Raw genomic sequence first — 288,358 nt, forward strand, 5'->3', positions numbered from 1 at the left:
AGGCCATAGACTTGATGCCTCAAATAAGCTTCTTAGAAAAAACAAAGGATTCAAAGTTTATGATTGGAGGTAACTTCTTTCTTTTTTGAAAAACTGATCAATCCCCACCTATTTACCAAGGCCGGCTCCAACTTTTTTGCCGCCCTAAGCAGCGAAGAAAAAAAAAAAAAAAAACTGGGCTGCCGCCGAAGCGGTAGAGACGGAGTGAAGGACCTGCTGCCGAAATGCCACCAAAGACGGAGCGCTTGAGCTTCTGCCAAACTGCCGCCGAAAACACAGACATGCCCCCCCTTTCTATTGGCCGCCCCAGGCACCTGCTTCCTTCGCTGGTGCCTGGAGCCGGCCCTGCCATTTACCATGATTGGTTAAATGTGGAACTAAAGGGGAAAAATGAAAATAGGAGAAATAATTGGATTGGATATAATTCTCTTTTGTCACAGCTGGCATTTCTCTGGGTCTTTGAGCTACCAAAATTTCAATGACCGTGGATCATAATTAGCACAATTCTGATTTATTAATTCCATTATAAGTCAGTTGCCATTGTCTTACAGTTAATCAGTGTCATGTTATACTGTTCATTGTGAGGGCCTGGTCTTCAGATGGCAAAAATTGATACAGCTCTACTAGCTTAATGAAACTGTTCCCTTTTACACCAGGGGAGGATATATCCCTGTCACAGGGTACTCTCTCACCACAGGTAGTGCTGCCTCCTGGCTGTTCGGAGAATTAGCTCTCTTTCAGGTCCAACACCTCCACCTCTCAGACCTTTGTTCTCTTTCTCACTCTGCAGCCCCTCTCTCGCTCCAGGAGCTACAGCTTCCACTGTGTAACCTAGCCCCCTGGTCAGGTCATGGTGTGGTTTCTCTTTCTGCGGTAGAGAGTCTCACTGGACCCTCTGTCCAGGCAATACAACTCCATCACTGTCTAGTAGGAAGGAACCCAGGCCCACCCACTGCTCCAGGTTCCTGCCTAGAGATCCTATAACACAAGGGCTGCTTAGTCCCCATCCTTGCTGCTGTCTCCTGGGCTGCTTCCTACTCCACATCCCACAGGTTCTCTTCTCCACCCTGCTCTCTTCAGGGTATATATACCCTGCCCTCAGGGGCAGGCTCCTAGGGGTTCCACTCTTTCCAGAGGTTCCCTCCAGTGCTTAATTTGGGCTTGGCAGTGCATAGCCACAGCACCTCTAGGCTTGCCACATCAGTTATGAAAGTAAAAAAAATTGCTTGCGCTCTGCACCACTTTCATAACAAATTAAGCACTGCCTCCATCCCTTTATAATACACAGAGGGTAGGTGCAAACTTTCTCACTGTCCTCGTTTCTGTTGCCGGCTTCCTGGCTTTATATTAGCCCAGCCCACACCTGCTTAGCTGAGCTTCATCCTCCAGTCGGGTTGCTTCTTTAACCTAAACCTTCATGTGTGGCCTATCACACTGATTGGCTCTTACTCGCTTTCCGTAATCCTTTCCAGGCTGGTGTGGGGTGAATACCCCATCACCCATGATGTCCTTTTTGTTTTTTTCAAAAAGTCAAATAGTTACATGTAATAAAAAAATGATCCAAAGCCAATCACAGTCAGGAATTAGCATCCTAAATAAAATAATGTGCTTTTACACATTTGCATTTATTTGATACCTTGTTCACTCTATGTCCTTTTCCTTTTGTGATTCCCTTTTCTTTATAGTGTGTTTTCAGTGTCTCCTGCCTTTATTTCGTTTCTTCATTATTTTTTCTTTTCACTTTTCACTTTGATATTTCTTTCTTCATGTTACTTCCCATGTCTCTTCAAATACCAGTTCCGCCTTCTATTGTACATGTTTCACATATATTTTTCTTCATTTATTTTTCTTTAAATTTTCTATAATTTTTGTGTTTTATTTCCTTCTGTTGTAATTATATGACTCAGTTGACTTGAATTCTGTCAAACTGTGAGATGATGTGAATTAATAGGTCATTTTTGCAAAATTTCTAACTCATGATAAAAAAAGTGTTTTTTTTAATTAAATCATGTACAGTGATGTATTCAGCACATCTTCATGAGTGTGCATAACATACATGTAAATGTTTCAGAGCCATTGTTAACCTAGAAAAACGCAAAAGATGTCTCCTAGCAAAATATGGCATTTCTCTACAAGTAAAAATTCGAGTAACATTTTAGCCTTTATCTTCAAAAGGGTACAGCGGATTGCGTGTTTGGGAAACCTCCTTGATAACTTCCAGACATTGCACAGTCTTATTCTATTTTTACTCAATCTATTTCATGTTTGATGGATTCTCTAATTTTTTTCAGACTTTATTAGGAGACTCCCTTCTAGTAAGTACATCCAAAAATGCTTAATAAAAAGACTTTAGAATTCATTTGGAAATGCAAGAGTTATAATGTCAGAATTTAAAGGGAACCTTTTGTGAGTGGAAGCTGAGATTCTTGTACAGTATTTCTTTTGTACACAGAAAGCTTTGAAAGAATCACCAGACTTGGTTCTTAAATACTTGTGACACCAGCAAACAGTGAGGTTTCCCATTTCAAAGTGGTTAAAAACTGCTGCATAGCTGTTTTTATTTAAAATGAAAAAATTCTATTATTGAGAAATTATTCTCAAGTGCTATCTTTACTGATACTGCTCAGAAATGACTCTTCTGATGAGATTTTACTGAGAACAAGATGGCAGTACTTTTTAACTACATAATCCTCACAAGGGAATAATGAGGCCTATCTTTCTGCTCATGGCATACACACACCGGGGGTGGGGGGAAGGGGGGGGTTGCATAGGGCACCAACATGGCTAGGGACAGCCCTGATTGCAATATAGATTTTTGGGCTTGGGCTGGAGCCTGAGCTCAGGAACCCTCCCCTCCCAGAGTACATTCCCTAGACCTGAAGAAGAGCTCTCTGTCACCTCAAAAGCTTGTTTCTCACCACTAAATGTTGGTCCACTATAAGATATTACCTCACCCACCTTGTCTCTCCCACCTTACCTCACCCACTCAAAAAGACATTTTTCTGAAGGCCTTGCTCATGGAGGTAGCCCTCTGACTGGCCTCAGAGCTGAGTTGCTCCGAATCACCGCTGAGCACTTTCGCTTACATGCAAAGCGCTCCACTGGCACCATGCTCTTCCCAGCACTGTTCTACCTCCTTGGTGCCAAGGAAGAAGCATAAGAAACAACGAGCCAAGAGAGAGCACTCTCCGGTGCTGAAGAGGGACAAGTGGGGAATGACTAGTGCAGTGAAATCCATGCTGAGCCACTCATCCTCCCCAGAGCCACTGTTGGCTCCGGTGACTCTGCTAAGAGCACCGAGAAGAGTCCGGGACTTACCTCCGACTCCCAGGAGTGGTCATGGGACCTCATGCCTGCAGCCCCCTTCAACTCCAGAGGCTTTCCTGATGACAAAGGATCTGATGTCCCTCCCAATCCCACCAGTCCCCAAGGCTCCCTTCCTGCTAGGGTACCAGGGATAGAAGGGATCAAGGGGCGGTGAGCTCCATCACAGCACTGATCATCATGACACTGTCCAGAGGAAAACCCTCCTTGGTCCCATTGTAACGGTCTCTGACCTGTCATAGGTCACCAGTTTCCTGGCACCACCTGGAGGTGAAAGCAGGTACTACACCACCTGGTCTCTGCAGGAAGAATCCTCTTCGAAGTCCAAAGGGGAATCCTTCACCCTGCTGAAGAAGTACTGCTACACGACCTATGCACTGGACTTTGATACCGGCCCTGCAGCCGGCGCTTGGCTGCCGGGCCACTGGCAAATGCAGTGGCGGTATTGGAACCTCCGGGGGCTTCCCCGGTACTGGGGGGCCCTTCCCACCATTCATACTTGGTGCTGTCCGAGAGGTTGTTGTTCTTCAACAAACATGTGGACAAGGGGGATCTAGTGGACATAGTGTACTTATATTTCCAGTAAGCCTTTGACAAGGTCCCTTACCAAAGGCTCTTATGTAAATTAAGTTGTCATGGGATAAAAGGGAAGGTCCTTTCATGGATTGAGAACTGGTTAAAAGACAGGGAACAAAGGGTAGGAATTAATGGTAAATTCTCAGAATGGAGAGGGGTAGATAGTGGTGTTACCTAAGGGTCAGTCCTAGGACCAATCCTTTACAACTTATTCATAAATGATCAGGAGAAATGGGTAAAAAGTGAGGTGGCAAAGTTTGCAGATGATACTAAACTGCTCAAGATAGTTAAGACCAAAGCAGACTGTGAAGAACTTCAAAAAGATCTCACAAAACTAAGTGATTGGGCAACAAAATGGCAAATGAAATTTAATGTGGATAAATGTAAAATAATGCACATTGGAAAAAATAACCCCAACTATACATACAATATGATGGGGGCTAATTTAGCTACAACGAGTCAGGAAAAAGATCTTGGAGTCATCGTGGATAGTTCTCTGAAGATGTCCACGCAGTGTGCAGATGTGGTCAAGAAAGCAAACAGGATGTCAGGAATCATTAAAAAGGGGATAGAGAATAAGATGGAGAATATATTATTGCCCTTATATAAATCGATGGTACACCCACATCTTGAATACTGCGTACAGATGTGGTCTCCTCTCTCAAAAATGATATATGGGCACTAGAAAAGGTTCAGAGAGGGCAACTAAAATGATTGGGGTTTGGAACGGGTCCCATGTGAGGAGAGATTAAAGAAGCTAGGACTTTTCAGCTTAGAAAAGAGGAGACTAAGGGGGGATATGATCGAGGTATATAAAATCATGAGTGATGTGGAGAAAGTAGATAAGGAAGAGTTATTTACTTATTCCCATAATACAAGAACTAGGGGTCACCAAATGAAATTAATAGGCAGCAAGTTTAAAACAAACAAAAGGAAGTTCTTCAAACAGCACACAGTCAACTTGTGGAACTCCTTACCTGAGGAGGTTGTGAGGGCTAGGAGTATAACAGAGTTTAAAAGAGAACTGGATAAATTCATGGAGGTTAAGTCCATTAATGACTGTTAGCCAGGATGGGTAAAGAATGGTGTCCCTAGCCTCTGTTTGTCAGAGGATGGAGATGAATGGCACTTGATCATTACCTGTTAGGTTCACTCCCTCTGGGGCACCTGGCATTGGCCACTGTCAGTAGACAACTGGGCTAGATGGACCTTTGGTCTGACCCAGTATGGCTGTTCTTATAAGAAGCACACTGGATCTTTTTCAGGGGAAAAGGCAATATGCCGCGTTTATTGAAAATACAACAAATAGCATATGAACTCAATCTCACACACACGAGTCGATGTTATAGTTACCAGTCCAGAGTCCGGATCAATCTAGTGGCCAGCTAGGTTGATCATGGGTAGGGAGTAGCTGGAGTCTGTCGGTCGTGACATGATGCTTCAGGGAAGTATTAGCAGGACAAACCCAAAGATTCATGGCAAGGCACCCTGTTTATATAGTGATTTTCCTTCATTGATACCAATGAGTTTTGCATTGTTATGCTGTAATTTGTTTGAGTGCTTGTTTTCTTAATTTTTTATTTATTTAATTTTTTTTTATTATATTTTTTAGGGAGTTATCCCATGCTGGTATTGATCACAGCTATTTTGTCCCCATTGGTAGGTGCCTGTCTTATTTTTAGAGTCGTTAATCTGCCCTCCTTTGACATTTCAATAGGGGTGTGTTGCAGCCTTCTGGTGCTCTTGCATTTGTTTTTGATTCCTCCCTAGAATATCTGGTTCCGTGATGGCCTTCACACTTATCTCTTAACACACACATTCCTCATTCACACACAAAACAGAACTGATTTACGTAGAACATTTTGAACAGGAACATCAAGTTGCAATGCAAAAGAAAAACAATCATTGCATTCTTTTACTTATTTTAAAATGCTAAACCTACAACAAAGTGGTGACTCTGAAAGGTCTGTTACTGCCTTGAAATCAGCCCAGATACAGATTTTGGCTGACGCATCTCTACCAATGGCACATTAGGCCATTTCTTTCTGTTATTTAAAATGGGTGACTGGCAGGATATGATCAAAACACACATTAATACATTTAATACATGCTACATTATTATTTCATTATTTTTTATTCTTAATTCTAAATTATACAAAATATAAACATAAAATCCTACTACTACACGTCCCCCCTTTGACCCCTCAAGAACAATTCTTGAGTGGGTCATATTTTATACAACTTTTTATAGCAATATACTGACAGGCAATTTGAGCTTGTGATTGTAATTTAACAAACTTTTTTTTGTTTGTTTGTTTAATAGCTCATACAACCAGTATTTATAATTTTTACTTTAAAACCAATTTTTTATATGGTGTTTATTATATTTTATTTTGTTTGGCTATTGGAGTGTTGATGTGTTTTTATTTAGGCCGTTATAATAGGAGGGGAGTAGGGTGAACATTTGGGTTTTAATTTGGACATGCTTAATTGAGTTTAATTTATACTAATTTTTATTTTTATTAATAGTGGATTTAATAAAAATTGTATTGGATTATTTTGAGTTATAAACAATTTTTTTAATTGGTTTTTTTTTGGTATGCATAGTTTTTGGTTTAGGTTTTGGTGCATGTGTTTGGGAACCATAGGTTTAATTTATTACGGGGTATTGGATAGTACCCTACAATAATTGTTAGTATTGTTTTTGTTTTTATAGGTTTATTTTATTGATATGGTAATTGTGGGTAACTGGAACTTTAGGTGCTATTTTTATAGGGACTTTTTATTTTTATTTTTATTTTTTAGTAGTTTGGTATTTTTGTGTTTATAAGGTGAATTTTAAGGTTGGTATTTTTGTTTCTGTTTTTGTTTGTTTGTTTTTAGGCATATACATTGGTATTTTTTAAGCGTTTTAAGATTTGGCTAGTATTTTTATTATACTGTTTTATGAGGATTACCGGATTATGGGTCGGAATTTATGATTGGTTGGTGGGGAGTGAATTATTTTTTAAATATTGGCTTATAAGGAGGGCTGCATTTCTTTTATGATTGCTTTAATTATTTGGCACTAAAAGTTTTTAGAAGCAGGTAAAGCTAGATTTTACACCAAAGTTTTATTTTTTGTACATTAAAAGTGTGGTGGTTAAGCAGCGCTTTGTGCATAGGTTTGGGGAGTTTTTTAACATTATTATTTATGTAAACAATTTAATTTGTGAAATATGTACTTATTTTTTTTTAATATGGTATATTAATGGGCAAAGTTGGTTTATTATGGAGTAAGGGTCTATTTATTTTGCTTTTAGTGAGTGATTTTTATTTTTTTATTTTACGGTATATGATTTTTTTTTTTTTTTAATTTTTTATAGGGCTGCCCTTGTGGGCCTTTGTTTTTGAATTTTGTTGTTAATGTGTTTGATGCCCTGATTAACCCTATACTGGAGGGTGGTTTTATTTTTTTTGTAATTGTTTGAGCCATTGAAAAGAATTATGCTGGGTTATATTAGAGCCTTTTAAAAAAAATTTGTATTAGTGTAATTAATCTTAATTACCTGGTCTACAATTTTTGAGAAGTCGTCTGCTTCAGAGATAAAATGTGCTATTTATTATGTATTTTGATGTGCTGAATTCAAATATTACAGTTAAAACAACTGATTGGCTACTGTTTCTAAGATATTTAAGTTTTTACATTTTATGTCTATGTATATTGTGTAGATAGAGTTTTAATCCTATGTGTGGGGCCCACCTCTTGTCCTGATCTCCACTTTTGCAGCCAAAATAAAGATGATAGGCTTTCTTAACCATAGTGGTTATACTGCGCTTTTGTGATGCAAAAGTCACTTCACCACAAACATAGCAGAAGTTATCTGCACTGTTCACACAAGCACGAGGCATCTCTGCTCACTTGGGCTAAACAGAAATGTGTCCCTTTGCAAAATCAAACACTGACAAATAAGAGAGCACGACACTGTATGATTTCTAGAGCTGATATAGGGCAATTTGTTCAGCAGAGTGATGTAAGCTTCGTTATGATTGCATCATCCATGACTTCTAGGAATAACATGATGCAATTCATATCATGTATGATGCAATATCAGCTTCAGATTGCATCATTCCTGTTTTGCCTAAAAAGCAAGTACTGTCCAAACCCAGTCATAGATTTATTCATAGATCCAGTCAAAGATGTATTTTCGTCATTTCTGGTTTAAATTGAGATCCTGTCCCTTTATAACTCACTTATCCTCCGCCATTCCCAAGTCAAGGGTCGTATATACTAACCCAATAGCATATCTTGAAAACTAGAGCCAATCAACAATTTTAAGCATCATTTTCGTTCTCAGTGACCCAGAATTAGTAAAGTTTGACTACATTTATTTCAGAAGTATTTTGGCTGTAGAGCAGTGTTATTAGGTGCATTGGATGTTCAAATGGAATTTGAAAGGGTTGAATTTTTGTTTTTAGTTTAGCATTGCTGCGGATGGCAGCCAAAATTAGAGGCAGTTTATTTGGCCAGGTTTTTTATGTGATTTACTATTTTTGGAGCGCTTTTTTATTAGTGCGGTTTATGCGCTCTACTTAGCCTGAGGACTGAGGCCGGTATGGTATATGGAGCTTTTGTTTAATTTAAAGGCTTGTATTGTTGTGGTAAAGATTTTTCATAAAGGCTTTTTTATTGTTAGAATTTATTATTTTGGCAGTGCCATATTTACATACTACCTTATTAAAGAACTTTTTGGTTACTACCCCGGTGCTATTATATTTAGTAGGAAATGCTTCCACCCATTTTGAAAAAGGATTAATTATTACCAATACATATTGGATTTTTTTTATTGTTTGGCAATTTATTAATAACATTAATTTGAACCTTGTGCTATGTCCCAAGCCTTTGTTGGTGCATTACGGGTCACCAGTGTGGAAGACGAGCCTTTCGCACCCATGTTTTAACATTATTTTTTTATATGCTTTTATTTTGCTACTTGCTTTAGCTTTTGTAAAGTTATTTTATTTTTTTATGCATAAATTGATGGGCTACATTAAGTAACTTCTGTTTTTTTATTTTTTTGGAATTTGGTTTCTTGTATATATAGTTGTTTGTAGGGTTCCATTGCTGAAGCTGATCATCATGTTCAGGAAATTCATGCTAATGTGGGAGTGTTCCAGAGAGAGTTTAATGGATGAATGGTAGTTGTTGAAGTTGTGGTGGAAATCTGAGGCAGTTTAAGTCGTCTGTCCAGAGGATGAAAATATCATCAATGGATCTCAGGTATATCATTTAATTACTACTTATGCTAAATGATCTTGTGTTTAGCTATTCCTTTCTTCTGTTTTTTTGTTCAATAATCCTGCATCAGAACTGGTGCAAATTTTGGAACCGTGGTTGTTCATAGATAGGAAGTAGTAGGATGGGCTAGATTAGTATATTCATCAAGATTCATCTCCACAAGCAGCATCGAGTATTTGCATTGGGTTTGTTATTGGTATATCACCCAGCAGAGAAGCTGCAGTTTAAACACAGCTGCAGCACTCTCATTTTAGTAGAGAGCTGTGATAAAAGGTTTTCAGGATCAGGAAGTTTTTTTTTTTTTATATATTGTTAGGGTAGTTTATATGTTGGGACTGCAAACCTTGTTATCATTAATAATGTCTTTTATATTATAGTATACATCTTATTTCATGTTCAAAATTAAATTAGCAGCCATCAGCACATCATAACTCCACAAGCATAAAGGATGGGTAAAAAAAAAATAGAAAACTATTTGTGTGGGAAATGGTAGTTTTCAAATAAAAACATGTGCTTAACTATCAGTTTCTATCACACCAGTTGGTCTTTACTTTGAAAGATCTATTTAATTATCTTCTTTGTTTAAACCCTGCAGGGTGTAAATTCAAGCATATTTTAGGGAAGAATGCTCACAGAAAATCAAAACCTTTCTGGCAAGAACCCCGTTTTGCTTTTATTTTTAATATACAGTGGTACTGTTTTCAGCACTATAGCTAAGGATCTGTGTCATTGTTCCTACTAAAACATCCATCTTCAGGGTTTATAGAGTGACTGTGAAAAATTTGCCCTACAGCAATGTCATGCAAGTGTTGTTTGGACTGAAAACTCCTTGGTGCATGTTCTATATGGTGCACAGCACACTGTTGGCAGTCCACTAATAATAAAACTAACAGAATACAACATTTTAATGAGTTAATATTAATTTTTCAGTACATTGAAAACACTCAAAGATAAAGAGACGTTAAAGGTAATTACAGCATAAGAAATTGAGACACAGTACAATCACACTAATTGTACTGAATATATATTGTACAAAAGGGATATTAATACAATGCATCCACGAACACACATAAAGGATCCAATCAGGCAAAGACTCTAGTTGACTTCAGTTTGACTCTTGTGCCTGAGTAAGGCAAGATCAGGCTCAAAAGTACATTCAAATACTGCACTTCTTGTCTGTCATCATACGTCCCACTAATCGTTACAAATACAGGCAAACAAAGTACTTTGTCTTTGAGTAGGGATTTTTTAATGTCTTTGGATTCAGTCTGCAAAACAATTATAGAACTGTTCTGAGGACAGTTGGTGGTGATCCTGGTTTTAATCTAAGGGGAAGAGTGCAAGTGCACTGACCTGACTGTTTGCAACCTGCACACAAGGAACAAAGTAAAACCCAGCAAAGGGCAGAACTTTGTGGCTTGTGTATTCTGTGAGCCACTAGGAAGCCCACCCAGGGTCATATTGTATTAATTTATCATTCTCTCAACTTGGTCATAAATCCCTGTATTTCCTAAATCAGTGGTCCTTGCCTGCTGAAAAATCATTTACTACTTAAGTACTAACTGTGTCCATATTTTTTTTCTTGTTAATAGGGAAGTTTTTCTCCTGTAATATTTGAAATGATTTTGAACAGGTATAAATTCCACTACTACTCTTATATGAGATAAATATCAGAGGGGTAGCCGTGTTAGTCTGTATCCACAAAAACAATGAGGAGTCCAGTGGCACCTTAAAGACTAACAGATTTATTTGGGCATAAGCTTTCGTGGGTAAAAAACCCCACTTCTTTATGACCAAATAAATCTGTTAGTCTTTAACGTGCCACCGGACTCCTCATTATTTTTATATGGGATACAGTTAAATATATTTTTTACCAGAACTAAAACTGATTGGATATGTGTTTTGATGTTCTTTGCCATAACTTATTCCATTAGTTCCCCCTCCCTCCATATTCACCCAGCTCATGTAACTAGGGCAAGAGGTATGTAGTTGGGAGTGGAAGTGAATAATTCATCAATATAGTCGTAATATAACTTCTCTGGTGAATTTCATGAATACTTTCAAATTAAATATTCAGTTTTTTGGGTCAATATTCAGTTCTAGATAGACTTTTCAAATGTATAAACACAATTATATTTTCAGCCACTGGCAGGCATCAGGAAAGGATTATTTTTTCCTCAATGTATTATGGGGTTATTTTTAATCTCCTTCCTCTGAAGAATCAGGATGGCCAGGACTGGAGATGGGACACTAGGCAAGTTGGGCTAGGGCTCTGAGGTGGCACTGAGCATATTATCTCTCTCTCAGGTGTTTGACTGGCTGGGTCTTGCTCACATGCTCAGGGTTTAACTGATTTGCCATATGTGGGGTAAGAAAGGAATTTTCCTCTAGGTCAGATTAGCAGTGGCTGTTGGGATTTTCGCCTTTGTCTTCAGCGTGAGTGTGCAGGTCATGTGCCAGGATTATCTGATTATATCTCACTTAATCATTTCCTTGCCATTGCAGGGGCTTCAAACATTAGTTAACCTCGGAACTCCCTATTCTCTCCCTTGGCATGTAATAGTCTAGTCTCCTGTGGGTGTCATTTACTTTTGTCTCATTTCCATTGCTGCATTTAGTGTGCAAGTGCTTGGGGGTGTTGGTGGTCTGTGATATACAGGATATGATCTAATGGTCCTTTCTGGCCTTAAACTCCTGACTCTAACTAGGACTGCGCATGTACTCACAATTACTTGATGTGAATGTGACAAAAGGAAATGGAATGTATAGTCTGCTGGACAGTCAATAAATCAGGCTAATACATTTCTTTCTCCCTTAATCAGACAAATCTGGAGTCTACTTACATAGACAAGTTTAATATGAAAGGACAGGAAAAGACTTAAATCCCCCAATATTTTTTAGGCCTGATTGTCTCCTATTAGGCTCCTCCATAAAACTCCCCTTTCTGGAGGGAAGTCGCATGTTCAGCATAGTAGGAGAGAATTTCTTTGAAGCACAGAGGGTTGTCCTGATCCATTGAGGGAAGAAGACTCTCGGAGAAGTGGCCATACTCTAGCAGAAATGGAATTACAATGATTCTATATGAGAAAGTTGACCCAAAAGGAGAAAAGATAGGAAGAAAACCATATTCTGGGCATTTTCTTTCTTAAATGTCTTGGAATAAGAGACAAGACAAAAAAGTAGAATAGTGCTGGGAGAGGGAATTGTTCAAATATGAGCTAGTTCTAAGATTAAGTTCTGATGAAATGTGAATGATTTTCCCACTAAATTCAAGTCCTCTAAAGGAACAGAACTGCTGGCTACTGCTAAAGGTACTGAATGCAACAGACCCCTAGAAAGGGCCACCAGATTGGAACAGACTGTTGGGGCATTGAGGGTTAGTGACCAGCTACTAGTCAAAGGATCTATAGAACTTTAATCTTTCTTTTTTTCCTCTGTGAACTTATTCTAGTATTTGGTTTGTTTTTTTGTTTTGTTTTTTTTTTACTTGTAAGAAAGCAAAATCTTAACCTAGGCAAATATCACATATGCTAATCTCAGTGGAAAGGAATGAGTAATTGGCACATTAATGTAAATTCTTTGGAAGAGGGGAAAAACACTTCTTTGAGTTTTAACATTTCAAAAGTCATCCTTGTTGTTTCTCAATCTGATACTCAGTTGTTTTTTCCTAATTCTATATTTGCTGTTCTTTCTGGAGATCAAGTTAAAAAGGGAAGAGGTTATCATATAATTTTAGAAATGCAGAGATGGAAGGGACCTCAAGAGGTCATCTAGTCCAGCCCCCTACACCTGAGGCAGAACCAATTATTATTATTTTTTATAAGGGAGATATCCTATTTCCTAGAACTGGAAGGGCCCTTGAAAGGTCATTGAGTCCAGCCCCCTGCCTTCACTAACAGGACCAAGGATTGATTTGAGTGGCCCCCTCAAGGATTGAGCTCACAACCCTGAGTTTAGCAGGCCAATGCTCAAACCACTGAGCTATCCCTCCCTCCTTATAGCTAGACCATCCCAGAGCAATGTACAAAACATTCAATTTGCGAACACCTGAAGGATGAAGGGATAATCATTAGCAGCCCGCATGGATTTACTAAGAACAAATCATGCTAATCCATCTTGATTTCCTTCTTTGACTGGGTAACTGGTTTGGTGGATAGGGGGAATGCAGTTGACATAATATATCTGAACTTCAGCAAGGCTTTTTACACAGTCCCCATGACATTCTCCCTTAATACAGACCAGAATACAAGCCATGTTTTGCAACTGCATCACATTGTTGACTTATATTCATGGGGTGATCCACTGTTTTTCCCAGATCCTTTTCAGCAGTATTACTGCCTAACCAGTTATTCCCCATTTTGTATTTGTGCATTTGACTTTTCCATAAGAGTGGTTCTTTGCACTTGTCTTTGTTCAATTTTACCTGTTGATTACAATTTCTCCAATCTATCAAGGTAATTTTGAACTCTAATCCTGTCCTCCAAAGCAATTGTAATCCCTCCCATCTTGGTGTCATCTGCAAATTTTATAATTGTACACCCTCCTCTATTATCCAACTCATTCATGAAAATATTGCGGAGTACTGGATGCAGGACAGGGTCCCTGTGGGACCCCACTTGATACGCTCCTTCCCCCTCCCCCCCGTTAGACAGTGAACCATTGATAACTGCTCTTTGAATCAGTCTTTCAACCAGATATGCAACCACTTTATAATAATTTCATTCAGATCACATTCTCTAGTTTGCTGATTAGAATACCATTGTGGGATGTTATCAGAAGCCTTACCAAAATCAAGATAAATCAGGTCTATAGCTACCCCATATCCACTAGGCCAGTAACCCTGAGAAAGAAGGAAATGAGGCTGGTTTGGTATAAATTGTTATTGATAAATCCATGTTGGCTATTACTTATCATCTTATTATTCTCTAGGTGTTTATAAATTGTTTAATAATTTGTCCCAGTATCTTTCCAGCTATCTAAATTAAGCTGACTGTCTATAACTTCCTGAATCCTTTTTGTTCCTCTTTTTAAAGATAGGAATTGTTTGCCATTCTCCAGTCTTCTGGGGTCTCATCCAGCCACCGGGAGTTCTTGAAGATAATCACTAACAGTTCTGAGATATCCTCTAGTGAATTTCATCAGGCCCTGCTGACTTGAATACATTTAACTAAATAGTTTTTAACCTGTTATTTCCCTATTTTGGCTTGTTACTTTCCCTTTGTTGTTAGTATTGATTGTATTAAGCATCCAGTCACAACTGACTATTTTAGAGAAGACTGAACCAAATTAATCATTAAAAAACTCAGCCTTTTTGGTGTCATCTGTTCTCTCTTCTTCCCTGCTAAGTAGTGGACCTACACTTTCCTTTGACTTTTTCCTAATGTATTTATAGAGTTATAAATTGCCTTTTATATCCTTTGCTAGCTATAACTGATTTTGTGCCTTAGGCTGGTCCACACTAACCCCCCACTTCGAACTAAGATACGCAACTTCAGCTACGTGAATAACGTAGCTGAAGTCGAAGTACCTTAGTTCGAACTTACCGCGAGTCCAGATGCGGCAGGCAGGCTCCCCCGTCAACTCCGTGTACTCCTCTCACAGAGCAGGAGTACCGGCATCGACGGCAAGCACTTCCGGGATCGATCCAGGATCGATTTACCACGTTTAGACAAGACGCAATAAATCGAACCCAGAAGATCAATTGCTTACCGCCAGACCCGGAGGTAAGTATAGATGTACCCTTTGTCTTCCTGATCCTTTTGTTTCCACATGCTTGTGCTGTTCTCTTGTACACATCCTTAACATTTGTCCATGTTTCCACTTTTTATAGGATTCCTTTTTGATTTTCAGGTCATTATAGAGTTCCTGATGCATCCATATTGGCCTCTTATTATTATTCTAATTCCTTCTTATTGGGATAGTTTGCAGTTTTGCCTTTAATATTATTTCTTTGAGAAATTGCCCGCTCTCCTGAACTCCTTTTTCCCTTAGATATTTCTTCCCAGGGGATCTTACCTGCCAGTTCTCTAAGTTTGTTGAAGTCTGCTTCTTGTGAAATCCATCATCCTTATTCTGCTGCTCTCAATCCTAGCTTTCCTTGGAATCATGAAGTCATCATTTCATGATCACTTGACCCAAGTTGCCTTGGGTTCACAACTAATTCATCCCCAATTGTCAGAATCAGGTCTAAAATATCTGCCACTCTGGTTACTTCCTTCACCATCTGAAACAAGAACTTGTTCCCAGCACATTCCAAGAACTTATTGGACATCTTGTGTGTTTGCCATATTTTTCTCAACAGATGTCTGGGTAGTTAAATTCTGCCATCACTACCAAGTCTTATGTTTTGGATATGTATTTGTTCTAGCTTGTGAACTAGAATCCAAATTTACAGCTCTGGAGATTTAATTTTAACTAATCTTTAAGTATCTGGAATTATATCTAGCTAGCTATCTAGGTCTGGTATTCCTTCCTCTCATGGGGTCCAATACAATGCCCATCGAAGTCAGATGCCTCAATTAATGAAAGCATCTGTATTCAGGACAGCAGAAAATAATTATGCCCCCCAATTTGGGAAAACAATTAAGCACTTGCTTGTTTAGAAAGCACTTCAGCGCATGTTTAACTATATATGCATAAGTCCTGTTGAATTTAAAGCAAAGTTTAAGTAAGGGATATGGTTATTCATGTATCTAAGTGCTTTTCAGAATCAGGCCCATAATTAGTTTCTAGATAATTAGTATTAAGATTTGTTTGGTGTCTGAACTGACCTGTTACTGTTGCTTCAGATTTATAGAATTTAGAAATGGAAAATCTCTACTAGATTATCCATTCAATTTCCTTAAATACACGTTTAACTTAACTGTCTATGTCCATACAACACAGCACCCAGCATTTCCCTGTGAGACATCCTAATGAATCCCATTGTCAGGAAGTTTTGTCCTGATATGCAGCCAAAATGTTCCTTTTCTTCATTAAATCCAGTTATTCCACTGGGGGGGAGGGGGGTAGAGAGGAAGAGCTCAGTGGTTTGAGCATTGGCCTGCTAAACCCAGTGTTGTGAGTTCAATCCTTGAGGGGGCCACTTAGGGGTCTGGATCAAAAATCAGTACTTAGTCCTGCCAGTGAAGGCAGGGGGCTGGACTCGATGACTTTTCAAGGTCCCTTCCAGTTCTAGGAGATAGGATATCTCCATTAATTTATTTATTTTATTTTATTTACTCCTCATCACATCCCTTGCTATCCTAAATAACTCAGCTTCTATAACTGAACCTAATTACTGATGAATAAATTAGCTTTCAACGATGGTATGTGAAGATTCATAAATATGTACCAAAGTTCTGAGGAATACAAATGAGGACACTTGTGCAGTTAGTTGGGGTTTTTCAAGGCGTATATGGTGCCAGTAGGTAGGTTTGCAAAGAGTCACAGGTTCTGGTCTTTTCAGTATGCTGGTGAGTTCCATCTCTAGTGCATTCTCATCCAACTCACTAAACACTGTCAAACCCAATAACCACCCACACACCTAACTGAGAAATATAATTTGAACACTGGATGTAGGAAGTACCTTGACTGCTGGAATAGACTGTGCTGTGGGGGAGGAACATAAGCAAAAAAGCTGTGAGGTGAAGCTAAGCCACACAGAGCTACCGCTCAAAAGGCAGAGATTCCTTGATGAGAACAACATTGGAAGTTGTTCAAACTGCTCCTAGCAAAGGCTTAATACCATAATTGATGAGCATTCTCAGCAGAGAAAAATAATCCTCAGAAATGTGAAAAATAAAGCTCCCAGTCAGAAAGCAGGGACACTTCACTGGCACTGGCACAAAGCAGCTGAGCTGGTGCTCACTTCCAGTCTCCAATACTGATGCCAACATTCTTCAACCCTGCTGTCTTTAATGGCCTGGATAGGGCAGGCTCAGCAGTACCTTGGGAGCTGTAGGTATATGGCATATACATTTGCACTGCCTAGAAATGTTTTACATTGACAACTTGAAACTTCCGTGGCCATCTTTTAATTAGAGCCCATTATTAGTTATGGATTATAAGGCTAGACAGTACCACTGTGATCTACCCTGGCCTCATGCATAACACAGACCATAGTACTTAATTCCTTTTTGAACTGGAGTATCCAATCTTGATTTAAAAATCTCAGTCATGGAGAATATACCACAACCATTGGTAAATTGTTCCAATGGTTAACTACTTCTTTGTTAAAAAATGTGCACCTCATTTCTAGTCTGAATCTATCTAGCTTCTGCTTCCAGCCATTGGATCTTGTTATATGTTATTCTGAAGATCTATTATCAAACTTTTGTTCCCTTTGTAGGTGCTTATCAAGCTGTCATCAAATAATCCCATAAACCTCTTTGTAAAAATAAACAGATTGATCTCCTGCCGTGTCTTACTATAAGGCAGTGGTTTTCAACCTGTGGTCCGCAAACTGTCTAAGATTTCCAACAGGCTTTGCACCTCCAACTGAAACTTTTTAGGGGTCCACAAATGCAAAAAGATTGAGTACCACTGCTATAAAGCCTGTCTTGCAATCCTTAGTCATTCGTCTCTTCTCTGAACACTCTCACTTGTAAATCAATCCTTAGATACACTCACATATAAAATTGGAACTACCTAAGGGCCCAATCCTGAAAATATGAGTAACATTAGTCACACAAGTAATTCCATTGAAATAATTGGGACTATTTACATTTGTAAAGTTACTCCTGTGTGTAAGTGTGCTACATTAGGAACTAAAACAGCATCTTAGACTTTTTTTTTAAATGCATCCATTAGCTGAAATATTGTTCACAAAATTTTGTCTAGTCCCTTGATTTTCTACCACCATACATTGCATTACTGAAATTTTATGTTATTTGAGATAAAACATCCTATAAATTTAAGGCATGACATTTTCTTCATAAACAGTTTTTGAAATGACTGACAACAGACCATCTCATTTACTTTAATACCACAAGGATTTTAATAGTTGTATACGACACGGAAAACATACACTATACTATTTCTATCAGGAATGGACTTGATGCAGAGATGTACTAAGAATCTGTGCTGAACACTTGCCTGATTTTTTTTTTTTTTTTTTGAGAGAGAAATTCCACCTATTCTGTTTACTTGCAACTTTTCTACTGTCCTGTTCTAAACGAGAATAATGGAAAGGGCCCAATTGGTAATTACTTAATTAGTATTCCTTTATAGGGAGCCCTGGGTGTGCTCAGCTGGCCACCAGTGTGCGGCTGGTGGAACTAAGGAGAATTCAGCTATGCCTCTCCAACCATCCCTGTTCCCTATAAAAAGTGTGGTGGTTTGACCACTCCACAGGCAGAGTATCTCTGATTACTGCTGCTTGGACCCAACAGCCCTCAGAGCATGGCTCTGGCTTTAAGTCACAATAAAGACCCTGACATCCAGGCACTTTTTAAAGGCATGAAAATGTTTGCTAAATCTATTTGCAAAGCTCTTATAACTTCAATAGGAATTTTGCATGAGAAATAATAGCAAATTATGGCCCACAAATGGAGGCACCCAAAATTACAATTTACATTTGAAAATCTTGAGTGTGATGTGTGGTTTGTAAGGAACCATCAGCAGATATTCAAGGCCTGGCCTTGCTCCATAGGTATTTCCAAAATACTACATCTGTTCCCTCTGGTAGTCCGTGTTAAGTTTCAAGTTCAGCAATAGAATAAATTCTCTAATACTATTATTCCGTATAAATTGGTTGCTTATCTTTTCAAGAAGTTTAAAGATTTGTGTTTGCTGAAATTTAAACAAAAACCAAAGTGATCCATATGACTTTTTTGCTTGGATTTTAAGTCTAATCAAAAGAGGATTTCCCAAAACAGAGTGAATGGATGTGAGAACTGACAAGTCTTATTTTAGAAAAAGAAAGCTACTTCAACTAGAAAGGAAGCAACCTCAGGGCAATCTCAACAGAGAAATTTCAATGTATCTTGTTCTGTGTACTCTCTCTCTAGCATGACAGAAATGACCTAAGAAGGGGCATGGAGAGGTGCTTCAACTTAATGTATTTTTAAATAATTAATAATGCCTTTATATAGGGCTGTGTTCAAGAAACAGCAAACTGCCTTTTATCTTTTATCAGTGAAAGGGTAACTTAAGTTTTGAGATCAGATAAATCTGGGTCAATGGTTGGATTTTCCTGTTTTTTCTGACACTTGTATAAATCAGAAATATGTTTGGAACGATGTACAGAACAATCACAAATTATCCAAAAATGAAGATGCTTTTGAGAATAAAGTTTGGGTTTTTTTGATTGGTGAAACCAAAAGACCTACCAGTCCATTCCGTTGCTCTCCAACATTTGCAGTCTGCTTCTCTGGATGTGATTCGAGTTATGATATCTTCCTAAAATGTCTTTAAATCCCTCCATGCTACTTGCCGTGGTCATTTGACTCCATCAAGCTGCACTGAAGCTTTATGCCACATATCGATAACCTTGGTGAAAGATTTCTCAGGGATGTCCTAGCTATTTATTACTTTCTTCTTGTATTCAAACTATGACAACATATTGTTCTTCTTCCTTGCAGTGGGATTAAGTCTTGCTTTGATATTTGTATGAGCTCCTTAGATACTTGTGACCTAATTGTAGTCTACTTGTCAATCAGATTTCAGTAATAATGAACATGTTTTAGCTCCTGAAGTTTATCCTCATAAGTGTTAACCTTGTTAACCCTCTTCCCTCATCATCTGAAGGTCTCTTTATAAACAAGGCTACTAATAGTTATGAACAGCTTAACTACTTTTCAGTCTTCCTCGTGTTCAGCAATCTTATCTTAAAAAGATGTTTCCCAGGGAAAAGGATGATAAAGATTTTTAATATTTACACAGTGAATTGTTAAGATCCATCTGGCCCCATCAATTCACAAAGTCTAATAGAAGGGCCTTCAGGCATAGAGATGGGGAGGGCAATGAAGAAGAAATAATTTCCCTAAGGAATGAGGGAGAGTTGAAAAAGTCTGAGTGTGAGGTGGGGGAGGCAGTAGAATTATTTTAATGATCTTTTAGCCATCCTTCTTTGTGATTGCATTGTGATGCTCTTCTCCTGCTGAGCACTAAAACTAAATTCCATCCTGCATCACCGTTGCAAAAAAATATATATATTTTTTCCTCTTTTTAAAGTTGTGTAAAAATGATGTGCAATGGCTTTAGTGCTAGCACCTCTTTTGTAAGAGTATGATGTTAACAGTAATGTCAAAACTGGAGTTGGTTAGAAAACAAAACTGCAAAAATGTTTCTCCCTGCTTTTTAAAAATGTACAACTTCTTAAGTTGTAGTCTTCTACTTTCAGACCACAGACTCTTTTACCTACCGTAACTCTTAATATGAGCACCTGAGACTCCCTGCAGAAGTGTGGGTTTCAACAGTCAAATATATCTGGATGTTTTTCAAAGTTTAAAGAATGGCAAGTTAATTAGCAAATAGCTATGCAGTTTCATTTTGAGCTCGGGTTCCTTACAATCTGCCACACCAGTCCATCACACAAAGACGTATCATGCAGACATTGAAGATAGAGGCAGAACATGAGTTAGCCTAAAACAGCACGCTCTGTGCCACACTTTGCCCTCTGTAATACTCATGGAACCCCATTGAAATTGCAGATGGTTGAATTAGGCCCCGTAAGATTTTCAGTGGGATGTGGTAACTAATGGCTTCCGACATCAAAAGAGAGCAGAAAGCCACTGACTTGGCCATTCAGAAAGGTTGCTCAACTTAAGATTCTTTAAAAACAAAAACCAACCCACAACCAGTGACCACTTTCCTTTAACTCGTGGCTTCCAGATATTTCAGTGATTTCATGGGTGATATTGCAGCTACAAAATACAGAAAGAAGGAACTAATATCACTTACCACTGTGTATATGTCTACATTGCATGCTTCTTTTGGTGGCGTGGAGTCCTCCATAGCATAGGTATAAATAGAGACTAGTGCGAAGACACATCTGGAGAGTGTGGATTTATATGCTAATACATACCCTACATGGCTTTCTACTCGCCCAAGCTGTGCCTCCCCATTTACACTGCAGGCTGCTGGATCCCCTCCCCCGCAACTCTCTGTAGGAAAGACTCTGGCAGAGGGGAAAATCTCTGCCAGCTCCCCACTGCTGGAGCCCTTCCCCCCCCCTGGCCCCCCCAGGGAAAGACTTGGGTAGAAGGCAGCTGCCGAAGCCTTTTCTTGCTGCCTCCCCCACTGCCAGAAACTGTCACTGACATGCGTAGCTACACACCGCAATGTGGACGCAGCCTGGGTTTCACTGCTTGTGTAGCTACATGTACCCTACCCACCACTAGCAGTCGCATGTAGTGTAGATATAGCCTGTGATTAGCTTTAGAGTTTTACTCATTATGTGCACTTTTATGCTAATGTACAAGTTATTGACACTTTCTTCCCAATCACCTACTATGAGATATTCAGGCAGAAATAGGATTTAAGTAAAGGATTTATTCACTGACCATTGAAAAAAATACAGTAGAAGAATTTGAAAGCGACTCTGTCACAGATTTAACTTTGGTATAACAACATCCAAAGGTTTGCATGCTGGTCCCATGTTTGTGTGAAATATGTTGTGAGAATTGGTTTGTCTGAAAATATAAAATAATTTTGTTTTAAACTGCAGTGTCCCAGGACACTTTTTCTAAGGAATCATTTCTTAGTCTTCACTGAAGTATAAGAGAGTTTACATCCAGAATCAGGATTTGCATGAGTCACTTGCCCTTTTGCTTCAGGGCAGGAGGTGCCAATTTATTGAAAGGATCCTGTTGATTAGTCTGGATCCAGGAAACCAAAGAAAAGATAGCTAAAAACTGATGGTGGTTGGGAGGGAATACTACATAATTAGTACAGCAATGAGTAAATTATATTTATTTGTCTGTTAATTTATGGTTATTACATGATAGTTTCTCTTCTTGCAGCCATTGCTTTTGGAAAGAATCTATTAGTTTAACATGCTGTTTCAATTATTCTATAACTGAGTCTGCAGAAATAGCAGACATTTTAAAACATGAAAATCACATCTCCCATCAGTCAACTAGGTACTTAAGCCAAACGAAAGGACCTAGAAGAGTGTTTTTTTAATTTTACTGCAGAGTTTTCACGCTAAATCACAGAAAAAATAATTTGGACTCTCCTCATGGGATTTTTTTTTTTTAAAGAAGCTGGTGGATTTCATGCTTCCCCAGTCTTTCCCAGGGAAATAGAACACTTGTCAATTATTGATGAGATGTGGAATAAGGGAATTTGTATTCTCCAAGTAAACCAATAGTGCATTGGCATATGGGGATAATTTTCCAAAATGAATTTTTGCTAATTTTGATGTGAGTAAGCTCTTTATTGCTGTTCATTCTAAAAGAAACAGTTAATAGTTTATAGAGGGAAAAAATGATAGAGGGAAACTTTGATGTTAGATTCAGGAGCCAAAACTCCTTTAGGAGGGGATTCTCTCATGGGTCCCAGGCCAGTGCGAGGGTCTCCTCATCACTTAAGTTTTACAGTGGTGATGCACAGGAGAGCCACCGGCAAAAGTGCCTCTGCACTAGCCCTCTCTACACTATACAACAGTGTAGAGAGCAGTGATTAAGTGTGCCAGGGCATGACATTCAAATGAATACACCTCACAGAGAGGGAAACTGGTTTTACTACTTGGGGCATTCCATGATTGGGAAGTAGTGGTAGGATTTGCCCCTAATTGAATGAAACTAAGTGTGTTCTGCAGTTTATTTGAATGACACATGTTTAAGTCATAAATTATAAAGGCAGAAGGGACCATTGTGATCATTTAGTCTGCCTTCCTATATAACACAGGACATAAGGCTTCCCGGAATTAATTCCTGTTTGAACTTGCAGGGCCAAACACATATAGCAGGGTCTCAGCTGGAGTACAGATGCCAAGCACTGTCTGACAGCCAAGTGCTTCTTGAGTCTGGCCCTGGAGAATGGGAAGCAGGAGGGGTTTTCCTATGCCAACTTCTCTCTCTTGCCCCAGTCATTCCATCATTGCGGTGCTGATGAAGTTTTGATTTGGGATTCGGTTCATCTAGTTTAGGAAGCTGAGGCTCTTCTGGATCACAAGGAGTGTGAGAAGAATACTCCCATCCCCATTTTGCAGATGAGGAACTGAGCCAGAAAGAGGAAAAGACTTGCAAAAATGCCCAATCATTTCTGGATGCTTTGTATTTTTTTGAGGGGGGGGTTGTTTGAGTGCCCACCTTTCAACACCTTTAAGGGTCCTGATTGTCATAGGGCAGATGGTAAGCACCCTCTGCAAATCAAGTTATTTTATGGTATTTCAATTTGAACACCCACATATCTTTAGCTATTTCTGAAAATCTTGGTCTAAAATGACTTGCACAAAGTCACACAGGAAGTTCGAGTGCTAAGAATTTAACATTGATCGCCTGTGCCCCACTCTAGTGCCTCAATCACAAAAACTTAATCTCTGATCTGAAAACTGGTTGATGGGAATATCTCCGTCCCAGAATGCTTTTTCCTTTTGGAGAAGAGGGGCTAGCATAGAAGGAAATATTGGGCCGCATCCTAAGGTGCCATGCAACCACTCTGCACCACCCACTGATGAAAACTGGCTGTGGAGCTGGCATAACAGCGGCAGGAGTGTTACCCCAGTACAGGGGAAGCTACTGATGCCATTCAGCCAGCATAGCAGCACCTACACCACCACCTTCCTTGCTACCAGCATAGGTGGCTCGACCAGAGCAAAGGGGGTATGGGTGGATTCCTAATCCACTGATCAGCCATTAGAGTATGTAGCAGGCTGTCATCTATGAACACATCCCCGCATGGTATGGCGTGTTACCAGAGCCACCCTACCTCAATTTCTTTCCCGAGTCTTCACTACCAACTCTCACAGCTTTCAACACATTCAATTACCAGCTTTCAGTTGCTGAAGTGACTTAGTCCTCCAGTAGAGTTATGTACAAGTCCTAACCTTCCAGGGCATTAGAGTGTGAAAAACACACACATTTCAAGGGCTCTACTCAGTTTCTCCCACTCTTTAATAAAGCACTGACTCTTACAGCTGTTCTTGAGCCCACCCCTAATCTTCTCCCCTAACCCAGGGGTTTCTGTGAAAAGCTGGCTGAGTTCTTCCACTCATTTAAACTCTTCATGACTTTTTATGAGCACAGGTGTCCTCAGCCTATTATCTGATTTAGTCACCAGACCATTCAGCATCTCCTCCACCTGGGGGAAGCCTTGCTAGGTCTGTCACAGATACAGCTGGGTCCAGGGCCCTCTTAAAGTGGCCAGCTCACCCTGTGACAGAGATTTTGACAGCCACCATAAGGCTGTTCTGATTTCTGTCTGGGATCTAGACCAGCAGCAACACAGGCTCAGGTTTGGGAGAGTGTAAAAGTGAGCGGTATTCCACCTTTTGCATCTTCTTTATCCTGAGTTTCACCAAGTACAGATGAACCTAAAATCTGTTCCTAAATTTAGTCATCATTTGAACAAATAAATAGGGACAGCCTGTTAATTTTTATCACTCATTTTCACTTATGGCTCAAAGGCCAAATTCTACCTCCTTTCCATTTATACAACTTTAACTTGGGTTGCACAGGGATCTCCTGGGGCAGAATTTGGCCTAGGAAAAGCAGAATCCTGAATGTTCTGTCTAGGACAGACCGCTCCATTTATGTGGATTCTTTTGAGAAAAAAGATCAAACAAGAAGAAAATATATTAGCTTTTTCATTTCTCCTGAGCTTCCTTGAATCTCCTTTGAGAGAGATAGGAGCTCTCCCAAAGATGCCACACACTATGAGAAAATAAGCCTCCAGCTTGAGAAACAATGACAGTGCACTCCCACTGGAAAGCTTCAGATGTGAAAGTTGCTAGGGGACACATATAGTCTAGGCATTTGAAAACAACAAAGGTCTTCCTCTCTTTGCTCTCTTTAGTATTTTGCATTGTGATATTTACATAGTGATGTTTATATAGCTGTCACAGGCTGTCACGTGCTATACAAACTCCATGCAATAAACTCAATATTTTTTCAGAGGTTCCCAGGCTACTGACTTACTCTTGTAAAAGACAAGTAATTGTGCTACTCCATGTTTTCTTGGCTTCTCTTCGCTTTCTGAATACAAAGTAGAGGAGCAAGCAGCAGTGTATCTGTGAAGCAACACAGTGGACTCTACTGCAAAATAAGCTGTATTCATTAATATGTATTCCATGGTGATTTTGTATTTCATAAGCTTCTTTTTTATTTCTTCTCAAGCCCTCAGGAGATGGCAGATATTTTCAGGTATCACATCGTGAGCAATGTCTCCCTTTACTGGGAAGATTTCTTCTCACTTCAAAGGATTAGGAGAGGAAGACCTTAGTTGTTTGTCAGATGCTTAGGTCAGATCTGTCCACTAGCCAAATGCAGCCAACACACCTGAAATTTCTGCAGTGGCAGAACAATCTAGAGCTTTTGCCCTTTCAAAAGTCTAAACTACTCATTAAAGCAGGCTACATATAAGTTTAGACCCCTTACATTTTAGAGGACACAGCTGATATACAGTAAAGAATTAGAAGCAGGACAGTTGCAGAACATCTCTGGTTATACATTATATAAATTTATATATTTATTTTTAAAACAAATGGTACAAAATATTTTGGTAAATCAGATCCACACATTTGTTTTCTAAAAAAATAATTTCTATCATGTAATGTCTCTAACTAGAGAAACATAACATATCAATACAATTTTTTTCCTGGCTGAATCTCACCTACATTTGCAGTAAAACACCATAATATTTTCCCATATCAGAGAGAAAGAAAAGGAAATAGGGACACTAAAAACCTGTTGTTTTTTTCCTACTATTAAGTTGTTATATGTTGGTATTCAGACTCTCAGATCTGATCTGTGACTTTTTTCCCCCTGCTGGTTGCATTATTTTCATTTGTAATAGAAATTGCTCTCTTCTATATACTGCATAAGTGCATGGCAAAAACTTTATGCAGACAGCTTTTTTGATAAATTACAAGAATTAGTAGCAATAAACCCTACTTGGGGTAAAACAGCTGATCTTAAAATTATCTAAATGCAGAAAAATATCTACCACCAGAGGGCACTGACATCTTAATGAACAAAAGCTGATGGGCAATTGGCACCATATACTGTAATACATTTTTAATACTCTTCCTGGGCAGTGACCTGTGTCAAGACACTTACATTCTCTGTCATGAAGGCAAAAGCCTGCTGAGTAAAATTCAGAACCGTTAGTCACTTAATTTTACAGGATTCTTACATGCTTTGCTGGAGTATTGTACCTCAAAGGAAAAAGAGGTAGGCCTAAGGCTTATTCATTCATCCATGATGGATGAGCATACAGAAGAGTGCATATTTTTCCATGGTATACTCAATTGCTGTCTTAAGAATGCCTTGTGAAATGGGGATAAATACTAGAATAACGTAGGCAATGCTTTACCTATTGGGTATTATTAGCGCTAAGTTACTGACTACCTAATAATAATCAAGACTGGAGGCTAGTTAACTTATAGAGATGCTTTGTTTACCTGCACTAGCAATCAGTGAAGGTAAAGCAGTGGTATAAGTAGTTCAGGAGATTTAAATAATATAGAAGAAGACCAGTGAACAAGTGTTAATTGTATAGTTCAGGTAAAAACCAGATCTTGTTCACCTGGGCTTAAAATGCAACAAATGATTTATTTTTTTAAAGGACAGCAAACATGAGCAGTTTCATAAAGTGCCATTTGTTGTATTCTATTATGGAGTTTAAGAATAGCCTCTGATTAGGGGTCTCTTGTACATGGAACGTCAAGTCTCTGCCAAACATTCTACCCTTTTGACATTTAAAATACTTCACTGCAAGACTATCAGAGGTTTAAAAGGACATGGTCAAGTTGTAGGGCCCTAGTATTCATTTACTTTACTTTAAAAATTATTATTCTTTTCAAGTATGAAGAGGGGGATTCTGTCTTTTTAACTGAGCTTTCTTTCTTTGAAAAGAAAAGAGTCAGAATATAATATAACAGTACAATTTATTTTTATATAATGTCCTTCACATAAAGTATTTAGAAATGTTTTACAGAATCAGGCTGCTTATCTTTCAGACCTGGATAAAGTAACTTGTACAAGCAGAAAGAGATGGGAAACAGTTGTATAAAGAAGGAAGAGAGAGAGAGATTACTTTTAAGAGATGGATTGTGCCTCATAGGCACTTCTGCATGTTGGCTGTGGTGCAGAAAAGGATTCCCCAGCAGGTGCTCCAGGGGGCATGTATCTGGCATGCAGGTGGAGGAACATAGCAGCTGTGCCAACCATAAGAAAGTGCAATATGTGCTCCTGACCAAGGTGTGTCATAGCTCTACTTCCTTCTTTGCCCTGCTGTATCCCATGAGGTGAATAGTGGCACTAGCTTCATGCAGTTCTTGCATGCAGGGGAGCCCAATGATTGTAATTTGGTCTTGCTCACAGTCAAAAATGGGGTAAACTCCTTCTTTACAGCTACATTAGATTAAGATGCAACCTAGCCTTAACACTATAGAGATGCAATAATTTCTGGAGGAAAGCTACAGAGACAGGAGAATAGAAGTAGGTATAGTTGGAGGAAGGGAAATATGAGGGAAATTTAATATTGGACGTAGGCTAAACTGAACAGGGTAGTTTTAAGGTGAGGCATAGAATCATAGAAGATTAGGGCTGGAAGAGACCTCAGGAGGTCATCTAGTCCAACTTCCTGCTCAAAGCAGAACCAGTCCCAGCTAAATCATCCCAGCCAGGGTTTGTCAAGCCAGGTCTTAAAAATCTCTAAGGATGGACATTCCACCACCTCCCTAGGTACCCATTCCAGTGCTTCGCCACCCTCCTAGTGAAATAGTTTTTCCTAATATCCAACCTAGACCTTCCCCACTGCAACTTGAAACCATTACTCCTTGTTCTGTCATTTGCCACCACTGAGAACAGCCAAGCTCCATCCTCTTTGGAACCCTCCTTCAGTTAGTTGAAGGCTGCTATCAAATCCCTCCTCACTCTTCTCTTCTGCAGACTAAATAAGCCCAGTTCCCTCAGCTGCTTCTCATAAGTCATATGCCCCAGCCCCCTAATCATTTTTGTTGCCCTCCGCTGGACTCTCTCCAATTTGTCCACATCTTTTCTGTAGTAGGGAGCCCAAAACTGAACGCAATACTCCAGATATGGCCTTAGCAGTGCCGAGTAGAGAAGAATAATCACTTCCCACAATCTGCTGGCAATGCTCCTACTAATACAGCCCAATATGCCATTAGCCTTCTTGTCAACAAGGGCACATGAAGAGAGGAAGTGGCTGACTCAGTGGATCGGAATATATGCCTGTATGATCCAACTGAATTATTGAACACCACTAGCCCCAAATCTATTTCTAGGTCTAGTTTATTTAGCTAAAGGCTTTTTTTTTTCCTGAGATGAATATTCCAATGTTTCCAAAACTCACATTATAGTACTTTAAAAATCACAGTTCAAATAGCTGCCATTCCCATCATTTATTGTATAGTCCATAGCTTTTCACACATTGTGCATATGAGGAATAGTTGAAAATATAAACTATGTTCTGTAAATGAAATTAAAACAGGACAGCTGCAATGGATTTCGCAGCTGGCATGAGAAGCTGCCATGGCACCCTTGAGAGAAGGTGAGGCACCTGAGTAATGCTATAGATCATTTGGCACTGGTTTTGTTTGCAGTTTCACAGAGGTTTTTACATTTGTATGTATGTAAGTTGGGTACATTGTTGCTGTGGATCTCCCACATGTGAGTAAGAAATTTAATTCTTACGCAGATGTGTGCCAACAGTACATAAGTATGAGGTTCAGTGAGCATGCAATTATGTGTGAGATTCAATTATGAGCTTTTGAAGGCATCTTTTTCATTATGAAAAATACTTATATAATTTCTGCAGGATACACATTGCACCTTTCTCTCCTTGTTTAAACAAAAAGAAAAAGTACCGCCAGGACAAAAATTCCACTTGCCTTTGCCTCCCTCCACATGGATTCTTTTGTAAATGCAGAGTGGTATGCAAGAAAATTCCTGAAGCAGCAGGTTCATCATTTTCCTCTCTGTCCCCATGGCATACTCTCTTGAAAGAACACACACTCTATCATTTCAAATCATCCCTGACGCTTTCAAATCACACTTCACTCTGTGCATTTCAGAAAAACACATTCCACACTTGTTTTGACAGCAATTTATTTCCTTTCCTCTTTCAACAAATAGTCAGTATCAAACATTTCAGCCCACAACAGATGCAAAAGTCACAGTCACACGGAGATCACACATTGTCATGGATTGGCAGACTTTGTCCTATCACCCCAGAAGTCCTGGAATGACTTAATAGCACAGTGTTTCAGCCTGGTTTTCAGCCTCCATCCAAGTTTTGGGAAGACTTTCAGAAGGTAGCTTTATGAGGTGATAGTTTAACTTTGCCAGCTCCAGTGAGGCTAAGATTGAGTCAAATGGTCTCCAACGCTAGAGACTAGTTAATCAATTGATGGAGTCCCCCATTAGCTGACTGGAGCCAAGATTCAAACTGGGATACTTGTCATTGACTGAAAACAGCATTATCAGGTGAGCTGAAAATCCTGAACTTTGAAGTGATCAAAATCCAGATTCAGTTCATAATTTTGCAAATGGTCATTGTTTCTACAAGTATTGACATTCTTCTGCCTCCTCTTATTGATCTGCAAGAAAATGTTTCCTCAAATAGATATGTAGGTGAGCTGCAAAAGTCTGACCAGATTTAGATTCAAATTCCTCCAAAGTATGATCGAGTTGGGGCCTGGTTTCAGTTTGGGCCATCTCTATCAAATCCTACAAATCACTTCCTCTTTAGAGTAATAAAATAATCTTTCTTCTCCCAAGCTTTATTTCTTTTCCCTTTGTAAAGTATTGGTCATTTTTCCTATATAGAAATATAATGTTACTTTGTTAAATCAAGTCTACTATCTTGATTAAACACAGTTGTTGAGATTCATAAAAATTTTAGATGGTTCCATAATGGAAAAATGACAAAAGTTTTAAAAAGAGGCTTGGAAGGATTAAATTTTTATTGTTGGTAAACATCGATTTCACCATACCCACACACAAACCAATGAAAAAATATTTCCACTGATGATAATAGAAATGTACAGATAGCTAAAATACAAAAAATGCTGCTTGAGAACTTTAAGGTTTGATTTAAGGATATTTTGTATATTTGGACATGGGATGTTGAGTATTCGTGTTTTAATGGTTAAGGTTTTAACTTCCTGAATCTCAGTATCCGCTATCATTAAATAATTGTCTCAAAGACCCCCCTTCTTTCCCAGGACTGTGAAAACTGAAATCAATATTGATGTTTATTTTTAGGAAATTTTTTCATTTGTCAAAACTATAAAAAAAAAAAAATTGAATTCTGCCAAGCCTGTTTAAAAAGGACCTGACATAAGCTAGGCTGCTATGACTGGAATAATGCAACTCCTTATTCTGTATGACAGTGTTGAAATTTGGAGGTATTTCCTTTTAGAAATTAGAACTCCCATAAGGACCTCTATTAGCTATGATACCCTTCTATAATAACTTTCATCCATACATTTCAGAGCACTTTATAAAGTATCATTAGACTCATTTTACAGATGGAAATCTAAGACATGGAGAAGTGAAGTGATTACTCCAAGATCAAGGGCAGCAGATGAAGCGATGGCAGGTCAGTTGGAAAGCCAGGAATAGAAACTAGGGGTGAAATCCTGGCTCCACTGAAGTCAGTGGAAGCGTTGCCATTGACTTGAATGGGGCCAGTATTTCACTGCAGGTCTCCTGACTCTGTTCAGTGCCCTATCCACAAGACCATGCGGCTTTCCTTACATACAGCTGCCATCCTAAATATATCAGAGTGGCTGTGAATCCATTCATTTTTTGCAGATGTCAGCATTCTGATGTCCCACATCAATTGCACTTCTAAGGATAAGACTCAGCGCTCAGATACTTTTTGAATAGTTTCTTCATATATGACCATTTGACAATCTCTTTTTTCATCTCTAACAATATTTTTTACAGTAGATGGAAACCTCTGTCAAAGGTTTAATGAGTCACACTGATCATAAGTACAATTCACTCTGAATTAAGGTTTTGAAATCTCATTCAACTGTTAGCAAAACCTTTTTTTTAATTTCTTTGCTTCCTTTAAGGTGTTTTATGAATGAATTATTCCATCAAGACCATTCTTAATTTAAAAAAATAAGACCTTCTTCTAGCTGTTCAGTTTTTAAAATGTTCATAGTCACCCCCAACATGGTTCTTATTTTCATTTGTGTGGTTCTTAATTCAAAGTGTATTTTTGTTTTCATATATTAAAAATATAATTGGGAAGATGGATAAAGCTCTGGGTAAAGATTTGGGCCAACTTTGCTACTGGCATGAGTGGGTGAAACTCGATTATAATGAATCTGCCTACTGTTAGCATGAGGCCAATGCCATCAGAGCATGGAATGTTATTTTTCTCATCATTTATTTTTAATATTTTAAATAGCACCACAGGTGTGCATGCTGCTAACCTGGCAAATGCTTGTTCATTTGTCTCAGCTTCTGAAAATGTCCTTATCCAATGCTCAGAAAACATGTAAAATCTTTATAAAAATGCAGATAACAAAAAGGATCTAGTTTCCCAGAAACCAACACCCTGTTTGGTCTCCATAATTTAAAACGTAAGGATGGATTTTCAGAAACACCCAGTCTTGGCTTGAACTCTTCTCCTACTGAAAACCTCACTCTCTTTCTCCTGGTTATCTACTTGTTGCTCAGCCTGCAAAAGCCTGGGACAATATACGGGTCTTGGAGTATGACCTAAAAGTGAGTTAGTTCAGGGTCTGGTAGCTAATGAGAGAAATTAATTCTACATTCCAAGACTTTTCACTGAAAACCACCTGCCTCCAGTCCCTCATAATTAAATCAAGGGACTATTAATTCAGGTCCTCAGCTGTTCTCAGTTACTGAAGTATCCCACAGGGAGAGATACAGGCTATGGAATAATCAAGACCCACATCCCTGACCCAACAGCTAAAGTTAAACTGAAAACACAACAAAAGGCAAACAGACACAGAAAGGTGAGAGAAAAAAAATATGTGTTTAAGAGGCACATTTTCCCATGGACAAATAAAGTTGCATTACAGATTTTTTCCTCTAGTTACTCTATTAATTTTTATACATATTTGCATAAATATATAAATGAGTGAATCATCTTGAAGTGAAGGATTAGCATTGGTAGTCTTTGTGGAAGAATAAAATTTTAAGAAGAGATTTGAAGGAGAGGGTGATCTAGCCAGGGACTTCAGCTCATAGAGGACATGAGGCAACTAAACCACAACTCCCATGAGGCACCATGGAAGCATTTCCAAATCAAAATATTTAGTTTTTCAGCCAAAATATTTTGGTTGAAGGCATCAGAGTGTTTGTTTGTTTTTTTGACAAAAAAGCAGATACTTCTTCATGAAAAATTCATTTAGTTGGAAACTCAATTTTCCACGCAAAAATAGTTTAGAAAGATTTTTTTTTTTGACCAGTTTTAGTTGCAAGTCTTCATAAATCCTACTTAAACTCTTACATCCCACTTAAGCCTTACTTTAAATGGTACACAGTCCTCTTGCTGGCCTTCTGCATAGGGGTGAATTTCACTCTCAGAACACTGGAATCAAGTCAGGAGGTTGGGTTGAGTACTGCACTTCTCTTGAAGCACTTGACGTTCACAGAAGTTTAAAAAGATTTCAAGGAAATAAATCCTAGTTAAAATGGGGAATTGAAAGGAAATTAGATATTCTATAATCAGAATTTCAGATTAACCAGTAACACTGAAACTTTTAAACAGGTACATAGTCCAAATGCTACTTGCCTTAATGTCAATGGTAATCTCAGTAGAGAACATGTGGGAGTTGACCCTTGAGCTAAAGAAGCTCATTTCAGTTATAGTAAACTACCACATTGTCCGTGTGTGTGTGTGAGAGAGAGAGAGAGAGTAATATTTGAGGCTTCTTTGTTTTTTTGTGGGGGGAGGAGGCTTGTGGTGATGGAGTAAGGAGGTAGGTGGGGTGAAGTATTAGTATTGTTCTGATAATCAGTAAGATGTCCATATGGTTTGAAAACTTAACCTATTGATCCTGCTGCTTCTCTTGTGCCATCATTGTTTACACCAGTGCAATGTGAGTACAACATAAGACGTCACCGAACCAGAATGATTTTACAGCCATTTTACCCTCCCTTTGTCCCGGTGGAAATGACTACACAAAGTACCAGGCAATGGAGAATCAGGCACAGAGTCTTTATTTCTGTATTTAATTGTGAAGGATTATAGACCATGAAGTATTTGAATACTTAGTTTTGAGAGAAGAATAAAAAGATGAAATAGTGCAAGATTGTATCCTAGTTTGCTTTCCATCTGGTAAAACACTTCTAAATAAACTAACTGACTAAACTGTACTCCTCATAATAAGCACAAGCTCTTGATCTAAAAACATCAGCCAGCTTTTAAAAATCCAGTTAATTATTAAACAACTCATGAACATTTTGGCTGCATGACTGGCTTTTGTGCATTAATCTGATTAACCGTATTTCCTTTTTGAGTTTATTTAGATAACCTGAGCTTCTCTTCTTCTGAAGGAAAATAAATTACTTTCATTTTTTTTCCAGGACAAGGGAGACAGTAGGTCCATTTTCTGTAAGATATACTTTTAAGAGACACTATGCAGAAATGAGACTGCTCTAAAAATCTTAAGAAAAGTGGAATAAGTGGATTGTGGCTAAAGGCCATTTTTGGCATTTGAAGGTCGCATGCAGAGATCGTTCTCAGAGGGTATGACGGAAGTGATGTAGGCAGAGGTAATTACTTTGCTCATTCTATAGAAGAAAATTAGATGTATAATCATAGTCTTTCCAATTAAAACATAAGCATGTTATAGTTAAGTAGAAATACTGATTGCAGTTATATGTACATCCCACCTTTCTAATGCAGCTTCAAGTAAATGGGACAAAACTGTCAATACTAAACACATACGTATTTAAGGGCTTCTGTTTTATAAGTCAGATCACTTCTTGATTTTGTTTTTTGTTTTTAGTTTGTTGCATTTCACTTCTTAAAAAGAGATAGCAAGTAGTTATCCCATTGCTGCTTGATCATTTTGATTGTGGATTCTTTACAACAATACTGAAAAGCTGTAATATTAGTATGTGTGGTGTTGTATATTTTCCCTGACAGTGTGTAGCTTAATTTGGAAATGCATGTAATTAAGTGTGTGAATTTTTCATAATGAGCTTTTATGATTCCTTCCAGAGCATGGAAAATACATTTCGAAAGTGAAAATGATTTATATCACAGATCTTCTTGTGAACATTATTCTCCCAGGGCTGTTTACACATGTGCAGCGTTTCTCTGGGAGTGAAGTGCTCACTGCTGCTATCATAGGCCTCTCTTCTGCCCCGTATATATATGAGCTCTGCTAGATGGTTCCCATTAGCTAGCACTATTTTGGTGGTGGGGTCATATAGCTGTGCTGTAGATAAAGAATGAATTTTGTATCAAAATGAAATCTGTGCACAATAATATCTATAATAACAAGCCACTTGGGATCCAGGACAGTAGAAAACAGTTAGGCATTTGAAACATACCAATGATAATGACCAGCACATGCTTACCCTTCCCTTTTATTTTTCCTAGTACAAATATAAGCTCCAATTCTGCCTGCATTGAAGTCAATAGGGCTCCCTGCACGTGCACCGATCTGTCTGTGTGGATCCAGTTGCAGGACTGGAGCCGTACTACTGTACAGTATTTCAAATATTTGATTTTTGAAATGGGGGAGATTTTCAAAGGCTCTAAGGAGAGTGATGACAATGGAAGTTAGGTGCCTAATTGTATGCCAGTGGGAGTCAGGTGCTGTTGTGTAGCGTATAGGGTAGTAAAGCACTTCTCAGGTTTAATTTGTAGCATGTTGTATGGTTAGCGATAGTAATTTTGAGAGTAATGCATTGGTAACTTTTTTGTCCTTTACATTAATTCAGGGTATGTTGACACTGCAGCTGTGATGATGATGATTCCTAGAATGGGTAGACAGACAGTGCTAACTAAGTTTGAGCACTAAAAATAGCAAAATAGCAGTGTGGCCACTGCAGCGCAGGCTAGCCACCTAAGTATGTACCTAGTCAGGCAAGGTTGTACTCCATCATCTAGCACAAACCGCTATCCATACCACCACAGCAGCACTCCTGTTTTTAGCACACTAACTCAGGCAGCTGTAGTGTAGACATACCCTAAAGGGAGAGTTGAATATACTGTATAGGAACAGGGTAGTATCCCTTTAAATAGTTGAGTCTGCTATCTGTGCTCACTGTGTTCTGTGTTTAGCTCACTGCTAGAATCCAACCAGAGCAGCAGTGTTGTTTATATTCAATCAACGTAGTTATTTGAACCCCAGCATGCCAATGTGGTTCCTTAATATTACGTTTGTGTAAAGAATAAAAGGCATAATAGGCAATTAACTCCCCCTTGTGCCTTTTAAAATATCCCCCTATATTCTTAATAATTTGATATAGAGCTAATCAAGGTATCAGCTATAATCTAGATTTTAGAAAACAATGTACAATTTTTCACAAATTGCCAATATTCCTCTACAAACTCTTGTTCTGTATGTTGCTCTGCTGTGTTCTTATTGTTTTGTTTGTTTGACCACTCAATCCAGCACTTAATATTTAACAACTCTAATTATCTTCAAGATGCACCTTTTTCTTTTAGCATGATAAAAGGGATCTGTAGTGAAGGATTTTAAGTTGATAGGTGTGCACTAGTTGTAAGTTTTGTGTGCTATATCGAGTAGTAGTTGTTTGTAGTACAACAGCATCATTCAGAAATAAGAATCTGATAGATCATTAAAAATGCAAAGCCATTAGACAGCATCTATGCCTGGCTTACAATACTGAGCATTTCAAGCCACATAATGAACTCCAGGTGATATTATTTAGGGTGTGGAGATACAAATGTCTAAGGGACTGAAATGAAATTCAATGGGACTTCGGCGCCTAATTCACTTTAGTGGTTTTGACAGTTTTAATTTGAGTCTATAGAAAATGGGAGTCTTACCTCTGTCAGGAATGCAGAATTGTGCCTATTGTAGCATCACAACTTGCTTAATCATTTTCTTATATATCAGATGATTATCAGTACATACTGAATGCTATTGAAAAACTGTCATTCTTGGGCCCGATGCTGACCAATAGCAGGATTTGGTCCTATGTGTAGCATCTGTTCATTTTGGAACTCAGTACATTAGGCATACAGGGCCAGTACATTGTAATTTAAAAATAACACTTGCTATTACGCTTGCTTATATTGAGAAAAAAGACCTATTTTCTGAGCCTTTAGTTTAATGGTCCAAACTAATGGCTTAATATCCAGGCTTCCCGGCATCCTCATTGTCCTTAAGCAGGATGTTAAACCTGAATATCTAATGGGAACATATGCAGTGGTGTTGTAGCTATGGACATTAGAGACAAGAGAGAGACAAGCTTTCTCTCTCACCAACAGAAGTTGGTCCAGTAAGAGATATTACCTCATCCACCTTGTCTCTCTAATGAGAACATAGTCCCACAGTTTCCCGTGGTTCCATTTATCAAAATTTATGTCTTGTTAGTGATAATATGATATGGTCATTTTAAATGCTTCTAAACACTGCTCTTCCTTTTAATTGCTCATTGATCCTAATACCTAACTCTCTACCTGCTTCAGTGAAGTATATGTTCCTGTGAATCTATATTACATATTTTTGACTTTTATCCCAAAGGAATTTTATAGCCCTTATGCTGTTTAATCGATTAATAGTTTTATTCTATCTCTTTATTCCTTTACAGCTAAAAATGGTTACCCAACATATTTTACCTAATCTGTCTCTGCTATTATAAAGTACTTAATGATGTTCAGACAGTATCCCTAGTCTTATAATTTTGCATGTAGGGGCCTAGTGCATGAATGAGAATGAAGACAGTGAGTATGACATTATGATTCCTAAGTAGATGCTGAAATGCTGTATTCTGCTGCTTTAGTTCTTTCTTGATCCCTGCGTGGATTCAAAATTTTTATCTGCATCTGATTCATGATCCGCAAACACGATCTGCAGATATCTGCTTCCATATTTGCCGATATCCGCAGATTTGCAGAGCTCTACCTGTTTCTGCATGTGCTAAACTTTAAGCATGCAAGCAGGGCCGGCTCTAGGCACCAGCATTCCAAGCATGTGCTTGGGGCAGCACTTCTCAAGGGGCGGCATTCTGGCCTTTTGGGGGTGGCTCTTTTCAGGGGACTGCAAAAAACCCAGAGCTGGCCCTGCATGCAAGTAATACCAACTGATTTCAATGGGACTTCTCTCATGCTTAAAGTTAAGCATGTGCTTAAATATCTTGCTGAACTGAGGACTAAGTAAGTAGGGAGGGAATTATATTAATTTGAATATCCTTTAATTTATTCCTTCCATTATTTTATTTCTCATTCAAGTGAGATTTACTTTAAATGATACAGTGATCCAAGGGAATACATTTCCACAGTTAGTATAGATACATATGAATTGTCATTCCATACCAGTGGAGCACCTAGGCCAGCACCCTTTCTGATAGTGTGTGTACCAGATGCTTCTAGAATCCCTGGAGTACACAACTATGGAGTATCTTGCCCACAAGGAAAGTTTTTCCTGATTTCCTCCCTCAATTAGTGCTTAGTGGCCTGAGGATTTATATCTTTTCTAAAATCTTTTTTCCTATCTAATGCTCTTGTTATCCTTATAAACATCTAATCATTTAAAAAAAAAACACCACAAAGCTCTTAGCTCCAAGATGATATCCTGTGGCAATGAGTGTCACTGTTTTTAAAAATGTGTTTATAATTCGATCTTAATCATCATTTCAACCCATTCCCAACACTTTAGAGTTTTGGCTAACTCAGAGGTAGGAGAAGAAAAAAAAGCAGAAACAGGTGCAAGAGCTGAACATTAAAACCAAAAATATTAACTTAATAAAACATATGAATTGGTTTCTGTCTTAGAGAAGAGTTGGGTGAAGTCTAATCTGTTCTTATTTCCTCAACCAGTTACCCATCTACCCACAAAATCCAACTTCAAATGTTTTTAGAGGTTTAAAAAAACCTACGTGCAGTATATGAATTACATTGTAAAATATATTATGACATAAGCACATCTTTGGCTGTGAGCTAATAATAGTATAATGCAACCCAGCAGTGAATGAAATTAAATTTTTAAAAAGAGGTTGTTTGCAAGACTGCGACTCCACAGACAATTGGAGATGGGCCTGAACTACAATAATGGTTCCAAATGCCCCCCAAATTTTGGGCATTTGGGATCTAGAAGCCAAATGTGTGACTTGGATCCATCTCTACAGAGGCTACTTTTATTACTGTGTTCAAATAGAAAAATCCTTTTCTGATCCTTGTTTAAGTTAGTTATGGTGCAGGACTTAGCTCAGCTGCTAAATGTGTTTCCTAGAGTATGGCATACTAACGTCCCAACCCTGTAACTGATAGTGTGTTGAGCAGACTGCAGGTCCTGCGGGGAGCCGCCCTGAACTCAGTGGGCTCCTGTGCACGCTCAGCAGTAATCTCATCATCAATCAACTAAAGGGTTGAGATCTAACCTGTTACATCATACAAAATAGTAATGTAAGCATGGATAGCACACTTTGAATCTGCGTGTCTCCAAAGTGGGGTGTGATGCTCATGGCATCACAAACCTGAACAGAAAGTGGGATTATTCTCTGCCTATCAATTGGGAAATGTGGCTTGAATTTTTAACAAGTACCATATGTCCTGAAAGGGTGATGCATGTTTACCCCTAGGGTCATTGCTCTCTTGTATCTCTAAAGCTACCACTGCCAGTGCCTTACGTAATCAGCATTGATTTCTACAGTATGTTCTTTAATCATTGATTTCCCCCCCCCCATAACTACCCACTGTTGTAGTCCAATTTCCCGCTACATTTGTGATGTTTTATTCTTTCAGCCTACAGGGTCTTTGGTGCTCCTCATGTTATTTAATCTGATTAATGGGTTCAAGCATCACATTTATATTATCTTGTCTAACTCCTGCTTTTCTTCTATCAATTGAGTAACTTAAAGTAAGGTAGCCTAAAATACAATAACTTATCCCTCTCCACATTATTTCCTTCTGTCATTTGTTATTCTTGCTCCTCTTTGCATCTTATTTTCTTTTAAGGATTAAGTGGATATCCAAATGTTTTAAAAACTATTTAAACAAGATGTCAGCAGCATATTTCATATATACATTCCTAATAGCAGTGAACCAATTCTCCCTTTATTTGTGTCTGAGTAATCCCATGTGTACAAATGCAGTTGCTCCATAATGCACACTTAGGCCAACTATGTGTCTTATAGTAAACATGACAGAGAATTTGAGTCTTGTCAATGAAGAGTATAAAAGCTTTTTGTAGAAGCATTTGTATCAAACCTTCTTAGTGTAAACTGGACACAAAAAAAGCATAAACTGGGTCTTGGATGACAATGGTTAAATCATAACTTTAAATGGTGTCTTATGATGGTAAAATATATATTGGAGATGTCAAATCAGGGTGCATGCTGTAATGGCTGTATGTTTCATTTTCTCTTTATTTAAATATGCCATGTATAATTTTATATTAATGCACAATCATAAACACAAAAAAGTTTTAAATGTTGGTGCTTTATTTCATCGTTAAATTACAATGAAACTAAAATGGATTTAATATTCACGTCCAGCTTTATACTAAATAAAGTTGTCATGATTAATGTTACTACAAGAAATACAAAATTAATTTTTAATAAAATTGCTCTTGCAAGATCTAGTAAGCTAAATGTGTCTAACCAGACCTGGCAGCCCTTTCTAGTTCAATACGCCAACTAAAAGTTCACCTGATTTATAGTCAAACGGCTCCTTTATATTTAATATAGATTACACCAGCCATTCATTTTTCAGTAATACAGAACAGAGCATTCTCCCTGTTCAGATGCAGGGGTAGATTTTTTTTTTTTTAAGCCCTTCTTGGTATCGCATCCCCTTTTCTTCATCACCACTTACAACACTCTGGGACCAATTCTTAGATTCCATCCATCTGTGCTTGGTGCAGGACCCGAGGAAGAGGAGGAGTAAAGGTAGTTTTATGTCCTCTTACCTTTCCATTCACTCAATTCTGGGATTGGCTGGGGACCAGCTGGGCTCCCTCCACATTTTAAAGCAGTTTACAGTGGTTCTAAATTGCATCTGCCTGGCAACAACCCTAACAGGTCATTCTGGCAGCTGGGGGATAGTTGGACTGTAGCTGCATTCCAGCCATAGACTGTAACTTCTTTGAGGCAGGGACCATCTTTTCATTATGTGTGTACAGCACCTAGCACAATGATGTCCTGCCTTCTAGGGGCAAACACAATATAAATAATAATTAAGGCAATAATATGCTGGAGATTAGGAGGTAGAGTTGGTACAGAGCCAGTACACCCGGCTCAATGGACACCTGTGGTTCCCCCACATCAGGACAATCCTCATTTGGCTATTAAAACCAGCTTTACAGTCCCTGGAACATACAGAATGGCACAAGGGGGTCATTGCAGACTTGAGACTAAGGTAATCTCTTTTTTATTTAATCTCTTTTGTTTTTACTACATTGTGTTTGTAATTTACATAAGATATAATGTATTATCCACCTTTTATGTTTGTGTAGCCTGTGCTTAGTGAATTTGTTTTCTGTTTTTTTTTTTAACTGTTGTAACTTTTCCTTTGGATCCTAAAAAAATGAACACTTTTTTTCCTGGCCACTTTTGCCTTTTAATGTTTAGTGAATGTCATTGGATCAATAGAGTGTTTTACTTAAAAAGTGACACCCATTGACTTTTCTGGGCCTGTTCTGAATGGAGCTGAACATGATAGGGCTTACTTTGTTCAGTGATAACTTCATCTTATAAAGATTATTTCTGAGCCAAAACATCTTTGTGTTGCAATGTTAGAGACACATGAGACTACAAATCACATAGGGTACAAGCTAAATGCAGATCTATACTATAGCTGTGCATAGCATTTGTAACAGAACTTGAAATCAGACAAAACTGTCATGAGCTGTTTTTTTTTTGTTTATGAACCTGAAACTCAGCTCAGTTTGCAATGTCCTATTTTATTACCACAGAATATTCTGAGGCATTTGTTTATCATTTAAGGAATCTTTTTTCACCACCAAAAGTCAAGTGATCCCACACATGAACCTACTAAAAATATTTCTAAAAGGAGAAAAGTGCAGTCTTTAGGCAGGTCCTGATTTACACCAAATATAGATTAGGATTAATGTACAGTCCCTCATCCTCCTCCACAATATTGCTGATTACTTCCTATCCTGTTTTATCATGCATTTGTTCACTGGCCCGCAGATTAACATGCTCAAACCATTCTGAAAGTGGCAGCTAAGTATGCAGACGTATGCCCTATGCACCTGCCCCACAATGGCAACTCTTTCTTTACATCTCTGATTTTGTTCTGCGTTCCTCTTCTGTCGTGAGAGCTATTAATTTTCTAAGTTTTAATTATAGAACTATCACCAGTTGTTAACTTTAATAACTATTCCTTGCTCTTTTGAGGTAGGCAAAATACATGACCCTCTTCCCCCACTCAGACTGACTGGAGAAGGCAGTGCACATTTATTGCAAAGACTGAACAACATATATAAAGTGGAGGGGAAGGGGAATCCAGCTTTTTTGACCCTTGCTTGCTGGAATTTCTTAGTGCTGAGGAGTGTTGTTAAGGCTGCTAGAGCTGCTTTTCTTGGATCTCTGGTGTTAGCTGCATGAGCAGAGAGCTCCGCATGCTGATTCAACAGACCTCAATATTATTTATAAAGACAGACCACAGGCTTGGTTTGGCGGTAAAGGTGTTTGTCCAGGTTTATTGTTGACAAAGCATGGTACTTGTGCCTTATAGCAGGGGTTCTCAACCTTTCTCTTTCTGAGGCCCCCACCAACATACTATAAAAATTCCACAGCCCACCTGTGCCACAATAACTGGTTTTCTGCTTATAAAAGCCAGGGTCAGTGTTAGGGGGTAGGAAGCAGGGCAATTGCCTGGGGCCCACACCATCGGGGTCCCAGGGAAGCTACAATGCTCAGGCTTCGGCTTCAGCCCCGGGTGGTGGGACTCAGAGCCCCAGGCTTCAGTCCCATGTGATGGGCCTTTGGCCCTGGGCCACAGCAAGTCCAACACTGGCCCAGCTTCATGGTCCCCTTGAAATCTGCTCGTGGCCTGCCATGGGGCCCTGGACTCCTGGTTGAGAACCACTGCCCTAGACCAGGACAAAGATGCCCCTCCTATAACTTCTCCTTTATATTTTAGGACATTGATACCAACAAGTTAGGTATTTTGCTCCAGATGTTGTTAGTTACCACCCTAATCCTCATACCTGCTAGTTTAAACAAAACATCCTTATCCATTATCCTGTCATGCCCCCTTATCTTTGTGAGGGGTTGGTGTGTTCTTGTACCATCTCTTAGGAATGCATTTATGTAGTTACTTGAGAGAGCTGTGTGTTTTTGCACCATCCTCTCTGGTCAGGAATGTGCTTACCTGGTTAGCTGACACCCAGTGTGTTACTGTTCTGCCAAGGCCAGGCCTACTCTGGTTCACAGCCGTTGGTTCACACTGCTAGTTAAGCCTAGGCCTCCAGCAAGGCCTATATTACTTACTTTTCATCTACAATAATATACGTTGCAGTTCACTGCAGCAAGTCTTTGACTCAGTGACTGTTTCTATTTCATAATAAAGTCAGAAATCCAGCAACATTTAAAGCAATTTACAAAATAAAATTCATGAGTAATGAAAAACTTGGGATCTGGTTTGCTGCTGATAGAATCACCGTTACTTTCAACATGCTAAGGGCTAATTTATACCATTATGCACAGTCCATACATAGAGATGAAGTGGAAACTGGGCCATCCCTAGAGTAGCCCCAGAAGGGGCTGAGGCATCATTCCCACCCTTCTTCCTCTTTGCTTTGGGGATGGCTAGCCCACACAAGCAGCAAATTACAACCCACCCCGTGATGGTGGGTATGTATGGTCTGGTGCACTGATACCTGGAGCCAAGACTCCTCCCAATCCAAACCCTCCGCATCCAGTCCTAAAATACATATGACCAGTGCACCTGATCTAAGATGCTTACTCCTCCTTATTCCTCTACACAGACATGTCGTCTAAGTTAATGACCTGCAGCAGGACTGGGATCCCACAGGTCCTGCAGGACCTGCTGCTATAAGAGCGGGAGTGGATAAAATATACTTTGTTGCAGGTGGGATTGGATGGGCAAAAAAAAACCCCTAACAGATTGTGGTAATTTGCAGGAAAACACTAATTTTTGTTTAAAATAAAGGTTTTAATATTTAAAGTTAAGCGAGGACAGAAAAAGATCTGGTGTCTATTATAACAGGAGTTAAAGTATTTTTTACATGATTTAAGCAAGATTTGTTTTATTCTTTTAGTAGTAAAAATTGTGTCTGAATTCCAGTTTTTATGTGTGTATATACAGTAACTCCTCACTTAACGTAGTTATGTTCCAGAAAAATGTGACTTTAAGTGAAATGATGTTAAACGAATCCAATTTCCCCATAAGAATGAATGTAAATGGGGGGTTAGGTTCCAGGGAAATTTTTTTTTACCATGCAGTACAGTACAGTACTATAGTTGGGAGGTGCCCCTGCCTTACCCCACACAGGCACAGCCCACTGGCACTGGAGACAATGAGGCAGGCAAGGAGGCTGAAGGTGCTGTAGGCTTGGAGAAGCACGTTGCGCAGCGGCAGCTTCCCCTACTCTGCAATCACCAGGGGTGGGGGGCTCGACTCTCGGCCAGCCCACGCCACCCCTTCACCCAAGCCTCCACCCTTAACCCACCTTTTCCCCCCCCCCTCCCCCTTTACTCCACATGCTGCATCCTCGCTCCCTCCCTCCTGCCCGAGGCAATCAGCTGGCTTGTGGCGTTCAGGAGGGAGGGGGGAGGAGTGAGGACTCGACGCACAGGCTCCCCCTCCCTCCCCTGCTTCCTGCCCGCGGTAGTCAGCTCGTTTGCAGCGTTCAGGAGGCAGGGGAGAGAGGGGGAGCCTGCGCACCGAGACCTCGCTCCTCCCCCCTCCCTCCTGAATGCCACAAGCCAGCTGATTGTCGCGGCAGGAGGCAGGGGGAGGAGGGGGAAGGCGCTGATCCGTGGGGTCTGCCGGTGGGTGGGACGTGCTGTGGGGGGGGGTGAGGGGGGGCGTGCAGGGGAGATGATACGGGGGCTGCCAGTTGTGGACAAAGCAGGCAGCCAAACGACATTATAGTGAAGCATTGCACAGCTTTAAATGGAGCATGTTCTGTAATTGAGCTGGGACGTAAGATCGAAACAATGTTAAGCGAGAGGACGTTAAGTGGGGAGTTACTGTATATAAATATTTATTATATTTTGTGTATATAACATTTTATCTATAACAGCCTTTTTTTTTTTTTTTAGTAATCAGGGGGAATCTGTTTCTCTTGCAGGATTTGTGGGATCTAAGGTTTTTGCAGGTGGGTGTGGGATAACAATGAGGGAGTGGGTATTGGGGGACAGGATGGGAGCAGGATTAAAAAGATGGTGTCATGCCGGGCTCTAGTTTAAGTCAAAATATGGTGTCATGAGTGTATATTTACAACAGAATAAACCACTTTTCCCACATTTAAAATTATTAGTTTAGTATAAAAATGTGGTATTTATTCTATACTAGTGTTTTATTAAACAAATTGTTGCAGGTTTGACTTATTTAAACATGGAATTTTAAATAAATCCTCTTACACGTAAGAAATTTGCGTAGGTGCAGTCTGTCATATACAGGGGCTAGCAGAAGTCATAGGCACCACTTAAGTGCCATTTTGAGGGTTTATGTAAGACTAAAATCGAGTTTAGGACATGTACTGGCCTACTGCATAGGGGTGAATTTCATTCCATCTGTTGAAAACATGCATATTCTTATGTTATAATTTCTTGGTTTAGATGTTGGATTTTTTAATTGAGATGCACACTTTCAGTTACTGTACAATACGCTACATAACTTTAATGATTAAATTTGGGGGTGTAATTATTTGAACAGTGCTCTTTTCATGATCTGTATTTAACGTGATGTGACTCAGTGAGCTGGTATCACAAGTTATGGGATTTGGAGACTTTCACCTCTACAGGTCAGAGGTTTATCTGTTTCTATACACCACCACTTATTATCCTTTGATAATTACTTGGTTTATGCACAAGCAATACAGTTTCTACTGGGTAGGTGTCCACACCACTAAAATTATCAGAGTAATTTGCACCCTTATTAGCAAAAAGGCTAAAGACTGAATGGGGTGATGACATCCCGAACTCTGACATCCTTCATAAAGTTAAGTGAATTAGGTTAAAACATTTTGGCAGGGCAATTTGCATCATTAAATCCAATTGTTACTTGTTCTGTGAATTGACTTGACTTTAATCTCTAAGGCTGCGCAATTTGGTACATTTCACGAGCACTAAATTCAATTTTAAAATCAAGAAGAAATCACATTAATTCAGAGCAAGCTAATGTAAGTGGGAGAAGTTGTATTTGAATGTCTGTATCCAGTGTTTTCCCCAAGGATCAAAAATAGAACAAGATACTAATGATATCGGCGCTTTTTGGGGGGCGGGCGGGGGGCAAAGAAACAATAGTCCTCTGCTAATTCCATCTGTGCAGCTCTCTCTCACACTGCAACAGAGCTGTCCTTTGTTCACTGACGGCAGAACACAGTCACTGTTCATATTAGGCTTAATAATCTACTGTAAAATTCTTTTAGAAAAGGGTAAACCTTGTGATGGGATCTAAATCAGGCAAATAGTTTTACAAAGCTTTTCAGGCAAAACACCTATCAGGATTACAAAAAAAGTTTTCAATTACAAGAAGACAAAAAAGCTGTTAATATAATAATTATTTTCACTGAATTCACTTAAGAGTTAGTGATAGATAAGCAAGAGTGATGTTCCTTTTATATAAAAAAAATTGATAAGTAGCTTGAATGTTTACAACTGATCTTCTCTGGAGAATAAAATCCCCACATGTTTTATTCAAAATGCCAAGGGCATCAAAGGTATAGAAAGATTTGTTTCCTTAAGAGGAAAGTGCACACTAGTAAACATGGAACTGGTTCTCATTTTACAGTCATCATACACTATGATGTTCATACTTCTGCTATCTGACAAGGACCCATTATTTACATGCTGCATGGGGATTTCATTCATGCATAAGTCTCATCAAGTAAGGAAGAATTTTGTCATGTCCTCTGCCTGGATATATTTTATCTCTCTGTCTATATAATCTAGGGATGTGGCATGTTGTCCCAAGGCATTTGTATTGTGACTGTTTTAAATAAACTGAATAATTGTTCTCAACCTGATTTATTTTTACCCGATACAACACCAAACTAACTAAGATGGATGGAGACCATGGAATATTGGCTCAATGTAAAGAGGGCATTTGTTTGAATTATTTTAATAAGGGCTCTTGTTTCATGAAGAAGGCAGGAACATGAATTCACTCAGCTGAGTGGTCAATGAAATGCTCAGAAGTAAAAAATAACATATCATCCCCTCAAAAGAAACTAAATTACCCAGTCATGAATTCATGGTAATCTGTTTTTATTGCTACTTAATGGCTTGTTGGATCTGTGCAGCCCTCTGCAGATAAGCTCAGAAATGCCACCTATGTTGGAACATCTTTCATAGCTGTAAATGGTGATCTTATTGTAAAACATATTAAGAATTCACAGACATGAATTTCTGACATTCTATACCTGTGGTTCCTTGTCTTTTTGAAGAATTCATTTTTAAAATATTTAAATTCGTATCAGATACTGCATATCCCATTTCATTACAAGCAAGGAAGAACGGATTAATTCCATATGTGTTAAAACTGTCAGTGGAGCTCATTTATCATAGAATCATAGGACTGGAAGGGACCTCGAGAGGTCATCTAGTCCAGTCCCCTGCACTCATGGCAGGACTAAGTATTATCTAGACCATCCCTGATAGGTATTTGTCTCAGCTGCTCTTAAAAAGTTCTAATGATGGAGATTCCACAACCTACTTAGGCAATTTATTCCAGTGCTTAACCACCCTGACAATTAGGAAGTTTTTCCTAATGTCCAACTTAAACCTCCCTTGCTGCAATTTAAGCCCATTGCTTCTAATCCTGTCTTCAGTGGTTAAGAACAATTTTTCTCTCTCCTCCTTGTAACAACCTTTTATGTACTTGAAAACTGTTATTATGTCCCCTCTCAGTCTTCTCTTTTCCAGACTAAACAAACCCCATTTTTTTCAATCTTCCTTCATAGGTCATGTTTTCTAGACCTTTAATCATTTTTGTTGCTTTTCTCTGGACTTTCTCCAATTTGTCCCGATCTTTCCTGAAACGTGTCGCCCAGAACTGGACACAATACTCCAGTATCGGAGGGGTAGCCATGTTAGTTTGTGTCCACAAAATCAACGAGGAGTCCGGTGGACCTTAAAGACTAACAGGTTTATTTGGGCATAAGCTTTCATGGGTAAAAAGCCCACTTCTTCAGATGCATGGAGTGAAAATTACAGATACAGGCATAAATATATATTGGCACATGAAGAGAAGGGAGTTACCTTACAAGTGGAGAACCAATGTTGAAGGCCACTTTAGGATGGGTGTAGTCCACTCCCAATAATTGATGAGGAGGTGTCAATACCAAGAAAGGGAAAATTGCTTTTGTAGTGAGCCAGCCACTACAAAGCCACTACAAAAGCAATTTTCCCTTTCTTGGTATTGGCACCTCCTCATCAATTATTGGGAGTGGATTACATCCACCATGACTAAATTGCCCTTCAAAATGTGCCAATATATATTTATGCCTGTATCTGTAATTTTTACTTCACACATCTGAAAAAGTGAGTTTTTTACCTACGAAAGCTTATGCCAAATAAATCTGTTAGTCTTTAAGGTGCCACTGGACTCCTCACAATACTCCAGCTGAGGATAATCAGTGCGGACTAGAGTGGAAGAATTAATTCTCACGTCTTGCTTACCACACTCCCACTAATACATCCCAGAATGATGTTCGCTTTTTTTGCACCAGTGTTACACTCTTGACTCCTATTTAGCTTGTTGTCCACTATGACCCCCGTATCACTTTCCGCAGTACTCCTTCCTAGGCAGTCATTTCTCATTTTGTATGAGTACAACTGATTGTTCCTTCCTAAGTGGAGTACTTTTCATTTGTCCTACCAATGAAATACAACTGGTAACCCTGCTGTTCTTTTACAGTTAGCACTAAGGATTCAGTTTAGAAGAAATTTAGGAGTAGAGTGACTTTGGTCTTCTGCAGATGCAGGAGTAGGAGTTAGTACAATGAGTCTACCCTATCACCTATATCTCTGTACACTGTGCAGCCACTAGGTAGCTAAGGAGCGTAGTCATTGCACTAGCATCATTGGTAACAGCAGCCTCCCACAGAGAAAAGGTCAGAGGAAAGGCTGATCCATGTTCCTATCCCCTTCTATACCTTACTTGGAGCTTGGTGAGCACAGAGATGAATGCATGCTATACCCAGCACAAGACAGCTATCTCCTGCTGACAGCACGGGCCCGCTGGGCTCCAAGAGGAATGCTGGTGGAGTCCTCCTCCTGGGGCTGCCACTACAGTGTCACCTCCTTGATAGCCTTCTGGCACAGAGCTGTGTCTTAAAGGCACAATCTGTCCCCTAGTATAGGAAGTTGAAGAAATTCATAGATTGATTTATATACCTGGCTTTTATTTGGTATTAAGACTTGGCTGGTTTCTTCAGAGAATAGAGAGAAAAGGACTCGCCCTGGAAACCCCAGCCATGACCTGCTACCTAATTAGAGATGGATAAAATATTGTATTTTTACTTGTTGCAATGTTGTGAAATATTTTGTGGGTTTTTTCCCCCTCGGAAATCCTAAACAAACCAAATGTAGAGGTCAGAGGCTGCCTAGCTGTGCACAAAACAGCTGGGGAAGGAGGATCTCCCTTATAAGCTTTAGTCCAATGGTTAGAGCACTAACCAGGATGTGGGAGACCACTGGTTCAAGTCCCCGCTCTGCCGGAGGAGAAGGAATCTGAACAGGGATCTGCCATTTCTCAGGTGAGTGCTCTACACATTAGGCTACAGAGTCAGAGGGGTGGAAGTTCCCTGCAAACGGGAGGACAGAGGGGGAGTGAGGGGAGGCTCAGTGGAAGGGGGAGTAGAGCTGGCTGCAAAAGAGAGTCTGGGGGATTTCTATCTGCTCCTGGGCCCATGCCAGCCCCTCTGGTTCCCACACCCTGCTCCTCTGTCATATCCTGGTTGCTGCTGTGGCTGCTTCAGACCCTCTGGGTCCTGTTCTCACCTCTGCTTCCTCTAGGGGTATATGAGTTTTCATATTTCCATTGTGGTTCTGCTAATCTCTCCCCCACCAATTTGGCTGCTGCTGGAGTCATTCTCACTTTTTCTCTGGCCCAATTAATATTTAATCTGTCAACTATTTAATTAAAGTGGAACAATTTCAATAGGAGAGATGGAGGGAGACCCACATCGGGCTATTCAAGAGCCCAATGGTTAGGGCACTCACCTGAGAGGTGACAGATACCTATTCAGATCCCTTCTGCTCCTCAGGCAGAGGGGGACTTGAATGAGTGGACTCCCACATTTCACATGAGGAGTGACTAACCACTGGGCTAAAGATTATAAAGAAGCTTCTCCTTCTCCTCTCCCCCTACACCCCCAGCTGTTTTGTGTGGAGTTAGTTAGCCTCTGAGCATGCTTACCAGATTGGGCCCCACAGGTGACTTATGTGGAAGAGACCTATCTTCCCCTGGTTCTTGGTTCATTAGCAGAGATAGGCACCTCCCTGCAGCCAGGACTGAGGGCATGTCAATACTACAAGTGCTACAGTGGCACAACTGCAGTGCTGCAGCTATGTCACTGTGGTGTAGACACTCATACAGCAACAGTTTTTCTTTTGCTCTAGTAAATCCATCACCTTGAGAGGTGGTATCTATGTCAACCGAAGAATTCTTCTGTCTATCTAGTTGTGTCTACAATGGAGGTTAGTTTGACCTAACTACGTTGCACAGGGCATGAAATTTCAGTTCCGAGCAACGTAGCTAGGTCAACCTAAGTTTTAGCTGTTGCCCTGGCTTTAGGTGTATATTTCTCAGAGACAGGCAGGGCTTAGTACAAACCATTCTCATCCAGGTCTCCCATTGGCTAGTTTAGGTAGCTCACCATCTAGTGTGCTTACTTGTGGATCGCATTCTAAGGCACCTTCTTTCCTCATTCATTGTATAGGGAGCCTAGGTGCCTATCTCAGGCTTTGTGGATTGCAGAGTTTTTCCTATGATTTTCTTAGTGCCTAAAAGTTAGGCAGTGTGATGCTGAGCATCCTAATACCTAAATCACTTTGTGGATCTGAGCCTTAGGCCCCAGACCTGCAATCAGATATACTTGTGTGGATCTCCTTCCAAATTAATTATGCCACTGCTGTCACCAATATGAGACCCAGTCTACACTACAAAGTTTTGCTGGCTTAGCTATGTAGGTTAGAGATGTGAAAAGGTATGATTCCTTCACAAATGCAGTATGCCCCCAAAAGCCACTCCATGAAGAGATCAATTTATTATGCCAGTAAAGCTGCACTTTTGCTGGTATAGCTTATTTTGCTCAGCAGGAGTGGGAAATAAACTGTGCTGCCAAAAGCACAATTTGGCTGGTATAAGCAGAGTCCACACTAGAAGCGCTTTGCTGTATATATACTGGTCTAGCTACACTGGAAAAGTGGTCCTAATAGATTTGGCCTGAGGGTGTTAGCCAGAACTGAGACTATGTAACTTACAGCAGATGCAAGTAAAATTCTAATAGTTAAAAAATATTTATAGAGGATGTCCATCTGTTTGACATTCTTGATCTGCTGATTATATAGAATAGCATTGGTTTAGTCATCTATTACTGCTGACTGTTATTGCAGTTGAGTACTCTCTATCACCCTGTCAAGGAACATGTTTTGGCCTGGTCCCCCTTTAAGGCAGCAGAGAATAGCCGGATGGGATCAAAATCATCTATCCTTGGGCAACTCATCTCAGCATAAAGGCCTGGAGTTGGCTTTTCTACATATATGGGTTTGGGCTTGTTTTGAGTAAGTTCATTGTGGAAAAACCATATTGTGCTACTTCACTGTCTTACCTCAGCTGTCTTAGCTGACCTCAGCTGCTATAAAGGCTCACAGGGAGAAGGTTGGTCTTCTAGATAGTGAAGATCCATCTTCAAAATACTTTGTTAAAAAAAGTGAATAAAGCATGATTTTAAAAGCTCCCCCATTTAAAAATTGAGTAATTTAGATATTCTGTGTGTACATTGCTGTTTTTGTAACATGTGTTCAGTGTAGTCCTTCATGTGTCCTCCAGAAGATCTAGATTCCATAATGGCCATCAAGGACTAGTCTGTCCTCCTGAAGCCGTCAGGTATAGTCACAGCCAGGAATAAATTATCTGCAGTTGAGTTAGAGAGTATTTTGTCTCCAGAATCAGGATTACGTTTATACAGTATCCAAAATTGTCATCTAAGTGCTTTGCATTATTCCCCATAAGTTCTACAATTGCTAAAAAGTTAAATATAAACAAGTGAAATATTAACTTATGATTTTTTTCTGAGATGAAATGTTTAATCAAGAAATCACTTTCATGTATTTACCTAGTGAAGTAAAATATGACCCAGTCAGTTACAAGTATAAGTATTTTCATATTTATTATTAATTATTTTCTGTCATAACTGTAACTGAGTATTATCTTACCAGTGAAAAATGTCATTATTTGGCAATATGTGAGTAAGCTGAGGAGAACAGAAACCCATAAAGTGAAAGGTTAACTGTCTTCAGAGGGAACCAGCCAGAAAACTCTGTGGTGCTGGGCATCTATACACAAATCTGGATGGATGGATGAATGAATAGTGCCTGCCCTTCCCCAGAGAAGCTCTAATGGGAGGATCCTTTCCTCCAAGGTTCATTATGTCAAATATATAAACAGGAAGAGGAAATGCCTTGGGGCTTGCCAAGGAAGGTGGACATGCTTTGTCTCTTTACTCCTAGTTCGGGGAGATCCCAGACCAAGCCCTAACCACAAAGCAAAGATAACCTGAGAAACTGACCAACTTATTCATAATAGGGGGACTGCATTTTTTTGCCAGACAATTTAAGTTACGGATGTTTATTTCATCTTTATTTTGGTTTCTCCTGGCTGAAGCAAGGCTGCCTACATTACACACTGGACTCTCCCCTTTGGGCCAAGCTGAGGAATGCCTTGGCCTGACTGTGGAAGTTGTCCAGGGCAAAGGGGCTCCGGGCTTAAATCCAGCTAGTATGCTAGAAATAGAATGTCGCTGCAGCTAGCTGCCCCATGCCCGCAGGCATTATCTGAGATCCTAGGCACGTATATGCTATTTTTATCACACTAGCTCAATGAGAGTTAGTGCAGGTATGTCTCCTTGAGCTGGGAATAACTTGAAGTGTAGACTCACCCAAAGAGACAATGGGTGAAATTCTGGCCCCACTGCAGTTAGAGAGTTTTGCCATTGACATCAATAGGGCCAGGATTTCACCCAATGTTTTGTTTTTCCTTTTTGTTGTGTCCCTCCCTTTTGTTGGCACATAACACTGTAGCTTTAGGCTGCCCTTGTAGAGGGAGCTTTAGAACCTCAGTTCCCTGATGAGCTAGTGCAATGTCCCATGATATCCTTCCAATCAATAGTTTCTTTATGATGGAATTATGGCTCAGGTCAATGGGTGTCTATATGTGGAAGAATCTGATGAAGTGCATGGCATTTTTAATTTCATCCGAGACAAAATGTTGCTGGAAAACCATTGTAAAAAGCTCCACCAACTTACTTACAGCTTTCCATTTTGTACTGGGCCCCAGAGACTTTGGTAATGGGTTCATTTTTAAGTAAACTCTTCCAGGCTGGGACCATCCCTTTGTTATGTGTTTATACAGTGCTTTGCACAATGAGAGGGGGGATGCTAGGAAATACCATAATAAAATAATATAAGAGATTTTTTTAAAGTAAGGAGTTTGCAGAATATATCTAATAATCTAGAGTTGTAGATTTGTAAAGACATAATTGGCCTAATTTTGTGCAAATCAGTGTAGAATTTGTCACTGCAGCTTCATTATAAATGAAGTTCTTTCATTACAGAAAGATTTCTGTAAATGTTTTCTCTATGTAGGAAGTTTTGTTTCCTACTCAAATGTGTATCTTATCCGTTTCATTACCGAGGACATTCATTATATCTATTATATAGTATATGCTCAATTATAAGTCGCATTTAAAAAAATATTTTGCAGAGTTCATATAATTGCTAGAGACTCTCTTACAAAGGCCTTTTAAAATTATTTGGATTCAGGGGTTTTGGTCTGAAAAATACAGCATCTTGCTTTGCAAGTGGATAAAATCTTAGTTCAGAAAACTTTACTGTAATGTGAAATAAAACTGCTCCTTTGAAATCAGACAAGAACTTGAAGTTAAGTGATATTCATGGAGCAGAGGAGCTACCCTGCAAGCAAGCAGATGAAATATAAAATATCAAATGGTGTGAAGGGGCTTACTAGGACAGTGTAAGGCCACAGATGAGACTTCTGCATTCCAAATTCTCTTTCTTGATCTTTGGAAATAACAAGCTTGAAAATTTAACTACTCAGTTTGAAAATTTTTTGGAAGTGTAACAAGTTAGCTTAATAGCAGTGCCTTTTCAAGAGATGATCAGTACCTGAACTCTAAACAAAAAGTCCTGTTCATCTACCGGACTTCTTAACAACATCAACAAGGTTGTCAATAACATGCTGTATTCTGGATTCACAACTGTTGCAAGAAATATTCTTCAAGGGACATAGAAAGTGTGGCCAGGAAACTTCAGATAAAAACCTAATGTACAAAACTAAAAAAAAAATGCAATAACAATGGATTTGGGGGAAAGTAACTGGTTTTCCAGACAAAGCATCTACACTTTCCGACAAGATAGAGAGCACAAGGTTTGTACAAGACTACTTAACTGTAGGAAAATGTCCATCTGTTTATTTAGGGGAAATTATTACATAGTAATAAAATCTTTTAAGATAATATGGTGATGGATGTCATGGAAATGCCAAAAATAGATTTATACATTAAACTACATGTTTTATTTATTTATCTGATTTTTCAATTTAGAAAAGAAGCCATACATATGCCCTTACAATGTGCGTTACTGGCTATTATAATGTTCTTAATACAGAAAAGGCTGATGAATAAGGGTCTGATCTTGCAATGGACTACTTGTTCAAGTAAGAATTACTTACTAGAGTAAGTGATACTACCATCAGGACTTTTACATTATACATTTATTTATCAGACGACCAACTCTAAATTACACAAACTTGTAATAGTATCAATTTAAGAGTCTGTTGAAAATAATTTATTTTTTTAGCCTTTAAAATGTTAGGGGGGGAAATCTGAAGTTAGTTTTTTTATATGTTTCTATTTAATTTATGCATATGTAATACATCTGAATAGTCTTTATATACACTGAATGTTTCAAACAATATAACTCATCTCATGTTCGGGAGAGATTAGTCTCTTTTATAAAAGAGAACTGCTATGTGAAAATAACAAGGATAAGAAAGTTTTAAAGATTAAAATGTCAGAGAGATAAACACATTACTTTGAAACATATTTGTATTCTCCAGCTAGTTCAAACAGGCCGGCAATTTATCTTTCAAAAAGTAAACATGCATGAAATCTGATCAGCTTTTTATTGTACATGGAATAAATTATGCAAGACATTGTAATAGACTCCCATATAGCTCATTTACACATCTTTTGATAAATGTAATATGCAGCTTCCCAGTACTTTGTGAGACATTAACCTTCTTGCATATTGATGCTGCTGTTCTGAAATCTGACGGGCAGTCAAAGACCTTTCTTTCACCCTTTGGAAGAAAGCAAGTCTCCTACCCAGGAAGCACTTGCTCAGCATTCTACAAATGTAGCTTCTTCAGAGTCTAGTGTCTTATATGAATTCTCATCTAAATATTAAGATTTAAGGAGATCAAATAATTGCAATTATAGTAACACAGCGAAGTGTTATTTACAATATGGCAATTATCCAATGTGGAAGATGGGCAATTAGAATACAGCCAATTGGTGATGGATGGGAAGATACTGATTATTCACCAGTAATTAACAGGAACCATTTAATAGTTCTTTTGGTGTTGCAAGATAATACAGTTCATTCAGATCTGATCAAGAGAATGGTCAAGAGCTTCAACAGTGACTAGTGATTTCAGATGCTTCAGTTTTTGGATGCCCATTTGAGACACCTTAAATAAGCCTGACATTTGAGAAAGTGATGAGCCCAATCTCAGAAAATCAGTTCCCTTCAAGTGTCTCAAGTTAGGCACTCAAAAACTGAAACAGCCAAAATCAGTAGTCACTCTTGAAGACCTTGGCAAAAGTGATTGTTACATATGTGTCCTGCAAGAGTGCATGTAACCATAGGTTGTTTCTTTTAAAACCCTTGGTTTGATATATTAGAGGAACTATGAAGCTGTGCAGCTGTGTCTAGAGAACTTTGAGAAATGGTTATAGAAAGATTGCTGATAAATGACAATGAGTTTCTACCTTGTGTGTGATGGTCTGATTGTGGAAATAAGTTTGCAAAAGTTCTTTTTTCCTGCAAAGAAAAAAGACAGCATAGAGAACTGCATCAGAGAGAAGTTATAGTTTTTTTTATTTTGGTAAGTTCAAAATCCTTACTAGAGAAATACTAAGGAAAAAGGGCAAGAAATCATATTTTAAGGCCAAGAGGCAGCTTGGCTGGCTTCTCAGCCAGGGAGGGACTAAACTTGTTACTATAGTAGCAAAAAGATGCAGTAGTAAACATAGCAGTATTTGTCCTTCCTTATTTCTGTACTGAATAGGAGGGTTGATGCAGCAAAGCTAGACCTCTCTGCAAAGCAACTTGACTAGGCATTCCAGCAGGAATGTCCAGTGTTTGGTGTGCAGCCTTCTTTGCTGATTCATGTGCTAGCTTTGACTGAGTGGTAAGAAGATGCTATAAAATGTGTCCAGAACTAGTGTAGGCTAGCCAAAGGCGGCTTCTTTTTGGGGGAAGAGTGGGAGCTTCCATTGTGCCCTGTCCGCATTGCAATAAAGGCAAAACATATTAATTTCTTGTGGAGTTTAAATGTTCACCCCAGAGCTCACACAGTATCCCACAGGCCATTAAAGCACATAAACTGAATGTCACACTAGAGATGGTATGGCCGTATTAGCTGCAGACTTCTGTGACTGCAGGTTGAACCAGCCCTGCTGAGGTGTACTGTACAAAGGAACAAGAACAGCCACACAACCGGTTAGTGCTCAGTCTGACCCTAGGGATAAGACTGGAGATAGAATCACTTCTATGGTTGATTCTACAATCCAGTTTATATATTCTAATTTGCCAGCAGTGAATGATGAGTAACAGATCAAGGACAGATGTTGTAAAATTAGAAATGAAAATGGATGGCATAGATGATGAGACTCCTAGTCACTTCAACCCTTAACATGTTTTGAACAGAGTTTAAAACTGCAGGTTTATGGATACAATGGCAGTGGGAATTCATTGAACTACATAATTCTTCTGGTAATAAGACAACCAGAGTGAGGACTGACAGTCAAGCAAGAGAAGAAAGGACTCTTTTATGGTGATGGAAGAGGAGGCGGTTCAATCACAATATTTTACATTATTGAAAAACTTGGAAATATTGATGAGATACCAGAAACCTTTGCCCACAGTAGAAATTATTTAAAATGACCAAAAATTCATCTGCTCTTACTCTGTATTATGGTAGCTTCTGGAGGCGCAAATTGAAATTAGTGTCTCATTATGTAATCATGCTGAGCCACATATCTGTTGTGACTGTCCAGAGCTAAGTGACCTGGCAAACATATGGCTTCAGACCCAGGGACAAACATTGATTCCCCCCCCCCCCCCATCACTTGAGGAAGTATAAAAGGCCATCCAAAAGTTATGGAATGGATGTGCTGCAGGACCTGATGGTTTTCCGCCAGAGTTGCTCAAAGGTGCCTTCAACTAATGAGCATCGGCCTGCATCAACTGTTCTTAAATGTGTGAGCATGAGGCAAAATACCAGCAGAATGGTAAGATAGCATCATAGTGTCCTTGTGTTACATGCCAATCTCATAGGTACTGGTCCTTGGAAAGGTCTTTGCTCACATTCTGCTTGGTAGTATTCAGCTGCTCCTTAACAGACCTTGAGTTCCCCAGGAATCAGGTTTCATTTTTCGGTGGTACATAATGGATGTTATCCTTACCCTTCAGTTTCTGGCTGAGCTGCACCAAGAATTTAACTGCCCGCTTCATGTGGTGTATATCAATTTTGATTTGTTTGACAGATCTTCACTTTGGCTCACACTGAAAGGAGTTGGTATCCCAGATCTTCTGCTAAATCTGGTAGGTGATCTTTACACTGGTACTGGTGCAAGTGTGTGTGTTGATTCCTGGTATATCATTTTGTCGTGTTTCTATGCAACCGCAGGTGGGCAGCAGGGATGTATTCTAGCCTTGGCTCTATTCAGTGAAGCTATTGCTTGGCTGTCCACTTGCCACTACGCATGTCGGAATCAAGGTTGGTCAAGAAGTGTTTGCTGACCAAGACTACGCTGATGACAATGCCTTGCTTGTGGAGAAGTCAGAGAATTGCTGCCATGCCCTTCGAGGTCCCCAAGACTCCACCCACACTGTGGGATTGAATGTCTTGTGACAGAAGACCAAGAAGAAGACCAGAACCTCAGAGCTGGGCCACGAAAACTACCAATGCAGGTGGGGTCAAGTACAATGCAGAGTGTTGACAGGCTGTCAACCTAGGCTGCAAGCAGAGTTCAAATGGTTGTGGCAAGCCAGACATTCTTTGATAAATAGGTCTCACCACTTCCTGCATAAAGTTCATGTCTTGTTTATGGACACAAAAACATTTTCACTCAAAGCTCAGGATCTGCCAAACCTGTGTATTACCTGTATTGCTATACGGTTCAGAACCTGGATTCTCTTTCAAGCAGACTTGGAGTGGCTAGATGCATTCTATATGAACAGTTAGTGCTAAATCTTGAGCCAAAAATGATTTTACATTATAATCTTGAAGATACTGGCCTTCCTTCAGTTTCTCATTATATTCAAAAGCAGCACTGCACGCTCTTCAGTCAGATCACCAGGATGAATAAAACACCCCAGCACACCATGCACTCAGATGGTTCACTGATGCCCAAAGGGTACCTGACCTGACCCTTCCTGGCCTGTGGGGCTGCCCAAGAGATTCATAGATTTGCAGGATTGAGCCAGATCTGGGAACTTCACTACACGATGCCTGGTGTAACACCATCAACCGTAGTCATTCTGGCTGGTGCAATGGTCCTCAGTAAACTATCCATATTTGATGATGATGACTGGGCTAGGCAATGTATACACATAGTAAGAGAGAATCCCTGCCCCCAGAGAGCTTACAGTCTAAATAACGAATACTTTAGATTTGAAGGTCTGCGCATTTCTCTATAATTTGTGAAAGAGAGAGCACCATCTTACCTGCCACCACTCTGGTATACTTTCCACCTGGCTACCTTCTGCAAGGTGGATGGCCTCTTCAAGGGGAGATGGGTCCCAGACCAACCTGTGAGACACCTAGCTCCCTTGCCCAGGTGGAGAGAATGAGTAATGTCATGTGACATATGAGTCATGTAGATAAATCAGGCCTCTGGGGATAGATAAGAGAGGCCTGTGGAGACTCTAAGACAGAGAATGCCTTGTGTCCTTTTGAAAAGGAGACTCCAGATAAGAAGTTTTGGGAGTTGCTCCTAGATAGGGAGAAGGTTGGCGTGATCAGTCCCACACACAGACTATTCTTAGCTCCTAAGGACCTGGATAGGAGAGTGCAGAGAGGTAGTACCAGCAGCGGGGCTGGAGAGTAGGAACATGGGAGCTGAATGAAAAGCCTCAGCCAGGGAGTTGGTTTTTTAAAGTTAAAAAACAGCCCCCAAGAAGAGGTGTTCTAAAAGGCCACATGAAAGCTTTTATGAGTTACTGAGAAGCCCAAGAAGGGAAACTGGGGCAGCAGCAAACTGGAATAGAAAGAATTCAGCACATATGCTCGCTGAAACGTCTTGGAAGCTACTGCCCACATAAAATTCTTGTTCTCACTTCTCAGGCATACCTGATGGTCAGTGATTGTGTGACAGGCATCATCTGCTCCAGAGCATTGGATTAATGATGAAAGGTTGTTCTCTCACTCCCCTCACATTGCAGTACAATTGTAGTTAGTGGACTGTATGCCCAGTGTGCAGGCTAATGCAGTATTGTCAAACTAAACATTCAAAACATGAGACTTTTTAAAAAATGGAATTTTATTTGCCTTCTGATTTTTGAACATGTAGGGTAGATTTAGTTGACATTTTTGGGCTTTTCTCCAAACTAGGAGGCTGAGGAACATACTTTCACTTTTAAAAAATGATCCATAATCCTTTACCTCTAGGAGCTAGGGTTTTAAGAAAAACATATAAACTGGTGAGTTGCGGCAACACTGTTTAGTAGCGCTGAAAGATTGCAGCCAGTGGGATTAATTTCTGGTGTCTGTCAATCTCTGTCTGAGAAATTTTTAAAGAATTTTATTGTCCATGGGAGAAGTTGGGCCAAGAAGGGATCTGAGAGTAAAGAACAATTAAACAGACTTGCTATTTTTCTGGAATCTTTGTGCCAAATTTTAGACTAATTAGCAAAATCATCCTACTAAACCCTTGACTTGCTAAGATATTTGAAAACTAAATATTTTCACTTAAATTTACAGTTTATTTCATAGGTTTAGAATTTGTGTGACAGGGAAAAATTGCTCATTAGTGAAATTATTTGCTGGCTGCTGGGATGGAAAAGTGTCTCTGTTTCCCTACCTTGGGCATGAAGTGTCAGCTGCTGAACCCACTGTCTATCTTAGGTACTTATACGGTCCTGAGACCTTCATAATCTGTCTAGTGTGTTTATCCTTGCAACACTCCTGTGAGTTAGGGAAGTGCTATTAGTCCATTTTACAGATGGGGAACTGAGGCACAGAAAGACTCAGGCTCAGAGTTTTAAATGTATTTCAGTGGGAGTTAGGTGCTTTTTAACATCCCACTAACCACCTGTCTGCATCTTTAGGCACCAAGTGACTTGTCCAGGGAAACTGGCAGAACATGGAGCAGAATCCAGATCTTTTAGAGTCCCATGGTAGTGCCCTAAGCACTGGACCATCCTTATTCTCCAGAGCGCACTACTCTGAAATCTCCCACTAGCCAAAGGCTACTAGTTTTAACTAAATCAAGTTTCAAATAATCTCAAACAAAATCGACATAGTGAAATCAAAAAGAAAGATTGTAATTGGTAGAGCTCTCATAGGTTCTGCAGGTTCTTCTGGGTCATCAATTCAATCTGAATTACAGGAATTTATTGCCTCCTCCACTGCAGCTATCACTGTAACACTGATCATCAAAATGTCTTGAAGAACACAAATGTCAGCAATGGCTGTCAGGATGTGAAAATCAGCCATGCAGATAGAGAAACCATGTCGGTTGGCTTCACCCACAACATTAACATTGTAAATGTGGTATCATAGCAAATGTATTCCTTAAGCTATTTTAGTGGGTTTTTTTGTTTTGTTTTTTGTTTGTTTTTCAAAAAGCCCATCAAATCAGTATGAACAACTTCATATTTAAGAAAAAAGGAAGTCTGATCATGTACTTGCATAGCTCTGCAAATCTGTGGCCTACTTAATTAGGAATTATTTAGTACTACAGAAACTGAGTAAACTAAACTAAAGCAGAATGGGCTGTCAGTTTTCCACAACTTTTAAAGGTGTCTCTAAATTTAGCCCTTGCCTCCAGCAGACTAAAATTGTCAGCATGTATTGATTTATTAAAAGAATAGAATAGAATAAAATTTTATAGTTTCTTCCACGAAAAATGTAAGTCAGTACACTTTGTAGAGTTAACCAGTAGCACTCTAGTATCAGAGGGGTAGCTGTGTTAGTCTGAATCTGTAAAAAGTCACAGAGGGTCCTGTGGCACCTTTGAGACTAACAGAAGTATTGGGAGCATAAGCTTTCGTGGGTAAGAACCTCACTTCTTCAGATGCAAGACTTGCATCTGAAGAAGTGAGGTTCTTACCCACGAAAGCTTATGCTCCCAATACTTCTGTTAGTCTCAAAGGTGCCACAGGACCCTCTGTGACTTTTTACAGATTCAGACTAACACAGCTACCCCTCTGATACTANCATGCACAATGTACCATCCTTTCAGTCCTGCTGCATATCCAGCCAATCCCAACATACTGTGCAGAGGAAATAAGGGCCTGTGTTCCTGTCTCTTCTTCACATCTTGGGGATGATCTGCTCCTCCCCAGAACCTGCTGTTGTAAATGCCTTTCTTCCTTGCCTATATCTTCTAACTCCTCTTGATTTGTTAAACTCTAGAGTGCTACTAGCAACAGAGGGTCCTGTGGCACCTTTGAGACTAACAGAAGTATTGGGAGCATAAGCTTTCGTGGGTAAGAACCTCACTTCTTCAGATGCAAGTCTTGCATCTGAAGAAGTGAGGTTCTTACCCACGAAAGCTTATGCTCCCAATACTTCTGTTAGTCTCAAAGGTGCCACAGGACCCTCTGTTGCTAGTAGCACTCTAGAGTTTAACAAATCAAGAGGAGTTAGAAGATATAGGCAAGGAAGAAAGGCATTTACAACAGCAGGTTCTGGGGAGGAGCAGATCATCCCCAAGATGTGAAGAAGAGACAGGAACACAGGCCCTTATTTCCTCTGCACAGTATGTTGGGATTGGCTGGATATGCAGCAGGACTGAAAGGATGGTACATTGTGCATGTTCCCGCCACACAATAGGGAGCAACTGAGCACCAGTGGATAGTGCTTAAGTGGCACAGTTTGGTTCTCAGAACCGTATTGAGAAAGCTCTCCTTCCCCCAAAGAGGCTCTTGTCTTAGATTTTTAGCTGGAGGAAGCTGAGTTGAAGTTTCTGTTTTCAGTTCTCTTGTGATTTTAATAGTCCATTTTTGAGACTGGTAAGTGTACTGAAATAAATCAAATAAATAAGAAATTGTCATTACTGTGCCTTGGTCTAGGATAACTCTCAGAATATAACTGTGACCAAATGCTTCCCTATATTCACAGCCTACACACCATTGTAATAATCTTTATACAAAATATGCCTTGTGATGTATCATTTGAAAAAGAATAAGCTGCTGATCAATATCTTGGTTAAAGGTGTGTAGCAACATTATATGTAAAGTTATGAACATAAGCTGAAATTGACTGAAATGTGTTGCCCAGATAAGTCTGCGGAGGGGGTAAACATGTTTCTCAAAGACAAAGGACAAGCTGATGCTTCTAGCTGTGTGTCATCAAAGTTGATTGGCAATTACCAGTCAGGTGGCCATTCTTTGGCATCTGGGGGGGGGGCAGGAACAGGCCAATCTGCATTTTAACAAACAAAAATATAGAACCTCTTTCACCATGAGACTTTGTCTCCATCCTCACAGCAGGAAGGAACTTTATCTAGGGGTAGCCCTCAAGAAAATGCATTTCACAGGGTGACTGGACTCTAAAAGTGAGGGGCAAAATACCGCAGGTTCTCTTTCTTTCTCTCCCTCTTCTTTCTTTCTCTTTCACCTAAGATGAGGGATTCTGACCTGAGAATTTGGTCAGTCCTATTTCTAGGAATGGATGGTAAGGATTTTACCTTGAACCAAGTCTGTCTTTTTAAGTTTTAGTTACTAGAATGCATTTCATATTTATTTCTTTTGTAACCATTTCTGACTTTAATACCTTAGATTTTACGTGAGTGCAAGTATATCCCTTTGTAGTTATACATTTATCTTATTTTTTAATCAAAACTAATCCACTGTTGTGTTTAAACTGAACTGTTTGGTATCAGAGGGGTAGCCGTGTTAGTCTGGATCTGTAAAAAGCAACAGAGAGTCCTGTGGCACCTTTAAGACTAACAGATGTATTGGAGCATAAGCTTTCATGGGTGAATACCCACTTCGCCAGACACATGTGAACTGTTTGGGTAACTCCAGTTGAAGTGGCAAACTGTTGGATACTGACCCCTTACAGGGGCAACCGGCCTATAATATCTCAGCTGTCCAGGAGAGGGCTGGACAGTGCAGAACACAAGCTTTTGGGGGGAAATTTGAGACTTGGGAGTGTGTTGGGGTCACCCTGCGAGTGGCATCCAAGGCTGGTGGAAGCTGGAGTGTGACTGGAGTGTTGCTGGCAGGCTGCAGCTATACACAGACAATCCAGGTGGGACCTGCATGCTTTTTGGTTGTTTATGAGGTGCCCAAGTTGGGAGCTACAGCAGCAAAGTACTGTGAGGCACCCAAGATTGCAGGGTAGGTGGGGATGCAAGTCCTCATTAGTCTGGATTGCATCCCAGAATGTGCTAACCTGCAGCCCAAACTTTGATTATGATAATGTCATCATATTAGTTACATGGTGATTTATGTACACAAAAATTAGTACTTGATAGTATACCCTACTGTCTCACACATTCCTACAGTTCTTCCACTTACAAAACTCACATTGATTTCATTTTGGTTATGCACACTGCATATGCTATCAAGTAGATGGTCTCAAGTTAAAATTTCCTCTTGGAAATTGACCTGCATAGATCAGGAGGTAGTAGTAGTAAAGACTTATGCAGAGGATGTGCTGTTGAATGGGACAAAAAGATTTCATGGGGAAAGAGTAAAATCAAAGACCAAGACCTGCATTCACTAGTCCTGCCATTCTCTCTCCTTTAAAAATCTTAAAACTACTTAAACTGTAGTTTTTGATGTACCAAACAATCTGAAAATCATTCACATAGCTCCCAAGCAATCATGCACTTGAAGAATGTGGACCAGCATTTTAATCTGACCTTTATGAACCTTCAGAAACCAAAAAAATCACACAGAAGAGTTTTAGTCTGTCTCTTCAGTCAGCACTTTCTGAAAAGAACAAAATCAATACAATGTAGAATCTACATGGGGTTTTGGATGAATAGGTTATAAAAAACCCTACAAACTGTTCAGATATGGTCAAAGGAAAAAAAGGGCTCAAATAGCAAATTCACCAGTTTCCATAGGAGAATGCTCTTCATGTCCTTATATTTACTTGATGACTGCAGTATTGACTAGGAATGCAGAAATTTCAGGTTGAGATCTGTGTATTCAGTATGCAAAGGTGCAGGATATTCTAGATAATAATATTTACCACTTATGTAGAACTTCATTTTTCCAAAGTTCTATACAAAACAAATTTCATAGCAGTCACCAGGAGAAGAGGGAACTGAGTATTATTGTCACTTTATGGGTGGAAAGGCTGAGACCCTCAGAAGTGAAGTGGTTTACCTAGTCCCACACAGTGAGTCAGGGGCAGCTCTCAGGTTATACTTGGGTTTTCTTGGCACCTGGTGCCATTGTGCAATCTGCTAGACTGCACTGCCTCTTAAGAGATGTTCCATGATCCTTGCTGAGCACTGGAAATTAGAATCCAGCCCTTAGAGTTGTGCCAAAAATGACATATTTGTAGAAAATTCTGATTTCATATAATTTAGAACTGGAAGGGACCTCAAGATGTCATCTAGTCTATCCCTCACCTCCCTGTACAGAGGGAGAATTAAGTATATCTAGATGAGCTTATTTTTCACGTGTATGTGAAATATTGTATAAAAACACCCTATATGCTAGTATACAGCCTCTCACATTGAAAACTCAGTACTGCAAAATAATGCTTATAAAGTAATCTGTGCCACAAATAATCTCAAAGCACTTTACAGACTTTTTGTCAACATCATACTGGCCCAGTACCAAAAAGTAGTCCTCTCCAAAATCAAATAGAGTAGTCCTTCACCAGCAAACAGCAACTTTTAGGGGGGAGTTTTAATGTAGCTAAACATCTCCATTAATGATGGGATGGATTGCACCCTCAGCAAGTTCGTGGATGATACTAAGATGTGGGGAGAGGTAGATATGCTGGAGGGTAGGGATAGGGTCCAGAGGGACCTAGACAAATTGGAGGATTGGGCCAAAAGAAATCTGATGAGGTTCAACAAGGACAAGTGCAGAGTCCTGCACTTAGGACAGAAGACGCCCATGCACTGCTACAGGCTGGGGACTGACTGGCTAAGTGGCAGTTCTGCAGAAAAGGACCTGGGGATTACAGTGGACAAGAACTGGATAGGAGTCAACAGTGTGCCCTTGTTGCCAAGAAGGCTAACGGCATATTGGGCTGCATTAGTAGGAGCATTGCCAGTAGATCGAGGGAAGTGATTATTCCCCTCTATTTGGCACTGGTGAGGCCACATCTGGAGTACTGCATCCAGTTTTGGGCCCCACGCTACAGAAAGGATGTGAACAAATTGGAGACAGTCCAGCGGAGGGCAACAAAACTGATTAGGGAGTTGAGACACATGACTTATGAGGAGAGGCTGAGGGAACTTGGCTTATTTAGTCTGCAAAAGAGAAGAGTGAGGGGGGATTTGATAGCAGCCTTCAACTACCTGAAGGAGGGTTCCAAAGAGAATGGCGCTCGGCTGTTCTAAGTGGTGGCAGATGACAGAACAAGGAGCAATGGTTTCAAGTTGCAGTGGGGGAGGTCTAGGTTGGATATTAGGAAAAACTGTTTCATTAGGAGGGTGGCGAAGCACTGGAATAGGTTACCTAGGGAAGTGGTGGAATCTCCATCCTTAGAGGTTTTTAAGGCCCGGTTTGAAAAGCCCTGGCTGGGATGATTTAGTTGGGGTTGGTTCTGCTTTGAGCAGGAGGTTGGACCAGATGACCTCCTGAGGTTTCTTCCATCCCTAATCTTCTATGATTCTAATCGTATACATCTGGGACCAAAGAATGTAGGCCATACTTATATGATGGGAACGTCATCTTGGGAAGCAGTGACTCTGAAAAAAATGTGGTTGTGGCGGATAATCAGTTGAACATGAGCTCCCAATTCAATGTTGTGGCCAAAAGGGCTAATGCAATCCTGGGATGCATAAACTGGGGAATCTTGAGTGGGAATAGAGAGGTTGTTTTACTTCTAGATTTGGCACTGGTGTGACCAATACTCTGTCTATTTGTGCTGTTCACAATTTAAGAAGGATGTTGAGAAATTGAAGTGGGTTCATAGAGGAACCACAAGAAGATTAAAGGTTTAGAAAATATGCCATATGATCACAGATTCAAGGAGCTGTTTAGGTAACAAAGAGAAGGTTAATGGGTGACTTGATTACAGTCTATAAGTACTTATGGGGGAACTATTTAATAATGGACTCTTCAATCTAGCAGAGAAAGGTATAACATGATCCAGTGGCTGGCAGTTGAAACTAGACAAATTAAGAATGGAAATAAGGCCTATCTTTTAACAGTGAGAGCAATTAACCATTGGAACGATTTACCAAGAATCATGATGGTTTCTCAATCACTGGCCATTTTTAAAATTAACATTCAATGTTTTTCTAAAAGATATGTTCTAGGAATTCTTTGGGGGAAATTCTAAGATTCACCTTTTTCATTAGCTGACGTTTATTTTCCCCGCTCCAGTATTTGACTAGGGACAGTCTGAATTATGTTGATATAACAGTTGAGATCTGCAGATGATAATTATATGCACAATCTAGATGCATCAGTATAGTAATTGTGAAGTATTTAAAGGGGGGCTTAGGAAATACACAACATTAGATAAAAGTCATAGCTAGGGTTAAGATTCTGACCCTGGTATTTTTAGTAAAAGTCAGGAACAGGTCACGGCAATAAACAAAAATGCATGGAAGCCTGTGACCTGTCCCTGACTTTTACTAAAAATATCCTTGGGGTGGAGAGGACTTACAGTCAGAGTGCTGCCAGGGGCTGAACTTCAGCAGCTGCTCCAGCCCCACGGTTGCTGCACCTGCTGTGGGGCTGACCCAACCCCAGATGCTGCTCCAGGAGCCCAGGGACTGTGGCTCCAGCAGTCAGCCCTCTGGCCAGCTGCTCCGGTGGCCCCGGGCTGAACTCCAGGGACAACAGCTGCTCCGGTGGCCCCCGAAGAAATCCCAGAGGTCCCAGAAAGTCCTGGAGTCTGTGACATCCATGACAGAATCTTATCCTTAGTCATAGTGGTCTAGTGAATGAATGCATTCTGCATACTTCCACGCTGTGCTCAAAGTCATGGCAACCATATTAGATCTGGATATATTTCAGACTGCTCAGAAACACAACTGAGGAAAAGAAGGCAGTGGCAGGAAACAGTTCCTCTGTAAAGAGGGTGTTGCATCATACAAAGAGCATTTTGGAGTGCCTACCAATCAGCTGAACATTATGAATTAGTTTCTGTGGAAAAGAGTGCAATTGCAATGAGACACCCACTAACACAACAGAATAATTGTGAGTAGCCACAGATCCTACCTGCAAAACACGACCACATTGATTTCTAATTTTTTAAAACAAAATAGTTGAAAATTGGTACCATATTTATTAAATTGGTTAGACCCAGCCCAGGGTTTCTCCATCTACTGTTGAAGATGTTGCAAAGTCCTGAAGTAGTATACACAATGCAGCTCCCTGCTCTGCTGAAGGTGTTGGTGACGTTATCACATTTGTAGGGGAAATATAGACCTCTAAAGTTATATCAAAAGTTTTTTACTACCCTTTTAAATTCCTAGGTCCAGATTCTCTGCTAGCCTAACTCTACAGAAGTCAGTGGTGTTAGGCCAACAGGGAAGTTAAGCATGAGTACAGCCATGCTGGGTGAAATTCAGCCCACTGTATAGGTCTCATACAAGAGCCTATGCAGTAAAATCCTATTTAAATGGCTTACATGATCCATAGGGTGTCTACATCAAGGTGAAGTTTGTTCATAAGAGATGTCAAACAGTTGTTAGTTTATTGTTATAAAAGCACTCATCTATAACAAATGAGTATTCTGTGTCAATTTGGGGTAGGTTCAGAGATGTCCGTGCACAACTAAGCCAATTCATCTCAGTCTAGTGCAACATTTTTTAAGGCAAAATAAAAATGAGGCTCATTTGGATTATGGAACCAGAGCATTTTTATTCATATCCAAACAAGGGAATAATCTACCATTTAAAATCAGACAAGGGATGTTATCTCTGTAATAAAAGGCAATTGAGAATCTAAATGAAAAATCTAATGCTTTTTCATGCTGATTTATTTTTGATTAGAAAAAGTTAAACCAGCTGTAAACATGAATTGATGAAGCATGAAAAGAAAATCACTGTAGAGTGATAAATTTCTGTTTCATGGTATAGGTTCAGACTTGCATTAACTAAAATAAGTTGCTCCATAAGCTTATCCAATACTTAATTACTGCTGCAGAAGAAAATGTAAGAGATCAATTGTCAACATGATATGTTGGCATAGATCAGTTTGGTCTAGGTTAACCGTCAAAGATTTATGCTGTCAACATAAGGGTGAAATTGACTACTGTGATGGAACAAAAATTTCAGTTCTATGCAGACAGTGCGCAAGGAGCCATCAGAACCACTTACACCCATATATGGGTGTATGACAAATGGGTAAACTTCATCCACAGAGCTTGGTAATGCAGGCAGTATGTGCTTAAGAAGGCCCAATTCTGTCTTCATCTGTGCATGTTTGCATATCATGTTGAAATGAATAAGAGGCACACAAAAAAGTAACTAGATAAGTAGTATATTTTTAGCTGCAATTCGGCAGCTAAGGGAAGGAAGAACCAACAGCCTATAACCAGCCATTTCTCTCTGGACAGCTGTGTTAAAGAGCATCCATACACCGTATGGGAGAACAGGGGGTCTGAACCCCAAAGAATAAGTAATTAAATCAACTGATTCTATACAACATTATTGTACTATAAAAGTGCATTAGTAAAGTTTTTTATGAAAGATGGTGACCCTCTCGTCATTAATATTATTGTGTGATGTATGTACAGTTAGTGTGTAAAGAGCTGTGTGTGTGCTGGAAATATGTTCCTAAAATATGTTTTTGGGGCCATTCCTGATAAACGTGTTTGTCCTAGACAAAGGTATGTGGTTTTTCCTGGTTACCTGTGTCTCCAGTGTAAATTGAGCAAGTTGATGCCAGGCATACAAGTCAGCAGGGAGATGGGAAGTCAGTGGAAAAAGACAAACAACAGGGGAGGAAAAACTTTATCTGGGGCATACACTTCAAAAGAATACATTTCTAAGGTTTACTGGACTTTAAAAATAAGAGAAGAGAACCCCTTAATTATTCATCTCTTAAGGGCTAAAAAGGAGAGCACCCTCCGATGCTGTGAATGTTAAATCCTCCTGCCAGAAAGGCTGGAGATGCTTGTAGCTTGATGTAAATGAGAAAGCTGTTTAGGCTAAGATTGTAGCTCACTAAAGTTAACTTTTGGCACTAGAAAGTGTGTTTTGTTTATAACCATACCTGTTTCTGTTACCTCCGTTTAGAATCACTTGTCTGTGGTCTTGTAGTGAGGCAGAGTGGCCTCCCTCCAGACCTGAAGCAGAGGGACCACTATGCTCTCCCTGCTGGGCGGCGCCAAGCCAACCCTGCCCCCTGTGCCGGAAGCAGAGGGGTGGGACAAGAAGTATAAGAGGTAGGCCCTTCAGCTCCGTTGGAAGCTGGAGCCAGTGAAGGAGGCAGATGTTTCTAGCCAGCTGCAGGATTCTGGACCAGACCCTGAGCCATGAGACACTCTGCTCCCTGAGGAGACTGAGAGTAGGGAAAAGTTGCTAGGACTGCTGTCTGCCACTTACCTCAAGGAGACCGAGGACCTGCAGACTATGGAGTCACACCAGTGGACTGGGGTAGGAAGTAGCCCAGAGGAACCACACATTAGTCATGTTGTGCAGTTGCAATATGAGCCAGTATGTTTCGGCAGGACGCCTGCCACTGTTAAGGCCCTGGGTTGGGACCCAGTAGTGTAGGGTGGGCCCGGGTCTCCCTACCCCCTGCCACCAACCCCAACCCTGGGGTGGCGGCCTACTCACTCTAGGCCAGAAGGCCTGTGCCTCGTTTGTGGCTCGCCCCAACCAGAACGTTGTAAGCCCCTAGACCAGGGATTGGCAACCTTTGGCACACGGCCCATCGGGGAAATCTGCTGGCGGGCCAGGACAGTTTGTTTACCTGCAGCATCCACAGATTCAGCCAATAGCAGCTCCCACTGGCTGCCGTTCACCATTCCAGGCCAATGGGGGCTGTAGGAAGTGGGGCGAACTGAGGGATGTACTGGCCGTCGCTTCCCACAGCCCCCATTGGCCTGGAACAGTGAACTGCGGCCAGTGGGAGGTGCGATCAGCTGAATCTGTGGACGCTGCAGATAAACAAACCGTCCCAGCCTGCCAGTGGATTTCCCTGACGGGCCGCATGCCAAAGGTTGCCTGTCCCTGCCCTAGACTGTGTTTGCTGTCTGCCTTAGCCAAGAGGCTAGGCTAAAGACTGCTTAAATGTTTACTGCTCTACGTCATCCAGAGGGTTAGAGCCCAGACTGTAGTTACTGCCTGCCTTAGCCTGAAGGCTCAGGCTAAAGATTGCCTGTTGCTCTGCCCCGCCCAAGGAGCCAGAGCCTGGTGTGGTAGGCAGTTGAGACACAATTTAAGCTCCCGCAAAGCTCTGTCTTGCTGAGGGAGAGGGGTAACACAGTGGTTCCCGGTTCTGGGCACCTTGAGGAGAGCCTCACAACAACCAACAGTCCACTGGTCACAGTGGTCATAGCTAGGAGCAGACAATGTTGATAGAAATTGACTTCTTTTCCAGGATAAGAGAATGTATTGTTTATAGGGTGGGGCTTACCATGTTGCAGTTTACCTGTAGGAAATTTACTTGGGAATATAGTTGGTGGGGCAAGAAAAGTCACTTCCTCTCATCTGGTAGTGTCCTGGGGCACTTTCTCAATATATTTAATGTACTTACATTTTTAGTGTTAATATTTTTTTAAAAATCAGATGAAGTGGCTAGAATATTTTGTATTTCATGTTTGTGCAACACAACTCACTCTGATTTCACAGTGGGAGGAAAACAGGCAATTTATATTTGGTGCATGTCTCTAGATGTACATCAAGTGCTAATCTCAAATGTGAGTTACTTCTATAGTTGATATTAACTTACTTACATATATCACACACCATATACAACAGGAAAAGGGTGAAACAGTTGCCCTGTAATGACCTATTTAAGATTACCCTTGGTTCATTAACTTACTGTATATATTGATGGTGACAATGGGCCTGAGGATCAAAACTGTGTGTGTGTGTGTGTGTGTGTGTGTGTGTGTGTGTGTGTGTGTGTGTGTGTGTGTGTGTGTGTGAGAATTCCAAATGTTGATCCAGAATTTAAATCTGCAAGTTGACAATAACTTTAAGTAGATAAAATGCAAAGCCTCAGTCTGAACCCATGCATCCTCGTATGCTATAATTCTGGATCTGAATTTCATTTCATCTGAACAAAATATATAGATTTGAATGTCTTGCATGCAAGAGGTTCTCACGTTAGATCAGAGGATTGTTGGTTGTCCAAAAGGAGATGGCTGGTAACACAGTGTTGGTTTTTCTTTCTTGCAGCTTCCAAATTACAGCTAAAAGTATGCTACATTCCTAATTACTTTTTCAGGTGAGCAATTGCTACAGTTACCACAGATAGTCAATGGGCAGAATACGAGGGTATGTTGTTTTATGCGACAATTTCTCAAGTAAGATGTGGTCCTGTTTGTTTTTTTCAAATCCAATAAAAAAAAAGTTTGAGAAACCCAATCCCAGAACATCTGTCAGGCATATTATACACTAATACAATTGTCTGATGCCACAAGAGATGATACATTGTCATCTACATGACCTTTCTTCTAGATGAGCTGCCAGCCCTTCCATGACTTCCCCAAAGCAGTTTGGTTTCACTTACAATGACAGTGAGAGAGTCTGAAGATTGCTTTAGGAGTTTTGGCCCCATTCTAGCACCGACTGGCCGAATGGCGATGGAGTGCTGTGTGGCTGTAGCAGGGCTCAATCTCTCCTCATGCATGGTTTGTAAATGTCTGGGGGAAAGAACACAGCCTGGAGTGGGCTTCAGATCTCTCCAGTTCAATTGTATTGCTCAAAACACTGTTCCATTTTATATTCCCAACCAGCTAACCCTAGCATTTTTTTAAAGGAATTATTTGAAGATGTTCTTAATTAAGTAGAAAACAAAATTTCATACAATTTATATAGACACACAGCTAAGCAAATGTCCTGTGGTTTCAGACACCTGCTGGTGTTAAACTTCTTGAAAGGAATGGTTACAGAATCACTAAATAGAATTTGTCCTTAGAAATTAAATGGAAAGAGCTGATCAAACTAGATAATATACAGATCCTCATAAAATGTATTAATTAAATATTACTGAATTGATGCAAATGGCATAAGGGAATTCAGTCTGATAAAGGGTATCTTACTACGTGTTTGTACAACCGTAGCACAAGAGAACAATTCATGGTTGAGGCCCTCTAGGTGCTATTGTAATACAAATATGGTAATAAACAGAAGTCCAGTAACCACTGGGGGATGTCTAAGTCAATAGTTCACTCTGACAATTTGCCTGCAGCCACCACCCACAGTGAACCAGATTCTAAATTAAACAGAACATCTTCTAAACAGCTGATAATTACATCAAGAAAAATGGGACTAACATGGCCGCACCTCTCCAACGCTGTTGTTTCAGTATTATATATGTACACACCATTACCAACTTCATTATACACTGTAGAAAAATACCAGAGACTTAAAATACGTTTTTCTGTCCTCTATAACATATCATAATCATCATCAGAGGGTATTTAAGTGTGTAGGTTGATCATGGCTTGTTATGTAGTCTTTGCTGTTCCTTTGAACATCCATATCCCAGCTTTGTTTTCTGTTAGAATTAGCTCAGGGGGAAAAGAAGAAATATTATGAGTATGATTCCACAGCTAACTGCCTCTTTGGAGTCCTTAATCAAGCAAAATTCCTTTCCTTAGTCCGAAAATGCTAAAATGCTCTAGGATACTGTTTTTGCTTGTTTTTATACTGGTATTAATGATCTTAAGATTTTATAGATCAGTGCAGATTGTTCTCATCTCAGAAAGATCATTGTCTATGGAGAAGAAATGAAAGTCTTTCTTATATAGGTAAAGAAAACTGTTTTCAGGCTATAGGAATATTCGGTGGAGCATTTATTTACCACTTCTCTTACTAACTAGTAATAAATAACGATACATTATCTTTGAAGTACAATCTAGCCACAAATATAAAAATACAGTGCAATGTTAAGGACAAGATGTGGGGCAGATTTGAATTTCTAAATAAGAACAAAAGCTTTCAGAATAAAAACCACTGAAAGGAAAAGAAATGCAAAAGAAAGCTTGTTGATCGCCCAGTACTGTATTTGACTTTTGGGATTATAAGAAGATTGCTAATTAGGCCAGGTTTATACCAGCCATATTGCAGTGTGCCATATAGAATGATTAATGGAATACACAGCACATTTTTTCATGCATTATGCATTTTAAATATAGATAAACCCCCTTTTTTATAAATCATGTTTAAAATAATAATGGTACCACTAATGTGGTGTCATTAAATTGCAACCACACAAGTGAGTGTCAATGTAAATTGTTTGCAAATCAAGTTTTATTTCTTTGATGAGATCAGTTGTGTGTGTGTGGGCCAAACTGTCTAATGTGTATTCACATATTGCTATTAGGTTAATGGAATGTTTCAGTTCAGAGACTGCAGCAATAATAAATACAGAAAGAATACTGTAGAGCAGGAAAGTAGGATTTATTAAAAAAGCAGTCCCAGTTTCATTTCCAATTCTCCTAAGTAACAGATTGGTGGCCTAGCTCAGAAAAGGAATTTCTCTTTCATGCATAAAAATGATACCTATGATCAATCGGGGCGTAGGATCAAAGTTGGTATTTAAGATGAGACTCTTGTACCCCACTCTCAGCTGAGAAAGTTTCTTCTTCTTCGAGTGCTTGCTCATGTTGATTCCAAGTAGGTGTGTGTACTCTGTGTGCATAGTCATCGGAAGGTTTTCCCCTAGCAGTACCTGTTGGGTCGACTGTGGAGCTCCCTGGAGTCATGCCTTCATGGCGGTGTATATAGGTCCCTGCCAACCTGCCGCCTCTTCAGTTCCTTCTTACACCAGTGACAATCGTTGGAGCTGCTCTCTTTTCTTGCTACTGCAAGTGATTTCCTAGTGGACTTTCCCTTGTTGCATCTGTAAATAGTTAATTTAGGATTAGTTAGTTTTAATTGGCTTATAGTTAGTTAAGATAAGTTTCAGTTGGGGGTTCCCCCCACCACCACGTTCTTCCATTCCCGTGGTCCGGGGTATGCCTTGGTCTCAGCGGTTCAAACCGTGCGGGTCCTGTCTGAAGCCTATGCCAAAGAGACAGCCACACGACTCCTGTTTGAAGTGTTTGGGGGAAACCCATCAGACTGATAAGTATAAAATCTGCAGAGGCTTCCGTCCAAGAACTAAGAAGGAGAGGGACTTTAGGCTAAAATTGTTCCTCATGGAGTCACCCCTTGGTCTCCAGCCGGTACAGGTGGGATCCAACCCCAAGCCCAGCACTTCAGTGCAGAGCATGCCGGCTTCAGTAAGAGGCTGAAAAAGGACTTAGGCTCCAGAGACCCTTGGCACCACCTCTCCCCAGCACAGAAGGCCTCCTCCAATGTGAGTGCCCAGTACTGCACCCATTCGCTGGTGCTGCACAAGAAGAAGACCAACAGAGGTCACTCTCTCACTAGAGCAGTGGAGCAAGGAGGCACTAGCGGGGTGTGTCCCATGCCAGGATACCCTGCTCCAGCTCCGACTCAGCCAGCACCGTCGACTCCGGCCTCACAGGGGCGTCCGTCGAGACCAGTTCTTGTGGAATTCCCAGTGCAGGAGAGTCAGGTGGAGGAGTTGGACCTTCCCTCCACTACAGACTCCTTTGACGTGGCCAGGGACCTTATAGCTATGTCAGCGCACTCCCCTGCACCAGCTCCGGCACTGCAAAGAAGCACCATGCCTTCCAAGGGCAAGCCTACTATGATGAGGCACTGTTTGCCCTTGCCTAGGCACTGCCCTCCAGCACCGTTTTGCTCTCCACCACCTTGGTCACCGAGGTTGGAATCTTAGTTGGACTAGGAAGTGGAGTCCTATGTGCCTAGGCAGAGCCGGCACCACTCTTGACATTACTCTTGGCACTGCTCGAGAAAGGAGGAAGGACAGCCATTGCCTATGATGCTGGGGCCACCGCAGTGCAGGTGCCAGCTCAGTGGCCTACCACCAAGCCCAGGGGCCGGGGTCCAGATCATTATCAGGTGTATTGGAAGGACAGGATCCTCCATCATCATCTGTAGCTTGGGAACCTCCACAAGGCCACGAGATGGGCACCCAGGCCAGCACAGAGGCCGCAGCAGGAACTGGCACTGAGGCTGGCATGGATCTATCCCACTTCTACCATGCCTGGTCACAAATCACCTCAGACCAATGGGTCTTGAACACGGTAGAATTGGGATATTCTCTCCAATTCTGTTCTCTCCTGCCTTCCCACCCCCCTTCCCTGTCTCTCTTCAGGGACCTTTCTCATGAGCAACTCCTCGTGCAGTAGGTGCAAACGCTCCTTGAACTCGGAGCAGTGGAGGAGGTCCCTCCGGAAATCAGAGGCAGAGGGTTCTATTCCCAGAATTTTCTCAGACTGAGGCCAAGGATGGGCTCAGGCCTGTTTTAGACCTGCGAAACCTCAACAGATTTTTAAAGAAGATGATGTTCTGCATGGTCTCCCTGGCTTCCATTATTCCCTCCCTTGATCTGGGGGGCTAGTACTCCACCCTCGCCTTGAATGATGTGTACTTTCATCTGTCTATAGTCCTGCCCCACAGGTGGTTTCTCTGCTTTGTGGTCAATAACACCCACTATCAGTTTATGGTTCTTCCCTTCAGCCTCATGGAAGCCCTTCGGGTGTTCACCATGTGCATGTCGGTCGTAGCCACCTTCCTGAGGAGGCAGCAGGTGCAGGTATTACCGTACCTAGATGACTGGTTAATCAAGGGCCACTCCAGGGCGCAAGTGGAGGACCACAAGAGCCTAGTTCAATTGACAGTCGACAGTCTCAGCTTGATACTGAATGTGACAATGTCGACTCTAGCCCCCACTCAGAGGATAGAATTCATCGGAGCTCTCCTAGACTCCAGTCAAGCCAGAGCATTCCTTCTGGAATGCATTTTCTGGCCATGGGTGCCATCATAGAGGACTTAAGACAATACTCCACTACTACAGTGCGAAATTGCCTGAAGTTTCTTGGCCATATGGCCACTTGTCCATATGTAGTACAGCATGCCAGGCTGTGGCTCTGTCCCCTTCAAGATTGGTTGGCCTCGGTATACAGGCCAAACCGAGACCAACTAGACAAGATAGTCACACTTATTCCTCCAGTTATAGAGTCCTTTCTGTGGTGGCTCGACCCATAAGCAGTCTGCATGGGAGTCCCCTTCTCCAGGCCCCAACCCTCGCTGTCTCTAATCACTGACGTGTCAGTGATGGGATGGTGGGGTGCACCTAAGCAGACTCAAGACTCAAGGTCTTTGGTCCCAGGCAGAACTTTCGCTGCACATCAACGTCAGGGAGCTGAGAGCGATTCGCCTTGCTTGCCTGATGTTTCAAGCCCATCTGGAGGGCAGATGTTTATTGGTATTGACCGACAACACAACAGCGATGTTCTATATAAACAAACAGGGTGGTGCTCACTCCTCTCCCCTGGTCTGGGAAGCCCTCAACTGTGGGACTTCTGCATTGCCCCCTCGCTACATCTAGAGGCATCATACCTTCCAGGATCTCAGAACGAGCTGGCTGATCATCTCAGCTGGTCCTTTCACAACCGGTTCTTTCCGCCCGGATGTTGTGATCAACCTCTTCCAAAGGGGGGGATTTCCCAGATAGACTTGTTCGCAACATGGAACAACAGGAAGTGTCACCAGTTCTGTTCCTTCCTGAATCACCACCAGGGTTCACTCGCAGATGCCTTTCTCCTCCCTTGGAAGGGTCACATGGTGTATGCATTGCCGCCCTTCCTGCTCGTACACAAGGTCCTGCTGAAGGTCAGAAGAGAGGGAGCATCAATAATCTTAATAGCACCAGAGTGGCCATGTCAACACCATGCTTTTTGACCTTTCGGTGGACATGCCTATAACCCTGCCCCTGGTCCCGGACTTGATCACTGAAGACCACGGCTGCCTCCAGCACCCCAATCTGGAGTCTCACCACCTCACAGCATGGAAGCTCCATGGGTAAGCCCTTCAGAGCTCTCATGCTCAAACTCCGATAGGGAGGTTCTCCTTGGCAGCAGGAAACCATCCACCAGGGCCACTTTTTTGGCTAAGTGGAAGAGATTCTCGATTTGATCATTACAAAAGGTCACTCAGCCTTTACAGACATCGATTCCCCTTATCCTGGACTATCTATTACACCTGAAACAGCAAGGCTTGTTGGTGTCATCAGTAAAGCTGGCCACCATCTCAGCTTTCCATCCCGGGTCAGCCAGCCAGTCAGTTTTCGCTATCCCAATGGTTGGCCGATTCCTCAAAGGACTAGATAGACTGTACCCTCAAGTAAGACAGCCAATGAGATCTCAACCTGGTGCTCTCAAGACTGATGGGCCCTCTCTTTGAGCCCCTAGCAACATGCTCTCTCCTCTACTCTCCTGGAAAGTAACATTTTTGGTGGCTATAATTTCAGCCAGGAGGGTGTCTGAGCTTGAGGCCTTGACTTCTGAGCCCCCCCCCCCCCATACCGTTTTTTATGAGGAGAAGATACATTTGCAGCCACACCTGGCTTTTCTCCCAAAGGTAGTTTCATAATTCCATGCGAACCAGGACATATTACTTTCAGTGTTCTGGCCTAAGCTGCGCACCAGCAACTGGGAATGAATGCTCCACTCCCTGGATGTCAGACGAGCATTGGCTTTTTATATTGAATGAACAAAGCCATTTTGGAAATTGACTCAACTCTTCATTTCAATTGCGGAATGAATGAAGGGACTCCCCATGTCGTCCCAAAGAATCTCCTCCTGGATCATGGCCTGTATTAGGACATGCTACAACCTGGCAAATTTACCTGTCTCCGTGCTGACAGCACTCTCCACAAGGGCGCAGGCATCCTTGGCAGCATTTCTAGCACAAGTCCCCATCCAAGACATCTACAGGGCAGCAACATGGGTATCAATTCATACGTTTACATCACGCTACACCATTACACAGCAGGCCAGGGATGATGCAGCATTTGGCAGAGCGGTGCTGCAGTCGGCGACCCACTGTACTCCTCCTTTTCCTAGGAGATGCTTGGAAATCACCTACTTGGAATCAACATGAGCAAACACTCAAAGAAGAAAAAAACGGTTATCTACCTTTTTGTAACTTTTGTTCCTTGAGATGTGTTGCTCATGTCCATTCCAAGACCTGCCCTTTTGTCAGAGTACCTTGACAAGAAGGAATTGAAGAGGCGGTGGTTGGCAGGGACCTATATATGCCGCAATGAAGGTGTGACTCCAGGGGGCTCCACAGCCAACTTGACGGGTGCCGCTAGGGGAAAAAACTTCCTACGACTGTGTACACGATGCGCACACACCTACTTGGAATGGACATGAGCAACACATCTCAAAGAACAACAGTTATGAGAAGCTAGATAACCATTTTTTGTACAACCTTTCCTTTACTGAAAATGAGTGTTCATTTCTAGGTACCAGTGGATACTTTGATATCTGATTTACACAATAGACTGTGGTGCAGATATAAACTTGTTGTTAACATGATGAGTCTAGCAATATAAATTACAAAGTTACATTTCAGGAAATTGTGTCCTTTTTATAGGATTAGCTATATAAAATTGACAATGTTGTTGGTTTAAACATTTACAATAGGCCTGGATTAGACTTCACTGATGTTAAGAAAGGCATCTTATTATGTAAGCATCACCGTTACCAGCTGGAAGTGATCTGTCTTCCTAACTTCTCTCCTATTACCCCATCATTTTTTGGGATATATGCCTCTAATAAATGTGAAAAAAGATACATCAAATAAAAATGACAAAATCACTCTATCCCCTGCCCAAACACCATTGAACTAGAATTTTGGTAGGGTAAGAGTTCCGTCAGTTACATTTGGTCTTGTTTTGATAGATTTAGTTCAGCATGTTGGGAATGAGAAGACTGGGGCAGGAGTAGGGGCATGGTGGTAGCAAATTTAGAAGGCTTTTTAAAATAATATACAGAGATTGTTACAAGTTCTGAAGAGTCATGTGTGCTGAAAACAACATGTTTCTATAGTGCCCACAATAGTAGTGGGCACTATATTGCTATGGCAATACAGACTATAATTAAAATGGATACAAAAATATAGTTCTATACTGTGTACATATAAAAGTATCTAAAGGATAGTTTGGGGAGGAGAATTGGAAATAGAAGAAGTGAATGGAGAGATGAAAGAGAAAGAGAAGGTAAAATGGGAAAGGAATTAATTATAATGTGATGGTACCAGACACTGCGCAAGAGTATGGTGCTGTCAAAGGTGAGCTACTGCACACTACTAGTCAAAGGTGATGGTAAATAGCATGTGCAAATCTGAGAAGTGGATCTTTTGGACAGTGGAGCTGCTGGAATGTCCCTAACTTAGCATTTTTGATTATTTTTTTCACAAATTCAATTCTCAAAAACAAAAATACCTGGACAAAATTCTGAGATTTTTTGACTGGTTATAGAGCTGGTTGAAATTTTTTTGAAAATTGGATTTTTTTGACAAAATTTTAAAAAATGTGGAAATATTTAAAAAAATGCAAAATGTTTTTTTCGTTTGTTTTTGTTTCTTATTGACCAGCTCCAATACTGGTTTTCTTGCTTTCTGGGATATGATCAGTGATGGACTCTGATATCTGGAGTTCATAATATCCCTGAAGAGGAAGGACCCGCAAAATAGTTATAGAAAGCTGCACATAGCAGCTTTGTTTTCTGTCATCATCATGCTCCTTGGAAGTGCCTGTGATACAATTCCACTGAGGTCAACACCATCTGAAGCCATTCCACTATCTTCAGGGAGTTACTTGGGATTTATCCACATATGTCCCATTGGCTTTGATTGGCTAAATTGATGGCACTCTTGAAAGTCCTGTGTCTCTTTCTCTCTCTTTTTCACAAAGAGCACTGGCAGTGACATTTTGGAAACCATTTGAGTGAAATTTCTAATAATAAAGGACTCCAGGCACTTTGAAGGACAGAATTAAAACTCAAAATGACCTTGACAAATTGGAGAATTGGTCTGAAATCAGCCAGATGAAATTCAATAAATACAAGTTCAAAGTACTACACTTAGGAAGGAAAAATCAACTGCAGAAATACAAAATGAGGAATAACTGTGTAGGCAGTAGTACCACTGTAAAAGAATCTGGGGGTTATAGTGTGTGGGTTATAGTTCACATATTGAATGAGAGACAACAGTGTGATGCTGTTGCAAAAAAGGCTAATATCGTTCTGGGCTGTTTTAACTGAAGTGTCATATATAAGACATGGAAGGTTGTTGTCTTGTTCTATTCAGCCCTGTTGAGGCCTCATCTGGAGTACTGTGTCCAGTTCTGGGTGCCACACTTTAGGAAAGATGTGGACAAACTGGAGAGAGTCCAGAGGAGAGCAACAAAATTACAAAAGGTTTAGAAAATCTGACCTATGAGAAAAGGTTAAAAAAAACCTGAGCCTGTTTAGTCTTGAGAAAAGAAGACCGAGGGGAAAACCTCGTGAAAACCTCGTGTCTTCAGATATGGTAAGTGCTGTTAGAAGTGGACAGCGACCAACTCCATGTGCACCATGTCCAGTTTTCACAGAACCTAGCAAAGGCTCTCTGCTGCTATCAGGTAGGGCTGCTGTGAGGGAGATCCAAGCTCAGAATTCCAAAAGTCTGATGCAAAATATCTGAGGCTGAGGGCAGGAATGAACAATACCCAAATAATAATCTTGAAGGATGTCAGAAATTCTCTTAGTCACTGAATTCCAACTGCCATCTGAAGGGAAAGCTAAACCAAAGCCTAATGAATTCCCAAGAGTTCTTAGCAAACCAGGGTGAAGAGGGCATTCCATGCACAGAGCTGGGGTGAAAAAAAACACACTATGGACCAATTTCAGGTTTCCTCTTTTGTATATGTAAGAAATGAGTTGAATGGAAGGAGAACTGTGGGACACAGCTATCAACCAGCAGAGTTCTCATTGCACGTGCCTCCTGATGCCAGAGAGTAGGATCTGGGGTGTGGTGCTTTTTAATACATATGCTGCCTGACTCAGCTGTGCAGATTGCTCATATAGATTGGCTGCCTGTCTCCTTCACTTATATAGTTTAATGGTAATATCAATAAACGTATTCTAAAACCATTTTTTTCATGCTAGAATGGCCTTTGAAGATATCTAAATGATAGCTTATTAGTTGGTGCTGTTCACGGAACTTCCAGTTTCTCTTGTCTGTCTGGACATATATACCTGGCACCTTGTTTTTGTAGAATCTCCAATATAAACAACTTTGTGGCATCATCTTGGGTTGGGGTCTCATTAACAAAGGGGCTGGCTAGTAGCTGGAAATAGGACCGTCAAGGAAAACCCAGAGTTCTGTTCACTTGGAAGCAAATCCTGTCCTCTTCTTTGGTGCCTCAGAAGATCCCTTGTCAGCAGAACTGGTGCAGTTCTGCCCCCGAAACTAGAGCCAGAGATGTGTTACTGAGTGGATGATATGGCCATGTCTCCCACTGGAGGGAAGGAAAGAAGGGTCCAACAAGTGCTGCTTCAGCCTTTGAGCTGAAATACCCTCTGCAGCTGCTCTGTTGCTGCTTTGTAGCCTGCTGGGAAGATTAGTTTTCCTCCCATTGCATCTGCCCAGATACATGAGTTGTGTGTGGAGGATTTGGGAGAGGTTTATGCCATTAGTTTCCCGTAGCAATTATAGGAGGTACATGTACAATTCCCTGTGTGTCATACTCTCAGCTCAGGTGAAAAAGAATTTTTCTTGCCGTCTTCTTGGTTTGTCTCAAACTAATCATGCAAGTACATTAAAATACCAAGAGAGGTGCTGCCGAGTGTAAACAGTGTATCATGCAATAACATACTGCATAAACATCATGTTTTCCTCAATAATTCATGCATCTATTTTAGCTTCTTGTTTCTTCTACTTTTGTTCCAAAGCCAGAGGTTAAGATTTTGGATGGTTGTGTTTCTCCCCTTGACTGTGCTTTTAGGAGGACGTTGTGTCTGTGGGGATGAGCTAAGAAATGGTACTCCATTTTATCAGGTACTTGTGTCTAGTTATTTGCTAATGGACATCTACATGGCCCAAAATATAGTCTAATACTAGTACTGGCTGATGCTAATGCTGATCAGTTTCAGCTTTTTATTTCACAGCTAGAAAAGCAATTTTTCAGCTATCAAAGAATATTCAAGGGCTGTTATTGTATTGCCTGATTACTTCAAAACTGATGTAAATTTACTTCAAAATTAATGTTAGATGCAGCCTTCAAACTCTTGACAAGTTGCCCTTGCAGCCCCAAGTAGACAACTCTTTATGGGAAGAGTGAGGGACCATAGTGAGCATGTAGGCTGACCTCCTGTATAGCAGAGGCCATAGAACTTGCATGAAAAAATTCCTAAAGCGTATCTTCTAGAAAAACATCCAATCTTGATTGAAAAATTGCCATTGATGGAGAATGCATTGAAGCCCTTGGTTAATTACCGTCAGTGTTAAGGTTTATTTTTTGTATTATTTTGTATTCCTTATTCCCAGTTTCAATGTGTCTAGTTTCAACTTCCAGCCATTGGATCATGTTATACCTTTCTCTGTTAGCCTGAGGAGCCCACCATTAAATATTTATTGCCATGTAGGTACTTAAAGGATGTAATCAAATCACCCCTTAACTTTCTTTTTGATAATTTAAATAGATTTTGCTCCTTGAGTCTACCATTGTGCGGCAAGTTTTCAAATCCTTTAATCGTTCCCGTGGCTCTGAACCCTCTCCTATTTCTCAACAGCCTTCTTCAATTGTGGACATCAGAACTGGACAGCAGCAGTGGCACCAGTGCCAAATACAGAGGTAAAATAATCTCTCTATTCCTACTCAAGAGTCTCCTTTTTATGCATCCAAGTATTACCTTAGCCTTTTTAGTCACTGCATCACACTGGGAGCTCATGCTGGGCTGATTTATCCACCCTGACCCCCAAATCTCTTTTGGAGTCACTGCTTCCCAAGATAATTCCCCCTCAACCTGTAAGTATGGCCTGCATTTTGTTCCTAGATGTATATATTCACCTTTAGCCATATAAAAACACATGGTTTGCTTGCATCCAGCTTACCAAGCGATCCAGATCATTCTGTGTCAGTGACCTCTTCTCTTCATTATTTATCACTCCCCCAATCTTTCTGTGATCTGCAAACTTATTGCGTTATGTTATTCAGAAATGACACTATATTTTCCATAGACTACAGTCCATAGTGGTGCACCAAAGAGAATAAGTATAAGGAAGAATTCTGATCATTTGGGGGCCTTTTTCTCATTTTTGTGAGCCAAAGCAGCACTGTAGGCATTGGATTTGCAGGATTGAGGGCAGTAGTTTTGAAGTTGAAATACATCTTCCTCTTCTAGACTATTCCCATGCACTGCATCATCAGTTACTCTTCCAAAGCAGTAAGTCATCCTTAGAGTATTTTTTTCAGAGTAGTGTTGTTTGGTTAGAATAGAGGTCTGGGAATTTGAACTCTTGGGATCTGTTCCCAGCTCTGCCATTAGCCAAGTATCCCAATTACTATGTGGCTCAGTTTACCCTTCTGTAGAATTTCCAGACTCTGCCATGGCTTACCAAGGGCTATTGCAAGCATTAGTGTTCGTAAAGTGACTTGAAATCCTTGGATGAAAGGTGCCATTTAATTTTAAACATAATTCTGATATCTGTGAGTGAAAAATACAATTCCCCTGGGCTCCCCTATCTGGTTTAATACTGCATATATGTGAAGAATGCTCTGGAAAAAATATTTCTGGTGACTAAGCTTCAAAAGTAACTGATTCATTCATACAAAAAAAATTTCAGGCAATTACTGTACATGAGTCATTACCAAATCCTGCTGTTTGCCGCTTGATTGCTTGTCTTAGTGAAATGTTGTTAATACAGCAGTGGATGGAAAGAGTTGATAATGAGGTAATGTTTGTGTATTTTTGTGACACTTATGCCAAAATGATCATTTAGCATATTATTATTTTAAAATAAATAGTGTGTGGATTGAAACAACCATGGAACAAAATGATATGTTAACATGTGCTGATAGCTGATAATTATTCATCATCTATTTGTATTTAATGCAGCAACAATTCTCCTCCTGGTACAAATAGTAAAGCCCGCCAAGGGTAATATGATAGAAGCCACTGAACTGAATGGGCTCTTGGGTCAGCTGGAAAATGTTTTCCTCAGATGAAACCACAATATTAAAATATCCTTTCTATTACAAGGACTTGTATATGTTCCCATTTCAGGATGGTTAATGCCTAGTAGCAACAGGTTCTGCTTAGCAATTCATATATCTATAATAGTAATGAACAACTGTATAAAACCTTTGGTAATATGGAGGATCTATAGAATCATTTTTGTTATATTATTTAAAGTCTCTATGAAGGCTATAATGGGAGAAAAGTTCAAAAGCAGCAAGTAATGTTTAGCACACAATCTCTCACACCTACATTTTTGACAGGCTTGAATCTTGGGTGTGCAAAAGTGATTTGCACATGCAAACTAGGGAAATACCTGACAAATCAAATTACTTGTGCAAACCCCAGCCGTGAATTTGCAGAAACATGCAATAAAGCACAAGTATGTAGAATTTTATGTGTCACTTGGAGCTCATCTTGAAAATGTGTCTCAGTGACGATGAATAGCTTTTTCAAATAAACAACTGTAAAGGATTGCATCTATTATGTAGATTGTGGCAGTGTTCAAATTCATAGGTGCTTTGCAAAAACTGAGGAAGACAGTCCCTGTCTCTTTTTAGATCATCTGAAAAAGACAGATGGGAAACAGTAGTTCACTGCTCATGTCAGAGGTGTTTAGGGCATAGTGGAAGCCTTTCCTACTTCTCAACTCATGCTGCCCACTCAGTCTCTGGGCTCCCAAGACTGGTTTCACCTCTGGTAGAGGGGAGGGGAATCGAGTCCTGGTATCCCCTTGTACCCTTGCTGCTACTGCTACCTGGGAATCCACACCCCTCATCATAACGGCTGCTTTGACAGTTGCAAACTCATCTGCTAGTTTCCCCCGGGCAGCTCCACGCCCCCCAGCCTCAGATTAAATAAAGTCTAAAATCAGGACTGAAAACCATGTGAGCCCAGATTAAGTGAAGTGGTTTTAATATTCCTCTAAAAGATTTCTCTCATTGGCAGTGAACTGTGGAATCTATCTTCCAAGCCTGGAAATCTCAAAATTCTTAAGGACCAGCCTTTCAAATGCAATGAGTTAGAACTGGCTCCATTTCTTTCTTCTGATGTCCCAGGTTCAGTTTTCCCTATGCCTGACAAAGTCCAGCTGCACATGGCTATATTTCCTACTCCTAGCTGAGGCAATAAATAGGCTCAGATTGGGGGAGTCACTGGGTTCTCACCAAACTCCAGGTAGAGGAATTCTGTTTTCTTTCTTACACCCATTAATGGATCACATTATTTCAGGGCCACCCAGAGCGGGGGGCAATTTGCCCCAGGCCCCCACGAGAGTTTTTCAGAGGCCCTGAAGCGGGGTCCTTCACTCGCTCTGCGGGCCCCGGAAAACTCTCGTGGGGCCCAGGTCCCCGGAGTTTCTTCCGCTCCGGGTCCTGCCGCTGAAGTGCCCCGAAGACTCCTTCCACCCCGGACCTGCCGCTGAAGTGCTGGGTCTTCGGCGGCAGGGGCCCCCCACCGCCGAAGACCCCAGGCCCCCTGAATCCTCTGGGAGGCCCTGCATTATTTGCCCCAAGACATTCTCATCTTTCCCAGTCTCTTCCAGATACAGGATCCAACATAGACCCAGGGTCTGAACCACGTGCCCCAAAGCTGCAGACTTAACCTGAAAGCAACTTACAGAAGTGTTCCTGTCTTTAACGCCCAACTCCCAATGGGGTCAAAACCCCAAATAAATCAGTTTTATTTAAAGCTTATGCAGGGTAAACTCATAAATTGTTCGCTCTCTATAGAGAGATATGCACAGCTGTTTGCCCCCCCCCCCAGGTATTAATACATACTCTGGGTTAATGAATAAGTAAAAAGTGATTTTATTAAACACAGAAAGTAGGATTTAAGTGGTTCCAAGTAGTAACAGACAGAACAATGTGAATTACCAAGTAAACTAAAATAAAACATGCAAATTTAAGTCTAATATAGTAATACCACTGAATACAGATAAAATCTCACCCTCAGAGATGTTTCAATAAGTTTCTTTCACAGACTGGACGCCTTCCTAGTCTGGGCACAATCCTTTCCCCGGTACAGCCCTTGTTTCAGCTCAGGTGGTAGCTAGGGGATTTCTTATGATGGCTCCACTCTTTGTTCAGTTCCACCCACTTATATATCTTTTGCATAAGGCGGAAATCCTTTGTCCCTCTGGGTTCCCACCCCTCCTTCTCAATGGAAAAACACCAGGTTAAAGATGGATTCCAGTTCAGGTGACATGATTACATGTCACTGTAAGACCCCAAGCCATTCCTCCCAGCCTGACTCACAGGAAGGCCTGCCTGCAAACAGAGCTATCCAAAGTCAATTGTCCTGGTTAATGGGAGCCATCAAGATTCCAAGCCACCATTAATGGCCCCCACTTTTCATAATTACAATAGGCCTTCAGAGTTATATTTTATATTTCTAGTTTCAGATACAAGAGTGATACATTAATACAAATAGGATGACCACACTCAGTAGATTATAAGCTTTGTAATGATACCTTACAAGAGATCTTTTGCATGAAGCATATTCCAGTTACATTATATTCATACTCATTAGCATATTTTCATAAACTCATATAGAGTGCAACATCACACATAGCCTTACAGATGTACATTTATATACAGCATCTTCAACTACCATGATAAATAGTTCACTATATTAGCAGAAAATTCGAAGACTTCATTTTTTAAATGATGGATTGTTTGGGGGAAATCTTCATTTCAGACACAAAACAGATTTAAAACCAATTATTATTATAATCACCAGTAAGATGATAAATAAGCAGACAGATAGAAACTCCATCCAATAGAAATTTTGAGAGGAAGGTAGCAACTCAACCCACAACCAGCAGGTGCCAAAACCCACTGGCTTTTACTAAGCCTCTACTAAGTACATTTTGAAAAGGGATAAAATACTGTATTATCCTGAATGGCCATTTTCATTATAATAAAAATACTGTGCGTTTTCATATTGCTATGCAAGGGTCTCAAAGAGCCGTACATATATTAAGGTCCATGTCTAGCAGGGAAGTGATGTTCTCATGCTACATAGGGGAGAAATGAATCAAAGAGAAGTTAGGCAGTTTGCTCTGCATCACAGAGTATATATCCATGGCATATCCAACCACCGAATCCACGTCTCCTGACTCCTAGCTCTGTGCTTTAGCCCTAAGTGCCTCCTTCACCTCAGTAACGGTTGAAAAGTCCAGCCAGAGCTATTTGAGTTTCAGATGCTTTGCCTTTATCTTCATTTGTAAAGTAAGTCTTATTAAAGGTCTTCCAAGAGGATTCTGGTTATTGCCCTATCTACAGAAAGGAATAACTAGTTCTGAGATGTTAAGTCTTATAGGAAAGCTAGGTTAGCAGAACTGTCAAGTCAATTAAATAGAGCTGCAATTAAATATAGAACTGTATCAGAAGTGACTGAAAAACACTTGGTCTGACTCCTGGGAACTCTGACCTTCTTCTCTGGAAGGCTAGTCATGCGAGATAATCTGGTTGGGGTCAACACACCAGACTTTTCTGACTAGTTTTGCATGTGTAACTCCCTCCTTTGAAATGCATTTGCCCCCTCTCTTCTCCTCAGTTGCTTCCTTTGGGACATGACTACTCTCTTTAGTCTCTTTGGTAGTAGGTCTCTTTAGGTCATGACTAGTCTTTTTAGTAATAGGTCAGCCAAGCATTTAATTGTACTTCAAGAACTCCAAGTGGGTGAGCACTGCACTAAAAAAAACAAAATAAACAAAAAACTAAGCATTTACCATATATGTTAACCAAAAATCAGCATTACTTAGGGCACAGGCTAGTGTAGAAGAGGAGACTTAGGAAGTTCTCACAAAATCTGTTGTGATTGCTAATGGGCATACTCACAACTTTTGAACTACCAGAACTATTAGATTCATATATATTTTAAATTGTTTACATGCTACATCAAAAATGCAGAGTAATTTCTCAGTGGTAGTAAAACCACCTCTAAACAATAGATATAAGCTGTTAAAGTCAGAGAGAAGCTACTTTACATACATTAATTTAAAGTGAAGGTGCATATGGCACAGATCTAAGCAGTTACTAAACACAAAAGGTATTTTTGCCCTATCCTGGCAGACGGCAACAAACTAGTTCAGCCTTCTTTGCAATTCCAAGGACAGTTATGCTTTCACATAAGAAGAATCAAGGTTACAGGTCTTCTGTTGAAGTGGTTGTCAACTCAACCCAGTTTCTTTAATTGCCAGTGCAGTCTAACAGTGCAGCCTGCAGCAGTTGCACCACTACAGCTCTGTTTATTGATCCTTGTGATTCAGTGTTTTTGCTCACAGGCATAAGTCAGCACGTTTCACAGATCAGCACCGTGGTTCATGATCAATCATTATTTCTCCCTCCTGATCCATTTTAATTGTGATATCAAAGACGAAGTAATCCTTACTTAGGTTAGAAGATATATTTAAAGCCAGGGCAAAATTATATTAAAAAAAGCAGCAAGACTCTAATATGCAGATCTAAAGGAAAATCTAAACCTAAGATCTGACCTGAAATTAAGCAGCCAGAGATGCTGAGCTTAGTTTAAGTTTTTACAGCAAGCAATTCAGTAAATACTTCACCTTTCACTTAGAAGCATTTGAAATCTGGAAGGCAACTGTCTTTCCAGGACAATGGAACTCTAGGAAAATTATTAAGCGTAGACTCAGACTCTTTGTTTTGACATTCAGGAGTGACCCAGTGTGCTGATGGATTCTGGAATATGTAAGTGTAGATCTGATTTGAACTTTAGCTTTTTTATTTTTATAGCCCTTCTAGTATTCAACGGAATTGAAGATTAAAGACAAAACTGTGATACATTTTTTGAGAGACATAACAGAAACTGGATATGATAAAGACCAGTATAGCTGTCTTGTCAAAATGCCTGCTACTATAAAGGCATTGTCCTACAGCAGTGTTTCCCAAACTTGGGACGCCGCTTGTGTAGGGAAAGCCCCTGGCAGGCCGGGCCAGTCTGTTTACCTGCCGTGTCCACAGGTCTGGCCGATCGCGGCTCCCACTGGTCGCGGTTCACCGCTCCAGGCCAATGGGGGCTGCAGGAAGCGGCGGCCAGTACGTCCCCCAGCCCGCGCCACTTCCAGCAGCTCCCATTGGCCTGGAGCGGTGAACCGCGGCCAGTGGGAGCCGCGATCAGCCGGACCTGCGGACGCGGCAGGTAAATAAACCAGCCCGTCCCACCTGGGTCTTTCCCTACACAAGTGGCGTCCCAAGTTTGGGAAACACTGCCCTACAGTATGTTTTCTAGAGCTTTGTCCAGTCTAGCTTTAAATATTCAAGGCCATGGAGCTTCCATGGCTTGCCATGGGAGACTACTCCACAGACCACGAGGTCTTGCTCTCAAATATTCCCTAGAAGAGGCTTGGAAATCTCTGAGTATCCTTTCATGAAGATGGACAGAAACACACACAATCGTGTCAGATAAGTGAGATTTGTGCCCCCTAAAGAAAAGAATCTAACCCCAAATTTGACAAATATCCTGGGAAACTCATGGATGCCCTATGCCTCAACACCAGCCCTAGCTCCCTGGCAGCAAATTTCCTAGTGCCTCTCCTCCCCCCCTTAAAGGGAGGCCCACAGAAAATATAATACAGTCCTAGGCAAGACTGTCTTTCCTGACTAATTTCCATGTGTCTGGAAGTAATTTCCTTGTGGCTAGAAATGGGGCAATGTGTGACTCTCCCTCTCTCACACCTCACTGCCCAGTCTTCAACCTCATCCACAGAACTGATCCCAGACCTCACAAGGAGGCCTTCGCAGCGGTTGTGTATAGTACTGCTGAGCCCCCTTTCCGTGCAGAGGGAGGGGGAAGAGATTCATAGGTGGGGAGGGTCTGCTTCATGCCTGGATCTAAGGACAACAATCTGATCCTTGATTAGGCTATTAAAGACATCCCATCTCAATCCTCTCACTTCTACTACATCTAATACCTAAGCAAGTCAAAACACCCAAATAGCCTTTTGGTTTGGCAGACATTGATTTTTTTCCATATGTTTCTGTGAAGCAGAGACTCACATGACTCAATTTCATTAACTTCTTTGTTTTCTCAAGAGCTGTTTCCTTCTCAACTGCCAATTTTTCAGGAATGGATAATTCTGCATTTAACTGAAATTGCAACACCCACCTCTGGCTATACAAAGAAGCATTACCATACACAAATCAGGTAATATATCTAACTACCCAACTGGCATGCACAAATGGGCACTAATGCAAAATCCAGACACACAAATTTAATGAGTTTGAGCCTGGGAATCAGTGGCAGAGTGTCTTCATTAAGATGGGGACGAGGGAGAGTGGAAATGGAGCAGAGGGATTTAAAAAAAAATTAGGAAGAAAGTGTTAGCACATGAAGCTGGAGAGGCAGAGAATAACAGAAGGGAAGCAAAATGCAGATTAAGTGGAATGGGAACACACATCAGGTGTTTGGACAGCATACAGGCACTATTAGATGATCTTGTGGCAGGCCAACAGGAAAATGAGGTCATGCTGCAGACAGCTGGAACCTAATGGGCAAGGTTAGAGGCCTTGAAAAATTAAGATGTACAAAAAAGATAGGAGATTAGAGGTGGGGTTGACATTGAACTGCAGAGACAATGAAGATGAGTGAATAGAAAAGGAGGATGAGGAAGAGGAGATGGATGTTTACTCTCTAAAGAAAATTATTCTGATTTGATAGATAACTTTTTAATAGCCAAAATCCTTTGAAAAAAGAACAGGAGTATGTATGGCACCTTAGAGACTAACAAATTTATTAGAGCATAAGCTTTCGTGGACTACAGCCCACTTCTTCGGATGCATATCTCTAAGGTGCCACAAGTACTCCTGTTCTTTTTGCGGATACAGACTAACACGGCTGCTACTCTAAAATCCTTTGAGACTTTCCTACCCTAACACTGGATGAATGTGGGGAAATTTTGGGACTGACATAACCTGCATTGTCCAATCCCAACTCTATAAGATGGAGCCAGGCCAGGACCAGACACCTTTCACTTTGAGAAAGTTCAGATTCTGCTTTACTAATAACTCGTTTAGGTCTGCTCCAAGCCCCCAGAAATAAACAGATTTGGTATCCAGGATCCATATTCTGATCCCTGTCTTGTACTTCAGGACTGTCTCTGCTCCTCACCTTAAAAGAGAGGGGATAGCCACATCTTATATATTTTAGAAATCATTGGGTTTGACAACTTCTGGATGACTGAGCTGTTCTGTTCCCCCCACTCTCTCTTTCTGTGTGGAATGAGCTACAAGGCTAAATTCACTCTCTATCTCCTGAAGTTTTCTGTTCTCTTTCTCCCATGTTGGAGGGGACAATTTATATGCCTTTCTTCCTCATTTTCCCCCACCATACAATCCTATTCACCCCCCCCAATCTGTGCCTATTGTTATATCTGTCTGTCTCCTGCATGTTATTTGTCCGTCCTTCCTCCCATTTGTGCCCCCTGTCTTCCTTTACTTTGCCTATCTCATATTTGTCCCCCGTTTCCTTTTCTAAGTCTCCCTTTCTTTGTGTTCTCTGTGTTTTGGCCCCCCTGGTGTGTGCCTTTGCCCTTTCTGTGTCTCCTTCCTTCCTTCCCTTCACTACAGCATACGGAAAAGGGAGATGATGCTTTCATGGTCCTGAGCAGCAGTGCGGTTAAGGCTGAGAGCTGAATGCTCCTCTGGTACCTGCTTGAGCCTTTGCTAGTCTAAGTGCCCAGAGCAGCTTAGGTGGCAGGAACACTGATGCAGGATGCTTTGCTTCAATCTGCACAGCACCCTCTAGTGGCAGGGAAATATACTTACTTGCTGTGACAGCTGCCTGGAATTGGCTTGGGACTGAAGAGATTCAGGAGTGTATTTGAAAACTCTGGGCAGTCCAGGCCAAAATGAAACAGCTGGCAAGAATGTTCTATAATTGCATGGACGCAGGTGTGTTTTGTTTTAATGAAGGCTAGCCTCTCAGCACTTGCCTGTGGAGAGGCAAGTTTGTAAAAACACAAACAAGCACAACCCCTACCTCCACATAAACAAATATCCATGAATCAATCTATCAAAAGCATTTGAATAATAAATAACTAGGAGTAAATAGCGATCTACTTAGAGAATGTCTGGAAGCAGAAAGAGGTTGAATTAATTAAGAACATTATTTGCTGTGACTTATTCATGCAGCAATACATGCTCTATGGGAATTCCTATGCAGTAATACTGGAAAAGGAGGTCTGGAGAACATAATGCGATGCATCATGAAGGAGGACTATTCCTGTGTGATGGTGGGAAGATTATCTGAGCATAGCTGAAAAAATTTGGAGTAACAGCTATTAAAGAAGCAAAAATTTCTAATGGCTATTTAGGAACATAACTGATTTTATTAAGAGGAAGAGATTAATTTAATGAAACTGCACAAGAAGGCTATAGAGGGAAATTTCTAGTTTCTTCTGGTTCCATAAAAACTCCATCTACTAAAACTACTGTATCTGTCTGTTAACGCAATATATCATCAGAAGAAACTCATCATGGATCATCAAACCCTGTAGACTTGATACTATTGCCTAGCTGCTGGTGGAAGCTGTGGTTCTAGCTTTATGCAAATTACAGTTTTTATGGGTGTTACATAGATGATATCTCCTGGGGCATATATAAATGATTAAACATAAGAGTGATCCTGAGTCCATGTTTGGAGGGACACGATTCTTCCACAGTTAATTTGGGACAACATGAATCAAAAATGTTACTGTCTGAAAGGCATCCATTGCAAATACACTTCAACTTCTCAGGGTAAGTTTCCTGTTATAATAATAATCTCTGTGACCTAACTACAGTACTTTAATTGTCAACAAATCCTGTTATAATTAAGCTCCTTATAACAATAGTCAGTACTCAGAATGTTGGGCCCCGGAGAATACTGGTGTAACAGAGTGCAACATATCTTCTTCGAGTGATTGCTCCTGTGTATTCCACAGTAGGTGTGCGTGCTCGCCACGTGCACTGGTGCCGGAAGTTTTTCCCTTAGCAGTACCCGTACTGGGGGAGCACCGCTGGGACCCCTGGAGCGGCGCCTGTATATAGCACTATAAGGGGAGCTACGGGCTCCCCCACCCTCAGTTCCTTCTTGCCACCAGTGAAGGTAGTCAGAACTTTTGTGCTCCAGCTCTGCTGCAGCCCTTCTTCTCGACCTTAGTGGTACCATTGCAGATTGTTCTTCAGTGGACAGAGCGGGCTCGGGGCATGCCCCGTGCCTCAGGTTTCAAGTCGCGCGACTCCTGTCGCCATTCTATGCCCAGGAGCAACCCTCACGCTGAGTGCCTTCGCTGCCTGGCTGAGACTCACATCAGCGACCGTTGCAAGATCAGCAGGTCATTCAAGCCAGGAATCAAGATGGAGAGAGACTTCAGACTTCGAGCTCTCCTGATGGAGTCGGCACTGACTCCGACGCCGATGCGCAGATCGGACTCAGCACCAGCCGCCATGTTGTCAGTACATAGCGAGGCCCCTTCAACCAGTTGGGCTCTCCCGACAAAAAGCAAGGGAAGAGCTCGGCCTTGCAACGTCGCCGCAATAAGGACAAGGGGGAGGCTGGTCCCGTGCTGGGCAGTTCTCTCGATCCCCCCAAGGCTCTGACTTGTGTGGAGCGGAGCAGCCCGGTACCGTCAACCCAGGCATCCCCACAGGTACAGATGCCGTCGACGCCGGAGGCGGTGCAGGCTGCGAAGGACATTATGTCCCTGCCTGTTCCGAGCTCACAACCAGGTATGGGCCCTATGTCTCGGGGCAAGCCCCCTTTGGGTGCCCACCAGACCTCTCCGAGCAGCCGCAGTTCCTGCTCCGAAGATCGCTCCCCGCACCGCTCTTCGGACAGCTCCCGGCCACCCTCGATGCCGTCCAGACTGTCCGGGCCGCCGTGGGGACGGGAGTCATGGGGACCCTTCACGCCACCTGTCAGTGAGTGAAGGCACCGAGAGAGGCACCAGGAACGCTCACCAGCTAGACATGGGTACCGGAGCCGCTCTCGACGGGACAGACGTCGCCGCTCCCATTCCAGCTCCCACTTGTCTCGGCGACACGCCAGAGGCTCCCCTCGGGGTACCTCGGCATCAGGGCACTGAGCCTTGCGTCGCCATCACACGTACCGAAGCAGTTCGTTGCGTGGATACCATTCATCGTCGTCGAGATACCGGTCCCGAGGGAGATGACGCCACAGACGCCACTCCTGCTGCTCCCGCGGCACCGAGCGTTCTTTGGCAACCTCGGCCTTGGCACACGTCCACCCACCCTCGGCAAGCGCAGCTCCGCCGGGGCACATATTGCCATCCTGTGCTCAGCCGAACCAATGGCAAGGGACTCCGTGGCAAGGACAGTGGTGCCAGTGGGCACCTTGGCCATCGGTGCCAGCCCAAGCGGAGGCCCGTTTGGTCGCCGGAGTGTCCCGGGCTCCATTGGTCTCCTCTGGTCGCCCACAGGACAAGTCAGCAGGTCACGAGTCGGCGGACCCACATCAGGACTCTGACCTCGGTCTCGACGCCCTGGCACCGACCTAGGCACCCGGCTCCGTACGGGCCCTCTCTCTGGTACCGGACGACACCACAGCGGTGCCTCCACCATCGGTCCCACAGGAGGACTTCAGGGTGCACTAGGATCTGCTAAAGCGGGTGGCTTCCAACCTCCAGCTGCAGGCCGAGGAGATGGAGGGTCCGTCTGATTCCCTCTTTAACGTCCTGTCTCCCTCGGCACCGGGACGCATGTCCCTGCCTCTGCACCAGGGTATTGCCAACATTTCAAACTCCTTGTGGCAAACTCCTGCCTCCTTGGCCCCTATCTCGAAAAAGGCAGAGAGGAAATACTTTGTGTCAGCAAAGGACCATGAATAACTGTATTCACACCCAGCACCCAACTCGCCTGTTGTGGAATCGGTAAACACAGAGAGCGTCAGGGCCAGCCCATGCCCACCCCGAAAAACAAAGACGCCAGGAGACTGTACTCCTTTGGCCGAAAATTTTATTCGTCGGCTAGCTTCCAGCTTCGTGTAGCCAACCACCAGGCCCTACTGAGCAGGTACGACTTCAACCTGTGGGAGTCCCTGCCTAAGTTTGAGCCCCTTCTCCCGGATCGGGACAGGAAGGACTTCAAGGCACTGGTGGAAGAGGGGTTGGTGGCGGCAAAAGCGGCTCTGCAAGCGGTGTCCGATGCGGCGGACACGGTGGCCCGCTCGATGGCTTCCGCAATCACCATGCGCAGGGTGTAGTGGCTCTTGTTGTCTGGTCTGTCGACGGAAGCGCAATCACTGATGCAGGACCTCCCGTTCGATGGCAAGGTGCTCTTTGCGGACCAGACGGACATCAGGCTGCATGGGATGAAAGATTCCCGCACCACCTTGCAGACCTTGGGCCTCTATGTCCCTTCAGCTAAGGATAAGGCCAAATCGCTTCCGACGGCTCAGCCTGCGAGGAGCAGATATGAGCCCCCTTACAAAAGGCCCAGAGACCAGAAGCGTCGGTCTCAGAGGCAATCCCACTCTGCCCCGCAGCCTGGTCCCTCTAAGGGCAAGAGGCAGGGGAAGAGGCGGTTTTGACTATCTGCAGGGGGGCACCGGGCCTGTTGCCAGGGAGACCCCCCGATTAATAAAGTTTGTGTTCTGCAACCGATTGTTTGCCTTCCTCAGGGCGTGGTCCCGCATAACTTCGGACCAATGGGTCCTCAGTACCATCTCCAAGGGTTATATGTTGCAGTTCACCTCTCCCCCGCCAAATCACCCACCATCCACGATGGCCCCGGGAGACCCGGAACATGTCCGCCTCCTGCACCAGGAAGTGGACCGGTTGCTCCACCTAGGGGTGGTGGAAAGAGTACTGGCTCAGTTCCAGGGCAAAGGGTTCTACTCCCGATACTTCCTGATCCCAAAGACGAAAGGGGGTCTCAGGCCTATTCTGGTCTTGCGCAACCTGAACAGGTTCCTAACCTGTTCCAAGTTCCGTATGGTGTCCCTGGCCTCTATTACCCCCTCCCTGCACCTGGGGGACTGGTTCACGGCCCTGGATCTCCAAGACGCGTACTTTCATGTCCATATTTTCGAGGGGCACAGACGCTTCCTCCATCTGTGGATGGACCACTACCAATTCACGGTCCTCCCTTTTGGCCTATCCATGGCTCCCAGGGTTTTCACGAAATGTATGTCTGTGGTAGCGGCCTACCTCAGGCGGGAGGGCGTACAAATCTTTCCTTACCTGGATGACTGGCTCCTCAAGGGGGAGTCCTGTTTCAAGGTGGAGTCCCATGTAGGGCTGCTCCTCTCGACATGTGCGGATCTAGGCCTGGTCGTGAACGAGACCAAATCGACATTAGTGCTCGTTCAGTGCATAGAGTTCATTGGGGCCCTGCTGGACTCCAAGGCCACAGCCTCTCCCTCTGGACAGGTTCAAGACCCCAAGCGATCTCATCACCTCGGTCACGACCTTCCCGGTGACCATGGCAAGGGTGTGTCTTCGGATTCTGGGACACATGGAGGATTGTACTTACATGGTCCGTCATGCCAGGCTCCGTATGAGGCCCCTCCAGATATGGCTGGCCTCCCAGTTCTCCCAAGCTCAGGATGGTCTGGACAAGGTTCTCATGGTCCCGTCCCCGATACTGGCATCCCTCCTATGGTGGTCCTGCCCAAGCAATATATTGCAAGAGGTTCCCTTCAGGGAGACCAACCCGTCCATAGACCTGATGTCCGATGCTTCGGACCTCAGCTGGGGAGCCCACACGGGGGACGTGCAAACCCAGGGAACTTGGTTGGCCCTGGACTTGCCCCTTCACATAAATGTCAAGGAGATCAGGGCAGTTCGGTTGGCGTGCGTGGCTTTCCTCATGCACCTCTGTGGCAAGGTGGTCAGAGTCCTCACGGACAACACCGCCGCCATGTATTATATCAACAGGCAAGGCGGGACTCGCTCCCTAGTCCTCTGCTGGGAAGTCCTGAACCTATGGGAGTTCTGTATAGCCCACAATATTTCCCTGCCGGCGGCTCACCTCCCAGGCATGCGCAATACGCAAGCGGACCGCCTCAGCAGGGTCTTCTCCCCCCAGTACGAGTGGTCACTCCACTCAGAGGTCACGCATCGGCTCTTCTGAGAGTGCGGAGCTCCCCAGATCGACCAGTTTGCAACCCGTCAGAACTGGCGTTGCCCCCGGTTCTGCTCCAGGGGAGGGGTGGGGGAAGGCATGATCTCCGACGCGTTCTTCCTGAGCTTGTCAGACCAGCTCCTCTATACCTTTCCCCCATTCCCCATCATCACCAAGGTCCTTCAGAAGGTGAAAGCGGACGAGGCGAGAATCATTCTCATAGCCCCGGCGTGGACCTGCCAGCACTGGTATGGGCCCCTTCACTCTGCCCGGACCTCCTCTCCCAGGACGGGCGCCTCCTCCACCCCAATCTGGCAGCGCTTCACCTGACAGTGTGGCTGCTCTGTGGCTGAATGAGGAGGAGAATCAGTGTTCAGAGCAGGTAAGGTGAGTCCTCCTGGAAAGCAGGAAACTGTCCATGCGTTGGACATACGTGGCAAAATGGTCCAGGTTCACCAGGTGGGCGAGTGAGTGGGGAGTGTCCCCCTCCGTCGCACCTCTCCAGTTTATCCTGGACTACCTCTTATCCCTCAGGGCCCAGGGACTGGCACCTGCCTTAGTCAGGGTGCACCTGGCAGCGATATCGGCCTTTCACCCGCCAGTGCAAGGCCACTCAGTCTTCTTCCACTCGATGACCTCCCATTTCCTGAAGGGCCTTGACCGTTCGTTTCCGTATGCTAGGCCCTCCGTGCCGCAATGGGACCTCAACCTGGTCTTGTCCCATCTCACGGGACCCCCCTTTGAACCACTGGCCACATGTTCCTGGTCGCACCTGTCGTGGAAGGTGGCCTTCCTAGTGGCGATCATGTCGGCCCAACGTGTTTCGGAGCTCAGGGCCTTAACCTCAGAACCTCCCTATATCGTTTTCCATAAGGATAAAGTCCAGCTCTGCCCACACCTGATGTTCCTCCCAAAGGTGGTCTCCCACTTCCTTATGGAGCAGAGCATCTTCCTCCCAGTGCTCTGTCCTAAGCCCCACTCCTCTAATGAGGAACGCCACCGCCACACACTCGATGTGCGTAGGGAGTTGGCTTTTTATCTGGATCAGACTAAGCTGTTCCGGAAATCCTCCCAACTCTTTATTGCCTTGGCCAAATGGGCTAAGGGGCAACCCATCTCCACCCAGCGGCTTTCCCGCTGGTTCACCTCGTGCATACACACATGTTATGATTTGGCGGGGATTCCCCCGCCACCGATTGTCAAAGCACACTCTACGAGGGCTCAGGCCTCATCAGCTGCCTACATCGCCCATGTCCCCTTCCAGGACATTTGTAGGGCGGCCACGTGGGCCTCAGTTCACACTTTTACTTCGCATTACACAATCATCTCCCAGTCTAGGGATGACGCCAGGTTCGGCAGGGCGGTACTTCGTCCCGAACCATCAGGAACTCCTACCCACCTCCAACATATATTGCTTGGAGTCACCTACTGTGGAATACACAGGAGCAATCACTCGAAGAAGAAAGGACAGTTACCTGTTCTGTAACTGGCGTTCTTTGAGATGTGTTGCTCCTGTCTATTCCACACCCCGCCCTCCTTCCCCTCTGTCGGAGTTGTCTGGCAAGAAGGAACCGAGGGTGGGGGGAGCCCGTAGCTCCCCTTATAGCGCGATATACAGGCGCCACTCCAAGGGTCGCAGCGGTGGTCCCCCAGTTCGGGTACTGCTAAGGGAAAAACTTTCGGCACCAGTGCACGTGGTGAACACGCACACCTACTGTGGAATACACATGAGCAACTTCGATACACATCTCGAAGAACACCAGTTACGGAACAGGTAACTGTCCTTTCCTGTTAAAAGTCAACAGCAATTTATGATCAGGTCAGAAGGAATTCACGATTTAAAAATCTCTGGTGGTACTTGAATAGCAGAAAAAGAAACAAATATGGAAGACTGATGCTTCAAATGGAATGTTAGCAGTTGTATTGGTTGCGTAGTTTTGTATCCCCAACCACACACTATAGTTGACCTTTACACATTTCCTGGCACATAGACAGTGATGTATTAAAGACTTTGTTGGAATTGCAAGCTGTCACTTCAACAGTGTGTGTTTGCGGGATGAGAGAAGGGAAGGTCCTGGTCCTGCTTGCAGGCTAGGAGACTCTGTAATGAATTGTGTGATCAGCAGTTAGTCTGGACTCTGGAAAGAATCAGCCTAAAGATGCCTTAGGGGAGCAGCCTGCTTTGTCTCTTTCTGTTTTTGATTACTGTGTATTATTGTTTTGGAATCTAAGAATAAAGTAGAGTTTCTCTGTAACCTTCCAGCACGATTTTTATTTAACTTTTCTCTATATACGCTGTGGACATAACATAGACCCCCACATAAGAATCTACAAATACAATTATTTGATTAAAAATTAACTCCTGAAGGGCCTTGTCGTACAAATTCTCACATCAGAGTTCAATGCTTCCAATGGAATTACTTCTGGTAGAAAGCTCATGCTCACTAGTAAGTGTTTTTAGGATCAGGCATAAAGATAAGTGCCTTCTTTATAAATGCAATAAGATGTTTTATTTTACTAATATGATCTAAAAAGATTCTCGTTTGCTTGTTGCTGGAGTTACTTTGTGTTTTTCTCAGCCAGTCTGAGTAGATAGGTGACTTCTGGATATTACCTCTTTGTACTCCCCCCCACCCCCCATCACAGGCATATCCTTGAAATAATTTAGTGAAGTTACCTACCCTGTGCCAAGAACGTAGAAAGCATAGTCAAAATTTTGTTTCACATAATAAATAATCAGATCTGTTGTTGTGCAGAGTTGTTGGAAAATTTTGGTGGTGAGAACTAATTGGTTTTATCAATACACGCTGCATCCACAATAATACTTAACTTTCTGTGTCTCCTCTAGGTACTTCTGGCCTCCATCAGAGAGTATTTGAGCACTTCCCAAAGTTGTTAAAAATAGAAGGACAAATAGCCATCTCTCCCATCTTTCCAGTCTGTGGGCGAAGCAGCCTGATTAGTTTGCAGTTTTTGTGTGTGGGTGTGTTGTCGGTCTGTCATGTGTGAGATTGACAAATTTATTGGGGGAAAGCTAAGTCAAAGAGATGGGGTTTGCATTAAATTATTAATGTGATGAGGTCATTGGTTATTCTTATCTGTTCTGGTACTGAGTTCCATTGTTATAGTGCGGTTCCTGTCAGCGTTCTGTCTCCTGTGCTCATAAGCCTCTCTGTATTCTGTATAACTCTTATAAAGAAAAAGGCAGCACAAGTTAGCTGGTAAGATAAAACGCTCCTTTAAAGATGTGGTTCATGTTTATTGCATAATGATGAGAAAAAAGTACAGTAATTAATATTAACAATTGAAAGAAGATTATAGCAAAAATCCCCTATTACCAGTTTCTCTAATCCACCTATAATAGTACCAAGCTATCACTGAAGCACTTAAACCTTAAAAAGCTTTAGTAAGAACCAGAAGGCAATTGTCTGCTCCAGTATCTCAGAGGAGTGAATGTGGACATAATCCAACTACTGTCTCTTACTCTTTCCTTCTAATATTTCTTCCGTCCCTTGGACAGCTTGACAATCTGATAATTTTGGCTTCCAAAACATGATAGTTTGGCTATCTACTAAGGCTCATGAAATCCACTGTATAGTTTTTGTGGGAGCTCTTATAAGGAGACAGCTGAGTGTAAGAGCCTTCTCTTGTACCATTGAGCCCAATGGGAGTTTTGCTCCAATGGGAACAGAATCAGGCACAAATTAAGCAGCTGTGTATTTTTTTGGGGCAAAAAGCATATTCTCTTTTTTGTTTTTAGTTATAGATGTGTATTAGATATACATGTATATCTATCAATATACAAATGCATGCATGAATATAATATACTGGGGGTAGATCATCAATGAGTCTATGCCAATTTACATCAGCAGATGATTTGCACCATCTATATTAGAGCATATTTTCAATATTCTAAAATGGTGATAAGTAACAATAGTTTGGTTGTATTTTTATGTAATTCCTCTGCAGTTTGTCTTCAAAAAAAATTGAATGATGTAGATCTGATTCCCACTAGTTTGCATTACTTTTTCTGAATATCGGAGATGGTGAAGCTCTAGTAAACTAATTAATTTTATTCAGTTTTGACATACTGCTTAAATCAGCTTAGAAATGCCACAGCTGAATAAACCCATCTAAAAGTTTATGATTGCTTCCTTTTGAAGGACCTGGTCACATGCCAACAGCAACTGAAACAGCACACTGAAAAGAACCACTTAATTAAATAACTGTTATAAAAGCAGGCAACGGTAAAATGTGTAACATTCCCGATGATATTTTTAAAAATGATAAAATGAAGGGGTTTTTCACTTATATATTTTAAGGAGCATGGTTGTGATTAAATAGTTAAGGTTGTAAAACAGATTCTATTCTAGCCCAGACTTGAGCACACCTTTAACTTTTGCAAAAATATCTGTTCATCCTTAATATTTACATACTCTAGGTCCTAATTTTGCAAACAGTTAGGCATTGCACATATGTGTAAACTTAATCGTGTTTATCTGTTTGCAAGATTAGGGCCTTAGTCATGTTCCAATAGAAATTTGTTGAGAGTGGGAAATTTCAGGTTAGTTAAGAAGGATGTTTTCAGATTGCTTGTGTTTAGAAAAACTGAAGGGGCTCAATTCTCCTCTCGCTTTCTTTGGTGTAAATCAAGAGTAACACCATTGAACAGTGGGACAAAAGTAATGTAAGAGGGGAATCAGGCCTGAAGTTTTTAACTTTTTGATGACTGGTCTAGGGTGTGTGTGTGTGTGTGTGTCAGCACAACTCATGAAGAGATTGGTCAAAAGACTTCAAACATATTTTACACTTTTATTCTCAAAGTAAACCAGTGCCTATGTCTAATTTTACTTTTTTTTGGAGTTCCTTTTTCATTTATTGCTTTCTTAATTTTCCACCAATATTTTAAATTCTAGTCAGTGTTTGTGTAGAGCATTAATTCTGTGTTTATTCCTGCTGAATTTGCAAGACCCACAAGTGCAATCTGTGGGCTTTATGATCTCTGTGCTGACTACTGTAGAGTTTAATAACTGTGGACAAAAATGCAGCCATTAGAAGGTACAGAACTCCTAAATTCTGTATTCAGCACTATGATGTTATTAATCTCCAGTGCAGTGCAACAAAGCTTATAAAGTATCAGAGGGGTACCTGTGTTAGTCTGAATCTGTAAAAAGCAACAGAGGGTCCTGTGGCACCTTTAAGACTAACAGAAGTATTGGGAGCATAAGCTTTCGTGGGTAAGAACCTCACTTCTTCAGATGCAAGTAATGGAAATTTCCAGAGGCAGGTATAAATCAGTAATATAACCACAAGTCTTCTAAGCTTAAGTATGACCACTCCTGAGCCGTGTGTTAATAGTTCATAGTATAAACATATACATCCACCTTTGTACACAATTTTCTGACCTGTGCTCTGTATAGTTCAGCCACACCCAAGGAACTTCTTCTAACTTTCCTACATCCTCCTTAAGTCTGCCTCGCTACGCTTAACCACATATCCCCATCTACCATAAACCACCTCTATCCTACAGAAAAAAATGTGCTTGTTACTGCGCCTACTACTTAGTGACTAGAGACCCTTCCACTCCTTATTCTCCTATTATGGGCAGCAGCTCACATCTTACACATGCACACTGTCACTGCTACCACTTATCATCCCACTTTGAGATGAGTGCCTAGTGTACCCCATTCACACTCCTCATTATTGTTCAGGCAAGAAATTCACTTCTATCACATCTAATTTTCTTACATGGGACAAAATTTTGCTCTTGATTACACCTACTCAGGGCCGGCACCAGGCACCCAAGCACATGCTTGGGGCAGCACCTGGTAAGGGGCGGCGGGGGGAGCGCGGTGCGGCATTCCGCGGGGGGGTTGCTGGGGGGGCGGGCTCCGGCTGCACGGGGCTTGGCGAGGGGGCGGCGCAGGGGCGGCACTGGGGGGGGGGGGGTCCGGCGGCGGGGGGGGGGGGGGGGGGGGGGGCGGGGGGGGGTTTGGGGACGGCGCTTTTTTTTGCAGCTTGGGACAGCAAAAAAGCTAGAGCCGGCCCTGCACCTACTGAAATTATAATATGTATTGGGTGATTGGGTTGCTTGATCTAACCTCTAATTTCTTTGACTTTGAAAAATATATAGAGACATTCTCCACCCACGCCCTATGCAGACATCTAAATTAGCCATATAGGAGTGGGAATAGCATTTGCATTATCATCTAAATCACGGTTTTGTTTTCCTAAATCTTAGCACATAATCTTGTCAGCCAACCTAATTGACCTGTTTTAGGTTTTAATTTACCTCAGACCTCTCATTCATTTGAACTCCCTGGGAAGCTACATCCTGCCTAGCATCATTTGCAATATCAGACAAATCTTTATCTCCTAGTTGCATTCCCCCCTTTGAATTATTTGAAGAGATCAGTGATTTCTCAGCTGACCAGGCAAAAGGGATATACATTTTTAGTGAAGGTTAGTTTTCATTGTATCAGGGTAATAATGTAATTAGTAGAGTTGGGAAATAGGATCATGGCCAAAGGGAACTATGAAACTTCGTACAGTGAATGATGGAGTTACTCCTTGTAGACAATTGTTCTTGGTCATATAGGTTGTCATGCCTGTACATTTCACTTTAACATAAAGTACAGTATCAGCAGGGGTGAAAGTAACTTAAAGGACTTACCAATATGCCGGAGTCCTGAGCAGGGGTCGTGGCCTCAACTGGAAGAGGCGTGGCCTCAACCAGAAGAGGCGGGGCCTCTTAAATACCCAGGCCTTTTAAATCGCTGATGGAGCCCTGCTGCTGCTACCCCGCGGCTCTGACAGCGGAGCCCTTCTGGCACTATACCCAGGGCTCTGGCAGCCGGGCTCAGGCAGCGATTTAAAGGACCGGGGCTCTGGCCACTGCAGGGGGCCCTGGGCCCTTTAAATTGCCAGCCTGGGGAAGCTGATCTGATCCAGCATGGCATACTGACTCTTGCCGGTACGCCATACCAGACTGGACTGGCTTACTTTCACCTCTGAGGTCAGCAAATGACAAAGCAATCTAAGTATTCACCAAAGAGATGCATAGTATTTTACAAGGCAAGCAAAGACAGGATGAAATACTGGTCCCATTAAAGTCTGTGGGAATTTTGCCATCGGCATCAATGTGGCCAAGATTTCTTCCAGAGCCTTGAAGAGTTTACAATCCAAACAGACTGGGGGAAATGCAACAGAGAAAGATAAATGGAACAGTGGTTCTCAACCTGCGGCCCGTTGGCCGCTTGCAGCCCATCAGCATAGAGCTGCAGCCCATGTGACATCCTCCTGGCCATACAGGTAGTATTGGATGCAGCCCACAACGGTACACCAGTTGAGAAACACAAAGTAATGTTATGGGGTTGCTCAGGCACATCACATTAGCTTACTGGGTTTTTTTTTTTTTCAGTTTTAAATTTATTAGAAGCTCTAACGATTAACTAAGAACAGGAAGAACTGAAAATACTGAGGTAATGTTATTTAGTTATCAAAGACAATTGAAAATTTTAAAAGGCAACTATGGTACTTTCCTCTTGCTCTGTCTTGCTTGCTGTCATATAGTTATTTTTTCAGAAGTAATGGCAGACTTTCACAGGCTGAGGAGTTGTGTGTTAGTATGTATATATATCTGTTTCTGAATGAATGAACTAGATTTATTGATCAGTGCTGTGGAGAGGCCAGTTTCCTTAGAATCAACTGGGACATTTTACAAACATTTTAAGACCTGATCTCAAATTCACCAGTTTAATTCCATTGATGTCAGTTACTCTTGACTTATATTGATATGTGAGAACTGAATCTAGCCCTAAAAACGTGGCATCACATTTCAGGGATCTACTCTATTAGCACACATTCATTTTCTGAGTTCCAATTTCTAAAATGTAACTAGAGATGACTACCTTGTGATCTGGGTGCTTAGTCTATAAACTAAATCACATAAATTCAAAAAGATGGTCCATAAACAGTAGCCTTATAAAAAAGATAGGGATGGTCGGGTAGGGGAAGATGGGCTTTTCACCATTCCTAGAAGGCATGCTTTGAAGACCAGGGGCCTAGCAGTGAGTTCCAAACCTGAGGGTCTCTCACAGAGGATGTCCTGTTGTCTCATTCTTGACTGTGGCGCTACGTCATGGGGAATGTCTTTCTCTCTCTCTCTCTCTCTCACTCATTGTTTACCCTGCAATATACAGTAGATGTATTGGTTACACAGCATTTCAGCAGGGACATCCAAAATAGCCAACTCTGCTTTAAAGTGGAATTACACCAAAGGTGTATTTGAGTATGGATTTTAAATGGAAAAACTGCATGTTTCAGCATCAAATTATACACTATCCTTGTTACGCAGTGACAAGGAGATGACCTAGTACTCCGGAGCTAATTGGTTTTATTGAACAGTGTAAGAACATTACCAAAAGACAGCTTGCTAATGCTGCTACTTGTGGTTCTCTGAAGTTCCTGGGACAGATTATTATTATTCTTTGTATTGCAGAAGCTTTGTTGTGCTAGGTACTGTACAAACACATAATAAGATGGTGCCTGCCCCAAAGCATTTACAATCTAAGTAAATGCCGAGACAACAGGTGACTACAACCATATGACAAGGAGAGAACAAGGTAGCAATTAGACTATGATGATTAGTGTTTAACACTGTGCAGGAGTTCAGACTAGATAATCACGATTGTCCCTTTTGAGCTTAAAGTCTATGAGTGGGATAAGCAACAGTCACAGGATACTAGTTGCCTAACCATTGTCAAATGTTTTTTAGGAGTCATGGCAGAGGTGAGTTTTAAGGAAGGATTTGAAAGAAGAAAATTAGGTGGCTTTGCCTAATACTCCATGCAGCCATAATGGCTGGCCTGAGAAGGTCAACAAGGCCAATAACAAAGATGCTTGTTGGAAAATATGGCAGTGAAGGCTGGCACTGTTGGCAGACTGGATGGAGGAATAAACACTTCAGTAGCATATGAGAGATGATAGAAAAGGTGGAAATAGGCCATGAAGGGCCTTTAAATGAAGACCAGTAGTTTGTTTGATGCTGCAGAAAAGGGGGAGCCAATGGAGAAGTGATGTGGATGAAGTGAGGAGCTAGAAAAACAATCATTGTAGCAGCAAGGATATAAATGGGGCAGGAAGAGATTTCTCAAGGTCAGAGAGGAGGAGGTTGCGGTAGCCAAGACACAAGATGATGAGGGCCTGGCGAGCAATTTAGCTGTGTAGATGTAGAGGAAAGATCAGATCTATCTTAGAGGAGATGTGCAGGGAGAAGTAGCAAGATAAAGACATGGACTAAATTCTATGGAGCTACACCAAATTATGCCAATTTGATTATATGGCCCCTCTCTACACAAACTCTGCTCTTGGTGCTACTGTGAAGCAGGGGTCTTTGGCAAGCAATATATTAGACAGGCTCATTTATTGAAGAGATTGTATATTTATATCCATTCCCATAATTTTCATTTGCATGTTTAAAATTTTTTTATGGTAACGTTCCTTGGTTGACATGTTTCCACTGTAATGCAAACTAGAAAATTTAAGTTGAGGGTAAACAAATATTGTTTGTTAATAAACACAGGGATGCTGCAAAGATCAACCTGTGTCCCATGTCCAGAGGTTGTGGTATTTATGCGAGGTGTACAGTGCTGTCAGCTAACGTATATATATTTTATTTAAGTGCTATGAGCACAATTAAAAACAAATATTTACTAGGCAATGAAATAGCTCACGTTAAATTGTAAGGGCTTCAGGAGAGAACTAATTTAATAAATACAGGCCATTTCAAGTGCATTGTCAGTTTAGACAATGAATATTGACTCCATGTATTTTTCTGTTTATTATGGGAACTAAAATGAGGCAAAAAGCAAATGCTTCTCCTTTGTACAAATTGCTCTTGAACACAATCATTAAGCAATAGGCGTGTCTGTTTATACAAAATAGTTATTCTTTTTAGCTTGATCTCTATGTCACAGATTCCTGGTAATATAGAAAACGATTCATAAATACCCTTTTCTGCTAAATTAAGGTGAAGAATTTACAGAGTGCATCTATTTTTAATTCCTCAAAATTAGGAAGGATACAATTCTTTGTAAGTTTTAAATACCCTTTGCACCAGGGCCCTGCCTGAATAAAGAGATTCCCTATTAACATAATTTATTGTAACTTTGATATGAACCTTCCAGGGTGATTTTGTGTCTTTTTAGGTCCCAGTCCTGCAATTGAAACAATGAGACTTTCCATGACCGTAGGGATCTGTATTAGTGAATCTGGTTGCAAACCTTTAATATCAAATGCTGTGTTATAACAATGACATTCATGCTGCAATATACTTAAGGTTATATCATTTTTTCCAGTGAAACCTTTCTGTCAGCCAAGATGATTAGTAATTGTATTAAGATAGCATCTAGGAACCTCAAACAAGGATCAGCGCCCCATAGTACCACCTAGGTGCTGTAGATACGTGTAGCAGAGAGACAGTCCCTGTCCCAGAGCCCTCAAAATCTAAATGACAGACCAGATGCAATAAGTGGGTGAAACAAACAAAGAAGATTTAGAGTGAAATTCTGTCGTCAATTAAGTCAACGGCAAAATGCCGATTGATTTCATTGGGGCCAGGATTTCACTGATATTATACAAGATCTAGGGGAACCTCATTGGTAGTCAAAACCGAAATAAACTAATCTGCCAATTTTAAAATTACAAGAGTATGAAAGAAAGATATTTTGTAATTTCAGATTTTTTTGCATTCCTTTAAAAACGGGGAAAAAAGCCAAGAAATTTGGGAGAAAACATCTAAATGAAGTTTAGAAAAGTAGTTTTCATGGAGAATCAGAGAGAACATTGTGGGACAATAGCTGTTAAATTGTTGAGGGCAAATAGCATTTGGTTCAACTCCCTTTCCCTGTGTGCAAGCTTTCCACTGAAGTTTTACTGTAACATTGTTGCTGGTGACTTTTCAGCAATAGAAATGCCAAATTGTAAAGCCAGAACAATTACTAAAATTTTGGCTCAATGGTTGACAACTTGAGAAACTGCACCATCTTTTAGATACTTATAAGAAGTGGAAATTTGAGCCCCACTCCTACAAACAGCAAGTCAGGATCCATGCAGAGACCATCTGAAATCAAAGAGGTTTGATATGGATACAGGGGTCTGTGCTAGTAAAGTCAGTTATCAGACTGTGGCCTAAATGAGTGTGGCTTAGAAAGTGCTGGGTCCTCTCATCTCCCATTGACTTCCATTGTAACTGAAAATGCTCAGCACCTTGTAAAATCTTCTCCTAATAAGGAAAGATAGAAGGTTAATTATACTGTAAGTGAATATTTAGTTGCTTTATTTAATGCATAGAAAAAATAAGCCAGCGTACTATACCCTTAGCCCATTTATCTGTATTGCTGCAACTGTCTGTGTCTGTCTTTGCAACCTACCTTAAGGTTTTTTTTTTTTCATTGTACTGATTTATACAATGCATGAATTATATGTATCAAACAATGGAGCAGAAATAAGACAAATGCACAAAAAACTAAACAAAGGGTTTTATTGTATTAATGTGTAGGCAAAGCTACTTGCTTAATGGATCTTTTGAAAGTGCCTATAAACATATTACACAGAAAAACACGTGTTAAAAGAACATTATTAAGTCTGTAAAATCAAGCACTCAAAAGTTAAGAAATGCCAGAATTAAGGTTGCTTCTGTAGATGGAATCTTCAGGGACTTTAGCGCTAATCTGCAGCAAGTTTCTACTGGCCACATGTGAACTGACTTTTTCAAAGGCTTATGACTTGGCTAAAGTTTGGCTGACTTTTACCATGGAGAGCAAAAGGCACATACCTGGCACAACAGTGACCCCATGCCAAATTTCAAGTACTTGCTCCATAGCATGGGGGCACTAGAGCTTCTGAAGGAAATAGTTTCCAGAATTTTTAAACTTGGGCAAAATGATGGTTCTTTTGCTAAACTCATTCTTAGAAACAGCTGAGCCAGTTTGGCTGAAATTCCCCCCCCCCCCCCCAAATTCAACCTAAGGCAGCCACGTGACATGGAAAACTTCAGCTCAAAGGCTTAAAGTTTGGCAAAGTTATAAGCAATTGAAAACAGAGTCTTATAATAGGAATTATCATACCAGTCCCCAAGGTGATGCTACTAAACCCATCTATCATCTATCCAAAGGAGGCTTTGCACTCTAGGGGGTAAATAACTTGTTGCTGCAAAAATTATGTATCGATATATGTAAGTGTAGGCACAGCCAGTGAGCTTGTTGCGGGAATACAGCCCCTGTAAGCATGGGGGTTAATGGGAACTGTAGTCTCCAGAATAGGCACAGGATGATAGCAATGAGCTGGCAGAGTCATGTGTCTGCCTGTTGGAAACTCTATAAAGGAATGCTGTTGACTCGGTCTTGTGAAGTTGAGTGTTCAGGTAAGACCCTGAAGGAAGCCCCTCAATGGGGACCAGGTAGGACACCCTGGAAGGGTGTGTCCTCTCCTTTTCTAGCTTGGAAAAAGATGGAAATACCTCTGCTGGCTAGAATCAAGTATTTTGAGTTTCTTTGCACTTGCTTTGAATCCTTTTGTAGTAAACCAGATCTGAGCAAAGAACCTTGGACTGAACTATAGTTTGGGCTTTATTTTATCTTCCTTGGGTGGTGTATCTGCCCACCAGCTTACAAAATAATGTATCAATATGTGCCCCCTAAATGTGCAAAATGTTTAGGCAAGACACAAACCAACAAAAGCTTGGAAGTTCAATTAAATGCTGCCGTTCTAGGCTTAAGACGTGCTCCTGAGTTAATGGCTCGAGTTAAGGAATCAGCATTATCTTTGAATTTTCTAGCTTTTGTCATTTGTTTCACAGCTTGACATTTTAAAAATACTTTGTTTTTTCTGGTATTTTAAAAATACAAATGGGAAACAATGTCGCAGTAGAATGCATAACCCCATTGTAAATCAAGGCTTTGCACTGCTATTGATCTACAAAGCCTTAAAGGGATACGCCTATACTATCTCACTATCACAACTCATCACAGTATCTATAAACAGCTAGTTTGTTATACTGAAGCTCCCTTAGTCAAGGATCTGAGGGAACTGTTGCTAGGTCCTTCTCAGCAATGAGTCCATGGCTTTGTCAAAGAACCAGAGAAGTAAAGGGGAAAAAACAGGCCACACACTGAAAGGCAGCTAGCAATGATGGGTAAACCAGAGGGTAGGATGGAGAATTGATTGATTGACTGACTTGCTGTCTACATCTCACTGATTTTCTGCAATTGAACTACAGCAACTAGATACTATAGTGATAGCTACTTTGAAGATGCCAGTAGACATTCGGTCCCGGATCTCCTTACTCCCAAACCTGTTCTGTAGTCAAATTATCACCCTTTCTCTCCATAAACACAAAATATATTTTCTCTAGGTACTATTATATAAAATATATATTTAACTATGAAAAATCTGAAACACGTACAAACCATTTCAAAATTTATGCTATAATTTAATATGTTCTAGATATACTGTATGTACTCATTCATAAGCCAAATTTTTTTAGTAAAAAAGAGAAGCACCAGAGAAGGGGAGCGGCTTATGAAAGGGTATAGAGAGGGAGAGGTGGGACACAGCCCCTCCCCACAACAGAGGGAGCAAAGAGAGGCAGCACAGCCAGAAGGGAAGAGGCGGGGCCAGAGTCTCTCTGCTTCTGGCCACGCTGCTCTCCCCCAAGCCTCCGAAGCAGCTGCAGCTCCGGGGCTGGCAGGCTGCAGCTGTTCCATTCGGCCCTGCCCCCCAGAGCAGGCTGTGGCCATGCCGCCAGAGCACGCTGTGGCCATGCCGCCCGCCCCAGCCCGCTGGAACATGCTGCGGCCGCGCTGCCCGGTTTGGCCCGCCAGAGCAGGTTGCGGTGGCGCTGCCCAGCCTGCTGGAGCAGCTCCAGCCAGGTCAGAGACATCCTCCCCTGGTCTTCTCAGATAAGGTGGGAAGGGATGGGATGGGGAGAGTGTGGGGATCCCGGGCTAGGGGTGGGGTATGTGGGTGGTGGTCACAGGGGTTACTCCCTGACTCCCAGCTTTTCCTCCCCCCAAAATTTCCCCACCAGTTGGTGTCCTGACCCGTCAGGGCAAGCAGCTGGCGCGTCGGGACACTTTGTTTACTTAGGTTTACCTCCGTGCCTGCGGACGCTCAAGGTAAACAAACCATCTCGGCCTGCCAGCGGCTTATTCTGATGGCCCGGGAGCCAAAGTTTGCTGATCCCTGAATTATAGGGTCGGCTTATGAACGGGTTATACATTTTTTTCCATTTTTACTTATCCATCTTGGGGGAGTCAGCTTATAAATCGGCTTATGTTCGAGTATATACGGTACTCTAGAAGTAAATATATATATATATAGGTTACAATTTTAATATGGTAAAACTGAAGTATGTGGATTTTGGTGATTGATACATTTGTACAAATATAATTTATGAACTATACAGTATAAAACTACATATCTTTGTTTTGCACTGAATACTGTCTCTTTGATCTTAGCGAAATCCTTGGTGGGGGTAGCATTTTTGTGACCCTTTCAGTATAGAATCATAGAATTGCAGGACTGGAAGGGACCCCGAGAGGTCATCCAGTCCAGTCCCCTGCTCTCATGGTAGGGGATCTAGATCATGCCTGATAGATGTTTCTCTAACCTGCTTTTAAAAATCTCCAATCATGGAGATTCCACAACTTCCTAGGCAACTTATTCCAGTGCTTAACCACCCTGACAGGAAGTTTTTCCTAACGTCCAACCTAAACCTCCCTTGCTGCAATTTAAGCCCATTGCTTCTTGTCCTATCCTCAGAGATTAAGAAGAACAATTTTTCTCCCTCCTCCTTGTAACAACCTTTTATGTACTTGAAAACTGTTAGCATGTCACCCCTCAGTCTTCTCTTCTCCAGACTAAACAAATGCATTTTTTTTTTCAATCTTTCTTCATAGGTCATGTTTTCTAGACCTTTAATCATTTTTGTTCCTCTTCTCTGGACTTTCTACAGTTTGTCCACATCTTTCCTGAAATGTGGCACCCAGAACTGGAAACAACGCTCCAGTTGAGGCCTAATCAACATGCAGTAGAGCAGAAGAATTACTTCTCGTGTCTTGCTTACAACACTCCTGCTGATGTATCCCAGAATGATGTTTGCTTTTTTTGCAACAGTGTTACACTGTTCACTCATATTTAGCTTGTGATCCACTATGACCCCCAGACACCTTTCTGCAGTACTTCTTCCTAGGCAGTCATTTCCCATTTTGCATGTGTGCAACTGATTGTTCCTTCCTAAATGGAGTACTTTGCATTTGTCCTTATTGAATTTCATCCTATTTACTTCAGACCATTTTTCCAGTTTGTCCAGATCATTTTGAATTTTAATCCTATCCTCCAAAGCACTTCCAACCCCTCCCAGCTTGATATTGTCCACAAACTTTATAAATGTACTCTGTCTGCCATTTTCTAAATCACTGATGAAGATATTGAACAGAACCGGACACATAACTGATCACTCTGCAGGGCCGGCTCCAGGCACCAGCTTGCCAAGCAGGTGCTTGGGGCGGCCACTCCGGAGAGGGGCGGCAGGTCCAGCTGTTCGGCGGCAATTCGGTGGATGGTCCCTCACTCTCGCTGGGAGCGAAGGACCTCCCGCCGAATTGCCGCCGCAGATCACGATCGCGGCTTTTTTTTTTTTTTTTTTTTTTTTTGCGCCGCTTGGGGCGGCAAAAACCCTGGAGCCGGCCCTGTCACTGTGAGACCCCATGCCCTTCCAGCATGACTGTGAACTACTGATAACTACTCTCTGGGTATGGTTTTCCAACCATTTATGCACCCATCTTACAGTAGCTCCATGTAGGTCATATTTCTCTTGTTTATTACAAGGTCATCTGAGATAGTATCAAAAGCCTCACTAAAGTCAAGATATACCAAATCTACTCCTTCCTACCTATCCAGAAGGCTTGTTACCCTGTTGAAGAAAGCTATTAGGTTGGTTTGATGTGATTTGTTCTTGACAAATTAATGCTGACTGTTACTTATCACCTTATTGTCTTCTAGGTGTTTACAAATTGATTGCTTAATTATTTACTCCATTATCTTTCCGGGTTCTGAAGTTAAGCTGACTGGTCTGTAATTCCTCGGATTGTCCTTATTTCCCTTTTTATAGACAGGCACTATATTTGCCCATTTCCAGTCCTCTGAATCTCTCCCATCTTCCATGACTTTTTGAAGATAATTGCTAATGGCTCAGATAACTCCTCAGTCAGCTCCTTGAGTATTCTAGGATGTATTCCATCAGGCCCTGGTGACTTGAAGACATCTAATTTGTCTAAGTAATTTTTAATTTTTTCTTTTCCTATTTTAGCCGCTGATCCAACCTCATTTTCACTAGCATTCACTATGTTAGATGCCCAATTGCTGCTAACTTTTTTGGGGGAAACTAGAACAAAAAAGTCATTTAGCACTTCTGCCATTTACACATTTTATGTTATTGTTCTCCCTGCTCCCTTGAATAATGGGCCTACTCTGTCCTTGGTCTTCCTCTTGCTTCCAGTGTAATTATAGAATATTTTCTTGCAGGGCCACCCAGAGGATTCAGGGGGCCTGGGGCAAAGCAATTTTGGGGGCCCCTTCCATAAAAAAAAGTTGCAATACTATAGAATACTATATTCTCAGGGGGGCCCTGCGGGGCCCTCTGGGCGGCCGTGTTTTCTTGTTACCCTTTAGGTCTCTAGCTAGTTGAATCTCATTTTGTGCCTTGGCCTTTTGAATTTTGTCCCTACATACTTGTGTTATTTGTGTATATTCATCCTTTGAAATTTGACCTAGTTTCCACTTTTTGTAGGATTCCTTTTTGAGTTTCAGACCATTGAAGATCTCCTGGCTAAGCCAGGGTGGTCTCTTGCCATACTGCCTATCTTTCCTACACAGTGGGATAGTTTGCTCTTGTGCCCTTAATAATGTCTCTTTGAGAAACTGCCAACTCTCTTGAAATGTTTTCCCCCCTAGACTTGCTTTCCATGAGATCTTACCTACAAACTCCTTTAGTTTGCTAACATGAGTTCTGATAGGAAGGAAAACCTTTGTGAGTATACCATAGGTTAATCCTGTGTCATCCTGTTTGTTTAAAATCTTGTAGAGAAGGTACCAGTCCGAATAAATAATGTAGTGACAATAATACAATAGTTGCAATGTAAAGAATTAGCTATTGAACTGTCAACAGCACTAGTGGCAGTAAAAGATGACGTCCTCAGAGCAATGGGTATAGGGGCCATATTGTAATGCGAATGCTACTCAACATCTCTGCAGCTTTCAAACACAATAAAGCAGAAGCTGCTGCTGACCCACATATAATATAGGTGAAGTAGACGGATTACATTGTAATTTCCCTAATCAGTCTCTTGAACAGGACCCAGAGAGCAGTGATAGGAACTTCTCTTGTTTATTGGAATGATTGACAAACATCAATGTTAGTATTATTTTATCACTGACATTTTAGATGAAAATGAAATTGTCAAAATGGAATAAATGACCTCCAAAATATCACTTTTTGAAAGCTGATATTTTTCTTTGCAGTTTTTTTTCCCCACTCATTTACATTAAGATTGGAAGATTTTGAAAACAAGTGTTATCTAACAGACCAAGAGATCATTAGAGAAACATGTGCAAGCATTATGCCTCTAGATCTGTTCTTAACTTTGCTCAAGAAGGCACTCAGAAACAAAGAACACCAGCTTAAATATTAAAGTCAAGAAAATGAAACATTCATGTGCTGCAGCCAGATATTGTTGCTGTAGCTGAATGTACCAGCGCCTGCCTGAATAAGGTTGGAAATTCACTGACAATGTATATGTTGTCTATAAAGCCTGCATTTAGAGACACAAATACTAACTAATCAGACTAAATAAATCAGCAGACCCAGGTTTTATCTTCACAGATAACCCTCATTAATCCAGTGAGCTTTTTTTTGAAGACAAAAGAAGAAATGAATCGCTTCATTTGTGTTGCTTGAATGGAATGCTAATGATGGGAGGTGAAAATCCATTAATTATTCATGCCTGTCGACTGAGAAGGCAGATCCTGGCTTTTCCTGTTACCATTGCAACAAGTGGCCGCTGGCCTAGTCAGAACAAGGCCATAAAACATTTCAACAGAAACAGACTAGAGATCACAAGTATGCCTTCTGGAGAAAGGAAATCCATGTTTCTGAACTGTACAGATCACATTCAGATGGATTTAAAAGCTAAACCTTATACAAAATGGACCCAGGAACCCAAGCCTTTTGTGTCTCAAATTTACTTTACCATAAACAACTCCTCTTTGGAGAAAGAATGTTGCTTTGGTAAGTTTGTACAAGTTGAGCTTTTCCAAATTAGTTGGAAACTGTTGTATATTTCATGGCAAATGTAATGTGCAATGTTTTTCTGTGTCTTGCGAAGGAATGTTGAATAGCTTGCCTTCTTTTTATTTTAAAATAGATTTAAAAAAGCATAAAAATGATAATACTGATGACTCACAATTCTGCACATTGTTTTAACCCTAGAAAAGATGTAACAGTAATTGTCTTTAAAAGTTAAAATCAAAACTTCTAAAAATTGGTCTGCATTATTAAAATAAATTTCTCCTGACAGTCAAATCCTAATAAGATTTAAACAAAAAAATAAATCTTTGATCCAATATCTGGTTTCTTGCAAGCAAAAGAAAGACTCATGTAACACAGTATCAAACTGGAGAGGCCAAAAGAAATCAGAATAGTACTCCGCAGAAGGTATTTTGGTTCTCTGCTTTAAGTTGCATATTTATGTACACCTTGTATTGTTGCTGCTTTGTGCAGTAAAACACATTTTTGTGTTATCTGGGAATAGAAATAGTGAACAGTGTAACATTCTTATAGATTACATAAACTATACTGATGTAGCATAAATTAGTTGAAAGCAAAGTTAGTAATGAATTTTATTTTTCTAAGTAAAGAAATGACAGATGCTGTGCATGTAAAACACGTAACAGTGAGGAAGCAGTGTTTGGCATCTGTTTCCATTAGCGTAAGGAAGAAAGTTTTTATTTGTTACTCAACACCACTGCAACTGCAACATTTTCCATAGTCTTGATTGAGCAATGAAAAAAATCTCAGTATTTAAAATAGTATTTACATTATTCCAATAGAACTCACAAGTCAACTCACTAAGTAGAATTTTTCATAATAAAAAGAATTGGAAATAATCAGTGTCTAAGATGAGAGGCCAAAATGTTATTAACTTTGTCTTGTGAAAATATTGATTGTTTTGGTGCATATTCTGCTTTTGATGTACTTTGCCATACCTGTCAAAATGAAGAAAACAATCTTTTTATTTCATGTCCAGAAGAATCATATTTATAAGAGTTGAAAAGAGCAGATATCTGCATGTATTAAGGCAATGTACTAAGGCAATTTGCTAGGTAAATTGTATGCAAAAAGTGATGAAAATAAGGATATGTAGACAGACAGAGCTACACAAATATGGGGTGTGATCTTGCAACTCTTACTCATAGGAGTGTTCACATAAGTTGACTTATTGTCTTCAACAGAGTTACTCACATCAGTAAGAATTGTAGCAGAGGGCCCATGTTTTACCAGAAAATAACTGACTGTCTTATGTGGCTGTTGTGCAAGGTAATTTGAGCAGCAGGGTTTTTTAATTATGAGTTTAAATGCCTTAAAGTGTTTATGATTAAATTAGAGTTTACAGAATGTCTTTTTTTTTAAAGTACAAAAAAGAAAAATGGAACAATATATTAGATGTGTCAGTAACAAGGTACAAGAAGCACATGATTTATTGTAGAGATGTGCTACCAGTGGAACAGCACTACTCACCTTAATTTATTTTATTTGTAAAAGAGATTAATTTTCAGTACATGAAGCATGCAAACTTTGCCTTGCTTTACACTGGTGTGGGTGCATCATTTAGCATAGAGAACACCATGACACCATCTCAAGCTACTTTAAGCACTGGACTATAACACAGGTAGAATTGGTGTCTCTCCCCAATGAAATGTAATGACTCCATGCCTGCAAAAGACTTCATAGTTATCAGTGGAAATGGAACTCAGGAACTTCTGTGCCAGAAACACAGGTTCCAATCACTTGGGCTAAACAAAAGAGTCTATTAGCTGTAGTAGTACTAGGGCTTATATCAAATTGTGGACTGCAGCTGTTGGCCTGCATTAGTGATGATATGGAGCCACATTGACCCATGGAAAGCTCAGGGAAAAGTGGTGCTTTTGGGGGTGCAGCCACTCACTGATCTCTCCAGAGTCCCAGAGGTGTGGTAACACTGCACCATCCCTCTGAAACAAACTTGCTTCTTTGTCCATGAAAGGATACAGAGAGGAGGCCTACAGCCTTCCCTTTGGGGTTGAATAAACCCCCCAGGGGTGCATGGTGACTAAGGGTATAGTTGCACTACAGCAGCACAACTGCAGCTTTGCTGCTGTAGTGTAAACACCTGCTATAGCAATGGAAGATGTTTTTCTCACTGTAGTAAATCTACTCACTCCAGAAGTGGTAGCTAGGTCAATGGAAGAATTCTTCTGTCAACCTAGCAGTGTCTACACAAGAGTTGAGGCTGGCTTAGCTATGTCTCATGGGGTGTGACTTTTTCATACCCCTGAGCAATATAGCTAAGTCAACCTAAGTTTTAAGTGTAGACTGGTGCTAAGATTGATCTGTCTCAGACCTGGATGCGCAAAGAGACGCAAGTTTCCATATGCACTTGTAACCTATCCCTTTGCATACTGGTGCTTATATACACTGCAGGTAGGTAACTAGAGCAGATTTGATCACATACACTTGAGGAGGTGTGCCATTCCATCCAGCAGAAGGCCGGGGAACACATACACTCTCTGTGCACTAACCAGTAAACATTACAATGGGAGATTGTGAAAATTCATCATTGAGAAACTCTGTATCATGATAACAATAACAAACAGTCCTAGACACTCTTGGTACCCTCGATCTGTATGGTAGCAGTGATAATAGAGCTGTTGCTGTTGAAATGTAAACATGCCAATAGTTGCAGTGATAAAACATTAACATTGTGGAAACATTCTCCCGTGTCCTTTGAAAGGACAAGAACAAAATGGAAGAGCAATACTATGAATATCATAAAACCATAGTGCTGGATGATAATGTATCATTTGCAGATGGTATGAAACACCGGTTGGCTTTTGTAATGGTGTTTGCATTAGATAGCAAACAACAGCTTGACTAATTCTCTAATTTTTGATCTGTTACATGAAAATAATTCTCTTGTTTGCTAAGTGCTGAGTTTTATTATATTATTTTTATCCATTCATGCTGATTTGTTGCATCCTTGTCTTCTAGTGTTCCTTATTTCTCTTTGCTTCAATTTGTTTAAAAATTTTAAAATAAAACAAAGGAATAGTTTAAATTTTTTTTGCAATAAATCAATAAGGATAATGATGTGAGTAAAGAAGTTTACAAGGGGAATTTGATATCAAGTATTTCCTGAATTGCTATAGGGTTCAATCCTGCAGCTCTCCCACTGGAGGTCACCAGAATTATGTGTAGAACCCACAGCTCTGAGCCTGTAGGTTCATCCTATTTTTAGTTGAAATATAGAGATTTAATTCAGATCTTTGTTTAATGGTCTACTTCTGGTGATAGACAGGGTCAAGTATCCATGCTGATTTTATTAGCCATTTCAGTAGTCTTTGATATGACTGAAATGCCTATGGGACCAGGCAAAAGAGAATGAGGCTGCTCTAGAAAGTCTCTGCTCATTCAGAGACGTCCAGTGTCAGTTGCTCATCTTGCATCAAGAACTATGCTTGTGGAGATTTAATTGTGTATGATAGCCCAAAATACTCATAGTATACCTATAATTAGTATGCTGATGATGATTCTCACTGCAGCATATCCATTTTATGAAGGATTCTTTAGTCTCCTTTCACTCCCTGGCCAAGATAGGTACTTGAATGGGAGCTAGATGCTTAGACTTTATTATAGGGCCATCGATTAACCACAGTTAACTCACAAGATTGACTCAAAAAATTAATCGCGATTAAACAAATTAATCACGATTAATTGCAGTTTTAATCGAACTGTTAAACAATAGAATACCAATTGAAATTTATTCAATATTTTTGATGGTTTTCTATATTTTCAAGTATATTGATTTCAATTATAACACAGAATACAAAGTATACAGTGCTCACTTTATATTATTTTTATTACAATTATTTGCACTGTAAAAATGATAAAAGAAATAGTATTTTTCAGTTCACCTGATACAAGTACTATAGTGCAATCTCTTTATCGTGAAAATGCAACTTACAAATGTAGATTTTTTTTTGTTACATAACTGCACTCAAAAACAAAACAACATAAAACTTTAGTGCCTACAAGTCCACTTAGTCCTACTTCTTATTCAGCCAATCGCTAAGACAAACAAGTTTGCTTATATTTATGGGAGATAATGCTGCCGGTTTCTTATTTACAATGTCACCTGAAAGTGAGAACAGGTGTTTGCATGGCACTTTTGTAGCTGGCATTGCAAGGTATTTATGTGCTAGATATGCTAATCATTTGTATGCTCCTTCATGCTTTGGCCACCATTCCAGAGGACATGTTTCCATGTTGATGATGCTACTTAAAAAAATAATGCGTTAATTAAATTTTGACTGAACTCCTTGGGGGGAGAATAGTATGTCTCCTGCTCTGTTTCACTTGAATTCAGCCATGTATTTCATATTATAGCGGTCTCGGATAGTGACCCAGCACATGTTGTTGACTTTAAGAACATTTTCGTTGCAGATTTGACAAAACACAAAGCAGGTACCAATGTGAGATTTCTAAAGATAGCTACAGCACTTGACCCAAGGTTTTAGAATCTGAAATGCCTTCCAAATTCTGAGAGGGACGAGGTGTGGAGCGTCCTTTCAGAAGTCTTAAAAGAGCAACACTTTGATGCAGAAACTGCAGAACCCAAGCCACAAAAAAAGAAAATCAACCTTTTGCTTGGCATCTGACTTTTTTGCTTGGCATCTGACTTAGATGATGAAAATGAATATGTGTTGGTCTGCACTGCTTTGGATCATTATTGAGCGGAACCAGTCATCAGCATGGATGCATGTTCTCTGGAATGATGGTTGAAGATGAAGGGACATATGAATCTTTAGCACATCTGGCACGTAATTATCTTGTGACGCTGGCTACAACAGCGCCATGTGAACGCCTGTGCTCACTTTCAGGTGACATTGTAAATAAGAAGTGGGCAGCATTATCTCCTGCACATGTAGACAAACTTTTTTGTCTGAGTGACTGGCTGAACAAGAAGTAGGACTGAGTGGACATGTAGGCTCTAAAGTTTTACATTGTTTTATTTTTGAATACAGTTATTTTTTGTACATAATTCTACATTTGTAAGTTCAATTTTCATAATAAAGAGATTGTATTACAGTACTTGTATGAGGTGAATTGAAAAATACTATTTCTTTTGTTTTTTACAGCACAAATATTTGTAATAAAAATAAACATAATATGAGCACTGTGCACTTTGTATTCTGTGTTGTAATTGAAATCAATATATTTGAAAATGTAGAAAGCATCCAAAATATTTAAATAAATGGTATTCTATTATTGTTTAATAGTGTGATTAATCGTGATTATTTTTTTAATCATGCGATTAATCACGATTAATTTTTTAAATCGCTTGACAGCTCTACTTTATTATAATATTATATAATAGTTATGTATCATGCCATAGGTGAGTCTGATGGATTTCCTTGTTTTGGGCATGTAGCTGGGGCTATTAGTTCTGTTGTCAGGTAAAGGTAGGCAAGATTAGACTGACTTGCTGTTCAGGATTGCCAACATTTATTGATTTGTTTTTATTCTTATGATGCACCCAGGAAATTGAGCACCTATAAGCACTATACACCTTTAAGCAAACAATTGACATATGGTTTCTGACCTACTATATTGTTACTTATTAACCGAATGTAATATTTAAAATGTGCCCCAGAAAGCAGTCTGCACTGAAAATACATAGTAATAACTTACCGAAAACAGGACAAAAAGTACATGTTTTCTGAGTGCAAAAGAAATAAAAAATTAGGGAAACCACTGGCAAGGCAGTTCGCTTTCGCTTCCTACAGTCAGAACTGAATCAGCACAATGCAACATGCACTATAGTTTTAATTTGGTATTTTGTGGACAGTATGCGGATGTCTTTTTCATATACCAATTTCCATATGAAATCAAATGGTTAGCGTGAGGCAGAAGAAAGCAAGGAAAAACTGCCAGAGTGGATATATCAGACTGCTGATTGCTTCTCCAGTAGACTTAGGAGGGTTGCTGTAGTTTCTTTTATGAAACTCCTCCAGCCATAGAAATGCCTCCAGTTTCTGGCTCTTGCAAACAATTTACATATGTAGATGTATGGAAATATTTAACATGTACAGCATAAGTTGGTGTGTGTGTGTGTGAGACTTTTATGTTGAGGCTGATCCTATGAGGTGCTGAGCACCCCTGCTAGGTGCTGCATGTCCTAAGTTTGAGGCAGCCATCATCTTATTCTCCTTCAAAGCCTGCCTTAAAACTCAACTCTGCCATTAGCACATACAGAAAACTGCCGTCTGATTATAACTAGGCAGGTGGTGAGCTGAGATTACTGCTACTGACTGGTTAAGAGTTGAGCACACAACTCTGTGCTAAACCCCTGTTGTTTTGGTACTCTGTCCTCTTCTGCTTGTTTGTCTCATCCATCTGTTATTTGTTTGTCCTCTCAGCGGTGAGTTCTTTGGGGCAGGAACTGCAATGTACCGTAAATCTGTACAGGACTTAGAACAATGAGCCCTGACCTGGCTTTGTCCTCTGACTACTACCACAGAAAGAATATTAAATAATGCATGTAATTCCCATTGGAGTCAACAGGAGTTGAAGATACTCAACACCTATAGGCATGTGTGCACTAGGTGGTGATTGTAGCTCAGTGATCAAGGCATCAGGTTTGGATTATGTGAGATACTTCTTGGAGTCACAAGTTCAGACTCTGGCAGTATAAACAGCACTTCATCTTCCTCAAATAGATACGGTAAGTACTGTATTGTGCTGTTTGACAAGCTGGCCTATCAGATGAGACCATAAATACAGAGATGGGCTCCAAACAGAAAATGTAATCCGAACCAAAACATTCTCTTCAGCAACTTTCTGCTTACAAACCAGTCTGCCTGCAAGCAATGTTTTCTAACTATCCCACAGGACTTCTCCTATGAACAGAGGTTTGTCTTGTTCTCCTAAACTAATATTTCCCCCCCACACACTCCCCATGCTGAAATGGGCTGGTTACCTGTGTGGCTGCCTCCAGCCACCCGAAAGGGGGGTGCACTTCAGAGGAGCTGTGTGTACACAGTTTGTAAAGCACTTTTAAGCCTTTGGGAGAAAAGGCAAGAGATATCTACATACTTAAAAATGTTATTTATTATCCTTCATTAAATTTACTGTAGATAGTGCCACATGTTATTCGCAGAGTAGTCATATTATCAGTGTCTTATTTTCTCAGACTCAGATTTGGTGTACATACAGTTGTATTTTGTTAGCTAAATAAAATGCCATTTTGTGCCAGGATGGGTAAAAACTGAAATAATATACCTAGAGAAATGATCTCATAGCATGGTGGGCTAAAGGTGCTCTAGTAATATAGGGAAGGGGCCATATAAACTTAATAGAGTTACTCTCATACTAATATGCTAGAACAAAAAACAAAACAAAACCCTACAGTAAAGTGGAGTTAAAGTTGAGAGTACATATAAGCAATTTAAGGATTAAAAAAACCCCAAGAATGTTTTAATTATTCCAGCTACAAGCATTTCTACAACAGATAATTCAAAGTTAAGGTTAAATTTTTTTAAACATATGGAAATGTACAGCTAGGGCACCCAAACTCTACCCTGTAGAGACACTATGTAATAACTATATAAGTACAATAGTTCAGTGTTTGTTGATCCAGATTAGGTTAAACTGATGAGATTAGTTTATTATTTACTTATGGTACCATTACAGAAGAGAGGTAAGATCATCTGGATGTCATAACTTCAATTACTGAGATTATTAGGGACATAAAAAGCCTGGCAAGGTGCTAAATTTCTTACAGGATCCATTTAAAAATTCATTTAAACTCAGAAACAGATTTACCTGTAAAATCTCAGAAAATTAATTCTCTACTCAAAGAGTAAGTCGTGTAAATTTGGGGAGAAGACACTATATTCTTCATCCATAACAGAGAAGTTGAATCCTTGCTTCAAGGGCAAAACTCAACCTTAATATGGATTTATGACTGGTGCCTCTATAATTACATCATCTTAGCAATGCCATATTCACACCTATACTAGCAACATGATACTACAAAGGAAGATTTCATCATCATCATCACTCTTTCCTTCCCATATATCTTTCATAGACTCTAAGTTGTTGGGAGAGTCTATGTTGCGCTCCTTTTCATCTTCATGTGAAGGAGGACCCAGAAGCTCCCATACCCCCCTTTCTTTTGCTACACTCCATCCACTCTGCTTGGAATGATCCTGTGAGAGGTACTCTGTTCTCTGTGACTGAGATTCCAGAATTTGGCTGATTCTGGGTTTATTGGCAAGGCTACAACATAGAAATTACTCAGTGCCACAAGAAACTCCTCATTAATAAATGTGTGTGCAGAGAGTATACAGGCAGATACGGTCTATGGAAAGAGTACTGTGGATGTCAAGCTTTTGGCGCCTTTGTGGAAGTGAAGAACTATTTTGCTGACTTATCCTGGCAGTTAGACCAGAGTAGGTCTCATTATCTCCAGCTCAGAGAGATTAAAAAGGTAAGGAAGAGACCTCCAACTCACAGAGAGAAGTAGTTAAGAAAGAGCCAGAGTGATTAACAGGAATTCCTGCAGGGATAAACCCAGGGAATAACTAACCTGGGACAAAGTTCATGCTACAGTCTAGGTTGAGCTGTCTGTAAATACACTTCTGCCCCAGGGCTTTACTACTCAAGATTTGTCTCTAAGGAAAAGGAGTGAGTTTGGACAAAAGCTTATCATGTCTGTGCTGTGCTAGGAAAGGGTGGGAACCCTGTTGCAGGCAGATTGCAGTTTTGCTTGGCAGGTTATCAACCATTGCAAAATCATTAAGGTTTGATCCTGGATGTTTTCTACCTGTCTGGATTTTGAATGTGCTAGTTTGCCTGCTAGTCACATTGGGTTCTGCTTTATTATTTTTAATGCTTTTCTTTTCCTTTCTGCCCTCCTGTTAGCTACTCCCTTTTGGATTGCTTTGGAATTCAAAAGTAATATTTTCTGAGACATTTTATTTCTTTAATTTGTTGTTGTTGCTTGTTGTTCTGATGCTTGACATTTCCTAATCATGCACAACTCTCACTGGACTCAAGACTCTTTCTGCAGCGCTACAGATTGTAGACACAATTTGCTTTAATCAGGGCCCCTGGAATTTTGTAATACTTCAGGCCAATTTCTATAGCAAATTTGAATATGTTCAGCAAAAACTTCTGCAGCAGTGATCAAATATAATTGCCTACAATTTCACACACACGCAGGACACTTGGTTGACTACAAAATTCCCGGAACCTCAGCTTTTCACAATTTCATCACCATGGAATCACTCACTTGCTAAGGAATTCAAGGCTTTTTAATACCTTGAATGTAAATTGTGGGATGAATTTTCAGCATGACATGGGCAATTAGCTATGCAGCACTCCTATTACTGTTTATTAGAGTAACAGAGATAGAAGGATCAAAAGTAGTGATTTGCAAATCTCAAGAGGCTCAGAGGCCAAGTATGATATAGACAATCAGCCAAATATTCTGAATCTTACCTCCACCTATGGATCATCAGCTGGAGTTGGAACAATGACAGAGTTTCACATGAAACCTCTGCCACCTACACTTCTATTTGTGATTAGAATCCTGAATTCAAGTGCTTCTTCCAAACCTACCATTGTTGTTAATAGCACTTGGAACCTATAGCAGGGAAAAGATCTGGGGAAATCCAAACTGCTAACACTTATAATGATTAATAACAGTAGAAATGGACAGAATCCAAAGCTCAGATGTGTAGTTGGTTGAGTTTTCATCAAATACGTTATTCAACAAATTTCACGCCTTTATTCATAGGAATAGAGGAATTTGCATACTGGGTCAGAACGGTGATCCACCTAATCCAATGTTTTTGCTCAGGCAGTGACTAGGGCCAAAAGCTCAAGAGGAAAGTGCAAGAAACCTCTTAGTAGACAATGAAGGGGGAGTTTCTTCCTATTTCTTCTAAGTTAGAGGCAGGCTTATGCCCTAAAGCATGAGGATTTATTTGTGTTCCTTTTCCTTATGTAACTGGATTTTCCCATTATCCATAGAAATGTCTAATCCATTTGTGAATCCTACTGTGCTCTTGGCCTCAATGATATCTTGTGGGAATGAGTTTGATAGGATAATGCTGCATTATGTAAAAAAATAGCATCTCCTTTCGTCAGTTTTAAATTTACTACCTTTCAGTTTCAGTGATTATCCTATTGTTATTGGATTATTAGAAGGGGTGAATAGGTGCACATGATTGTCCTTCTCTCCTCAATTCATTGTTCTGTATAACCCTATCATGCCCCTTATTGATCCTCACCTCTCTAAAGTAAACAGGCCTACTCTTTTTATTCTCTCTCCATATGGAAGTCTTTCCATGCTCCTAATAATTGTCCATCTCTGAACCATCTCTATTGAACTCCTTTTAGAGATTGAGTGTAAACATTTCAAAAGCACCTAGATGTTTTAGGCACTTGTGAAAATTTTACCCAGAGGACCAGGACTGGACACAGTATTTTTTGGCATTTCATCAGTTTATATATTGACGATTACATTTTTAGCATTTTCCATCCCATTGTTTACGCACTCTAATATGTGGTTTGCTTTTTTTACTGTTGTTGCATACTGAGCAAAGCCTTCCCCTGAGCTGTTCACATTGACACCTGATTATTTTTCATCATTCATTATCTGATTTTCTTTCTCCCCACATCTGATCAGCTCTACTCCAATGCCATCTCCAAATTATGGAGCAGTTTGATTATGCAACCAGAGCCAAAATCAAAGATGGCTCATGTCTCTGTACTTGCTGAACCAAAAACCCTCGCTCTGAACACCTATAAACTTTGAGGAAGTTTCAGATCCAAATGTTGAGGCTTGGATCCATCTGTAATATTCAGGTTCCAATAATTGTTGGAAGTGTAACATTCATGAACAGTGTAAAAAAGTTTCTTTAAATAGAATGCATTTTGTAAGCAGTGCTTGTATATAGGAGAAAGTGGCGCAGGGAAATCATAGAATATTAGGGTTGGAAGAGACCTTAGGAGGTCATTTAGTCCAATCTCCTGTTCAAAGCAGGACCAACACCAACTAAATCATCCCAGCCAAGGCTTTGTCAAGCCGGGCCTTAAACACCTTTAAGGATGGAGATTCCACCACCTCCCTAGGTAACCATTCCAGTGCTTCACCACCGTCCTAGTGAAATAGTGTTTACTAATATCCAACATAGATCTTCCCCACTGCAACTTGAGACCATTGCTCCTTGTTCTGTCATCTACCACCACTGAGAACAGCCAAGCTCCATCCTCTTTGGAACCCCCCTTCAGGTAGTTGAAGGCTGCTATCAAATTCCCCCTCACTCTTCTCTTCTGCAGACTAAATAACCCCAGTTCCCTCAGTACAGGAAGTTAAGAGAAGAGAAAAAAAACTATATGTCTGTAAGAAACATCCTGGGTTCTCTCTTATGCTCAGTTAAAATAGAACAAAATGTAACTGTGGGCTGTTATAACTGAAGTCTCCTTTAGCAAGCTCAAACAGAGTGAAACTGCAAGGAAACAAATCCCAAAGCAACATGGATGCTTGAGATCAGAGTTGGGGAATGGGATAGTTCTTCTATTTCAAAGTACAGAACAAATTTTGGATGAAGAAGAAAATAATAAAACTGTGGCTTGGTAGATAGGTGTTGTCAAGACTTTGGGTGAAATACTGTCATCTTTGAAATCAGTGGCAAAATTTCCAGAATCTTCACTGGGGCCAGGATTTCACCTTTGGTTGTCAAAGATACAAAAAACAAAACAAAAGCCTGAAAATATCTGTGTGTCCAGTAGGATAGACTTAAACTGTGCATCATGGAAAGATCACTGCTAATAGCACCAAATTCATAACCAGGTCAGTTCTGCATGAGGCATCCAACTTTTCATTTGTTATATTTTTATTGATTATGCAGAAGTATTGAAGGGTTTATAAATTAACAACAAACAGCACAGGAAACAGCTGGCATCCAATTTAAATTGTCAGCTGAAGTTTTTAGGCCCAGCTCTAAGCAGCATGTCACCACGTCTCTGTACGTATTTGGCCAGGAGAGACCAAAAGGAAATGTTAGAGAAGTCGTGAGTATAACTATAATGAATGGGGAACTACTTCTGTCAAAAGGCAGCATACTTGAAGTCAACAAAAAAACTTGCACCATAATTTTGAGGCTTTTAAAAGACTATTCTTCTTTAGTTTCCTAATCCTTGTTTGTTTTGTTTGTTGTTTTATGCTCCAGCATGAATCATAATGAATCATCATACTTCTGTTGGGGGCATGGTAGCTTTGGTTCATTTTTACTAAGCTATTCAGAATCTTGGAGTTAAAAACTTGGCTCTAGTTTGTGTGGATTGCTCATGTCATTATTTTCCCTTTGTTCACAGTCAATGAAGAACTTGAATTCCAGAGAGGTGAAAGATTCATGGCCACCCTGCTTGTTTATTTATCAGGGTTTCAATTGATTGTTGGGGGGGGGGGGGTGTCCCCTACTTCCTCCTCTCCATATTTTTCTCCTTTCCTCTTTTTCATAATTTTTTAGAGTCCAGAATTTGGGAATGAATAGAAAATGTTTAAGTTCTGGTTGCCTTTCATCCTTCCAAATTTCCCTTCCCCTGATTTTTATTTTATTTTATCTTTTCACCAGCCTATTCTCCTTCCTCCATTCTTGTTTTTCTTCCCTCCCTTACACAGAAAAATTTCCTGTGTAATGTTACCAGCACTTGAGAGCCTAATGGCTGCCAAAAGTGAAAATTTAGTTGCTCTCCAATATCTCTTTGGTAACCGATATAATTTTCAGAATAAATATTTTGTTGGGTACTAAAATAAGTAAAGAAAAAAAAAGTTCTTGTCCAAGTACCATTCTCTCCTCCTGCATCCTTCTTCTGTATACCTCTCACCTGACCATTTATAGTTTTTCTCCTTATTTGTATCTACTTACTGTTCTTCAAGTTTGGTCTTTTTCCTCATCTCTATTTGTTTTTCATCTGTGTCAGTCTGTCTTTCATTTCTACATCTACCCTCTGCTTTGTTTCCCCCTCACTCACTTTCTGATGACTGTCCTCTGTTTATTTCTCTTTTTTAGCTCTCTTTTTTGCTTCTTTTAAATTTGTCTTTGAACCAGCTGGCAGCTGCAACAGAATTCTATTAGTGCTGGGCTTCTAAGAACAAGTGCTTTCCCATCAGTGCCACCTGCAGAGTGAAACTGACTAGGAATCTACTAGTGCCAGGAGTACAGTGCTAATAGAGTTCTTCTAGTCTAGCTGCAGGAGTTGGAGGTCCCGTGGACTTAAAAAGGTAGCCCACTGACAGTCAAGGTCTGTACTGATCTGGCAGACAGTGGCTTTGTTCACCCTGCAAGCTTGTGATTTTGTCATTAGAAAAGAGTTGGGTAATATGATCAGAGTATTATTTGTCACATGTAAATGTTTGGGGAAATTTGATTTTATACTGTAGTTGGTGGGGTACAGGGATGGTATTCTTGGAAGGATATACAGCATTCAGCTGTAGCAGGTTACTTTTACAAAGTAATTTGAAATATTTGACCTTACAGAGGGAGTCTCCTGATTAGCACATACCACAAATACTTTCCCTATGTATGATTTACCAGAAAGGATGATAGTACAGTATTTGGAGATAAACACCTGTTATGAGATTGAATCCATTCCCCTGTAAGTACAAGAAAAGGTCCACCAAACAATGACCTATTGTATATTAAATAGATTGTCACCTGTTTTTGGTATTATTTTTTCGTAGACAAGGCAAGGAGCGGAAGGATGATCAATAGTTAGGGTGCTAGCTGGAGCATAAAAAAACCTGGATTCGGTTCCTTCCTCTATCATAGACTTCCTCTGTGACCTTTGGCAATTTACTTATGTTCTCTCTGCCTCTCTTCAACATCTGGAGAAAACAGAACTTCCCTACTTCACTGGGGTGTTGTGAGAATAGCTCAGATACTATGGTGATCAGGGGTATATTAAATATTTTCAAGAGTAGGTACTTCAAGTTGGGCTCCTAAATCCATATTTACACATCTAAATATTTGGCCTGATTTTTAAAAGTGTTAAGCACCTAAGCAGCTGAACTGAAGTCAATGGGAGCATCTGGTATGTATGCCTTTCTAGAGCACCCATTACTGTAGCATGTGGGTTCCCTACAAAATTGAAATATATTTGTTACTCTATAAAAGGCAGAAATTTCCTGTACTTCCCCAGTTATATCTGGTTTCTTATACCAATCAGATGACATCCCCAAGAGTAGCAGTTACTTAGAAGAATTTTTTAAAAAAAGTCTAGAACCAAATCTGTGGAGAACTTGTAACCTAACATGCATTATACAGTAACTCCTCACTTAACTTTGTAGTTATGTTCCTGAAAAATGAAACAATGTTAAACGAATCCAATTGTCCCATAAGATTTAATGTAAATGCTGGGGGTTAGGTTCCAAGGAAATTTTTTTTGGGGCAGACAAAAGGCATTATACTGTATAATGTACAGTACAGTACTATACTGTGGTTGGGAAGTGCCCCTGGCTTACCTCACACAGGCACAGCCCACTGCAGGCAAGGACGCTAGGAAGCACCTTTGTAGCAGCAGCGGCAGCTTCCCCAGAGAACAGGTTCAGATTTTGCCGGGAATGCTCCAGGCCCGCCTCTCCCTGTCCCCGCTCCACTCCAGGCCCACCTCTTCCCACCCCCACTCCACCTCCTCTCCAGAGCATGCCACATCCCTCCCCCCCCAAAGTCCTAAGCACCGCCAAACAGCTGTTTGGAGGCACTTAGGACTTTTTGGGAGGGAGGCGGAGGAGTGGAGATGCAGCGCTTCCCTGCTCCTGCCCCTCCCTCCCAGAAAGTCCTAAGTGCGAGGTGCTGGGAGGGAGGGAGAGGAGCAGGGAAGCCCGACGTCTCCACTCTTCCCCCTCCCTCACAGAAAATCCTAAGCGCCGCTAAACAGCTGTTTGGCAGTGCTTAGGACTTTCTGTGAGGGAGGGAGAGGAGTAGAGACATGGCACTTCCCCGCTCCTGCCCCTCCCTCCCAGAAAGTCCTAAGTGCCGCCAAACAGCTGTTTGGTGGTGGGGGAAGCACTTGGAGGGTGGGGGAGGAGGCGGAGAAGCGGAACTTGTGCAATGCTCCCTTGTAAAGTCGCTGCTCTTCCACAGAATCTTAGAAGCAGGCAGCCAAACGACGTTATAAGGGAGCATTGCACAACTTTAAACGAGCATGTTCCCTAATTGAGCAGGGACGTAAGATTGAAACAATGTTAAGTGGGACAACGTTAAATGAGGAGTTACTGTACATTTTCAAAATGACTCACATACCCTAAATGACTTATCCTGCAGGGCCTACCTAAGTCAAAAATTCCTGCTTGGCCTACAGCCACAATACCTTGTGATATGATTCCTTCAGCTCTGGTAAGCTAAACACAGTCAAGCTGGATCATATATAGATGGGGAGACCATCAAAATGCACTTGTTGGTGAGTGCTTCAGGACATGTTGCTGGTGTTTATTCCACATAGTCATAACTAATCCATTGCTCCAGCATTGTATTCAGGGTTCTTATTAATGCTATAGGTGCTGTTTCTGGAGGACATAAAATACTAAGGTCATATAAAACTAATGTGCACATTTAAAGAATCTATGATCTTTTTATTCCCCCCCCCAGTAAATAAGAGTGCTAATGCTGCTGTCCTTGCCAAAGATCTCCTCAAGCCAGTACAATCTGTTTTCTTGAATTCCCCCAGTGTTTTCAGTTTGGTGTAGTATTTGGCCACAAATTGTTGTGTAGGGTAGATTTGCAGCTGCCATGTTTGAGGCATTTGGTGGTGGATAATGTGATCCTTCTGTATAGTTTATATATCTGTTTGTTTCTAAAACACAGTGGAGATCTTTAGGATGAGAAATCAGATATAAATGAAAGATGACACCAATCCATGCACACATGATTTACATAGTGTAAGTTTAGCAAAGTATCATATAACATACACACTGTCAGAGTTTCCAAATATTCTCGCTGAACTATATATAAAAAATTCTTAGATTGTAGTTTCAGTTTGATAAATTAGTTTTCACTTCTCTTCCTAAAAACACAGTTAAACAGTATGTCTTAGTGTTTTTTCTACAATGTTATTTTCCCCAGGAGAGGTTCAGTCTTCATGCAGCCTATTTTTCTGCACTTTGTCTCTGGGCAGACTGTTGTCAGGATATCTGCCATCCTGCAAACTCTATTTTAAAACAGACCCCAAATCTCTTTGGGTTTGGCAAAGCACAATAGTATGCTAGCACAAAGTCAATGAAGCACAACATGATGTTGTGATGGATGGTGTTTGCTGGTGGCATTGCCTACTGGTTAAGAGGTTAGGCCTCTGTTTGCCATGACTCTAATCTTTCCCCTAGGCTGCTATCATGTCCTGTAGTGTCTGTCTTTTGATGGAAGATGACCATACCCTCCAGTGAGGTCACCACTCAGTCTTATCTCTCCCCACTATGATTGGGTTCCAAGGAAGATATGGGGTCCATCTACTGACCCATGTGGGTGTCCAGTCCAACCTAGGGGTTTCCAAGGGTCTTTACCTTTTTCCTTCCTTCCTGAAGGGAGGAAGAGTTTAGAATCAAGAGTTTTCATGTCCCTCTTAGTGAGAGGGGTTGGTAGGGAAGCCAGAGTCCTCCCACTCCACCAGGCTCTAGCCCAGAGCCCTCTAAGAGGTACCAATGTCTTGCACCAGTCTTGTAGCTTCCTCCCTGGGCCACTTCATACCACACACTGTCTTTCCAAAGTCTTATAGTTTGCCTCACAGTAGTAAAGGAAAAGATAATAGTTCAGCCAACAACAGGCTCAGCAAGCAAGTTCTTGCTCTCTGGAAGGTTTCTGCAGCACCCTTCCCCAGGAGTTCTTAGAGAAGGTCTCTCTCCCTGCCCTGTCAGCCCCTTCTGCACTGCCTACCTCCCTTTTAAGCATCACATCAAGGTGCAGCTTGCTCTGCAGGTGTGGCTAGGCAAAGTCTCCTGTGGCCAGGCTTGCTCCTTAACCCCTTCAGTTCCAGTGTGGGGTTTATATACTCTGTCACACGTATGATCATTTTGTCATAAAGGCAACGACCCTAAACTTTACTTGCAGATTTCTTGCTCTGGGCTGGATTATTACTTTAAGCCACAACCTGAATTGGAGGAGAAGGAGCCACAGTGTAACCAAAATCTGAGGAGGAATTCCAGCTGACTCCTCCAGAATTCTTCTTGGGGCTCAGAAGAAAGCATGATACCGTAGAGAGTTCACCACCTTCTGCTGGCCCATCTGAGCTTGTTGGTGCAAAGGAGAGCAGGGTCAGAGGCCACAACCTTGCCCCTTTGCAATGATAGTAATGGCTGTCCCGAGAACTGTGATTCTAAGCGTGCCCTGCTCTTTGGAAGGTGTGGGAGAGAGGTGGAGGGTCCGCTTGATCTCTGACCAGACAGGAGAAAGGGGAGCCTACTTTGCTCTTAGCAGATAAGTCTCAATCCCAAATAACAGTGTTAGTGGTTTGATTTTTCCCAACATCTGAACTGTTGCCCCAAAACCACTTCCTTTATCTCAGTCCTCTCACCCCCACTCCATATTGACAATTAGTGGGTGTATCATGATAATGTAGTAGCGTATGCTTATAACATTTGTGGATGATAGCACACTGGGAAGGGTTGCAGGCAACTTGGAGGACAGGATTAGAATTCAAAATGACCATGATAAATTGGAAAATTGGTCTGAAATCAACAAGATGAAATTCAATAAAGACAAGTATGAAGTACTTCACTTAGGAAGGAAAAGTCGAATGCACAGCTCAAACTGGGGAATAACTGGCTAGGTCATAGTGCTGCTGAAAAGGATCTGGGGATTATAGTGGATCACAAATGGAATATGAGTCAACAATGTGATGAGGTTGCAAAAAATGCTAATATTCTGGGGTGTATTAACAAAAATATTGTATGTAAGACACAGGAGGTAATTGTTCTACTGTATTCATCACTGATGAGGCTTCCGCTGGAGTACTGTGTCCAATGCTGGTCGCCACATGTTAGGAAAGATGTAGACAAATTGGAGAGAGTCCAGAGGAAGGCAACAAAAATGATAAAAGGTTTAGAAAACCTGACCTATGAGGAAAGGTTAAAAAAACTGAGCAAGTTTAGTCTTGAGAGAAGACCGCTGAAGGGGGGGAACCTATTAACCGTCTTCAACTATGTTAAGGGCTGTTATAAAGCGGACAGTGATCAGTTATTTTCCATGTCCACTGAAGATAGAATAAGAAGTAATGGTCTTAATCTGCAGCAAAGGAGGTTTAGGTTAGAAACCTTCAAACTATAAAGGTATTTAAGCTCTGGAACAGGCTTCCCAGGGAGGCTGTGGAATCTCCATAATTGGAGATTGTCCAGCTCTTTTTTAAAAAACAGGAATGGCTTAGGTTTACTTGGTCCTGCCCGGGTGCAGGGGACTGGATGTGATGGCTTCTCAAGGTTCCTTCCAGACCTACAATTTCGATGATTCGGTGAGCAGTGGAACTGGAGTCAAAGGGCCCATGCTCTCTGAAGGGACTGTTATGGACGACACACCAAGGGAACTGGTGGAGTTAGGCTGGAAGCAACTCTGCCACATGGACAGAGCAGTCCACAGGGTTTAATAAAATTCCACTTGTTCAACTTAACCTGCATTCAGCTTCACTCTTCACTAATGAAACAATGGGTAGCACTGGCACAGGACAGTTCCTCTCCTGAATCTTAAAAAGCCACTATGCTCTACTACATTTGTCAGTGTAGCTCTTTCTACTGTATGTCTGTGAATGCAGAAATCTACTAATCTTCATGTGTGTTGCTTATTCTTTCTGTAACATAAAGTCACATAAAGTGCATAAAGCTAAAAATCAATGCCTAAACTTGTCAGTAACTAAAGGCAGAGAATCCTGCAAACTCAAAGAGAACACTGCAGTATTTAATCTAGTCTATGAAGTTTCTACCACAGATGCCTCTGCCATGATTGGAGCACTGAAGGTCATTTGTGAGCTCTGAATTGCTGGTTGTGTGACAGCAAAAAAAAAAAAGAGGGCTGAAAGAAAGGTTAAATTAGAGAGCAAACTGGAAGTTATTCTCGTATGTAGAAGTACATTAGCTAAATTAATGACAGTAAACCTCCAATTAGCTGAATGTTGATGCTGATTTACAAATTTACAAGGTAAATACGTGCTTTTTCCAGCTAAAGAATTGAATAGGGAACTGTCTAGCCTTCACATTGTAATAAATGGATTTAAGTAATCACTTGCTATGTATCAGTGCATACTAATTTCATTGATATTATTCACGCATTTTATATTTACAATAAATCTCTCCGGATTTCTGACCGCAGTACAGAAAACATAATTTATGACCACATTTTCTAAAATGTCATCCCATAAATATGAGGGCGGACAAAGGCATGGGAATAGATTCAGTATCCCTTCACTTTACAGTAAGCAGTTTACCATCTTATTTATAAAACAGGCAACTCCTAGTAGGCTCAATGTACCTGCATTTAGCTGATACTGGCTTGGAAATTCCACTTTCTTTTAGTATCTGTTTCATAATTAATATGAATTTATTGAATGCTCACATTATAGTAAGGAGAGACAAAAGAGGATAGCTATTATAAATTACATCAATTGTATCTTTTACAGTGTGTTGGGGAGTAAAATAACTAAAATATGAAGCTCTTAATTGGGCAGTGTAATTGGTATATAGCTATATTGAGACTGGATAGGATTTTCCTACAAGGTGTCTTTCAGGGGATAATGGGTGTAAACTGCTTGGCACTGTAGAGATTTCTAATAGGAACAAAGCTTTGTGGTTCCCTATACAGTAAATATTTGCATTGTAGTGCTTGCCTCTGAAGAGGAATTTATTAGTGGATACAGATTTTACATAGTATCATTGACAGCTGCTACACAGTCAGTTAATTTATAAATCCTTAGTGGCATACTTCGTTATGTTCTCATGCTTTCTCATTTTAGAACCCATAGCTCAAAGAAGATTTATACAATGGCCACAGTGTATATTACAGCGAGAATGTGGTATTTTCTTAGCACCCACATATCTTCAGGCCACTGTCCTAGTAATAACAATGAGGAGTCCGGTGGCACCTTAAAGACTAACAGATTTATTTGGGCATAAGCTTTCGTGAGTAAAAAAACCACTTCTTCAGATGCATGGAGTGAAAATTACAGATGCAGGCATTATGTAAGGTAACTCCCTTCTCTTCATGTGTCAGTATAATAATGTCTGCATCTGTAATTTTCACTCCATGCATCTGAAGAAGTGGGTTTTTTACCCAAAAAAACTTATGCCCAAATAAATCTGTTAGTCTTTAAGGTGCCACCCGACTCCTTGTTGTTTTTGTGGATACAGAGTCACACAGCTACCCCCTGATACTTGTCCTAGTAATGCTCTTTCATATCAATTCATTTAGCAAGGTATTGAGATATAAGGTGTATTACCAAAATCCATAGTTTTTCCTCCTAATAGGTTTCCCAACTAGGGTCTTTTTGAATCTTCTTTGAAAGGTCACCTGCAGGCTTGAAATACTTGGGCATCTAGATGCCCGCTAATATTGACTGTATATCTGAAATCAATGAACCAGCTCATTAGAAGAGAGTGTAATCTAAACAAAATAAGATTATATTTACCTTTCTCCGTAAAGAGAGAATCATGGCTATATGTTGTTGCAGCTATCAATGCATTTTGTACAGATAGATGTCCACAAAAATGGCTCATGGGTTGGACTAGACAGTGTAGGGAACTAATGTGCATAAAAATTTAGTTCATGTAATGTATTAAAAGTATATACAATAAATAGTTTAGTGAAAGTTTCTAGTAGAATTTATGCTGAATACTTTGCAGTTATCTATATAAGTAATATGGTGTGTGACAAAGTTCCTCCTCTGTGTTGGTGGGTCCTGCGCTTATTGGCAGATTTTCTTGCCTCAGAGATTCACCATGTGGGTTGGGGACCAGCCCAGAGACCTTCCCCTCTGGAAGAACCCACAGTCCAGGTCAATTGGGAGGTTTGGGGGAACCCGGGCCCGCCCTCTACTCCAGGTTCCAGCCCAGGGCCCTGTGGACTGCAGCTGTCAATAGTGCCTCCTGTAATAGCTGCATGACAGCTACAACTCCCTGGGCTACTTCCCCATGGCCTCCTCCAAACACCTTCCTTATTCTCACCACAGGGCCTTCCTCCTGATGTCTAATAACACTTGTGCTCCTCAGTCCTCCAGGAGCGCACTCTCTCACTCTCAGCTCCTTGTGCCTCTTGCTCCCAGCTCCTCATACTCGCACCACAAACTGAAGTGAGCTCCTTTTAAAACCCAGGTGCCCTGATTAGCCTGCCTTAATTGATTCTAGCTTCTTCTTCTTAATTGGCTCTAGGTGTCCTAATTAGCCTGCCTGCCTTAACTGGTTCTAGCAGGTTCCTGATTACTCTAGTGCAGCCCCTGCTCTGGTCACTCAGGGAACAGAAAACTACTCATCCAGTGACCAGTATATTTGCCCTCTACCAGACTCCTGTACCCCACTGGTCTGAGTCTGTCACAGGTGTCACTTTAACCGTGGTTGATCTGTACATTGCAATTAATACAATGTGATGCTATATTGGTTGGTTTGAGCACTTGAGCAAGCAAGAAGTCTGGGTCACTTTGGTCACCATGCTGGCAACGTGTCGTTAGCTGCTGCACAATTGGTTGTGGGTATATTGCAATGGATGTAATATTAGTGAGGATTTATTTATGGCTAGAGGGTGAGCTTGACATCCTTTCACCAGTTCTGGCTAAAATATGGGTTACTCAGTTCACAATTTTACAGGTATTCAGAAATATTTCACAAGTTTTTATGATAGATTAATACATTAAATTGACTCAGGTGGAGATTAACTTTATTGCAAAATATTAGTTGTTTCTCATATTTATGAGGATTCTTAAACCTTATTAACTACCTAAGTAGAGAGAGAGAGAGAAATATCTGCATTTCTGGTTAATGCTAATTTCATTTCACATTGACCTAAATATGAGTCTGATGCAATTTAATTAGTTTCTTTTAAACTTTGTGATGAAAATGTGTAAATTTAAACATGTTACATTGGTACTGTTTTTCTCTGAGCTTGTGTTGCTATCAATGAAAATTGCTTTGTTTTAGCTTTTGTCTTCAAAATCTGCTCCATTTCGCCTGCAAATTTTCGTCAACCTCAGGTCGAGCTATCTGTTAAGAAATGAAGTGCAGATTAGAGAGACTGGACCATATGGTACTGTTTCCCTCTTAAGACGTTTAGTGGGAAGGTGCAATAATGTAAACAAGACAAATCACTGCTGAGAAGATAATTTATATAGATTTTGTTGTCTCTAATACAGAAATGTATGATGAAGGGAAATGCCCCTAACACTTTTAAAGATGCTGAAATATGGGAAGTACTTTTTGGAATTCAATGGCAAAATGTAATGGTTCTGTAAGTTCCACTTTCAAAGAGCTGTCAGACTGCTTTTTGTATTGAATAATATTTAAAGAGAAAGGAGCTAAATTTTACATTACCTTTTTGGTAAGAAAATTAGCATTTGTTTTCTGTAACATAATTAGTGTCTGCTATAATATATACTCAGACAGCAGTATGTCAGCTCTTTTGTAAGAGTTAAAGATGAAAAATTATGGCATCTTTTGCATATTTGATTCATGAAAAATAATTTGTCCCAGAGAAACTTCTTAATGTTCTTGGATAATTTTATCATCTGGTATTTGGCAACCATACATTTTAGAGCAGCCATTTCCTTACTGTATTTTGATTCATTATTTTACTATTCCAGAAGTGTAATGGACCTTGTTTAGAAAAAAGAAATGTGTCTTTTATTTAAGATTTCTTTTACAATAGTTATTGCATCTTTTCAAATTTAATTATGTCTCAGTCCTTTCCAAATCACGTAAGTTAAAGGTCCCATCCTACCTCTCCCTGAGGCATCATTACAAAATGTTCCCAGATGGAGTCTACGGCTTAACTGATGATTTTAGAAGAGATTAGCCCCTATGTGATAGTCTTACTCATTGATGAGCTTGTATTTTATGTGTTTCAGTGCTGAATTTGTAGCTTCCAAATTATCCTCTACTGTAATATACAGGACACTTCATCATAAAATTGACTGAATTTTACAAACGACATGCCCTTTCTGCCAATCATTTGCATTTTAAACCATAATTATTTCTGGCTCACATTTCCATCAGATGAGTCTTTATTAATCTGCATTATTATATCAAATGAGCAGGTATTGTATGGCTGTTAAAAAGGATGTAAGAAAAGAATGGAGTGAGTGCAAGTTGACATAGTAGAAGTGTAAATATTTCTTAGAGACTCACGCCTTTACTCAGGGAGTTAGGTGGCAACAGTAGGTTGGCTCCATTATATTTAGCATATATGGTTTGAACCATTATTCTGCTTTTCATGTGCAATGACCTTCATCATGTCTTTAAAATAAATGACTCAGCATTTTCCCCTCCCAAAAGGAAAAGTGTATTTTGAAGTCTTTAACTCATGAAGGTGTCGGAAGTCTAATCTTATCCCCCCATTAAGTCAGCTCTTTCAAGCACTGAAAAGGAGTGAATATCTGAAAAGGACCAAGTGACTACATTTGTGACTTCAGTGCCATACATGGTGGAATTCAGGCTCAATGGGTAGTGATCAATGGCTTCGTGTTTAGTTGGCAGCCGGTATCAAGCGGAGTGCCCCAAGGGTCAGTCCTGGGGCCAGTTTTATTCAATATCTTTATTAATGATCTGAGGACAGTGTGGATTACACCCTCAGCAAGTTTGCAGATGACACTAAACTAGGAGGAGTGGTAGATACGCTGGAGGGTAGGGATAGAATACAGAGGGACCTAGACAAATTAGAGGATTGGGTCAGAAGATATCTGATGAGGTTCAACAAGGACAAGTGCAGAGTCCTGCATTTAGGAAGGAAGAATCCCATGCATTGCTACATACTAGGGACCAAGTGGCTAGGTAGCAGTTCTGCAGAAAAGGACCTAGGGTTTACAGTGGATGAGAAGCTGGATATGAGTCAAGAGTGTGCCCTTGTTGCCAAGAAGGCTAACAGCATTTTGGGCTGTGTAAGTGGGAACATTGCCAGCAGATCGACGAACCTGATCATTCCCCTCTATTTGGCATTGGTGAGGCCTCATCTGGAGTACTGCGTCCAGTTTTGTGCCTCAAACTACAAGAAGGATGTGGAAAAATTGGAAAGAGTCCAGTGGAGGGCAACAAAAATGATTAGGGGGCTGGAGCACATGACTTATGAGGAGAGGCTGAGGGAACTGGGCTTATTTAGTCTGCAGACGAGAAGAATGAGGGGGGATTTGATAGCTGCTTTTAACTACCTGAAAGGGGGTTCCAAAGAGGATGGATCTAGACTGTTCTCAGTGGTAGCAGATGACAGAACAAGGAGTAATGGTCTCAAGTTGCAGTGGGGGAGGTTTAGGTTGGATATTGGAAAAACATTTTCACCAGAAGGGTGGTGAAGCACTGGAATGGATTACCTAGGGAGGTGGTGGAATCCCTTCCTTAGAGGTTTTTAAGGTCAGGTTTGACGAAGCCCTGGCTGGAATGATTTAGTTGGGGATTAGGTCCTGCTTTGAGCTGGGGGTTGGACTAGATGACCTCCTGAGGTCCCTTCCAATCCTATAATCTATGAAGTCAGTAGTACACCTCTACCCCGATATAACGCGGTCCTCGGGAGCCAAAAAATCTTACCGCGTTATAGGTGAAACTGCGTTATAGCAGGTAGGGAAGGATCCTTGTCCCCTGACTGCCCTCCGAGCCCCTCTGCCCCTTATCCACTCCCTCGGCCCCCGCCTGGCACCCTTAACACGCCGCTCAGAGCAGCGTGTCGGAGCCGTCCCTAGAGGGGTGCGGGGCCCGGGACAAATCAGCCTCCTGCTAGTCTCCTCACTGTCCACCCAGCGTTCCCACCCGCCCAGTCGCTACTCGCCTCCTCACTCCACCTACCTACCCGCCGCTCGCCTCCCCACTAGTCTCCTCACCGTCTGTCTGGTGCGCCTCCCCGCGTCCGCCTGACTGCCGCTCTTCTGCTCGCCGTCTTCCTGCCTGCCTGCCTCCTCACCCCCTTCCTGCCTGCCGCTCACCTTCCCATTCGCTTCCTCACCCCACTTGCCCACCCGCCTCCCACCCTTAACACACTGCTCAGAGCAGCGTGTCGGAGCCAGACACGCTGACACACTGATTTGCCGGAGCACACAGCCCTGTCCCCCCAGAGCGCTGCTTTACCGCGTTATATCCGAATTTGTGTTATATCAGGTCACATTATATTGGGATAGAGGTCTATAAGGCCATTTATTTCCTCACACAAAGAAATGGCCTTAACCATAAAACACTCTAGACTGGGTTATTGGAAGGTTGTTCATTGAGGGAAATTAATTTTATTATAACACTGCTTGATATTATGTAGATTTCTTTCCCTTCCACCCATCTTCTTTCTCTAACTCATCAGTACTTAGCCACACTGAGGCTACCATAGAGGCTTATGGTAGAGCGGCCAACACTCAAGCACCCCCTGTGGGCAGGGGTGGCTCTGCAGCACCCTGCCTCTTATATCCTAATTGAGTGATTGGTATATTATTGATTAACCTTTTAGAGCCCAGTGGTGTCAGGGAGTTCAGCCATTAAGTCAGCTACAGTATTCTGATTATCATCAAAGTGAGAGACTCGATGAGCACACGAGAAACAACGTGAAGTAATTATATTTGTGCTTATTAATATGTTTATTTTCCAAAGAGGTACTGCCAAGAATACTTATGGGTATGTCTTCACTGCTATGAACCACCCACCACATGCCTGCAGCTAGCCTGGGTCAGCTGACTCGTGGGGCTCGGGCTGTGGGGTTCTGAATGTAGATACTCAGGGTTGGGCTGGAGTCTGGGCTCTGAGACTGCATGACAGAGGAGGGTCTCAGAGCCTGGGCTATAGCCCGAACGTCTACACTGCAGTTTCTAGCCCCAAAGCCTGAGCCTAGTGAGCTCTGAGGCTATGTCTACACTATTTCTCCCACTGACACAGCTACTGCCTATCATGGAAGCAGGAGTATTAAGCCAATGAGAGAGCTCTTTCCTGTCGGCTTAGAGTGGCTTCACCAGAAGCGCTACAGTGGCATAGCTGCATCAGTTCAGCTGTGCCACTGAAAATAATGTAGCGTAGACATAGCCTGAGACTCGGTGCCCACCGTTTTTTTTTTTATCTCAGTGTAGACGTACCCTATAACATAAGAGATGAGAGATAGTAAAACATGTCCAGCACTTGTATATTCATCACTTATGTCTTCTGGTGGTAGAAATCCAGAATAGGTGGGGTGATAATCAGGTGTACATCAGTCTGGAATGTTCCAATGTATCTCACATGGCACGCAGGCCAGGGGACAACTTTTATAATAAGTTATGCTGATTCCAACCTTTGATACATGCTCATTCATCCCCTTTTCTTTATCTGAGTTTCTGTACCCTACTAATATTGGCGTTCCCATCTCCTGTAAGCTACTTAATCATTTATGTTTTACTTATCAGCATATATGTCAATTACTTGCAATGGCATTTCTGAGATTAAATATCTAAATATTTGGCTTACACCCATTTCTTAGAATTGCCCAAATATCGAAAACCTGTACTTTGTGGTTGCTGACAGAACATGCATCAGCACTCTAGCCTACTTGTTCACTGCACTCATTTTATCTTGAGACACGGGGTCACTATAGATTAGCCCCTTATGTCAAACTAAATCCAGGCCTTTGTCTTGATCAGTTTGGCTAAGCTAAATATCTTTCAGGCCTGAAGTCCTGTATTCCTCTACCTCCTACTCATACAAAATGATAACATGATATAGTTAGCTACACTCTGTGTCCCCTCTTCAGAGCCCCTTAGAACTTCACACAGTTTTTCCAAATATAAAGCCCTTTGCTGGGTTAATTTATTACAAGAGTGCCATGCATGAAAATCATAACAAAAGTCCAAAAACCATAATCCAGAGTTCCCCAGCACAGTTCAAATATTATACTAGTCATCACACCAAGTACAGTTCTGGGATCTCTCACAAGGCCTTGGCACTCCAGCATGGCTCTGGGGTATCTCACCCCACCCCATCCCATCCCCAGCCCTTGTAGCTGGGGTGCTTCTCTGTCCTGTTTTTCTTAACATGCATGGTTCTAGCTCTTGCTTGGAGACATAAGCAGGCTCACCGTTCCATCATTGCTGAGACTTCAGTCCTCTCTGGACCTCTGGTTTCAGCTCTCCATCTCAGAGAGCCAGCAGGAATCTCCCTCTGCTGCTCTCAGCCTTCAGCTCTCTCCAGCCTTTTCTAGCCATGGTTGTCTGGCTTGGGGAAGTTTGTAGGTGACCACCCCCCCCCCCCAAATGTCTCCCTGCCTTCAGCTTTCAGCAGTCTGATCTGGCTCCACAGCTCACTAGGGAATTCTCACCATTCTCTGAGGAGTGTCCCCTCTATGAAGATCTGACCTCAGCCTCTGCTCTTCTTCTGAAGTCTCTCTACTTCTCTTGGGGCTTTGGGTGCTGAACTCTCTGATCCCTCTGGTGTTTTTTGTTCTGGGTTTTGAACTCTCTTGCTTTTGGGCTGTCTCTCATTTACAACTCCCAGGGGCAGCTCCGACCTTCTTATTACACCAGCCTTGGGTGCACCTGGACTGGAACAGGAGAGCTGGGCCCAATTTCATTTAAGGGAACAGTTACTTCACCCTCTTCCCCTCAGCATTCAGAGCTGGACTGAAAGCAATCCATGGCCCAAGGCCAGTGGTCCCCAAACTGTGGGACATGACCTCCTAGGGAGGCATGGAAGAACTTTAGGGGGGTGCAGCAAGGCCTAGGCCAGCCCCCACAGTGGATAGGCAGATAGCGCCACCAAGCCCTACTCTATCCCTGGCTCCAGCCCCAAGCCGCAGCTGCACCCCAGCTCCTCTCCTGGCCCCCGCTCCTGGCTTTGGCTCAGCCGCCGGCCCCTGCTCCTGGGCCTGCTCCCGGCCCATGGCCCCCAGCTTTCTCGGCCCCTGACCCCCTCTCCCAGACCTGACTCCTGGCCATGGTTTGGCCCCCACTCCTGGCCTCCAGCCACAGTTCTGCTTCCAGCCCCCCACCCTGTCCACAGCTCCCTGGCCTCAGCTCCGGCCCCAGCCGCGACTCCACTCCCAGTCCAGGGGGTGCGGACACGTTCCATTGCTTGTAACGGGGGGGCGGGGGTGTGAGAGAAAACAAGTTTGGGCACAACTGCCCTAGTCACACGGTGACATGCTTAGCTCACAATTGCTGTGCCTCCAGAGTCCCACCCCTGCACTGCGGCCCTGCCTCTGTGCCATTTTCCAGATGGTCCCATCCTCCAGATAGGGTATGTGTACATTGCACATTCCTTACAGCAGTGTAGAGTACATACACTGCATGCCCGTCCCAGCATGGGTACAAACAGCAGTGTAGATAGTGAGGCACTGCTTAGGTGAGTGAAGACGTGCCAGAGCTATTGGGTATGTGCCCTACAAAGCTCTCTATATGCTCAGGCATGATCTACACTGCTATTTTTTATCAGCGCAGTGTCCTGCTGCTTGAATCTTTCCCAGCTGCAGGGAAAGGCTCTGCTGGGGGGAGGCACCAGGGAAAGGCTCCGAACCTTTCCCTACCACATGTAGTAACACCATAGTGTGGCTGCAGCCTGCTTTTCACTGCAGTGTGTAGCTACGTGTAGCCTACTCACAGCTGCCAGTGGTGTGCAGTGGAGACATACCCACAGAGTGGTAATGTTATGGCAAGGGGAGCCTTCTCCCTTCCAAGAGAGATGGGAGCAGAAGCATGGGATCCCTTTCTTTCTCCAAGAGTGGCAGCAGGGGTCCCTTCTCCTCTCCAACCCCCAACAGATGAAGAAAGGTGGGCTCTCAGTATTTATTCCAGTAGCCAAGGTGAAGCTGGGTGGGTGGGCTGGATCCATTGCACTTGTCTTTTCTTGTCACACAAACAGTCCTCAGCTTGGGATGGTATTGGTAAGATCCTCCAGAGAAGTGGGTCTTGGAGTTACCACTCCACTGAGATACCTGGGGCAGTGCAGACATCTAAGGGCTGTTTTTTTTCCAGCTGTCTGTAGGCTCAGGCAGATGATACTGTATCGGTTACACTCAGGTCACATTTTCAAGATCTTCTCCCTAGCCAGAGGGCAGGAACTTACTTTTTCTTTTAAATGAAAGCTTAAATTCTGAAGTAATCATCTGGCTCTAGGAACTTGGGCTGTAAGCATTAGCCTCTAGTGTTTCTACTGAGGCTGTTGATTAATCGCAGTAAACTCATACAATTAATTCAAAAAAATTAATCATGATTAATTGCACTGTTAAATAATAGAATACCAATTGAAATATATTAAATATTTTTGGATGCTTTTCTACATTTTCAAATATATTGATTTCTATTGCAACATAGAATACAAAGTGTACAGTGCTCACTTTATATTATTATTTTTTATTACAAATATTTGCATTGTAAAAATGATAAAAGAAATAATATTTTTCAATTAATCTCATACAAGTACCGTAGTGCAATCTCTTTATCGTGAAAGTGCAATTTACAAATGTAGATTTTTTTTTGTTATATAACTGCACTCAAAAACAAAACAATGTAAAACTTTAGAGCCTACAAGTCCACTCAGTCCTACTTCTTGTTCAGCCAATCACTAAGACAAACAAGTTTGTTTACATCTATGGGAGATAATGCAGCCTGCTTCTTATTTACAGTGTCACCTGAAAGTGAGAACAGGCTTTCGCATGGCACTTTTGTAGCCAGCGCTGCAAGGTATCTACCTGCCAGTTATGCTAAACATGTGTGTGCCCCTTCATGCTTTGGCCACCATTCCAGAGGACATGCTTCCATACTGATGATCTTGTTTAAAAAAATGTGTTAATTAAATTTGTGACTGAACTCCTTGGGGGAGAATTGTATGTCTCCTGTTCTGTTTTACCCAGATTCTGCCATCTATTTCATGTTATAGCAATCTCAGATGATGACCCAGCACATGTTCATATTTTCACAGCAGATTTGAAAAATGCAAAGAAGGTACCAATATGAGATTTATAAAGATTGCTACAGCACTCGACCCAAGGTTTAAGAATCTGAAGTGCCTTCCAAAATCTGAGCAGGATGGGGTTTGGAGCATGCTTTCAAAAGTCTTAAAAGATCAACACTCCAATGCAGAAACTACAGAACCCGAACCACCAAAAAAGAAAATCAACCTTCTGCTGGTGGCATCTGACTCAGATGATGAAAATGAACATGCGTCGGTCTGCTGTACTTTGAATCATTATCAAGCAGAACCCGTCATCAGCATGGATGCATGTCCTCTGGAATGGTGGTGGAAACATGAAGGGGCATACGCATATTTAGCATATCTCTTTAGCATATCTGGCATGTAAATATCTTGCTACGCCGGCTACAACAGTTCCATGCGAACGCCTGTTCTCACTTTCAGGTGACATTGTAAACAAGAAGTGAGCAGCATTATCTCCTGCAAATTGTAACCGAACTAGTTTGTCTGAGCGATTTGCTGAACAAGAAGTAGGACTGAGTGGACTGGTAGGCTCTAAAGTTTTACATTGTTTTATTTTTGAATGCAGGGGGTTTTTTTGTACATAATTCTACATTTGTAAGTTCAACTTTCATGATAAAGAGATTGCACTACAGCACCTGTATTAGGTGAATTGAAAAATACTATTTCTTTTGTTTTTTACAGTGCAAATATTTGCAATAGAAATAAATATAAAGTGAAGACTGTACACTTTGTATTCTGTGTTGTAATTGAAATCAATATATTTGAAAATGTAGAAAATATCCAAAAATATTTAAATAAATGGTATTCTATTATTGTTTAACAGCGCGATTAATCACGATTAATTTTTTTAATCACTTGACAGCCCTAGTTTCTACTTTAATCCAGCCCTGTCAGTATGATACAAGTAATATCCATTAATTTCAAAAGGGCCCCAGAAATATGGTAGAACAATTCAGGAGGAAGAATGGCCTAGTAGGTAGAGCACTGGACTGGCACTCAGGAGACCTGGACTGTATTCCCCACTCTGCCACTGGCCTATTGGGTAACCTCAGATAAGTCACTTCTTCTTTCTGTGTCTCAGTCTCCACATCTGTAAAATAGGGATAATGATGCTGACCTCATTTGTAAAGTACATTCTGCTTTACATCTGAGAAGCGCTCTACGAGAGCTAGTTATTATTTTATGATATTGGGTCTTATCCTCAGCTGCTGAAATCAATGTAGCTCCACTGAAGTTAATACAGCTATACTGATTTACCCTAGCTGAGGATCAGGGCCATTACCTTTAAAAGAAATGGCATAACTAAAGAAGGCAATTCTCTTTGAAATAAACTGAAAATCTCTGTAAAGCTCCTAAACCCACACCCATGTCCACCATGTCTAAAAAGCTTACACGTATTCCCAAGGCACAGACACACCTGGTCCTCAGTCACCTATTTAAAAATTCCATAGGTGCATAGATTGTCCATATACACCAAATGAGGTGGATTAGACTGTATTTAAGTGCTTATTCAGCTTTAAAAATATCTGTCAAGTGTCAGTATCAAACTTACTATGGCAAATGCAGTAATGTGATACTGAATAAATGTGGTAACAAGTTACAGATCTATATTGTTCCTCCAAAGACGCATGTATGCGCTTGGGTATCAAAAAAATTAACCCTTTAAAATCAAAGTGCTTAAGAATGGTTTGACCTTATACGACAGACGTATAATACCCAATTTTAAAATTGTCCAAATACTTATTTACATTAATTTACATTTTTACTTATTTCACAGGTGTTTTAAAAGACTTTTTAAAAAAAATCTGATCCATAAAAACCCTATATTTTTGATCTGTTAAAAGAGGTGGTGACCTCCAGAAACCAAGCAATTCCATTATGGGTAAGATACAGCACTTAATTCACTCAGTTATGTCTACTATTATATTTGGCTTTGAACAGTGTGTGACCTTACATAACATCAGTACGTGTTGTAAAGACTGGGAACAACAGAACGTATAAAGAATTGTGCAAGAGAGTAAGCTCTGAATTTTCTTGCACTTGTGGGTTTCTCAGACCCTTGACATTATTTGAACTTAGTCTTTGTGATTAATTGAAGTTAAAGTAATGGCTGAACCTCAGGTTAATCCATTAAAGATTATTCTAATTAGTAAAATTCTAATTTACAATAAATTCTACCATGGTAAAAATCAGCACTATCTCCTCAGCTCTTCTAGGTTGTGCAACAATTTGTAATGAATCAGTGTCTACATATGTCCTGACACCATCCTCGCCCGCCAAACTGCAGACTTGTGGCATGGAGAAAAGAAAACAAGAAGTTTGAGCTGTAAAAGAAAAAAAACAGGCCTCTACATGTCACTTTGACCATGGTTGGTTGTCACTTGATATATTTTATCTTCTTTATGGGCTGGCCATCAAAGAGTGCTCTGATCCCATCCTTAGAACTGATCGTGTTGTTCTCCATTTTTTTCTGCTGTGTGGAAGGTCTGCCAGATTATCCACAGATAAGCTTTTTGACTGTGTGGAAAACATGTCAGCTATGCAAACTAATGGAAGGAACAACAGATCTTTCCAGGTTTTTGAAATTATGAAAAATAATTGTATTATTGTGCAGCAGCATAGGTTGATACATACATGACACACACAAAATGTAATGAATACATTCTACATGTGTTCTGTTTGTTACAGATTTTCAGTGTTGTGCTCAATGAATACTGTCATTGCAAAATTATTGATGTAGATTTCTTTCAAATATACTTCATTCTCATTAGAAGACTCTCCATTTTAGAACTTTCTCTTCCTCTGATATAATGTTACTGAACTGCAGCAAAGCCCATCAATTATTCAGGCTTTTATAATATCTCAAACAAAATGCTGTTAGCCCAAGGATGGGGTTTAGTTTTCTAAATAACCTGACATGCTGTGTAAAAGCACTTGCAGTTAGTCCCAATTGATCTGAAGCTCTGTGCACCGCCTGAAGGTCTGTGGGGACAAATCCAAGATGTAGTCACTAGAGCTGATCAAAAGACAGAATACTATCCTGTGCGAAATTCTGATATTTTGACATTTATTTTCTTCCTAAATTGGGACAAGAAGTCAAAATATTGAAATTTTTCACAAAACAAAAAGTTCAGAAGAATTTTTATTTGGAAATATTGCAATGCTTTGTATTGACATTTTGGATCAAAACAAAATGTTTCCGCCTTCCCCATTTGAAATGGTTCATTTCAAGTTGACATTCATTTCTGCATCTGCTTGATCTCCCATGGTGTATGTCTCCCATGAGGCAACCTGCAGCTCAGCCACAAGGAGAGAAGGTGATACATCATGGGCGCAGAACGCAGAATGGGGACATCAGGGACCCGGAACTACAGCTCTCATGAGAAGCACAACAGCTCAAGTAGAGGTAGAGATTAATGCCAAGACAAACCAAAGTGTTTCAGTCAGATTTTCCTCACAGAAAATCACACCATAATCAAAATTTAGGTGTTGAAAAGGGACTTAAGTAGGATTCAGTAGTGCATAAACCTTGTTCAGGCTTTCGGAACTTAGGTGAGTTTTTCCCACAGTGCAAAATTCATAGGTCTTGACTTCACACACTTTAATAATTTTTTTGAAAAATGGTAGGCAGAAAGAACCCCTTTTCTCTTTTTTATCTTTAAATACTTCAGAGAGGTTTCATATAAGGGAGCATATCAATCGGCTATCCCTTTGGCTCATATGGGCCTGAAAATCTTCACCTTGTGATGATAGAAACTATTCATGTTCTAAAATTATTCCAGCCTACGGCTCAGCTTAACTGCTGCAGAAGTCACTCCCTCACCAATACCTGAGAGCCTGATTCTCCAGCATCTCTGCTAATGATTACAATCCCATGTAAGCATTATACTCAGCAGTAAGTATTTCCAAGACTGGGTCATCAGCCTACAATACTTGTACTCCAGGTCAATCCTTTAAATAGTGTATATTGGCCTATAAGACTTTCCATGGTTCTTAATCAGTGAGTTTGCCACTAGTTATCATTTCAGAAAACCCCTATAATGACTTAAGAAGTTTCCTAAGCAGAATCAGCAGAGTATACTTGCTTTAACTAGTTGTCATAAAGTTATGTTATGACTTGAGACTCTCAGCTAAATTCTGGTCCCATTGAAGCTAGTGGCAAACTGTCATTGAATTGAATGGAATTTGTGTGGAAGTTGGGATTGACAAAATACAAATTGCTTTTCAATTTGTGATACACTTGGGCTCTGTGAGTGGTTAGTCCTTGATTCTTCATAGAGAGAACAAGTGAAACTTCCAAGCTTTGATTAATACATGTACTTAAAATAGGAGCCAGTGGGCTATCTGTACAATGGCCACCCTTAAAAACTTTCTGGTTTTGCTTTCTTAGACAAATAGATCTGGTTACCTTAGCACTTACAGGCTTAACATTATCTAAACTGTGCATTAGTTACTATAGGAAATACTTAAAATAATGCAACCTGAGGTAAAAAAATTTCGTTCTCCAATGCATTGTAAAGAATAGCTGGCAAGATTTAAGGGTGACCACTATAGTAATCACTTAATAAGCGATTGTACACATGACATGTGTTCAGCATAATTAATCAAAACAAAGGTAAAACAATACTGAGGGCAAACTACTAGAGAGACACTGTTGAGTCAAACTTAAGCACCTAACTCACCTTTGTGCTTTGAAAATCCTCCCTTAAAATTTTACAAGACAAAATTTTACATTTGTAACATCAATACAAATATTTCCATGATTTTTAAAGTCCTAATGGACACAGATATTTAAAAAAGTATGCATTGCAGTGTTTTCAGCCTATGCATTATAATATTATTACATGAGAACATAAAGGGCAAAGAATAAGCTGACAAGAAAAAATGTGCCCAAGCAGAAAGAAATGCAAAAAGCCAACAGAGAAAGCATAGTGTAAATGGTAAATTAGATTTGTAAAATTCTTTGTTTGAATAGTGCATCAGTAATAAGGGAAAAAATCATCTTTTTTTAAATACACAGTGACAAATTCTCTGCTAGCATAACTCTACTGGTTTCAGTGCACTTATGCCAGCAGAGAATGTGGCCTGTGATGTTTAACCCAACAGTCACTCTTTAAAAGTCCAGTCATGAAAATACTTATGCATGGCAATAACTTTGGGCCTACTGTTGTGAGTAAAGTTACTTGCATATGTAAATGTTTGCAGTATTGGCCTTAAATCCATTTAATGCTCGTGCGTAGTTGTCACATTGCAGAATAGGGAAAGTCGTTTAGGAGATAAAAAATATAATCTCTTTTTTTTTTGCTGCTTTTTTTTGCTGTTGAATGTGGCAATTTGGGGTCTGAGGTTTTAGGTTTGAATGAAATTTTGGTTTGTTGCTAAGCAACTAGCTTCTTGAAAATGCTAGAGTCATTGCCTAGTATGAACTATCCTGCTTAGATGGAGGTAACAGATAGAACGGCTAACAATTGAGAACTTTTAATTCTGGTAACAGCTCCAAAATCAAATATAATTCGGTGGCAACTCAATGTCATTCTTTGTGATTTTCTCTGCTACTTGTGATTTTTTTTAAATTAAATTCTACAGGGGTTATTTAACTACTAGTATTTTCTAAAAGAATAGAAAGTTAAAGAATTGGGGCCTTAACATTTAAGCCATAATATCCAGCTTTTCTACACTCTCTACCACTTTTAAATTTAAAGCTTCAGTGATTAAAAAAAAACACAATTACGAGCTATCTCTTGTTGAAACTAGAGATAAGCACAAAATCCGCTTACATTCTGTTTTATTTTTATATGATTACATTTTGTTTTAATCTTGGAAATCATCTGTGTTTCCTAACCTGGTTGCAGTGGGGTTGGAAAAATAGATTCCCAAGACCAGACGCATCAGTTGCATGTTACATAGGTCTGTGAGTTACTGAGTGGGAGAAGCATAGTGGCTTTAAGCCCCTTGGCTCAGAAGAGAGTGTGGTGGGTAGGATGTTTCATTCAGAAGGGTGGAGGTTAGCATGCGCCATTCTTCTAGTTCCCCACACTGTTGCTGTAGGCTGGGTACAGCTCAACGATGGAAGGAAGAGGGTATATGGATGATAATGGGGGAACTGGAACTGAAGAAAAAAGTAAGAGTGTAGTTTTCGAGCGCTCCCACTTTATCTCAGCTCTCTGACAGCCACAGTCAGAAATGGATGTGTGTGACATAATCACCTTTTATCCCAACCCTACAATTCAAGCACTGAGGAAAAATAACAATGCCGACTGAACTGACTATATAACACCATCCAGACTGAACCTCCCACCTCTGCACATCTCTCAGGTATTTTACCTTTTTGACCTAAGCAAGCCTCTGCCGCATGCCTATCTAGCTTTCATGATTGTAAATGAAGCATGTCAGAAAAGCTGCCTGAGGAAGCTGTGATGGACAATGTTATTTGAGCTAAAGACATCTTTTCCATACCATTGAAAACCTTGCCGTAATATCTTCTTTTCATCCCTCCATTGGAATCATTGTCCTGCATTATACTCAGAGAGTAGATGGGCCTCAGCAGATGAGGAGAGTTCGTCACTACAGGGAGCTGAGAAGGTCTGTTAGCATAACCCAGTACTGCAAAGGGTACCACATGCTTGGGTTCCTCCCTACACAAATAGAAATTTTTAAAAAAGGGACTACCTTGTTAAAATAATTCTGGATGGCTGATAAGCTGCGGGTAATTCCATAAAGAAGGCACTTTATTTTGTTAAGTAGGGATACAAAATAATAGCAATGTAGAATGAAAGCAGACTTCAAGATATAGGTCCTATGCCAATGGCATCTTGCTAGCCCCCTGATGAGAGCCTTGCTTCTAATGGCACATATAATGAGAGATTTACGACTTTTGGCTTTCTGATAGCAGACCAGAACTCATTCGTCCGTTTCATGGCAGATCCTGTAATCATCTCTGCAGGCAGTCAGCTACTGCTTCAAGATGTGCAAGCAGTGAAAGATAATTCAGTTAACAAATCTCACGATGCTCCTTGTAATAAAAGTAAATTTATCCTGACATCTTAAGAAAATAATTTTCTACTTTGCTTACACAATGAATCCTCTTGCAGAGAGGACTGACTTCAAGTTGTTTTGTTTACTCTGTTTTGAAAAACTTCCCCAATGAAGCTGCATTAAAATATTGATATACCTCTACCCCGATATAATGCGACCCGATATAACATGAATTTGAATATAACGCAGTAAAGCAGTGCTCTGGGGGAGGAGGGAAGGGGAGGCAGGGCTGCGCACTCCGGCAGATTAAAGCAAGTTCGATATAACGCGGTTTCCCCTATAACGCGGTAAGATTTTTGGGCTCCCGAGGACAGTGTTATATCAGGGTAGAGGTGTACTTCTTTAGCACAGACTTGAAGCACTTCATTTTGGGGTGGTTGGGTTTTGGTTTTAATTTTTAATTTCTTTTCTCTGCACAGAGTGAATCAGTTTGCAAAAAGGAATCAAAAGAAGGAGACGGCTGCAATTATATTCCTCAATTAAACCACATACTTCACTCTGATTCACATTATAAACTTCTGTCTGTTGCTCTGTGTAGAGATGCTGAAAGAGATACAATAGCGGTGCTGATGCCTTCTCTCTCTCTGGGCCTATTAACTCAATTGAAAAACCCTCTTAATGCTCATTAAGGCTATGACTGCAAAAAATAGGTGTGTTTTTTTTGTCTTGTGGACATACAGCACAGGTAGTTTTCACCTCAGTGTAGCTGCTTGGGGCAAACCCCAGATGGGGAATATAGGGTTTATATATGCAGGATTGCATTTTCAAAAATATTCAGCATTTGCCTACCTCTATTCCCATTTTAAATGTTGACCTCAGTTTGGTTGTACGTTTTTGTTTTAATAAAGATGGCCTGCAATTAAAGAAAAATGCAATTTTATTTGCTTCTTGATGAAATATAAGGAAACCTGAAAAGTGTTAAGTAAATTTGTCTTTGTCATTTATTCTCGTTTGGCTTTTACCTTAGGCCTTTTTCTACATTAGAAAGGATTTCCTGAGCTAGCTATACCAGCAAACTCCCACTAGTGGAGAGATATAGCTTATATTGTTTATGAGTCTACACCAGCAAAAGAACTTTGAGTCACAGAGTTTAAGGCCACAAAGGACCACCAAAATATCTAGTTTGCCCTCCTATATATCTACCAACACCACCCAGCAACTGCACATTAACCCAACAGCTGAAATTAGACCAAAGTATTACAGCCCACAGGAGACTAGACTACTGTGTGCCACAGGAAAAGAATAGGAGGGATTGAGATGCACCAATGTCCAAGTCAACCATACCCACATGCTGCAAAAGAAGTCGAAACCCCCCAAGGTCACTGCCAATCTGACCTGAGGGAAAATTTCTTCCTGACCTCACATAAGGTGATTAGTTAGACTGTGAGCGTGTGAACAAGAACCAGTCAGCCAAACATCTGAGGGAGAAAGAATGCTCAGTGCCACCTCAGAGCCTTGGGCCACCCCATCCAATGTCCCTCCTCCAGCTCTGGCCATCCTTGAAGCTTCAGAGGAAGGAGGTTAAAAAACAAAAACAAACAAAAACTGAATACATTGGCGGGGGGGAAGGAGGAGGAAGGGAATCCCTTCTTGACCCCTGCAGGTGGTGGCTGGTATAGCTTATACCAGTTCAACAAATAAAATAAGCTGTACTCGCTAAAGAACTTTTTGCGAGTATAGCAGCCTTTACGCTAAGGCTTTTGCTGGCACAGCAATGTTGGTTAGTTGCTGACTTGTTTCACACTCCTAACTGACATAGCTATGCTGGCAGAACTTTTAAGCGTAGATCAGGGCTTAGAAATATCAGGAATGTCAAATCGGGTGTTCACTGGTCTTCCCTGGTTTTGCTGGATGACTCACTGCAGATCTGAGATGTGCACTGGGAGCTTTCTTAGCCTTAGCCATTGTGGAGGCTGGGGTACTGGACCTGTGATGATTACATCTTTTCCCCAAGTGTTTTTCAGGTTTTTGAGTTAAATAAGTATTAAGAAAAAAAAAAACCCAAACTGTTTTAAACAGTTTAAATAAAACTCCTTACATGTCTTTGAATGATCCTATATATAAATATATGCATATAGCTTGGGGCGGGAGAGTTGTATGGCTGTCTTATCTATAGATAAAATGCTTTAAACAAAAGTTTTAAATTATACCTGAGATAATTTTGGTTTTTAATGTATAAGTTACAAGCATCTTCAAACATCAATGTCAAACCAAAACAACTGCTGTTAATTACCATGAAAGTTTTGAAGATGGAATCCTAATATAACTGTCCTAGTAACAAACAGTGTAAACATTCCAGTGAGTTAGGTGCAATTTAGAACTTTGTGACACTCTTTAGCCACAGAAGTGGAAGGCTAGGAGGCTGACTTCCCTCTGAGATATTTTTGGATCTTAAACTGTCGGTTTTGTGCCACTTGTACATAACATTTATCAGCTGATAAAAGACCTTGTATGGTTTCTAAATCTTTAGTTAAATATGATCAGTGAAATCAATGAAGGTGAATTTTCTCTTTCTAATGTTATTTATAAGTGCTAGAAATTATTTATATAGTGCTAAGTGTTTTACAGACAGCCAAAAAAAGTCCATGTCCTTGAATACTTACTATTTAAACAGACAATTTGGAGATATAGGATAAGGATTGAGGATCAACAAAAAGCAGATGATTGAGTGGAGATGTTTAACAGCTTTCTTGTTAGTTTCAATGTGTGTGCGTTCCCACATTTCTCTACTAAACCCTTATTTAAGAGAGAACTACAGTTGAAGGATTCTGAGAAGTTTATTCTGAGGAGAGACTTAAAGAAAGGTAAGATGAGGGCAACACAGGCCAAGTCAAGGCATAAAGTATATGAGATGGGCTGAACGCACAAGAAAGGGCTAAAGGTCCAGTTAGTCAAATTCACTTCACCATGGTGGTAATTAGGTAGTTACTTGTCAGCCAGACAGGGTGGGACGAAAAGCATCAGGTGAAAACTCAGCAGACTCCTGGGACGTATAAATAGGCTGAGAACTCAGTAAAGAGGGAAGGAGCCACAGGGAGCAAGCAGGGTTGCTTGCTTGCTCACGCATTGGTTCACTTGCTCACTCTATGAAGAGCTGAAATGCCAAAGACTGTGGGAGGCTAGAGGCCTCAGGAATACTTTGACTGGACAGGACAGTGCTCAGTAACAGAGGCAGGGAAATACAGTGGATTAATTCCAGGAGGCGATTAAGCTCAGAAGATAGGTTGATTCTCTGGGACTTCGGACTACATTGAACATTTTGTTAACGAACCGCTTCTCAGCTGGAGGGCTGAATGGCACATAAAGGCAAACTACCTACAGTGGGGAGCTAGAAGGAAGAACCCACGCTTCACGGCCTCGTGACACAAAGAGGTGCCGATAGCATGGATAGGAGTTTACATAGAGAAGAAGAGATCAGAGGGTAGTGGGGAAGTATATTTGAAAGTTGTCAGCAGAGATGGCAACTGAATGAAAATGTGCAACTTGCACTACTAAAAATTGGGGTGCTAACTGCCTTTTGGTGCCCCCCCACACAGTTTCTTCCAGTGACAGGCATTCGCCCCATTGTTTTGACCGCACTTGCTCTGAGCAAGGTATACCATGTCATTCTGCAGCATGCCCATTTACACAAGTGTAGTGCCAGTCAAGAACAGAAGTTCTGGTGTAATAGTCCCAAAGGTGGCCTGTCTGGTTGAGTTTCTATCAAGCTTTCTACAGAGTCCTGGTGTGTAAAAATTGTGCTGTGTACTCCTTAGGTTCATAACATAACTGTTTCTCACCAGCATACCTATCTTTGCAATCACTGTGTTTTAACAGGCCGATTTCAGACATCACCTGAGTGTGCTACCAGTTGGTCCAAGGTAGACATCCAGGCATTTGTGAGTTAGAGATTCAGTTCCAGCTCCACTCTGTAATTACGAACACCACAGGCTGTGCCCTAGTGTCCAGATGCCAGGGAGTGTATCATTTCGTCCAGCAAACAGTGCTGTGAGAAAATAAAAGGGTTAAAGGTGCAATATAGATCGCAAGGGTCAGGATGCCAACAGCTGCCTCCCCCTTTTTCACGAACTGGACTGTACATTCAGCATGCATCCATCTATGAGCCTGAGGATACTGTTGGACAGTACTGAGGGACTAGGAAAGTCTTTCTCAGCCTTAAAGACGGGGTTTGTGAAAATAGGTTACAGTGGAACGGGATAAAACAGAAATCCTCAGGACTTCATATCAGGCAGGAACAAGCTTTCTTTTCTCCCCACACTGATAGGAAATACTTGAAATGCCATGACTTCCATAGCTGTGTGTCAGGGAAATATTGAACTTTATATTTTGTTGAATGATAATTGTTATAGTACAAAGCACTTTGTCAGCAACAAGAACCTGTATGGGGGCTCTGTGCCTGACATTTACTTCTAATCTAAGCTGCTGTTATTTCATGCAGTGTCCTCATTTTAAATGAGGAGCTTCAAGCTCTTTTCATAAGGTCAGTATTGGTGTTTTTACTGTTCACATGAATTAACAAATGTGAGGCTTCCAAGAATATATATTTGAATAATAGCAGGGAAGTTGGTGGAGGTTTATTCACTACTTTTATTAATCCATTACAGCAATTGTTAAATTGTTTGCCAAAAGTCTGAGTATCTGCCATCACTGGGATTCCCATGGTAGCATACGGGTGTCATTACCCAGGACACGATGCAAAAAAAACCCAAACTGAATGATTTAGCAGACAGGAGAAACATTCACTTCCCCCTTCTCTTCTAACTTTCTCCGACCACAAAATGGCTGAACAAACCTACACCAAGAAGATCTGTGGGGAGGTTGCATCTGTGGACAGTAGCCATAACTGTCTATGGATATGTTTTCACTGTGGGGAAAAAAAAGATGTATTTAATTCGGGTTAGCTGATTCAAGTTAAAATATCAGCGAAGACATGGCAACTTGGGTTAGCAGCTCAAGTTAAAGCCTGCAGGTGAGCCTAGGGTTGAACTTGAGTTTGCTAAGTTAAGTTGAGTACACATGATTTTTTGCAGTGAAAACATATGCTAGAAGAGGTTACCTTGAAAGCCATAATTTACATCTTATATATTTCTCTGTGGACGTTGACATCTTATCCTTGTTTGACCTTGTAGTGTTTCTTCTTTCTCTTGGACTTTGAATACAAGTCATCTGAGAGAAATACAGGGGAAAAAACCATCTGGTACAGCATGCCTGCTCAGTTTTGGTTTATCTTTATCCAGCCTTCCAGCTTTCCTTATACACTGTGATTAGCATTAAAAAGTCAGTATTTACCCACAGTTGCCTCACAGAGATATCTGAGAGAACTGCAGTTTTCCCACTTTACTTACAATAGGAAACAATTGAAAACTGTAGGTTAATGATGACTTTTCAATTACTACCATTGCATTTGGCAAACCTCTGATTTTTCTCCTGAACTAATTCTTACATTTTGCTTTCATGACCTACCTTGGCCATTTATCCCACATTTATTTATTAAAATTCATATTTTTAAAAAGCACAGAGGAGAGGCACCTTTGACAAATATTAAATGACATGCAACACTCTCTCTTCATCCAAATATCCACATTTAATGTATCACTGCAAGTACCCCATTCTCCCTACAAACACCAACCCACATTGTACTCCCCTTCCCATACAATTGTGGACATCTGTAGGTTTTGCAGCTTCCTCTACTGGTCAGCAGATTTGTTCGGCCTCTTTCAGACAAAGGGGAGGAGTGAGTTTCAAAGCTGAGAACCCCTTGTAGTCACTTCTGTGCCAGCAGCTCCAGGTGTTTTAAACCAAGGAAGCGGCAGCTCCAGAGAATTCATTAGTGGTGGAATGAAGCAGTTATTACTATTTATGTGGCACCTGAGAAGGGTTAATTTGTCACCAAGAGTTCTGTGTTGCTAAGTAATTCTGAAAGAATCTTATTCCAAACATCATAACCATTCCTGATTTCTCTACCTATTTATACCCTATTTCTTGGAGCTTTTATTGGTGTAAAACATGACACCGTGAGCTTTGTCTTTCATCTTTGCAAGAACTTCTGTTGGCTCCCCTCAAATCCACTCCTTCCTGACTCCTTTCACCCTCCTCCTCATTGCTGGATTCTTCAGCCTTGGTATCTTTGTTGCTCCATGTCTGTGCACTTTCTATGGCAACAACAGCCTTCTTTTGATATGGTGACTAGTACTGTACACAGCAGATCCACCACAGAGTGATGTCAGCAGAGCCCCAGTGGTGGAAACTGTGCCCATAAGAAGCAGTGTGAAGAAATCTGCAGCCAGTCAGCACTGCCTTCAAAGTGGACTATGAGCACTCCAAGAGATAGTCTGTATCATTGAATCCTTCTGGGCAGCCTCTGCTAGCAGGCCTCCTAGGGAGCCCCAGCTGCAACTTGCAGCTGCCTTCCCACAATGGAACTCTCAGAAGAGCAGTTCTCACTGAAGCAGATGGAGTCACACAGTACACCCCCTTCTCCCTCCCCTGATCCCTGCACCAGTGGGAAGGACTCAGACCTGCTATTGCAGATGAGGTTTAATAAGCAGTTTCTACAGTAAGAGGATCTGACTTCTATTCCTCTGCTAATAGAACAATGTATGTAAAATGAAATTAAATTTAGTAAAAACTGCAGCCTTGTGCAGTGTGTTGGGAAAACTAAAGCCTATGTTCCCATGAATTTTTACTGCAGAGTTGGTTGGGCAGAAGAGTGAGGGAATTTTATGCCATTTAAATACTTATTTTATTACTTTGCATTTTCAAATAAGCACCGAGAAGCAAAGAAACGTTGTTTATGTAAAATGACTCACAATGTGTGGTGTTAAAGAATGCCCAGTTACAGCAATCCCAGGCACCATGCGGCCCAGAAAACTAAAAAAACCCCTCAAACCAACAGCCAAACAAAAGTTAGACCAGATAAATATACTGACATTTACTAATGCGATTTATGACGACTTTTAAGGCTCCTTTGCACTGCCAGGGTAGTGTATAATGTCCTTAGTTCAAATAAAAACAAGGTCCATAATGTCTTGTATCAGACACTAGTCTCAGACTCTGCAAAAGACAGCCAATTTGTGAAGGCCCATACTCCAAAACCCACTGGGCGACAATGGGAGACCTTCCATTGACTTCAAGGGGCTTTTGATCAGGCCTCAGTACAGCGTGAGACTGTCCTGGAACCTATCCTGGGAGCAGCCTCACAGTGTGGTTTAAAGTGCAACCACTGGAAACAAGGAGATGCGGTCTCTCAGATAAGTGGATCCTAGACCATTCAGAATCAGTTAGTAATACCCTTTTGCCTTCTGTTTCTACTCGGTTTTATATCTCATTTTAGCTACACCATCATGTAGTTGACAGTAACATGTCTTCCTTTTTACCCCCCTCCTAGGAATCAGAGAAAAACAGTGTGGTGCTAACGATCCAAAAGAACTCAAAAGCCATCAGCACGATAATGCTGCAGAGAGAGCATCAGACTCCACTAAGGTAAAAACAAAAAACCCCACAGTTGAGCTTTCATAGTAGTCAGCAGAATTCATTCAGGTTTAAAAAATGATCACCCTGTCTCCATATAGTGTGTTTACAGTTGTTTTTGGTTAGTCACACTCAACTTAGGCAGCAGAAAAGCCAAATAAAACGATGGCTAAGTGGTCATGATTCTGTTTGCAGTAGATTTAATTCATCTTATTATCTATATTCTTGTTGAAGAAAAATAAAATGCATATTTTGGAGAAAAGTAAGTTTTTGAGAAATATACCAGGCAGACTCAACCAATGATACCAGTGATCTAAGCAATGTGTGGGATACTCCCATCCTCTGATCCCCTGAAAATAAAGTCATGGATTTGCAGTTCGCCAGAATACTCTTTCTTTTTGCACTAAGACTATGAAGCTTGCAAACTCCCAAAAGAATGTAGGGCCAGCTCAGAGAGACTCATTACCTTCTCAAAACATTGGGAGGAGACATTATTTGCTATTTATTTTTATAATTTACTCATTCAAAATACTGCTACATGAGCTGAAACTAATCAGAAGCGTTTCTGACTTGCATTTGGACCATTACATGGGATTTCCATCTGTTTTGTACTTAACAAAAGAAATTAAGTAATTTTCATGTTAATTGCTGGAGCACATGAGAGACATACAAAATAATGCATTTCAACGACCATTTATATTCATAGATCTGTAAAAATCGAAGGGAGATTGAGAAGATTGAAAGCCATGCAAAGGTCTTAAAAATGCAGGTTGAGGTAAATATAGTACAATACAATAGGAAGAAAATATTATTCAAGCCATGGAAAAAAAATTAGGGAAGGGAAAAAATACATTTCCTGGGGCTGGGAGGATATTGGATTGTCAGAGCCACAAACAGTTAGTTTAGAAGATAGGAAACATTTCCCTGGATTTGGTCTGCTGTTTAGGTCCCAAAAATTTACCTTCCTCAAACCTTAATCTGAGGATTATTTAAAAGACAGTATTCTGTGCTATTTTCCTGTTATGGCAATACCACAGCAAACAGGGTAATAGTTTGCACAGAGTGTGATGGTCTTCAGCATGGATTCCTCCACAGGAGAGACACTATGGACCTCAGACTTATCACTCTGAGCCTCCCATCTCAGCACACTAACAGCAGGAGGTCCTGTGATCACCTGAGATTTCAATGGTCTGGTTTGAGGCTCTGGAGCTGGTGCTACTGCAGAAGAAATAAATAATAATGTCAAGAGAAGGGGTTGAAAAGGGTCTGAGAAGGCACAGGAAAAATTTCAACAGAGATAGTAAAGCAAATACAACATGGCTCCAGGGCCAGAAACAATAGAAATAAACACATTTCTGAAGTGAACATAGTTCCTTGGATGGAATAGATTGCTGTCAGCCTTCAGGCAAAATATTAAACCTCAGGAGAATATTTTCTCCCTCTCAGGCTATATTTTACAGCTGTTGCTGTCCAAATTAGTCAATATATGTATAATATGATTGTTTTATTATTGAAGTCTTGGGTGCTCAAATACCATTGTGACAGGTGTGGTATAAGAATAGAGTACTGAATACCACCTAAACTCTTGCAAAGCACACAGCCCTTCTAAAAAAATAAAACATTCTTCCATCTTTCAGCATCCCCTTTATATTCATATTCTCCTCATCTACCTAACAAATTCCAAAGCTTTGCATAATTAACTGGATACCAAAGCTTACTACGCTTGTTGTTACTTGCAGCTTGGCAATGGTGGGGGGATGGGGGCAGATTATCTTTATAAGCAGGTGAGTAAGCCACCCTTCCCCTTTCTTGTTATGACCAATCTGATGAGGGCAAGTAGCCTCAGCAAAGACTTTAAGAAGGCCATAAAATTCTGCCATAGCCCTGTCCTTACTTACGATTTACCAGAACCTTGTGACCTTGTGTGTATAATGTGTCATCTAATGCCTGGGACAATTACAGATACACAGGGATGGTTCTCGTAAGTTGAGGGACATTAGAGTAGCATTTTGTGGCTATGAAGTCAAACAATATGTGTGTTTTATTTTTGTAATATAAACAAAATGCGTATTAAATGACTGTACATTCTAATATATGAAGATGTCCTGTACTTTACTCCAGATATTCATAACTGTGGTTATCTAAATTGAACATTTTGGCATGTATATCTGAATATATATTTATGTAACTATGTGAACATGTACATCCTGAATACTCTCATGTTCAATTCAAATAATAGCAGTGTATCTCTGAATATACAACTACAGTAGAGCTTCAGAGTTATGAACACCTCAGGAATGGAGGTTGTTCATAACTCTGAAATGTTCATAACTCTGAACAAAACGTTATGGTTGTTCTTTCAAAAGTTTACAACCGAACATTGGCATAATAAAGCTTTGAAACTTTACTATGCAGAAGAAAAATGCTGCTTTTAACCCTCTTAATTTAAATGAAACAAGCACAGAAATAGTTTTCTGTCAAAACTTGTCAAATATTTTTTTCTTAAAATTGCCCTTCATTTTTTTTTAGTAGGTTAACTTTAACACAGTACTGTACTGTATTTGCCTTTTTTTTTTTTTTTTTTTGGTCTCTGCTGTTGCCTGATTGGATACTTCTGGTTCCAAATGAGGTGTGTGGTTGACCGGTCAGTTCGTAAAACTCTGGTGTTTGTAACTCTGAGGTGATGGCTGGCTGAGGGAATTGGGTAATGGGCATTGGAGCCTTTGACTTAATGATCACAGGATTGCCTTTAGCCATACTGGTAAGGATCAATGTTTTTGACCAGTTTTTTGGTGCCATAGATGACATGAATTTATTTCTCAGTGTAGTTCCTGGTAGACATGTGTTTACATCACACAGCCCATCACCTCATTGGCTGCCTGGATGGCACATACTGCAGAAAAATTAAGGACAGAAGGGATATAAAGAAATCCTACTTGCCCCAAAAGATTGTCCCTCAAGAACAAGGTTGAGGTATACTGGTGAAACTGTTGTAGAGAAGTTTGGATGCTGGCTGACTGCAGTATCACCTTCAGTTGAGTTTCCAGGGCTATCAATCTGGCTAACTTCATGAGCAATAAAATAGGTCCCATAAACCACTTAAATAAAAAAAAAAAGAGTCATTCAGATGACAATTCACCATGGTTCCAATCGTGTAGAATTTACTTTGTGACTCAGTGCGAACTTTGACTAAGTGAGGACTGAGGATGCTCCGATCATAGGGCCAAATTCCCTGCTGGTGTAAATTGATGCAGCTAACATTGACCTCAGTGGAGATGTAACAATTTACAGCAGCAGAGAATTTGAGCCATATACTCTGCATGAAATAAACATTATGTAACCAGTCATCTAGATAATAATTGTAGGTAGAGTTAAACTTCATGCTTACACTTCTCTAAGGACATCAGGTACATTATGTTAAGATAGATGGCGGTTGTTGTGGTTAGAAAAATGAGTCTGGACTGCTGTCAATCAATCTTGGGCATATGCCTCCTTATACTGTTATTTTGTGCACCCAGCAAATATTAAGCTAGTGAATTAAATGGTATCCAAAGCACTTACAGGAATTTGTGCATATCTTTTATTGGAGAGAACATGGAGGAGTTTTCCCCACGGTGATGCTTTTGTGTAGCAGCACTGACCCAACTCCCACATAAACACTCCACAGAAAATCACAGTACACCTACGTTGTTCATTTTGTACAGGCAGTAAGTGCTTAAAGCACTTTTAATATTTCAGTAGATCAGCATGAAAGAGCAGGTTATAATTTGAAATTGACAATCACCATTGACACATATATTGTTAGACAAACATAGGACCAGATACGCCAACTGAGAGAATCAGTTAATCATTCAAACTAATGGTTTTAGAATGTTTAATTTTTGCATAAAATTGATCCGATTTTTGCTGAACTCTTCTAGACAATTCTGAATTGATTTTAGGAACATGTCTTCAAAATGACAGAAAGCAAACTGGTACAAAAAGAAATTTAACAAGAAACCTTGAACAAACCCTATTATAGACTCTGAAGGAGAAATAGTTATATGTTTGACAATAGAATATTTTAATAATTTGGATCTTTTTCATTTGCAGGAGTCTCTGGCATCACAAAACACAAAAATGATTTCATCCATAGTCATTTCACAGTTGATTGATGAGACTAAATCAAAAGAAAATGGGTCTGCTTTGCCGATGCAGTCTGTGATCACTCAGCCTAATGCTTATCATACGAAGCAATCTCTGGCTAATGATAGTTCAGTCAACATTAATAGAGCATTCTTGTTACTTCCCAGCAGATTAGGAATTCAGGCATCTTTCGATGACAACATATCTAGAACAGACTCTCATAAAAAAGGATTTGCATCCATAACAGTTACTGCTAGACGGGTTGTTCCACCTTTTAACAACCCAGTGCAGGTAGCTGTTACTGATTCTCTGTGTTTGAAATGCTGGGGAGGTGATGTTCTAATGAACACTACTGCTACTTCAAACAATGCAGGACGAGCTCAGCACTGCAAACCTTTGCATAATCAAGAATCTTATATAAACCGATATGCCACCAGATTAAAGGTTTCTGAATCTTATTCACAAGTATGTGAAGGGCATGGAGACTGGATTTTTAACATTGACAACAAAGAAAACAGAATGTTTCCTCCAGGCAGCAATCACAGGAAAAAAGCACCAGTTTCATTCACTTCATCTGTTCATTTCAAAATTTCCCAGCACTGTCCAAATACAATCTATTACTTTGACAAGTCACTTTCTGTATGTATTGACCGACTTCAAATTAAAAGCCAAAAAATTCATAGATCAATATTGTCCTTCAATATAAATTGCAGTTCACCCAGATTAACACCAGATGGAGCAGATGGCATAGCTAATGAAGAGTCAATAGCAGAGATACTTAAAACAAAGCTCCCAGAAGAAAACAAGACTCCACTCAGAACAAATTCAAATGCAAATTTAAAAGAAAATAATGTAGATACAAAACAGACAGCAGAAAAGGAATATTTGGGTACTGCATGCCCTTGGAAAGGTACATCTCCTTCTGACTGTCCAGCATTTGTGGATGCACCCAAAGGAACTAATAAAGAAGATAATTCTGATAAACAGTGTACTGGCAATGACATCAAATTGTCCATTCAAATTCCTAAGTGGAGTTATGAGGCAGGTGAGTAATTTGCATAAACCTGAGTCTGTTTCAGAGATTCAGACTGGAATAGACCCATCATAGCATTATTATGCAAGCAGGTAATAAAAATCTTTGCTTCTGCAAGAATAAATCCATAATGAGTCTGAGTGCAAACTAGACATTTTAAATTCTAGGACTGCTGTGGATATAATGTTTACCATACCAGTGATGGATGCCACCTGCCACAATATAGGATAAAGCGGTACCTATGTTTTCAGCATAAAGCTCTTGTAAGCATCTGTAACTTTGATATAAATATTTGTTCCAAACACTTATAAGCTTTTAGCCCAAAAGAGAATTTCAAGAAAATCTTTGTTCTGAAGGATTCACTTTTAAAATAGAGATTGTGGAAAATAAGAAATCAATGGATTCAGACTGGTTTGTGCTCCTTACGATTAAAAAAAATTGTTTCTAGATTTAATTTGGAAAGCCATAATAAAATAATAATAAGACCAGTCTTCTGGCAACTAAAATAGATGGCAATTTTCCACGTGTAAAGGCTGCAGCTTCATTCCCAGCAATGTTTTGCAAGGCTTTAAAATATTTCTTCCAAATATCTCAAAGCATTTGACAAATATAAAATTAATCCTCACAACATCTCTGTGAGTTAGGTGAGAAATAGATGCTGTAGGGATTGCTTCAGTCACTGCTGAAGCGTAACCTCCACTGGAGTGGAACGCAGCAGCTGTTTTAGAGTGTACAAGCAATAACTACGGATCAGTTTAGGGCAAGAAAAATATTGACCATGCAGGGAGAGAATGCAGATAGGCAAATGTATTCAGATGAGTTGGAATTTGGCAAAGACACCAAAGCTAGCACACTTTCTCTTGTGAAAAATACCATGGGATGTAGTAGTAATTGTAGGTGGGCAGAACCTTGATTACATCCCATCTGAAATACTTTGCCTTTGATCACTATATGAACATTAATTAATTAAACCTCACAACAACCACTGAGATTTTTCCATTTACAGATGAGGGGGGGAAGTGGGACACAAATGGATTTTGTTCAAAGTCACACACTGACTCAGTGGCAGAGCAAGGCATAGAATCCTGGTGGACACGTTTACTCATCCCCTGTTGTTGCCACTAGACTCAGTACCTCCCCGCCTCTGAAATGTGTGATAGTAATCTTTATTATTAGCAGTAGTAGTATTTATTATTATTATTTATTTTATTTATTAAGGCAAAATGATTAAATAGCAGATATTCTATAGAGAAAAGCTGCTGCTGTACATCCCAGGTAACTTATCAATGGGAAATTTCAGCAGGACGGATCAGTGAGGCCAAGATTTTCAAAACAGGAGACAAGGTTTGGTTCCTAAATCCATATTTATGCACGAACTCAGTAGCTGGATTTGCAAAGGTGCTAAGTTCCCAATGGCAGAGTGTTTAACACAATCTGAACATGAATTGGAAGTCACAAGGGGAATGACAAGCCATGGTAAGGAGGATAAGGGAAATGGGGGGGCAAGAAGAACATAGGAGGCGCATCCTCTCTGACTGATGCTATTAATTTAACTCTTTCACTTCTCTGCTTAGCCATGATACCTGTATATCTGTGGCATTTGCAAGCTTACTTTGAAGAACAAATGTTCTGTTCGTATTTTGAGGGGCAAATGCTGTGCATGCAAGGCTTTGCTGCACATAGTTTAGACACTGCATGTGATTTACGACAGAAGTTGTTACCTAGAATACTTTTTGAGACTTCTCAGGGGTCAAGAGAAACAGTGGCTTCCATTAATAAAGTCAGCATTTGCCAGAAGTTATTAGAAAATGAGGTGTGAGATTATCACAATTTATCCGCCTATACTTTAAGAGGAAATAACTGTGGTAACCAGGTGGGAAGTGTTGTCTTTTAAATGGCTTACACTGTTTATTCACATGACAATGTAATATGCAAATGTGTATGTTTCTGTATAATAGATAACAAGATGTTTTGTCACCTTACTACAGCTTTTCCTGTGTGAGATTTGTAAATACAACTGATATAATGCCTCCAAAGGGCACGGTCTTTCTTGTTAGGATCCAAAAATTAATGAGCACTCAAATACTTGTCAGCCTTTAACTGTGACAAATCTTAGGAAACCTAGTAAAATTCATGAGTCATGTAAACTGCTCATTAAAATGAAAGGGAATTGGTTTGATTTTTTCACCTGTGAGAAAATGAAAAATAGAGCTCTTTTGAGTTCATAGAATCATCGCAATGAGAGATGGAGAAGATCTATTAGGTTGACTAGTCCATTCCATCGCAAGCGCAGTATGTTTGTGCCATTTATCTAGGCTTTTGTCTAAACTAGTTTTAAATATCTCAAGTGATGAAGTAATACCTTCCTGTTTCATGATGTGACACCTCTGTGTATGCAGTCAAATTTGCAAGAGCCTTTTTAGATGCCATATCACATTGCAAGTAAAACTAATCAATTATCCACTGTCATCTCTAAGTAGTTTTCACCATTACTGCTTTTCAAGTGTCTTTCTCCCAAAATGTACTAGCTTGAATTTGTCCATGTTGGAATCTGAGTACTACTAGATGTGTCTCCTAGACTCAGGTAGGTCCAGTTGCAAGAAATGCCTTCTTCCAGCTAACACTAACTAGAAGACTCTGCCTAGTCCCTCCGATGAGGACTAGCAACTGTGATTCATACATTCTTCATTTCACGCCTAGACTATTACAACTTTCTTTACCTAGTGCTATCAGTCAAGGTCAACAAGAGACTCCAGGTGGTGTAATATGTGGCAGGCTGCCTCTTGAGGATGACTAGCTGCAGGAAGCACGTTGTACCAATACCCTATCTTCCACTGGCTCACCATATACTTACCTTAGACCTTAGTCCATCCCATGCTTTGCTGTACATTGGGCTACCCACATATGCCTGTCAACTGCCCTTCTCTCCAAATCTTCCCATTTTATGTTGAGGTACTTGATGTCGTTCAGAACTATTCGTTTCCACGTTATGCGCGGTTTTCCTGTCTTTCTTCTTGTATTTTCTGGCTTCCATTCAAGGGCGGTATTTGGTAAGTGTTCTTTTTCCATTCTCAGCACATGTCCCAGCCACTGATGTCTTCTTTTGTAGATTATTTTTGAGAGGGTACCTTGTCCAGTAATTTTTCTGACTTCTTCATTCGTCTTCCTATCTCTATATGTTATTCCCAATATTCTTCTCAGACATTTGTGATGAAATGCATCCAGCTTTTGTGTAACGTTCTTGGTAAGTTGCCATGTCTCACTGCTATATGTTGTGATGGTGATAACAATTGCTTTGTACACATTCAGTTTTGTCTTGAGGGAGATGTTTTTGAGTTGCCAGATGTTTTTGAGTCTTCCAAATGCAGCGTTTGCCTTCCCGATTCACCATATACTACTGGGTCCAAATCAGGAACCTGATCCTGATCTCTACAACTTTTAATGGGCTTGAACTGGGCTACCTTAATGATAGCCTTTCTGTTCTTGATACTCTGAGACCATTGGAGAGATAGAAACTATCCGAGCCTGGGGTGAAACTACTGAGACCTGGTGTCAGTGTTTCTTCAGTGTTGGATCATGGGGTATGTAACAAGCCTACTCACATTATGGTAGCTGAGAATAACATTTGAGTATGCGGGAAATATGTAGAAGGAAGGAACTAGAGAAGAGGAGGATGAGAGAAACAAAGAAAGAAAAGGAATGATGAAGAGGAAGAAATAGTATAGTATAGTAATAGTATAAATGACTGAGCCCAAGAAATACAAGTGGAGATCCTTCATTTTATATTCTTATACCACTTTTATTCTACCATATGTGGTGCCTATCTATTACAGTGACTGATACTCTGTACAGTAGATATAGTTTTATTTATTGTTGCCCTTTCTGATTAAAATGGAAAGCCTTTTTAACTGCACCCACTAAAATACCAAAGTTAGAGAGTTAAACATTTCCAAGGCCAACACTCATTTTCTTTGTCCCCTCTTATAATATTGACTGGTTTGGTTTGAAGGTGGCCATGTCAAACTGTGCTTCATCCCAGGCTTCAGTGGGAGTTAGGGCTGTGCAAGGAATGCAGGATCAAACCATTTGACAAGCAACCCATGCCACCGTATAGTGCGTTGCTACATTAGCTGGCTTGCCTGCTGAGTTCCCAGCGACTTAAAAAGTTTGAACGTATATCAATTTAGAGCACTAAATAGTTAGCCAATAGCTTTCTGGGGAATGCGGGAAGGGGAGTAGGTAGATAATATCCTCACCAGGATAAGGAAAAAGAAAGTCAATGAGTGAACTTTTATTTTGGCTTCTAATTGCTGGGATATTAAAAAAAAATTAGTTTTCATGTGACCTTATTGGGGATATTAGTCAAGCAATAGTTAACAACCCTTAGCACTTTTCATATTTAAATCATTCTAAAAACATAATCTAATTCAGGGGTTCTAAAATTTGTATATTAGTGTGGGCCTCATGTTAATAAAATGTCTGGTGAGCCTCTTCCAATTTGTGATCACATATCACAGTCACCTGTTCAACTACAGCAATTGCTTACATGGAAAAAATAGAAAATTATTTGATGTCTGTTTATCTGCCTTTTAATGCAATTTGGCAGCTGTAAACCAGTAGGAGAACCAGTATCACATCACCAGACAGGTCTCCATGGACCACCAAGGGTGCATGGACCACAGTTTGGATTGGGCAAATGAATTATGCATCAGGAACATCCATCTTGTGGAATGGGAAGGTATCTTCCTTTTCCATAGGCAGGTGACCTGATCCTCCACTGTTCCTTGCGTTGTGTATTAAAATTTACACTAGTGCCAAGTGCATGAAATGGAGTAAATCATTAACATTCTGAGCTGGTAGTGTCTTACACTCACTTTGCAATGGCACAGGTGACTAGGGAAGATGCAGGGCAACAGAGAGAATCTAGCCCAGTATTCATACAACTTCATCTCATTCAGTGTTTTACGTTTAAATTTTATTGTCAGGCTTCCTGACAGTAAGTTGTTCAGATTGCAAATAGAGTTTGACTTGGATTTCAACAGCTGAGTTTAATAGTGGGTGGCATCTAAAACACTGTCAGCTAGCAATAGGCCTCTTTGCTTTTGATGCAAATGTGAAATGATTGATCTCAAGTTATTGAAATTTTATGTGTGTATCATACCATGAATGTATTTTTTTCTATAGCATATTTTGGGGTGAAAATCTAGACTATATATATAGATGCTAATTCTCCCTAGTAAACCAAAACTCATTATCAGCTAGTGCACAAAGTCATGTTTCATGGTTGTGACATTTGAAAGCCTTGTTTTAGAGCTGTGGTTTCACCTCAGTTGACTTTGTATTTTAATTAATGGCATTGTAGAATTTAAATAAATGAAAATAAATGGTGTCTATAGGGGCTTAGTCACTCCTGAAGCTGCAGCTCCTGTATCCATCAAAGAGCTGTACTGTAAGTGCCTCAAATCCATGTGTTACATGTAAAAACAAGCTAGAACATCAGAGGTGGGATTTTTGAAGCTTCCTAAAGGCCTTTGGGCACCTAATTCTTATTAATTTTAATGAGAATTGGACATCTAAATCTCTTAGGTAGCTTTCAAAGTCCCAGCCTGTATGTGCATTTAATACAAAATAGTCTTCTTATTAAAATCCGTAGAATCCATCCCCATACATAAACTACAGTACAGACTAAGCCTAACTGAAGCTACATACACATCTCAAGTTCCTGATGATATCACAAACCACATCAACTTCATTCTCATGGTGATCATGTTGACATCAGGACCGTTTGAGGTCATAAACTGTGCCCTCAGCAATTAAGTATCAGAGGGGTAGCCAGTCTGAGTCTGGTCATAACTTTTAATGAGATATTGCCTTAACCTGTTTAGGTGAACTTAAACTTTCATTGCAAGCTGTGTGGTATCATGTAGCTTACCTGATGTCTCATAAATACAAGGTAAGTTTAAAAATACAAAAATAATTTGTCTTATTTTAACTCAAGACAGGAATATCTTCTTGAGTTGATCTCAAGATCTTTTTTAAGTCCTAATTTCATACCTTAGCTTGCAAGAAGAATAACATGGGATCTTGCAGTGTGTGTGTGTGTGTGTGTGTGTGTAATTCTGACGCTTCCTGGGTTTACACATGGTTATGAAGCATCTCACTACCATGTGCCCTTAACATGAGGGACACTTATCTGTGCCTGCCAGGTGTCAGCTCACTGCACCACCTGCCACAAGCAACACAAGCATTCCTGTCAGCCTATGTGGGCTTTTTTGTCCCTCTTGCAGGCTAGTAACAGGTGCTCCAATCCTCAAGTCCTCTGAGTGTCACCTTCATATCTAGTATCCAATATTTCTCCCCTTATCCACTAGTCACTCACAGAATTTCTAGGCTTGCTGTTCCCAAAGGAATACTAGTCACGTGTTGGTACACAGCTTACTAGTCACACCTTGGTACACAGCTCTACTTAACACACAGCACTTATACTTGCTTTCACTATAAACTAATCTAAGTTTAGCAAAGCATAGGGATTTGTATGATAACCCTTTGTTTCCAATATTTCTATTTGTTATGTAGAAAATAAAATCATAACATACATTGTAGAATCTACACTCAACTAAAAAGATACACTTTTATCTGATAAGATACTACATACCCCAAAGTCCTTCTCACAGCATTTGTCCACCAGGATTGCTGAGTCCCTTCTTTCATGAGGTCAAGACTGCTGGCAGATTGCCTCACCCAGGTGAAGGATGCCTGAATGTCTCTCTGCACCTCCAGATATACCAGACTAGTCCTTTGGTGTTCACTTCTAAAATAGGGTGTCCCCTCTCCCACCTTTCACCCCACCCCCTGCTGTTTACCCTTTCCTGGTAATTTCCTTCTGAAGTCCCTTGGAGCTCTTAATTAGCATTTGACTCAGTATGTGAATAGACTTCTGTGATAAGATACACAATGGTAAGCCAGGGAGATAAGTGTCTCCCATCTCCTGTCTGGAGAAGTCTGTTTCAAGGTGCTACTTCTGAGTGACCCACCTTTAACGACAAAGCCTTAAGAACATATTTTCCAATATGTATATCTCACTGTATATTGTCTGCACACGTATTTCACAAAGACTATGATGATCAGTGTGACACAGGCTTTCAGTAGAAACCCTACATGACTCTCTTTGGTGAACTAGAATGTAAATACCACACCCCAAGGATTCCTGTAACCTGTATGCCCCTTGAGCCTTCTGCCGGTTGTCATCAAGAGATCCTTGGCTTACAGTAATATATAAATTTTACATGTCCTATTTGGTTGTGCAGACTGAATCTTTAAAAGGAGCAAAGCAAAATAAATTAAACTGTTTTAAAAGTTCCTTTTAACCTTTGAATTAAATAAAAGTCTTTTTAAAACTAATGCAGATTATTAACATTGATATATCAATCTTGGTCCTGTAGGGTGACTTCATGAGCCTCTGATCATCATATCTATAATTTAAACTGGGTTAATTTGAGCAGAATAGTTCATCTATTAAGCCAGTACATATTAGTCCTTCTGCTGGTGTTATATCTAAAACCTATGACCAGCATAACATAATGAAGCATAGCAGAAGCAGACAGAAACTGAGGTGTGGGAAGGGAATACAGAGAGTAAATTGTGATATGAAATGTAAATTCAGTAAGACAGAGGGATACAGGAAATCTAATTCAGATGGTAGAAGCTGCAGAGAAGGCTCTCCCACCAAGAGTGGTGAGTAGGGTAGCCAATTCTGGATGGACGTATTCCTGGAGGTTTCATCACATAACATAATCTTTAATTAGAGATTAATATTTAATTCCTGGAGACTCCAGGACAGTCCTGGAGGGTTGGCAACCATAGTCGTGAGGATAAGTGAAGCCAGGGAAAGAAACAGTGATAGATTAGTGAGGAGAGCAGAGAGGGAAGTGGAGATGGGCAAGGTCTGTTGTGATGAAGGGTGGAGCTAAACCATTTGAAACAAGAGAAGCAATTTTGAATAGGATTATGGAATGAATAGGGAGCCATTGGCGATGTTTGAAGATGAGGTGCTATGGTTGCCCTTAATAGTGTGGGCAAAAAGGTAGACATCAGAATTCTGTACATGCTGGAGTCTAGGGAGTTGAGACTGGTGAAGAGCACAGAGAAGGAAGCATCCATAATGGAGATGGGATGTGGTGAGGGAATTCTGCAGATGAAGTCTTCAGTAGAGTTAAGTCAAGTGAAGTGGCACATGCATAAGCAACTTTGCAGAATTGGGGATAGGCACCCATAAGGGTTGGGAGAGGAAAGTTCAGGATCAAGGATGACACCCATGTTACACACGGAGGTGGTAAATGGAAGGTGTGAATCAATGAAGGGGACAGAGGAGAGAGATGGTGTCATAGACCTAAGAGGAGTGCTTCTGACTGTCAGTCATTTAGCTGAAGGACTGTTGAGATGAAAGCACAAGTTTACTTGATCCAGGCAGCCTAAGAAAATGGACGAGTAAAGCTAAGAAAGGAGCTGATCTTGTGGAATGCTAAATGTCTCCCAACACATTGTAAGCTTGCTTTCATTCTTGAGCTAAAGAGTTCCTTCAACTAATGCTGGAGCAAACAGAGTCCTATCAACTAGTATTTGAGCTTGAAGAGTTCCATCAGCTCTTGCATGGACAACATAGATATCTGATCATAAGTCTTCTTAGTTAAAGGGGAAGAGAACTGGTTTTCAATTATTTTATTTCAAGATGCCATAGTTAAGTATGTGTCTGTTATTTGTTTAAAAATATTTAATATTTGTACTTGGCTATAAAATAATGATTAAAATGTTATTTAAAACTTCACTGTATAACTAAAAACATCTTGTCATTTGCCTGAACTCCCATGTACCTGGTCTCATAGACTATTAAAGGACAAACGCCTGTGACATGCGATGTTATGTGCACTCAACTTCCACATTCAGATATCATAGTGGTGAGTGTGGTAAAAATGCTGAGCTAGATTCCAGAGAAGCTGACCTATCTTTGGGGTACCTGAAATGCAAAAAAAGGTGGTTTAAAAAATAGTTATACATTGAAATCTCCTGGATATTTGGGGCATTCAGCCCATAAGGATAAAATTTCTTCATTTTTATTGAAATATGTATAGGTCACCTTTAAACTAAAAGGAGCTCATGGTTAGCAGGCTAACCTAATTTGTTACTAAGGCATAGGAGTGGAAAGTAGTAGTAGTATTGTATTTATTTTCAGTTATTGAATACATTGGAAAGGTTACAATGGGGAAAAAAGTGAGTTTCTGACGTTTTTTTTTGATCATCTGCCCTTGAGGAAGTCACCACACAGAGGCCTAGAATTTAAGATTAGAAGAAAAAATGATTTGGTGTTTAAAATAGTACATAAGACCCATTAATTACAATATGGAATTTATTGTTCAGCAACTCAAGTAGCTGCAGCTGGTGCCAATTTGTTCTCAAGTATTAGTTTGAGTGTAGAGGTAGTGGCGGTGAAGACAGAGCAGAATGTGAAGTATGATGCAGAAGATTTCACTTCAGTGTACACTTGCTAAACATGTGGGGCCAGATCCTCAGATGGGGTAAATCAGCATATATCTGTTGATTTCATTGGAGCTATGCTGATTTACCCCAGCTGAGGATCTGGCCCAAAATGTTCATAATGGGGCTTTATGGAAGTAGTAGCTGGTGCTGACTTGTTCAGAGCCGAGGATCACATGCCCAAAAGCATATTAAAAGGAGTACTTTGATGTTTTACTTCAGCTGGTATACATTTAAAAAGAGGGAGTTTGTCAGTTTTCTCTAGCGCTAAATGTTTTGTGTCATTGTGTATATTTCACATTAGATGGTTTTAGTTTAACAGTTTTAGGAAAATGTCCAAAGCCTATAATCTACTGAGTAACCTTTGTAAGTACTCAGCATCCTCAATTTCCATTGACTCCAGGAGTCACTCAGCACTTGCAAGATGGAGGCTTAGCTGTATAACTTGTAGTCAGCAATGTCAAGAAATCCCTTATTCTTGGTTCCCTCTTCTCTCCCCTTATGCTTTTCAATATAGAATGTCCCCTAATCTCAGGGCAAACTTTTTACTTGTCCTAAATAGCCAGAGCATTAAACCTTATAGTTTTGCTCCTTCATTTAAACTATGATTGTCAATTTCCCTGTCATCCCAGAATCTGGTGGAGTGAAGTGAGAGGATGAGGCTTATCATGTCTAAAAGAAAAATGAGGGAATAGCCCAAGTGTTTTGTTTTTTTTTAACAGAACTTGCATGCATTTAATTTGGTTAATTATTTATTTAGAGAAAATGTGGGAATAAAAGAACATCTTATCTTGCCCCACCCCCACTCCATGTTGCTATATAGCTCCCTTTAGAGATCATGGGAGATAAACATATAAATGAAGGGGAGAATATACCCCCAACTGCATAAACCAAAGCAGCCCCTAGACCTGCTTTCAATTACATAACTGGTACTTCAGCAGCAGGTCATTAGTGCCTTTGTGACTTTGGCTGTAATCACAACCATAATATTTTGACATGGAACTAATTGTTCTTGAACAATTTGTCCACTGTATAAGACTATAAAGAGCCCTTCACATTAGCCATGGAGTCCCTCTCATCCCACTCATTATAGGGCCTGATCCTGCAGTAACTTTTAAGTTGACTGGGAAGCACCTTGTACAATCAAGCTTTTATCCTGCAACAAACATTAGACCCAGTCCTACACTCACTGGAGTGAATGACAAAGCTCTCATTGACATGCATGAATCAGGCTCCATTATTTTCTCTTGATGATGAAAGGAAAATCACATTCATTTTTGTCTGGAATTCCTTTCTGCCCCATTTATGCTATTCTAGGCATTAATCCAGTACAAAATCATATTCCAAGTTCCTGGAATTTTCCACGGAGCCTCTTTTAATTTTTCCATAAATGAAACTGATAGTGTTAATTGATCTTTTATTCAAAAGGAGAACAGCTTGTCTGGTAGGGACAAAAGTTAAAATATAGACTGTTCTCATTTTGGCAGGTAAAAATCTAGGGCCTGATAGTTTCCTGTCTTCCTACTTTTTCAGTCATTTGCACTTGTTCAAAGTGAGTGAAAAATACCATGGTTCTGATCTGCCTACACTTTGTACAGATTTAAAATACTATGCAAAGCTGTGGATGCTGCTAAGGTAACCTCAGGCATTCAGTGATACTTGCAGGACAAATAGTGGAGGACAAGATAGCATTTTTAGATAATTAGACAAATGGGCTATGTGGAGTCAGTGGACCCAATTCTCCTCTCACTTACACTAGTGTAAATCAATAGTAACTTCACTGAAGTCAATGGAGCTGTTACATGGGGTTCTCTCAACCCAAAGCTCTTGGCAACTTTACTCTTTGTGGGGTAGTGTCAGGAGATAAATCACTGGGGACACAGCCTGTCCATCTGGTTAAAGATTGGCACAAATCCAAAGTGCTTTTATCCAAAATTACTATTTTATTAGATCTCCAGCACATACAGATATGCAAAAGTGTTAGAGTGCCCCCAAGCAATAGTTACCCACAGTCTGGAAGGGTCTTGAGTGGTCAAATGACAAGGTTCAAGTGGCCAGCTATCCGTCTGTCACTGGGGATTCCAAGAGATGTCCAGAAGGTCAAAGCCAAATTCCTCAGACCTATCTACCCCTTTTATGTTAGTAACTGCTACAGTTACATCAACAACATATCAATAAAAAAAGACAAAACAAAACAAAAACCAATTAAGCAAGCACTTTTAATCTGTTGGTCCTGCAACTGTATTTCCACACAACAACAGTCCAAAGATATAGCTAGACTTCCTATTTTTTTTAAAAGAGACAGACTTCAGCAATTTCAAAAGAGAGCCTAACTAGGAAGGCAGCAGGGTCATGCTCACTTCTCATGATCACTCAAACCACTCCCCTCTGGCTTGCCTACTTATGCTAAGGCTGCTACAAAGGCCTACTAACTTACATGTGTTTGGCAATAAGCATAATAATCGATATTCCAGTACTGGCCTAGGCGTTTTGCTGGGCTGTCAAAATCTCCCTAACAGAGCCACACTATTGTAAATGAGATGAGAATCTGGCTCAGTCTGGCTATGGCAAATTACCAGAAATAGTGGAGTGAATAACGAGGTACCTTTAATATGCTTTGATCAGAATACCATGTGGCCAGTGTACGTCACTTTAAAATCCCAAGAGCCATTTCATTGTATTGAGTCACACTGAATTTTTTTTCTAAAAATTAGCACAAAAAATACCTTCTCAGCCACTAAAATATAGTGTAACAGCTTCTAGTGTGACCTCATTATGATGTGAATATGAATGTCTAATCTAGAGAGCATATTAAAATGTTATGGAAAAGCCTCACAAATGCATCAGCCAATTTTCATAATTTTCTTAATAATTATCAACAGAGACCCAGTCAGCCTAAGGATCAGCTACCTGGAAATGTTTGGTTTGTAAAAGATATTGCTTTGCTACAGCCTGACCAAAAAGACACCACAAGAAAGGCCACAAAGATGGTTCGAGGTATGGTTCTAGGATTAATTATGATGGAAAGAAGAATAATTAACAGGGGCTTGATTGAGGTATTCAGAATTATGAAGGGGTTAATAAAATTGAACAGTTCCTCTTTTTATCCTGCCCTAAATTACAAGAAAAAGGGGGAGGACTCAAAATTATAACCACAGTAAATATGGACTAAATAAAAGAAAACTCTGTTTTATGCAGTGTAGAATTAATCTGCAGAACTCATTGATGCAAGAGGTTGAATCAAATAATATTGGTGGATTACGTCATGGTCACTAAAATATTCTGTAGCTGTTCAACATAAGATACCTTATGGTCAAATCTAATGATCTCCTGCAGGTACAGGTGTTAGGCAGAATTATTTTCCTTCATTCTGATGCAGTTGTTCCACATTGTGCTCTTATTCCATCAAATCTCTCAATTGAAGCAGCATTGGGCTAGATCAGTGCATCATGTCCTTCCTAGACTGCTGTGCTGTTAAATAGTATCTGTATAATTACACTAGTGTTGAGTGTGATTCCTTTGTCTATCACAAAATAGTGCTGAGAGGCTTAATTAATTGATTAAGTGCTTTTGAGATCTTAAATTGGAAGACACTATGGAGTACTTATTACTATGTGAAGCATTATTAGCCACTTGATTAGATACATTACGGGATTTTTTTCACCTTCCTATGAAACATCAGGTATTGGTTAAACCCCAAACCTGCAATGAGCTGTATGTAGGTGGAGCCCTCCATCTCTGCTGTGCACTGAAATCAATGGGCCTCCATCCACTCAGCTCAAGTTTCAGGGCTGGACCCTCAAAGGACAATGCCTACGTACACCTTCGGACTGCTGTTTCACAAATACAGCTTTTCACAATCACAGGTTAGTTTTCACAAAAACAAACCATTTTTGTCCTAGAAATGGAAAATATGTGATTCCTAGAGCACCACTGACATTTTTCCATTTTAACTATCAAAAAAGCAATGCAATAGATTCAGCTCCTAGAGCATTTTTTTGAAAAAACATTTATTTTCAGAGTAAGAAGGATCTTCTTATACAAATAAACAGTATGAATATAGATCCTTTTTCTTCTTTTCTCTGCCCCACCCCCACAAAGCAGTGTGATTATTTATAAGCTGATAGTTCAGGCAGATGTGCCACAAGCTTCACACAGAGTTCTACTAGTGCCCTTTTTATTATTGTTGCTATTATTTATTATTGGTATTATAGTAGTGTCTAGAGGGCCCGACCGAGACCTGGGTCCCATTGTACTAAGCATTATATGTATATGTAGTAAGAGGCAGTCCCTTGCCTGAAGAGTTAAACTGTAATTAAACAAGACAGATAAATGTGAGAGAGGAAACAAAGACACACAGGGCTGAAGTGACTTGGCCAAGGTGTCACAGCAGGTCAGAAAGCTGGGAATAGAACAAAGGTTTCCTGACTCTCTCTCCAGTGCTCTGCCCACTGGATCAAGATGCCTCTCAAGTGTTCCCCTTTATTTGTGACCTAAAATGCTCTTATTAAGCTTGTTTTAGGCCTTGAGCAAAACTGGCCAGTTGGGATGAATTTTGTGGTGGTTTGTGATGTGTATAAATGAAGAGTGAGATGGATGGGGGGGTCACAAAATACATCTTTGCTTGAAAGTCAAACGAGGCTTTGTTGAATCTATAGTAGGTTTCCAGAGGTGAAAATTCTAAATTGCACACCCTGCTGCCCCAGAACCCATTCATTCATTTATATTGAAAAATTAACTTTGAAAGGCAGCTAATGAGATATTTTTGACTTGAGTGCCAGGCAGTGGGACTCAAATGTCCTGCTAGTCTCTGCTAAACAACTTGGGCTTGATTTCTTATTGACTGGGTAAAAAAAAGAGATGATATTGTTCCAAGTGCCACCCGCAGAAGATTGTACAGATCTTCACAATATGTTTGCCACTATTTTTTTACATGCTTTGAACAACAATGAAATAGTTAACAATATTGACATTTATAGTAACATAACGGGGCATCTGAATTAACACCCCATTAAGATCACTGCTGCAGTTCCCACCTTTCAAAGCTATTGTTTCAAGCTCTTTGTGTACTGCGATAGTTATACTAGATTCATGTTTTGAAGGTTTTGTTTGCAATCATAAGAGCTTGAGACTTATGTTTTTGCTTTAAATGAAAACTTCAATTCTGGAGCAGAAGTTGCCAGCTTCGGGGGAAGAGGTTAAACAGCATATATGCGCATATGGCCCCAATTTGAGCTCTGTACAAAATGTAAACCATCCAGAATGTTTTGGGATTTTTAAAACACTGTGTTATTATATACAGTGGCTGCACTTAAAAGATTCCTTTCCAGCTTTAAAGACTGTGTGGGTTTGAGAAAGAGACTATGTCTACACTACAGACTTCTGCCAGCATAACTATGTTGGTCAGGGACATGAAGAAGTGTGATCTCTAATTGGAAGAAGTCCTTAGTGTAGATGCAGCTATGTGGACAAAGCTGTCTTTTTACCAGTCTAGCTTGCTTCATCTGGTGGGAGAGGCATTGGTGGTTTTACTATACTGGTAAAGAGCAGCTTTGCCGGTATACCTGTGTCCACGCTAGGGTCAGGTCTGTACTATAAATGTACATGAATATAACTATGTCGCACAGGGGTGTGAAAAATCCACACCCCTGAGTGACACAGTGATACCGACCTAGCCCCTGGGGTAGACAGCACTATATTGACATGAGGACTTCTCCCGTTGACATAGCTACTGCCTCTCACAAAGGTGGATTCGTCGGTGATTCCACAAGGTTGAGGATGATCTTTCACAGGTTTTATTTTTTATGGATCCTTTGGTGACTGAGGAGTCCAATCCTTGAACCACGGGCTCATTGGCAAATGTTGCAGGTGGTGTTGGAAGTCAGGGTTGGGCCGCGATGGCTGCGTGCCGGTTGTCTTTCCTTTCTTTTCTGGTGTTTTTCTGTGACAGGACAAGGCAATTTTCCTCAAAAGTGAACATTCCCTCTCTGACAAGTCTTCGCAGGTTACCCTATCCTGGGCTGCTGTCTCCCAGTGTGCGGTGTCGATGCCACATCTCTTGATGCTTATCGTGAGAATGTCTTTAAAGCATTTATTTTGGCCTCCCCATTTCCTTTCTCTTTTGGTGAGCTGGGCATACAGCAGTTGTTTTGGTAAGCGTACATTAGGCATGCACACACAGTGCCCGTTCCACCTCAGCTGGTGCTGGATAATCAGGGCCTCTACAATGAAGATGTCGGCCTCTGTGAGGACACTGACATTAGTGCGACAATCCTCCCACTTTATGTTGAGGAGCTTCCGAAGAAAGTTGCTGGTGCTGGTGTTCCAGGTTTTTCAGGAGTTTTCTATAGGTCACCCAAGTCACAGAGCCGTAGAGGAGAGCTGGGATTACCTCCGCTTTATAAACTAAAAGTCTAGTGTGTGTTCTGATGGTTGTGATTGTTGAACACCCGGTGAGACAGTCTGCCAAAGCCAAAGCTGCCACAGCGGATTTTGTGCTGAATCTCGACGTCTGTGTCTGTCCTCTGTGAGAGATGGCTGCTAAGATAGGCAAAATATTCTACATTTTCCAGCTCTTTTTTGTTGATGTAGATCTTCCTTTCTGGGTCTGATGGTTGACCGGGGATTGGCTGGTGGAGAATTTTTTGTTTTGCTGTTGTTCAGAGTTAACCCTAGGCTTTTGTAAGCTTCAGAGAAGCAATTAAGGGCTGTTTGTAGATCCTCCTTTGAGTGTGCAACTACAGCACAATCATCTGCGTACTGAAGTTCGGTTATTGTTGCCGATATTACTGTAGTTCTGGCATGGAGACGAGAAAGGCTGAAGAGGTTGCTGTCAGTCCAATATTGGATGCCAATGCCCTGTGGTAGACGGTCTTGGGTTAATGTTTTCATAACTGCTAAGAAAATGAAGAAAAGTGTGGGTGCCAGTACAGAACCTTGTTTTACTCAAGTTTGGATGACAAAGGGCTCAGAGGTGGAGCCACTGCACAGGATGGAGGCAGTCATCTGGTTGTGGAGGAGTCTTACAATGGTGCTAATTTGCTTGGGCAGCCAAACTTTAAAATGATTTTCCACAGAGCCTCACGGTGGTGCCTTGTGATGGTCTGAAGCTACACGGAGACTCTGGAAGTACTTTCTTTGCAAGAGGGAGCTGGCGATTCAGTAAGATTCTAGCAGGAATCTTCCCAGTGATGGAGAAAGAGGATTAACTACGCTGACAGGAGAAGCTTTCCCGTTAGTATAGTAGCATCTTCACTGAAGTGCTACAGCAGCCCAGCTTCAGCGTTTTAAGTATAGATCTGCCCTAGGAGAGATTTGCCTTTATAGTATACCGGTACTCCTATACTAGTAAAGAGCTCATAGTGTAGATGCAGCCTGAGATTCCCTCTACTTAAAATGGGACAAACTATTGGAACCAGTAATGTTTCTCAAAACATAAGTTTTTAATTGCTACTCCTGTGGTTCTATCAGAGCTTGAGTTGCTGAGCACCATTAGTTCCCACTACCTTGCAGGAGATGTTCAGCACCTCGCTAGATTGGGCCATTATATAAAATGGCCGGTGGCCTAGAAAAAAGATCAGTGGTGTGATCGTTTGACTTCAGTGATGACACATAGAGAAACAGCCTATCCATCTCTTTCTCTGATCTTATCCTATCAAGTTTGTTTGCTGGTCATTGATAATTCATGGTTCCATACAGCTGTTAAAATGATCTTTGATCAATTTCAGAGAGTTATTTTGTCATGAGTTGTAAAAATCCCTGATGAAATAATAGGAAGCAGCCTAAAAGCCTCATTATAATACAGTAAAGCAAGGAGGAATATTTAGAGACAATGGCAAAAGAAGTATATTTTTGCTTAGACTGGACAATATTTTTGAGATGATACAGTTTAATCTATTCTAGTGCAGGACAAGGTCACTTTCTTTTAGTTACAAGCAAATACTCAGCAAATAAAATTAAAAATATAAAAGCACACGACAGTGAAAAATATGTGCATTTTAGTGTCATCAGGAAACTAGTCACATTTGAAAACCTACCATCAATTTTACAGAACAGTTCTAACCTTTTCCCTGTTTTTGTTACAAGGCTGGGTTTTGGTACTTTCATCAAGTGCTTATTTGAAAAATGATCTGTACTCTGCTTTTTGCATCAGGAGGCAGAAATAACTTTTGTTGCAGTTTAATTAATTTCTTGCTTTTTCTTTTTTAGTTCAACTATTTACAGCTAGGATAAATATTTTTAGCAAATTTTATTAATGGCAGTCATTCTGCTTTCTCTTTCTGCGGGCTTTGTTCTCATGTGTTTCCCAAAGCATTACACTTTCATGTCTTTGTTCATTGGTTTTAAAGTCTTTCTTCAGCTGGGATAATAGAAAAAACATCTCTGTCTACTCAGCCAGTGGCAATTCTAGCTGTTCTCAGAGGGGTATATATATCTCCAGTTTGTTGCTTGGGGAGTTAGATATACAACTCCAGATAGACTTAATGAGAGTTACATGCTTAATTCCCCACACGGTACATGGAAAAAGTACCCAGAATGTGAAGAATGAGACTGTGATCTCAGCTTTAAGCATCTTTGCCTTTTTCTTTTTTTAATGTATTATTTCATCTGCATACATTAGCTAAAATAATTGACAGCTGGTTTGCGGTTTTTTTCATCTTCCAAGTCTGTGTCTGCTTTTTTTTCTAGGGAAGGGCTGGGTTTGGCTGCATCTTTTGAACTGAAAGACTAGCTAATTCACAAGGTGGGGAGAGGGATTTGCCAGATCGGCTCTGTTCTTAACCTGATTGCTTTATGTGTTAACCAAGAACAAGGTGCATTAAGGTCCATTGACCTTAATTACAAGAATGCCCACTGTGAGTTATCATATTCAGATATTTACACTTGTACAAGTACTGAGAAAAAAACTGGGTGCGAGGGGATATGGATTTACAGGGGCTATTGGGGGGTTCTGGGTGCAATAGTAATGGGACTCTTCAGGGGGCAGGGCTGGCTCTGGCTTTTTTGCCGCCCTAGGCAAAAAAGCCACCCGCCGCCCTCCCCCTAACCCCCACCAGCGCGGCAGGGGAGGGCACCGAGCCCGGCTGCGGGCCCGCAATCCCCAACCAGCCAGAGCACCGGAGGGAGGGCGGGGAGCCCGCCGCGGCTCCGCTCTCCCCGGCGGCCAGAGCACCGGGGGGAGGGCGGAGAGCCCCCGGCAGCCAGAGTGCCGGGAGCAGCGCGGAGAGCCCGGCTGGGGCTCTCCGCTCTCCCCGGCGGCAAGCCCCCAGCAGCCAGAGCTCCGGGAGGAGGGCGGCGAGCCCAGTCACGGCCCCGCTCTCGGGCCGAAGCGCCCCGCCGCGCCACCCCCCTCCACGCGCCGCCCCAAGCACATGCTTGGTGGGCTGGTGCCTGGAGCCGGCCCTGGCAGGGGGGTCCAGGTGAAGGTGGTTGGGGCTCAGTGGTGGGGTCTGGGTATGAGGGAGATAGAGCTCGGCAGGGGGGTCTGTATGCGGGGCTCAATAGGGGGTCCAGATGCTGGGGGAGTGGGGTTCAGTGGGGCAGGGATCCAGATGCAGCTGGTTGGGGCTCGTTGGGGTGGGGATCTGGGTGCAGGTGGCTCACTGGGGTGGTCCAGGTGCAGGGGGAGTTGGGCTCATCGGGGGGTTCCAAGTGTTGGGGGGTGAGGCTCAGCAGAAGGGTCTGGATATGAGGGGGTCTGGATGCATGGGGGTTGGGCAAAGGGGATGCAGCTCCCTGTACAGGGATCGCTCCCCCTGCAGCTGAGGAGCGATGGGTTCAGGAAGCGGGGGGAGAGGGAGTTTGCAGAGCTTCCTGCAGCTGAGGGAGAAATCTGTGGGTGGGCCTGACCCGGATGCTGTGCAGGCGAAGAGGAAGTACTGTCCTCCCCAGCCCAGCCAGGACTAGCAGCTGGGTCTTCCCTCGTCCCGCCTCCTGCTCCACAATGATTTACCTCTCTGCTGGCTGCCCTGGGCACCCGAAACATACTGCTCTTGTGGCTTCCCTTTGCTTCCCCTTCAGAAAGTCATTTTTCTGTGGGGAAGCAAAGAAATCTGCGGGCGGGAGGGGGGGAGGACATAAATTCTGTGCATGCTCAGTGGTGCAGAATTTCCTCAGGAGTACTTTGTGTAGAGACTGCCTCTGCCGCTTTATGCTGCCTGCAGCTTCCCCATTACTATCCTTTCCTCCTCTGCTCCTGCACTTCCTTTCCCTCCGTCCATCATTCCGAGTCTGTTCAAGGTGGTCTTTTCTGTTTCTCCCCAGAGATGATCTCTGCTGCCCTTCACCACTCAGCGACCCTACCAGTCTTTCCCTGTATCCAAAATTTTTCCTGGTGGGGGATAGGATTACTCCCTGCAAATATTTGAAGGATGTAAACACTACGGCGGAAGATAAGTTTTTCAGGAAGGATGGTCTAGATGGTTAGGGGCTTACTCTGGAATTTGGGATATGTGGGTTCAGTTCCCTGCTCTTCCTCAGACTTTGTGCAAATCACTTAATCTCTCTGTGCCTCAGTTCCCAATCTAAAAACAACAACAACAACAGGGATAATAGTTCTTGTCTACCTCACAGAGGTGTTGTGAGGAAAAATACAATACAAGTTGAATATCATTGCAAGGGAATGGACTAGATGACCTACAAGATCTTCTCTGTCCTTTTACTTCTTTGATTCTCCTGCAGAAATAAGATGACATGTAAGAAAATATGGCCCAATCAGGTCATTATATAAATGTACAGCATGTCTACTTTTATGTGGAAAAATAGGTTTCTTATTTAATCACTTGTGTACAGATTAAACATGGGCAAAGTGGTTTGGCAACATAAGACTACCACCTCACCCGAAACCTTCACTTATCCATAATCTGTTAGAGATGGGGGAGAGCCCAACATATCCCTGATCAGTCATCTCTTGCCTCATGGCATATTTTATTCAGGGATGGAGTGTAGGGGGAAAATTAACCCTCTGTCATTTGTGTCTCCTCTTCGGGGAACAACTAGGTCACCTATTTACTCCTCTGGCTTCTGGTGTCTTCGGTGGGAACTGACCAGGCAGCCCATCCCTTGGTGTGGTGCCATGTGATACAGCTAGTCTTACAGCCCCTTATCCCAAGAAAGCAGGGAAAGGTCTACTTAGAGAGAGTTGGGATTTATTGGAAAAGGGGTAGTACTGGGGCTGGAAAGACAGAGGATCACGTGGCCAGTATTTCTAAATGTGATTTCCACGACACATCAGTAGCTTGTTAAATGTACTTCTATATGTTGCAGACAGAAGACAATAAAATTCCTGTCTCTTATTTTTGGCCTGAGTCAGGTTTTTCTCTCCCATTCCTGCCCTCACACTACCTAAGTCTCCAGTCTGCCTGCCCTCTCAGATTTGTTCTCCAAATATTAGATGAATCCAGGTCATTTTTATCCCCCTCAAGTCCTCAGGTCCCGGTTCAACTTCCTGTTACGGATCACCAGCAGGCAATATATGCACATCACTAACAATATAAGGCCAGAACCATGCTGATGGGTGCACGGCCATGCAATTGCACACCTCACAGGAATATAGGGACCAGTTCATGGGGACTTAAAATAAATCTCACCTAACTGATCCCCTTTATCTCTCTCTCTCTGATCTTGATGCCCTTTTTCCATGCTGCTCCTAATGCTTGGAATTCCTCTGTCTCCTCATTCAAATTCCTCCTCAGAGCACTCTTCGTGTTTGAGATTTAAGCTGTCGTTCTGTAAAGTGTGTGTTTCTATACACATATATTGTTTGTCTGCTTAGACTGTAAGACCCTTGTGTCAGGGACCATTACGACCCTGACATTTTGGATAAGGCAGAGCACATTGTCCTAGTCAATAAATAACAATGCTGGACTGACTCGTGCTTCTCCGGCTGCTGCAACAGGGTTCTGCTACTGCAACGGCTGTGCTTTTGGCAGCAGCAGTTTTAGGTTGGAGAGAATCAAAAGGGAAAATGCACTGTATGCAAGTTACGCTCTCTGCTCCTGGGGCCTGCTGCAGCTTTGTGTGGTGATGGAACATGGCAATATTCCTTTAATTCTGGGACTTCCAAGGTAATAGTCCAGCTATATAGGGCAGTACTGAAGCAATTAAAGTTCTGGTCCTCAAACCCTAACTACTTAGGCTATGCCAGTCATCATGGATCTCGCATCTCATCACCACCACCATTGCTGCTGTGGTTCTTACTATGACTATGCATTCAACCATCTCTCTTGACCAGTTCTGCCCAGCCCAAAAATGCATTAGCGGTAAGAGAAATAAGCAGGAGAAAGTCAAATAGCAGCTGTGTGTCTGGAGTAGCCTTACACTGACCCCTTCCAAAATATCTCAGTAGAACATATGTGTGATTTAGATCAACAGTCTATCTGTTATGGAGAATGGCCTTTGTAATAATTTTTCTTCACAGTTTTTTTTAAGACACACAGATCACATTGCATTCCAAACAATCTGCATCCCAGTGGCAGTAATGCATTGGTATTTGTATCAGATCTGAAGTTTCTAATTTATAATTGCAGGCAGTTGTATTAGGAATAAGGATAACATGCTGAAAAGCAATTTATGGAATAGGGAACTGAGGAAGCTAATGATCTCACACATTGCTTTCTTATGGCCGTGGTACATCATCCCTGTTTCAAAGTTATATAGTGATATTAATTAATTTATATTACTAATTAATGAATTATTAATTTAATGAAAACATGACATGTGAAGTAGCAAACTGTATTAAAAAGAACCTTGCAAAAATATTGTTTTCAGTAGCCGTCAGTGTGAAATGGGCTCTTTTTGCCTGGTGTGTCTTCCATTTGCTTTTACTTTATTTTTTTTATAGGAATGCAAACTTTTTCTGGAAGCCATAGGAGGCAGTACACTAAAGACAAGTACAATGCAACTGCTCCTGCTTCCCTTATGGAACGAGCTCCCAAAAATGAATTCAGGGCTGATGCTGGTGGCTCTTTGAAAGACAGAGATCCATCCAAAGGCACTTCAAAGTCCAAAGAGATTCAAGCACAAAGCTTTCTAAAACCAAAAATCTCTGTGTCTGATTGTGTATGTGATATAAAGGCCTTATCAAAAACTGCACTGGAAGAAAATGATGTCCACAGGAAAAATCAGTTCCCAAAAGGTAAGCTGTAAATCTTGTCTTGGATCTTAGGAATGCAATTTCAGTGTTAAAATGAGGTCAGACTTAAAGGTATAAATGAAATAATGCAAAGCCTATTCATAGTTGTCTAGTTTTCAATACTGTATAAGAGTTATTTGGTGACAGGTCACTTCACATAATTGATTTGTATAAACACTATACATTGCCGAGGTCTACGGAGACCAAAAAGGAAAAGAAAAAGCCAGTGCCTTTATAAATAGATTACACACACACAAAAAAAACTACCTTAAAAATGATAAGATTGTAGAGTCAAGCACTGAGAAGGAAATGCCAGAATTTAGATTGCCCTTGCAATCTTGATTTGGCCCTCTTGTTTTAATTACATGATCACATACTGTTTTTTCCCCAGGACCCTTGCCTCATTCAGCATGCAATCTCAGCATGGAAACTCCATCAAAAATTTCAGCCCATGTAGCTGAAGTCTGACAAAAGGTATAAGCAACTGAAAACAGGGTTTTATAAGGGGAAGTGTTGAGCAACCTTAACTATATGCAGCACTACCTGCCCCGCCTAAAATACTGCCATCTTACATAATATATCTATGTATTTTCTGTTTTTCAAAATGTCGTTACATTAAAACACATTTGTCTTAGGCTTCAGTTCCCGCACAAAGGTTTGACCTCCATAAACATTCATATGTCTATAACTGAGATGACCCCAAGGGGCCAAAATCACCCTGGGAGAGACACCAGAGTTGAATTTGGCTCTAATGTCTATTGGTTTCTAAGAAATTACTCCAGGGATGATTTGGCCCAAGGCACTATGAACAAATATACTGGTTTTGCTATGATAGTAGCAATTCAGCCTATTTTTTCTTATAATTTATGACTGAATAAAACTATAGTGTATAACACCTGTTTAACTGACCGAGGACACAATTTTCAAATATCAGTACCTAAAGTCAAATCCATTTTAATCCACCGACTAAAAGTGACCTGGTTTTGCAGATGTGCTGAACATTCACAAATCCCATTGAAGCAATAGGCAATTAGCATCTTTGAAAATAAGACCACTTTATTTAGGGGCTTAACTTCAGGTACATCAGTTTCAAAATTTTGCCCAAAAGAAATAAAGCAAACAACTAATATGAGAGGGGAAATGCATCTGAATTTTTTTAAGACATCTGTGTCTAATAACTTTAGATCATTTTGATTTTTTTTAAAGTACAGCATAATGTTTACAGTATGTCACGAGGGAAAATATTTTCAGTTTACTGCAACCAATCAATTGAAGCAAACAGCAATGGGCTTTATTTCCAGATATAAAAAGCCCAGAAATCATACTATTTGGCATGAGAGATGCTGTTAGTGTTGCTGTTTTAGAACTGTGCACATGGGGATTGTTCAGTAGTTAATTTGTTATTCTGGGTTAATTCTACATTTTAAATCAGATACTTCTCAACTGTTTTGAAAAGGTGTCTTTTGCATTTTAGGCACAGGTCTTCTCTTGGGTCTACATTATGCAGGAAATATTGATTATAAAAGAGCAATAGAGCATGGTCATAAATGAGGAAAATCTTTTTAAAAGTCTGATTACAGAACCTATTGGAATAAGTACAGTTATAATGAATTGCTGTATTGTGTTTTACCTTTTCTTTATTAGCATTTCATATAATCACACCAAAGTAGGCCTAATGAATGCCCAGGAACAACAGAAAGAAGGAAAACTAATATATTAGAAATTAAAAAGCAATACCAATTCTCATTAAAGCCTCAGTTTGGTCAGAGAGCAGTGATATGTGATTAAGTTCCACAGCAGTTTATTATTTTCCATTATCAGTGCAATAATTTTAAACGGTCTCAAAGTCTGTGAGTTGCAGTACAATAATATTGTTTTACATAAAGTCAGTGTGTTATGAGGTATCTTGCTTTTCAGGAAGCAAACACCAAATGGATCTAAATATCAAAATGGTATCTTTACACTTAATTGTGAAGACTTGTTTAATGTGAAAGATACTTCTGTGTCACAGGGCAGTGACTAGCACCTATGATCAGGCCTGATCTATTCTGCTTAATGAGGCCTATTATTAACACCTTGGCATTCTTATTTCAGAAATTGCCCTCCATGTCTAATGATGTGCAGAACCCAATCAAAAATTAACCATGCACCCTTAATGAACTTTTAAATCTCTCTAAGGTGATTACAAATTCTGTGGTTCAGTTGACAAAATAAAGGATTGTAAGAAGAGTGACAAACAAGAGACGGCCAGCAGGGTAACAACCTCCGCAGCTCACTTACCAGATGTTCCTCATGAGAAACAAGAAGCATTCACACAGCCAGAAATCTACGCTGAGCCTGAGAAAATTCCATCCAGCCTACTGACTTTAAGGGTAAAATATCAAATGTTTCTCTGCTGTTAATTCTGGGACTGAGTTTTCATGAATGCTGGTTCCTTCCTGGGAACTCACCACGGGCAGAAGTTCACAGTTAGTTTTGTGTTCCTTTTTCACTTAAGTGTTTGTCACTTGCATCTGCTGTTGAATTATTCACAGGACCATCTTGTCTGACTGCAAAAGAGACGCAGTGCAACTGGTTGTATCTAGAACAAATGCCATTTCCACAGCTTCAGAAGCCAATGGAATGATGATAAGAGCTGGGAGCTCAGTGTTCAGAAAGTCACAGTTTCCATATGCTTTAGAACTGCTCCTCAACCCTTCGTGAGCCTGGGGATAATTTACACAAATCCTAAAATGGCACTACTCAAGCACAACTCTTAGCAGAAATTATTAGTACATGCTGGCTATAATGTAAATTCTTATCGGCATTCAGGAAGATGCAGTGCTTGGGCAGAGGCAGCAGCCATGGGCAGGAGAGGAAACAGGGAATGAACTCCCGCCCAGACTCCCACCAGGCCCTGAGAACAGAGGGATTTGCTGCTGTCTCATCTGTTGCAATGAGTTACACCAGCCCCCTCTCCCCCATGACTCACTTGCATTGGTTGAGCAGGGCTGCTTAGGCCACGGTGCTTCCGAAACACCTGCAGTTTATTTTCTTGTGTTTTCAAGAAGATTTAAATATAAGGAAAGTTTGTGAGCTGCTAGTGACAAGCTGTTGCTGAGTTGGTTTTTTTTGAGAAACATTGGACAAAAAGTCAGAATCTTAAATCAGGATAATTTTGTAAAAATCTGAAACTCAAAAACAGTTTAATAAATTTACTTCAAATTTGGCAGGAATATTCCCCTTTGCCTTTAGAATAAATCTGGCAATATTCAAGCCAACTCAGTTTTCCAAGCTAAAGTTAAAGGGGAGCAAATACAGGGCTGGAAGATGGTTTTTACTTTAACTGCTGAGATGCATTAACTTCTCTATACTTGATGGGCGTCTCAATGTTGTGTGTTTTGACTTTCTTTTAGGAGGCTCTGGAAGTCCATAAACCTCAGTTTATTTCTCGTTCACAAGAACGGTTGAAAAAACTTGAACACATGGCACAACTGAGGAAAACCCAGCAGAATGACACTCCAGAAAAGCAAGAAGGAGCTCTTCTTCCTCGAAAACTTTCCTCAGCATCCATTTCTAACAAAAAGAAGCAATATACTGTTCCTCACCCTCTCAGTGGTAAGATGAATTGTGATTGTTGCATCAACATCAGGTTTGTAACTGGATTTGAAATCTTGGTACGAATGCAGTATTTCTACATTAATTTTGGTGAGAATCAGACCCACTGTTGTTGTTACCCAACTGTCAACGTGCCAACCTCTATACTAATGTTCTAAATAGAAGCTGTGCTAGGATGCAGAGGGAGAGAGAGAGAGAACAGTTTTAGGGACAGTGACACAGATTCTCAAAGTTATTGAGGCACCCATTGAAATGACCCGTGGCCTTATCAAAACTTTGGAAATTAACCAGTCATGAGGTTACATCCATATATCATGGTGCTACGCAGATGCTACAGAGATGAGCACATGAGAGACAGACTGCTGTATCAATACACCTTTAAACTGGCCACTTTCCTAAGAATAAACTTGGATATGCAAGAGAAGTGGAGAGATTGTTAGCCCTAGTGAGTAACATACTGAATTGTTTTGGTGTGGTGTGCAGTAGCTGTATGCCTGATAGACCTTCTCATTGCTTAGATCACAGAGGTGTCCAGATAAATGACACCAAACCACATTACTTAAAACTATTACTTTTGGACTTTCTTAGCTTCATCATCAATTTTTTCTTTATTAATGCCATTCACAAAAGAAAAGTGTGTGCTTTAATATCATATTTATTTACATGGATAGCATTCCTCTTTATATTTTATTTTTAAGTTCAGTTAAAGCTGCAGGCTTCTGAAACCACAGCTTTGTATTAAAAAACCAAAACAACAGAAGGCCTTATTAAACAAGTACACAATAAGAAGCTTGTCTTTAGCTATTCTGCTGATAAAGCATTAAAAAGCAAAAATGCAGTTGTTTTTCTGATATGCTAAATTAGCTAGTAGACCACATGCTTGAATGATCTCTTACTGTAGTATTCATGCCACTGTTTTGAAAGGGACTCTGTTTTCTTTTAAAGTTATAGTTGGACCAGTATGTTGGCAGCAGTGCTCTGCGCTGGGCCAGCAGAGACTCAGGTATGTAACCTCCAGTCCTCTGCTCCCCAGCTACTGAATACCAAACTCATTCCAGGAATGACATGCTTGATACTCAAATGGTGTGGCAGGGAGGAAATTAGACGTTTCCTCCCAATTGCTTATGAATGAGAGGCCTTGGAAGAGATGGCAAGTTCTGGTTCTCCAACAAGAGGCAAAATCCTGCACTGAGAATTAATTCAAGTTTTGATGGCGTAGTGGGGAGATGAAAATCCCAGAAAGATAGTTGCAAGGTGCTCACTTGTTCAGTCCCAGATTGGCAGAAGCCTTAGGGGGATTTGACTTCCGTCTGAACACGGCTGCCACTGAAGTTTTCACCTTGCAGGCCAAGCAGAAATTAGTAGACTTCCGTGGCTCAGCTTCCTCTCCTCTCCCCCAGCCATCTCTTGGTAGTTGGAGTATTGAACTGTGCTCAGACTTCTGATGCCTTAGTCGCACAACAGTAAAGCTTTTAAACAAAATCTAGGGTGTTCTGTAATTTTCCAGGTTACATCCATTCTATCTAAACCCCAGGTGACATTGTTAGTGCTAATGCATTTTGGATCATTGCTTTGGTGAATTCTAATGCCTGGTGCTATTTGATCTATAGTATAATACAATCCATTCTACCTTGGCTGTAAAAGTGGAATATAGATTATTGCTTTACAGTTCAATAGGTGTAAAAACAAAAGCCAAAGAATACTTTAAAAAGGTGAATAAAATTCATTTCCCCATCCAATTAATCAGGTTCATGTATTTACTTGTTGCGAAATCCTGACCCCATTGAAGTCAATGGCAAAACTCCCAGAAATTCACCCTTGGAGATTGTAATGTCATAAAGCTACTGGTTTTCCAGTCCAAGGAAGGCAGGGAGGCAAGACCTGGATTTCTAATGTAAAAGACAAGAAGGAAATACCTGGCTGTGGCTGTATGGGTTTTTATTTGGTTGGCTGGTTCTTGGGGAGGCGGTATTTGGATGGTTTTGGAGGGGAACACAGGATGGGGGATACCAGGTTTTTGTCATACATCTTGGAGAAGAAGCAAAAAAAAAAAAAAAAAAGACACAACTCAATGTTTTCCCTTTGTTAGGTCATGTTTAAGGCCCCCAAGTCCAACTATAAAAATATTTTCTGAAATAAAAATGAAAAATTTAACCTTTTTCTCCTTAAATGATTATTAAATATTAATTTATATGCTTGTTCAATGAGAAAAACATAATATTGAAATGCATTCATTAATGGCTCAAGTAAATGGCTGTTTCCATCTCTTTTTGGTTAGTTATTAAAGATAAATGTGTCTAAAGAGGAGCTTCTGTTCCCATAACTCATCTGCCACAACTTGTTACTCATAGAAAGTCTCATTGAATTTTCTATTTGTGATATCTTATCATTCTTATCATGACAGAAACAGGGCCGCCGAGCAGGGTGTGTGGGTGGGGAGCCAGTACAAATTACAGGGGCCTGGCGGTCCGGAAGGGGGCCCGGGGCCGGTTTCCCTGACTGTTTCGCCAGTCCGCCCTTGCCGGGCGGCCCGAAATTTTTTTTTCACCAGGGCCCGAACCCGTTCTCGGCGGCCCTGGACAGAAATAGTCACATCTATGCCATAATAAATTAACTTATGGATAAATAGTAAATTTTAGGTGTCTGACTAAGCATAAATATGTAGGCTACTGTTAAGAAATGGTTTACTAAATTGGTAATGACCAAGTACAACTTTTAAAAAACAACTATTTCCTTATTCCATTAAGCACAACCACAACAAAAAAGAGAAATTGGGAAGTATATAAATATACTGAGCATACTTAATTTGTACTGAGTCATGACCATGGCCATTTTGAACCTTCTACTGATGGTGGCTATTATGCAGAGCCTACTGTCATTAATGGTATTAGCAGTGCAGGCAGAGGCCTTTCTAGTAATAGGCAAACTTTGCAGCAGATTTCTGGGAGAAGCAGCACAGCAGACTGGTCTATTGGAGGAGACAGATTGGGGTGGGGTGAATTGCAGAACGCTCTAACTGGTCTGTGTGGACCTCGCTGGCACTAACTAAAAGGTGCCTGCTGATATAGACCACAGGACTACATCAATGTGTACTAGATACCTTCTAGTTCACCACGGCGGCGTTCACGTAGGCCAGTTAGAGCACTACACATTAGAGTGCTCTGCAATTCACACCCCCATAGACCCTGCCTCTAGGCAGCTGCCTCCTTAGGAAATAGCTACTTAGTTTGCCTATAGCTAGAGGAGCCTCTGGGTGAGAAGGATAGGGGCTGGAGAATTGGAGCACAAAATCGCCAGTGTGGCCCTATGCCTCTCGCCTCTCCCCCACCCTATCTTCTCCCCCTTCCCCTTTTTGCTTCTGGACACAAATCTGAATACTGTTCTGTACTCAAATGTTGAACAAAGCAGGCAGATCTCTGGAGCTGTAAGTTACCATCCATCTGGGAATGGGGAGAAAGGGAGGTTCTGATGCACTCTAGTCAAACCGGGGAGCCTGGGACCAGGCCTTTAAATGGTAGGCTGAAATGACAAAACATGCCCCCCTGGAGTGGGGTGACCTGGAGCAGAGAGGAAGAGGGGAGTCCTGCAGCAGTCTGGCTCTGGGGTATCAGGACCCCAGAAGAGACCCAATCTTGCTCCTATTGGCAGGAGGGGAGAGAGCTGCCCACTAACCCCCTTAGCTCAGTTTAAGCTCCACAGTTTGCTACCTGTTTACAAGCACCAAGCTCCTCATACCACTGGCTGGGAGGGACAGCAAGTCCCAGTGGAGGGGAGTAATATTAACAGGGAGCAGGTTCCCACCAATAGCCGCAGATGCAAAAGCCTAGACCCTGAGGTGGTGACACCTGTTACTCGGGAGCGATTCATTGCATGGAGGGTAGTCGGGTGTGTGTCTGAGAACAAAGATGAATGTGTGTGCAAGTTTGTGTGTATTGAAATGGTAGCACCAAATCCATCCAAAGGCAAATGCCCTGGGCAGGTGGCCAGGGAGGGGGGAACTATCCCCCATGTGGATGTGGGACCCTTGCTGACTCCATGCTGCCAGGGCCCCACTGATGAATATTTTATTTAAAAATAAAGATTTTAATTCCTGGTGACTATGGCGGAGTGCTGAATGCTGCATGAGACAGAGCCTGACAGCTAGGCTGGGAAACCCAAGTTCCCCTTCCAGCTTCTCCACCTACCCCTTTTATCCTGCAGCTTCCCTGTACTTCTCTTCCTTCCCCAGCCACTGTCCTGTCACCTCCACCCCCTCGTTCCTCACCTTGTGATCACTCCTTGCTCATTCATTCATCCCAGGTGGCTGGTGCTGCCGGCTCCCCAGCCAGCAAATCCCTGCACAGCATCTCATACCCCCTAGAATCAAACATGCTGCTAACCAGGCAGGCCAGTGTTCCCAGCGCACAGAGCCCAGGCTGCCGAGGGCCCACTGTGGAGCAAGCTGAAAATTAAGGCTGACTGTCATCAGAGCCTGCAAGCGTGGGCATGGTCACCAGTGTGCTGAGTGCTAGTCTGTCCCTGCCCTCAGCCTGAGCTTGAGTTGATGACCAGCTGAGCTGACTGGAGTGAGTGACTGGGGCAAGTAAGGCATCTCCAGGACCTGCCCGACTACAGGGGGTGTATATAGCAGGCAGAAACTAAGGGCAGGGCAAAACCCCCATGGACCTAGCAGGCTCTCTGGGGGGTTGGGAGGGAAAGGAGGGCTTTCCAGGGGAAGGCGGGTGGTCCAGGAGTTGGTTGGAAGGGCTGTGCCGGGCAATGCGTCTCAGTGCTGAATCCTGACCCCACTGAGCTTAAACCACCAGAGGGCAGGAGTGTGATCCCGGCTGGTGAATTGTTCCTCAAAGCAGGCAGTAAGGGGGTCAGCCTGGCTCGGAGTCTTCACCTCCACTGTCATTTGGCAGATCCCCCAAATTCTGATTACTCCAGCCCCCCACTCAGTCCTAGGCCCAGCGCTGGGCAGAGCTGAGAGCAGAGATGGCTGCCTCTTTGCACCCCACACAGGAGCGTGGGCCAGTTGTTCTAAGTGGGAACAGCCTGCAGTGCGCATCCTTGCTGATAAATGATATAACAACTCGACTCAGAATTAAGTATACTTATGCTGAAGGGCTAAGCCAGCTGTACACTCCAGAGCATGGGAGAGGAGCCTCTCAGTGAGACCGCATTGGTAATGAATGGCTACGGAGTGCTGGCTGCATTGGTAACAAGTGGCCCCAGATTCCAGCAGGCTGTCGGAGTGTGTGTGTGTTGGGGGGTGGGGGGGAGAGGAGGGCTGGTTCCATTCCACACTTCTATTCCATGGCTGTGTTGCAATAAGATTTGATAGTCTGCACCGGGCAGAGGAACAGCACACAGAAGTTTTGCCTAGGGCATCAGCTTGTCTTGAGTGGCCTTTGAGTGCACTTATTTAGCATGTGTTTGAGTACTTATTTAGAAGGTTGTGGAAGAGTTATTGTCCTTCTTTAGTACTATATAATCTAGTAGGTGTATTTGAAAGTTTAAAGTTTTGCTTTTAAAACAATTTGAGGCTTTTTAAGGATATTTAATACAATATTAAAATACACCTCTACCCCAATATAACGGTGTCCTCGGGAGCCAAAAAATCTTACCACGTTATAGGTGAAACCGCGTTATATTGAACTTGCTTTGATCCGCCGGAGCATGCAGCCCTGCCCCCCCGGAGTGCTCCTTTACCACGCTATATCCGAATTCATGTTATATTGGGTTGTGTTATATCGGGGTAGAGGTGTAAATATGGTAATGGATCGGTAGACTGTTTTGGAGATTTGGACCAATTCACATTCATTTTAGTGGGAAATGGCATCTGTATCCTCTAGGTAGCTTCAGAAATCCCAGCTGTAGTCTCCAACACAGTTCTCTCATGCTGTTGGAGAATGATGTCACTTTGCAACAGAATGCCTGGAAGTCAGTCAGCTCAGAAAAGGTGACATTGTATGACTAACACATAAAGCCGGCTTTCCCCGTTACATGCTCGTGAGCCTGAGGCCAACCCAAAATGCAAGCTGCTCAGATAACAGTAAGTCATCTTCGTTACCTGCAAAGCATCATGCAGAAATCTGATCCTACATAAAGAATAATATACTCTGGCAATGGGAATATGTAATTGAGACCTTAGGTCTTGACAGATAAGGAAGGGAAGAAAAATTTCCCAATTATTTTATATTAAAATGTAAGTGTGCTTGCTTCAGATTGTAAACTCACTTTAGGGTTGTAAGCTCATTGGGGGCAAGGATTGTCATTTACGATATCTTTGTATGGCACCCACCACCATAGGAACCTATATATTCTGTTAAGAAGCTGGGATCTTAAAGTGTTTTTTTGTTTGTCTGGTTTTGTTGTTGTTGTTTTACAAATGCACTGAATTTCCTTTTTAGTGCACAAGTCCTCCTTTGGACAGCTGTTCCATTCTTTTATATTAGCACTGGCTGCTCCATTAGGATAACAAAGGCAATAGCCTTGTAACCTCCCTTCCATTCTCTCTGATGATCTAAAAGGAATGCTACAGCCTTTAAGCTTCTTCTCCCTGTATCATTGGAAATGAGAATGAATATTCTACTGAAAAAATTCAAGACCTTGGTAGCCCTGAACTGTGAAACTGGTTAAATTAGTATCCATGTAGGTGTTCATTACCCTGAAGTCCATAGGGCACTTAGCAAGGGCAGTGCCATTATTAGGCACTAAGAACTATTGGAATAAAGAAAATAATATGGTAAGGGTTAAACAGCTAATTCTAAACCTCTAAACTAGCATCTTCTGGGGCCATTTTCACAACAGCTGAGGGAAAACTGCAGGGACTCTGCCAAATCCGGCTTGTCTGCACGTTTCTTGGTCTCTGGGGAGCAGTATGTTCTTTCAAAACAATAGACATAAAAACAGCATTAGAAAAACAGAGAACCCTAGAGAACAGAATGATGAGATGGAAACCAGGTTAAAGCATATACTATGATTTTTAATAGGGTCCATAGACTTCAGAGTATGGTCTTTTGATTGCCTCTTTAGCCTGAGAATGATGATTTACACTCTTTCCTCCTTTCCTGGGGTCTTTGTAACCATGTCAAACACACAGCTCCTTTTCAGCATATCATCAATGGTAATTCATGGATATGCCAGCAACAGTTTTTGTAAGGGCAACTTGACTAGCAGACATGACTTCCACTGGCCAGGACATAAGTGACCCTGGTGATAGGTTCTGAAACTTTCTAGCTGGGCAGCACAACATCCTTATTATACTCCTGGGCTACTTACAGTGAGTAAACTTGCGGGTGTTACCCTATGACTGGAGAATTGCTGGCATAGTTCCTATTTTTAAGAAAGGGGGAAAAAGTGATGCAGGAAACTACAGGCCTGTTAGTTTGCTCTCGGTTGTATGCAAGGTCTTGAAACAAATTTTGAAAGAGAAAGTAGTTAAGGACAGAGGTAATTGGAATAAAATACATCATGGTTTTACAAAACGTAGATGATTCCAGACCAACCTGATATCTTTCTTTGAGATAACTGATTTTTTTTAGACAAAGGAAATGTAGTAGGTCTAATCTACTTGGATTTCAGTAAGGCATTTGATACAGTTCTGCATGGGAAATTATTTGTTAAATTGGAGAAGATGGGGATTAATAGGAGAATTGAAAGGTGGATAAGGAACTGGTTAAAGGGGAGACTACAACATGTCATACTGAAAGGTGAACTGTCACGCTTCAGTGGGATTCCACAGGGATTGGTGTTGGAATCAACCTTCTTTAACATTTTTGTTAATGATCTGGGCACACAAAGTGGAAGTGTGCTAATAAAATTTGAGGATGGCACAAAATTGGGAGGTGTAGCTAATACAGAGGAGGACTGGAATATCAAACAAAAAGATCTGGGTGACCTTGTAAACTGGAATAATAGAAATGGGATGAAATATAATAGTGCAAAGTCTTGCACTTAGGGACCAACAACAAGAATTTTTGCTCTAAACTGGGAACATATCAGTTGGAAGTGAGACAGGAGGAAAAAGACCCCTGGGTATGTTGGTTGATCACAGGATAACTACGAGCTGCCAATGTGAGGTGCTGTGAAAAAGGCGGATGCATCAGGTGAGCTATTTCCAGTGTTAGTAATATTATAAAAGGCACTAGTGAAACCTCGTGTGGAATACTGTGTTACTGGAGGTCAGACTAGATGATCATGATGTTCCCTCTGTCCCTAAAGTCTGTGAGTCTCTTTAGTCTATCCACTGCAAATCCCATCAGCCACACCTTCATCAATCTTTTTTTCTCCTTGTAAATCACATCTAGCTTCTAGTAATTTGACAGATGATTTTATCAGAAAGGGTTTAAAAACTGTGATTGAGATGCTGTTTGTACCGTTGGCTTGAACAAATTTGTATGTTGTTGCACTGAATTGCTCCTAGATGAGCGGGCTCTAGTCTACACCTATTTCACCATGAAAAACACATACTTTTTATCTTAATGTTACTGTGAAAAAGACACATTGGCATTTAGAGACCTCTCTTTAACATCACTTTAACAGAATGAAGTGTGTTTATTGAGAATATAGGATTATTAGATCACACATAATCTTCAAACCATTTTGCCCATGTTGTTATAACTTTACTGTTTCTCATAAAGGAGAAAGATAATTGGTATCCAATATCATTTCCATATAAATACCAACATCTGTGCAGCTTCCCTTTACCTTCTCATCTTCAAAAACAAGTTGTTTACCATTTGTAATTGTAATTCATGAACAGGATTTCACAAAATGCCCGAAGTAATGTTATAAAAATGTGAATGTTTATCCAGCAGAAGATTTTATTATCACAAGTACATTTCAGAGGCAAACAACCTACAACTCTTTTACTAGCCTTTGTACTGTGCAATGTGTACTGTTAAATTTCTAGAGTGCTAATTATTCCAAGAAACACTATTCTGCTGTTGACTATGCCGAACAAATTAGAGATCCCACTGTGACGAACTGAATAGAAACAATGTTCAAATAACTGGATTTAAATCTCAAAAACCATGATGTAATTACTTTAGTGACAAGACTACCAGCTGTTCATAGGCCTTTAAATCCTCCTAATGAACAGCCTTGTGATCTTAGTGTACATAAGCACTTTTAGAAGGTTTTTTTTTTAATTCACAAGAACATATTTTTATACCCTCTATTTTCCTTTCCTTCTGGGAGACTGTTTACTGGAAACAGCAATATAGGAAATCATTAAGTTACCATCCACCCCCTCAATAGATGTCTGCTGATTTCTCCTGATTTATATTAATATCCAGCAGTCAGTCTCAAATCTTCTATCTTCAAAAGTATTTTGGAAGCAAATGCGTGGAACACCTCCTGAACTATGTTCAAAATGGCTGTAGAAAACAGGCTTTTCATTTGGGCTGTCCTGAGAAGAACTGTGTAGACCTGATTATCATTTAGATTCATAGGTTTAATAGGGAATGTGGACAATGGTAATCAGAGAATATGGACCAAAAAAAAAATACACAACCAACCAATCACACAGCCATTATAATGCAGCCTGCCTGCCTTCAGGTGGCATTGCTGGTTGATTAAATGTTTGCAGCCACATTTCCATTGTAAGTTGTATATTACTCCCATTTTGTCAAGACTCTGATTCCCCCTCCCCCCCCCCAGACATTATTCATTGCTAGCAACAGCATCACTCACACTGTTGGCACCTTGCTAGTAGTTTGGAGCCAAAAGTGATGAATACAGATTAGGGTATGCTCAGAAAAATCTAACTGAGAACAGCAACTACCTATTTTTGTTATTGTTTTATTATTAACCATGTTTATTATGGTGGTGCCTATGGGCCAAGCAAGACTAGGGCTCCATTGTGCTAGGCACTGTACAAACACAGCCCCCAAGAGCTAACAACATAAATAGACAAGGCAGACACAGAGTGCGGGAAGGGGTAGAACACAGAAGCAGAGTGAACAATGGGATGGTGACACATGTTAGTTCCACATTTAGGGGAGGGAAGAGGGGATAAGCTAAATCGAAAGACAAGTGACGGTAGAGAGGGGATTGAAGGAAGCGGGTGAGAGGGACAGGGCAGGGGAGAAGAGGGTAAGAAGGGCAGGTGGGCAGTGAAGCTAAGGTGAAAAGGCTGTGAGGGAGGGGATGGGAGAGGGTTGGAGCAAACAGCCAATCAGTATAGGTCAGAGAAAGTCCAGTCAAAACTGTAGAAAGTTCTCTGAATGTCCAAAGATCCCTGCTTCTGCAGCTGTTCCTTCTAGCTTGTTCCTCTCTGCAGTTTCTCTTCAAGGAAGGAGGAGAGAGACACACTTGGGACCTAGTGCCCCAGAGTGCTATACTGTGCAAGACAATTGTTATTCCAAAGTTTTCTGACCTATGGGCTAAGCCCTCCAGAAGATCTTAGTAAATTTGGACAAGGGACTGAATTCATACACTAGGGATGAATTTGGTCCAGAAACTTTTAGCATAACATTGGCACTATCTGGATTTCATACACAAACTTGACAGGTTTTATAGGATAACTGGTGAAGTCTCCCATTGTTGGACCTGTCATGTTAAGAAAGGCCAGTGAGGATGGATATCCAGAGCACAGATCAAATTTGTACAGGGGGAAGTGATTAACAAGGGGTGAAGAAGCATAGAATCAGGCCTACACACTCTAACTTACACCTTCTTCTGGCCCTTTGCCATATAAGTTACACCAATTTAGGACTGATTATCCACTGTCACCAGATCAAAATGGTAGCATGTTACTCCTACACTTCATCCATTCTGCACTGATGTAAATGACCACACAGGCTGCACAGCCGAGAATAAGCAGGCCCTTAGACTTAGATAAAAAGTGTGTTGGTAGAACATGTTCTAAGGGCGTAGTATTCACTAGGCAGTGTAGACTTAAACATGAGCTAGCTGGTTGAGTTGAAACTTAAGCAGGAGCTCATGTTAATGTTGTCCACACTAGACCTTTAGAATGTGTTTGTTAGTTAGCATGTGTTAGCTAACATGTTCTTACAACACTCCTTTAAATCCTAGTCAATATAAATGCTTTAACTCCCTTGCACCAGGTGACCGGCATATAACATACAGCATATCTGAATCTGGCTACTCTGAAAACACCACAGGGAAAAATTCTTCCCTTGGTTAGCAGGGTGGCATGGGTGTCACTAAGCAGAATTTTTCCCATGTATTCAGTTTATGTTCAGGGTTAATTTTCTTTTTAAAATGGACACACAGACTAATGATTTATAATGCAGTAGCCATGAAGTCTGTATGTACTCAACGGCATCTCTGCAAAAGACAGCAGAGTGCAGTTCCAGACATTAAAAAAAATATTCTGCAGTACGTTTGCTGCTGAAGTTTTAAAGAAAGTCAAACCACTGAACTGGTGGAAGTAACTGGCTAATTTGTCAGTGAAGGAGGATCAATGTGCTTTTGGTGGATTCCTGTTTTAGCTGAATGGGAGAGATGCACATGCGTATAACTACCTGCAAGTGCCACACCAGGGCGTCTCTTTTCAGTTACTGGCAACATACAATGCAGGGTCACATTCTAGCTGTGTTCACATTTTTAGGGCTCCCACTCATAAGTGGAAGGCACATCCATGTACGTAGGCAGAAACTAGCCCACAGTACATTTTGTCTCTATTTCAGTGGCTCAGTGATTTATTTCAACGTGGGAAGCCAAGGAACCTATTCCTACTCTTCTCATTCCTAAGCTGTCTGTCCTCTGTCTAAACATTTAATAGCTTCCCAGTCAGGAAATGTATTTTTTTTTCTAATCCATCTCTGGGCTTAGCATTAGCATTTGTTAAAAATATATTGATGATGATGAGCTATTTATCTTGGTTAGCAACTTCAAGACCTTGGTGTGGCTTCCTCACCCCATTAAAGGAATGTTACAAATAAATCACTGCTGTGCATGGTATTGTTATAAATACCAGTATCTCAGCAGTCTTACAGGATTTGAATAAAACATGGATGAAGCATCTCATAGTAACATTTTTTCTGTGGAATTTCTCAGCAAAAACCCTGAATAGCTGTCAATCTTAGAACTCAGTACTTTTCCCTGCCTAGAATATTTTTCACATTAAAAATCAAAGCTATGAATTTGATGCTGAATTGTAATAATCTAACAAATGTAATTTAGAGGCTGGCTATTATCATCTTGGTGCATTGTCTACCTTATGCCTTACTTTGATCTTTACTCAATAGGGATGTTAATTCAGGTCTTGATTATGCATTTGGTCATAGCTATTATAATTCTTAGCATGGTGGCCCTTTTGAAGAACCAGCATGGCAAACTTCCACTTGGAACTATATTTTGCTGCTTGGATGTTAACAATAATTAAGTACTATGCACATATTATTTTTACTCTATAATTTGCATTGGCTTTTCATTTCCTTTTTCAATGATTTTAAGATTTTCTCCTGGTGCAATCCCCCAAGGTTTAACCTTTTTGTAAAGCCATATTTTACATTATTTTTTCTCTTGAGTATTGCCCTGAGAGTTAGCGGAGAGATGCCATGTGACTGGGTATTGCATGGTTTGCCTATTACATTGCATTATAAATCTTATGACTGTTCTCTTATGCAGCAGATATTTTTATATGCAAGGTAGTTTTTTTTTATCTTCCAGGGAAGATTTTTCAGGATTTCCCCTTTTTATTCTTTCTTTAAAAGCCTCTACCATGGCAACCTCTCTTTCCTGCCAAGGCGTGCTGGCTGTTTCTTGTTCCAGTGACCTTCAAGACAGCTCCGAGGTCAGCTGGAGATTATTGCTCTAGAGCAATAGAAGGCATACACTACAGTTGTAGTCCTGCTTGCTGCCTCTGTGGTAATTCTCTGTAATTCAAACATGGAGGCCATTTTGTCACATTGACTTGTGGTAAAATTAGAGAATAGCCTCAGCTTATTATTATGAAGTCACAGAAAAGTCATGGGCCTGCATTTCAGAGCACACCCTCTTGTAACCTATGCTTGTTCCCAGCATTATGTGCTGAGGCACTGAGGAATAGTTTACTCCTTTCCTCAAGAGTCCCTGAAGAAAAAGCCTTATCCCTCACTACTTGAGCAGGTGGGCAGTCTTATTCTCCATGTCCATCTCTCCCCTGCTGGTGGCCCTGCTTCCCTGCAAAGAAGCAGCTCGGTGCTGGCCTGACCTCCCAGTTCAAGCTGCAGCTCTTCTGCCATTTCATAACCTGAGGGAATAGTATGTAAATGGCATTTGCAGAAAAAGCTTATGTAGGCTGGGGGACATGGTTGGACTAGACACATAAATATGAGTCCCAGCCTAACTTCATCTCCCAGCTGCAGGAAATTCTTCTTCCTCTTCTTACAATTACTGACCAACCACCCCTTAGACATTAGCCACTCCTCAGGTGAAACCTAACTGGAGATTAACTGCTTTCTGAAGAGATGAAGCCAGCTGCTGTTGTCTTCACTGCACTCCAGGATGGGGAGCCCAAAGCTTCTGGCAGGAGCTTGGTTAGTCTGAAGCCAGCTGACATTTCTTCACTGTGTTCCATGGGTGGGAATCTGGAAAGAAGCCTTTCCAGCTTGCTGGCTGGAAATGTCACTAACATAACTTTTTATTAAAAAAAGTAAAACCTTTTAAGAGATGATTTTTGTCCCAGCAGTCAGAAAACCACCGCTCTCCAGACAAAAAATTAGAGGTTTCCGCAAATACTAATCTTGATGTATAGGGAGTTATGTGAGCAAATGCTCTGTGCACCCAAATGACATTATTCATCTGATCAGGCCAAATCCACTGCTTGCCCCAAGCCAAATTTGATTGAGTTCAGGAAGGCTCAGTGTAGGACAATCAAGGCCACTGCTGGGGCTACTCGCTCACCCTCACTCCGCCCCTGGCTGTCTCCTGCTCTGCACAGGAATGAGGAGGGAACACTCCTGAAGCTGGACTCTATGCTGGGCAGGGGTATGAATCTTTTGTACAAGATCCCCACATATTAGTTCTGTGCAACCACAGAGGAGGGGAGTTTGTCCTTTATTTTTAAATATCTGATCAGCCAAGTTCTTAGTTCCGCTGTGTTCCTTTGCACCCTTCCACTGCATAGGGGCTATAAAGCTAGCTTAACAAGACCCCAGAGGATTAACGTGACCTTCTGCGGGTTAGAGGATGTGGAGCATCAGTGAGGCAGCTCTAAGGTACATGAGGAGCCAAAGTGGCCCCACTTAACTTTGCAGCCCCCATCCTGTGCCAAGCTTTGCTTGGTCATATCAGACAATGTGTCCTCATACGTGTGGGGGGATATTGTTTGTTTAAAGTTTGTAATACAATATGATTAAGTTTAGTTAAAATTTATTCGGCTAATTTATAGGTTTATTTGCCAGTTATAAAGCATTTGAAAAAGGGTTAATCCTCAAGCATAGAGGAGTTTCTTTTTGCACAACTTTCATTCTGAAAACTTTATCAGCTCAGGAGGGAAATTGCTGAACGGTTCCTTTCATCAGATATGTGAATGACAGTGCTCTTAAAGACAAGGTGCTTTTTTCCTCAGTAAACTGAATGTAATTGAGATGCTGGGTGTGGCCCCTTTAAATGGCTCTAGGCTGTTTGGTTGCCAGGGGCAACCTCCATAAATACCAGTGAAACATATGTGGTGTCTTAAAAAGCTAGGAGCAGAATGTGAAGGGGGAAGGTCTGTACTCAGGGCAGTGGATACAGGCTCAGCCCTGAGCTGACCTGTGTGTCAAGTAGTTCTGGAACTTAATATTTATTTCTTTATCTTCAATATTATTTTCTCTTATTTGTAGTGAGACAGAAGAGAAGCACATTTGTCATTTACTGTGAAATATACTGTCTTCTAAAGTCCTTTGATAATGCAGTAGTATTAAAATGTCCCAGTGGCCCTCTAAGTGGTCCTGCAAATTTGCATTACTGAAATCACCCTGACCCAGGGTGGATAAAAATCAAGGATTTAAAATAAAATAAAATAAATCCGATTTTTTTATTTAAATCCGATTTTTTTTGATAAAATGCTTTTTGAGGAAAAAATCTATCTAAAGATACATTATAGCTCAAAGATATCTCATCATGGAATAGGGATTATAAATTCTAATTCTGTAGTATGAGACAGTATATTCATGTAATGTTTAAGAAAAGTTTTGTAAATGAGTTCCAGTAGTTCATGGATTAGGGACCCAATTTTATGGGGTTCCACAGACTTCATAAATATCTGCTTCAATTACCTTTGGTAAATGAAATAACCAAACAATCATTCATTTTCTGATATAGCTGTAAAACTAATCTGAAAAGTTTTCAAAATAAATCACTGTTTAAAAATGTATAGTGTGTACCTTCTAAAAATGAAACCTACATCTATCTCTGAGTTGTGAAGAATATGTATTAAGGTTATAACAACCAACAAGAATGCACTTTTATGTAGAAAACCATGATTAAATTGAGTCTTCCTGACTAGTGATTTAAATCAAATCCACCCTGCCCTGCTCCTGCTAGTAAATACCCTGTGATGGTCTTTTTAAAAAAAAAACATGGGTCCAGGGCCCAGTGAGGATCTAGAAACTCATGATATGAGGACCCAGCTTTTCAATGATACGTAGCAATGTTTTCTGATACAAAAATTTGTAAAATATTGGGTTTTAAATTTCAGTTTTTTGGATTAAGGATCAGGGGGTAGCCGTGTTAGTCTGTATCTACAAAAACAACAAGGAGTCTGGTGGCACCTTAAAGACTAACAGATTTATTTGGGCATAAGCTTTCGTGGGTAAAAACCTCACTTCTTCAGATGCATAGAGTGAAAGTTACAGATGCAGGCATTATATACTAACACATGGGCTAGGTCTACACTACCCGCCTGAATCGGCGGGTAGAAATCAACCTCTCGGGGATCGATTTATTGCGTCCCATCGGGATGCGACAGTCAACGTTCTTACTCCACCAGCGGAGGTGGGAGTAAGTGCCGTCGACGGGAAGCCGCAGAGGTCGATTTTGCCACCGTCCCTACAGTGGGGTAAGTCAGCTGCGATACGTCGAATTCAGCTACGCTATTCGCGTAGCTGAATTTGCGTATCTTAAATCAACCCCTCCCCCTCCCCACCTGCCTCCCCTCCCCCCCCCCGTAGTGAAGACCTGCCCATGGAGAGCAGGGAGTTACTTTGCAAATGGAGAACCAGTGTTGACAGGGCCAATTCAATCAGGGTGGATGTAGTCCACTCCCAATAATAGATGAGGAGGTGTCAATTCCAGGAGAGGAAAAGCTGCTTCTGTAATGAGCCAGCCACTCCCAGTCCCTATTCAAACCCAGATTAATGGTGTTAAATTTGCAAATGAATTTTAGTTCTGCTGTTTCTCTTTGAAGTCTGTTTCTGAAGTTTTTTTGTTCAATGATAGTGACTTTTAAATCTGTAATAGAATGACCAGGGAGATTGAAGTGTTCACTTACTGGCTTTTGTATGTTACCATTCCTGATGTCCGATTTGTGTCCATTTATTCTTTTGCAGAGGGACTGTCCGGTTTGACCATTGGCCATCACATACAGCCCCCAGCTAAAACCTCTCCAGGGCATTATCCACGATCTACAACCTATCCTGGTAAATGATCCCTCACTCTCACAGAACTTGGGAGGCAGGCCAGTCCTCGCTTACAGACAACCCCCCAACCTAAAGCAAATACTCTCCAGCAACTACACAGCACACCACAAAAACACCAACCCAGGAACCAATCCCTCTAGCAAACCTCGTTGCCTACTCTGTCCCTATATCTACTCTGGTGACACCATCAGAGGACCCAACTACATCAGCCACACCATCAAGGGCTCATTCACCTGCACATTTACTAATGTTATATATGCCATCATGTGCCAGAAATACCCCTCTGCCATGTACATTGGCCAAACCGGACAGCCCCTCCGCAAAAGAATAAATGGACACAAATCGGACATCAGGAATGGTAACATACAAAAGCCAGTAAATGAACACTTCAATCTCCCTGGTCATTCTATTACAGATTTAAAAGTCGCTATCATTGAACAAAAAAACTTCAGAAACAGACTTCAAAGAGAAACAGCAGAACTAAAATTCATTTGCAAATTTAACACCATTAATCTGGGCTTGAATAGGGACTGGGAGTGGCTGGCTCATTACAGAAGCAGCTTTTCCTCTCCTGGAATTGACACCTCCTCATCTATTATTGGGAGTGGACTACATCTACTCTGATTGAATTGGCCCTGTCAACACTGGTTCTCCACTTGCGAAGTAACTCCCTGCTCTCCATGTGTCAGTATATAATGCCTGCATCTGTAACTTTCACTCTATGCATCTGAAGAACTGAGGTTTTTACCCACGAAAGCTTATGCCCAAATAAATCTGGTAGTCTTTAAGGTGCCACCCGACTCCTTGTAATTTTTTGGATTATACTCTGCTGTGTTTACTGTGTCCTGTACTTTTATAATAATGTCTTGTGTAATGTTTGCCTTTTCTCCTGACCCTTTCAATACAATCCCTAAATTACCTTCCCACAGCAGGAAGGAGTCCTTCCTCTCTTTCCCCTGTAAACACATTCACACTCCTGCAATAGATGTAAGGTCAATAGATGTAAGGTCATTATCGCCAAATCATGAACCAATTCCTGATACAAGTGGGATGACTGCTCAGCCACCCTGCTACTAAAACCCTAGGGGATAGTAGAGTTGTTATAAAATTGTAACACACATGTACAATAGGGCAGAATTTAAAGTTGCTGTTAACAGGCAGGACTCAGGAGCAGGGAAGGTGTCTGGATTAAATTGTCTACCATTACTTTGCATTAATAAGAGTATATGAAGGAAGAATATCAAAATTACCTAACATCTTAGGAATCAAACTAACCATTTTGATCCATAATTATTTCCCTTTGACCAGGGAAATGCTGGAGATGTGAGAAGCTCCTCATATCTTATCAGCAAAGACTCCTGAGCCTGATTCTCCACTGCCGTGTGCAGCTGTTTACACCTGTGCAAAGTGGATGTAAAAGTCTATCAAATCAGAATTGCACCCATTGGGCCAAGTTTCTGCAGGTGTAAATCAGTTAACACTGGCAGAGGATCTGATCTATGTTGCTACAATGTAATTAACTACAGAAGATGCATGGCAGTGGAGAATCAGTCACTTGGGCTTTCTAATGGCAAGAAAGAATGACAGAAAAATAGGCCATCTTATGCCAGACTAATCATCAGCTGGTTCATGGTTTGAATTGGAGGTATGCACTACTGCTTGTGACAGTGACAAAAGTTATATCCATTTAAAATAAATGAACCATGTAATAAGGCTAGTGGCAATAGGTCTTATCCATCCTTCCCCCTCTAAAGGGCAGCTTAAGGGTCTGATTCAACTCCAGATGAAGTCATCAAGAGTCTTTCCTTAGACTTCAATGCAAGCTGGATCAGGCAGTAGGTCAGCAATGATTTAATACGAAATAACACCATGTGGATAAATTTAGGGAAAGCAGTGCTGTTATCGTTTCATTAAAACATGCTAAATAAAGATTCCTCAGAAATTAACTATATGTTTCTTTTATTAGATAACCTGTTCAAACCAAAGGAAAGGTTCATTTCGGAGAAGGAGATGCACATGAGATCTAAAAGGTACACAACATTTCGGTTTAGAATTCACTGTAATTCCCTGGGATCCAGTGCCAAGACTTTGCACTTCCTAATTAGCATCGTAATCTTGCGTTTGTTGTATTTCATGCCTTGTGCAATATGCACAAACATGGGCAATGTTCTTCCCCCTAAAATGGCTTGAGTGGATAGGAGCTGTAGCCCTACTTAGTGGATGGTGTGGAGCTGGACTGTCCTAGCAGAAGCAACAAGAGGCCTTCTACTGCAGGGAAAAACAATGCTTCTGGGGGCTCTCATGAGCACTGAGGGAGAGAGAGGAGAGAACACCCCCTCTATTACCTCCCTTTATGGAGTGCAGCTTACACTGCCTTGGATGGACACCAGTTCTTCTGCCCAGTGTGTGTATGTCTTGGTTCTGCCTCCTCCCACCCCTTTTTGGGGTATCTAGTGCCCTGGGGGTGATGGCAGGGAGCATCCCTGCGCTCAGAGAGCATAGGAAGTGCAATTATGGCTGGCCTCTGTGGAGGGGTATAATTTGGGAGGCTTCTGTCTTTACTTTGTGGCCTATAATGCTCCACTTGCTCTCACATATTATCTGATGGTCTTTAGTAATTTACTAAATGTTATTTCTTCAAATCTGTTTATTAACATTTTAGAGATTTGTGGTAATATTGTGCATATATTGTAGCCCTCAAAATATACCAGAAGTTTCAGCTCTGTAATACCTAATTTCACGTCTCACAATGAAGTTTGCACCACATCCTGCCGCATATTCCTTTGGGGCTCTTATTCTGCAGGCTGCTTTCTCCATCTTCTGCCATACTCATTATTATTCATCTACCATAAACAATCCAGTGCATTTTCTTGTTAACAGCAGGAGTTAATTTCTTAGGTAAGCATTGAATGTGGTTTTTCTCCAGTAGTGAAAGCTGTCTTTCTGCAGAGAAGTTGAGGTCAAGATTTTTAATAGTGACTAGTGATTTTGAAGGCTCAACTTGAGGCACCTTAAAATGACCTGGTTTTCACCAAGCACTCACTTATTCATCCTCTGAAAATCAGGCCTTTTTAAGGTGGATTAAGTTGTACACACAAAATTTTTTTCAAATCTTGACCACAGCACATATCCTAGCAAAGACTGCAATTATTAGATACTTAGGGGGTCTGCTCTTCCATTGCCTTGCACCTTATATAGTCATTTACAACAATGAAAAATGCAAAGTGATGTCAAGGAGTTTTTCTGAATGTACCCTAATGTCACAGAGATCAGAATCTGTCCCACTGTCCTTAAAAATAAAACACCACTGATAATTATAAGCCAGAATAGGCTGCTATAGGGACGCTGTAGTGCAAAATAGGTTGGGGGGGGGAAGGAAAGTTTTATAGTCCACTAAACTAATTAAGTCTGAATACTTGTGATTTAGATCAGAATACACACAAAGAGCAGAATTGCTGAGTAAGAAGATATGTGTTACAGAGTGCCTAATCTTGCTCCCACTTGAGTCAATGGAAATTTTGCCACTGACTGCAATGGGAAAAGGATCAGACCCAACGTTCATTTTATGATTGTAACCAAGAACTGCAATTACATTAAGAATTGACTATTTTGTTTTCTGGTGAAAGGATCACAGTGACAGAGAGAAAAACTTATCAGTTTATATAATTATCATTTTATTTTTCTTACATATTTTTTAGTAATCACTGAAGGTTATTGCTTGGAATCTGTATTGTGATATATCAGGGGTCGGCAATCTTTAAGAAGTGGTGTGCCGAGCCTTCATTTATTCACTCTAATTTAAGATTTCACGTGCCAGTAATACATTTTAACGTTTTTAGAAGGTCTCTTTCTGTAAGTCTATAATATATAACTAAACTATTATTGTATGTAAAGTAAATAAGGTTTTTAAAATGCTTCATTTAAAGTTAAATTAAAATGCAGACCCCCCCCGGACCAGTGGCCAGGACCCGGGCAGTGTGAGTGCCATTGAAAATCAGGTCGCGTGCCGTGCCATAGGTTGCCTACCCCTGTGATATATCTACAACAAGCTTATGGGCCAGATTCTTGTCTCAGTCACTGCTATAAATCTAGATGATCTCCACTGAGCTCAGTGAAGTTACTCCAGAATTGCACAGACGTAACTGAAATAACCTGGCCCTCTACTTTCATTTAATCATTTCAGAATAAAGACCATTTCTCAAGTTTCTCAGTTCAAAACCTTTCATTGTGATACCAGTGCTATTGCTAATAGATACCTGTATGAAATCTAATTCAGATATTTACAAATGCATAATAATATCAGTGATTGCCTAGAAGAATTTTTTCCACTTTGAAAAATTAAGTTAGTGGTGACACTGTAGAATGATATGTTAAAATTTACATTCTGAATTTATGTCAGGATTTATAATAACTTGCCTGAAGTGAAAAAGAAAGAAGAAGAAAAACAGAAACGAATAATCATACAGAGCAACAGACTACGGGTGGAGGTCTTCAAAAAGGTAATGGTTCCATTGTGAATAGGCCTGATTTGGTTATAACTGCCCTAAAATCGTACCTCTGGTCCCATAACCCCCAAGTAAATCCACTTACCTATCTATTTTATGCATTTCTATACTTAGCACCTCACAATCTTTAATGTATTTATCCTCATAACACCTTTGTGAGGTAGGGAAGTGCTATTATTTCCATTATACAGACTGAGAACTGAAACATAGTGGTTATGTCTACACTGCAACAAAACACACATGGCCCATGTCACTTGCCTCAGGCTTGTATGGCTCAGGCTACAGGTCTATAAAATTGCAGTGTAGATGTTTGGGTGGGTCCAGGAGCCCAGGCTCCAGCCTGAACCCAAACATTTACATTGTAGTTTTTTAACCTTGCAGCCCAAGCCCGAGTCAGCTAACACAGGACAGTAATGGGTGTTTTATTGCAGTGTAGACATACCCTGAGAGGGTCCAGATCCTCAAAGGAGAAATCAGTGGGAGTTAGGCTCCTAAATACATTTTGAAGACATTTTGAAGACCTGGGTTTAAGTAACTTGCCCAAGATCACACATGGAAGTGAACCTGGAGCTCTGAGTCCCATGCCAGTGCCCTAACCACTGGACCATTCCATTTCACCATTGTATTCCATTACTACTGGTCACACCCTTTTCTCCCCTGAATGGTGGGCTCAAAGGGAAACCATATCTCTATACCCCGGTCTAAAGCATCTGGCTCCCATCTCTGGCTAGTAGAAGGAAATGCAAGAGAGGAGGAAAAATTAGTGCAGTTACAAAACAAAGCAAAAAGAGGAAGAAAAACTAAAACAATGTAATATACATGTTAAATGATAATAAAAATGAGTACATTTATGAAATAATGAAACCAAACTCCTTATCTCTTCAAGAGCCACTAGTCAAAGCAGAATTCATTATCCCAAGCCTCCAGGTCCAGAGTTGCTCTGGCAGGTGTTTATGGGGAAACTGGTGACTCTCTGCCATGAATTTCCAAAAGCAAGGATTTAGCAGGGTATAGCCTAATGGTTCATTTATTAGGGTGACCAGATGTCCTGATTTTATAGTGACAGTCGCGATTTTTGGGTCTTTTTCTTTTATAGGCTCCTATTATCCCCTACCTCCTGTCCCGATTTTTCACATTTGCTGTCTGGTCACCCTAGTGTTGATGCCTCTGTCCTGTACAGAGATCAAGTATCCAATGGAATAAATGAAAAAGAGCAGCAGGTGCAAATAGAGATTATATGCCATAGACATCCCAACCTGTTCCAGGGAGCTTTGCTAGGAACCGTGGGATAGATAGATGCAACACTCCAAAAGCCCTAAAATGTTTGTGAGCACTGCTGCATGTGGACATGGTGCAATGGGAGAACCAGAGACAAAAAGGTTAGTACAGATGATGTGCACAGGTGTATCTTTCAGTTCTCTACCCCCAGCTATTTTGACACTAGAACTTTTCAAACATGAGGAGTCACAAGATTTTTTTTATAATAGGAAGGTATTGTTTATTCACTGCTCTCATACTCAAATATCAACAGTTTTACACACACACAGAATGCCTGTTGAGGAGAGACCGAACCAGGAACATATGTGGCTGAAGGGTGAAAGTTTCAAGTGACTGAAGTCAGTAGATTCGAATGGAAACTGTTAATGCAACCCTTAATTATAGTGGTCACTGTGGCTTCTTCTATATGTCCCAACCACGCATCTAAATTGTGACTTAAGGGTTTGTTCTTATTTTTACCCTCTAGCAACTACTGGACCAGCTTCTTCAAAGAAATACGGAGTGACAAAGGAGACCATTGGATCTTGAATGTCTTTGACTATTAGATAAGACATAAAATTTAGCATTATCTTAATTACCTGGAGACATCATTCTTACCTTTAACTATCTATGTAAAGGAAGATAATTTGCACTTCAGTAGGATTTGAATGAAACTTCCAAATAACCAAGAGAGAACCTATAAATGAGCAAACTGCTTTAGGACTATCATCTTATAGTTGGTTTACCCAGAGAAAATAATTTTAAGAAACTTTTATGCAAACATTGGATTACAATGGTATTTATTTTCACCTTTTAAATATATATACCGTTTTAGCAATAGAACTGGGTTTTCAAGACATAGGAAACTTATTTTTCCAAAGTACTCTACTCATTGATTTCCTGAGAGTAAAATCCTAGAAAAATGAATAGCATTATTTGTTATGTTTAGAAACTAGCTGAAATGGCATTACCACAATCATCTGAGCAGCAGTTTTAAATTAATGGTTAATGCACCAAAAGGGACCAATATTTTAGTGCTCTGAAGGAGTTCATTCCTGTTTATGTACTGAACCCAAATAACAGGGTTATCTTGTAGAAAGCAATATTTAGAACCTCAGTAATAATACTTTTTACATGTTCTTCACTATAACATATAATTCTGCTTGCTTCTATGAGCATAAAGTATTTATAGAAATGGCATATTAAGAAGTGGTGCAGACCCATGCAGTGGTTTCCACCAAGAAATACGTGGGTGTAAAGATTACATAATTAAAAACATCTGTAATGTTTCCTCCAACAATATTTAAATCTGTATTTGTACATTTTGGAAGTAAAATCTACCAATTTTCATATCAAATGGAATAAACAAATATAATAATCCAAATGTGATCTTTTTTATATTGTTATTTCAAAGCATTTACAAAATCATGGCTTAGTATTAATAAAGAGGTCTTCATTGTGTCATAAATTCTACTGTGAGAACAAACTAATAGGATTATTATACATTTATTGGGCAAAATTCTCATCTTAAGTACATCAGTAATGTAAATCCATTAACCTCAGTAGAGTAAACTGCTGATCTGTATTCATGTGAAGGAGATCAGAATTTGACCCTTAGCTTCTAAACTCCTAATTTGGATTGAGATTTAGGACCAGATTTTTTTAAAAGCATCCTCCCTTTTAAAAAAAAAAAAAAAAAAATGGAGATATCCTATCTCCTAGAGCTGGAAGGGACCTTGAAAGGTCATTGAGTCCAGCCCCCTGCCTTCACTAGCAGGACCAAGTACTGATTTTGCCCCAGATCCCTGAGTGGCCCCCTCAAGGATTGAACTCACAGCCCTGGGTTTAGCAGGCTAATGCTCAAACCACTGAGCTAGCCCTCCTCCTAAATAGAATATCAGGGTTGGAAGGGACCTCAGGAGGTCATCCAGTCCAATCCCCTACTCAAAGGGGGATTAATCCCCAGACAGATTTTTACCCCAGTTCCCTAAATGGCTCCCTCAAGGATTGAACTCACAACCCTGGGTTTAGCAGGCCACTGCTCAAATCACTGAGCTTTGCAAGAGCATTTATTTGTATAGGCCATTTAGATCTCCTCCAGCCTTGCTCATGTGGAGCAGTAGTAACTTACTTCACAAGCAGTCTCATTGCAATCTGTGGAACTAACTGAAGTAAGTTACTACTCATTGTGAGCAAGGGTAAAGGAGTCTGGCCTTCAGTGCACTCACAAGCTTGATCTCCCACTGACTGAAGCCACATAAAATATCTTTCAAACTGTTCTTTCCTACTTCTCTCAGGCCAATCTGTTCAGGGAATTTCCAAGGATGAAATCCTAACTTTCATATTGAAGTCAATGGCAAAATTTCCATTAACTTTAATAGGATCAAAATTTCAAACCTAGATTTTTCACCCTTGTGATCATAAAATCTTAAATACACTGCTCTATGATGTGTTGGTTTGACTTTTTGCACACACCCCCATGGAGTTATACTTGCCAATTTTGCAAATTGCTTAAATTTAGTGAATTTTTAAAAACCTCAATTAAAGTTCACTCATCATTTTGTTTTATGAAAGTCTAGATTCCCCAAATGTTTTTATTTTCTCCAAGAGTAATTTCCTAAATCTAAAGGATAAATATGTAGCAGTTTGCAATGAAAATTCTATCAGAGAAATGAGTTTTGGAGCACAGTTAATGAACAAGATGCCGAAGGCAAGTCATTGGCTGGGAACATTTGATATGATATGATATGAAGCCATAGTTTAAGACAACAAAAATAATCTCTGTGGCAGACCTAATTTCTCATTCTAATCGTGTAAGAACTGAATATCCTACATTATATCCAAACAGTTCTCTCACCCATTTCAGTTCTACAGTCAGGTTATTGTAGTAAGTCCTAGGCCTTCAGGGAAAAATGCTACTTCTTGATAAAGTTTCAAACCACCTGAAAAAGCCTTATAGGTGTAGAATCTTTGCAACCAAAGAATAAGGTTTAGAATTACAGCCAAAGTTTGCACAATTCCATTTTAAATTTGCACACACTTTACAATGAAAGAGAAATTTTGCCATTTGATATTATTTAATATGGAAAATTCACAGGCCTGATTCTGATATCAGTAGTTATACATTAGTATAGTTCCACTGACTTAAATAGAATTAACCGGTGCCTAAGTCTATATGCCCAAACCCTTATAACTTAAGTAAGGATGCTCACATTTTATCGCTGAATATTAGATATTATGATTTGTTCCTTAGTTTTGAATAGGCCAGCCCAATTTCTGTATATAGCTTAATCCATCTTTTTAGTCCTAATATGTGAGTTCCAGCAGAACAATATTGTGCCCTCTGCCAGTAGGCATATAGAAGTTCCTGGTTCACAGTTGGTGCATAGAGTTTTACAGGGATCCCCGGGGTCTGATGTCTACATAATAGTTCACCAAAGGGTGGCATGTGATGTTTCTACCACAAGCCAGAGGTCCACTGGTCATCATAATTATTGCAAGATGTTTGTACAAGAAATAGTTTGAGATATGCAAAATATTACATTCCAAAACTGTTGAAGTAAAGTATGTCACCTAAATTGAGGGCTAACTCAGTCAGCACTCAGAACAATGGACATCCGTGGAGACAGGCTATGTTTACAGGCTGGGACAGGTGTGGGCCAGAGACAAAGGAACCACAAAGTAAGTCTTTGAAGAGAGGACCTCCTGAGGTAAGAAACAATAGTATGTAACTACATTTAAAAAAAAAAAAAAAAGAAGAAGAAGAGGGAGGAGAAGATTTTATCCTTCACTGAGGATTAAATAGGGTTGCCAACTTTCTACTTGCACAAAACCGAACACCCTTGCCCCGCTCCTCCCCCACCCCTTCTCCGAGGCCCTGCTCCCACTCACTCCATCTCCCCTCCCTCTGTCGCTTGCTCTCCCCACCCTCACTCACTCGCTCATTTTCATTGGGCTGGCTCAGGGGGTTGGGATGCAGGGAGGTGCGGGGGAGGGGGGAGGGCTCCGGGTAGGGGCTCAGCCAGGGATGAAGGATTTGGGGTGTAAGAGGGGGATCTGGGCTGGGGGGGTGCAGCTGAGTGATTTGGAGTATGGGAGGGGGCTGTGGGCTGAGGCAGGGAGTTGGGGTGTGGGAGGGGCTATGGGCTGGGGATGCAGATTCCAGGATGGGGCCAGAAATGAGGGGTTCAGGGTGTAGGAGGGGTCTCTGTGCTGGGGCAGAGGGTTGGGGTGTGGGGAGGAGTGAGGGCTCCAGCTGGGAGTGCGGACTCTGGCATAGGGCTGGTGATGAGGGATTTGGGGTGCAGGAGGGGGCTCTGGGATGGGATTGAGGGGTTCGGAGGGTGAGAGGGTGCTCTGGGCTGAGGCTGAGGGGTTCGGAGGGCAGGAGGGGGATCAGGACTGAGGCAGGAGGTTGGGCACGGGAGGGAGTAATGGGTGCAGGCTCCGGGCAGCGCTTACCTCAGGCGGCTCCCGGAAGCAGCTGCATGTCCCCACTCTGGCTCCCACGCGGAGGCATGTCCAGGTGGCTCTGTGCTACCCTGCCCACAGGCGCCACCCCCGCAGCTCCCATTGGCTGAGCCACAGCCAATGGGAGCAGTGGAGCTGGCGCTTGCATGCCGCTGCTTCTGGGAGCCTTGCGGAACCACACAGGCAGGTCCTGGTTTGGAAGAACAGAAGCTAATGATGAGTTAATGATGCTAGCCCTTTTACTGGTCACTTGGGAATGGAAAGGGCATATGAAAGGCTAAAGAAAAATTGATGTTGGTCAAATATTCAAAATGAGGTAAAGGAATACTGCAAGGATTATGACTATGTCTAAAGCAGAAAAAGCATGTAGGTTTCTGCAAGGCTCCTTTGCATTCTTTACTGTTAGTCAATGAAGCATTTATCAGGGTTGCTGTGGATATCATAGGCCATTACCCAGGCCAGCCCAAAGGGGAAAAAGATTTATATTAGAGTTGGTGGATTTTGCCAACAGGTATCCAGAAGCAGTTGCTCCGTCAAATATGGAAGCTGAAACAGTTGGTAAGGCACTATTTATTATATTTAGCAGGGTAGATTTTCCAAAGGAGATCTTATCAGATCATGGGTCAAATTTCACATCTCAGTTATTTGGTGAGTTATGGAGGATGTGTGTAGGGGGTTAAACAGCTGAAATCTGCCCCCTATCACCCAGAAACAAATGGATTAGTTGAGAGGTTCAGTTGGACCCTAACATTTCTGCTAAGAATGCATGCAAGCAAGAGGGAAAGTGACTGGGATGTAATGTTACCCTATCTCTTGTTTGCTTATTGGGAGGTGCTCCAAGAGTCCACCAGTTTTGCCCCATTTGGCGTCCTATATGGGAGAAAGGTCAGAAGTCTTCTGGATTGCTTAAGGGACTCCTGGGAGGGTGGCACTGAAATAGAGGGAAAAGCCATTGTAAACATGATATGCTGTGCAGAGGACTGAGACACAGCCCCTTCTATTGATTTGATGACTGAATGTCATAGTGATTCCCCCTGGAGACATGGATTTATATGAAATGTTAACCTGGACTGAAGAGAGAGATTATGGCTGTGCTGAAAAGTCACCCTTAGATATTTTCCAGTAGGCCAGGCACACAAAATGATCCTAAATGGACCATAACATTGCAGGCCTACAGCCTTTGCACCCAGCAAACCATACCAAACAACCAATAAAATGCAGCAGCAAGTTTGTAAGGAAATAGCAAGCATGCTGGAAATGGGAATAATTACAGAGTCAAAACAGTCCCAGAGCTTCTCCAGTAGCTATGGTCCCCAAAAAGGATAGAATCATAAGATTTTGTGTTGCTTAACATTGGCACAGTTTCTGATGCATACCTTATGTCTAGAATCTATTTTGTGCTAGATGCTTTAGGCGGGGCAAAGTTCCTAAGTACCCTGGATTTAATAAAAGGGTATTAGAAATCCCCTTAGACAGTGAAGCACACAAAAAACAATCCACCTTCATTACTAATTCAAGACTTTGAGTTTAAAGTGTTAACTTTGGAATAATTAATGCAGGAGCCATATTTCGGAGGCTTGTTAATCAAATATTAGTCAGGTTATAGGACTTCGCTCAGGACCACATTGACGATATTGTAATCTTTAGCAATGACTGGCAAGATCATAAGGAAATGGAGCCAAAGAGACTCAGAAATAGAGTAAGTGTAAAATAGGAGGGAAAACTCCGTAATCTAGGTCACTGGGTAGGAAGAAGCTAGATTTGCCCAGATCCATTAAAAGTAGAACTGGTCTGTACCCCAAACCAAAGTGCTAACTCAGTCTTTTATAGGATTGGCTAATTACCACAGGTTTGGGGAAGGTTGCAGCAACATCTTTGCAATTACAGCCCTGTCATCAGCTCCTGCTGTGATCTGCTGCTCCTGACTGGCCCTCCTTAGTTTGCCCCTGCTCAAGGCAGTTCTTAGACTCTCACCTCTAACTGAGTCCAGCAGTCTCTGAGCTGTGTATATGGAAGCAGTCTAGTGTAGGGATGTTACCTCTTTGCTGTCCCAAGCATTTCTTCCTTCTCTTCCTTTGCTGTATTCTCTCCTTTAGAGCAGGACTCCTTTCCTCTGTTTCCTCAGCTGTGGGTACCTGCCTTCTTGACAGGCAACTGCATAGAGGTGTGGTCTGTAAACAGGAGAGGCTCTCCTCCCCCTTCTATCTATGCTCAGTTTGGGGTTTGCAGACCCCATTAGAAGCCCTCTTCAAAAAGACCTCCTGACAAGGTGGTTTGGTCTACAGCCTGTCAGGGGGACTTTAATAAAGTGAAAAGAATTCTGTCAGTGAAATTGGTCCTAGGCAGTCCAAACTTTGATAAGGTATTTGAACTCTGTACTGGTGCCTCTAATGCAGGTCTGGGGGCCATGTTAATGCAAGCAGGCAAAGGCAATAAAAAGCATCCTTTTGCTTTCTTAAGTAAAAAAAGTGATTCCCACTGAACAACATTACTCTGCCAAAGAAAGAGAATGTTATGCACTTGTGTGGTCTGTCAGGCAGATAAGGCCTTACATATTCAATAGGAAGATCAGAGTCCTAAAAACTTTCCACTGGTTTTTAATTTTCACATTGCACCTCTAGCCCGATATAACACGACGCGATATAACACAAATTCGGATATAACGCGGTAAAGCAGTGCTCTGGGGGGGGGTTTGAGGGGGGAGGCTGCGCACTCTGGCGGATCAAAGCAAGTTCAATATAACGCAGTTTCACCTATAACACGGTAAGATTTTTTGGCTCCGGAGGACAGCGTTATATCAGGGTAGAGGTGTATCCAGAAAGGGGTCAAAATTAAGGATGCACAATGTTTTAGTTGTGCAGGATATAAAGGCTCTCTATGATGTTGGCACCAACAGTTTTATCTGAAAAGAATACATCAGTTAGGGCCAAAATCATTACATCACAGGACACCAAGGGTTATGGTATTCTGGGCATATATTTTAAACTAATAATTTCTTGTATGGGTCTGTGCAACACAACAGTTACTTACTAGAATCTACTTAGCTAGTCTGATATACCAGTAGACTCTCTGCATAAAAGGGCTTGCTATTAATTTTGTTGCTTACTTGAGTATCTGAGATTTGGTTACATTAGTCTAATGAATTCTGCTACAGAACCAATTTACAAGGAAAACAAAGTGGCAAAGGAGGAGAATCTTTCTGGTGACTCTGTTCATTGGAAGCTGTTCCATGCTACATCATCAGTAATCACAGGAACACCATGGCTGAAGATCAGCGAGCTTGCCCATTGCATAAAGATGTTTGACCTCTATGACTTCAATAACAAATAAAACCTTCCACTTATTCTGATAGAGTGGGTAATCGTGTGTTCAAATGGATTTCCCACCTACTCGTTCACTGATAGAATAGATAGTTACACATGTATCTCAATGTACAATACGTCATCTCTCATGTAATATATCAAGTGATGTGACATGAGTCTATATAAGAGAGACAAGATTGGTCCATTAAAAGATATTGCCTCATTCATCTTGCTCTCTCATATCCTGGGACCAACACGGCTACAACAACACTGCAAATAAGCCTGCATAGATCACTACTCAATAAGCTTGGTGTTGACTTCTCTTAAGGCAGATTGAATGCTTTTGAGGTGGGATTTTTCCTCTGTTGCTCTCTGTCTTGACTTGTTTGTGGTTCATAAACAGACCAGGAGGTTTCTCAGATAGTAGCCACCTTTAGAAGTGATTGGTTTAAATATTAAAGGCCATTGTCACATTCTTCAGTTTAAAAACTGACAAAATAAGATCAAAGAGCTATGCTTAGTGTTTGGTACAAGGGCAAAAATCAGCATAAAATTAGACATGCAAAATCTCTCAAGTATATTCCTATTTATGGACAAACAAAAATTAAGAAGCCAAATTCTGCCCTTTGACATAAATATGTAACTATCATTAACATTACTGGAGCTGATTGAGAAAGTTGAGGAAACAACTATGGGGTCATCCATTTTGGATCTGGCTTTGACCAACAGGGACAAATTAGTTGCATACATAAAGGTAGTCGGGAACTTGGGAGGAAGTGATCATAATCTGATAGAATTAAAGATCCTATGGAAAAGAGGATATGAGAACAGCAAAACAAGGACACTGCACTTCAGAAAGGCAGATTTCAACTGGCTCAGAGAAATAGTAGGCAACTGCCCATGGAAAGACCAATTGGGAAGAAAAGGAGTAGAAAGGGACTGGCGCTTCTTAAAAGATGTAATAGTAGAGGCTCAACATCATGCTATTCTCACACAGAAGAAAGATAAGAAGAGCCACAGGAGGCCAATATGGCTGCACAAAGAGCTTTTTAGCTATCTAAAAACCAAAAGGGATACATCCAGGAAATGAAAGAAGGAGCATGTCACCAAAGAAGTATACATGGGAATAGTGTGAGCATGTAGGGACAGAATCAGGAAAGTCATGGCATAGAATGAGTTACAGCTGACAAGAAATGGTAGAGACAACATGAAGGGGTTCCTCTAGGGTTGCCAACTGTCTAATGGCACAAACCCAAACACCCTGGCCCTGCCCCTGCCCCGCCCCTTTCCCAAGGCCCCACCCCTGCCCTGCCCCTTCTCCAAGGCCCTGTCCGTGCTCACTCCAGCTCCCTTCCCTCCATCTCTCGCTCTCCCCCAGCCACACTCACTTTCACCGGGCTGGGGTAGGGGGTTGAGGTGCAGGAGGGGGTGCAGGCTCTGGGCTGGAGGGTGGGGCCGAGGGGTTTGGAATGTAGGAGTGGCTCCAGGATGAGCCCGGGGCAGGGAATTGGGGTGCAGGAAGGGTTGCGGGCTCTGGGATGGAGTTTGGGTGTGGGAGGGGACTCTGGGCTGAGCCTGGGGCAGATGGTTGGGATACAGGAGAAGGTGTGGACTCTGGGAGGGAGTTTGGGTGCAGAGGGTTGGGGTGTGGGAGAGGGTGAGGGGGGGTGGCGCTTACCTCAGAAGGCTCCCAAAAGTGACTGACGCATCCCTCTGGCAGCAGTTACTGGGGGGGGGGGGGCTAGGGAGCTCCACACGCTGCCCCTGCCCGCAGGCACCACCCCTGCAGCTCCCACTGGCTGCAGTTCCTGGCCAATGGGAGCTGCGGAGTCAGCGCTTGGGGCAGGGGCAGCGCATGGAGAGTCCTTGGTCCTGCCCAGGGGTCGCAGGGATGGTGCTGGCCACTTCTGGGAGCAGCATGGGCGAGGGCAGGCAGGAAGCCTGCCTTAGCTCCACTGCGCTGCCAGACTGTTAGCGCTCAAAATCTCCCAGTTTGGCTGCAGTAGCCTCTGGGAAATAGGGCCTGATTCTGGGAGACTCCCGGCAAAACCGGGAGGGTTGGCAACCCTAGGTTCTTCAAATATGTCAGACAAAAAGGAAGATCAAGGATGTTGTGGGTCCGCTGCTCAATGGAGAAGGTGAACTGATAATGGAAGATGGTAGGAAGGCAGAACTGCTCAATGCCTTCTTTGCTTCAGTCTTCTCGCAAAAAATAATATATAACTGGATGACTAGTGAAGTTACCATAGACAATAAAGGGGAAGGATGCAGATTGGGTTAGTAAGTAAAAAATATGTCAGACATCTTCTGACCAATTTGAATGAATTCAAATCAGCAAGACTGGATGCTATTCACCTCAGGGTACTGAAGGAATTAGCTGAAGAAATCTCAGAGTCTCTGGCAATAATATTTACAAACTTATGGATGACATGAGAGATCCCAAAAGACTGGAGAAGAGCTACCATAGTGCACATCTTTAAAAAGGGGGGAAAGGAGGAGCTGGGGAACTATAGACCAGTCAGCCTGACTTCCGTACCTGGGAAGCTACTAGAGCAATGAATAAAACATTCAATTTGTGAATACATGGAGGATGAAGGAGTAATCATTAGCAGCCAGTGTGGATTTACCAAGAACAAATCATGCCAAACCAGCCTGATTTACTTCTTTGACAGGGTAACTGATTTGGTGGATGGGGGAATGCTGTAGACATAATATACCTGGATTTCAGCAAGGCTTTTGACACAGTCCCATTAGACATTCTGATAAGTAAGCTGGAGAAATGCGGGCTTGACAGAGCTACCAATGAGTGGATACATAATTGGTTAAACAACTGCAAACAAAGAGTAACTATTAATGGAATGATGTCGGATTGGAGGGTGGTCTCAAGTGGGATTCCACAGGGAGCTGTTCTGTGTCTGGTGTTGTTTAACATCTTTATTAATGACCTGGATGTAGGTATAGAGGACATACTGATCAAGTTTGCAGATGAGATAAAGCTAGGGTGGGGTTGCCAACACTATGGAGAATAGAGCTAAAATTCAGAGGAATCTTGATAAATTGGAGAACTGGGCTATAGACAACAAAATGAAATTCAACAAAGACAAATGTAAGGTACTACACTTAAGGAAGAAAAACCAATGCACAAATACAGAATGGGGGAAAACTGGCTTGGCAGCAGCACTGCTGAGAAAGATCTGGGAGTTGTGATGGATCACAACCTCAACATGAGTCAGCAATGTGATGCTGTTGCAAAAAAAGCAAATGCAATTCTAGGTTGCATTAACAGAGGCATAGCATGCAAGTCACAGGAGGTGATAGTACCGCTCTACTCGGCGCTGGTTAGGCCTCAGCTGGAGAACTGCGTCCAATTTTGGTCACTAATGTATAGAAAGGATGTAGAGAAACTGGAAAGGATCCAGAGGTGAGTGACAAAGATGATCAAAGGGATGGAATGAAAGCCATATGAGCAAAGGCTAAAGGAACTGGGGATGTTTAATTCGGAAAAGAGGAGATTAAGTGGTGACATGATAGCAGTCTTTAAATACTTGAAAGGCTGCCATGAAAAAAGATAGAGTAAAGTTGTTCTCTTTTGCCACAGAGGGCAGGACAAGAGGCAATGGGTTCAAACTACAGCATAGCAGATTTAGATTAAATCTCATGAAAAACTTCCTAACTGTAAGAATAGTAGGACAATAGAACAGACTGCCTCAGGAGGTTGTGGAAGCTTATTCACTGGATGTTTTCAAAAGGAGGCTGGATAGCCATCTGTCTTGGATGGTTTAGATCAGGGGTCAGCAACCTTTCAGAAGTGGTGTGCCGAGTCTTCATTTATTCACTCTAATTTAAGGTTTCACATGCCAGTAATACGTTTTTAGAAGGTCTCTTTCCATAAGTCTATAATACATAACTAAACTATTGTTGTATGTAAAATAAATACGGTTTTTAAAATGTTTAAGAAGCTTCATTTAAAATTAAATTAAAATGCAGAGACCTCCAGACCAGTGGCCAGGACCCGGGCAGTGTGAGTGCCACTGAAAAATCAGCTCACGTGCCGCCTTTGGCACGCGTGCCACAGGTTGCCTACCCCTTGTTTAGATGCAACAAATCCTGCATCTTGGCAGGAGTTCAGACTAGATGATCCTTGTAGTTCCTTCTAACCCTATGATTCTGAAAATTGCCCTATGGGACTATTTTGCTGATGGGCAAGGGATTGACGCATGCCGCTACTCCTGGTTAATGTTAATAAGCCAAATTCTGCTCTCAGTGACACCTGAGGTGTTGCATCCATATCCCTAAGAGTATGATTTAGCCCAGGGAGTGTCACTTGTACAAATATTCTTCATATTAATGGGAGAATATACATTTTTATATTGAAATAATTGTTCAATGAGTCCTGCAAAATATTGGGGAGGAATAGCTCAGTGGTTTGAACATTGGCCTGTTAAACCCAGGGTTATGAGTTCAATCCTTGAGGGGGCCATTTAGGGATATGGGGCAAAAATCTGTTGGATGATTTAATTGAGGATTGGTCCTGCTTTGAGCAGGGGGTTGGACTAGATGATCTCCTGAGGTCCCTTCCAACCCTGATAGTCTATAGTGCAGAAGGGAAGATAGGATTTACCTTCATAACACAACCTTCCCTTTTTGTATAGCCTTGACATTCTTTCTAAAAAAGAGAAGCCTATTTTGGTTGTCTGTCATGGCAGCACTACTAGCTGACAATGGAATAATACTTGATTCCATTTTGTAACTGAAAATCCTTTACTAACCAAACCTACTGGAAATGTTCCGTGTTTTAGGAGGTCATGACTCCAGCCTCCAGCCCTCATCTGCTTGGCTATGACAAGGCTGTTGAAAGAAGTATACCAAATGGAACCACCACTTGTTCTATACTGGAGGGAAAACAAATCCTATTTCTCAAGAATCTTGAATCTAGTTCTGTTTGGCTCTTTACCAAAGCTGTAGGAGGTAGAATTGCTTGATGTCCATTTTAGATGTCCTACAAAATCAGATAATGATATGTATCATCTGCCTACCAGATGAAGTATGAGAAGAAGGAAATGTACAGATGTGCTCATCGTACATGCAATTATATAAAACACTAAACAGAATTGTTCTAAGGTTAGTATAGTAAAACCTTTGTTATCCGGCATGTTGGGGGGAATGATGGGTGCCGGTTAGTCAAAAATTCCGGTTAACCTAGAGTTATACTTACCAATGTAGGGAAGGAGTGTGGGTACGGGGTCTGTGTGTGTGTGTGTGTGTGCAGGGTATGGGCTCTGGGAGGGAGTTTGGGTGCGGGAGGGGGTTTGGGGTGCTGGATCCGGGCAGCGCTCACCTCAGGCGGCTCTCTGCAAGCGGCAACATGTCCCTGCTGCTCCTAGGCAGAGGCGCAGTTAGGCAGCTCTGCGCGCTGCCTCTGCCCGCAGGCGCCAGCCCCGCAGCTCCCATTGGCCGTGCCAACTGGACTTTTAATGGCCATGTCAGTGGTGCTGACCGGAGCTGCCACGGTCCCTTTTCCACCAAGTGTTCTGGTCAAAAGCCAAACACCTGGCAACCCTATTGACGATTTGTATTGGGAGATATCAGAAATGCCGGTTTCTAGAGCTTTCTGGTTGGTAAAGTGCCAGATAGCACAGCTTTTACTGTAACTAGGGAAGCAAAATAAATTACTTGTTGATATCCCTATTTCTCTTATAGGAACAAGAAAAATGAATCCACTAATTACAGAGGCCTTTTTTATAAATGAAAAGACACATTTATAGGAATCTTTTATATATTTTACAATTCTTTTTGTCATCAACATTTTACAACAACTGGACATTAATGTGAAATTAAAAAATAATTCCTATGTATTCAGATATAGAAATGTTAATAAATGGCCCTGGATTTAATACAAGGCTACAATTCACTTTAGAGAGCTCTAGTACAAAATGGCAATGTGTCTGTTGAATGAATTTTAATCTTATATTCTTTCCTAGTCCATCTAATGTTGTAATGAGATGTAATGCATTTTAAGAGAAAAGCTCTGAAGATTTATTTTGAAGTCCATGCTTAAGAAATAACCACACGGGCAAAGAATGGGGAGAAAGCTGCAATTTGATAGCTTTATTTCACATTTGGCTTTGCTGTTCTTATCTTTTAGACTTTTTAGTACCCTGAAATAATTGAAAATTGTATTGGGCCTGTTATCACTAAAAAGGTATAACACTTCCACTCGCGTTAATAATACAGGGTTTTCTTACCACCCTCCCATTGATGTCAGGGAGGTTTTACAGCCTTCCAAAGATGTCAGCAAAAGGGAATTACCAGTGTGTTCTCTGCTGACGATTTACAAAGGAATAAACCAGTATTTAAATATTATATCCACATTAGTTCCTCATGACTAATGTTATTACAATGCATACCAAAGGAATTAGTAATGAATACCCACTTAGTGTAAAGTGTTGCCAAATACATACTTAACTTGTAATGCTACTGGGAGTACATATATAATTTTTGTATTTGTTACTGTGTAAAAATATAATTTTGAGGGCTAGCTGGTCTTAAATATAATTATATAATGGCATATGTTAAAGCGCATGGAAGATATATAATTATTGGTTAAATGTTCTATCAAATATTATCAGCTGATGTTACAAAAAAGCCAACTTTTTACTTACCATCTTTTAGTTTTGCATATTTCACTTGCTGTGTCTATGGTCTGAAGGATATGAGAGAAAGGTTTGATTCAGATAGTAATCATCAGGAAACCACTAATACCACCAATAATAAAAATAATGATGCCCTACTCTTCATTTCATCCCTAGCAGGAGATAGACTTTTTTTTAATACTCACATCACATACACAGCAATGCTTTTTTATTGAGTACAGCATGAGGGGAATTTCTTCTTTTTCATGATAGTGACAAATTTCTCCAGGGGATTTAAAAAACAAAACAAAAAAAACATTGTTCATTGTCCCAATTTTTGGTAATATTGTGTATTATTGTATTGCTTTGTGATTGTATACTGCAGAGGATTAGATGGGCACAGTAGAAAAAAAAATTGGATTTAATTATACCTTTGCCCTGGTTTAATACTACTGTCTCTTATCCTCTGAAATCTTTTTTTTAAAGTATTTTTATTTACATCCTCAGAGACACAGTAACATTAAATGAGTGAAAATAACAGGGACTAACAGTGTTAATTTTTAAAGACTGATTAAAGGAAGGAAAATTCAAAAACATTTTTAAATGGTGTCAAATAAGGAGACTTGCTTGCTGGTCCCCAAATAAGTATTTGAAAGTGAAATGTCTGAATAAAGGGCTTCTGGTGAAGAATGTCCTCCCTCTAGATAGGTAGGCTTCTGTCAAGTGGATAGGAAAATTTAAAGTGCTTCTCCCCCCGATAGGCTCAAACAGCACATTTGTTGCCCTGCCAGTCTCTAATAAAAGTAAATACTAATATCTAGTTCTTATAGCCCTTTTCATCCATAGATCTCAAAGCACTTTACCAAGGAGGTCAGCCTTATTATCCCCATTTTACAGCTGAGGAATCTGAGGCGCAGGGCAATGCTGTAACTTGTCTAAGGTCTCTCAGCAATCCAATGACAGAGGTGGGAGAAAAACCCAGGACTCCTGAGTAACAATCCAGTGCTTTATTCACCAGACAGTACTGCCTTAGTGGGGTGCTATGTGTTGAGTATGACCCCTGGTAGCAAGTTTCATGGGCTTCTCCATCCCAGGACAGAAAAGCACTGCAGGGGATGGAACAAAGCACTGAGGGAAGCAAGGAGGCAGTGGAGAAGCTGTGAAAGCCCTGGGGCTAGGTGGAGGAAACATACTTGGGATCCTGGTTTAGGACTAATAGTCTGAGTTGGAAGTAATTCTTGCACGTTTTAAAATCCACATTAGTGCACTAGTATCAAAACAGAGTAGAAAATAGATGAAGACAAATTGACAGGCCTGATCCATTCAGGGTCCAGCCTGTTCCTCCACAGAACCTTGGTTTGGGGGAGTCACTGCTTCCTTTAGCAGTGATAGTTTGGTATAGGACAGAGGAAGAGCTAATCTATAGCAAGTGGGGACTAAAGCCAGACTCCTTGAGGGGCAGAGAAGATTGTGGCTGGGGGAACTGGGCTATTACATAAAAAGCAGTTACCTTTCCGTAACTGGTGTTCTTCGAGATGTGTTGCTCATGTCTATTCCACAGTAGGTGTGCATGCTTGCCATGTGCACCGGTCCGGAAGTTTTTCCCCTAGCACCCGTAGGTGGGGTGGTGCCTGCCTGCCTGCCTGCGTGCTCCACTCACCCTCAGTTCCTTCTTGCCAGACAACTCCGACAGAGGGGAAGGAGGGTGGGACGTGGAATAGACATGAGAAACACATCTCGAAAAACAACAGTTATGGAAAGGAAACTGCTTTTTCTTCTTTGAGTGATTGCTCATGTGTATTCCACAGTAGGTGATTACAAGCTATTTCTGTTGGAGGTGGATAGGAGTTCACAAGTTCCCAGGATGGAGGACGGCCCTGCTGAACCCGGCGTCATCCCTGGTTTGGGAGACGATCGCATAATGCGAGGTGAACGTGTGAACCAAGGACTACATGGTAGCCCTACAAAAGTCCTGGATGGTGACGTGGGCCACGAAGGCAGCTGATGAGGCCTGTGCCTGGGTTGAGCTAGATAAGTTTATGGAGGGAATGGTTTAATGGGATAACGTGATTTTAGTCAAATGAACAGCGTGCCATTGCTGGTAAATAGTATCAATGGCCAATGAGGGTCTGGCTGGAGAATCTTGCCTACATGCTCGGGGTTCTACCGATCGCCATATTTGGGGTCGGGAAGGAATTTTCCTCCAGGGTAGATTGGCAGAGGCCCTGGAGGTTTTTCGCCTTCCTCCGCAGCATGGGGCAGGAGTCGCTAGCTGGAGGATCCTCTGCTACTTGAAGTCTCTAAGCCACAGGATTTGGGGACTTCAACAGCAGAGTCAAGGGAAAGGGGTTGGGACGGCTTTGTGGCCTGCATCATGCGGGAGGTCAGACTAGATGACCATAATGGTCCCTTCTGACCTTAAAGTCTATGAGTCTATGAGTGTGCCCTCACAATCAGGGCCGGCTCCAGGCAACCAGCTTAACAAGCAGGTGCTTGGGGCGGCCAAGGGAGAGGGGCGGCAGGTGCGGCAATTCGGGGGCGGCAGGTCCCTCACTCCCTCTAGGAGCGAAGGACCTGCCGCCGAACTGCCACCGCCGATCGCGTTTTTTGTTTTTTTTTCCTTTTCTTTCCCAATTGCCGCTGCCGGTCGCGATTGCGATCGCGGCTTTTTTTTTTTTTTTTGCTTGGGGCGGCAGAAATACTGGAGCCAGCCCTGCTCACAATGGGGGGTGGGGCAATGCCTGCCAGCTCATAACAGGACCGGATTCACGAAGTGATCCAGTTGGAGAGCCTCTGGGTGGAGATTGGCTAGTCCCTCGCATGCTCAGCCGAGGTGACAAACAGTTGCAAGGACTTTCTGAACGGGTTAGTCCGCTCGAGGTAGAAAGCCAAAGCCCACTGCACGTCTAGCTTGTGGAGGAGGCATTCCTCACTGGATGAGTGAGGCTTGGGGCAGAGGACCGGTAGAAAAATGTCCTGACTGACTCATGTGGTTTGCAGAGACCACCTTAGGGAGGAACACGGGGTGTGGGCGGAGCTGTACCTCGTCCTTGTGAAAAAACCGTGTACTGTGGTTTGGAGCTCCAAGACTCATCTAGCCAACGTGATAACAACCAGAAATGCCACCTTCCACGAAAGGTGAGACAAGAAGCACATGGCCAATGGCTCAAACGGGGGCCCCGTGAGACAATCTAAGACCAGATTTAAGTCCCACTGTGGAACTGGGGGTCTAGAGTACAGAAAGAGGTGTTCCAGACCTTTAAGCAACCGGCCAGTCATAGCGTGGGAGAACACCATGTGTCCTTGCACTGGCAGATGGAAGGCCGATATGGCCGCCAGGTGCACCTTGACCGACGAGGGCGCCAAGCCCTGGGCCCTCAGGTGGAGGAGGTAATCAAGGACAAGCTGGATAGGGGCAGACACTGGGGAGACACCCTAGTCCGTCACCCACTTAGAGAATCATAACCACTTAGCCAAGTAAGCGCGGCAAGTGGAGGGCCATCTACTTTCAAGGAGGACATGCTGAACCTGTTCCGAGCATGCCCTTCTCCTCCCCACAACCATTGAGCAGCCATGCCGTGAGATGGAGAGCTGCCAGGTTGGGGTGGAGGAGGTGGCCTTGATCCTGTAAGAGCAGATCTGGGAGGAGTGGTAACCACCACAGCGGAGCTACCGCCAGGCTCATGAGGGTCCTGTACCAGTACTGTGTAGGCCATGCCAGGGCAATCAGGAGGATCTGAGCCTTGTCCAACTTTATCTTTTCCAGGACCCTGCTGATTAGAGGGAACGAGGGAAAGGAATAGAGGAGCCTTCCTGACCAGGACAGGAGAAAGGCATCGGAGATAGCGCCCCTCCCCAGGAGCCCCCTGGAGCAGAACCGGGGGCAACGCCGGTTCTGTCAAGACGTGAACAGGTCCACCTGGGGAGTTTCCCACCTTCGGAAGAGCCGGTGGGCCACTTCCAGGTGGAGGGACCACTCGTGTTGCGAGGAAAAGTCCCTGCTTAGGCGATCTGCCCTCTCGTTCCGGTTGCCCGGTAAGTGGAAGGCCTTCAGGTGGATATTGTGGGCTATACAGAAGTCCCCCGCCTTGCCTGTTGATATAGAACATGGAGGCCATGTTGTCTGTGAGGACTTTGACTACCTTACCCTCCAGGCATGAGCAGAAGGCCATACATGCCAGCCGCACCACCCTGATTTCTTTGACATTTATATGTAGGGTCAGATCTTGAGCCGACCACAGGCCTTGGGTCTGAACACTCTCCATGTGGGCTCCCCAACCCAGGTCCGATGCATCAGACACCAGCTCCAATGATGGGGCCTTGTCTCTGAACGGGACCCCTTGGAGTATGTTGCTTGGGGTGGACCACCACCTCAGGGAGGTGATCACCAAGTCTGGCACCGTGAGGACCTTGTCCATCCCGTCTGTGGCCTGGAAGAAATTCGAGGCCAGCCAGAGCTGGAGGGCCTCATCCTGAATCTGGCATGATGGACCACGTACGTGCACACTGACATATGGCCCAAGAGCTGCAGGCAAACCCTGGCTGTTGTAACCAGGAACCTCGTGACCGAGTCGATGAGACCCTTCAGGGTCTCGAACCTGTCTGGTGGGAGAGAGGCCCTGGCCAACATTGTGTCCAGGTGCGCCCCAATAAACTCGATGCGTTGGACCGGGACTAATGTGGACTTGGTATTGTTTACCAGCAGGCCCAAGGCAGTGCACATGGACAGGAGGAGCGCCACGTGATCCCTCACCTGCAACCGGGAGGTGCCCTTGATAAGCCAATCGTCTAGATAAGGAAATATCTGGACCCCCCGCCATCTGAGGGAGGCCGCTACCACCGACATGCATTTTGTAAACATCCTGGGGGCAGTGGACAGTCCAAACGGGAGGACCATAAATTGGTAATGATTGTGTCCCACCACAAACTGGAGGAAGTGCCTGTGCCCCTCGAATATGTGGATGTGGAAGTACGTGTCCTGTAGATCGAGGGCAGCGTACCAGTCCCAGGGATCCAGGGAGGGGATGATGGAGGCCAGGGAGACCATGCGGAATTTGAGCTTCACCATATGCTTGTTTAGGCCCCACAGGTCCAGTATGGGTCTGAGCCCCCCTTTGGTCTTCGGGATAAGGAGATAATGGGAGTAGTACTCCTTGCCTGTGAACTCCTCGGGCACCACCTCTATCACTCCTAGTTCCAGGAACTGCCCCACCTCCTGCTCAAGCAGAGCTTCAGGAGAGGAGTCCCTCAGGAGGGACAGGGGCAGGGGGTGGTTGGGTGGGGAGGAGGTAAACTGGAGGGTATAACCCTGGGAGATGGTGTTGAGGACCCATCAGTCTGAGGTGATCCGTGACCATTCCGGGAGGAAAGCACACAACCGGTTGGAGAAGGGAAGCTTTATTGGGGTTGGATCCCTGACGAGGACTGGTGGGATGCCCCCAAGCATCCCGTCAAAACCACCTTTTCCCCGCGTGCTTGCCCTTAGAGGGTCCAGGCTGGGGGTCAGGTCGAGACTGCCTATGAGGGCGTCTCTTATAGTCCTGCTGCTTTTTATGAGCGGCCTCATACTTCAGGAGGGCGGCCAGGGTAAAAGTCTGATGTGGCTTAAATTTAGGTTTTGCCGGGACATATAGGCCCCGTGTCTGGAGGGTTGCGCAGGAGTCCTTCATGCCATGCAGGCTTGTATCTGTTTCCTCTGCAAACAGGGCTTTCCCATCAAACGGGAGGTCCTGCATGGAAGATTGCGCCTCGCTGGACAGCCCAGAGAGTAAGAACCATGACGCCTGTCTCATGGACACCACTGAGGCCATAGATCGCACGGCCATGTCCGCAGCATCTGAGGCAGCCTGTAGGGAAGCTAGAGCTGTTGTTGCCCCTTCCTCCACGAGCGCCCTGAACTACTTCTTATCACGCTCCTGGAGGGAGTCCTCAAATTTGGGCAGGGAGCCCCACAGATTGAATTCGTATCAGCCCTGGAGAGCCTGATGGTTCGACACTCATAATTGGAAGCTCAAAGACGAATAAATTTTTCTCCCGAAAGAGTCCAGTCTCCGAGAGTCTTTGTTCTTTGCGGTCGGGGCTGGCTGACCTTGTCGTTCCCTGTGGTTGACCGACTCGACCACCAGGGAGTTGGGCGCTGGGTGGGTATATAGGTATGCATGCCCCTTAGTGGGTACGAAGTACTTTCGCTCAGCCTTTTTTGATATAGGGGCCAACGAGGCCGGTGTTTGCCACAGGGCATTCGAAATCTTAGCCACCCCTTCATGGAGTGGAAAGGCCACCCTACTGGGTGCCGATGTGGACAGCACGTTAAACAGGGAGTCCGCAGGCTCTTCCGTCTCCTCTGCCTGGAGGTGGAGGCTTGCTGCCACCCTCTTTAAGAAGTCTTGGTGAGCCCTAAAGTCCTCCTGTGGGATGCGGGGACAGGGGGAGCAGGACCGCAATCGCCTCCTCCAGGTGGAGCAAAGAGGCCGGCACTGGAGGATCCACCACCTGGTCAGACTCTGGACACGGTGCCGAGGATGTGCGTCCCACCGACTCCTTCGTCGGGGGTCTGGAGATGGATGCCGACGGAGCCTCTGAAGCTCCGGCCATGAAGCGAGCTCCCATCGGAGGCTGCGTCGGAGGCCACGGTGCCCACTGGGCCAGCTACGACGCTCGGTGCCACTGCACTTGCTGTGTCCGTGGCACTGGCAGGGCCGGCGGGCCAGGTTGGCTGGTTTGGCTCGTCGAAAGGTGGCTATGAGCGGAGACCTGGCTGGCGTAGGATCCGCTGCTATCTCTTGACCGAGAGGAGCGGTGGTGCAATGATCTGTGATGGTCATGGGGCCGCGATCTTGATGCTCTGTGAACGCCCTCGACGGGCGGACCCCCAACGGCAAGATGCCGGTGACCGATGGCCGGGCTGTGATGTCTCAGTGGAGACTCGGAGCGGGAGTCCGAGCAGGAACGGCGTCGATGACCCTGCCGTGACCGACTGCAGTACCTTTTCCATGATGAGGACCGACGACAATGTCCGCCGCAGTCCCGTCAATATCCGCCCTCTGAGGAGGACCGGTGCCATGAGTCCCGGCCGGCCGGAACCCAGCCCGACAGTCTAGTTGGCATTGGGGGAGATCCATGTGGACTCTGCCCCGAGCGGACACTGGGCAGTGATCGGCGTCGGGAACGTTCCCTCGACTGAGACCGGTACCGAGCCGGGGGCAACTGCAGAGAAGGAGGAAGGAGCTGCAAAGAGAAAGGAACAGATAGGTGGGTCAAAACCCATGATTCTCCTGGCCAAAACATAGCCATTTGGATTTTTTCTAAACTCAGTCTTGTATCAGGTTGATGGACAAAGCAATCACAAAATTTTTGCCTTCTGCAAACCAGTCTTCCCTCATCAGTATAATAGAGGGACTGGTCTGAGAGAGTATAGAGTTATACAAAGCAACAAACAATTTTCCAGAATACTGTGACAAATCTGATGAGACAGAATTTACCCAGTAACCCATATGTCATGGCTGCTGTGCTGAAAAGAGAGACCATCAATTATTATAACAGATTTGATTAAGAAAATGGCAGTACAGTTGCAAATAATGGGAATTTAGAGAAGCATATAAGTATTTCATTGAGGCAGCTTATAGGCTTTGAGAGACAAACGATTTATGGAGATAAATATACAGATGTGTAGCAGGATATTAAAACAGAAGACAGTATAAATGTTTTGAAACAAATCTGTTGCTTTTTCACAGGAGGCTGGAAGAGGAAGGGAAGTGACATTTCAAAGATTTTAATTCTGTACATAATGAAACTGAGAGCTATACTTGAAAGATCAGCAGTGCTTTAAAATGTTAAAGGCCAGTATTTGGAGATGCGCAGGTGGAACAGGGCAACAGAGACAGTGTGAGAACTTGATGGGGAAATGGCTCCAAGGTTCCAGGCTTACGCTGCTGGTAGCTAAGCTTGTGAGAATGATAAAATACCCAACTCCTTAGAGAAAAAGTGACACTGTGACAGGGAAGGAGTACAAATCTTTTGATACCTCTGTCAAGGGATTTTGGAGTTACAATATACCCTCTCCCAGGAGTGCTCCTAACAAGAGGCACTACTAAACTGGGGCTTTTTACATGGCTGGGTGGGAGAGGGGAGTCAAATCCCCAGAGGGCTTTTCAGTCCTCTCAAGGAGGAATTTTCAGCAGGGAAGTGATTAGGTGCAGCTGAAACTAGTTAGGTTCAGAATTGTATTAAGAGACTGGGCTGCTGTAACAGAGAAGAGAAAGGAATTGCTGTTTAGGGGTTAGGGCAGGGAATTTTAGAGGTAAAAGTGCTGGCTTGTTTATGTCTGTGTTTTTTTATGAGTGGGGGTTTATGCGACAAGAAAAGGATGTGGTTAGAGACTTTGTGAGATTTGGATTTGTGTTTTAATTATATAAGAAATTGGGGGTGTCTTTTTGTTTTGGTTTTAAATAGCTTTAAAGTCCCAGTGAGGTGCGTTTATTTGTTTGCTTTTGTTAGAATATAGTTTCCTGCAAATTCTTCAGTTTCTCAGACTCTGGTTTTGTTCCATTCAGCTATAACAATTCTAACATATCTTCCCTGTTAGGAAACATACACAGCTTCATCAGAACTGCTTTAAGAAATTTAGCTTATTGTGTTGCCTCATAACTAAAGGTGAGTTGTTATTGTCTAAAAAGATACCTCAAAAAAGAGGCAAGAAGTATCAAGCGCAACAACTTTTTGGGGGGGATGGAGAATGAGATATTTATAAGAGCTACACCTCATGTCCTGGCTGTTTCTGATTTGAAATTATGCTTGGTAGCAACTTATAAGTGCTGTTTAATGAAAGGTGTTTATTCTTTCAGAGTAAGCCTTAGCTTTGAGACAGGCTGCTGCTAAAAGATTAAAATTGCTGCATCTCATTTTGTTATAAATGCATAAATAACTTCAGGATGGCTCTGTTTTATTTATATGTGAATATAATTTTACAGTTCTTTATGATTTTAATAAGAAACTATGGCCTGGCACATTTCCCCTCGGAAACCGAGAATGCTGTTATCTCCTAAAAAATAATAATAATAATCGGGTGTTTTTTTTGTTTGTTTGTTTTTTTAAATACTTAACAGTCAAGTCACACTAATGTTGAGGACATATAATGTCTAGTAGTGAATGTGAATTTGGCACAATAGATTCATTAGAGACTATAAGAAAATATCAATCATATAGGATCTCTTGGGAGTAGCAAGGCTTTTTACAATAACTACAAACACATGCATAATTCATAGATCATAAGGCAAGAAGGGATCATTGAGATGCTCCAATGTAACCACCTCTGTAACATTGGCTTTAGGAGTTCCTTCTATTAATTCCTGTTATACCTATAGCATATCTTTTAGAAAAACATCCATTTGTGATTTACTTAATTCAAACCCCTGCTATACATGTCTGAAAAGGAAATATAGTTGCCCGTGGAGTGAAATGCATTTGTGTTCATGTCCCTTTAATTATCAACTTCAAGTTTTTGAAATTCCCGGACTACAAAAATCTAGTTTGATTGAGCACCCTTTAAACAATGTCTGAATTTTCCTAAATTCCTGAGAAAAATTGTTAATTTTTTTGTTGTTGCTACCTTGATTATAAATGTTTGCAGCATTGGAGAAACTGAACAATGCCCCAATTGTTACATGAACTTCATGCAGGCAGTCCCCTGCGTTCACACAACCCTGTTGAAGCTAAAGGGCATTTATGTGGGCACAGGGGGCTGCTTGTGCAGAGATCGTGGCAGGATCAAAACCGGACTACCAAGGGGATCAGTAAAAATTAAACCAAGTGCTGTCAATAAACAGAGACAATATTTGCTTCCTCCAGTTCCAGTATTCACAGCTGTTACTTGTAAACGCAGAAAATTTAAAAATTTTACACAGAAATATGACTTTCAATGTGATGTCCTTTTACGATAGGCAGCGAAGAATGTTGTAACCAATGTGGGGAAAGTGCAAGAAGAATTGGGGCATAGGTTCAATCAAGGCTTGGATAATGAAAGTCTACTCTGTGTTCTACTAGTGAAAATCCAACCAACTTCACTGACAAGTGAGCCCAGAGAGAGAGTTTTCTACTGAAATCAGTGTCATAAGGTGAGCATTCTATTTGTACATGTGATAAATGGGGGGGTGAGTAGTTCCCTTTTATGGACACCCAGCCAGCAAGTTAGCTATAAAATCCCTGTTAGTAGCTGTTCTCTATTTGCTTTACCTGTAAAGGGTTAAAACAGTCCACAGGTAAAGGAAGGGAGTGGACACCTGACCAAAAGAGCCAATGGAAAGGCTAGAACTTTTTAAAATTGGGGGAGGGACTTTCCCTTTGTGTCTGTTGTGGCTCTCTGGAGAAGAGCGGGACAGGGCAGCAGTTATGCTGTGAGAAGCTGAATGCCAGGTATGAAAATCATCAGAATCATACCTAGAATTGCTTTTTTGGAACCCAGATACGTAAGTAGATCAGAAAAGGTGTAGAAAGACGTGATTAGGTTTATTTCTTATAGCTTGTGGATTCCTCTGTGCTAACCCCAGATGCTTTTGTTGCTTGTAACCTTGAAGCTAAACCCCCAGAAAACTCTTTTAGGTACTTACATTTTGGAATTGCTCTTTTAAAAAAACTAGCAATAGCCTGAGTTTTCAGATGTATTTTCTTTTTTTTTTTGTTTTTAATAAAGTTTATCTTTTTTAAGAACAGGATTTGGATTTTTGTGTCTTATGAGGTTTATGCACATGTTTTTTTAGGTAGCTGGTGGCAGCAGCTGATTTCTTTTTCTTTCTCCACTCTTCCCCGGAGAGGGGGCGAAAGGGCTTGAGGGTACCCCACAAGAAGGAATTCTCAAGTGTGCCTTCCGGGGTTCCAAGGGATTTTGCATTTTGGGTGGTGGCAGCATCTAACCATCCAAGGTCAGAGAGAAGCTGTGACCTTGGGAGTTTAATATCTGCCTGCAGTGGACAGTATGAATTTTTAGAATCCTTGTGGGCCCCCACCTTCTGCACTCGAAGTCGCAGAGTGGGGAATCCACCTTGACATGGTGACAGAGAAGTGGGATCATTTTGAACCAGAAGCACAGACCTCAGAAAAATGTGTCCTTTTAAAATCCTTTTTGGCTGATTGAAAACCAGGGGGTTTTTCTTTTTCCTTTTTTCACAGGCACGCAAAGGGTTCAGCCTGCAAAGCCAGGGAATCGAACAAGCAGTTTATTTTTTTCCTCTAGCTTTGTGGCAACGAAGTAGTTAGGCTAGAGTAGGGCAGCTTGTACTTGAGGTTGAGGTTGGGCACCGAAATCCCAAAGCCGCACGCCACGAAGAAGACAGACCCAGATCAAGCCCCGACATCCAGCTCCATATCAGAAATGCAGGGAGGGGATGGGGGACCAGGAACTTCCCAGGAGGGAAGGGTCAGCCGTCCCCAACCTGAGATCCAGGTGCCAAGATGGAGGGGTGCCCTCAACCCAGACTGAGTTCTGACCACGGAAGACAGGAATTTCGTCACACAGATGATGTGCTTGGAAGCGGAGTTGAAAAGAGAGGCAAAGTGCTTGGAAATGAAGCACTCTGAAGCAGAATTAGAGCTGAAGCACTTAAAGCTGGAAAGGGCTAAGCTGGGTCCACCAGGCAACACTAACAGTCCTTCTCCAGGTACCGCTCCCCATTCCAAGAAATTCTCCACATACAAGGTAGACGATGATACAGAGGCCTTCTTAGAAAATTTTGAAAGGGCTTGCCTTGGGTACAACACCCCTACAGACCAGTATATGGTGGAGCTGAGGCCACAACTCAGTGGACTCTTAGCAGAGGTGGCAGCTGAAATGCCTAAAGACCACATGAACAAATACAAACTTTTTAAACAAAAGGCCAGAATTAAAATGGGGTTAACACCCGAGCATGCCCGTCGGTGGTTCAGAGCCCTAAGGTGGAAACCAGACGTGGCATTTTCCCAACATGCCTACCACGTTGTAAAAAATTGTGATGCCTGGATATCAGGAGCAAGTGTTAAATCTCTGGAAGATCTGTCTCTCCTAATACAAATGGAGCAGTTCTTAGAAGGGTGTTCCTGAGGAAGTAGAAAGGTACATCCTAAATGGGAAGCCTAAAACTGTAATTGAGGCGGGGGAGATTGGCACCAAATGGGCGGAAGTGGTGGAGAAGAAGAAAGCTAATAGCAGTTCATGCAGATACCAGAAGGGGCAACCTGAGACAACACCCCACCATTGGGGTCAGCCCAAAGCCCCACCTTGCAAGGAGGAGCCCTCCACACAGCCAGGGAGACCCCAGATGCCCTCTTATCCCACCACCCCACTCTCCACCCACCCACCCTGCCCCAGCCAGTTGGGTGATGCTTTAAATGTGATGAGCTGGGGCATGTGAAGGCCAACTGCCCCAAGAGTACCAGCTGACTGCAACTCATCACCCTGGAGTCCCACCGAGAGCCTTCAGGCCCAGATGCCTTGCAAATACCACTAGAGAGAAGGGAAACTGTAAGTGTGGATGGGAGGAAGATTACTGCATGGAAAGGCACTAGAGCACAGGTGTCAGCTGTCCACCAATCCCTGGTGGACCCCAAAATCATCAACCCAGAGGCCCAAGTGATGATGCAACCCTTTAAGGTCAACTCTTTTAACTTGCCTACAGCAAAGTTGCCTGTCCTGTCAAAGGGCTGGTCAGGAATATGGACTTTTGCAGTCTCTAATGACTTTCCCATTCCCATGCTGCTGGGAGAAGACTTAGCCAACCATGTGACGCTAACAAAAAGGGTGGGGATGGTCACCTGCAGCCAGGCTAAACAGGCCTCCACACTTAACTCCATTCCTGAGCCTCCTACAGGGACCCAGCCAGAGGTGGTGAAACCAGACCCCAGACCAAAATCTATGGCAGCAGTTGAAGATCCAGCCAGGCTGGGACCCAGCCAGAACTAGCCCAAGGATTGGAACTGGTGGAGCAGTCAGCACCAGAGCCCGTGCTTGCAACCCCACCAGAGTCTGGGGAGCCAGCACCAAAGGGTGCCACAGAGCCTGCACATGCAGGGCAGCTACACCGGTGCAAGAAGCTCAACCGAAGCCTGAAATACAACCCAGTGCACCAGCAGAGCGTGGCTCACAGTCGACGGAGACATCCCCATCACCTGCATCGCTTCTGGTGGGACCAAATCCACAATCCAGTGAGGAACTAATGTCTCCAGCATCAAGGGAGCAGTTCTAGGCAGAGCAGGAAGCAGATAAAAGCCTCAAGGGAGCTTGGACGGCGGCACGGAGCAACCCACCACCTCTCAGCTCTTCCAGTAGATCCCGGTTTGTTGTAGAAAGTGGACTTTTATACAAGGAAAACCTTTCTGGTGGGCACAAGAAGGACTGGCATCCTCGGAGACAGTTGGTAGTTACAATTAAGTATAAGGAAAAGCTCTTGAGTTTAGCCCATGATCAACCTAGTGGCCATGCTGGGGTGAACAGGACCAAAGACCGTTTGAGGAAGTAATTTCACTGGGAGGGAAAGGTAGTAACATCCTTGCCCAGGTCCGGTCTTGTGAGGTGTGCCAGAGGGTGGGAAAGCCCCAAGACCAGGTCAAGGCCCCTCTCCAGGCACTCCCCATAATTGAGATTCCATTTCAGTGTGTAGCTGTGGATATTCTGGGTCCTTTCCCTAAGACACCCAGAGGAAAGTTCATGGATTTTTCCACCCAGTGGCTGGAAGCAGTAGCTCTAAGCAACATCAGGGCTAAGTGTGAGCCAGGCATTGGCAGACATTTTTGCCAAGGTAGGCTGGCCCTCAGACATCCTTACAGATTTGGGAACTAACTTTCTGGTAGGGACCAAGAAATGTCCTTGGGAAGCTCATGGGGTAAACCACTTTGTTGCCACCGCTTACCACCATCAAACAAATGGCCTAGTGGAGAAGTTTAATGGGACTTTGGGGGTCATGATATGCAAATTCGTGAATAAGCACTCCAATGATTGGGACCTAATGTTGCAGCAGTTGCTTTTTGCCTACAGGGCTGAACCACATCCCAGTTTGGGGTTTTCACCCTTTGAACTCACTCATGGACACGAAGTTAAGGGGCCGTTACAGTTGGTGAAGCAGCAGTGGGAGGGGGTTACATCTTCTCTAGGAACGTTTTGGACTTTGTAACCAACCTGCAAACCACCCTCAAAGACTCTCCAGCCCTTGCTCGAGAGAACCTACAGGATGCTCAACAAGAGCAAAAGGCCTGGTACGATAAACATGCCAGAGAGCATGAGTAGGTGACCAAGTCATGGTCCTAAAAGCACTCCAGACCAATAAGATGGAAGCATTGTGGGAGGGGCCATTTAAAGTCCAAGAGTGCCTGGGAGCTGTTAAATACCTCATAGCATTCCCAGCCCCTACCCTAAAACCTAAAGTATACCATGTTAGTTCCCTAAAGCCATTTTATTCCTGATAAATCAAGATTCTCCAGTTTACAGCCCAGGAGAGAGATGACGCTGAGAGGCCTGAAGGAGTCTACTATGAAGGAAAAAGCACTGGTGACATAGAAGAGGTGAGCCTTTCCATAACCCTTCGGCGTAAGCAGCGACAGCAAATCCAGGAGCTGTGCACCAGCTTCGTGCCAATGTTTTCAGCAACCCCAGGATGGACAGAACGGCCTTACCACTCCATTGACACAGTTGATGCTCACCCAATTAGAGCCCAACCCTACCGGATGGCTCCTCAAGCCAAAACTGCAATAGAAAGGGAGATCAAGGACATGTTACAGATGGGTGTAATCTGCCCCTCTGAGAATGCATGGACCTCTCCAGTGGTTCTGGTTCCCAAATCAGATGGGGAAATCCGCTTTTGTGTAGACTACCATAAGCTAAATGATGTAACTCACCCAGAAGACTATCCAATGCCACGTACAGATGAGCTGTTGGAGAAACTGAGATGTGCCCAGTTCATCTCCACCTTAGACTTAACTAAGGGGTACTGGCAAGTGCCCTAGATGATCCAGCCAAGGAAAGGTCATTCTTTGTCACCCATGTAGGACTGTATGAATTTAATGCGCTCCCTTTAGGACTGCAAAATGCAGCTGCCACCTTCCAGAGACTGGTAGATAACCTTCTGACTGGATTTGGGAAATTTGCAGTTGCCTACCTTGACGATGTGGCTATATTCTCAGATTCAGGGCCAGAACACCTGGAATGCCTCCAAGCTGTCTTCCAGTGCATAAGGGAGGCAGGATTAACTGTTAAGGCCAAAAAATATCAAATAGGCCTAAACAGGGTAGCGTACCTTGGACACCAGGTGGGTCAAGGAACTATCAACCCCCTACAGGCTAAAGTAAATGCTATCAAAAATTGGCCTGTTCCTAAGTCAAAGAAGCAAGTCCAATCCTTCTTTGGCTTACCCAGGTATTACCAATGATTTGTACCACACTACAGCCAAATTGCCACCCCACTAACACACCTAATCAGGAAAAAACAGCCAAATGCAGTTCAGTGGACTGAGAAGTGTCAGAAAGCCTTTAATCAGCTTAAGGCAACCCTTATGTCTGACCCTGTACTAAGGGCCCCGACTTTGACCAACCGTTCACTTGGACGCATCTGTGGTTATGATGTGGTGTGGGAGCAGTTTTAATGCAGGAAGGAACAGATCAACAATTCCATCCTGTCATGTTTCTCAGCAAAAAAACTTTCTGAGAGGGAAAGCCCCTGGTCAGTCTCAGAAAAGGAATGTTACGCCATTGTGTATGCTCTGGAGAATCAGTCTTGACAATATATAGCAGCATTATTCAGGGAAACATAATTTCCTTTTATTTATGTATAAACATTGTGTGATGAGGCATATAGGGGTTATCAAGTCTACTTAAGTACAGGGACATGTCCTGTTTCTAATAGTCTTTTTCAGATACTACAAACCCACCTCCACACTCCTTTTCACACTATTTCTACAACAATATGACACTTACCACTGTACTTGCATTCTACACACTGCAAAACAATCTGACAGTTCCCGGATTCCATAGGGAGCCAATGAAGAGAGGGAGAAGTGATCTTTCATTGGCTTTTGTTCTGAACTGAGTCAAGCTTTATAGGAAGGACAAGCATTTCATTCCAAAATAAAGAGAATCTTAATTGTCAATCCTGGAGGCCATGAATACACAGATGCCTGTGGCACAGTCAAAATGTGAGAAGAGCAGATGTGGACATCTTGCGAAACATAGATGGGCAGTGGTATTTTTTTGTCCCTTGGGCTGTTATGGGTATCTAGAAGAAGCTGAGGATCTAGGAGAACAGAGTCTATGTATGATCCTTAATGATCTGAGAGCATCCTCAGTTGAAGACAATGTTATGACCTTGGGCTAGTCACATCTCTCCCTGTGTGTCCTTTTTGCCCCATCTGTAAACTAAGGATGATGATACTGACTATCTTTTGTGAAGTGGTTTGAAATCTATGAATGAAAAAACAAGAGTTAGGTATTATTATGGAGGTGCTATCTCCCCACCAGAAACCTTTGTCTTTTTGGAATTGAGGTTCAGTCAGCTGCCCTTCTTCGAGTTGCTGATCTCAGCCAGACACTTGAACAGCTGGGAAATGGTTTCTATTTCCATCTGATGTGAAGGGGATGTAGTACTGGGCTGGGTACCACTATATATTGCTGTCAATGTTTCACAATCTTCCTTAGTGGCTTTGCAGAGATGTTGAGCAGAATGTGGGAGAGGATGATGAGTTAGTGCTATCGTGACTCTCTGGGTGTAGCCTTAGAGGAATGATTGACGCTATCTCAGCACAATTGTGCTAACTCTTGCCATATATCTGTGAGGAGATGGACAGATTCCACAGGTGGCCGTATCCAATTCTGTGGAGAGGTCGACCAACATAACTCCATGCATAATAATACCTAGCTCTGACAGTGCTTTTCATCAGCAGATCACAAAGCACTCTACAAAGGAAGCAAATATCGTCCCAATTCTAGAGTCCTCCTCCATTGTCTACTGGAAAAACGTCAGCAATGGTGTGGTTTGGAATAGTTGAGAAGGGTGTGACTTAACAACTGCAGTGGTGGAGGAGAGATCTAGGGTGAGAGTGTCAGCTTGCGTGAATCTTTTCTTTTTCTAATTCTGAATTCTGTCTGCATCAGTTTTTCTTCCTTGTGACCCTGGAAAGGTCATTTTAAACCCCCTCTCTCACTCTCCTCATCTGTCAAATGGGCATAATACTTGTCTACGGCACAGATGTTGTGAGGCTTGATCTAGTCATATATTATAGTGCTTTCCATCTAAGGATATCACAGCACTTAATGAGTATAACATATTTCTATATACATTCCTTACTAAGTCTAGGGGCTTCTTCTCCAGACTCAGCACCCCCTTTCCCCCCTGTCTTTGATGCTAACTAATTTCTCCTCAATATCCTCTCTTCATTTAGCTTCCAGGAGTTTGTCTTTTGGTTATCCTCATCTTTTGTTGATGACTCTTTCTCTGCCTCCCTCCTCTCTAGTCTCCCAGGCATCTGTCCTTGTGCATTCCTTCCTGTAGGCCATGCTTGTCTTTGGGTGACTTCTGCCACACTTAGCAGCTTTCTGCTGCCTACTCTCAAATCTACCTTTTTGCTTCTAACCATACAAACATGTTGCACTTATTATAAAATAATACATGCAAACTTTTGGATAACCAAGCATTTCGATTAGCTTGGATTCTGGTAATCAAAGTTGACCTATACTGACATGTGAACAAAATTTCAGACCAAGTGTCCCTTGGACATGCCTGTCTGGTACAGATAGGTTGTCTAAACCTGTGAATGACAGCGTGTGGTGGTCTTGTGGCTTGAATGTAATACTCGTTGTTGTTACAAGCATCTCTTAACCTCTCAGATTCCTGCTGTTACAGCTGATGTGCTGGTTATTTTTCCACTGTGCCTTATTTTCAACTACTGGTACATTAATCAGTCCTAGTGCCACTGCACACCTTCCTTGGGCAAAGTTTTCATTCAATCACCCTAAGTTCTCTTTCATAAAGGGATCAGGCCCAAGCCAAGGAACAGGGACTAATGCCACAAACAAATTCTCTTTCACAGGTTTAACATTGCACTCAGAAATATTTTAGTAAATTTTTTTTTTAAATAAACACAGTCCTCTGAAAGCAGAGGATGCTAAAGCGCTGACAATTTTCATTTGATACAGTAATAGGCAGTTCTATGCAATAGAGTAAGAGGTGGTTGGGAAGCTGGAGGACAAAGCACACTTTTCTGGCCACAGTGCATTAATGGCAATAAGTAATGATACTTAACACTTATACAGGATTTAGCCTTTTTGAAGTACTGTATGGATGTTAACTAATGAACTCTCTCAAAATCCTGTGAGGAAGTATTCTTCTCCAATTTACAGATTGTGGAGATTGAGGTCAGGCAGTGAGGTGATTTACCCAATCATAGAAGATTAGGGTTGGACAAGACCTCAGGAGGTAATCTAGTCCAACCCCCCGCACAAAGCAGGACCAATACCAACTAAATCATCCCAGCCAGGGCTTTGTCAATCCAGGCCTTAAAATCTCTAAGATGGAGATTCCACCACCTCTTTAGGTAACCCATTCCAGTGCTTCACCACCCTCCTAGTGAAAGAGTTTTTCCTAATATCCAACCTAGACCTTCCCCACTGCAACTTGAGACCATTGCTCCTTGTTCTGTCATCTGCCACCACTGAGAACATCTAAGCTCCATCCTCTTTGGAACCCCCCTTCAGACAGTTGAAGGCTGCTATCAAATCCCCCCCTCACTCTTCTCTTCTGCAGCCTAAACAAGCCCAGTTCCCTCAGCCTCTCCTCAAAGTCATGTGCCCCAGCCCCCTGATCATTTTCGTTGTCCTCTGCTGGACTGTCTCCAATTTGTCCACATCCTTTCTGTAGTGGGGGGCCCAAAACTGGACGCAGTACTCCAGATGTGGCATCACCAGTGCAGACTAGAGGGGAATAATCACTTCCCTCAATCTGCTGGCAATGATCCTACTAATGCAGCTCAATATGCCATTAGTCTTGGCAATAAGGGCACACTGCTGACTCATATCCAGCTTCTTGTCCACTAATCCCCAGGTCCTTTTCTGCAGAACTGCTGCTTAGCCAATTGGTCCCAGCCTGTAGCAGTGCATGGGATTCTTCTCTCTTAATTGCAGGAATCTGCACTTGTCCTTGTTGAACCTCGTCAGATTTCTTTGGGCCCAATCCTCCAATTTGTCTAGGTCATTCTGGATTCTATCCCTACCCTTCAGCATATCTACCTCTCCCGCCAGCTTAGTATTTTCCACAAACTTACTGGGGGTGTAATCCATCCCATCATCTAGATAATTAATAAAAATGTTGAAGAAAACTGGCCCCAGGACTGACCCCTGGGGCACTCCCGCTTGATACCGGCTGCCAACTAGACATCGAGCTGTTGACCACTACCAATTGAGCTCGACAATCTAGCTAGCTTTCTATCCACCTTATAGTCCATTCATCTAATCCATACTCTTTTAACCTGCTGGCAAGAATACCTTGGGAGACTGTATCAAAAGCTTTGCTAAAGTCAAGATATATCCTGTCCACCGCTTTCCCCATATCCATAGAGCCAGTTATCTCATCATAGAAGGGTATCAGGTTGGTCAGGCATAACTTGCCCTTGGTGAATCCATGTTGACTATTCCTGATCACCTTCCTCTCCTCCAAGTGCTTCAAAATGGTTTCCTTGAGGACCTGCTCCATGATTTTTCCAAATCAGAGCCAAGATTGCCTCTCAGAAGCATTTGACCCTTAAGCCTTCACTGTTGTTTTTTTGTTTTGTTTTCTAGATCACAGTGCCTCTCAGGTGAATCAGAATGTCACATAGTCTAGAAGATTCCATCCAAGCATGTCAATATTATACCAGCAAGACAGGGCAGCTACCTGAGGCTTGACGCCAAATGAGACTGAATTGTCACTTCAGTTGTGAGTTAGTGATTGTGTTAATGTGGGTTAATGTCATGTTACCACACTCCAAGCAGACCAGCTACCTATCTTCTGTCTCCTCTTCTCCCATCTCACAGCACAAGAGAAGTAGTGGCCCAACTGTCAGGAGGAAAAAATCAAGGGGCTGAACGAGCAGCAGTTGCCTGAAGAGCTGCTACTGTCACAGGATGTCATGTGCCACAGACAGAAGGAGGTGTGGGTCCCAAATATAAGAAGTATTGGAAGCACTAGAGAAGGGGTCGGCAACCTTTCAGAAGTGGTGTGCCGAGTCTTCATTTATTCGCTTTAATTTAAGGTTTTGCGTGCCAGTAATACATTTTAACATTTTTAGAAGGCCTCTTTCTATAAGTCTAGAATATATAACTAAACTATTGTATGTAAAGTAAGGTTTTTAAAATGTTTAAGAAGCGTCATTTAAAATTAAATTAAAATGCAGAGCCTGTTCCCCCCCCTTCCGCCCCGCCCCCCGCGGACCAGTAGCAGGACCCAGGCAGTGGGAGTGCCCCTGAAAATCAGCTTGCGTGCCGCAGGTTGCCTACTCCTGCACTAGAGTAAGTAAAGGTACTTTATGGGAAGCAAGGGGGGCAAAAATGGGTGAGGGCAAGGGGAAGGGTGAGAGAGTAAAATCAGGGTGAGAGGACAAAACATGACTGATAAAGGACACAAAAAAGAAAAAACACTGACACCTTTAAATGGATAAGATTTTTAAAAATTTAAAAAAATGACTAGACAGGTATTTGCCTATATGGAAAAATCTGCTGGATCAGGGCCTACCTGTCCAGTTTTGGGCCCCACACTACGAGAAGGATGTGGAAAAATTGGAAAGAGTCCAGCGGAGGGCAACAAAAATGATTAGGGGGCTGGAGCACATGACTTATGAGGAGAGGCTGAGGGAACTGGGATTGTTTAATCTGCAGAAGAGAAGAATGAGGGGGGATTTGATAGCTGCTTTCAACTACCTGAAAGGGTGTTCCAAAGAGGATGGATCTAGACTGTTTTCAGTGGTTACAGATGACAGAACAAGGAGTAATGGTCTCAAGTTGCAGTTGGGGAGGCTTAGGTGGGATATTAGGAAAAACTTTTTCACTAGGAGGGAGGTGAAGCACTGGAATGGATTACCTAGGGAGGTGGTGGAATCTCCTTCCTTAGAGGTTTTTAAGGTCAGGCTTGACAAAGCCCTGGCTGGGATGATTTTGTTGGGAATTGGTCCTACTTTGAGCAGGGGGTTGGACTAGATGACCTCCTGAGGTCCCTTCCAACCCTGATATTCTGATACCTTTGAAATATCCAGGGGGCCTGGCAACAGCAGTTTGATTTGCTCTTGCTCACCCATTCATTCATCTAAGGTAGATAAGTGGAGTTTCATAAAATTTATTGCAAGTGGGTTTTTTAGTATGAGTCCTTAAGAAATCAAGGAGTACTTATGGCACTTTAGAGACTAACAAATTTATTTGGGCATAATCTTTCGTGGGCTAAAACCCACTTTGAAACCTAAGAAATCAAGATTTGTTTTATTTTCTGTAGTCAGTAATGAGTTTGTTTTTAATGAATGAGAGTTTTGTTCTACATCTTTAGCTAAAATTGTATGTCCCGCTTTTGAAAGTTTGCTGCTGTCCTCCAGCCTGAGATGGTTAACAATGCACTCTGGATTCCTTTGTGATAAAAACTCTGTTAATAGATTCACTTTAAACCCCATGAAAATAAACTGAATTATATATTCCAAGTAGTAGGACAGGAATGATAGTATTCTCAGTTCCTCACTTGTGTGCTTGGGAGGGGGGGAAAAATCCACAGGTTTTTCCCCTCCCTGCAGACTTGGTGAATAAACAAAAAATAGGGCAATTGGGGAATACTTAATTAAATACAAATCACAACACTGAAATGCATTGCCAGCAGTCTACATGAGCATAAAGAGGAGCTGTATAAAAGCATTTGTTGCTTTTTAATTTTTTACCCTATGTTTTAAGAAAATAGACCTTCAAAGGACAGAAAAGCTACAGCCTCTCCTGACTTCGTTGGGTGTTACCCAAGGCCACTACTGAAGAATCTTCTGGCTTTTTGGACACAAAGGGGTTATTGTTTTTAACCTTCATTTTGAAGGTATTGGGATACATACAATAAATCATCCCTTAAAAAAAAATCAGTGACACCATTGACTAGATTTTAAAATTAAAATGTTGAAATTATCTGGGACAATAAAAATGAGCATTGGCAACTTTACACTTAACTGTTCTAAAAAACAGATCCATGGGATCAGGAATAATCATAGCATAAATCAATCTAAAGTTATACTGGAAAATCATAACACGCGCCTGAGAACTATAGTTGTGCGTAGGCGGGGTAGAGAATGAGTTCTTTCCATTCAGAAGTTTTCTTTGTTTTTAGGATAATTTTTCTCCCAATTACTGTTTCATTTAAACACCCCTACATGAATCATTCTACATTAGAGATGACCTGCATTTTGGATAGCAGCTTCCAGACAAAATCTGGCTATTTTGGATTGTGATAACTTGCAAATTCAGAAAATTGTTTTGCTCTTATTGGTTTTCTTTGTGTTGTACAGTACACAAAAATGAAAGACCCTGCCCAAAGCAGTTTATCTAGCTGTATAACTTGGAATAAGGTATCCATTAAAGACATAAGTTTTAGATGCATTTAAAATGTATCAGGATTTCACCTGCACAAAAGAGAGAAATGGACAAAATTAAATCATATTAACATTTGGTGAAATTTTATCAGAAACCTATCCTTGCTCACCTCTCAAACACTCTCCTTGTCTGTGTGTCCTTCACAAAGCTCAGTTCATCAAATTTTCTAGTGGGGGTGAGAAATGCAAATCAAAACTCTGAGAAAAGAGAGAAAGAGTTCTGTGCATGTTTTGACACCTTTTGGTGGAGGTGGGGGAATATCTTAAGTCTGAGGAGAGGTAGGAGGCTAAAAGGACTTGTCCTATCCCATTCCAGGTCAGACTGTACAAATCTTTCAAACCCATATGTGATCTGAAGATACCCTTCATGGTGTAACTACTGTCTTTAAACCCACTAGAAGAGTGGTTCTCAACCAGGAGTGCAGAGACCCCTGGGGGGGGGGAGGGGGCTGTGAGCAGGTTTCAGGGCGTCTGCAAAGCATGGCTGACATTAGACTCACCAGGGCCCAGGGCAGAAAGCCAAAGCTGCGGTGTGCGGGACTGCAGTCCGCAGCCCTGAGCCCCACCACCTGGGGCTGAAGCTGAAGCCTGAGCAACTTAGCTTTGCAGTGCTCCCTGTGGCGTGGGGTCCCAGGCAATTGCCCCGCTTGCTACCTCCTAACACAGGCCCTGGCTTTTATATGTGGAAAAACAGTTGTTATAGCACAGGGGGCCTTGGACTTTTTATAGTGTGTGGAGGGGGTGGGGGATGGGAGGGGACTCCTAGGGTGACCAGATAGCAAGTGTGAAAAATCAGGATGGGGGGGGGGGTAATAGGAGCCTATGTAAGAAAAAGCCCCAAATATCAGGACTGTTCCTATAAAATCGTGACATCTGGTCACTCTAGCCGGCCTCCAAAAGCAAAAGGTTGAGGACCCTGCACTAGAACAGTCACTATTACACATTCAAATTTGCATAGCTCTGTGGGGTTTGTGAGTGTGGTTTTGTCTTTGTTTTTTGTTGGCAAAGGCCCAAACTTAGGCCCTAATCCTGAAAATTGTTCCATGCAAGAAGAATCTTGAGTGGAAAAAATTGCAGAATTAGGGCCTGACACATATGAGTTACTTTATGCTAGGGTGACCAGACTGCAAGTGTGAAAAATCGGGACAAGGGATGGGGGGTAATAGGAGCCTATATAAGAAAAAGACCCAAAAATCGGGACTGTCCCTATAAAATCGGGACATCTGGTCACCCTACTTTATGCCTATGAGTATTCTCCCTGATTTCAATAGAACTATGTGTGGCAGCTTTGTGTTCCCAGGATCGGGGCCTTTCTTTCTCCCTTCCTTGGGAGAAGCCCTGAGACACATCAATCGCTGCATTTATATGTATTTCGGTGGCGGGCTAGGGGTTTGATGGCATAAACTACTGTCTGGGTTGTTTTTTTTGTTTGTTTGTTTCCCAGACAACTGTTGACAATGCGAATGAGGAAGATATCTTTTTAAAAAACAACCTATTTTGTTCGTTAAACTTTTAAACACTGTAAAGTAACAGCCCCAGGAATCAGAAATAACCTACAATAATATGAAACCAATAAAGAATTTCTCTGTTCTTATTACAGGTTCAAGTTGTTTTTCAGACATCACCCTGTGTGTAACAGAAATCACTAGAACAAAACTATACAACCCTCCGCGAGCGGGGAGGAGAAGCTTCATCCCTTATCACTAGAGGGGGAGACTTCTAACACATATACCAGTCACTCCAGCAAAAGAGGGGGGGGTCTTTAAAGCCAACCTTAAAATCAATCCCACAGGAGGGAGTCTCCTTCCAACTGAAGGAGACTTGGCAGGTCTGAGAATGGGGATGATGTGTCGTTTCAGGAACATACCACCGTGCCTGAGTAACCTCTTCTCAACAGAGTAACTGTTACCGTGTGCACAGCGGGAGAGGCGGGCCGTAGGACCCCGCGGAGACGCCGTGAGGGGAGGCAGGAGGACAATAATTTGTTCCATTGTAATGAGAACGGTAAATGTTGGCAAGGGGCAGATTTCCCAGGCAGGCCTGCCTTCTTTCACCAACGATCTTTAGTGCCTCCTGCTAGCCAACACGGACAGTCTGCTCATTTATTGCAACGGTCAACAGATAGTTCTTGCCAAAAAAAAAAAAAAAAAGCCAAACCCCAAACAACTTTTTTTTTTTTTTAAATAAAAGCAAAGCCCAGCTCATCAGCAGTCCATGCAGGAGCAGGAGGGGTTTGGGAGTTAACTGCATGCAGGAAATCTCTCACATCCTGCGTCCCAGCTCGCTCCTCTCTGTAACTGTATATGATGGTGCTATTCTCCAGACCTAGCTGATGAAAGTTTGTCTCTTTCAGTCTGGGCTAAGATGTCAAAGCGTCTCCATGCAGAGCAGCGGCGCTTCCCTCCTCCTCACCCCCCAGCCCAGCTATTCATGCTGCTGCTCAGCCTAAACTGGCTCTTTATAGCATCATCCAGGGCTCAAGGTAAGTTGACGATGCTTTTATATACAGACACACACACACACACACACATTTCCAGGGCACAAGCCAGCAGATGATATGGCCAAGTTTGGACCCCTTCACCCGCGCCGACGCGGTTAGAAAGAAGCAGAGTCTCCCTTGGCATTTCCCCACCACCCCGGGGCTTCTGCATATTTGCATTTCTCCCCCCCCCCCCAAAAAAAGTCCCCCTCCTCTGGTGGCTGCTTTGCAAACGTTGCAACCCTCCTCTTCCAGTTACCATCCCGTCCCGTCTGCTCTGCAAATCCAGCTCCTCTCTGAGAGCAACAGCCGCACCGCGTTCCCCTGCCTCCCCAGCTCCTCTTTTGCTCTGGTTGTGCCGCTGTGTTTGCGTGTAAGGGGGAGTGGGAGTGAAAGCATTCACGCTGCGTCGGCTGTTCATTGCAGCCCAGAGAGCCGGGCTGGAGGATTGCTGCCTGCTTAGCTGCAGCGCCAGCGCTCCAGCCGCCAAGTACCCGAGCTTGCATTAGCTCTCATGCCCCTTCCCTCCCCCGAGGCAATGTGGCAGGCGATTCTCGTTACTGATGCGGAGGAGCCCGGGACGGAGGGATACACGCCATGCAAAAGTTGATCTAATAGGTTACTAAGTTCTGTCTTTGCTTCCAAGTTTTGCCTTGACAAACTCTAGCCGCACACTGCACACATCAGACCTTCTAGTCTCCCCTATTTGGGGATGAAGGAGTGTGGGAGACCTTTTTCTAAAGTCTCTCTCTCTTTTTTTGTTCGGAATGAAGGATTTTGCTATGTGTTCCAGTTACACTCGCGATTGCTTTGAAATCTCACCTCATTTAAATTGTCCTAGCAACTTGAAACGCAGACCTGCATAAATAGCTCAAGGACTAAAAAGTATTCACACCATAGCCTTTCTTTTGTGTCCTGTTCCAGTATGTAGGGAATCTTCAACTGTCCCCCCCCCCCCAACCTGTTGCTATGGGCTATTCACCTGGTTCATGTTTATTTTACCATAAACACTCGCATATGTTCAGTTGAGGATTTTCAAGCACTTTACTGAAAATTTAGCCTTACAACACATCAGTGAATTTGGTAAGAATTATTTAGGGAAGGGCAAGCAATTTATAATAAGTAATATATTCAAAACACTTTGCTTCTGTGTTTATGAATTTTCTGCCAATAAATGGGGGGAAATGGATTTATCATTCAAAATTATGTGTGAATTCAGCTATTAATCCTAAATCTGTAGACTCAGTGGAGGACAGTTCCACATGAATATTTGAAAGTGGATATTTGTACTTTGCTGGTTAGTTTCCTGGGTCATGTGGTATTGTCTCTAGTCTCTGAGTGGATAATTTCTGTAAGCAACCACCAACAGTAAGAATTTTGAATTGCATGTTGGTGTAGAATTTGAAATCTGAACTGTTAGTCAGATGTGAGTCATAATCCACTTTAGATGAGTATTTGGGCAATTCGGGCTTAACATTTTTCCTCATTAGTGAAAGCTTTATTTTCTATCTAGAATATTCATGCTAAGGGAACACAGAATTTATTTAAATATTTGAATAAATATTTGCTTAAAATGTTTAACAGTATTTGCTTAGCTCTGTTATGCCAGTTTCTCAGAAATATTTGGAGTCATCTTGTCCCCAGTTCACTCAGCAAGTTAGTGACAGGGTCAGGAATCAAACACAGAGGTCTGACTCTGTCCCCTGCTTTAACTAGAGCTGACATTGCATAATTTATGAGAGAGAGAGAGTTGTTAAATTGCATAAATATATTGTATAGCAATGAAAGAAGTACCTGTTCCTACAGACCTGTTTGCATGTGTCTACTATTCCAATTTGAAATTTAGCTTTTGTTTAGACCCTAAATTTATGCATAGCAGATTTATGCTGGGCTGTGGCTTTGATTTTGCTAGGAAAATTAACGGTATGGTAACTAACATGGGTTAACCCATGTTAACTAACGTGATAAGAAAACATTCCTTTATCAACATGTTAGTTAACAAGGGTTAACCCGTGTTAGTTAACAAACCATTATCATTTTCCTAGTGAAGACAGAGCCATAGTCCTACCACAAATAGAGCTTCATGATTCACTTGATTTGAGAACACGCATATTCTATGTAATTGTGTATGAGTGAACTGGGGTCATTTAGTCAGCTGATATCCCCAGATAGTGAGCTAGGAAGACATCAATTGGTCACAGTCAACTGGTAGCATACAAACCCATCAGATGTGAGAACTAATCCTTGTCTTCAATAGAACTGTGTGTGGGCCCAGGGGACAACGATGCATATGAGCTTGTGGGATCATGGCATGTCTAGTGCTTCTTCAACTACTTGTGATGCATCTGGGCTGAAAACTTGCTGTGCAGGGTTCATAATATAACCTGCTTGATTTTGGTATTTTGAAGAAGGAAAGATTTATACATCTGAGATATTAAACCCTATATAATGGGTTTCTGTGCTTGTATAGTAGTACTTCACATGGACAGTTTATGAGAGTTTAAGTGCCTAAATATTTATAGAATGAATGTTAATGGCTCTGAGAGTTTAAGATCATGGACGAATAGCCGTAAACTATAACTTCTCTTAAGGGGCAACCATCTGTCAAGAGCCACTTATTGGATTTGGCTCTTTCCTTGTGTCTTCTCATTTCTAATCCTAAACCTTCTAAGTTAATAACTATTAGTTCTTACAATTCCCAGTCTCCTGCCTTTCTTACAGTTGCCATTGAACGTGTCCTTCTCCCATCTTTCCCCCACAATCACATCTTATCACATATTCTCTTCTCTTTCAAATCTTGTCATCTTCTTTGTTGATACCATTGGATGAAATTTACCCTTTGTGTTGGTCCTTAGTATAGGAATGGATTTCATCCTTAGTAAACCTGCAAAATTAAACACTTACTTTATTGTCATATTGCTCCCTCTGGAGTCTTTTTGGAGTCCATAGAAAAAATCCCTTTGATTGAACCCTACTTGATTCCCATGTAACCCTCAGAGCTCTTTTTAGTGTCATCTTGAAACTGTTGCTGAGGTTGAGGGGGATAAGATTGGACTCTGTACAACCATGTGCTCATTTGACTGTTGGCCAAACTGACTTTCCTACAGATATTTTGGACATCCTGTGTAAGATCTGTAACTGGTGTACATAGGCGTGGCTCTGTTGTCTTTGATGGAACTGTGTCAGCTTACCCCAGCTAGGATGTCCCCCTTCTGATCCCACCCTGAAAATGCTCTGTTCCAGTTGATCTTGTCTGTTCCCTCTGCCTGCAGGGGAGGTATCCAATTTGTTTGTTTTTGCCAAGTTTCTAATCTCCCTTTTTCCTTGATGGTTGTTGGAAATGTTGCTACCTTGCTATGAGGAGCAGCTTCTAAGTAATGATCTACTGCATACATTTCAGACTACTTGTCATCCTGCTCACAGCACTGAGACTGCCCTGATAGCAGCTCTCTAATGATCTGTGAGTGACTGCCACAAATCAGGGTTATGTTTATCTGTTATTCGTACTGAAACTGTCAGCTGGAGTTGACACACTATTGATCATGAAATTCTGTTTAAAAAGTCTGAATTCCTGTAATAGTTTATTTGGATCTTCACCAGCCTGGTTCAGATCTCACATTTCCTAATCCTGACAGTTTTATCACTAGTGGCCCTTATGCTTCTAACATTTCTCAAATTGCCAGTGCAAATTGTCCATGGAGCCTGCCAGGGTTTCTTTATTCAGTATTGGTACGCTTTTGGGCAGTATCATTTGTACTAAAGGGCTTCATTGTAACATGCAAATTGACAACAGTGAGATCTATTTTTCAAGCAGACCATGCGTCACTTTCAATCCTCTGCTAGTTCAGAGCCTGTAAGGGCACTGGAGCAATGTGCACATGTGTATCTCTGACAGACCCAGAGCTTGTTGTGGTTATTGCCAAGCCTTGCATCAGAGAATCTAACTATTAGAGCCTGTGTCCCTTACAGACTGACAGGATGATTTTGTTCCTGGCTTTTCACAGCGAAAAGCGTCATAAGCCGGAAAATGCCATTCTTAGGGGTGTTTTCTGTTTAGGTCTGAAATATTCGAATGCTTACAAGGCCATGCTCCGTTACATGGGCAAGCTTTCCTTGGCTGTCTATCCCCTGCAACAACCAATTCTGCTCAGAAGGTCTGACTCTCTTCTTGGTATTCATATTGGAGGGATCTATTGTTTGCTCTGATCCCTTTTTCTATTTCCATTTTTCTCTCATTCTGTTTTTGCCTTTTACCCGAAGCCTACCTCAAATATTGGGATTTTTTAAAGTTTTACATTCAAACATATATAAACATGTACATTATATGTTGAGGTGTATCGTTCATGTCACATTCAACATCTCTAAAACTCATATGACAAGGGATCTTGATCACAGGAAATCTCTAATATGAAAAGAACTAAGGTCTGCATTGGGCCTGCTAGGCAGAAACTTTCATTTGGGGCACTGTTGAGTCTCCAATAGCAGCACCGGAGGTGTTGGATCAAAACTGTAGCCTACTGAAGTCACTGAGAGTGTTGCCATTGACTTCAATGGATTTTGGACTAGGTACATTGTGCCACAAGCATGCAGGCAGATTACTGTATGTTGGTTAGTACAGCCTTGTAATGAGTTGCAACATGCATTCTTTTCTTTGTACAGCTAGCTGTAGTGGCCAAAGGAGAGCAAGGATTGTGGTTGTGACAACTGGGGAAAGGTATGCTCCTTTCTCCCCCAGAGACTGGCCAGTCTGGCCTTAAGTGGAAACTGAGATGTACTGATGGTAATGGAAATACATTTAGTGTCATGTATAAATATGTAGCCTTCTTCGGTTATTTATTTCCGGACTGCATCTTCAGAAACCAGTGTCACGTACTAAATGGTTTTTAGTAAAGTGTAATTCTGTCTTCCTAAAAACTGTGCTACAGATAGAATGCTGATTAGCTTCTAGCCTATGTATAATATAGCTGGTTATTAATTATATTAACTTTTGTTTAAAAGACCACAAGGAATTAGGAAATGCCATCTTCTCGCAGGAGAATCCAAACCTCTTGGTCAGGGTTGTTGACCCAGATTCCGTTTAGGAAAACTGACCAGGGAAGTTCAGCTGCAAAATGTCCTGCATATAACAGTCTGGTGACATCTGTAGTTGTGATCATTAATGCATCCGTCCCTGTCATAAGCAGAAACAGAATACCTTTCTTCTCTGCAGTAGCTGCATTTCATAATGACAAAAGTTAAAGATTACTGAAAAGGGCATTAAAGACCTTGGAAGTTGTGGGCTCTCGGAAGGTTCTAATGCTTGTGATCATCTTGTGTGGTAAGCTAGTTGATAAGCATTTCTTGTGATGACTGGGGCCTTGTGTAGTTCAACCTTAAATTGAATTTGGAACAGAATTATTGGAAATCCTATATCCTGTGTTATGCAGGAAATTAGATTAGGTGGTCACAGTAGTTCCTTCTGCCTTTAAAAATCTATGAATCTACACTTCGTTTGTAACTATCAGTGTACCTATATTGTGATTTACACTAATGTGATTTACACTAATGTGGTATAAAACCATATTACTGTAGGGCAGGAAGGGACCTCAAGATCATCTAGTCCATTTCCCTCTCCTTACCCTGGCGCTAAATTAGGATTAAATATGCCTGGCATGAATTGTCCAGGTGCAGTTTACTCAGGCTTCAAACAGAGATAAGTTGCAACAATGTAAATCATGGGCCAGATCTTCATCTGGTCTGAATTAACATAGTTCTAATGATGTAACCTGGCAGAACACAATTTAAACTGGCTGAGGACTGGTCCCTTGTAGATATTTGAAATTTACACCAGCAGTTAAAACCCACCACAGACAAGGTCTAGGTCCAGCTGCTGAGACAGAGATGCACTTAGGTCCAGATCCTCAAAGCCATTAGGTGCCAAACTTCCATTTAAATCAAGTGCCTCGGTACCTTGGAGGATGTGGGCCTTAGTAGGGCCCTACCAAATTCACAGTTCATTTTGGTCAATTTCATGGTCATAGGATTTTTAAAAATTGTAAATTTCATGATTTCAGCTATTTAAATCTGAAATTTCACAGTGTTATAATTGTAGGAATCTGGACCCAAAAAGGAGTTGTGGAGGGGTCACAAGGTTATTGTAGGAGGGGGGTTGTGGTACTGCTACCCTTACTTCTGAACTGCTGCTTTCAGTGGCGCTGCCTTCAGAGCTGTGCAGCTGGAGAGCGGTGGCTGCTGGTCGGGAGCTGAGCTCTAAAGGCAGAGCCATTGACAGCAGCAGCGCAGAAGCAAGGATGGCGGGGCATGGTATTGACACCTTTACTTCTGCGCTGCAGCCTGCGGAGCTGGGCCCTCAGTGAGCAGCTGCCACTCTCCAGCCACCCAGTTCTGCAGGCAGCAGCGCAGAAGTAAGGGTTGCATGGTATGGTATTGCCACTCTTACTTCTGTGCAGCTGCTGGCGGGGCACTGACATCAGAGCCAACAGCCGCCATTCTCCAGCCACCCAGCTCTGAAGGCAGTGCAGATGTAAGGGTAGCAATACCATCACCTCCTCCTAAAATAACCTTGTAACCCCCCCTGCAGCTCTCTTCTGGGTTAGGACTCCCAATTTGAGAAACACTGGTCTCCCCAATGAAATCTATATAGTATAAGGTAAAAACACATAAAAGACCAAATTTCACAGGGGAAGGCTAGATTTCACAATCTGTGATGCATTTTTTCATGGCTGTGAATTTGGTAAGGCCCTACCTGTGAATTTTTATCTAGTATGAAGAATTGGGCTGTGTGACAGGCTGGTACTCTAGGACTATTCATTGGAAGTGACAAGTGAAGCATCTTTTTGTTGGTGGGGAAAGGCCATATAATTCTACTCTGAGTGCTAAAATTATTGTCCAGGTGGAAAGTCTTAATTGATGGACTCCTGTCTGTGTGGCTAACAGCAAGTTTCTCCTCTATTAGTCACATGGTAAAAATTGAAGTTTGGGCTTTCTTCTCTCTTGCGCTCCTGTTTAATTATAGGGTTCAATTTTAATGTTTTTACTCAATCTTATGAGATCATTTTGACCTGGTAACTAAAGTCATCAGTCAGATGGAGGTTAAGGTTTCTTAACTGGAGGTAAAGACTCTAGTGATCTGCCCATTGACTAGAGGTAGTTAACATCTGTAAAGGCTAGTCTGCCATTCCAGAAACTTCTGTTCCAGACAACAAATGCTTTTAGTTTACTCTAGATTGATCCCAGGATAAACCACAACCATTTGGGCAGTATCCAGACTAGCCTATGCAAAGATGCTAACTCTTAGTGAAGTAACTCGGGGTAAAAACTCTAGTACAGATAACTCAACTTTTACATTACTTTACAGAGTTTTAATTTTCAGTAGCAGTTTCTTTTTTGTTGTTGTTAAATAAATGTAAGAAATAATTACACTTGCCTGACAAAATGGTTTGCCCCTACACCATCATTTGCCGGTACTTTCAGGATCAGGGTCCTAAGGAGGTTGGAAAAGAGATAACAAATCACATTGAGAAACATCAGGTAAACTTTACAGTAAGCGTCTGCCTGATAATATAGCACAAGAAAGCCATTTATTTGACAGACAGCATTGTCAGTGGAACAAACGTTTTCGTGGGAGTCAAGAATGCTGGAGTTCTAATTCTTGCTCTGCCATTGCTTTCTTTTGTGGCCTTAGTTAAGTCACTTAACTTTAGCCTCAGCTTCTCATTTGTGAAATGGGCACAATAATACTTATCACAGAGGACTGTTGTCAGAACTAATTACCTAATGTTTGCACATCACTTTGAAAACACACTGCTATCTAATGTGAAGTATTAGTGTCAATGATTCAGTGAGTGACTTAACAACTTCAGAATCCAGTCTGTAAAAATTATGTCCACTATTTCACTTAACATCTTTAAGCAACCTTGACCAATTTTCCAAGTAATTCCAAACCCAAGAAATGTATAAAAATGACTTAAATTAAGTGCCCTCCCTGCGGTTTGGAACTTGAATAAATATGAGAGAGCTGTGGGTTGATTTTGTTTGTTTGCCCATCCAGAAGTTCAACATGACGAATCCATAGATTGGATAAATGCATTCTTTCTTGTACCAAATATATGATCTAATATGGCAACAATGGAACATTTCATGGCCTGTTAACCATGCTGGCTATTATATAATGAGGCATAAAAAAGCTGGATGCAGAACTTGGCAAAAAAAGGGTCATCAGCTAGTTTATTCCACAAGATATTTGTTAACAGTTAACATTTGTCATCGTTAAAAGTATGTTCTAGTTATATATACACATTAAGAGAAAAAGTCTTTTCTGACAATATAGTAGCAGTTCGCTATTTTCTTTGTGTTTTTAAAATTTCTTGTTACTCTATAGAGAACAACTGATTGAGTGCAAAAAAAAACCTCATGTGGCAGCCTATCCATGAAAGATTAAAGTATGAACTTCCCTGGGCCCAAATGTTGATGTGACTTTTTTTTTAAATATAATCATGAAAAATCCTCCAGCTCCCTGGTATTAACACCACATTAAAACAAGTGACATGAACATACACACATAAATAGACATGGGACTTGGCATCATCTGAATACTATTATTCATCAGTAGTCACAAAAGAGTGCTCCTGGGCATCCACTAATTTCTTAATGTGCCCAACTCTGAGGTACTTCTGCCAGTTCATTAAAAAATGAGTATTGTGGTGAGTATTATTTAATCTACATTATCTGAGTCTAAATTTTGTCACTGGTTTCACCCATTAAAACTGCTAACATTGCACACCTGTAGCTGAGAGCAGAATTTGACCTCAGATATAGTCTATTGAGAAGTATTGAGCCATGTCATTCATAACTGGTGCTTCTCTATGGACTGGAGGTCATAAATATGACTTTCAAATGAATCTTTCTTTTCCTGTATTTTTGCCAGGGCGCCTAGAGGACACAATGGACGTTTCTCTTGGCTGGAATGTTTGTTTTCGTTGAAAGAATGTATAAATAAAATAGGAAAGGATTGAGTGGAGATCAGTGTCCTTTGAGTCCCACTAAAGGAAGAGTCCCGAGGTGAATGCACGCATTTTAGGTGTGCTAATAGAATCATTGCTGGAAGTTGCAGGTTACAGAAGAAAGGATTTTGTGTATTAATGTGCCAGTTCCCCAGCTGGTGTATATTGGCATAGCTCCAGTAATTTGGCCGACCCTATGTAAATCCATTGATAGGGCACCTGGTGTCAAAGAATCTTTTATGCCAGCAATGTTACCCTTACTTTTGACTAATATATATATATTTATTTAACGAAAAGACTTAACTAGTAGCTTTGTTAGTACAGGTGAAGTCCATTTTCTTTTTCTATCATGTAGCACCAGTAGCAGATATAGCCATAAAAACAAAGGTGCATGCTGGACATAACTACCCATCTTAGAATCCCATTCACCAGACTTGGGTAAATGCTACAAAATGCTTCTTTTTAATACTTGAATTAATGCTGAAATGTCCTCCAGCCACATTCTCTCCTCCTTTCTATGTGCTTTCTGGGAACATTGGAACAAATGACTTTCATGCACACGAATGTATGTGAAAAGCACATTTCAATCTCACACTTGAGGTATTCCTTACTGCTAGTGGTATACAGGATGGAATGCTGCCTGACACAGTGGAGGTGAGGGTTCCCACCTCCCTCACCAGAGCCCTGACTCACAGGCTCTTGAATAATCCAGAAAATGATCTCGCTGCACCTTCTACAACTAGGATTGAAAGAAAATTTAAATTTGAGCTCTGCACCCAGCCAATAAAACTTAGAGCAGTCTCTTTTTGAGGGTCCAAAAAAAGAAAAGTTTTAATATTTTCCTTCTGCGTGGATCTCAGCACCTGCAGGGTGTGGGGGGTGGGGGGAAATGCTGCCACTAATTTCAATGGAGTTACTTCAGATTTCTGTTTGTATAATGGCAGCAGAATGAGACTTGTGGTTTAATATAATAAGCTTTATGGTTATTGTGGCTGGGCAAATAATTTGCTGCTAATATTTTACTTGACACACTTCACTGCTTTTTCTGCTCATAGAAGGTTTCTGATTTATTTGGTGTTTGATTTTTCTTTTTCTAATTCTGTGGATTGATCACAAAAAATCTCTGTATATTTGATGCTTGCTATTTGATGTTGGAGCTGTATGGATTACTTCTGATTAACTGATCACAAAAGATACTTGGTATTTCTCTTCCCTGTAAGTGTTCCTCCTGTTGGACACTATCAAACCCCCTTTGAGGTCAACAAGCTGCTTTCCATTGATTTGATTGTGAGCTGGATGGAGCCTGCAATCAGAAGGAAGGCTTGGTGAAGTCCCTAGGCTTTGATTCTCTTACGGAGAGGGAGCATTTGAGGTAGAAGAAACAGATATGCCTGAATAGGGAATAGGTGGGCGTGAGTGAAGTGGGATTGTTCACCATCCTGCAGGGTTCAGGGGGAAAAGACAACACAGTTTTAGGCTGTAGTATCTTTCAGTGGCTCCCCATAACAGTGAGGATTGGAATCATGTTGCCAGGGAGTGGGGCTGCCGGAGACCCAGTGCTGGTGTGGGGACACAGCACCTCCCACAATTGGCCTTGGCCTCCTACGGGCCTGGTTTAGGTGGTGATCCCATGGCCTGTTTCATGAGGGTGGCCTAACTCTTCACTCCCCCATCCGGCAAAGCAGTTGGGGAAGAGGGTGGTAGGTATCCTTCAAGGAAAATCTCACTGAGATTTCCTCCCCTTTAGCATTTTCCTGCTCGTTTTTTCGTGGGATGGGACATCTGGAACCATTATTGTAGTCCACGTTGTATGTGTCAAGCACTCCTGCCCCTATGTCAAATCCTGTCTTCAACTCACTTTTTTTCTAAGCTGCCATATGCTGCTTTTTTTTGCAAGCCTTCTTGGTTTAAATTCATCTGAGACAGTCTGAACTCCAGGAGGCTGGGTTCTTAACTTCTTCCATGTCATGGGAAGCACTGTGCACACGTGGAACACTTTATAAGCAATATAGCTTGGTTTATTGAAACATATTCTATTTCAAACTTTTCATAGTCTTTCCCTCTCGCTGAATTCTGAAATGCTCAATCCAAAAAGAACCAGAATTCTGTTCTTTCACTGACCTTCATTCAGAATTCCTTTGTCAATCACAAACAAACTGCAAACAGGAATGGGCAACAGTTTCCCCACCAGAATATATTTATATTGTATGGAATACACACACTTTATTTTTTTATTTATATATAAATATATATATATATATTTATTATATATATATATATATATATATAAAAAAAATAAAATTCCATACAAGGAAACTAAGCATAGATCCTGCTTGTTAAAATGCACTATAACACTTCCAGCCCCAAACAAATCAATGGCAAAATTTTATTTTCAAAACTCCACTTGTCACAGTTCATTGGGGGTGAACAGGCAAGATACTGAAATAATATACAAGACACCTGTCTGAGTGCATTAGAGTAGGATTCTTGTGCATTTCAATATCCATTCTGCATACAAATCATGCTCACATTACTTTTGTTTTAATCACCCCAAACACTCATGTTTCCCTTATTTAATCATATTGAAATCTGTGGCACTGATTGTATAAGGTGAGCAGGATTTGGTCTGAAAACAAGGCAGAGTCAGTGCCATGTGCATGTATAAAACTGAAACTTAAGAGTTAAGAATTGTCCTGGCTTTACTATAGAGCCATCGAGCAGAGAACCAAAATTTGAATTTTAACCTTGTTACGTGGCTGTGATTTGAGGAACAAATAGACTTTCCAGAATCAGGACAGTAGGGTGAACAAAAGTTATTGTTAAGGTTGTTAAAAAAAATTAATGAATCGGGCAGTTAAAAAAATGAATCGGCTGATTAATCACGCTGTTAAACAATAATAGAATACCGTTTATTTAAATATTTTTGGATGTTTTCTATATTTTCAAATATATTGATTTCAATTACAACACAGACTACAAAGTGTACAGTGCTCAGTGTATATTTATTTGTGATTTCAAATATTTGCACTCTAAAAAAAACAAAAAAAGGAGTATTTTTCAATTCACCTAATACAAGCACTGTAGGGCAATCTCTTTGTCCTGAAAGTGCAACTTACAAATTTAAATTTTTTTTGTTACATAGCTACACTCAAAAACAAACAATGTAAAACTTCAGAGGCTACAAGTCCACTCAGTCCTACTTGTTGTTTAGCCAATCGCTAAGACAAACAAGTTTGTTTACATATATGGGAAATAATGTTGCCCGCTTCTTGTTTACAAGGTCATCTGAAAGTGAAAACAGGCACTGTTGTAGCTGGAGTTGCAAGATATTTACGTGCCAGATGCACTAAAAATTCATATGTCCCTTCATGCTTCAACCACCATTCCAGAGGACTTGCATCCATGCTGATGCTCTGTAACAATTCAAAGCAGTATGGACCAATGCATGTTCATTTTCATCATCCTGAGTCTGATGCTACCAGCAGAAGTTTGATTTTCCTTTTTGGTGGTTCGAGTTCTGTAATTTCCTCATCGGAGTGCTGCTCTTTTAAGACTTCTGAAAGCAGGCTCCAGACCTTGTCCCTCTCGGACTTTGGAAGGCACTTCATATTCTTAAACCTTGGGTTGAGTGCTGTAGCTATCTTTAGAAATCTCACATTGGTACCTTCTTTGCGTTTTGTCAAATCTGCAGTGAAAGTGTTCTTAAAATGAACAGCATGCTGGGTCATCATCTGAGATTACTATAACATGAAATACATGGCAAAATGTGGGTAAAATGCAGAGCAGGAGACATACAGTTCTCCCCCCAGGAGTTCAGTCACAAATTTAATTAATACATTATTTTTTTTAACGAGCGTCACCGTCATGGAAGCATGTCCTCTGGAATGGTGGCCGAAGCATGAAGGGACATATGAAGGGATTATACTGCAGTACATGTGTGAGGTGAATTGAAAAATACTATTTCTTTTATAATTTTTGCAGTACAAATATCTTTAAGAAAAATAATAAAAAGTGAACACTGTACACTTTGTATTCTGTGTTGTAATTGAAATCAATCTATTTGAAAATGTAGAAAAAATCCAAAAATATTTAATATCAATTGGTATTCCATTGTTTAACAGTGCGATTTAAAACTGCAGTTAATTGAAATTATTTCTTGTGAGTTAATTGCGTGAATTAACTGCGATTAATCGACAGCCCTAATTTTTTGGCATGTGTTATCTTAGAAAAAGTCTCATGCAGTCTAGTGCAATAGAGATCATTTTGTAGTTTAATAATGACATGATACGAGAACTGAAAAGTTATATAGCTATTACACCAATATATAAACCATGTGTGTTAGAAAGACAAGTTCAGTTTTGAAATATTTGACTTAACTATGCTTTTCACTTTCAATCTGTGCCAAACATGTGCTTGAATGACTGATGGAGTCATATGGTTCCCTGAATAAAGCACTTTATTGTGCACAGTCTTAGAGCCTTCCAACTGTTGTATTACAGAAGCTGGGAGATTAAGATGATTCAATGTCTTAGGGGGCATGTTCCACAATGAACATTTTATTTTTGTGTGAGGATAGTTCCCCCCCTCTTTGAAACTGTTACTGGTTTGTTCAGCTGGCCAGTCAGTGACACTGACCACAGTGACCTTCAGCTTAGAAGACTAGCACATACTTTTAAGCTTTCATTCCCATGTTCATGTAAAGTTTTTGAACACCTGATATTTTCCACAAAATTTATGGGACTTTTTTGGGGGACTGTTCTCTTTTGCAGACTGTTTCATTAGCAAAAGTTAAATTTAGGAAGAACAAGTGGTGACAGGAAATAGGTCTTAGAATTAGAAAACTGAAATATTGAAGGGTATGTTTTTAATGCTGCTTAGTTAAAGGGATCAGTAAGACTTAAACTCATATTTCTCATCTGAGCAGTCAAATCTCATGAAACCAAGCAGTGTGAAAGATCAAGTGGACATGCTACAAAACCATACACAGATTAGTTCAAAGTTGGCAGACCTGTCAACTTAGAGAGAGGATCTTTTTTGATTAGAAGCAGAAGGAACAGAAAATTAAATTCAGAAGTGCATGGAGTCCATCTCTCTGCTTCTTGTCCTCAGGCTCATCAAAGGCCTTTGACTTTTTTTTTTCTTCTTCTTCAAAATTTTATACAAAAGTAGTTATTTTGCAGGTGGAAGGAAATAATTGTTTCTTTGACGATTTACAGAATTGTTTCTCAGAAGGCATTAGTGCTTAAATGCCTTGGGGAAGGGGTGAGAGAATTTTACAAGTCAGTACAATTCTGTGTGTAGAAGATGGGGTTATTTTTAATGTGTCTGAGTACTGTTAGTAGTGTAATGGGAAGTACCTCAGCACACTGGTAGGTCTCTATTGTTTGAGCCAGGTAAACAGTGTGTGTTTGGGCTGGTGGTTAGAACAAAATACTAGATGAGTTGTAAGCCAAACTACTGATCATTTGACTCTTATGCCTCTGAAACTGGCTAAGATAAATATGCACAAGAATTCATACAATATACAGAACAACAAAATATTGTCCAGTGGATCTTATCTCTCAGAGAAAGAGTGCCACCTTTGAAGCCGATCCGTGAAATACTCTTCATATCTGTCATGGTGACCTTTTGGTTTTTATTTCAAGACACAGTGAAATCTTTATGTATATCCACTTAATGCACTCTATGACTTAGGGATATTTTACAAATGGCACAACATTTTACTAAGCATAGTGCTAATAGTAATGTAGTGATTACAAATCCTGGTGCAGAGTCCTTTCTTATGTACTATGGACTTTGTTCTACCTTAATATCAGGAAAGCATAATTCCCTCATAAAATCTACACAGCCAATATGAAAAGGCTAAGTCATCTTCTCAAGCACAAAAACCATAAGGGCCTTATTCTGATCTCACCAGAGTAAATTGTGCAATTCCACTGAAGTCAGTGAAATTATAACCAGTGCAAGTGAGATCAGAATCAGTCCCTTAATTATCAAAGAATGACTCTACTCTGAAAGGTGACTGTATAAAAATGGCTCGTCTTTACTCATCAGAACTTCTTCCCTTGTGTATTCAGGATCATATCTACTCACTGCTGTGATTAAAATAACATTTTACTAGTTTTTACACTTGTCAGTCCTGAAGAGCCAATAGGATAGGGAACATAATTGAAGACCAAGACATACATGTAGAGCAGGCTGGGCTGAGTTGTGATGGGCCATGAAGGTGAGGGCTAGAAATTTTAAATTTCTTCTGATGGTCAAGGGGAATCCAGTGAAGCAATTTAAACTTGCTGTGGGAGGGGTGACAAGGTGTAACTGGTAGACAAGGAAATGGTTTTGTTTGTGACATTTTGGAGGACTGGAGGAGAGTGAACTTGGTGTCTGGGAGGCAAGAGAGAAAAAGGTTGCAGTAATGAAGTGGGAGATCACATGGGGGGTGGACGAGTCTTTTACCTTTGAGGGTGGGAAGGAATATTGTGGAAAAAATAGCAACAATATTCATGAATGTGTGAGAAGAGGGAGAGGTTAAAGATGATCCTGTGATTGTGAGCCTAAAAGACAAGGAGGATGGTGGTGACAGGGATTGGGAATAAAAATAAGTTCCATTTTGGTCATATTGAGCATGAGCTGACAGTGGCTGGCCAAGGTAATACCTGTTAGAGAGATGTGGATCTGAGTGCAGAAGAACGGGGCAGGCTCAGTGAAGTAGACTTATCTCTATGCTGACAACTCACTATAGTAGAAACCATGGGAGCCGGTGAAGTCTCCAAGGATTAAGATGTAGAGTGGGGAAAAGGAAGAAGCAGGGAGAGAACCCCTGTATGACTTTTATGGAGAAAGGAGAGGGAAGAGGAGGAAAAGCTACCAAAGGAAGCAGAAAAAGAGGTAGGAGAAGTAGAGAGAGAGAAAACAGTGAGGGGACTGAGTTACAGAAGCGAAAGGAAAACAAGGTGTTCCAAAAGCATATGTGATCAACAGCACTTCAGTAGAATGTGAAAGAAGTAGAGAACTTGAGACTTATTAACCACTGTAGAAAGTACTTTATCTCTCGGTCTTTATGTAACTGAAAAAAGAATAAAGGGGCACTGCATCAGATTGTGAGTAGCATATGGAGTTTCCTTCAGTGCATGATGAAAATAGAAAATAAAGTTAGATATTACTGTAAAACTTTTTTATGTGAACAATGTGAGACATAAGCCTCGGTGAAGTAGAAGTAAAGAGAATTCTACTAAAAAGGAAAATAGGTGGGTGATTATAACAAAAGGAAACTAGATCTAATGAAGGCTTAGGGAAATACAAAGGGTCTGATCTCTCCTTTCATGCAGTTTTACCCCAGTCTAAGTTTGCTGACTTATTATTGTTTTGTGTTATTGTGACATCTAGAGGCCCTCAATAGAGATTGGAGCCTTGCTGTGCTAGGTACTGCATAAACATAATGATAGTCCTGGCCCTAGAGAATTTACAATCTAAATAGACAAAGCAGCCAAAGAGTGGAAGAAAAGAATGAGTATGGGAAACTCAGGCACAGAGCGATGAAATGACTTGATCAAAGTCACACAGGCAGTCTGTGGCAGGGCTAGGAACTGAAAATAGATCTCATAGACCTTAAGGCCGGAAGGGACCATCGTGATCATCTTGTCTGACCTCCTCCACATTGCAGGACACAGAACTTCACCCACCCACTTCTGTAATAGACCCCTAACCTCTGGCTGAGTTACTGAAGTCCTCAAATCACGATTTAAAGACTTCAAGTTACAGAGAATCCACTATTTACACCAGTTTAAACCTGCAAGTAACCCGTGCCCCATCCTGCAGAGAAAGTTGAAACCCCCCCAGGGTCTCTGCCAATCTGATCCCAAATATGATGATCAGTTAAACCCTGAGCATGTGGGCAAGACCCATCATCAGATACCTGGGAAAGAATTCTCTATAGTAACTCCTAGCTCTCTCATCTAGTGTCCCAGCGCTGGTCATTGGGGATATTTGCCGCTAGCAGTTGCAGATCAGCTGCCTGCCATTGTAGGTGGTCTCGTCATACCATCCCCTCCATAAATGTATCCAGCTTAATCTTGAAGCCAGTTAGTTTTTTTGCCCCCACTGCTCCCCTTGGAAGGCTGTTCCAGAATTTCACTCCTCTGATGGTTAGAAACCTTCATCTAATTTCAAGCCTAAACTTGTCGATGGACAGTTTATATTCATTTGTTCTTGTCCACATTGGTGCTTAACTTAAATAATTCCTCTCCTTCCCTGGTATTTATTCCTTTGATGTATTTATAGAGAGCAATCATATCTCCCCTCAGCCTCCTTTTGGTTAGGCTAAACAAATCTCGTCTCATAAGGTAGATTTTCCGTTCCTCGGATCATTCTAGTAGCCCTTCTCTGCACCTGTTCCAGTTTGTATTAATCTTGAACATAGGAGATCAGAATTGTTCACAGTATTCCAGATGGGGTCTCACCAGTGCCTTGTATAATGGTATTAATACTTCCCTATTTTTACTGGAAATACCTTGCCTGATGCATCCTAGCACCGCATTAGCCTTTTTCACAGCTGCATCACACTGGTGGCTCATAGCGTCCTGTGATCAACCCATATACCCAGGTCTTTCTCCTCCTCTGTCACGTAAGTCCCCAGCTTACACCAAAAATTCTTGTTGTTAGTCCCTAAGTGCGTGACTTTGCACTTCTAAATTTCATCCTATTTCTATTACTCCAGTTTTCAAGGTCCTCCAGATCTTCTTGTATGATATTGCAGTCCTCCTCTGTATTGGCTATACCTCCCAATTTTGTGTCATCCTCAAATTTTATTAGCAGAGTCTAAAGTTATCAGTCAGATGGAGGATAAGGAACTGCAGATTTCCACATGGAGAAGGATAACATGGTGTAGATAAAAAGTATTTGGGGAATAATAAAAAGTCTAGGATTAAAATTGCTAAACCCTTTGTGCACAATAAACTTGGAGGCTTCAGTAACCTAAAACTGTATCATTATGTCTGTGCAATGATTCAGATGTTCAAACTATGAGGAGCAACTGACTCAGCCAAAGAAATGGAAAGAACATAAGAGGAAATCTGTGATCATCATCTATCTTTTAGGGAACTAACACTATGTAACAAGCATAGTAGGAAGCTTAAATTACCCAAGAGAAATCAAGGATCTGGTTACACAGAAGAGAAATCCTAACTACTTTTTTATGTACACTATGGGTCTGATCATGCCAACATGCAGCTGAGAGGCAATGATCCAGCCCCCTGTTAACTTCTTACCTTGAATATGGAATAATAATCCTGATAAAATTTGAACTATACTGCCTCATCCTCCTTCACATCCCTCTTTAAGACTCTCCTTGGCCATGAGGTCTGCAGAACCCAATCTGTTGATTGTGGCTAAACAGACCAGCTATTCCACTTGCCCTTCTTTCTTCTCCTACCCCAAATCTAAAGACACAAAAAATAAGTACAATATACGTAACTAACTTAACAGTGCCAATTCTTTACCAGGTTCGTTGCTCGTCATGTTGTAGCTCCATGTCCTACCCTTTGTCTGTGTCTTTAGACTGTAAGCCCTTAAGGGTAAGGATTGTCTCTTTTCTGTGTTTGTACGGCATCCAGCACAACAGGACCTCAAAACTGATCAGGAGCTTTGAACACTACCCTAATATAAATATTTACTATAACTACTACCTCTGTGTCATGTTAAATAGAGGCTGCTGTTATTAATTAATTTCTCTACTTTGCAGTATGGAATTGGGGGTGCAAATGTTATGAAATGGCACCTGGGCTGCACATCCTGTTTTAAGGCTGGGGGTTTCAACTGCTCACGAGCTACTGCTGCTCTTGTTCTGCTACCTTGAGGCACTGAATCCTTCTTTTCATTCTCCCATCCAGACTCTATTTTCATTGCATTTTTTACAGAAGTGCAAAGTTTGCTGAAAAGTAGAAATAGCCTTGACAGCCGGAGGGTTCTGTCCCCTGTTCTCTTAGAATTCAGTGAGGATTTTGCCATTGATTTCAATGGAAAGAAGCATCTGCCCGTTATTTTTTAATATTTCATTCTTCCTTGAACTTATTGTGTTTTGAAATATTCTGCCAAGTCACCTTAATAAGGATTATGTTGTCAGATCCTATTTCCTACTAACACACAACTTTTTTTTCCCCTATCCCAGGAGAGAATGCAGACAGTAAATTGGAATCCTCCAGGCAACAGATGTCAAAGAACCAGTCAGAACATTATGAGATAATAATTCCCTACATTTTGAATGGAGAACAATGGAAACCAATAAATAGCATTGATTCAAAGGTTAGTTTTCATTTTGCTAACTATTGTAGTACAACAATATGCAACAACTGAAAGACTTTACATGAAAACAAATGACTATACTTCACCACTAAAATGTCTGCCAGCTAGACATGATTATTTGCCTAATTTGAATGAAATCTTTTTTTTTTTAAAAGTGAGATCTTTGAGTGGTTAAAATGAACACTTGCCTTAGTTCAAAGTGACGTTTTATTTTTGATAGCAAAAAGTTAAATTTCAAGAAACATAACTACAGTATTCTGAGAGAGGTTAACATTAATTGCTTGAAATCTATTGACAAGTTTTGACAAACATTTGTGGTTTTTTTGTTCTTCAGATAGGAATCTGGAAAAGAAAGCACAGGGATGACTTTGGAAGGAAGGAGTTTGAAAGGTCACTTAGAGAAATGGAAGATTTTAGGAAGGTTAGGGAAGATATTTTTGTAAAAGACAAGACTGGGCTTAGTAAAAAGTCAGTGTATGCAACTGACTATATTCTACTTTTATGCACCCACTCCCTCACAAATCCTGGGACCATTTACCCCGGAGTAACTTAGAACATATATGTAGGTTCTCTATGACAAAGACTGATCCCTGTAGCTTACAGTAATGTTGCTTGTTAGGGCTAGTTCAAGACATTGTGTATCTCCCAATAGAGAGGTTTGCGCCTAGTCATGATGCTCAAGGAGCAGTCAAGGGAATGAATTCTGACTGAGTCACAGTTTGCTCCCTGCTTTTCTGCTTTCCTTCAGGGGGGAAATAATCTGTAACTGGCTGTAACCAATTAGATTGCTTCCCCCTTAGCGGTGGCTCAGATCTGGTGGTCAGCACTGTAGAGGAAGGTGGAGCCAAGCCACTGCCTGTTCCCAGTCCCATCCACATTTCACCCCCCCTACATGGAGGAGGAGGACCAGCCCCACTGAGCTTACTCTCCCCTCTCATGCACACATTGGTGATGCGGGTGGACTGCACAAAGGAGTAAGAGGACATTTTATGCCCCCTTAGTCTTCTGCATGGGCATATAGATCAAGTGCCCAACTTGCTCCCTAACTTTTGCATGCAAATTTTTGTTTTGTTCCAATTCACTTTTTGAATTATTCCAAAAGTCATGTATGAAAAATAACGTGTAAAATGAAACAGAAGCTTAGCAAAAAAAAGTAGAGTTGTACTGTAATTTAAAAACCTTTTACAGCGAAATTGTATTAAATTACCACAAGTGCTCCCCTTTTGAGGGATACTGCTTTTGAGTTGTGCTAACTAGCAATTGACAGAAGTGGATGTGAAGAGATTTTAAAGCAATGGATGAGACTTCTTTTAAAAAATTTCATATTTAAATTTTTCTTCCTTTTTTAATTTTTTTTTTCAAATTGGAAAGAAAGAATAGTCATATCTTTTTTGAATTTGAATTTCTGCCCTGACAAGACTGATGTTGTTGTGAATCTATAAAAACATGTGAAATATTATGAGAGAGAACTGGGATGGCTTTGTCCTAAACGTATGTGCAAGTCTATTTTTAGAACATTTAATTGGAAACAGACGTTCTCCTTGTAGAGTACTTTAGGCTGCTGTAGTTTTCTGAAAGGGTTACAATGGAGTACCTTTTATGTGAGTAATGATAATGATTTATATCATTAATTTGTTTCCCAGATTTGCTTGCAGTTTAAGATGAACATTAGAAAAGATTTGTGGTTTGGTAGAGAGATCCATTTGCTGTGTCAGCACTTCTTAAAAATATTTCTCTTCCATGGAAACTGTTATAAATTAAATACATAAGTGCAGATCAAGCTGTGGGAAGAACAACAATGTTATACGGGTTGAGGGAAAAAAATTATGAATAGCTTTTCATGTTATTGATCAAAAGCAGGAAAGTTAAACAATGTGTTGGGAGTTAAATAAGACCCTTTGTTCTTTATCTCTTTTGAAAGTGTGCCACCATTTTTGTTTTGTTTTACTGTATATTCTAAGTGAGAGGTAACCAGGGGAGTTACACTGTAGTAGAAAATATAGAAAGATAAACAATTCATGCATTGTGTGTGTGTGATACTGAAGTATTAGTTACTTGGGTATGTACTTCAAATTAGATAATTACACTCCACTGTATTCACCCAGGCAGTAATCTACTTTGATCTCAAAAACTTTAAGGTAGGTTGATCCTGCTTATCACTTGTATTGGAGACCATCGAATTAAACACGAGAACTGTGTTGGTCATTCAGTAGATCACACTAGCTCTGCCCCCTCAAGGCAAGGTTCTCTACTCAGGTATTCCAGTGCTTGGTGGAGATATGCCTGATTTACATTGGAGTATCTGAGATCAGAATCTGGTCCTGAATTAATACTGAAGCAGTGTCTCATGCAAGGGGCCACCCATGCAGAATAACCAGTAGAATTGTGGCGATAGAGCCCAGTCTTGCTGAACTAAAATCAGTTACACTGTCATTGACGGCACTAGGACTGGGACTCAAACTCTCAACAATAAAAATTGTTAACCTTCTTAATTTCAGCCTATTTTTTATAAATATAACTGACACATGAACTTTCAAGGATACTTAACAATATGGGAAATTCAGGGGGAAATTATGAACCATTTTCAAGCAAGAGGGGATTAAAAAAAGTGGTAGGAGAAAAAACCAAAATTTCAAATCAGGATAATTTGAAATGATCTATAATTCAAAATTAATTTCGTGATTTTTTTTCAAACTGTGCAGAAACAAAGTAAGATTTTTATAATGGAACTTGGAACATTAATATGGAAATGGTACTGTTGCTCTGTAATATATATATTTTATACATATCTACATACATATACCAACTTCTGAAGTTAGTCCAATAAAAGATATTACCTCACCCACCTTGTCTCTCTAAAGATTCACAAGGCATTTTTGGGTAAGAGTAGAACTGTTAGCCCCAGTGTTCTGACTAACCTCCAGTTTGGGTATTTAATTCTGCCCAACTACATTCCTTTCTTAGTTTTAAGTAGATATAGTATATTTTTTCTTGTGCTGCCCTAGGACACAATCCTGCAGACACTTACTCCCAGGAGTAGTGTCTATTATTGTGAGTAATCCAGTTGTCTCCAGTGGAACTACTTATGAGTAAGGTTATTCATGTGTGTGCTTGCAGATTCAGGCCCCTAAACAGTTGTGCGGCATTGCAGTGTGCTTTTAAGCCGCTGCCACATTACACAGAGATATGGCTGCTTTTTAGTGTTGGGAGAAATTATTCCTATATATGTGTACATTAAAGAAGGTGCTGATAGTGGTATTATATTTTAAGACTGAATTCCAACTTCCATTCTAACTCCCCCTTTTTACTTGTTCATAACTTTCCCTAACAAATCCATTTTAGTGCTGACATTTTCCATGCTTGGTCTCAGCCCAAAGGTGTTAGCAAAATCATTTCAGACGCTTTTGTGTTATTCAAGTGAAGAAAAAAATACTCTCTCCCCAGTTGCTCCAGGCTGAATTTTTCCTTCAAATCTGTTTTGAGACTTAAAAAATCAAGCCAATTTTGATGAAAGTTGGGCCAATAACTTTATAGTGCACAGTAGGACTTTTAAAATAAGAACTTTAAGGGACCATCTGCTTGGCCTCAACCTTCAGTCCTATACCTGGGGTAATAACACCCTATCGGTTAAGTCTGTAGGCCAGTTCACTGAATCACAAGGAATTTTGAAAGTCAAGTAATGATGCCTGAGTTAAAAATGGCTCTAATTGGAGCTGGGGCCAGAGCCAGGGTCAGGAGCCTGCCAAGCCTATCATTGCCACAGGGGAGAGAATTGCCAGGCCATCGTCAGACTAGTTTAATAGCTCTGCTGCTGAAGCAAGTGGAGCATGTAAATCTCCAAAGCCAGTAAGATGCAAGTGGGTGGTGGGAAGGAAAAAGCCTTAACTAGTGGGAACAGAATGGATGTAAAGAAGGCAAAGTGCGTGCACAGGTAGCATTGTGAGCGGTTCTTCATGGTTTTGTTCGTATGAGTGCTCCATATCAGGATGTGCATACACCCGCCTTCTGGATCCAGGGCCAGCTCCAGGCACCAGCGCAGGAAGCAGATGCTTGGGGCGGTCAATGGAAAGGGGCGGCACGTCTGGGTCATTAGTGGCAATTCAGCGGCGGGTCTCTCAGTCCCTCTTGGAGGGAAGGACCGGACGCTGAATGAAGCGGCGTGGTAGAGCTGCCTCCGAAGTGCCGCCGATTGCGGCTTTATCTTTTTTTTTTTCCTGATGCTTGGGGCGGCAAAAAAACTGGAGCCGGCCCTGTCTGGATCAGAAATTTTTTTTGTCAGCAGTGTCCGTGGGTCTACATCTGTGCCCAATGCATCCTCCGACTCTGGTATGAGGGTATAGGCATCATTACTTGACTTTCAAAATTCCTTGTGATTCAGTGAACATATGTGGCCCACAATGGTAAATAGGTTGAGAACCACTGGCATAGAGGGAGGGGCGGACCCCTGCCTCTGCAGCTCGAGACAGAGTGTTGTGGTGTCCACTAGTTAGCTACACAGCTTACTTTGTTTTATTCTTTTATTTCTTAGTATTCCTTTCTGTTTAGTTTTATTGCTTTGTTTAGTTTTTTAGCAGAAGCTTGTGCTTTTGGGGGCCTCCCCTTCTCACCAACCCCATTTCTGTGCGGTCAGGTCCTCCTTGCCCTTGGTCCCTGTTTTGTTTGCAGCCTTTCCTGCACAGGTTATGCCAAAATCCCTGGGTTTAACAGCGTGTCTTTTCCCCTTAGTGACAGGCATTTCAGCTGCCTCGGAGAGTCCCACATCCCATCTAAGTTCCAACTACAAGACCAGATTTACAAAGCTGAGCGAAGATAGACTCAAGCCACTCCTTATGGAATGTTCCCTAAGACCTGCTGGGTCCATCACCACCCAACTCTCTGGTATGTTGGCCTCAGCCACTCAGAGTACTCTGATGATTTCTCCAGCCCTGATAAGCAAAGGCCATGGGGCAGCTTCAGATACTTCAAAGCCTCCTAAAAGGAAAAGCCCCAATTTCCCAGCGGGAGACTAAAAGAAGGGGAAAAAACCACTTCTGTGGCCAGGGAACAAGGAGACCTTGCATCCTGGTGCAGGTACTGCCCAGTACTGAGATACCAATACTTGCAAAAAAGACGTCTGCCATGCCCCACACTGAAAAATCTTCTGGCAAGCAGGCCTGCATGGCACTGTTGTCGGTGCCAGGATCAGAGCCCTGCAAGCACAAGGACTCCAAGCGCTCCTCAAAGAAATTACCTTTGACCCATGCTTTGGTACCATCTTCCTTGGGTCCTGGTCACAAAGAGTATAAGAGAAGATTCTTCTGTACCATCTCTGGTACTGCTTGATGTTTTCCTGAATGTTGTTTAACATGAAATTATAGCAAGTTACATATGGCACAATGATCTTGCCAATTCCAATACCAAACCTCCTTGAGGCCGTAGGACCACCCAGAAAGAGGTCCAGATTTCTAGTAAGGGGACCTCATCTATGGTGACCTCCCAGTCAGTGATAATTTTGACCTATTGGTTGGGGGTCATGAATCCCCCCCCCCCAACTCTGGATCTCATGCTGCTTGCAACCACGCTATGGAAACAGTCTCTCCCATTTCCTACCTATCTGAGAGCTCATTACTTCAGACAGATGGATCCTAGAAGGGATATTCCATCCAATTCAGCTCCATACCCTCTCCTTCCCTTCCTCTGTTTCTATTTAGGGACCTTCTCACAAGGGTCTCCTAAGCAGAGGGTAAATCTCTCCTGCTTCTGGGGGTAATTGAACCCATTCCCCACAACCTGATCGGAAAAGGGTTCTGCTTCTGGTACTTCTTGGTTCCCAAAATAAAAGGAGGCTGGAGACCTCAGTACTCTGAATATCTTTATCCTTACATAAAGGTTCAGGATGGTAACTCTGGCAACGCTAATTCCATCTTTAGATCCTGGCTACTGGTTCGCCCTAGTCCTCCAGGGTGCATACTTTCATATAGCTATGCATCCATCTCATTGGCATGGATCATTACCAGTAACTTCCCTTTAACCTTTTGACTGCCCCAAAAATGTTCACACAGGTCCTCGTGGTCATTGAGGTACATCTTCATCCATCTTTCCCTATCTGAATAATTGGCTGTTCAAAAGTTGTTCCTTTCTCGAGGTGCAGTCAGGTAACAACAAGGCCCTAACGCTCTTCCGCTCTCAGGGCCTTCGTCTCAATGTGGAAAAGTCTCTACCTGGACATCTGTAAAATGCATAGACTTAATCAGAACCATTCTAGACAGCTCAACTGACAGAGTGTACTTGCCCATAGATAAGTTCACCACAATATCCAGCCTCATTTCCAGACTACAACAGAACCCCCAGACCACAGAAAGGGCTTATCTTCAACTACTGGGCCCCATGGCAGCCTGTACATTCGTAACAGCCCATGCAAGACTACATTCTCTGTGTCCTGAAACCTGGCTCAGGTCTATTACACTCACAACAAGAACACTTTTCAAATGGGTGGCTATACCTCAGAGTTTTTGAATGCCTGAACTGGTGGAAGGAGCCTTGCAAGATTTGTATGGGAGCTCCATTTTTGTGCCCTCTCCCACCAGAGGTGTCTCTCTGCTGGATTAGGGTGCTCACCTATAGGACTTCAGAGCTTAGTGCAAATGGACTCCCCAGGAGTCATCCCTCCATATCAATTTTCTCAAACTCAGGGCAGTCTGCTACGCTTGCCAACACTTCCTACCTAACATTGGAGCCACTCGTCAAAGTAATGTTGGACAACAGAGCAGCTGTGTACTATATAAATCGCCAAGGAAGAGCAAGATCCCAGTCCTTATATGCGGAGTCAGAAAGCTATGGAATTGGTGCATATCCCACAATATAGAAATCTCAGCAGTTTATCTGCTGCGTCTGCAAAACATCATAGCAGACTCCCTGAGCGGATGTTTCCTTTAGGATCATGAGTGGGAACTCAGCAATTGGGTTTTTCAGGAGATTTGTCAATCCTGGGGTCTTCCAGAGAGAGATCTCTTCGCAACATTGTCCAACATGAAGTGCCGGTGTTTATGGTTGAGGGGAGGGCATGATTGCCACTCAATGGGGACATGTCCTCCTTACCCCTTGGCCTCACATTCTGCCGTACACTTATCCTCCAACACCATTTCTCCTCCAGGTTCTGAACAAATTAAAACAATGGAGTATCTGTAGGGACAATAACTCAGAGAAGGAGAGTTTTACTTACCTGTACAGTAACTGGAGTTCTTGAAGGTGTTTTGTCCCTATGAGTGCTCAACCACCCGCTCTTCCCCTCTGTTCCAGAGTCCTTGCCTCTGCACTTTGTGTTTGAGAAGGAACTGGAGCGGCAGTGGGTCTGCCCCTCCCCATATACCTGCATACCAACATGAAAATGTGTAGGCATAGGTGTGGACCTGCGGACCCGGATGACAAAAAATCTGAGTTCATGAGAGCATGCTCATCTTGACCTTGAGCATCGATAGGGACAGAACATCTTGAATTCCAGTTATTGTACAGGTAAGTAACTTCTCGCACATCCTACAGTACTACACCACAGAGATGTGCATATGGCTAATGCTACTGGCTGTGGACAAAGCACAAATGGGACGGTGTGAAAAAAGGCTAGCCAGGCCAAAATACCAGCCATCTTCACACTGCCATAATACGTGCAAATCAGCATCCAGAGCAGAGATGCAAGAACATGTTCCCTGCAACACGTTAGGCTGTCCCAATGTAGAATCCTACCCTCTGCCGACAGGATTTCTGTTAGAAAGCAGATACCTGCTGAGGCGCCTGGCTTTTTGTCATTTGGCCAAAATTTGGTTCAGTTCTTAAAGCACTTTGGGATCCTTGGAGCTGAAAGGCACCGTGTACATATACGATATGATTACGTGTGCATATGAACACATGAAATAGTCCCCATGTCTTACTAAATGAGTATATACCTCGAGTATATACTCTTCAAAATGTGAGCTACTTCCCCCCCCCCCAATTTTGTGGCATAGCATGTGAGGCATTCAAATGCTGGTTTTCCCTTTCTCATTCTTTTTGTAGCATTCATAAGGTACCCCACTGGCATTTTGGGGAAATAGGCACATGTGAAGACTGCAACAGGAGCAAGGGCCAGATTTACGAACGTATTTAGGTGCCTAGTGGGATTTATACAACTGTCTAAGTAGGCTGGATACCTAATTCCCATTGGTGTCAGAATGGAAGGCAATGGGAGTTAAGTGCTTGGCTTGCTTAGGTACTTTCGTAAATCTCACTATGTGCCTATTTAAATCTTTTTGTACCCAGATACCTTTGTAAATCTGCCCCCTGGTCTGTAGAGGTGGAATGTTAGACTACTCCAAATGTTTTTTCCCTGGTGTCATCCTTGGAGAAAAGTTCCTCCTTCCTGTAGTGTTTTTATATGGTCCCATGACACCTTTCTGTTAACTTTTCGCACTCAAACTTCCTTTAAGCTGAGCCTTTCAACTGTCAGTGCCTGTTTTCCTGTCAAGTGGCTATGGTTTGTCTTCATTACTGTTAATCAGCCTAAGCCTCACTGCTGTGTTTCAAGAGGCTCTGATATATTTACATAATCTGTCAACATAGGGAGCATCCATGGATGTAGAGAAAATAGTTCGTAATGCTATAATTTGGGACACACACAAAGGATAAGAGAGAAATTGGTCCCTGGTTTCTTATTAAATGGTGTGAGTGGTCATAAATAGCTAGACACACATAACAAACAAGCTTCAACAGACTATGGGCCTAATTCCGCCTGCTTTAGGCACAATGAGTATTACCGATTTGAGTAGTGCCAGTGATTTCAGTGACTAGAAGGAACTACTTGAGAAGTAAGGTGTTCCTTTAGTGTGCATAAGGATGGGAAAATTGGACTAATAATTAGAAGGAGGAAGCTCAATGAGTCTCCACAGGTGGAGTTTCTGTCCTCTCTATGGTGTGTGGAGGGGTTGACTCTGCAGCATAGTAGGCAGAGGGGAGACCCACCAAACACACTGACATCATGAAATCTGCAGGAAGATCCTTTGGATCTTGGAATCCAGGCAGAAGGTATGGTCATATGGTCATTTGTGTGAATCCCCACTGCATCCACACAGCTTCTTACAGTGACCAATATAGTTCTAAAACTCTTTGCTCAAAATGGCGGGAGGGGAGTCAGCAGATATATTTGGAGATGCATCAAAAACATTTTCAATAGAAAAGAAATGGACAAAAAATGTTTGACAAAAATTACTTTCACTAGCATATCTTATCTAGGGCTTTATTAAAAATAGAGACTCTTCTAACTCTATTAGAATGCTGTAGTGTGATTATGACTCCAGTACTGCTGACTGGAAAATCCAAATATAGTAAAAATTCATTATGACTAGAAAAAGTGTTTTTGTGCTGTTAAAACTGCCTAACCAAGTTTTAAACTCTCAAGGCCAGATCCTTAGCTGGTATAAACCAGTGTAGCCCCATTGTCTTGAGCTGATTTACACCAGTTGAAGATATGGCCCTCAAACTTGCAAAACAAAATCTGGGAGAATTAAAAAAATACTTGGAAATCATAAAAATTGAGTTTCATTTCTCATAGCAACTTTCTTATATTTTTTCCTGGTGTTATACTTGAACACAAACTCCAGCTCTGAACTGCCATGATTAAGACCAGCTATAAATATGTAGTTAAGCCATATTTCTTCTATTCTTTAACTGTATTGGTGTCACAGCTCAATAGGTTGTGCATTTCAATTGGCAAGAATATCATCATTTTCTATTTCTTAGTGTGTATTGCACTTGATTGAGTTTAGGAAGAAATAGTTTTTGTATTTCTCCTTGCCTCGGTCATTCAGTTCTTTACAAATTACTCTGATTAACACATACTACATTCTTGATGATCTGCATGTAATCAGGATAACCTTGAATGTAATTAATAGTTGTCAGAGGATGTGATGCTATTTCACAGGTTGAATTTCAGGCTGAGGTTTGAGTAAAAAAGTTGGGTTGTCCTTTTTGCCTGCTTCAATGTGCATCTCTACTGTGAGGGCCCAATCCATTGTCTGTAGAAATGAATGGGAAATTGTCCACTGACAGAAATGGTAGCTCAATTGGGCCCCAGTGGAGGGTTCAGGGAGGAATGGAAAATAACACTGATGTGGAGGAATGCAGGTAAACAGGTCACAATAATTATGCAAGGTGATCCCAAATCAGAGAAACTCTGAATTTTTATGTGTTGTTATAATGTACCATTAATTTAGGGTTTGATCTTACAAACCCATCCTTACAGGAGAAGTCCCATTGAAGTTTTTCATACAGCGCATAGCCCTCATGCAAGAGATAATTGTTTTCATTTGCTTCAGAAGAGCTGTGAAAGAAGACGATCTGCCCTTTTAAGGGCAAGAGGCTTTTTTGTCAGCCCTGTTCAGTTAGCCCCACCATGCTTCACCTGGACAGGCTATGGGACTTAAAAGGAAGAAAGCCCAGCAGTAGAGGGTGGCAAGGGTAGCAGAGAGTGGTTAGGCTCCTGCAGGAGACTCTGAGACACAAGGGGAGAAAAGACTCCAGCTAGGTACTGGTGGGAGTGGCCTGGCAAGGAAGAGAAAGTCTCCAGGCAGGAGGATCTGGGAGTGGCTGACTGGAGAGGGGAGTGCACTAGCTAAGGACAGAGGCCAGCTTTGTCGGAGGCTGGGCACAGAGCCTGGCTGGGCTGAAGAATCACTTGCTGCTATGTTTTATTTTATTGGACTGTATCAGGTGGACTCTATTACCCTGGAAGTGGTTTAACATTCTCAGAAAACTTAACTGGAGGGTCAAATCACTGCTATGACATAAGCAGGTCACAAGCTGACAAAAGGGAAATTGAGGCAGAGCTGCAGAAATACCCCATTCTGTCATGAAGTGGTGCTTTGGGACTGTGTTGTACAAGCCCCATGCTGCTCCTTCTCAGGTACATTAATTTACAAAGCTTAGACTTAGAGTTGTGTCAATGGGGTTTATGCAGCTCAATCTAAGCAACTCTTTGAGGACTTAGGGGACAGTGTTCCCATCTGTGATGTTGCATACTTTAGAGGAGATACCAGTAAATAGGATATCTGAGCCATTAGCAGTTATTTTCTAGAAGATAATAATAAGGTGATAGGTAACAGTCACCATGGATTTGTCAAAAAAAAATCATGTAAAACCAACCTGATAGCTTTCTTTGACAGGCTAACAAGCCTTGTGGATGGGGGGGAAGCAGTAGATGTGGTATATCTTGACTTATTAGTAAAGCTTTTGATACTATCTCGCATGACTTTCTCAAAAACAAACTAGAGAAATGCAACATAGATGGAGCTACTATAAGGTGGGTGCAAAACTGGTTGGAAAACTGTTCCCACAGAGTAGTTATCAGTGGTTCTCAGACATACTGGAAGGGCATAATGAGTGAGGCTGGGCTGGGTTTGTCCCATACATGCCCTGATGAGGTATGAACTGCTCTTGGAGAGTTTTGTCTGGTCCTGTTTTAAGCCATGAGGACACATTTTCAGCCTCATAACTATATACATGAAATTACAACCTATAACATTACTATAACAACAATTACTATAACAACAATGCTCAGTGCATCATGAGCCTTCCGAAGACACCCGACATGACAAACTTTGCATTGGATACCACACAATCATTTTATAAAGATGAACATGGGGTGTAGGGTATTCCCCCGATGTACAGAGAGTCACAGCAATATAATGTTATATTACTTTATAATAATATAATATATTACTTTGCATTTATCAACATTGAATTTCATCTTCCGTTTTGTTGCCCAGTCATCCAGTTTTGAGAGATCCCTTTGTAACTCTTCACATTCTGCTTTGGACTTAACTATCTTGAGTAATTTTGTATCATCTGCAAATTTTGCCACCTCATTGTTTACCCCTTTTTCCAGATTGTTTCTGAATATGTTGAACTGCACTGGTCCCAGTACAAATCACTGGGGGACACCACTATTTACCTCTCTCCATTCTGAAAATCGATCATTTATTCTGCTAGAATGAGCCCTAAGAAAATTGTAAATAAGTATTTACTTAATTTTGTATGTGTACTTAATTTTTTTTCATTTACAACAAAGGTTGTTTCTTTAAAAACTTGGCTCTCATTGTATTTGTAGCATTCCACATATTTAGTAGAGGAAATATAACAATGATTATATTAAGTTACCAAAACAATTGACCTTTTTTAAAGGTAATCACTCCGCTTTCCTTTTAATGTTTAGTGTTGAAATAGCAGCCATTTTAATTAAATAGACATTCATTACAGTCTACTAAACCCTGTTACAGAATGTACCCCTGTATTTACACCTTATACACTATTGCAATAACCTTTGTACAAAGTATGCTTTGTAAGGTATCATTTGGAAACTCATAATTTGCTGATCAGTATCATCCTGATAAAATATGCGTGGTTACATTGTATATGAAGTTATAAGATTTCACTGTATGGTGTTATTAACACATGTTCCAAATGAGATTGGCGCACAGGTCGGTCTCAAACAAAGGAATGTGTGGTCTGCTTAGTTTGCATTTAAGCAGTAAACAGAGTCATCAAGCAGGAAGGGAAACAATGGAAACTCAAACAGGTGAGTAAAAAGCTGCAGGGAACATCCTTCCCCATTGACGTTGTCTCCTGGTATCCAGCTGGAAATATTTTTCAAGAAGGGTACTCAAACTATAAAAAGGCAAACACCCCACGGTACCCTCCCCCTCCCCGTCCATTGCATTCTCTATGCCTGAAGCAACAAAGAAAGCCTTCATTGGATTCTGGAAAAAGGGGTCCTGACCTAGAGGGTTTGGTTAGTAAGACTGCTGAAAGAATATGTGAGAAACTTTGCCTGAATCTGTTATAGTTTGTTAGGCACCAGAAGAGTTTTAACTTTATTTTCTTGTAACCATTTCTGATTTTTATGCCTCATTACTTGTATTCCCTTTAAATGTATCTCTTTTTAGTTAATAAACTTGTATTGTTTTATCTAATCCAGTGTGTTTAAATTGAAGTCTTCAGAAAACTCCATTTGGGGTGGTAAGTTGTGTGCATATTATATCTATTAGAGAAATAACTGACTTTATATAAACTTTGTATTGTCCAGGACAGGGCTGGGCAATACAAGACATATATTTCCGAGGGAAAACCTAAGCTTGGGAGTGTGATGGGCTCACCCTGCAGAAAAACCAAGACTGGTAGAGTCACAGTGTGGCTGGGTGGCAGCAGCACAGAATCAGACGTAGCTGGGAGTGACTTGCATGCTGGAGGCTGTTTGTAAGCAATCCAGGCTGGAGACTACAGTAGCAATACATTGTAAAGGGTATCCCAGGTTAAAGGGCAGGAGTGACACAGGTACTCATTAGTTTGGATTGTAACCTGCTATGTCTCAAACCCATATTTACAAATCAAGTAAAAGCTATTTATGTCCCATAATGAAAGTGAGTCAGTATCAAACTTCAGAACTAATAGGGGAACCAGTTTGGCCTAGTGGATAGAGCAGTGGACTGGATGCTCTTCCTGGTTTTGCCACTGGCCTTTTGGGTGGCCACCCTCTCCCTGCCTCGGTTTCTCCTCTGTAAAATGGGATAATGACACTGAATCATAGACTCATAGAATATCAGGGTTGGAAGGGACCTAAGGAGGTCATCTAGTCCAACCCCCTGCTCAAAGCTGGACCAATGCCCAACTAAATCATCCCAGCCAGGGCTTTGTCAAGCCTGACCTTAAAAACCTCTAAGGAAGGAGATTCCACCACCTCCCTAGGTAACCCATTCCAGTGCTTCACCACTCTCCTAGTGAAAAAGTTTTTCCTAATATCCAGTCTAAACCTCCCCCACTGCAACTTGAGACCATTACTCCTTGTTCTGTCATCTGGTACCACTGAGAACAGTTTAGATCCATCCTCTTTGGAGCCCCCTTTCAGGTAGTTGAAAGCAGCTATCAAATCCCCCCTCATTGTTCTCTTCTGCAAACTAAACAATCCCAGTTTCCTCAGCCTCTCCTTATAAGTCATGTGCTCCAGCCTGGATCTCCTTTGCACAGCATTTTGATATCTACTGATTAAAAGTGCAATATAAGAGTATTATCTGCTTTTAAAAAGTGCCCAATGCAGTACTTCCCATATTAAACTGCAAAAAAAATGGCATCCTTTAGTACCTACATGCTAGGATCCTCTTAGATCTCTCAAGCTAGGGAGTGTTGGACTGGAGTTCTTGGATTGGAGATGTCAGAGGACTATTAAGAAGTGGTGTTGGTAATTCAGTAGGGGATATTGTTTTCCATGAGTCAGTACTGAACCGATGCCCCAGTTTCAACTGGATATAGTATTCATTTCCTGCCTCTAAACTGTTGGGGTACTGGGAGATGTTAAAGTGTTGTTGGGTTTCATCCTAGAATATGGTGCAATGTGTTAAGTTTGTAAAGTTCTGTGGGATGCTTAAGCTCTATATAAAAGGACCTTATTATTAAGAGGCATTGCTGCTTCAATATACAGAAAATGGGGGACAGGGTTATATTAGATAATTTATCAGCCTCTTCGTCAGCATTTTGCAGTTTCCTGCAGGGTGAAAATCTCTTCCATAAGCATATGTCATGCTGAGAAGTTTGGCTGGAACTTAGTCCTACTTGGCCAGTGCAGGTTGGCAGTGGTATGATAGTCTTGGCTAACTCAGTTTTCCCACTGATCCTACCACCATAGTTGAACCTGCCAGAGATTGTTGTATCTGGTGGTGCTCCTCAGAGGTTCTTTGTCACATTTGTTGCCTCTGACCCACCAACTATGAGGTAGTGTCTCAGACTTAAGGCCCAGAATCTGTTAATACATTCCTATGTAACATGATGTAGTCTAATGTGATGTTCTTTAATGTGAATTTTCAGACTGGTATTAAAAAAACCCCAAATCATATTTTCCATCATAAAGGGAAAAAGTAATTTTGATCTTACTTAGGAATACAGTT

General features: G+C 41.5%; 2 protein-coding genes across 4 annotated transcripts in view; both read left to right on the top strand.

Annotated features, from left to right (window-relative positions):
- Positions 1 to 33,812: 33,812 nt before the first annotated feature.
- Positions 33,813 to 216,093, top strand: C7H10orf90 (chromosome 7 C10orf90 homolog). Of its 3 annotated transcripts, XM_034776241.1 has the most exons (10): positions 83,391 to 83,448; positions 90,889 to 91,000; positions 160,825 to 160,919; positions 165,000 to 166,077; positions 188,438 to 188,731; positions 190,907 to 191,100; positions 192,124 to 192,325; positions 210,854 to 210,917; positions 213,287 to 213,386; positions 215,137 to 216,090. In XM_034776241.1, the coding sequence occupies exons 4-10, from the start codon at positions 165,027 to 165,029 to the stop codon at positions 215,173 to 215,175; spliced, it is 1,944 nt and encodes a 647-aa protein (XP_034632132.1). In that variant the 5' UTR covers positions 83,391 to 83,448; positions 90,889 to 91,000; positions 160,825 to 160,919; positions 165,000 to 165,026; the 3' UTR covers positions 215,176 to 216,090. The 3 variants fall into 3 exon arrangements, with proteins under 3 accessions (XP_034632133.1, XP_034632132.1, XP_034632131.1); XM_034776242.1 differs by lacking the exons at positions 83,391 to 83,448; positions 90,889 to 91,000 and adding an exon at positions 33,813 to 34,053; XM_034776240.1 differs by lacking the exons at positions 83,391 to 83,448; positions 90,889 to 91,000 and adding an exon at positions 115,668 to 116,266 and having other exon boundaries at positions 215,137 to 216,093.
- Positions 216,094 to 253,863: 37,770 nt separating this feature from the next.
- The window catches only part of ADAM12 (ADAM metallopeptidase domain 12), a 308,866-nt gene continuing 274,371 nt past the window's right edge, over positions 253,864 to 288,358 (top strand). Inside the window, exons 1-2 of the mRNA XM_034775646.1 lie at positions 253,864 to 254,121; positions 273,286 to 273,419. Coding sequence (XP_034631537.1) covers positions 254,004 to 254,121; positions 273,286 to 273,419 — 252 coding nt within the window. The 5' untranslated portion in view covers positions 253,864 to 254,003. The remainder of the gene's footprint in view (positions 254,122 to 273,285; positions 273,420 to 288,358) is intronic.

Source organism: Trachemys scripta, chromosome 7, assembly GCF_013100865.1.
Source record: "Trachemys scripta elegans isolate TJP31775 chromosome 7, CAS_Tse_1.0, whole genome shotgun sequence".
In the NCBI taxonomy this organism is placed as follows: domain Eukaryota; kingdom Metazoa; phylum Chordata; order Testudines; family Emydidae; genus Trachemys; species Trachemys scripta.

Bases quoted from the DNA above. Each gene is read 5' to 3' on its own strand.
- C7H10orf90 (XM_034776240.1), top strand. From the start codon at position 115,942: ATGCTAATGATGGGAGGTGAAAATCCATTAATTATTCATGCCTGTCGA. The intron at 160,920-164,999 runs GTAAAAACAAAA...TTTCATTTGCAG, and splicing joins GAGCATCAGACTCCACTAAG to GAGTCTCTGGCATCACAAAA. The intron at 188,732-190,906 runs GTAAGCTGTAAA...AATCTCTCTAAG, and splicing joins GAAAAATCAGTTCCCAAAAG to GTGATTACAAATTCTGTGGT.